Source organism: Chelmon rostratus, chromosome 23 (genome assembly GCF_017976325.1).
Source record: "Chelmon rostratus isolate fCheRos1 chromosome 23, fCheRos1.pri, whole genome shotgun sequence".
Classification (NCBI taxonomy): Eukaryota; Metazoa; Chordata; class Actinopteri; order Chaetodontiformes; family Chaetodontidae; genus Chelmon; species Chelmon rostratus.
The window spans coordinates 13,335,775-13,620,416 of record NC_055680.1 but is presented as its reverse complement, the minus strand read 5'-3'; the positions used below and the strand labels follow the sequence as shown (position 1 = coordinate 13,620,416).

The 284,642-nt window shown below is 42.4% G+C and overlaps 17 protein-coding genes and 6 non-coding genes across 36 annotated transcripts; 10 read left to right on the top strand and 13 right to left on the bottom strand.

Annotated features, from left to right (window-relative positions):
* The first annotated feature begins 30,990 nt into the window (after nt 1-30,990).
* gal3st3 (galactose-3-O-sulfotransferase 3) lies at nt 30,991-33,091 on the top strand. Its single transcript, XM_041965720.1, has 2 exons — nt 30,991-31,079; nt 31,780-33,091. The coding sequence occupies exons 1-2, from the start codon at nt 30,997-30,999 to the stop codon at nt 33,089-33,091; spliced, it is 1,395 nt and encodes a 464-aa protein (XP_041821654.1). The 5' UTR covers nt 30,991-30,996.
* Nucleotides 33,092-63,883: 30,792 nt separating this feature from the next.
* si:ch211-168d1.3 (ras and Rab interactor 2) lies at nt 63,884-94,604 on the top strand. The gene is made up of 12 exons (XM_041965507.1): nt 63,884-63,971; nt 79,576-79,713; nt 80,600-80,714; nt 80,957-81,029; nt 81,561-81,652; nt 82,442-82,608; nt 82,903-83,187; nt 83,954-84,506; nt 88,942-89,250; nt 89,879-90,010; nt 91,175-91,344; nt 94,281-94,604. Exons 2-12 carry the CDS (start codon nt 79,576-79,578, stop codon nt 94,602-94,604), a joined length of 2,358 nt encoding a protein of 785 aa, XP_041821441.1. The 5' UTR covers nt 63,884-63,971.
* Nucleotides 94,605-96,609: 2,005 nt separating this feature from the next.
* zgc:101810 (uncharacterized protein LOC493612 homolog) lies at nt 96,610-102,354 on the bottom strand. The gene is made up of 9 exons (XM_041964713.1): nt 102,183-102,354; nt 101,085-101,195; nt 99,944-100,102; nt 99,430-99,559; nt 99,156-99,292; nt 98,920-99,069; nt 98,531-98,676; nt 98,282-98,414; nt 96,610-97,098 (listed from the first exon to the last, which is right to left on the bottom strand). The coding sequence occupies exons 1-9, from the start codon at nt 102,228-102,230 to the stop codon at nt 96,928-96,930; spliced, it is 1,185 nt and encodes a 394-aa protein (XP_041820647.1). The 5' UTR covers nt 102,231-102,354; the 3' UTR covers nt 96,610-96,927.
* Nucleotides 102,355-105,140: 2,786 nt separating this feature from the next.
* On the bottom strand, nt 105,141-108,071 carry six7 (SIX homeobox 7). Its single transcript, XM_041965304.1, has 3 exons — nt 107,548-108,071; nt 105,968-106,131; nt 105,141-105,648 (listed from the first exon to the last, which is right to left on the bottom strand). Exons 1-3 carry the CDS (start codon nt 107,953-107,955, stop codon nt 105,438-105,440), a joined length of 783 nt encoding a protein of 260 aa, XP_041821238.1. The 5' UTR covers nt 107,956-108,071; the 3' UTR covers nt 105,141-105,437.
* A 14,619-nt stretch (nt 108,072-122,690) lies between these two features.
* Nucleotides 122,691-128,027, bottom strand: b4gat1 (beta-1,4-glucuronyltransferase 1). Its single transcript, XM_041965287.1, has 2 exons — nt 126,635-128,027; nt 122,691-125,282 (listed from the first exon to the last, which is right to left on the bottom strand). The coding sequence occupies exons 1-2, from the start codon at nt 127,736-127,738 to the stop codon at nt 125,091-125,093; spliced, it is 1,296 nt and encodes a 431-aa protein (XP_041821221.1). The 5' UTR covers nt 127,739-128,027; the 3' UTR covers nt 122,691-125,090.
* Nucleotides 128,028-128,759: 732 nt separating this feature from the next.
* On the bottom strand, nt 128,760-132,504 carry pfdn2 (prefoldin subunit 2). 2 transcript variants are annotated; one of them, XM_041965395.1, is made up of 4 exons: nt 132,392-132,504; nt 130,738-130,826; nt 130,337-130,460; nt 128,760-130,011 (listed from the first exon to the last, which is right to left on the bottom strand). In XM_041965395.1, the coding sequence occupies exons 1-4, from the start codon at nt 132,470-132,472 to the stop codon at nt 129,820-129,822; spliced, it is 486 nt and encodes a 161-aa protein (XP_041821329.1). In that variant the 5' UTR covers nt 132,473-132,504; the 3' UTR covers nt 128,760-129,819. The 2 variants fall into 2 exon arrangements, with proteins under 2 accessions (XP_041821329.1, XP_041821328.1); XM_041965394.1 differs by having other exon boundaries at nt 128,760-129,978; nt 132,392-132,484.
* A 452-nt stretch (nt 132,505-132,956) lies between these two features.
* Nucleotides 132,957-136,593, top strand: nit1 (nitrilase 1). The gene is made up of 6 exons (XM_041965381.1): nt 132,957-133,132; nt 133,527-133,760; nt 134,282-134,385; nt 135,111-135,247; nt 135,431-135,556; nt 135,670-136,593. The coding sequence occupies exons 1-6, from the start codon at nt 133,044-133,046 to the stop codon at nt 135,934-135,936; spliced, it is 957 nt and encodes a 318-aa protein (XP_041821315.1). The 5' UTR covers nt 132,957-133,043; the 3' UTR covers nt 135,937-136,593.
* Nucleotides 136,594-138,001: 1,408 nt separating this feature from the next.
* clcn3 (chloride channel 3) lies at nt 138,002-176,954 on the top strand. Of its 7 annotated transcripts, none has more exons than XM_041964557.1 (15): nt 138,008-138,134; nt 145,280-145,461; nt 159,260-159,420; nt 160,572-160,671; nt 161,557-161,744; nt 163,098-163,220; nt 164,411-164,617; nt 164,740-164,820; nt 164,919-165,171; nt 166,275-166,567; nt 166,663-166,849; nt 167,567-167,965; nt 168,442-168,658; nt 169,931-170,006; nt 174,080-176,954. In XM_041964557.1, the coding sequence occupies exons 2-15, from the start codon at nt 145,299-145,301 to the stop codon at nt 174,260-174,262; spliced, it is 2,631 nt and encodes an 876-aa protein (XP_041820491.1). In that variant the 5' UTR covers nt 138,008-138,134; nt 145,280-145,298; the 3' UTR covers nt 174,263-176,954. The 7 variants fall into 7 exon arrangements, with proteins under 7 accessions (XP_041820497.1, XP_041820491.1, XP_041820494.1 ...); XM_041964560.1 differs by having other exon boundaries at nt 171,649-174,217; XM_041964563.1 differs by lacking the exon at nt 145,280-145,461 and having other exon boundaries at nt 138,002-138,134.
* A 392-nt stretch (nt 176,955-177,346) lies between these two features.
* On the bottom strand, nt 177,347-186,841 carry mfap3l (microfibril associated protein 3 like). The gene is made up of 3 exons (XM_041965704.1): nt 186,699-186,841; nt 184,801-185,210; nt 177,347-180,673 (listed from the first exon to the last, which is right to left on the bottom strand). Exons 2-3 carry the CDS (start codon nt 185,072-185,074, stop codon nt 179,739-179,741), a joined length of 1,209 nt encoding a protein of 402 aa, XP_041821638.1. The 5' UTR covers nt 185,075-185,210; nt 186,699-186,841; the 3' UTR covers nt 177,347-179,738.
* Nucleotides 186,842-189,328: 2,487 nt separating this feature from the next.
* On the bottom strand, nt 189,329-197,098 carry aadat (aminoadipate aminotransferase). 2 transcript variants are annotated; one of them, XM_041965289.1, is made up of 14 exons: nt 197,059-197,098; nt 196,275-196,346; nt 195,360-195,528; nt 194,196-194,328; nt 193,992-194,066; nt 193,699-193,908; nt 193,465-193,530; nt 193,243-193,325; nt 192,626-192,722; nt 191,791-191,852; nt 191,625-191,689; nt 190,723-190,829; nt 189,699-189,800; nt 189,329-189,622 (listed from the first exon to the last, which is right to left on the bottom strand). In XM_041965289.1, the coding sequence occupies exons 2-14, from the start codon at nt 196,339-196,341 to the stop codon at nt 189,581-189,583; spliced, it is 1,278 nt and encodes a 425-aa protein (XP_041821223.1). In that variant the 5' UTR covers nt 196,342-196,346; nt 197,059-197,098; the 3' UTR covers nt 189,329-189,580. The 2 variants fall into 2 exon arrangements, with proteins under 2 accessions (XP_041821223.1, XP_041821224.1); XM_041965290.1 differs by lacking the exon at nt 197,059-197,098 and adding an exon at nt 196,800-196,819.
* Nucleotides 197,099-197,176: 78 nt separating this feature from the next.
* Nucleotides 197,177-200,134, top strand: ino80b (INO80 complex subunit B). Of its 2 annotated transcripts, XM_041965518.1 has the most exons (6): nt 197,177-197,355; nt 197,604-197,747; nt 198,148-198,328; nt 198,452-198,618; nt 198,785-198,957; nt 199,055-200,134. In XM_041965518.1, the coding sequence occupies exons 2-6, from the start codon at nt 197,708-197,710 to the stop codon at nt 199,514-199,516; spliced, it is 1,023 nt and encodes a 340-aa protein (XP_041821452.1). In that variant the 5' UTR covers nt 197,177-197,355; nt 197,604-197,707; the 3' UTR covers nt 199,517-200,134. The 2 variants fall into 2 exon arrangements, with proteins under 2 accessions (XP_041821452.1, XP_041821451.1); XM_041965517.1 differs by having other exon boundaries at nt 197,177-197,747.
* Nucleotides 200,035-224,798, bottom strand: intu (inturned planar cell polarity protein). 2 transcript variants are annotated; one of them, XM_041965515.1, is made up of 17 exons: nt 224,636-224,798; nt 223,046-223,647; nt 220,821-220,906; nt 217,444-217,659; nt 208,742-208,860; nt 207,644-207,733; nt 206,986-207,063; nt 206,554-206,737; nt 205,917-205,970; nt 205,086-205,148; nt 204,316-204,531; nt 203,809-203,901; nt 203,205-203,636; nt 203,009-203,106; nt 202,705-202,894; nt 202,436-202,578; nt 200,035-200,778 (listed from the first exon to the last, which is right to left on the bottom strand). In XM_041965515.1, the coding sequence occupies exons 1-17, from the start codon at nt 224,749-224,751 to the stop codon at nt 200,667-200,669; spliced, it is 2,892 nt and encodes a 963-aa protein (XP_041821449.1). In that variant the 5' UTR covers nt 224,752-224,798; the 3' UTR covers nt 200,035-200,666. The 2 variants fall into 2 exon arrangements, with proteins under 2 accessions (XP_041821449.1, XP_041821450.1); XM_041965516.1 differs by having other exon boundaries at nt 203,009-203,103.
* trnad-guc lies at nt 201,212-201,283 on the top strand. The gene has a single exon. It is a non-coding gene; the product is annotated as a tRNA-Asp (tRNA).
* On the top strand, nt 201,504-201,575 carry trnad-guc. Its single transcript has one exon. It is a non-coding gene; the product is annotated as a tRNA-Asp (tRNA).
* On the bottom strand, nt 210,982-211,055 carry trnan-guu. The gene has a single exon. It is a non-coding gene; the product is annotated as a tRNA-Asn (tRNA).
* On the bottom strand, nt 211,650-211,720 carry trnan-guu. Its single transcript has one exon. It is a non-coding gene; the product is annotated as a tRNA-Asn (tRNA).
* On the bottom strand, nt 217,258-217,331 carry trnan-guu. Its single transcript has one exon. It is a non-coding gene; the product is annotated as a tRNA-Asn (tRNA).
* Nucleotides 224,799-226,844: 2,046 nt separating the features above from the next.
* Nucleotides 226,845-227,061, bottom strand: LOC121627036. Its single transcript, XR_006007996.1, has one exon. It is a non-coding gene; the product is annotated as a small nucleolar RNA U3 (small nucleolar RNA).
* Nucleotides 227,062-229,955: 2,894 nt separating this feature from the next.
* Nucleotides 229,956-236,370, top strand: trmt10b (tRNA methyltransferase 10B). Of its 3 annotated transcripts, none has more exons than XM_041965164.1 (8): nt 229,956-230,410; nt 231,074-231,182; nt 231,295-231,428; nt 231,647-231,799; nt 232,171-232,273; nt 232,514-232,581; nt 232,786-232,909; nt 233,505-236,370. In XM_041965164.1, exons 1-8 carry the CDS (start codon nt 230,279-230,281, stop codon nt 233,591-233,593), a joined length of 912 nt encoding a protein of 303 aa, XP_041821098.1. In that variant the 5' UTR covers nt 229,956-230,278; the 3' UTR covers nt 233,594-236,370. The 3 variants fall into 3 exon arrangements, with proteins under 3 accessions (XP_041821098.1, XP_041821096.1, XP_041821097.1); XM_041965162.1 differs by having other exon boundaries at nt 233,472-236,370; XM_041965163.1 differs by having other exon boundaries at nt 232,195-232,273; nt 233,472-236,369.
* Nucleotides 236,371-236,569: 199 nt separating this feature from the next.
* On the bottom strand, nt 236,570-240,039 carry cxcl19 (chemokine (C-X-C motif) ligand 19). Its single transcript, XM_041965571.1, has 3 exons — nt 239,594-240,039; nt 237,671-237,806; nt 236,570-237,258 (listed from the first exon to the last, which is right to left on the bottom strand). Exons 1-3 carry the CDS (start codon nt 239,643-239,645, stop codon nt 237,129-237,131), a joined length of 318 nt encoding a protein of 105 aa, XP_041821505.1. The 5' UTR covers nt 239,646-240,039; the 3' UTR covers nt 236,570-237,128.
* Nucleotides 240,040-249,390: 9,351 nt separating this feature from the next.
* On the top strand, nt 249,391-256,126 carry LOC121626520. The gene is made up of 12 exons (XM_041965086.1): nt 249,391-249,635; nt 249,720-249,844; nt 250,047-251,567; nt 251,649-251,703; nt 251,879-252,025; nt 252,814-252,876; nt 252,964-253,140; nt 253,237-253,419; nt 253,543-254,163; nt 254,326-254,462; nt 254,692-254,872; nt 255,132-256,126. Exons 1-12 carry the CDS (start codon nt 249,464-249,466, stop codon nt 255,416-255,418), a joined length of 3,669 nt encoding a protein of 1,222 aa, XP_041821020.1. The 5' UTR covers nt 249,391-249,463; the 3' UTR covers nt 255,419-256,126.
* Nucleotides 256,127-256,435: 309 nt separating this feature from the next.
* On the bottom strand, nt 256,436-268,612 carry f13a1b (coagulation factor XIII, A1 polypeptide b). The gene is made up of 15 exons (XM_041964947.1): nt 268,495-268,612; nt 265,170-265,393; nt 263,547-263,735; nt 263,093-263,341; nt 262,871-262,989; nt 262,689-262,796; nt 262,285-262,459; nt 261,786-261,924; nt 261,071-261,174; nt 260,720-260,808; nt 260,376-260,529; nt 259,466-259,741; nt 258,992-259,152; nt 258,033-258,169; nt 256,436-257,717 (listed from the first exon to the last, which is right to left on the bottom strand). The coding sequence occupies exons 2-15, from the start codon at nt 265,354-265,356 to the stop codon at nt 257,576-257,578; spliced, it is 2,229 nt and encodes a 742-aa protein (XP_041820881.1). The 5' UTR covers nt 265,357-265,393; nt 268,495-268,612; the 3' UTR covers nt 256,436-257,575.
* Nucleotides 268,613-272,502: 3,890 nt separating this feature from the next.
* si:dkey-185m8.2 (trichohyalin) lies at nt 272,503-281,648 on the top strand. Of its 2 annotated transcripts, XM_041965265.1 has the most exons (4): nt 272,503-272,543; nt 272,929-273,033; nt 273,354-274,130; nt 275,233-281,648. In XM_041965265.1, the coding sequence occupies exons 2-4, from the start codon at nt 272,982-272,984 to the stop codon at nt 280,779-280,781; spliced, it is 6,378 nt and encodes a 2,125-aa protein (XP_041821199.1). In that variant the 5' UTR covers nt 272,503-272,543; nt 272,929-272,981; the 3' UTR covers nt 280,782-281,648. The 2 variants fall into 2 exon arrangements, with proteins under 2 accessions (XP_041821199.1, XP_041821198.1); XM_041965264.1 differs by lacking the exon at nt 272,503-272,543 and having other exon boundaries at nt 272,915-273,033; nt 273,306-274,130.
* The last annotated feature ends 2,994 nt before the right edge of the window (nt 281,649-284,642 follow it).

Below are 284,642 nucleotides of genomic sequence, written 5' to 3'. Positions count from 1 at the left end.
CTTTGCAGCTGCGGGTGATGTGGTGTTTGTAACCGAGGCCAGGATCAGCAGGTCTTCTTGATGTGTGTTAGTGGAGGTCATGACTGGTGTTTAAGATGGCCTGAGTGATTAGAGTGCTTGTGATTAAAAATTTACTTGCGGGCGTCTCAGCTTGCCGCAGAGAACTGAGGGAATGTGTGTGTGTGTGTGTGTGTGTGAGCATTTTATATTGCAACATGTGGATGGGAGCCCAAACGAGATTAACGCTCCATGTTAACAAACCTTGTGGTCTGAGCCCGGCTAGCCCGGAGAAACACACGCAAATACGTTCACAAATACATTCACACACAGGCAAATGCACGCATCTCCTGCTTGGTTCAGGCTGCCCGTGAGTGGCCCTCCCCGCCGAGGCACGTAAGCGCACAGGAAAACACACAATTAAACACTGAACACCGGCCAGCGTTCAACCACTTTGATGCACGAGCACAAAGGTGCACTTTGGCTTCATTGTGTCCCGGGACCAAACTGATTTTGATGTGCGGGCGTGTTTGTGCATGCACATGCAAAAATGAGACAGTGCCTGATTTCAGACTAGAGGTGACATCAGAGATGGCACATGCAGTACACAGAGGGTGTGTGTGTGTGTGTGTGTAGAGCTGAAGCTGTCCTCCCTTTTGCTGTCGCTTATTACTGAGTCAATTCCCCAGAGAGCCCCTCCAGCTTAAATTAGAGACATCTGTACATCAGCAGGACTTGTTTGTTACCAAATGTCAACAAAGGCTTCAAAAAAATGTGTTCATGTTTATTCTAAAGCGCTCGTGTCAAAAATTGGAAATGCTTTTACTGCAGTTGTGCGTTAGCCGTGGTTCTGGCGGCGGCCACCGGTGCCAGATGAGGACAGATGGACGAGGGTTTTGTCAGGGTCTGGGCCCGGCTCCAGGGGAGCTGCCCTTGGTGCGAACGTTTTCATCTACTTGTAGATGTCCGACAGACAGATTCCAGCAGACCCTGGATTAAAACGGTCTGGGCCGGAAGATTATGGGAGCAAAGTCCTGTATCTGGATGGCCCCGCTGTTCCGCATAACACGAAATGCATTATTTATTATTAATACCGAGAGCATCTCCGGTTGGTTGTTGTTGTTGTGGTCGGACAAACTCCTCTGTGACAGGGTTCTCCCTGGTTCACCAGCCAGACAAGATTCAAAGCCGGACCCTGATTTTTTTCATTAAGATGTGATTATCTGTTCTGCAGTGTTTTAGTGAACCAAAGCCCTGAGGTATACTGAGATACATGCTGAACTCAGTACAGTAACAGGCCTTTTTTTTAGGTTACCCAGAAAAGATATGATGCTGGAAGAGGCGGTTTCACAAGTGAAATACAATGTGGATCTGTGTGGCATTTATCAAATAACACACTATGATGCTATGGTGATTTTCATAATAATGGCATCAGAAAATAAAAATGTAAATCTCTGAATTGATAACTGTATTTGAAATTCTGATTAGTTTCTTTGAAAAAGACCTGATATTTTGTAATAGGTCAAGTTGCATCTTTAATAAAAGGAAATCAATCAACTAATAAATTCTGCCAAAACTGGTTCAGATTAGTTCATTATGTTTTCCACAATAAAGCAACATCAAACTAGAAATGTTGTGTAAACCTTCCTCTACGGACGCCTGATACACTCTGATAGATTATTGTTGTATTTGCATCTTTTTACCACAAAGAGAACTGAACTTTATTGACTTGTTTTTGACTGAGGTTCAGTTCACATGTTCCTTTTTAGGACAATATTCACTTCAATAGAATTCTAAACATGGAAAGAATAGTTACTAGATCCTTTTCATGCCCTCAGATGTGTCTTCAGGTATTCCTTTAAGGTTTCCTACTACCCTAACAACCTTTAGCAATAAGAGGGTAGCCTGAGAGTACTCAGGCAGTACTTGCTGCTGCTTGTTAAGCTTATTGCTTTCAGTGCATGGTAGTAACTGAAGGCAACTTAGATAACTATGAACATTTTCATCAGCTCGGCTCTTCGTTCACGTGGATTAGAGTGGCTGCACAGTCAGAGAACAATGTTCAGAGAGAATTGAGCAGGAAAACCTGAAACGTCCCCGTCCTGCAATATTATATAAAACAATCTGACCCCCTCATGTGTATTATTTTGTGACATGCATGCTGGTCGACAAGACACAAGCGCATCTAAAAATGAAAGGAAAAATGGTTTAGATCTTATGTAACTGAGGATTTAAATTTCTTTCTTGATGAGAAAACAACCTCCGGACGAGGTCCGTTCAGTATCTGCAGAGGAGGATCGAAGCCTCTGGAAGAGCTACCAAATTTACCTTGTAAGAACATTGTATTCCCAACAAATCACAATATTGCACATGAAAGTTACCATTTGTGCCACGCAATTTCTGATTATACCTCTGATCCTGATTAAGATAACGAGATCAGAGTTTTATATAACTGTTCCCGTAATCAGATTATCGCTTCAAATGGGATTAGAGACATGACATACCCGATGTCATGTTTACTGTTTTGAAATTGGTTCCTAATCTTTCGCTGATTGGGATTTTTCCTCAGCTCTCCTGTGTCCCCGCCTGAAACCTGAGCTGAAATAAGGGCAGGTACAGTTGGCGTGCTGGCGTATTCTGGTGTTGATAACAGTTCTGATTGAAAAAGTTGGGGTGTTGGCATTTACTCGCCGCCGTTGCTCTCTTTGTGGTGCTGTTCCCATGAACCCAGAGGAAACACAAACCCCTCTGAGGAGGGAAAGTCAAGATTTATACCCCACAGAAACCCACATCAGACAAAGCATAACCGTCAGGAGAACAAATGAGACTGTTCAGTATGGACACACTGTGTTGGCTATCGACTCCAAGGTCTGTAACAATGACTGAGCCATTCGATACGTTACCTATAGAACCTGTAGCACAAGACGCTCCAGAAACCAGATACCCCAAACTGAAGATCACGTTTCAGTGCCTGCTTCTATGAGGGGCTTTGGTTAGTTCGTGGTTTGACAAATGCATGACACTGACTCCTAAAAACAAGTACAGTGTTCGTTTTTTTTCGTGTTGGCTGGTTTTAATGGTTCTTTTTATTACTCTTCTCCACCCCGTCCGAGTCACGCTCGTAAAATTGTCAATGACCTCACATGAAAGTCTTCAAACTGAGCTTCTTCTTATTGCTGTGCATCGGATTACCTCTTATTCAATAGCCCGCAAGGTGGAAACTGAAACACTTGGACGTGGATTAATGCAGGACACCTCCAAGGACTGAACAGTGCTGACAAATGCGTTGTTCTTATTTGCTCTTCACTCCAATCTTTAGATGAATTTGGCATTAATACAGACATATGCATTTTTACACATCCTTTCTCAGGATCTCTGAATAATGAGTGAACAGATTTGTTCATACATATTTTACCTCGAATCTGTTGCGTTTCACCTAAAGGCAAGATTTTCTCATGCGTCCTGGATCCAGTGGAGTAGCTTGTTTCGAGATACCTGCATTGTTTTTTCTCGCTTTGTTTTCGAGATCTGACTGATTAAGGGCTGCGCAAACACAATTGATTCATGCCTTTGAATTAGACTGTTTGATTTCATCCAGAGAGGAAATGTTTGACCTAATAAGCAGGAGGAATTTAATTAGGGCTGAGCTGCCCAGACAAGTGAGTAATCATCTGCACGGTGCTAAAGGTGTTTCTACCGGAGCCGTACACACCCTGCCAGTGTTGGTTAGTGGAGGATGTTAAACAGGATGTTATACAGGCAGGAATGTTTTGAACCTGCAGTTTGTGCGTGCCTCTCCAGCCCCATGTCATTCCCAGGGTGTCAGATACTGGCGTTGTACCACGCCCCTCTGTGTCTCATACAGATGCAAAAGGTGCCCTTGAGCTTCTTGAGCTATGGAATAGCACCAGGCTTTCTGCCAACTCTAATGTAAACCCATCCGCGGCAATATTATATGCTCATAACAACTGCTCCACCCAACGCTGTAAAAAAGAGACAAAGTCCTCAAAGGGGTGGAGGTTGGGACGGACTGGCTTTCACCCTGGAGACAGGAGTTTATGTTTGGTGAAACCGGTCAACAATGTTTTCCTTAACAAGGTAGTTTAGTAGTTTAAAACGAACCCGGCTGAGCATCCGTGCATCATCTTGGCAGCTTCGATATTCGACGGCCCGGATGTGAACGTGCTGGCCAGCCTGCGGGTGTTCCTGCGGCACGCTTACCCGCGCGTCTGCGTGAACGTTAGAGCCTTAGAGTTCATGACGTCCGCTTGCTATGCATGCGCATGTAAGCTTTATTCACACAAGTGTCCGTGTGTATATGTGTGTGCTGGATGGATGGAGGCGGGAGGGGTTGCCGAGGGCGCCCTTCCCCCGGGGGCTCTAGTCTGGCCCTTAATTAATCCGTTTTCTGGCCGGAGGGTCCCTGTTATCAGGCCATTACAGAGCAGCCGGCTGCATCCAAACAGCAGGAACCCAAAAAGCACAACACAGGTAGGCACACAGAGACAAGCACACACATTTGGACTTTTACGCTCATTGATACTGATGCATTCGCAAAACCAGTCCTTACAGAATAATTCCAGCTTCACACAACTTTGGGTTTTGTCATTTTCGAGTTATGAGAACATCTTACCCAATTTAATGAATGTCGGAGAACGTTGTTAAAAAAAAAGGATGTCATACAGGGGAAGCAACAGCGGCTCAAACTGGTTTAAACAAGTAGGAAATTACTTCTGGCTAACTATTTACCTTACTTGCGACCTGGTTGACTTCCTGACTGCTCATGGTTTTTGCTCCATTGGACTTTGTTGGTGTGATGTTGTACTAAAGGACACGTCTAACCCTAACTTTAACTTTAAACTTAACCTAAATTCAGATAGCCCCATTAGTAATCCGTACAGTACTCCATGATTCGGTTACATGTGTTTCCTATACAAAGAGATGTTTCTGGCCAGTGATTAAATCCAGCATTTCCACAGACTGTAGCAGTGCTCTTCCTCTCTGCTGGGATCTGTGTTAAGTCTGGCAGGTGCAAACAGGTCACAAATGGTCCTAAAACCAGGTTTTAACCCTGACACTGGCCTTTTAAAGAGGAGCAGCCAAAATATCCTCATTCTCAAGCTCTACACACCTCCCACAAAGATAGAAGACACACACAGAAATGCACAAATACATGCCAATTAAAACAAGCTTGGCACAGAAACACAGTAAATACAGGTGTGTAAGCAGTTGGATATAGACACAGACTGCACAAACACAGAACATGCACGCACACACAAAACGTACACACAAAAGCCGCTTCCAGCAAGCTCAATGACACCAATCCGCACAACACGCTCTTTTCACTTTTCCTGCGACACACGTCAGTATCAGTTCAGCCGGCTGACTGCAAAGGAGTGCGCGTGTTTGGTGGAGATGCTCGAGCGGCGTGTGAAATCTGATTACAGTCTTACACAGCTTCCCTCGGCGGCGGGAGGGCGAGCACTGTTACTGCCGCCTCACTTGCCCAGCCTGGCTGCCCTCTTTCCCTCTGTGGGTCTCGCAAAGCCGGACCAGGGGTTGGACAGACCTCTGTAGCTTAAAGGTCGCGTGTTTGCTCCCCTGAAACAGCCGACATGTGTGCTCTGCTGAGGTGGTCTTCAGCAAGATTTAAGATTTTAAAGGAGAAGTGCACTCGGGGCATATTCCTGTTGATAATGTTTTTCTACCACAGCAACGGTTTCAGGAGGGAAACACCACGTTTTGGTCTCAGAGCTTCTGAACTATGCACTGAGAGAAATCTAAAAGACAAACATATCAGGATGCAGCTATTTGAAATGTTTTGAGCTACATGTGAGATTTTTGCCCTTTTCTTATTGTTTTCCTCTTCAAAATATTGGATCCTTGATGTCAGGCCAGGGCTGCTAGCTTGCACATTAACACAGATCTCACGCTCTGCTTTTCTCAAGCCGACTTTCCCCGCCTCGCGCCCCGACGTAGCTTTGTCAAGGGTCAGACGGGACGGGGCGCAGAGCGTGTCAAGGTTAGGGCGGCACTTTTTTGGATTGTCTTTGTATGCACCGTCAATTACCGCAATTTAGCTGTCATCAGTCAGTGACGGTTGAACATGCAGCTGGTGAGGACCTTCATCCTGGAACAACTTATTATCTCTTTGTGAGGAGAAACGCTGCACAAATATAACAATGCGGTTGCACGTGATTTCAGTCATGTCAGCTTGACAGGCGTGCAATCGTAATTTGTTTTGTTTCATGAGTTTGGCAGGGTGTTGCTGCTCGCTCCTCGCTGAAATCGAGATGCGGCAGCGCTGCTCTGAAAGCGTGGTTTCCCCCTGAGGGACACTTGATTGAAGATGCTGTCTGCAGAACACGCCGAGGGAAAATAGCTGCAAGAGGAGACAACACGTCAAATCTTATGAGTCGTCTTCATGACCACCACCCGCTACTTTATGGTGAATGAGCACTAAAAGTTAACTTTTAAAAGTTATGATGTGGAGGCTTTGGAATGGGGGAAACATCATGGTTTGTCTATTTACCTGTGACAAAAGGTAGTGTAGTTTACTGTGTTAGAAATATGATTTTAAGTACACTTTTACTTTTTGTGCTTAATTTAAAGTATGTTTATCTTCTAAATGGATGTCCTTAAGTTTTACTTAAATGAATCAACATGAACATACTAATGCTGCAACACTACCAACATATTTTGCTATTGAAGTTCTGGCTGTCGTCAAACCGGTTCTAAAAATGTTCCCACGGGGGTAACCCTATAGGCTCCTATGGAAGACTTAAAGGAATCCAAAGCAAACCACGTAGGCTGCCGTGTTTGTATGACATGGATCTCTTGCCCTTTTATTCTCTGTGTCTCTGTGTTTTTTTACAACTCCATTGTTTCTAAGACCTTGTGTCATCATCTGCCGCCTGAAAATCAGGTTTTCCACCTTCTCTGTTCCTGCCAGCAGCGTCTGCACCTCATCCCCTGCTTTCAGTGATGCAGCGGTACGTTAAAATATAGGCCACGCGCCAGCGTAACTGCAACTGTAAATACAAGCAAAGACAGCTCCATCTTCATTGCAGTGATATATTTGTTTTACCTCATTTGCCTCAATGCATGTAGAGACGTTTTTCAAGATTCAAGAGTCTTTATCGTCATTGCACATGTCAATGAAATTTTCATTGCAACCCCCATGTTAGATGGTAAGAAAGATAAGACTAGAAAGAGTGAATAAAATTAAGATAACTACAATAAAATAAAATAAACCAACATGCAATAAAAAAAAAATATTCGTGAAGCAATTAAAAATATAACAGAATGAAAATATACTTAGGCAATAAAATATACTAAACAATAAACAATAAAATATGGAAGTGAAATGTGCAAACAGAATAAAATATACAAGCAGAATAAAATATAAAATATACACAGTGAAATGTACCGACAGAATAAAATATGCCAATGAAACTGAAATGTGCTGATATACTAAAATGTATATAATTATAGGATATGTGTGTACATAAAAGTCAAGTACACAGAAGGTGCAGGTGGAGGTAGAGGTGTAGGTGTAGGTGTAAAGTGCGGTGTGCAGTGTTCACAGTTAACACAGTCTCTCACTGCAGTGAGGGGCTGCTGGGGGTGATAGCTCTAACAGCTCTGGGGAAGAAGCTGTCCCTCAGTCTGTTAGTGGTGGTGCGGATGTTCCTGTACCGCTTTCCTGATGGAAGCGGTACAAACAGTCTGTGGCCCGGGTGGCTGGGGTCCGTGGCGATGGATCTCGCCCTCTTTCTGACCCGACCTTCATATATAGAGTCTAGGTCAGGGAGGGGGCAGCCCACGATGCCCTGTGCAGTTTTAACCACCCGTGCCAGTTGTTTCCTCTCCTGTGCCGTGCAGCTGCCATACCACACTGTCACACTGAGGCAGAGGATGCTTTCAATTGTGGCCCTGTAGAAGTTAACGAGCAACCGAGAGGAGAGTCCAGCCCGTTTCAGCTTCCTGAAAGCTTGAGTACATTTAAAGGATTCACAGGTAAAACGTGGGTCATCCACTCACCCAGCTTCCCGCTCTTGCCAGAAAAAACCCTCCTTGACTCATTGTCATTTCTCCTCCCGTATTTTTTCCTTCCTTTCATTCTCGCCTCCCTATTCGCTCCACACCGAAGCTTCGCCGGAGGCAGCGTGCCATCTGCTTTGGACATTTTTAGAATGAGGAAGTCGTGAGAACAGTGTGTTTATTGTTTCATCGCGGTTAATCATTCGGACTCTGCGGCGGCATCGTCCGACACAAAAGCAGCGCTGACCCTCTGTGAAGAATCTGGAATTTTGGAATCCGTCGGGCCGACTCCGTTCTGAGTGACAGAGCTGAGCTTTAAAGCCATCACAGCCACACGGGTGTGAGTGGCACATCCACGATGAGCCCTTTTCCCTGTCGTTTGCTGGCCAATAGAGGGCCCACGCGTGATCCCCCGCTGACCACAAAGCTTAACCCAGAGTCAACAAGCTTAATTAACAATTAAAAAAAATCAAATTAGCAAATAAAGTAGTGTTTAATTTTACTTAAAGTGAAGTTATACAGCATGTAATTAATGGGCGGCATCACAGCAGCTACACCTCCATCTAATAAATAAAACAGTGCCTTAAAAACCAATTATACACTGGGATTTATGAGTGATTAGCCGAGTAGCCAATCAACACCTCACACAAAGGAGGCTGCCCCGTTTGTATTTCCCACACCATCATCAACAACAACAACTGTAGCATGTCGCTGGAGAAGCAGACTTTCAGCCTCTTTCTTAAATTAACTTTGAGCTCCAACTTCATTCAATTTCTTCCTGTTTGCATCCATAATTTGGTAGCCCCCATGGGACACACCGTGACATAGCCATTGACACAGTATTAGCCACTACCAGCTCCTCTGGCGCAGTCCGACAGATGGTGGCAATGTGACGATCAAAGTAAAATGAGACTGCAGGCTAAACTGTAGGCTGCTGCCACATCTTACATGCAAAAACCCATATTTGCATGTACCTATAACAGAGGCAGCAGCCCTTTTGATCTTGATTAACAGACGTTTATGTGCAACTAATCAAAGTCTTTTTAGTATCTTTTGGCTTGCTGAGAGAATACATATTAAATAGCCAGGCTGTTGTGTTTTAATGTAATGTGAGTAAATGCCACAGTCTTGGTTGGAGATGAAGCTTGGTGCACCAGCGCCAACGCTAGCGTTCGGGCAGAAGCCTCCGGCGCTTGGTGCCCCACCCTGGGAAACAGCCACCAGCTGCCACTGATTTTCACACTGTTTTCACATCTGTAGACACCAGGGAAGACGGCAGTTGTGTTTCCATCAAAATGCTGCACTAGCCTTTTTTCAGCGGTTTTCAGCTGCATTTATGTGAAGTTATCACATATTTAATCAGGCAACTCTGAAGCATTATGGTGTATCATGCTACTTTCTACCAAAGATGGAATATGTGTTTCATAATTTTAGTGGCGATAAAAAAATCTGACTTTTCCGTTAGTGCCACCATGGGGTTCATCTCAACAAGCGTGGGAAGGATTGCCACGAGATTTGGTGCACACCCTGATGTTTGCTGACGGGATAAATTGCAATAACATTTCATCTCGTGCCATCATTGTGTCCAATACAAACCTCAATACAAGCCCCACCTGTACTGTGCTAATTTGCAGATGTCAAGATAAACCAAAATGGTGATCATGGCTAACATGAACATCTGTATAGCCTCAAGCTCAAGTCTTGTTCGTGTGCAAAATGCAAATATGTGTGACACAGGTGCACGGATGAGGGTTTGACAGACGCGAGCACTCGACGTCGCAGCCATGGATACTTTTACCAGACATGTTGTTACCAGAATCAGCTCAAGATAGCATGCTTAATATTTGATAGCAGGCTTAATATTTGTGTTATAATTGTAAAAATGCGAAAGTTTCACCGGTAAGGATTAAAATTCAATTAAACTCAAATGGCCTTAAAAACTCTCTCTTTGTCTTTGCTAAATATTGACTTTCAGTCCTGAGTGAAACGCCTCTATTTGCCAGATCCAATCAGAAGTGGAGATCCCCTCTGCCTCCTCCTCTCACTAATTACTCCGCAAGGCATCCTGAAACTCTGACCACAATATTATGGATTATTTGCTTTTTAATTTCCTAATTATCACCGCAGGCGCAACCCAGAATTAACCGGGGACCTCACTTCTATCAGTATGATAAACGGTGTGATTTGCTTCTTCCAGCGATAATCAACAAACTAGAGACCCAATTAAGCCCGTTTGACCCAATCATAATTGGGTAACAACGAGGACGCCGCCTTCTCAAGCGGCATCTAATTGCTTGCAGGGATTTCCACTATCAGAGCGATGTTACATTGATCCAGTATGTATTGATCTTGCTTATTGCTGCGTGCACGGGGGCTTATCGGCTCATTAGCCTATGTTGTGTTTGTAAATGCAGCATTGTGGGCATAAAGCCTGCAGGGGTTCAGATTCGGCATCAGGGTTAATGACATCTGTTTCCAAGATCAGATCTATTGAATGCTGTTTCCGTGCCATTGCACAATACTTTATAACAGCTTTGCATTATGGTCAGTATTGTTTTCCACACGAAGCAGTCACAAAGTCCCCTCAGGCCAGTAATAAAGTCTTAATGAACATGAAAGATTACTGGTTTCAGCCCCTGCGGTGGTTAGAAGAGTCTGGGCAGGTTAAAACCATGTGAAATTCTCTGTATCCTCAGCAAACACTGGCAAGGTGCCCATGAACATGAACCAGTCAAGCTGCTCAGTCAGCAGCAGCAGATGTTGATAGCTGTACCCGACAGGTACAGTATCAGGTGTGAATGTCTGGGCTTTATCACCTCAAGCATTGTCTTAATCCTCACAGCTGCTTGTTTACAGTGTCATGAGATCTGTGTGGTCAGTCAGTACTCAGAGAGGGTGATGCCTACTAAAAAAAGCCACTGACTAAATATGTTTATGTACATTTTGTAATCTAGATGCAGCAGGGTGTGCTGCTTTCTGGCTCAACCCACTTTTCCAAATATAATATTTACGCTGCTAAATTAAACAGTAACAGCTCTTTTGTAGCGCCTCAACGCTGACTTTATGATGTTTTTCTCATATGTTATCAGTGTTTCGTACTACAGAGTCCGTTTTGTCCGCCCTGTCCAGAGTTTCCACAGCTCACAGGCAATTGTCTGCCAGTCTCTTCAAAGCAGGACAGAATCAGCAGAATACTCATAAAACAGGGTCACCAAACCCCACCTGTTGCTATCGGTCTGCCCCCGCGACAATAAGACACAAAGCAATCTGCTTATCAGATTATCATAAATGATTTCAGCTGTAAAACCAGGAACAAAAGCAAACCATCTTCACTTTCATGCATTTGACCACAGTATAAACAGCAATTCTGGAGTTTAAAATCCCCCCCCCACCCCCCCACCCCTTTGTTGCCAGACAAAGGCCGAACATTCACAGGACACAACGAGGGAAACAAAACATTGAACGCAGGACAATTAACCAAACTGCCGTCAGAGAATGTGCACTGAGAACAGGGCGGAACGATAGCGAGCTCCCACCAGCATCAAATCAACAAAACATTGTGTCAGACTGGGAAGGAGTCCATGAGGTGGAGTAGAGGAAGAGAAAGGGTGGGTCCGAGCCAAGGGATAGCATGGATGGTGGTGGTGGGGGGGGGGGGGGGGGGTACACCAATGCTAATGCTATGTTTTTCGAGTGCAAAAAAAGTGCAAATAGCAATAAAATGTGACCAGTGCCAAAATGTAAACATGCACAAATGCAGTTACATTTGTCTAGACTTCCCGTTCCTGCAGAGTTCAGCAAATACCTGCTTGATTACATCTTGCTTTCCAACATTTTAAACACACAGCGCCCACAATTATTTGAATCCGCTCTGGAGGCTGACACGGCAGTTTATCTCTCACAACGCGAGGCAGATTTACAGCAGAGATCAAAATATGCACCAAACCCTTTTTAGCTGATTCCATTCGTCCGCTGTTGCAAATGCATTTTTTCGGTTTTACGCAATGACTGCAAGACACAGCAGCTCTAACGTGACGTCTTCCCTCAGATACTGAATGTTATCTGAGAGAGTCTTATTGTTTAGCAGATGTTATTCTAATCCAACCGCTCAAAATAACTAAGAAAAACAATAACATGCCTATCGCCTTTGCAATGCAAGGCTTGGTTACTGCTTTAGGCTGTAAACTAGTTAGCCAGACATGCTAACATTTATTTAACACAAGAATTTAAACCGAAATGAGTTAATATAAATTCGTCAGATGTTTTAAACCACAAGCGTTCGTTAAAAAAGAGCGCCTCATGCAGCCACTCCCAGACCGTCATAGTACATGGATAGAGATTAGGTTTATGATTGTCAGCATATAACTGATAGAACTCTTAATAGCCTGTATTCATCCTGTCTTATATCACCAATGAGTGATAAGAGTCGTTGGGCTGTGTGAAGGGATAGTCATCAAAATAATGTTGCGGTGGCATTTTCTATTTTCTTGTGTGCGTGAAAAGAAATTTGTCTTGTTTTCACAGAAAAAAACCTCACCATCTTTGTTTTTTATTAGTTTAATCAGCTTTTTGTGCAGAGTCAATACCACGAACATAATATTTTGCATTTTTTAAGTTCATTTAATTCTTTACATTCAAATTTAAAGAATCTTTTATTCTACATTTTAGTATCTCCCAAACTTTAATGTCAGATTTTCAGATTAATTGAATCACTTTATGTATTTCCTGTTATCAAATCTTTCTGTGTATCAAGTTTCCAGAAGCCTTTTAGCTGAGGATCCACATGACAAAGAAGCTTCAACCAAAAGATGGTCCGAGAAGGTGTTCCAGGACACATAAAATCCAGTCAGCGTCAGTTTTAGCCGCTGAATAAAACCACACACACGCACACACACCTGTCTCTTGGAAGCTCAGGCAGGTAAAAACATAAGTCTGTTTGCATCTGTAGTTACACGTCTGCAACCGGCACAAATTCTCCTACGTTTTGATGCATCAATCACGCCTTTGGATTGAACATTAAATGGGTTACGTTCCTCCTCTTGACAGCGTAGTTTGCAGTCTGCTCGCCCAAACTGTCAGCATTGCTCCTCTTCTCAAAGGGGTACTGCTGTGTTATTGCAGCATTTATGCACACAATTTCGGACCAGATACCTGATGCTGGCATCAGTATTGGGGCATCCCTGCCTAATTATGTTCACAGCTTAATATTTTAGGAATAAACCAACACCATCGGCCTTATTTTCACCTGTTGATATGTCCCTTTTTGCCAAAGTGTAGTTCCATCGCCATATTTTTTCTTTCTTTTCTTTAAGCGCCCAGCTGAATACCATGTGCATATCAGGTGGCAAACTTAAGGAGCTTAAGTTTCTTATTTCTGTGAGGGGTAAACTGAGCTTGTCTATGTCTTTTAACTTTCACTGTCTTTTGTGCGGGGCAAAGCTGTGATGGGGCAGACATCAGCAGCCCTTGTCAAACGTGAGGCGAACAGGAGCGCTTGTCCAGCAGAGTCCAGGCGCACCCAAAACTGCCTGAATCTGCAGGCATGGGGCGGCACGCTGCTGGGGGGGAGCCGCGGACGTGAAAACGGGGAAAGAAAAGTAGCGCGCGCTTCCTTCTGCTGGCAGAACTCAAACACATTTCTACTACTTTGCTTCTGTGCCTCTTCCACTCTTCTTCACAGATTAGAAGTTTGACAGCAATAATACAGCTGCTAACGTCAGGCAGGGCGTTGGTCTGGCAAAGGCACCAACAAAGAGCAGTAGAACAAGTCGGTGAATTCAAGCTCACTGAGTCGACAATAATGTTATTGCTGACTAATCCTTAAAAAACTGAGATTGCAGTTATTAATTAAGTGCTTTTGAATGCAGAAACAACACAATGCCACCAGAATAAAGGCCAAAAGAACACACAGGCCCCAAATCTGTATGTCTATATTTACACATGGGCAGTAGTGGAGTATGTTTGCGTCATTACATGATGCATCCTTCATAATAGACATTCAGGGTAAAATGCATATTGATGAGATTAGTGTTGATTATGATTGTGCTTCCTTAACTCCCCTGTGTCCTCCGCAGCTTTATATGTCTCTGTATCCATTCCGTAGGATTTGTTCGGTTTATACTAATCGCCACAGACCACCCTGTCTGTCTGTCCACCTCAGTAGCATTTGCAACTGGCTGATGAAAGCCGACAAGCTTTTTATACAAGCGTGTACGTACTCCGCTGTGATGCTTAGGAGCCTTTAATGTTCCTGCTGTCTCCAATTGTGACAGCGTCTTTGCTTAATTGCAGCGTGCAGGCAGCTCTTTTGGTTTTCTGCTCTGGTGCTGGCAGAATCAAAGCTCTCTCCGGGTTAAGATACTCCCGGCGGGGGCAGGGGAAGGGGGGTTTGGTACGGGGTAAGTGCTGAAAACGTACAGTAACTCTGAGAGAAGCTGGCGTGTTTAGATTCATAAATCTTCCTCATTTGTCATGCCGATGAAGGGGGGACTTCTCTTTTATCTTTAGGAGAAGTGGAAAAAAAAAAACCTGCTGCAGAATAAACCATCCAATAAAAGCAGGAACACAAAATAGGCTGCGGTCCAAATGAACCTGCCGGGTGGCTCAGCTCCCTCAGTTCTGTGCTGGTAATTGGCGCCAAGCTTAAGTACAGAACAGCGGCACGGGAAGAGTGGGGAGGGCTTTGTGCACACTTCTAAAAGAGGAGCAACAAATGCAAAGAATGCTTGACATGCCAGGTAGATCAGTTGATGTGAACCCGGTAGGTCGGACCAGTCGTGCTGGCAAGAAGCTGCGTGTTCATCTGGCGGGTCAGGTCTTCAGGGCTTTCCTGGGAGCATCAAATTAATTAATTTGGCAAGGAGGAACTGTGCGTCTTATGTAAATGAACAGCTGAGTTGCAGAAGCGCATTGAGGTGCCTGAGCAGAATATGAATGCAGATAAATAAAGAAGAGGGAGTGATATTTTGAAGGAGTGCTTCCCCCCTGAATGTACACGCTCACCCCCCGCTGGATTGAACTGCACACATAAACACACACTCACCGCCTGCCCAGACCAAAGAAGCGGATCTGAGGCCTTTTCAGTGTTACTGATTGCTTATGATCCAAATTGCTTTTTTTATTTGTCAGAGGCGATTGAGGCGCTCTGTCGATGCTCGCGTGAGCGACAAAGAGTAGAGGAATAATTAGAAACCTCTTGATTGTTCATTTCAAGCCAAGGCCTGGAGAAAATTAACCCTCGTATTGTCTTCCCATCTACTATGCACCTTTTGACTTCCCGGGTCAAAATTGACCCGGTCTGGTTTGAATGCTTGTAAAGCTTGAAGTATAAATAATCATCAAATTCTGTGTTGAACCTTTTTAGTCAACTTGTTTCCAACACATCAACATATATTTTACACTTATTTTTGTAATGTATGATATAATAGATGCAATTTTTAAAACATTACACTTCATTTTTTATTTAAAAAAACAGAAATTCTGATTATTTTGACTATGGTTATGATCTGAGGCACATAAATTGATGTATTTTCACAGACTGGCATATGTCAAAGTTTAGTCAGGACACTGTTTTGAAATAATGTAAAATTTTTTAATGGCAGCAAATACTCACACCTGTTGTCCTCCCGGGTCAAAATTGACCCGGTGTGGTTTGACTGTTTATAAAGCACGAAGTATAAATGTGTGTGTGTGCGTGTGTGTGTGTGTGTGTGCGTGTGTGTGTGTTTATTGTACTGGAAAGCAAAATAGTATGATCCATTATACCACTTATTGTGGCCGGGCCAAATTTGACTGGGAAGACCACAGATGCTATAAATTTTAATAAAACACACATAATTCAAAGAATATAGTCATAATTAATTTTACTTGCAAAGAGCATAGTATGGAACCATCCATGTCATTTTCAAGCAATTATATGAGAGCAAACACTTGAAAACGGGTCAAAATTGACCCGAAGACAACAGGAGGGTTCAAGTGGTTGCCTCTGTTGTTTAGACATTATGCGCCTGTGTTTCTGAGGTGACTCTCCAAAGAATGGGTCCTCTCTTGGGAAAAATGAAGTCTTCACCCTTCCCATACCTGAGCAGCAAGTTCAGATCACGTAAAGGGACCGCAAAGGCACGGCTGCCACATTTTTGCAGAGTGACACCTGTTCCTGGCGAGGGCTGCTCAGCAACACCTGACAAATTACACACCTGTCACGTTAACATGACTGACATCCATCAGCCACCGCCCACACACACACACACACACATGCCCCATATATAATAAGTTGATCAGTGATGAATGTGCTTCTTGACTGACACTAGTATTTGCAATGCAGACGTACTGAGCTGCGCAGTGTGAACAGTGCTCACTCTCTCTACTCGCACCCAGTGGGTTAGCTTCACATCACTGTGAGTGCTCGTGCTAGAAGCTAGTGGCTTATCGACAACCTGTGAATGGATTTCTATGTAATTTTGCACGGCTATTCAGTGATGATCCTCGCTGGCTTGGTGCGACATGCTTAAGTTTTCCTCCTGCGTCGCCATGAGGTTGGTATTTTTGTTTTTAAATGAAATATCTCAACAGCTAATGGAAGGATTGCCTTGAAATTTGTCGCTTTGATCACCTGACCTCTCATCAGCGTCCTCATCAGGTCAAAATTTGAATGTGTTCGGTGATTTGACGAATGTCTAAAAACTTGCAAAACGTTACATTCATCAGCCTCTGCGGTACCTTCTGTTTAGTGCTAATTAGCAAATGTTAGCACGCTAAGAGAAGGAACTAAGATAGCTTAAGCGACAGAGCTGATATTTAGTCAACATCAGGATGCAAGCATTATCATTGCGAGCATGTTAGCATCGCTGATGTCTGGTTCTGCCTTACAGACCCGCTAGCTTGGTTGTAACTTCTCAGCGCTGGTTCACGCTTGAAGAAAGCTAGTTTGTGCAACATGTCGTTCGATTTTGTCGCAAAGCAAAGTTGTAGTTGCTCCGGACGACCATTGCAGAGAGCTGGGAGACATGATATTAATGACAATGAGGATAACGCTGCACATTGCCAGGCAGTCTCTCCTGGAGAGCGTTCATAGGGTTGCACTCTGTGGTTCGTGTAAAACATTGTAAATAGTGTAAATAATGGAAAAACCCTGGTTCATTTCTCACCTCTGCACAGCTGACCAGTCACAATGCAAGGTGGGCGTGACTGTCCCATTCAGTTTCAGAAAGTTGCAGTAATGGTGGGACGCCGCGCCTCTCGAATGTGCTGTAGGAAAAGTGCCAGGTAAGGGCTCCATCCAACAAGCGCTTCTGATAGCGCGTACTGACACTGTTATTGTTCGGAGATTATCATAAAAATGGTGTCAAGGCAAAGCACAGCACATCCCAGCGTGGGTATTAAGCTGCAGACAGTGTGGAGTGTGCTCACACGCAAAGAGAAAGAACAGAAGATGTGCTTGTCGTTTGGGGAAGGGAACATTGTCTCACTGATGTTTTCTGTCTCCCCCCTCGTTCCCTCCTTGGATTTGACTTAAGGCGATTGCCGGTAAGAAATGATCTGAAAGGCTTCCATCAATAAGCACCCAAGTACAAGGCCTGGTGTTGATTCAGCCCGCTCAATCAGTCAGCCTCCCTCATTTTCTCCGTCTGCGCTCTCTGTTTGTCTTCCGTCAAATCTTCCCCGTTCTCACCCTGTCCCTCGCTCCCCCTGTTCTCCAGCGCTCTCTCAGCGCTCTCTCCGGGGGGTCATTTAGGGCAAGATAAAGCCTGTATCTGTGGGTCCGCGGGGAGTCTACCCTGCAGACAAGTAACGATCCAGACACACTCTCAGGCGCACTTTTGCACAAACACACACACACACACGTGCGAGCAAAAACGCAGCTGGGTACACATACATTAACATACGTTCGAGTACAGACACGCACTCAGTTTGATTCGGTCTTTCTACGCGTCTCTAACAGGTCCAGGAACAGGGTGGGGCAGATGCTTAAAAAGTACCATAGGGACACTGGCCAGAGAGCGCTGGCTGCCTTTACTGCTAAGATAAAGAGTTAGAGGGTGGAGTGATGAAGAGAGGAAAACCCCAGCGGAGAGGAGGAGGAGGAGGAGGAGGAGGGGAAGGCAGCGAGGTGCAGTTCAGATTAAAGTAATGAGGATTGGATGGAAACTGTGGGGAGAGAGCGATAAAACAGAGTCTTTGCACGGGTACGGACAGAAACTGTGATATTCTTCGGCTGCAGAATAAGGAGCGCTTGATTCACGCAGATGCCGCGCCGAGCCTGCAACCTCCGAGTCGTAAACTGTGCTTATCACGCACCCGGTTGCTTCTGGTCTCAAATGACAACAAATTAGATGGCAGGTGGAAATAATTTCACAGAGCATTGAAATGCGTGGAGTATGACGAATAAATTAAAAAAAAAAGGTTGGTGAGTTCATCAAGCTCTGAAGAATTTAACAACAAACTCTATTGGCCAAGTGTCTCTGCGTCATGCCAAATATGTGATTGTGTGAGGAAAATAGGTTAGAATGAGTAAGAGTTAAATGTTGATCATAATTAAGTGACAGAAGAGGGTTTCAAAAGAAGTGTCGCACTCTCTTTCTTCTATTCAAGCGTCGTTTCGGCCCTCAGGCCTTCTTCACGATGCGCAGCCATAATGAGGCACTGGTATGTTAAATATGCCTCACCCTAACAGCACATCTGATGCTGACTAGACCGTCTTGTCTCCACCATTAGGCTGAGGGACGTCATCAAAGGGCCTTCAGTTAGACAACATTTCTCACACGGTGACAGGAGCTGCAGCTCACATAACTTCAAGCAAAGTGACATAAACACGTACCTCATGTGGAGGTTCAAACATTACAGGCAGTTTTAATACGTACAGATTTATAGCAGATACAGAGAAAATGTCAACATAAGCTCTGCATGCACATCATAAACACTTTTATATAAATGTCCAATAAATGGAGGCGCATTACAGAAAGCACTGAGAGTCATTATCTATATTCAGTCCATGAGGCGACGTCGTTCTCAGACGGCAAATCCAATAGCGTTTCCTTCTGGACGGTAACACATTTAAATTACCACCTCTCGGGGGAAGTGATACCTTTTCAATTCTGTATCTTCGAGAGGAAACGGGGTGATGAAATTCAGCGGTATGTGCTGCTACCGGATGATTCATGTTTTTGCATCTGATAGCTCGCCTGCGCTCAGCAGTGTGAGTTTCCAGCGCTCTGCTCGTCGTTCCAACATGCGACTTAGCACAGGGGCGGGGGGGGTAAGATAAATGGCTTAGAGTGACATGGAACGAGTCCTTTCACAGGGATTTCTTTACCTGTGTGAAGATGTTTAAAACTGACTGCAACCACCACAGCAGCGAGTGTCCTCAGGAACAGCTGCTGAAGTAGCCTGAAGCGCTGCTAATTGGTTAATATGAACTAACCAGGTGATCACTCTGGTTTTTACCTCTTTTATATAACACAAGTGGTTGTTCTTTGAATACACCATTGATTTAGAAGTCAGATTCAAGTGCATGCCAGTATTTTATACCGCCCTCAATAAAGAATGTCTCGCAGCAGGTTTTCTGAACACATCTGTGTGCATGATGACACTGGTATGGGTGTGGTCTATTGAATGCACCAGTGTCTGGGTATCACTGTGCCTGTGGATCCAGAAGAAGGCCTGGGGGCCAAAACGTCATCTGAATGAAAGAAAAGCATTTTGAGCCAGGGTGTGACGCTTTCCTATTCTCAAGTTTACTGCCGGTGATCAGCACCTCACCACAACCCGTGGTGTGCATGACTTCTCTATTATAGTAAAGCCTCTCCTGCAGCATGGAAAAATAACTTATAGCATAAGATTTGAATGCACATTCAGAACGAGGCAATCGTCACCCACATCTCCGATTTCTCCAGTGATTCAAACAGTTTGCCGTCTTGTTTGGCTGTGGATGGCATCACTTCCCAATATTGCCTTGAGGCACCCATCTGACCCTGGTTTGAAATAGGTTTTAAGAAATTCCTCATCTCTTGAGGATGTTTGGCTTCACCGGCATGACGTGGAAGGGCGCAGCGCTGGAGGGGGTCGGCGAGGAGGCACGACTGTGGAAAATGATTTCAAGCCTCATATCTCAGATTGATTTTGAGGATTTCAGAGATAAAGCCTCAGACGTAAGCAAACAGCCTCCCTGGAAAATGAACGGATTTCTTAGATTGCCAAGAACAGCCTTTGAGGATTTCTTAGAACTTAACCAACCCTCCCCCCGACGTGATTCATACAGTTGCTCTCTGCAGTGTGGTCAACAGTTTAGGTCTTAGCATTTCGCTGTCCCACCCATGAGTAAATCCTCAAATCATTAAGAAAATAAAGTCTTTGTCCTTGAGCTGTAAGTCACTGGCAGCTGCAGATGTTAATGGCAAGACAAATTTCTGCACCGGGCTGCAGCTGTTGCCAACACAGGCACCACATGTCCACCCATCCAGTTGTTCCTTCTTGTTTTCTCCAACAAGGTCACCTCGTGAAATTCCACATCTTTAACACAAAGTCACGCCAGAGTCAGTGCACCTCGTAAACAGTAATAATCACATGTGTTTGATCCCCGCCGGGCGGCGCTGGGAGGTCAGATCTCGGGGTCGGCAGCCCTCGAGCTGGGAGGAGAATCAGCGTCTCCCTCAAGGACTTTTCAGGATGGATGCTGGATCGCTACCACGGGGGCTTTAAAACTTATCTCTAGTTTTACTCTATCCAGCCAATGCAGACAGTCTTTTTGTGTGTCCAGGTTTGGAGATATCCGAGTTGTGGCGCTCAGAGTATTAAAAAACTCCATATGTCCTCACAGAAGCAGCGCACCCACTGCTTTGAATAATGTTGGGGTTATTTCGTAGGGAAAAATAGTTTCTTTTCTGTGGATTATCCAATGCTTTCTTATCTATATGGTGACAAAGGACTTAAACAGAGTGCAGGTGTCATATGAGGCGATGAACAAACAGCAGCAGGTTGTGAAGATACATATACTCTGCTGAAAACCTTAAACTTCAGTAGCACTCAGTAGCAGTAGACAACTGAGTCTGCCTTTCTGTTTTTTTCCTCCTGGCGTGTCACGTTCAATGTCACAAACGCGTCGATAGAGTGTTGTATCTTGTACAATACAAAGAACAAAACTGCACGTTTTTCCGCTCAGACCAGTTCACCCGGGTGTCGTGTTTCCATTTCTGCCGATCGGAGCTGGAGCAGATAATACCCGTGACTACCGCAGAGTCCTCTGACCCAAAAATGCTGCCGATTGTACCCTTTCCCACTGAGGACAAAAGCCACATGTTAGTGGGTGATAGTGTTTTTTTTTTTCCAGAATGAAAGGGGTATTCCTGAAGCTGTCTGGCCATATATACTGTATGCCAGCCTTGTTCGACAGGTGGAGGTGTTTAAAGTGTTGGCAGAGACAGTATAGTATTGTATATTGTAATTTGGAGTCATCCACCTTGTGAAATACCGTGGCGTAGGTGTAGTTGCTGACTTGGGTTTTGAGGTCTGGAATTTGCTGTTTTAGGTCAGAAACTGATAATTATGGTAGCTCTGATATGACATGAAGAATTATGCTGTAAAGTCAGGGTCCCATGGCTACGACGCTGCTGACTAACAATGCTGATGCTTAAAGAAGTGAGAGGGCACCTCCACCTCCATCTACGCACTGTAGATGGATTTTCTGAAGCAGACAATACTGTTGAGTTACAGCGACAGCGTTATAGCACCTCATTCAACTGAGTGATTTGTATAAGAATACTGATTGCAATAACTCAGTGTTATTTCATTTGAGGTGTACCAAGCTAACAAGCTGGCTGAGGACAAAGCAAGCGGTTTGGACCTTATTACAGTTCAACATGTCAGTCATAGTTTTATGTTTTCATGCCGTGGTTTAATTATTAAAGGCTTCTTGCCAGATTTTCTCTGCTTCTGTTCTGTGTCAGTCACTGAGGACAGAACCGGTTCTGTATGTAGCCAAGAACACTACAGGCCCACGGCTTTAATAGTCTTATAAGATACAATAAGATAAGATAAAACTTTATTAATCCCTCGCCGGGGAAATGAAGGTGTTACAGTAATAGTAGTAGGAATATAAAAGGATAAGAAGAAGAAAAATAAAACACAAGATAAAAAAGTCATCTGTATATATGTACATTCTTTACAAAAAAATGTATTTCTAATGAAAAAAATTGCACATGGTAAGGTAAGATCATGATGTAATCCTTAACACAGCAGAAAAAAATAAATATGTGTCTAGGTTTGGAATGAAAAGAAAATTCTGTAATATTGAAGAAAAAATATGTAATATTGCACAAGATTTTGTGTGGATGGAATAGCAAGACACGGAAACATAAATCACGCAGTAGTGCAAACAGTATGTGTGCTGCCTTAAGCAATGCTGGCATTCATCCAGTCTGACGGCTGCTGGAATGAAGGACCTGTGGCAGCGTTCCTTCTCGCAGAGTGGGTGCAGCAGTCTGTCGCTGAAGGAGCTGCTGAGGGCCCCCGCAGTGTCATGCAGGGGTGAGAGGGGTTGTCGATGATAGATGTCGGCTTGGCTGACATCCTCCTCTCACCAGTCCTGGGCAGTCCAGGACAGATCCAGCTCTCCTGATCGGTTCGTTTAGTCCCTTTCTGTCCCTCTCAGAGCTCCCACAGCCCCAGCAGACCACTGCAGAGACTGCAGATGCCACCACAGAGTCATCAAGTGTTTTTAACAGTGTCCTACATACTTCAAAGGACCTCAGTCTTCTCAGCAGATGGAGACGGCTTTGGCCTCCATAAGGACAAGAAAGCCAATTTGGTTTTACAACTACGCATGGCACAACAGATATTGTGGTCGAAGCTTGTCAGTTATGAAGTGTTTTATTGATCATGCTAATAATAAAAAGGCTGTCAGACTGAGTCAGAGAGGGTTGCCCAGATACATTGTGCAAAAATCTGGCTTACCAGTTTTCCTAACAGACCATGCAAGTAAAGTTGGGCAACAGGGCTGGGGGAATATTGTCCCCAGTTCTTTTTAATCCACATGCTGATGATCTGTCCGAGCCTTTAAAAGCCTGCAACACTGACGCCAGTGAGTCATACTAAATATGCAGGTAATCTTGTGGTACTTGTAGCCAGCAAGAGCGGCGTCTGAAACATCCAGTATTTCACAGGCATCTAGTATTTCCTGATTTCAGCTTGTCTGATAATAACCTTGGTGTCTGTGACAAGGTCAAATATCTCGGGTTGTTTTGCACTTGTCATTTGAACAAATGACAGTTGCTGCGGATGTTTCTCTGCAGATCCACGGGGGGTGTGCACAAGCAAACATTCTCTCACGCCGGTTCAGTGTGTGTGCAGATGCAGTGGAGATGTGTCCTGTTCAGAGCTCACTGTTCACCACTCTATGCTGCACACTTGTGGTCAAAGCACAAAAAAGCAAGCCGACTTCAGGTGGTGTATGATGATGCATGAGGTCATTACTTAGGAGACCCCGATGGTGAAGTGAAAGTGAAATGTTTGCGGCTCAGTGACTCTGAAAAGGAAATCTTGGCGTTAAGGTTTAGTACTACATGCGACCTGGAATTATCATCAGTAAGACTTTAATTTCCTTGTCTCTTTTAACCTTGATCTTTTATTTTGCTTTTGTGTGACTTAATTCTACGTAATGTGCTGTCTGTTACCTGGGCCTTGAGCCTGAAATACAATTTCGAACGAACGAGTTGCTTGTTGGGAAGTGCAGGATCCAAGGAGACTAAATGCACTAGTGGAAAAGTACAAAACATAGAGAATTGCATATCATTTTATTGGATTATAACCATTGATTCATTGATGTACATGGCACTTTAATGTTGCAGCAGGTAAAGGCGGAGCTAATTTATCATCCTGCGGGGTGTATATTCAGTCTTATTATTTCAACCTATAATAAAAAATCCTATTGTATCTGTTCAATTATTATATAATATTATTATACTTAATTAATGTACATTTGCTTCTGAAAATGTAGTGAAATCAAGTATAAGTACCTAAGAACTGTAGAAAATGCAGTACTCTATGAAAATGTAATACTAAATTTCAGTGGTGTCAAGGCTGTTATAGCTAAACCAAAATAAAACCATCTGCATGGTTGTGTCAGTTACCCCAGGACCACTTGCTTGCTATACATGAACTAGCATTTTCCACATTGCTGTTGAAGGGCAGTGCTAATGCTAATGTACCCCTCGGGTTTGAGAGCTGACTGTGTGTGTGTGTGTGTGTGTTAGATGGTACGTCGGGCTTTGCCCTTGGTCTCCCGCAGCAACAGTCATCCTGTTACTGATGGCCGGACTATGGGTCATCTCCCTGGTGGCTGGGCCCTGAACAGCTGTGTGTATGTGTGTGTGTGTGTGTGTGTGTGTGTGTGTGTGTGTTTAAGAGGGAAAACGGGGCAAACATGCTGACATATGTGCATGAGATACCATTTGCCATGGCTTGGTAAGTCGGCTGGTGCGGGCGCAAAATGTGCACATCAAACGACAAAAAAAGTTTAATTTATGGATCAATGTTCGCAGTTTGATCAAACATGGAGGCTCAAATTTTTGTGAAACCGTACAGATCATTTGAGGTATAAAAGTCCCTCAGGAGAGGTCAAAGGTCGCCATCAGAGATCAGAACAGATGACAAGATCAAAGAGCAAAGCAGCTGCTGTTGCCCTGGAGGACTGAGCATGAAGCTGCCTTCATACGCTCATTAGGTTGTAGTCAGCTGTGTGTGTGTGCGTGCGTGTGTGTGTGTCTGGGGGAAAAGTGTGTGTGGTGAACATCTGTGTGTGGCAGTGTAGGTGTGTATGCTGCGACTATAGTTGTTATATTTCATGTATCATAGAGCATGTTTAGTATGTCTCCAGTCTGTGTGTTATGTATGTTATATGTGTTTTACATAATCATTGAGTTGTAATTCTCTATTTGTTTGGCTCACGGCCACATTTCAGCACGGGCAGTGACCATCACACTCATCCAAACTTATCAGGAGACAAAAACTTCTTCCATTCTTTTTCATTGATTCATAACAGCAGACATTTTGGAGATACGACATTTTCGCTGCAGCAGCAGTGATGTAAAAATAATAATAATAATAATAAAAAAAGACCTCTGGGAGGCAAACTGACAAAAAGACAAGAATTGGAAGGGAGAAAGTGCAGGAGAAAGGAGAAGAAATAACATCTGAATCACCTGCGGGGAGAAATTCAGGGAGATGTGAGAATAATTCCTTCACACATCTCCGTCTGAAGGCACATCGTGTTTTTAAAGCAGGGGCGACTGCACACAGACCAGCACCAAAAAAAACCAAAAGCCACACGAAAAACAGATCCAGGGCTCAAATCCGTCATGTACAGGACTGCAAACTGAGACTGAAATGCACTTATGTGATGTTAACAACAGCCTGCGCATAAATATTGTATTTCATTTAACATTTATTTGATAGGGACAGATTTAGTATACACAGAGAATAACACGACAAATTAACCAGTGAAGTGTATCACAGCCTTTATAGCTTCTGCTAATTTCCAATGCTGTACCTAGAAGGGCCTTTAAAATATTTATGAAATATTTATTGTACCTTGGCGAAAATTGATTTCTAATTAGCTCAGAGTGTATCTTAAACAGAGCACGACTGAGGCCAGTATCAGCAGCTGACACCGGCTTATCACGCAGACAACAGTATCGTTTTAAGACAAGCTGGTGTGCATAAATGTTGCACAGGAGACGAATATGCATAAAAATGTATATGCATGAAATGCATGCAACCCAGTTGCATGCAGGTTTAGGCAGCAGCAGCACTTAAGTTAAGGTTAGAGGTTTCGGTTAAATGTTTATAAAGCGGATAGTGCAGGAAAACAGGAACATTGTGTGAACATTTTATTGATTCGTGCATGATGATTTTGATTCTGAAAAATGTTAGATTAGCAGTAGATTAGCAGTTTAGCAGTATGTAAACATCATTTCAAGTAGACATGGTTAGGTATTTTACATATTAATGCAATAAAATGATTTCCAGTGAAGTTTTCCATTCAAACCTTCATACCTTCTGTTTAAAGGTGTCAAACTGCAAAATTTCCTCCCTCAATAAATCTTCATCACAGCTCTTCAATTTGATTGGCCCTTTAATTATTCATGATAATATGATCTATAACTTTATGTTAGTGTCCTAAAATATCAGTGTCAGACTCACAAATCCTGTATTGCTTGGGCTCCAGTCTTAAAATGCTGATATGCACTGGTGCTCTGGCTCATGTTTAATCACCATTCTACACTATGCTGCAAACCATATGGGAGCAACTACCTTTTGCCCTCTAACCTTTTCCCTCTGAGTCCAAAACATCCTATTTAAAAACTTTGGTGAGTGACCACGATGTAAAATGGATAATCCACTCTGAGGTCTGCATTAAAGGATTAGTTGAAATCCTCCACTTAGGACGCTTCACATCAGGTGGTTCTTTACCTTCATGCCATGTGTTGAAATCCTTTAAAACACACACCTCCGTGTGGATTAACAGCCATTTAATCATTAAATCAATACACAAATAAGATAAGCTATCTTCCTGTCTGTCTCCTTCTTCTAATTCATTGTCAGCGAGCCGAGCTTTTATATCTGCAGCGACCGTAAGAGAAACCCAATCAGACCGTTATAATTAAAGAGGCCAGAGTGTCGGCGCAGAAGGAGGAGAGAGGAGGAGGAGGTGAAGGGAGAGGAAGACGGCAGCAGACGAGGGTGGATGAAGGGGAGAGGTCGGGTCTGTCTGCTGAAAGCCACTTAAATCCCTTTCTTATTAACTCTCTGACACATGATCTACCCCCATCCTCTGCACACACACACGCACACGCACACACACACACACACACACTCATTGCTATGAACCACCTCCTCTTACCACAACAAACTGTCTGCTGCTTCATTGTGCTAATGGTCACTGCTCAGCATCAGCCAACACAGTCCCCACAGTGAATGTTGGCGTTCTACGTTTCTGCATACCACAGATGCATCGAAACATTTCCTTCAGGTCTTCACGGTCAAACTTTCTGTTTCTTTACGATTCAGTTTTTGTTGCGACAAAGCTTTGGGGATGTAGGTTTGGAAAAAGATCATGCTTTGGGGTAAAATACCCGGTTTTCTTGCCACAAACACACTCGTCTCGCCACCGTCCCCTCCCTCTCCTGATGAGAATTCAGATCATGTACACATACCTGTAATCTGAACTACGTCTCTTTGATGCACATTGCAGAAACGGCGATATAAAACGTACAAATTTAATGTATCAGCTAAACGTCAACATCAACACGTTAGCGTGACGACTGCAGCGCCACATTTTACTGCATCCCACTACTCTCTGAATTCGGCTGAATTAGTCCTTCCTTTCATCAATGCACGATTCAAAACATGCACTACTGTGACATTTTCCGATGCAAATGGGCCCTAACCTTGAGCCGAAGAGGCCAGTCTAGCTAAATGTAATTGACCAACCCTGAAAAGGCGGCATTTCACAGGATAGTAATGAAAAGTTCATCCTGTTCCACTTCACGCAAATGTTTGAGGAGTACAAGGATGTTGGAGCTGTGATAGTGAGAAAAAACTTTTCATACTTTGGTCATCATATCTGTGGGTTCATTGTACGCAACAAAATAATTAGTGGAGACTGACCTTTCAAGGATAATGACAGCATCAGTCGATTTAACAAGCGCTCCGCAACAATGCCTGCTTACATTCAAAGTCCGCCGGAGGCTGTAGTAGTTATGACGAAAGCCAAGCAGGAAGTGAGGTGACATAATTAAAGTGTCTGCAGGAGGTCGGCGTGGACGGATGTGTCAACAAAGCGCTGGACTTTAATCATGACCACGATCGTCCTTGAAACTTACCTGATGGTTGAATATTGTAACCATGACGTCCACCCCACCTTCCTCCATATGTGGACTTTCTTGCTCTTTATCCTGCGTCACCTGACTTCCTACAATAAACGTGAATATGGGTCGCTATAACCTGCTCACTCAGACGAGCTATGAGGCTGTTTTTCGGGTGAGGACGGGCTGCAAACACGGCTCTACACCATAGCCTTGTTTTCACCTTGCTTTGTTTGTGAGAACCTGTCTGACTCTGTTTTTGTGGGCTGTGTTTATTTCCTACAAACCTCGATTATACAGTGAAGTCCTCTCTTATATTGGTATCTCTGTACATTCTTGAATGAGAGCCCTACAGCTTCTTTAGTGCAATTTTCACCCAAATTTAATCCACCTAGAGTGAGTTTCCCCTTTGTTTGTACACAATCATGCCAGCTCTAATATTCTCTTCAGTCTGAACACACCTTTAGGGGCTTCTTTGCTGTTTATAAAATCCAAACTGCTGCCCCATTGCTCGCTAAATACAAAAAGGCCTGACAGTAAAGAGGCTGAGGTGAAACGTTTCTCAATGAGCACATCCAGGAAGAGACTTCACTCTCCTCCTGTCTGCGTCGGGCGATTAACAGTAACGAGGGGACGATGTGACGAGGGCACGGATATGAAAACACTCGACTCGGGCACGGCGAGAAAGAAATAAACCAGAAACTGTGGCAGAACCACATTAAGGCGTCACGTTTAATGCGATGGATTATCCAGCTCAGGCAATTTTCAAGTCACTGGAGGTTGTTTTTCACGCTGTGCAAGATATAATAGCAGCGACTTCTTCTTCAGGGGGGAGAACGTGCACGCGAATATCTCCGACTACTCAGAGCTTGTTCAGACAAAACAGGAACAATGTAGAAGAGAGGAAACATGTTTTAAAGAACAACATTTTATTTATTAAAGAGCACGGAGGAACCTTTTCCCAGCTTTAAAAGTGCTGTTAGTAGTGCTGAATCTTGCCAGAGCCTCCTCTAAAAGCCGACGTGTGCCGTAAGCTTTTCACTTAGTGCTTTTTCAGAGGCTTGCTGGGTGAGCTGCATCACACGCTGAAAGTAGTTAGAAGTATAATGGACCATCGGTTGCCTTCTGGAGCCAATCAGGGTTGTTATAGACTAACATCTAAAAACCAAATAGGTGTGAAAAAACATTTTCGATTTTAGAATAAGCTTAAAGTAACTGAAATGATGATGTGCACTTACAAAACTAACTCAAAGTAAATGATGTACATGAAAATGATCATTATCAATAATCATTGAAATTTAGATAAAAATAAAAACACACAATAAAACTTATACTACTCACATAAAGACTGCTAAATAAAAAATACAAAAGCTAAAATAACTCTAATAATACTGGTGTTTACAGTACCTCTGGTGACAGTTCTCATGCTAATTAATAAATTAAGAGCGCTTAAACCGTCAGATAAACATCAGGAAAAGATTAATTTATTAATCCTCTAAGTGATTTAGCAAGCAAAAGCACTTAGAAGGTCTCTGGTTTCAGCTTCCCGAACGTGAAGACTGGCTGTTGTCCTGTCTCTCCATCCATCAGCGAAAAAAAAAAAAAAGTTACCAAAATGAAACATATGAGATTATGAGGCCGTCAGCCGGGCACGGGACACGCTGTGTTGACATCAACAAAAGCTTAACGAGCCAAAACCAACCGAACTGTCTACAACAATCTGTGCATCAATTACGTGAGAGCATTAGTGCCTGTTCAGTGTCAGAGCAGGCTTAGCATTTTTGTGTGTTTCCTCCTGAGCCCGAGAGCTGAAGCTGCACAATCCCAGCTGTCCGAGTGTTTAGGAATTAAAAAAAATATTAATCTGAGTGTTCACGTTTCTCTGTTAATCTTCGACAAAGAGGTCGGCCGTCAGTTCCTCACTGAATGCCTCATTACTACACTTGATTTTACTCAGAACCTGCAGCTGATTTTTTTCTCCACCACAGTTGTTTGACCTGCACCTGAAATGATCTCCCATCTCATGCATATTTATGAGCTTTGTGTCTTGCGCTGAGGTTTGATGACTCTAAACATAAACGTCAGATTAATTGATAATGAAAATGCTTAATTGCCGCCCTAAACAAAAGTCAATGATACAGTTCCTTTTGATTTGAGAGCAGATTACATGAATCTAAATCAAAATACCAGCATGTTTGGACATATTTCACGCTTATTTTTCTCTCATGCCAAAATCCCTGTGTGTGCAGCAAACCCTTAATAATCCCATTTATCTGAGTGGGTGGCAGTAACACCGCCATGGGGCCAGCCATGCTCAAAACTGATGCACTCATGCTCCTCCACCATGATTCAGCTAAAAGCATCCGCCCAGTGGCGTTCGCAGTGTAAAATACGGCCGCTTTGAGTAACGTGAGCTGGCTTTCGTTGGCGCGCGCGTGGACACTAACAGGACGGAGTAATCAAGGAGAGAGACGTCGGCCATTGTTATGCAAGTGAGATGCCGTCAAGAGAGGCTTGGACTCCTTCCCAGGTTCCGTTGCCGTCGTAGCGTTTTGGCAGCGCGGGTCAAGTGACACGGGGAGTTTCTGCCACTCTGAACTGAGCGCCGTGAAGTGCTGTTGGTTTTTCACATATGCGTGCATCTCGTTACTGACAGCAGCTAATGTGCAGGGCCATCTGTCCAGGGTTTGAGCCAAAGAATATAGAAGGGTGTAACTCTGAATGTGACTATTGCAGCTGTGGAAGGTAATGAAAGTATCATTCACTGTATTATTACAGAGTGACAAAAGCCAGGCCTCGCTGCCCTCTCCCGCTAATGGATCCCGGCCATTATTTCCTGAATAAATCCTCTTCACCATGTCCGTCTCTTCCTCTTGGTCGCTTTCTCTCTTCTCTTGTCCTCCTGTCCTTCCACTCCTCATTTCTGCTTCCTTTCATCTCTTCCCCCTCTGAACCTCCCCCTTGTTTTCCCCCTCATCCACATTTTCGCTCGCTTGTTACACCTCCACCTGCCCTGTTCTCCCGCTCTACCTTTGCTTACGTTCCCCATTCACCTCGCTCTTCTTCTCTGCCTCCCAGGGTCCCACTGATACAAAGAAGGATGTCGCAAAAGAAGATATTCCTGTTCGTGATTGCCATCAGCACTGTCAGTCTTCTGCTGCACCAGGGGGGCCACTGGAACTGGTGAGTGGTTGAAACACACCCACACGAATGTAAACTTTCTTACATTATGTACCGTCTATATCTCCAGAAGTCCATATGGTGTGAATAACTATGAAAAATCTGACAAAGGCAGCTCCTGTCTTTCCCTTTTTAAGACAAATTAATAGAGGGCTGGCTCATTATAATACTCTTACATGGAGACTTGGTGTGCCAAGTTGGTCAAGGGACCAATTATAAAAGTATAGGGATCGTAGATCTTTGACAGCCCTGCATTCTGTTATCGTACTCTTTTCAACTCAACGTTTGGCTCATAAAACCTTTGCCCCGTTCCGGTCGATTCCCACCTGCAGGGAATACAGCATGCTATAATACTGCACAGTATTCAGTATGTACACACCCAGTATGCGTATGATAAGACTTTTCTGTGATTTTGTCTTAATTTATTAAAATTCTATCATGAATATTCATCTTAATTAGAATTTGGCACACCATTAAGTCTTATGTCATGTCCTAAAGTGACTGTCATCAACATAATCTGCTTAATATGTTTGATTATGTTGTATGCATAGTTTTACTCATTATACTATTTCAAGATCACATTGCGCATGCAGATATTCGCAGGGCCAGATCATATGCATGAAATCATTATCATGATAATAAGATGCGGCTCTTTTTTCTGGAGCTGCAAATACATTACTTCACCTTCTTTCTCTTTCTCCAGGACCATGGAGGCCTTCCACCTTGGTTGTCCTGTCCTTCGTTCCCACCCTTCCCCGGGTCTGAAACCTAAGCACACCAACGTGGCCTTCCTCAAGACCCACAAAACAGCCAGCAGCACCATGCAGAACCTGCTTTTCCGCTTCGCAGAGAGCAATAACCTCACAGTGGCGTTGCCCATACAGAGCTGTGGCCACCAGTTCTGCTACCCACGCCTGTTCACCTCTCATTTTGTCCACCCGCACACGCAAACGCCAAATATCATCACCAACCACATGCGCTTCAACAAGACGGAGGTGCAGCGCCTGATGCCCAATGACACAATATATATCACAATCCTGAGAGACCCGGTCTCCATGTTCGAATCCTTGTTCAGTTACTACAACCAGTACTGTCAGAGCTTCAAGAGGGTCGCCAATGGCTCCCTGGAGGCTTTCTTACAGAATCCCAGGCGCTACTACCGTCCAGATGAGAAGGACTCCATGTATGCACGCAACACCTTGACCTTCGACTTGGGAGGAGACAAAGATCGAACAAAAGATGTGGCGTACGCACGGGCCTTCGTGGAGGAAGTGGAGCAAGTTTTCTCTCTGGTGATGATTGCTGAGTACTTTGATGAGTCCCTGGTTCTCCTTCGCCATCTCCTCTCCTGGGATCTGGACGACATCCTGTACGTTAAGCTCAACATGCGGACGGAAAGCTCAAAGCGGAGCCTGACACCGGGCCTTCCTGCAAAGATCCGTGCCTGGAACTCCCTAGATGCACTTCTCTACGACCACTTCAACGCCTCATTGTGGCGCCAGCTGTCAGCTCTGGGTCTAGCCTGTGTGGCAAGGGAGGTGCGACTCCTTCAGCAAGCTCAGGAGAGGCTAATGAGAAGCTGCTTCGGTGGGAGTACGCCACTTGTCAAAACAGCTACGCAGATCAAGAACAAAGAGCTCCGTCCCTGGCAGCCTAGTGGAAAAGTCTCCATCGTGGGTTACGACCTCCCAGTGAATGTCAGCCGTGGGTTCTCGAAACAGGCCCAGGAGCTCTGCCTCAAGCTCATCATGCCAGAGATCCCGTACACACAGACAGTCTTACGTTCCCAATCACTGCGCTACCGTCGAAGCTACCAGCAGGCACACGCCTTCCAACGGTCCATACGCACAGTCCTGACTCGCCGTCCTCAAGTGCCACGCGACCAGTCTCCCCCTGCAGCCTCTGGTCCTGTATCAGAAACAGGATCCACCACCCCCTCAAAGCCTGCTGCAGGAAGTCAGGATCAGCCCTCAAAGTTAGGGCCTGATTCCTCACAGACCCAGGCTTTAAAATGATCTGAGTGCCCAACAAACTGCACAGCATTGGTTTTGGGTGTTGGAAACAAGCGAGTCCCTGGGAAAACGTCTGGGTTGTTCTTGAATCTATGTCTCTCCTGTCCCTTCCAGACAGAATTTGTGATAAAGTTAGATGTGGGGAAACGGGGTTCGGCATATCTGGACATGAAGTTGAATCTCTCTCCTCTCCCGTCTGTGAAGCAGCATCAGGGTTGCAGACACAAGGAGGGAGAAATGTACACTAGGACTTTGCTAAATTGCACACCTCTGCACGCCCGACCACAGGTTGGAGAGGGTTTTAGGTGAAAGTGGTTCTTTGAAGCAAATCTGTTATGTGCAACCAGGGCTCAATGGGGAAGTGGGGATATCGGGCCTATTGTGAGGCACAGTGTGGGCTTTGTGAGCACCACACTGGTAGAGTATCATATTACTTGCTTTCATTCTCTGTTTCTCGAGCTCTCTTTTGCTCTCTCTCTCCTTAACATATGCCATTTAAGGTCCTTGAGAGAGACGTAATGACATAAAGGGATCAGCTGTCAGGCTTCCAAAGAGCCTCCTAAGAGGCCAGACAGACACTCAGATAACCTCCAACCATTAATACAACAGCACAATCATCAACTCTTCTTCTGTTGCAAACTCTAGAGCCTGGAGTGACTCCCCTTTCTCCTGGAGGAAAGGGGGTTAAAAAGCCAGATAGACAGAGAGGGATAGAGACCTTATCCAGAGGGTAAGCCTAAAGACTGCTGGGTACTCAATTTGGCCACCCATTATCGCTATGACTCACACAGAGACTGAACAAACACATAAAGCCTGTGTGTCCCTTCAGCCTTCGACCTCTCTGGCTTCCCCCCTGCATCCTTCTCCCCATCCTCCACCCTCTCATCCCTGCTGCTGCCCTCTGGTCCGGCTCTCAATCCAGACAGCAGCGCTGACGTCTTGCCCTCTTCATCCCGCTTCACCGCTGATTGCAGTCTCCCTCGGACCGCCGGCTGAGCTCAGATCTTACAGGGACTTTACGATGAAGGCAAGGCTTCTGGATGTGGGGTTTTATCTTAATCTTTGAGGGTTATTGCAATAAGATCACCAGGCCTATGTTCTATAAAAAAGGCCTGGATTTAATACCCTACCAGCAACCCCACACTGCACACTTCGGCACAAGCAAAAATGTAAAACAATTTGACGGGACAAAGACTTGAAGCCTGTGGGTTGCAGTGTTTGAATATTTAATCGTCCCCTCTCATGGCCCTCCTATGGCTCGTGTTCTTGGGTTACACGGCTGTACATTTTCATCAGGAAGACCAGGCGAACGCTGCTGATTCTGAGCCCGGAACCGCAGGACGGCAAAGCGAGAGCGTCGACGTATGATTGCTTAAAGCCTCGCAGGGCTGGTGTGGGCCGGCTGCGTTGGCTGGGATCTTAAAATGCCATCACTTAATCTCAGTTGTGATCCATTTTTAATGCATTCTGCTCATATTTTATGTGTCATTTATGTTCTTTTATTCCTCCAGTGATCAGCAGGGTACTGCTAAGTAACTGAGAGGCGGATGAAGGATTTCTGTGTGTTTTCGTGTGTGTGTGTGACCCAGGAAGTGGCGCTCTCTGCTTCATGTTGTATTTCTTTTTCCCATGGCCAACCAAGTTGGCATGGTAACAAAAGGAAGAAAAAAAATAATTATATACTTGTTTTGCATAATGCAAAAGTACAAAGACCACTTCTGAAAAACGCACACTGGAACAAGTGTAGTCACTTTGAAATTAATCTTTCATTCAGCTGTGCTTAAGTACTTGACCGCGGAGTGCGTTTGTGGTTGGCATGTGTCACACTGTAGGTAACAATAATGAAAAACACCCAAACCGCTGCTGCACTGACAAGAAGAACAAGTGGAGCGGGTGGAAAACAGACCGGAGCAGAAGATAAGCAGTTTTATGAAGTGGCTGTGAATATCTGTATTCAAGGTGTGCTTATCTGAACTTACCGGGGAACCTCAGCTTTGAAAGCGTGAGATGCACAGCAGTTTTTATTTATTTACAGGTATATGAAATGTGTTCAGATATGTGTAATATTTATTCATGGTACATACACTGTAGAACAGTCTTTGGCTCGACTCACTTTAAAGGAAAAGGCTGTTTCTGTGTTTTTCTTACTGTCAACAAATGTCGCGGAAAGGCTAAAACCGGCAGCGCGTGCGTCCGACTGCCAGCTTCTCCACCCTGCCTGTGGCGTCGCGACTCGCACATAGGGTTTTTGTCAAATGTGCACTTGCTGGGCACTATTTTCAGCCGTGGATGAATACACATTCAGTGCACTAGTAACCATTTCTGCCATTTTTTTTGACTCAAACTACAGTGCCTGTGTTCATCATAATAATGGAACATGTGACCTCAGTGCACCACTCTGCCAATAAATACTTTTTCATAACAGTGGTGGCCAGTGGCTCAGAGGTATAAGATACTACACATGCAATATTTGTTAGTGGGGATCAATTTATTGTAGGTTTTGGTTGTTTCATGGGATTTGTGGACAATAGTGCAAATACAGAATATAACTTATCCTTTAATATGTTTGGTGATTATGCTGATCCTCAACTATATTTTTAATTAGTTTGAATTCAGCGGCTGATTAGCTAGCAGCTGCAGTAGCTGACAGAAAAGGAGGAGCTTCATTCTTGGCCAAAATGCTGAAACGCTTCAACCTGCTGCAAATTATGAAGAAGACACTGAATTTATGTGTTTGTCGCTCATTAAGCATTAAGGCGTTCAATATTAATACGAGATAGCATATACAGTCACGTGATTATACTCCAAACTATCTGATCATAGAATTTGACCCAATAAAACTCACTTTTATTTCATTCCAACTTTTTTTAAAATATCAAAATGTCCTTTTTCAAAGGCTGCTTTTATTTCACACCATTTTTCGCCATTGATCACAGTTATTTATTGCTAGCCAAGACGAACAGGACAAAGGCAGCTTTGTGATTGGCCGTCACTTGGGTCTGAAGGATCAGACAGAAACACTTTGGGAAAGAAACATTTTGGAATGAAGTAAAAATGAAGAAACATGATCAACCCTGTTCCTGTGAGAAGAAGCAGGGTGAAATAACATTTTGTAAGAACTGAGTCTTAACTTTTTGTTGATTATTTCACAATTTCATGGTTGTGTTACTGATTTTCTCAATGTCTTGTAATTCAATTTTGTTTACTTTGAGTCTCCATAAGCTTTGGCACAAAACTTTTCTTTTTTTTTAAGTGTAATGTGGCGTTCAGGTACTGTCACCACTCTCATAAAGGGTACAAAACGCTTATATTCATGAATCAAACTGCTATAAATCAAACTCCCTGCCATACATTTGCAAACTGAAGGCAAATAAACAAAAAATCAAAGGTACAATCAAAATAGGCATTTGGAAATATTTCTCCTCCCATGTCTGTGTCAGCCAGATGAAGAACATGCTTTTATTTCCCCCTCAGCTGTTCACTTATGATCCATTTCTCGCTGGCTGTGAGTCTCTAAGTGCTCTTTTGATTGTAGGAGTCGCCCGACTGTTCTACTCCTCGTGAGAGAGTTTCGGTAATGGTCATGCTGTCGTGTCTAAAGTGTTGACGAAAATGCCAGGGGGGCTGTAAAAGCAGGATGCTAGAGCCTCATCATCTTCACATTAGCTGCCCTGTCGTCTTTTTTAAAGAGTGACATGCAAATCTGTTTTTATTTTCGTTATACTGGAAAATGGCTTATTTTTTTGTACATTTTTTGTTTTGACTTAAGGAGAATAAAATAGGAACAGTTCATTGATATCGGATGAAAGCGGCACACTTGATGAATCTATTCTCCTCCATTGCCTCTTTGATCTGCTCATCGTTTCTTTCCACCCTCTGTTTATGGACTCCTGTGTGAACCGAGAAGACTTTTCTTTCATTTAGGTGATTGAGTTGAAGAGTTTAGGTGGGTGACGGGGCTCTGAGCAAATGGCTAATGACAATCAGAGCTAGGGGGTCCAAAGCTTTGTAATGGTGGGCCGCGAATGTGACCAATAAAGTTTGAATGATTTCAATTCATCTGCGAGTGAACGTGTTTTTGTCTCTCCCATTTCCCTTTTCAATGCAGATTTATTCACGCTCTGACTTGAATTATTCTCAATATTAGAGCAATGCACACACACACACACACACACCTTTCATCAGCGGTGATACATAACACACAGTGACAGCTGCTCAATTAACATTCTGATTCTAAATGGTTTCTATTTCCCCAAAGACCCAAACCAGACATTTCAGCCTGCAATCAGTTGTTTGAAATTACCTCCATCCAGCACGCCTGCCTAAATGAATGAACAAATTGCTTCTCACAGAGACAAAAACAAAATGCAAAGCAGTGTGTTTGATATGACTGTGATTAAAGCAATCACGCTGCTGCGTCCCCCTCCGCCCGTCTGTCATTATGACCTGCTGCTGCCACGGCGGCGCCCGCTGTGAGGCGGCCCTCCGGACCGGCTGCTTCGGCACCGCCGCTCTTTTTCCTCCGTGCGTCCTCTCTTGTTCTTATCTTTCATATAATCAAGGTTCAGAGCATCAGTAGAATAATCACAGTAACCAACAACAACATAGTGACCACAGAATGAAATAGCACTTGAGGTTTAATTAAGTCTCCTTTTCACGTTCTCCTGAAACAGACTTAATGTATGCATCTGCGGGTCAGACACTGTGTGGAGACAGTCTTAACAGCACTACATGGCAAATACCAAACAACCATGTAGAGACATTTTTAAATAAAAGAAACCATCTGTGAGATTTCAATGTTAGCTCTTCTCTCCACGCTGTGATCTTTATGCACCAGAGCGACTCTCTGCTGCCTGAAATTCACTTAAGAAGCTACACTTGCAGACAATTTACATTAATATTTAGCGAATAAATCAATTATTTATTGATGTCTTAGCCATGCTAGTCCTGTGGCTCTAGGGTTGGCAGTGCATGGCCTGTAAGTCTGTCCACCACAGATATTTAAATCCATATTTAAATATTGGATGTACTGATGTGAAGTTTTGTATAGATATTCATGGTCACCAGAGGATGAATCCCACTGACTTATGTGAGCAGGTGTGATTTTTACATAAAATGAAACATGAAACTTGTTACGCACTTTCATGTCCCCTTCAGAATGAATTCTAAACACATTTAGGATGCCCTGATGGTAGCTCTAGCGCCACCATCAGGTCAATATGCGTCGAAATGACATCCTTATCAGTCTTAGCTGTACTTTGTGTTTTGTGCTAGTCAGCCAATGTTAGCATGCTAACAAGCTGTATACATGGTATTCATGGTAAAGATTATACCTGCTTAGCATCCGCACATTAGCATTGTCATTTTGAGCTTGTTAGCATTTAGCTCAAAGCGCTGTTGTGTTGTTTGTTATTTTGGCTATAAAGTCATTACAACAAGCACAGCAACATTGATCATGAATATGCTGCACAGAGGTACTCAATATGGCATAAAACACCAAACTGTCAGCAATCTCTAAAAGATAGTATCTCTAAAAGATATGAAAATTACATTATTGCAAGTTGCCGACTTTCAGTTAGCGTTTGTGTCAACATAGCAGCAGTAATTACAACACACGAAAAAAAGGCTCTTGTTTTTGGCTGTTCTGATATAACTAATTAGGTACATGCGCTTTTTTTTTTACACATGACATGACTGTTGCTTGCCTTGAATGTAAGACTGTGTTGAAGGTAAACCCTCCCTGCACAGAAAACAACAAGAATGTCAGAGAGGATGATGAGGCTGGGTCACGAAATGGGCACTCATTCTGGATATCAGGCTACATGCTTTCACGAGACCGTATTTAACTCCCTAGTAACACACAAACAAACACACAGCTGTGTATTGCGGAACATGCACTCAAATGCACTAAGTCGCTTGTTAATGTATAAACAGGCTTTTAGACGTGCACAGAAGGGCCCTCAGACACAAACAAACAAATTCCCTTCCAACACAAAACCAAAACGAGGCCTCAAACACCAAGACAGCCCACCAGAATAGATTGCATCACTTCCACAACCATCAATTTATGTGTGGTGCACATGCTGTTCTGTGCAGCAATTTATAGGATTATTCATTTGAAAGTGCATAAGGAAGTCTGGCTGAATGGAAGACGGTGTGTTGTTAAGGCTCAGCCCCAGTGCTTTGCCTTGATTGCACAATGAGTGGGCCTAAAATGTCAGCCACCAATTTATCATGGTGGAGAAAGTGCATTTCCAGCCTTTATGTATTCCAGCTCTGTAACTCGCACTGCTGTAATCACAGAAAAAAATCATGGCGCAAGGTTAAATATGTTTACACTTGAAGACGATTCTAATAATAGCCACAGGGCGAATGTGGCCACTGTATGAAAAAGCAAATTCCTCTTTTTTGAGCCAACAGACAGAATTTAAACAAGGTTCAAAACATTTTCACAACAAAATGACTTGTTGATGTTGCGTTGCCTCTTTACGTTAGAAGACTGTTTGTCAAAGACGTCGCCCACCACCTGACCGGCTTTCCGTCTTGACGTCCCCAGAGTGGATTGTTCACCTGCTCTCCGGTTACGATCAATACATTAAACAAGCAGAGCTGCGAACTCGAGTCTCGGACTTGGGTCTGATTTAAATCACAGAAATGAGGACATGAGACGTGAAATATGCACATCTCATGACAGACTTGCATCTTGACTTTGACTTTAGCCCCAATGACTTGATGCTGTGATGAATCTGAGACTTGATATGAACTTGTCTTGCAGGACTCGAAGAACAGAATCCATATCAAGCAAGCTGTAGACTTGAGAATTGGATTTGAGTCTGATTGAATCTCATAAAGGAGGACAGGGAGAATTCTGAAGTTTTGAGACTTGAGAGCATTGAAGTCTCCTTCTGAAACCGGAACAACTTGAATCTTGACCTCACTAATGAGGACTTGATGTTTAACTTGGACCTGTCCATAACGACTTTCTCTGATCAACTTCAGGTGGACGCATCAACAACTTTTGAGACTTGATCTCAAGAACATTCATCCTCAGACAGCTTAAAAACTTCAACCATGACTTTGCTGATGAAGACTTGCAACTGCAGCTTAATGGAACAGATACAGGCTGGTGTTCTGTAGATAAAAGTGCTGCATAAATACAGACCATTAACCATTCACAGGCACTGGACTTAACACTGGAGATGCAAAATTGTGGACTTGAGACTGATTAAATTACAAAAATGGGAGTCATTAGACAAGATAGCAACAAACCTGAAACAGACCTGCACCAAACTACTGAAAAGTTTTGTAACTCGGGTGATGTAGTGATGACCATTCTTTCAGGTATCATGTTGGACAGTTTTACAGAAATTACTGTTGCAATTTCAGGAAATATGAAACCAAAAAAAGCATCATAAGATCATCATAAGAAATAATAAGATAAAATTCCTACGGTGTTTCTTCACAAAGTCCTGTCTGTTCATAATATCTGGTTAGCGATCCCTCTTTAACACCAGCAGGAAGATGCATGCGGCTCTCCAGCTCTTTTGTCAGGCTGTGTTGGCGACGGATGTTGCAGGCTAAATGTAGTCCAGCTTTGTGAGTCACAGAGAGCAAGGAGGCACCACAGCACCGAGGTTTCAATGTATTTTTGCCTTTTGTGAGTCAGAGTGTGTTGGAACAATGTAGGAGCGCAGGAGGCTGGCTGGGTGGGCTGCTAGAGCAGCTTATCCCTGATAATGTGTGCTCATCCCCTCTCTGAATAAGCGCTCCGCTGGGCTCAGAGGTGCCACTGACACCGAATCTACCTTTTGTTCTTGCTTTCGCTCCTCTCCTCTACAGAGAAGGAATTTATAGGTTTACATGTGTTCCTCTTGGGCAGAAATTATATAATTGGTAGCTGAACTTTTCATTGGCTAGTAAATGCTAATTATGGAGGCTAGCTGATTGTCCAAGTCCAGCCCACCCACACAGGTCTGTAGTGGTCTGGGTAAGATGAATGCTAGGCACGAAAGAACTTTCCTGTTCAGGTGCCAGTTAGCTAACCAAAACCTTTCCACAGGTTTGATTATTGCACCTGTTCCCTGGAAACTTTAAAAAAAAGACCATTTCTGGAATGCAAACACATGCTCCTGACATTACCATGTAGGATAAACGTGTTTCTGAACCGCTTGGAGGTGAATTGATGAATATTTTCTAGCCTGCAGAAATCAAACTTTACCGTTTTCTAAATAAAACATAAAATCCATATCCTAAACATAACAAATTGCCTTGACAATTGAACTGAACCGCAGTTTAACTGACTAACTTTGTCAATAATACAGTGTGTGGACTCACTCTAAGGCAGAACAGGTGAGACGAAAGCAATTTGTTAAAAAAAAACTCGTAAAACACGGTGATGACCAGCAGTCAGATCAAGACACCATGTCGTCTAAGGCAGGATACCAGGAGAAGAAAGTTAAAGTTGGACAAGTTGGACAAGTTGGATATTACTACAAACAATCTGGCAAGAAACAACGGCTCCAGGACTTGAATATGCACTGGGGAGCTGATTGATGAGGGAATTGGGAGCAGGTGTGCAGGCGGGTGTGAAGCTCAGGTGATGGTGAAAGGCAGGAACGCACTGAGGACTGCCACAGGACAGGAAGGGAAGTAGATTAGTGGAAAAAAAAGCAAAAAAAAAAAATTATAATAATAATGCCACGGATCAGATTTTGGCACGACAGCCTTACCTTGAGACCAAACGTGTGTTGCTTCTTCACCTAAATACAATCAGCCATATTCTATCCATATTAGACTTGTGATTTACGTCCGGTGCCAAAGCAGGTCATGCAGCATTTCAGACTGTCATGCAGGAGAACAGAGTTTGTGTCCCACCATGACCTGCAACCAACAATTTCCTTTTTATTGACCGTAATCAAACTCCTTACCCTTAACCAGGTATTTGTTTGCACAACCTTAAGTACACCTTTGACCATAGTTTGCTTTTTCCAATGCAAGTTCATATCATTGCAGATAGATAGACAGATAACAGAGCTAATTCATCTAGTTCTCTAAACTATACTACCATACCAAGTGACAGCTGTCAAGGCCAATTGCGACAGATTAAAGCCCATGTTTATGACTATAGTCATGGGACGATACAGCTTTGGCAACTGCTGTGATTGTAACTATGTTGGTTGCTATGATTATGGCTGTGACATATTACTTTATAATGGGTGTAAAATAAATACATTGTGCTGCAAACTGATAGCGATACCACAGGTTCAAATCCTGTGTTGCTGAGCTCTAATGTTTCCAGTGTTAACTGTAGAGAGTAGCCATGGTGCCATGAAGGCAGGTGTTTTCCAAGCAATAACCGTAGCCATGCCTGCAACCAGCTCAGCCAGTAGCTCGGCCTTTTGAAAGAAACAATGAATGCATCTTATTGATGGCCTTCCTCTAATATCTGAAGAGCGTTTCCCTTCGCTGGCAGTGTGTTACAAGTGAACTGGACCAACACACAAACTTTCCCTGTGGTTCCTGTGGAATGCAAAACTTCCCACTAACCATTTAGGTGCTTTGTAGATATTAGAAACAAGACGTTTGTTAGTGTTAATGTTGGACGGTAAAAACATTGGATTGATTCATTTTATTTGATTAATGAATCGTCCAATAGGTTGCTTGCAGTCATCAAATTCAGATGGAGGGCAGGAAGTAAGAACTATAATGGACGAGATGGAACAAAGTTCTTACTGTGCTAGCTCAGATGAAATTAGTGAAAGGTCAGAAAATCAAAACATATGTCGGATATGATCATTATGTTATGAACTGAACTGGAAGATTTGCCTAACCAACTACCTGGTCCTGGTATCACCATAGATTTAAAACAATAGCTAATGTTTTTCCCCCATTATCAGCCCGACTTGAACAATTTTTCCGACGTTTTTTCGTCAATTTCTTGCATTTTTCACCCTCATGAACAACAAGTGCTGCTCGATAAAAGCTCCTTGTGGTTTCTCTTCTTAATCAATCTGGGCAACCGTAAACGACGCACAACGTGGCCGTTGTGAGTGTGCGTTGTAGTACAAATCCCTTCCTGCCCTCCACCTGCAGTTCACGCCACAACAAAAGGGTCACGCGACGTCATATGCAGACAACCTATATTGATGTTTTTATCCGACGATCACAGTTGGCTTTCTTTTCACACAACAATGCTTTCAAACGTCCAAGTCGATCTTTGTTGTCCAGATGCTGAGCCCAAAAATCATGACGATTGGTGCTTGCTGCCTTTAAATTCTTAAAAAAGTTTACCATAAAAGGTTTGGAGGTTTTAATAACGGCCTGATTTTGGCTCAAAAGGCAAAATTTCATGACACCAAGATGGATTATTTCTGTCTCCAGAGCTGCCCCTCAGAGAAAAGCTTTTCCAAAACCTCAACCTACCTAAGTAATTTTTCACATTTCTAGATGATACTTTCACCATCACACTCTCATATTCCTCGTCTCTCTCTGGACATAGTGCAGCCTTTCACACAGAGACGTTCAGAGAGGGGGTGGACAGATGAAGGAGGGAAGTGATGGAGTGATGAGAGGGTCTGGGATGAGAGGAGAGCCCGGCTCTGTGTGTTGTTCTGTCAGCTCTGATCGCCCGCAGCAGACGGCCGGGACTCTGATCAAGTATCAGCCAGAGGGACAGACGGGTGGACGGCCATCGGCCATTTTTGTTGTTGTTTCCGTTCACGCGAGCCAGTGAGGGGATGGAGGTTAGGTCTCATTGCTGTGACTGACTTAATTAGTCCCCATCTCCTCCACTCTAGCGTGTGTGTGTGTGTGTGTGTTTGGGACGTGGAGGCAGGCCTGAGGGAGGAAGAGAGGGGATAAATCAGCTTTGCATAAACATGAAATGAGCAAATACTTCAGCACAAGCACACACTCATAAAGGCGTCACAGGAAAGCATAGCTTCTCGTATGCGCGTGCCTCGACTCACAACGAGACACGCACACAGACGTGGAGATTCACAAACGCCTTAATTAAACAATATCACAGGGGGGTCCACGGGGGATGGCTACCTTCAAAGCTGTCTGTGTTTGCGAACGGAAAGGCCAGCAGTGAGAACAAGCTGGAAACAACACAGAGAATGCCTGAAGAGAGGCAGTGGGAGGACAGGCCGGGGGTAGAGTGGGCTTCGCTTCCACCGCAGGAGCACAACATGGCTGCTGTCATGGTTTGGGGTTTTATTTCAATTGGTCTCCACAAGCTTTGCGAAGTAGTTGCTAGAACGAAACTTTGCATCCGCAGTAACATCCATCCTGCCCCTTGGGTCTAGGCCGTGGTGGTAGAAGGTTCGCCTTCGACCCAGCTCTAGGTGTTTCCAGGACACGTTCTGGGCCCGTTCCAGAGTCTATGTCCAGTTGGAGGCGTTTCAAAAATCTGCACATGGAAGCATCCGCCACACCACCTGCTCAGTACCAAATGGTGAACAGAGACGACTCACAATGTTTATTTGTCAGATGTGTCGGGGACAGGAACAAGGAAGTAATTGCAAGAAGAAGCTCCTGTGTTCTGGACTAGTGCATATTTCTGTAAGAGGAACATTAAACATGGATCAACGGCACAGTTGCTATTTGCTTGCAACCGTGGTAATTATTTGGGCAACATACCATGTAAAACCTTTACCTGCAGAATGCCCAATGTACATCGAGGAGACATGTTGAAAATGCCATACTGCATTCAGACGAGTGAGCAGAACAAGGTCAGGTGCTGCTACAGTCTACATATTCTGCCACATCCCAGAATGCAAAGCACACCTGCTTACAGGAGCAGTTTAACCCAAACTTGCAGAGTGGGCCTGGTAGTTGTGTTGGATCGAGGTCGGATCACATTCCCACCACAAACCAACAGCTCCAGAGTTTGTTTGGGACCGGACCAAGTCCTCCTCCTCTCAGGATCTTGGTGTGGTCGACTTGGTCCACATTCAAGTGTGATTACTGTGATCAACCAGCCCAAAGAATTGCACCAAGGAGTAAAATGAACCATTTAACTGCTTAAAAAGCTCAGGTGTGAAAACACCCTTGCTAGTGAACACAGTGGAACATTTAGCAGCTAAAGAACCAGATATTGCCCTCAGGAGTTGGTAGAGACTCAAAACAGAGCTAAAAGGAGTACTGGACTTAACTTCACCGGGTGACCAGAAACATGGCAGCCTTCAGACATGCTAGTTGCCAAAGCACGGCTTCAAAGTGCTAAATGCTAACGTTAATACAACATGCTCAAAATGCTAACATGCTGATGTTAAGCAGGGATAATGTTTAGGCTACCCTGCTGACCATCTTAGTTTAGTGTGTCAGCAATTAGGGCTAAACATTATTTTTTGTCATTAGTTTTGCAGGTATTTGGTCGTACACCAAAGTAGTGGACTGATGAAGACAGGACAACACCACATCCATAACTGCTGGATGTGGTAGCAAACACGTTTTCCATTGCGACTTAAAAGATGGTAATATGTTAATATTGTGTTCACAAGTTGTATTCGCTGCCCCCAAGTGGCCAAAAAATATATTATTGCAATTTTAACAAGAACTGAAATGATTTGCGGCTTTGCAAGGAGTTAAATGACAGACCTGTTTCTCTGGGGGCTCAGTAACTTTCTGGAGTCTACTCTGGTTGTCCTGCAATGCCACAGTGTGACAACAAGACTGAGTTTTCCACTATAATTCCCAAAATGTCAATATTCCTCTGTAAAGATCAAGAGGCATAACACAACAACGCAAAGCGAACAGCAAACCAACAGCAGTTTGGCGCATTGGAGGATTCCTGATGGAAATATAGAGAGCAACCATGCACCAAGGTTGAAAATGAACCAAAGGATGAAATGAAGGAGATAGAGGAATATATCAGAAATGAGAGGACTATCGAGTCAGATGTGTGTTGTGTGCTGCATGCCTGTGATGGTTGCCCTACTGCGAACACACAATCACATCCTCTCCTATTTTGCTTGTACGGCCCATTTTTCAAACCAAATCAAGTTTTTAAAACCGCATAGATAGAGCTACAGACGCACACTTCACACATTCACACAGCCATATGCAAGAAAATACATGTATAAACAGGCGAAAATGTACATAAAAACACACACGCACACCCCCCCGCCTTTGTCAGCCTGCAGTGGCTCCAGCAGCCGGATCGACTGACGACCTAAAGCCTCCCCGTTGTTTACCGAGACCGCCATGACCACAGCTCAAAGCGCTCCTCATGCTTCCCTCTGCAGTGCACCACTCTGTGACCCCCGTGCCCACACAGGAGCTGTGATCTAAAATAAAACAAACACTTTGTTCTCTGCAGAGTGGAGCCCGCTCGATACCGAAGAGAGTGAAAGGAAACCTCCCGGAGAAATGTGGCAAGGTGGACAAGCTTGTGGGGGTGTGCGTGAATGGGAGCGTGTGTTGACTTGAAGCAGCGTGCGTGGCGCATATGTGTTTGCAAGCTGATGAGGTCTATGTACGGTAGTTTGAAAGCAGCAAGCAGAGCACTTTGAATCTATTCTGTTTATATGAGAAGACATACTATACATTCCTATATGTTCCTCTGTGCATTTCAGGTGAATTTTCTGTCCTTATGGATGCATGCGTGTGTGTGTGTGTGTGTGTACATGTGTGTCTGGATTTGTCTGGCGAACTGCCAGGTTTGCGCCGTTATTATTGCCTGGTTGCAGAATCTCCTCCTTAAACATTCATTAGCCCCAAACATCAAGCAAGAAAGCAAGACGTGAGTAGGTGTGCAGAGCTACAAAGAGCATAAGGAATGCCACAGGCTGAAGTTGGGAAGAGAACTTTTCTTTTCATTCATCTGAAGCACGAGCAGAAAGATGCAGTAATTCTACGGTGTTGGCTGTGTGGAAATTCCAATACTGCTGGTAAACCATGTTAGGTATAATTTAATGTCAAGTTCAAGCATTTGTGTCTAATTAAGTAGCTGCTGTCTCCTCTGTGGATTGCAAAATTCACTATTGGTGTTAAAAAAAAATCTCAGATCAAATACATTTAAATCAGAAATGCTGAAAATGTTTCTGTTTGATGTGGAGCTTGTAGTTGGAGATGCATGTTTTGCACCTCACAAAAATACAGTCGGGTTGATCTGAGAAAGATGAACTTTAATTTGGCTTAGATCTCAGAAGCAAACTTTGATTTCTAAGTTTGTCTGTTACACAAAGCTGGCAAGTTTCTCATTAAAATAGGATCTATTTTGCATGTATTCTTCGTTAATTAAGGGTCTTTTTAAAGCACTGCATGGCTGAATGAGATTCAGGCCGCTCGGTTCTTTGCTTTTTAGCTGTGAAATTTAGTAATGAGTCAAGCAGCATCAGCAAAAAAAAAAAAAAAAAAAAAATCATGTTTCCAAGGGAATCCTGCTGTGTCTAAAAACCCTTCCCCTTCTCAGCATCTTACCTAAACAACATTATCAGCACACAACAAACCAGGTTGTGTGTTTTTCCAATTATGTCAGTTGTTTATCAGGTGGCATTGATGTTAAACATGTCAGCTTTAAAGTGCCTACAAACCCACCGGCCACCCACACAGGTGTGTTCACTTCTCTTGCTTGATCAGACCTCTCCTGTGGGAGGTAGACTTTGCCCTCCTGTTACATTTGTTTCATCTCATAGATGTGAGGCAAATTATGTACAGATGCTCAAGATCCCCAGACGATAAATCTGACTGACTTTGGTGATCCCTTGACTTTTCATCTAGCGCCACCATCAGGTCAAAAGTTCTCAATTATCCTGTAAAACATGTCGACATTTACTCACAGGATTGATGTAGAATTTGTGATCCCCTGAGCTTTCACGCAGCACCTCCACCAGGTCAAAAATGTAAATTAGTTTAATAATTTGGTCTATAACCTGTAAAACTAGTGTAAAAATGTATTTTTAGTGCTTATTAGCAAATGTTAGCATGCTAATACACTTAGCTACGATTGGGAACATGGTAAACATTATACCTGCTTTACTTCAGCATGTTAGAATCGTCATTGTGAGCATGTTAGCTGACGTTAGCACTTAGCTGTGTCGGGCTGTTGCTAGCTAGCATGGTTGTAGACTGTTAGACTTGTTCAATAGAGGATACAACTTTTTTTGAGAGGTTTCTTGAGTGATAACTGAGAGGCGACAATGCTGGGAATCGCTGGGTTAGCTTCCGTGACGCGCCGCTGACAGGGGAATGCTGTTAGCTATCAAGCAGTAGCGATCTAAGCTATAGCAACCCCTTTGCAACATTCAACATTTGGGCAACTGAAACCTAATGTATAGAATAGAGGCAGTCTAGTCAGTCTTTCTTTTATGTTTGCAGATGATGTGATGACAAATTATATCATTTGTATACCAAAATTAGCATGTTTATGCATGTTTTTAAACACCTGTAAAACAGATAAAATAGCCGATTGACTCCTTTCCCATTGCTTGTTGCTGAGTCTTTTTTACTGGTGCGTCACATTCAGGGAACGGTAGAAAGCAGCACATAAAATATAATGGTTATATCTTTCAAGAGATGATGATGAATATTTCCGCTCCAGCGTCCGGAACTTTAATGTGCGTAATCGTTGGATGCACAAGGGGCAAAAATTAACCTGTTCACCAGCAAAAGCCAGATGTTAGTGGGTGTTAGTGGGTTTTTAGTCCGGTGTAAAAAAGGCTTCAGACCACTCACAGCAACACTCACAGGAACAAGTCCTGTGATCTGCATGACTTCCAGCAACAACAGGTAGGAGTCATCAGTATCAGATCCAAAGGAAAACACTGATATAAGGGGCGCTATCATTGCAGAAATGTTTATTCTTCTTTGGAAATTCCAATTTTGGACAAGACACAATGTCAAAATAAAAACACCAAGGAGATTTATTCCTACCTGTGCAGGGTATGCAGGGCCTGTAAAATGAGTAGGTCTGTAGAAGAATTAGATATATTTTGTGAAACCTGCCAATTTTCATCAAATATATTTCTTGCATCTCACAAAAATTCAGTCCACATTACCTTCCTTTACCACGAATTGAATGTGACGTTTTCACCTGCTTACGCAGAGCGCACGATTGCATCACGCTCATTTCACCAAATTTCTCCACATCTTCTTGATGACTAAGCGTATCATATTTATTCGTTATGTGCAGAGTATGTCTGCATTGTACTTGGAATCCAAACACTACGCCTACTGCCTCACACAAGTCTTTGTTTTTTTTTTTTGTTATAATAGCGTAATGAGAGAGAGTCAGCAGGCAGTGTCAGAGGGATGACAGAGCCTGTCTCACTTTCATTAAACCTCACACAGACCTGTCTTCACCCGCAGATAAAAGAGCAGAAGAGGAAGACAGGAGGATAATTGGAACAGCAGCATATGCAAATATTTGGCCATTTAGAGGATTCATGGATGTCTGTGTGCGTGGAAGCGGTGGGTGGTGAGGCTTGTGTGTGTGTTGATGCGTGTGTGTGTGTGTGTGCGCGCATCTTCTCCCCAAGCGGCTGATGTCACTCAGTAGCCGAGCGGAGGAGCATCTCCGGTTTCCTGAGCTCACAAAGAAATAACGGCGGCTCTGTTGCAGCGCTCCATTCTTCCAGCAGTCTGTGGAGATCTGGTGGGCCTTACAGGGGATCCCTCGCCCCGCTCATCAACAACCCCTCACACACACACACACACACACACACACACATCATTCAATTTAGCCATATCTCCATCTCCTTCTTCTTCTACATCCTACTTGTTTTCTCACACCCACACTCGCTGTATTCCCAGTTTCTCTCGAATACTCTGGCAGAATTTCACTCCTGTTGCCAAAGAGGCTTTAAAACTTTTTAAAAAACATGATGCTGGCAAAAGAAAATCATCAAAAGGCATCACCAGTAAAGATCAAAGTGTAAATACATCACCTTTCCCCTCACACCGACTCCGTCTTCTTCCCAGGATTTCTCCGACACCTTCTACTTTGACGAAACACAGGTGAATTATACACCTCACCTCCGCGTTTCAGCATTTTCTTTTGAAATTATGATTCATGTTGTGTTTCAAAACAGGAGGATGTGTTGCCAACTGAATGCGAGAGGGGCTGCGCCTTGTTTCAATAATGCAGCAGCCTAAAGCATCCATCCATACATCATTCAGAGGGCCAAACACCACTTTACTCTCACCCTCTTCCCTGCAAAACTACACAACAAACTTTTACTGATTTTCACTGAGAAATTTTTAAAAACAGCAGTTCATTTTGATGGATTTTAAGTTTGATTTTATGTCTCCAAGCATCTAAAAGTTGATCCGTTTCTGGTTGCAAGAGGATGCTCATCACTGTGGTTCACAGATACGGAAAAAGTTTCGGAAACCCCAAAGAAAGACTGTCTGGGTGGCTGTATCAAAAGAAAAATGGGGGGCAGAATTGCAAATGAGCTGCTCATTATGAGTAAGTAAGATGAAAGGGATATTTGGTATTCGTCACACTTTGTAAATGGTTCATGAGACGTGACTGATTAAGATTTATTAATGAATCATTTGATGTTGCACAGATCAGGTACGAGCTGGCACACAGAACAGCTTTTGGGTTGGCTGGTGTTTATCTTTGTCAATTCTGGTCTTTACTTCGTTTGACCTCTGACCTTCCAGGAAAGAACTGCAGGACATCATAGAAGCATCTCCATCAATGACTTATTAACATTTATAACTGCACACAGATGACTCACTGGTGGCTTATTAGAAAGTGAGAAGTTCCTGACCCTTCATTAACATGTGAAACTGCAAGGTTACTGGTTAATCAGCCTTCTTTGATGACGTCTGAAAGGTGCAATGTGTTAAATATGGCCCGAATTTTAGTTTAAAATGTTGGAAAAATGAACACAGTCACCATAATGTGAAATTCTGACGTTATGTCAAAGACGTCTGTGTGTTGTGTTGCGGAGATAGCCTATCTACTGAAGTTAGCATGCTAACCAGCTAGCCTGGGCCAGTCCAACACTTCAAGAGTTCTAATAAATAAAGAAAATAAAGGAAGAAAACATTCTTACACTTACAGTCCTGATTATTGAATTCAAGTTTCTCTCTTTAACCAAACTGAGATGAGCTTAATTGCCAGGTATACTCATATCTGACGCAACATCTATACCTGCAGACTTTAGGGTTTAGTCCAAAGTGAGAAACTTGACTATTAATGACTCCTCAGCAAGAGATTTTCACAACCTGGCAACCTAGAAACTGTTCTCATTAATATTAGAGCTTATAACCGATCCATAAATCATTAATATGGGATTTATTTACCATTAATACATTCACAACAGCCACATAATGTTTGATGTTGGATTTTTTTTAGCTGTTTTAGTAATTTTTCAAATATAATGATTATATTATGATATATTATTATAGTGCAATGATTGAATAAATAAATAACAGATTGGTATTATCACTAAAATTCACTTAAAGTATCAAAAGATGGCCGCTGTTAGTGTCTCTGCATTGTATTGCAGTAATGTAATTTGAATGTAATGTAGTGGAGGAAAAGTATAAATTTGCGTAAAATTTTGATTCTGAAAAAAGTACAAAAAAAACTCCAAAAAATAATGTAAAAATAAAGAATGAAAAGTATATTAGTTGAGTTAATGTACTTTTTTCTCTCCAGCGGTGTACATTATAGTATTAGCAGTTTAGCATCTTCAACAAGCCTTTATTTGGTGAGAATTGCTATATAAAATGGATACTGAAAATAAAAAATTCAACAGTATAAAGTATGGTAACAAAGCATGAGACACCAGTGTTTGAAAAGTTTAGTTTAAGAAAGTTCAGCTTGACCCTTGAACTCTCCGACTGAAGACACATTTTCAGCAGACAGCGTTCCTCTTTTGAGTCTTTTTCTCTGTCATGTTCAGGATCCCACTACGAAAGCTTGAAACTCGAGCCTCGGATAAAAGCGCTCGTTATTGGGTTATCGAACCGAAGGACAGAGAGCTGCTGGTGGTGGTGGGGGAGGTCTGGGGGAGGTGGGGTGGAGGCGGTGGTCTTAACTGTCCACTGTGGTCCCCGGGAGAGCGCGAGTCATGGATTTAAAAAACAAATGAACGGTTACAAGAGGAGCAAGTAGGGGAGTAATCTGACCCCTCCCCTGCTTTGCATTCACATTAAAGAACTACTCTCTGCTACTTCTACAGCCCCCGCCTCGACCCCACCCACCCAGGTCTGAACACGCACACACACACACACACACACACACACACACGCACACACACACAAACACACACACACACCTCCTCCTCCTCCTCCTCTGAAAGACAGCTTTCAGAATTGGATTACCAGCTCTGAATGGGGTCGGTTCCCCTCCGCTGGGCTTCGTCTCCATCCCCTGCCGGGACTAGTGGTCCACACACACACACACACACACACACACACCAGTCCTCCTTAATTGGTGGGCTGTGCCCTCATTACATGTCCAAATATATGCATGTGCTGATATTGTCTCTCCCAAAAGACTCCCTCTGTGAATGCGGATTGAAAGTGCATGACATGCTGAGTGTGTGTGTGTGTGAGCGTGCGTGTGTGTGTGTGTGTGTGTAGTGATCACAGCTGCAGATGTATCCTTGGTGGCGGTGAACTTGAATCTCAATCTGACCCTATTCTCCTCTGGGGCGGGGGTTCGGAGACAAAGCTTCGTACTGTCTATGGGGACCCCGTGAGCGCTCTTTCACACACACACACCCACACGCACGCACACACATACACACACACACAGGTGAGCTCGGTGGGAGCTCGGAGGAAGAGATCTGGTGTCTTGTTATCTGCTGCAGGCTGTTGCTCTCTCTCTCTGCTTCTCACTGATGAATACCTCGGAGTAATTACCATAAAATATTCAAGCAGAAGTGAGGAAAATGGAACCTCTTCAACAAAAACCACAATTATCTCCTATCCAGACCCCACATTGTGGCAGTAAGGGACCCAGAACACTACCTGAGCTTATCTTTTGTCATCTAAAATCCAGACCAGCTGCTTGCTGCTGAAAATACACCTCCGAACATGAATCCATATACAGTAGTTATCTAAGCAGCTTTTATGTGTCTGGCTTTCTCTTCTTTGGTGGGCATTCAGTTTGTAATGCTACTAAGCTTAAAGTCAACAACCACCGTGCAGCTGCCAGTGGACGTCAAAGTACAGTGCGCGTGTTTTAAAAATGTTAACATCATGCAGTACATAAAGACAGTATTTGTAAATGTTTACTTTCTTTCTTGCTTTGTCGGCCTCAATGCATCTCTCAGAATGCTGCTTTTGTTCCCTTATTATCAAGCCGTGGTGTTCAAATGGTGTTATGTGCATCATCTCCAGCTTCTGTTTGGCTGCGTGAACTATGGGAAAAGACTCAGAGCACGGAATTAAATCCACAGTTTGCTTGGTTATTTCTGATATATTGATGCTGCTAGATGCTATATTTTGAATCGATATTGATCATTTTCATTTGACCATTACTCTAATGTTCTCTCGCCTCTCTTATTAGCTTGATTTCCAGCAAAAAAACTCCAGATGAACTCCCTTTACGCTGATGCTTGGCGTCAATCGACACAGTTAGCGACTAGCTGATAAACATAGTGGAGCATTTAGCCACTGAAAGGACACATATTTGCCTTATGAGTAAGTGGAGACCAAAACAGAGCTAAAATGATAGTGAATATTGGACCGTTTGACTCCAAATCAATGATAATGTTAGTATGTGCTCTCTAGATGTATAAAAAAGAAAAAAAAACAAGAAAAGGTTTCACCATCTCAACTTTAAATGGTAGTAATATGTCAATGTTGTATTTATAGCTTGTTGTGCTGCCCCCAGGTGGCCAAAAAATGAATGTAGGTTTAAGACGAAAAGGGATGCTCACTTGTAATTTTTTGTGCAGTTCAGTGTCCTCTGAAGAAATCGGAAATCACAGTGACAAATACTGTACAAAACTGATTTTGATCTTTTTAAACCACTGCAGATAAAATCACCATCATTCTTATCCACTGCCAGTTGCCGTGAAGAAACCGGAGATGACTAATTATAGTTTAGAAAATGTATTGATTGCACCTAAACTGTCTCCAGACACTCTCGGTTTCTATCCTTCTATCTTGTCAGATGTCTTTTTGAGCGTAGGCACACAATCCAGTATAAAGGAATTAATTAATCACATTTTTATCCTGCTTTTTATTTTCATTTCTCTGTTCCTGAATGCACCCATTCACCTGTCAATCATCTTCCACCATTAATCTGCCACTGTTTAACAGACTAATTTGCGGACGGTGGAGGCGGGATTAGTCAGCCACAGGTGTGATCGTCACGCCTATCATTCCTCACTTTACACGTCCCTCGCTTCACCCCGCCAACCCCCCCCCCCCCCCCCCCACCCACACACACACACACACACTCAATAAGGAAGATACTTAACCATATTCTCCCTCACATTATCACCTCCACACACACACATCCCCATCACTCCCTCCTCGCTTTCACACCCTCGCTCATTTCCTCCGTCTTTCTGTGTCTCAGTCTAGAAGGTTTTTCGGAAAGAAGGCCTGACGGTGCTGGCAGTGACATGCTTATGCAACGCACATTGGAACTTCTGCAGAGGCGAGGACCGGAGGTGGTGTTTATGAGCATGTATGTACAGAGGAAAGGGAGACACAGGGCTTTTTTCACTGTGTGTGGGGGTGTTAGCATGAGAGAACAGCTGTAGATTATTCTCATATCAGCCACTGTTTCTCCCGTCTGTGCCCAGGCTTGAAATGCGATCTACCGACTACACGAGTCTGGAAAAACCTGAACATTCAGTATTTAGTAGTGATCTTAGATGTCAGTCAGGATTACAAAGGCGAAGTGTCACCGCACCTGCTCAATGATTATTTCATCAGGTGCAGAGTTTTCTGACTTTGTAACATCACTTCACCCTCCTAGAAACTTCCAAACCAAAACAGCAGAGCAGGTTTTTTACCAGTGCTTTCCAAATTGCCCAATATGACTGTTAAATTCCTTAAAACTACTTAAAGCTGCACTAAACAAAGGACTGTATAATGTGCCGCTTGTGGTGATAAACCCGCGGAGAACCATTGCAGACTCTGCAGTTCCTCACAACTCTTCAACCATCTTCTAGCTCATTGTTTTCGGTTTTATGGCAACTTCACATCAGCACTTTCCAGAAGCAGCAAGCAGCTGTTTTAAGCGTGTGTGTTACCTGTCCACCGCCAGACAGAAAAAGCTAACAACTAGCTGCTGATCACAGTGGAGCATCAAGCAGCTACAGAGAAAGGAATTTCCCTCAGGACTCCAAATAAAAGCTAATTTTGCTGCTTCACTGCTGCTGCAAGTTCACCACAACAACTCTATGAGGGGAGAATGTGTGAATGTTGCATTTACAGCTTACAGCAGACCCACAAAGATCATTTAACGCAGGGTTAATGTAAAAAATTAAGCAAAAGTGAGTGGTGAATAGAAACCAGGTTGGTGTTAATGTCCTGTCAACTCTGCCTTTGTTGCTGAGAGAGGAGAGTCATTATTTGCACCACATGTGGCCATTTTTGAGCAAATGACAGAGACAGTTTCCGCTTTTCTCATTAAAATGAGCACATTACTCACATTTTCAAAGTGAGTCAGAAGTGGCACTACTGATAGAAGAGCTTACAAGCAAATTAAAGTGTGAAGTGAAGTCCAAACTCAAGTCTTAGATCAAGTAAAGAAAGAAACTTAAAGGACCAGTGTGCAGGATTTAGTGGCATCTAGTGGTGAGGCTGCAGATTGCAACCAACTGAATACCCCTCGCCCCACCACTCCTGTACAGTGGCCATGACAAACACGGAAGGCACTCTCTAGAGTCAGTTTCTGGTTTGTCCATTCTGGGCTACTGTAGAAACATGGTGGTGCAATATGGCTGACCCCAAGGAAGAGGACCCTCTCCTTTCATATCAACAGCTCATTCTAAGGTAACAAAAACTTCTTACTCCAGGTGATTATACACTAATGAAAACACAGCTATAAATATTATATTCCATTTCTACCATTCTGCCAATAGATCCCCTAAATCTTACACACTGCTCCTATAAGCATACAACTAAAACCTTGAAGCTATTCTCCAATTTAGCCATAAAATAAGACGTTCCTAGTTAAGACATATGCAACATAACTTCTGCTTTAATATACTTTTTAATGCATTTTTTGAAATTAAAGGTATACTTCTGCAGCTTTGCTTTATGTCCTGTAGTTTATTTTCAGGTAAGTTAAGAAAAGATAATACAGGAGAAAATAGGTATTACAGCAGGAGAAGAGACAGAGCAGATATAGATGCAAAAAGGATGAAAACAGAGCAAAGGAATTTCACAAAAGCTAGTTGAACTACACCGTAAATAGAAAAGGAATTAAAGCTAAAAACAGATACAAGATAAGTACAAATAAGAAAGCACAATACTAGGCCAGTGTGCATAAATGTGCCTTGAATAAATATGTTTCCATTTCACCCAGAGCCTGTTTCTTCCTTCATACCTTCACACCATCCAACACGTCATTCAGTAAACTCATTTGTGGTGGAATTAAATACACATACTTTCATACAAAGGGTCTCTTATGGGTTGCAAAGATAAATAATTTGCCCTTACATTCTTACGTGTGTGTGAACATAACACACAAATGAACAGTGTAATGCTGCGAGACCGCAGGGTGAGAGACAGCAGTTCTGACATCTGAACAGATTTTCAGGTACAGGGAGTTTGGATCGCGTGATTTCACCTCAGTCTCAGCGTTTTCGGGCTCAGTGAAACGACGTGACGACGGTGCAGCGAACGGGACGACAGCTGCAGGAGATCAGGAGACGTCAGCTGACGTGCGGCGAACAGATGTTGGTGTCAAAACATTTTCATGTAGTGTCTGTTCCAGCTGATGGGCTCTGATCTGGGAGCTGTCTCTGTCTTTTTCTACTCATGTTTTTGTTTAACACACACACACACGCACACACACACACACACACACACACACATCTCTCCACTGTATGTTAAAGTACAAAATTCTGGCTCTTATTTGCAATGATGGGATGTAACAAATTACATTTACTTTATTGCACTTAAGTAAAATTTTGAGGTACTCACACATTATATTACTTTATACTTTATACATTTTGGAGGCAAATATTGTACTTTTTACTCCAATGGATTCATTTTGACAGCTTCAATACAAAATATAATCAACTAATGAATTATGATCACGATATACATAATTCATTAGTAGTAGAGTGCAGGGGGTGGAGGAGTTTGGTTGAATACGTTAGTGTTGCAGCAGTGTGTCTCTATGATCCCTTATCTGACGGAGGTTTGTGCAAGTTGTGTGGTGCGTGTTGATAAATCCATGCAAATAACAGACAGATTTGTAATTGCGCCTTTTTCTCTCATTAGTGCCCTTCTGTTGGTTTTGTTTTGGATCTAGAGACTCTTTAAACCATACTACATTGTAGCCTATACACTCTATAGAGTAGCGTCACCGTCATGATAAAAGCGGCAAGCAGCAACATTTAGTCATAGAAGAAAGAGAGGATCATAGAGGCACACTGCTGCCTGTAGTATTCCTATAATATTCCTTTGATCATTCGATAGCATCTGTGCTGCTGAAAATACAGCCCCAGACCACCTCTATAACCTAATATCACAGGGGAGACCTGACTGCTGATATAGTTTTTACTATTAGCCTTGGTCTGATTGGATCAGGGTACAACTTCTTTTGGGCATCAGAAGGTGTCAGTTGCTCTATATGAGCTATAAGGGATGTCATTGTGTTAATATGGTTATCGACTGATCCTTGCAATTTGCTTTTAAAAAGAAGGAGGCTTGTCAAACTGCCAATTTCTAAGTTTGAATCTGCAAACCAGTAAACTTCTGCAACAGATTTGAGAGCCAGATGCTTTGATGTCCAATTAAAACTAATCATTAACTAAGAAGGGACTGGACCAAAAGCATATGAGCATGTCTTTATCAGCTGAAGACAATTTTCTACCCTGATGAACAATAAATTCTTTTGTAGTCTCTCACAGTTTGACAATTAACCAGGTCAAATTCCTCATGTATCCTCACCCCTTGCTTCTCACTCTGCATAACAGCTGCATGCTGCTCGCGGACCAGACTGAGGATTAACCGACTGGAGGGTCGTCAAGCTGAGGCTGGTGTGACTCTCTCGGCCCATTCTAGTCCAGCCCAAACTACTGTAGTCCTGCGTCTGCATGGTTTCTGGCTCCCGAGTCCTGACTCTGTGACTCAGCTGTCGGTTTCTGAGCCCAGGAGATGCGAACAAGGTGTCAGCTCGACTGTCTCGCTGCAGCAGAGGAGTGATGGGTGATGAAGGGAGGCAAACAGACAGACAGACAGAGGGAGAGGGCGCAGGGACACGGACAGCCAAGTCAGCTCTTCTGCCCGTTGTCTTATGCTGCTCGGCCCTCGGGCATCATGGGAAATGTGCATGTTTGCGTGCAGAAACAGTTTCATTTTCGTGAGGATTCTTCAAAATGTTCAGAGAAATGAAGGATGTCAAAAGATGGTTCGGTGTCAAATGTACTTTCTTTTTTCCTCTTGGTTTAAACAACAACTTAACACGCAGGTTCTTCCCTTTATTGGGGCACTTTAGGTTTCGGAATATTTTGGGATATTCAAGCCTAAAACTCCCTGTTTTATGGCTGCACTATTTTCTCAAATTGAAATACCCTAAATGTCTTGAGCATAATTCTTTCACATATTTCTCCAAAATTCAGCCTGGCATATTTGGTGTCCTTGGAAACTTCGGCATCTCCGCTAGAATTTCAAATAAAGGTGTGAGGGTTTGAACAATGTTTGGCTGAACAGCTTCAGCTTGTATTGACTGACTCATCAGTGGGTCTGCAGGGTTTAAGAGCTTAAAAGTACAATCCTGCAGCAAACACACTGCAGCAGAATAAATTGTGATCATACATATACTATTTGCATAGAAATGATCATGAAACACATTCTGTGTGTCCCCTGTGGTGCAAATGTGAATTCGCTTGCACAGAAGCATTTTAATTGAGATTAATTTGTGGCATTGGAAACAGTTGTTGATCCATTTAGTAGCTTTTCTGGAGCTTTTGATGCAGTCTTCCTCGCCAGGTGGAGCTTGCATTATTAGTCCTGGAATTGTCTTTGTTCTATTGTCCTGTCTCCAAGGTCATGAATGAACTTTCAGCCTCAACTTTTAAGACGACATCGGCGAACAGGTCCATAAAGTGCTCAGTGTTTCTGTTATTATTTTGTCCAGCCAACGCCTCTCTAAAGCAGTTTGAAGAAAAACTGAATATAAAAGCCTTCATGAAGGTAGGATTTATGCAGGACTGTTGTATAAGAGCCTTTTCACACCGGAAAGGCTGAATCAAGGTTCATGTTTTTGTTTTATTGTATTCAATTCATCCAATTAGTTTTGTTGTGTTGTTTTTTTATTTTTCAGCTTCTAACAATAGCCTGGTCCAAACCAGCCAAAAAATGTTTTCACACTAGGAATGAACCTAGACACAGTTCAATTCAGGCTGCTTGGTCCAAACCGTGTTCCTGTAATTTTTCGTCGCATCACACTGAAAAGTCCAAAACCAGGCAGATGTGAAAGGGCCCATGAGCCATGTTCGCAAGGTACAGCTATCACCAGGGGACCTCGTGTGTTTTAGAGGATCACATCTGTGTTTCGTGCCGTGCATTTGCTCGGGATAAGCGTAGTCTGTATTTTCCTTGAACTGACTGACATTATCCCCCCGGATATGATGTCAAGGCTCTGCATAACATCTGCTTCCTGGACGACAAGAGCAATGAGCCTCATGAATGTGCCCGCAAAGTGCTGTCAGAACTTCCACCATTGCCAACGCAGCCTCCATTTTTCTCGCTCGGGAGAGAAAAAGGCGCAAAGCAAATCACCCCGAATCACTGAGATGCCAATTCACACAGACCGAATACTTTTACACAACCTCTGTGTCTGCTGACAAGGCAGATTGGATTCACAGACAACATCCGCAATTACTACAAATAACATAAGAGGTCTCCAGGTAATACTAGTCCAGTGCGAATTAGGCTTTAGAATGAATGGTTTCCGCCAGGTGTACCTAATAAACTGACAACTGAGTGTAGTAAGTCAAACATTAAATTGAAGTTATAAGACACAAAACACATTTTTTGAGTGGCGCTGGACTTTAACTTCTACTGCAATGAAGGTGGGAGTTAAACAACTTTTCTCAGGTGTACACGCTGCCACTACCTGTCTTCCATCCATCATCTTTCCTTCCCTGAAGAGTTCTCGAATTGATACGGCGAAGACTGAAGCGCGCCCGTCTCTCTGACCTCCACACAACATATCATATGAGCCTACACACAGTATCTGACACGAGTGTAACGCGATGATGCACACTCAGACACACACGCTGACAGTATCTTACATGAGCAGTGTCTCTGCTCATTTCTCTCTCTGTGAGTCAGGGATGCTGTGCACAGCGTTCAGACCACAATACATCACTTCCATTTTAGTTCACACTCTGAAGGGCTGTGGGCAGCATGAGTGTGTGTGTGTGTGTGTGTGTGTGTGTGTGTGTGTGTGTGTGCAGAGAGAGCGCAGGAGGGCAAAAAGGAAAGCTATAACTCGTGTGCATGCGTGTGCCTTCCAATTAATTAGCATTAGCTCTGCGCTGTTAGTTTCCGAGTGGCTGCAGATTGCCACACTAGTGGTTTTTCCTCTCAGTGGACAGAGGAACTGGCCCACAGTGATCTGGCATGTGAAAGATGCTGGAGAGAGGGAGCTGTCCTAACGTGGCAAACACCCAGCAATGAAACACAGACAGCCACACAACATCTGAAGCAGAGTTTCCCCCCTGAGGGCATTCAGCAGACTGCAGCTTGAGAAAATGGGACGTTAAAAAAAAAACACATCACACATCCCGACCTTGGAATGATACGGTTTCTTCTGCCAGTTTGCTCTGAAATAAGATATTCACATTAGACAGGCACACCAAATGCAGCTATCTATATTCGTTTTTTGAGATTAGTTTGTGCACAATGCATAATGGAAAAGGTGACAGTATATTGGTTTTGCTATTTGAAATATCAAAACGTCTATCATTGCAGACAGGGCTGCACACTGTGAGTTTGAGCTTGCAATTGTGTAATTTAGCCCTAAAATGCAGACAGAGTCAATAATAGCACTGCTGTAGCTACCACCGGGGACTCCGGGGTCTGTATTTTGATGTCTGTATTTTTAGGCAGGCTAACTGCATGGCTCTAGGGATGACAATGTCTGTCTATCTGTCGTTCGTTCTACCACTTTGGTCCAGGTTGAAATATCTCAAAAGCTATTCAATGGATTGTCAAGAAGTCTTGTACAGACATTCATGGTCCCCAGAGGATGAATCCTGATCCCCCAACAACTTTTCTTCTTGCACTAACATTGAGTCAAAACTAATGCAGAGCCAATTCTTTTCCTGAGTAATAAACCTGCCTTGACATAATAGAGCCCCCTAGCAATACTGGAGTATTTCAAGCAAAATAGCCATCAGCTTCATTGCAACTGGCTGCTGTCATTGCTAACGGCTAGCTAATTGGAATCAGGCTATTTCCAGGAACGAAAGCATTCATTCTAAAAGTTACATTGCTGATGCTTGAAAAGTTTGAGTTTAGCAAAACAAAATGCATGTTAAAATACTGATGTTAGCATTTAGCTCGATTTTTTTGTCTTAAACGATGGTCACTGCGACAAGAAGTTGTGAATTACCAGAGGAATCATCCTGAAAGGACTGATCTGTTTAAGCAAAACTTGTAGAAAATATAATTCACTAGTTAAGTGAATAATAAAATGTGAAAAATCCAACTTTCTCTGGGGAGGTTCGGGGGATTTTGACTCATTATATCATCATTTCTAAAATTCTGGCTGCAGTCCTGAATGATTTGTGCATCTTTTTTAGCATGGTGCATTAAAAAAAATCTTAATTTTAGGGTCTGTGACCAAAACAAGAGCAAAACCAGTGCTACAAAAATTATGGGTTAAAAGAAGAAAACTGTAGACTCATTCAGTCACTCATGCCAATAATTTTCAAAATGGCAGGATTTCACAGCCACACTCATCATCTGCAAGGATGAGTCCAGAGAGCCATGAAAATGACAAGAAAACAAGTCTTACTGTGAACAAGAAAACAAACCTGATTAGATTAGAGTGTGTAAGGGAATGATTGTGGTCATAAGATGCATGGCAGAGGCCCAGAGAATAATGATCCACTGCCAGACACCAAACAACATCTGGAGCTGGCACAGCACCAGCAAACACAGCAATTAGAAAAATGAGGAATGTGCATAAACAGGGACGTTTCAGACTTAATCTGATCAGAAATTAGATTATGTGGCATGAGATTATAGGATAAAAACATAAAGGACGGATCAAGCTTAAGTCTACAAAACTACACGGCCAAAAGTATGCGGACACCAAAACATTACATCCACCCACGGCCACTAAGATGCTTGTTTAACATCCGTCACTCTTCTGGGGAGGGTTGCTCCAATTCAGCCACAAGATGCAAAACAAGAACCACAGCTACAGAAAAATGAAATATGGCTACAGCTGACACAGTCACACTTTTTCTGATACATTCAGTTTGACCATTTTGTGACCCAGCAGGTCCGAAAATGTGATTCAGGAGGTCGAATTAGTAGTAGCACATACAAACATGAATTATTGGAGGAGTTTTGTATATTAAAGTGTTGCACCTGTTTTCTAGTGTTCAGTTTTGTGTAATTTCTTTGAATGAAATGAGACATTATGGGTAAAGTTTATTCAAAATCACTGATCGGTTCATACACACAATGAAACAGAACAGGACCTTCCCTTATTGAACTTTAATTGAATCATAATATTTCACTCATAGGAGATCCTGATGCTTTTTTTGCCTGTGGTTGAATCTAAAGGCGGCCTGTGGCGCCCTCCAGCGGGAAGCAGCGGAACTGCACATCCTCACCTGTTAAAAGAAGAAAAAAATAAAATGATGGATGCAGCAGTCCAGATATAGCTCACACACAAAAAACGCACCGTACGTCAAAGTCCAGTTCCTGTTATATGACGCGTCTCACAGCTTTCCCGCCGTCACAGTTACATTATTGTGACATTTCTCTTCCAGGAGCCTCAGTTTGCATTTTAGGACCTTTAGCTATTTTCTCCCACCTGAACAGAGCGGTGTGTACAAGCATTTTATGTAATGGAGGACATATGGACAAAAAGGATGATGATTAGTTGCTTTTTAGTGTCTTTAAATACTTTGTGGAGTTCTTATATGCAATCTTCATAATATTTATATCATAATTTCTGCATTAAACTCTTAATACTGGAGTTTGTAGTTTATTGTGGCTTTAAATTTGTGTCTTCAAGGGATGTTTTTATGTAAATAATCTTTCATTATCGTCATTTTGTTCCTTAAGGGGTGTTTATACTTCATGGCATCACTGTAATAACCCTTAAGAGGCTGCATGGTCGCAGGATTATTCTACCGGAAACGCCCTCCTTTTATAATTTTCCTAATAAACACAAAAAGTGCTGTGCCTGACAAAAATATCATCTTTCAGTGGCATGATATGATTTGGTGTGTGAGTGAGTGTGTGTCAGAGTCAGGGAGGCGGGAGGGGGCACGCACGCACGCACACACACACACACAGTCTCTGCTGTGACTGTGTATCACTTCAGATGCTCAGACAGAATTAAAAATGCGCTCCTCCGCCTTGTCACCAGTGTTGTGCGCATTTTCTTGACGAGCCCGTGTTCCCACAGCATGGTGCTCGGACTCAGACGCTCAGCACTGTCTTCATATATGACCATTAAACTCTCTCGGACGCCTAATTAGACAGCAGACTACGCACAGCACCTGTTCCCACCTTCAGAGAAAAGGTAAGTCTTTTTTTTTTTTTGGTAGCGCAAAAAAAAAGAAAGAAAGAAAATAGAGAGGTTGCCTTGCTTAAAAAATCGATTCCATGAAGTAAGACTGCCGCGGGAGTTCCCGGAGAGTTGGCACATGCATGCTGACCGCAGGCTCCAGTATCTGTATTAATATGTTCTCCTCCCTTTGAAGGTTTCTTTCTGTTCTCAAGTTCAAAGCGCGTTGGCGTTTGTTGTTTAACGTAGTTTCCGGTCAGCAGGGGACGTCTTGGTAAACAATGCTGCACAGTGATTCATGCATATGTGACATCCGTGCTCTGCCAATTAATCAATTAGCAATCGGGCACAATCATGATGTGATTGGGAAGCCAGTGCTGTCGCCCAGGCTGCTGTCCCGCCGCGCACCCCGACCAAAGCCAAAACAGCGACTTCATTTCATTATGAGAGAAGTTTTCAGCCTTCAGAAAGTCAAAATGACGAGTTCTTGTATTGTCTCAGTCTGGCATTGAAGACGCAAAGTGTAGGTGTTCCAAAAATCTAATTAGTGGCAGCCACAGGTTTGTGCTCAGGTTGTCAGAGGAGCTGTTGTTCTCATTGTGTGGACTGACAGCTGGCTTTCTTCTCAGTCTAAGGGATGACTTGGATGCCTGGAAACGTCGCTGTGTTTTGTCCAGAAGCCTTAAAAGTTGGACTCTTTGCATACACAAGCAGCATTTTAGTTGCAGCTGATGTTTCGACCTGAACCCAGCACCCACGAGTAATACCTAAAACTAAAATCAGCCTTTTCACAGCCTTAGATGTGATCTGAGGTAATTTATGCACCGTTACCTGACAGAGCAGTGCTCAATTAGCCACTCAGACTTTTTATTTTTGAGTATCTTGATCTCCTGTCTCCCCTCTGAGGGCAAAGTGAATGTAATCTCACACCATTGGACTGTTACATAACTTTAAAACTGAAGTGCCATCCTGCCTGCGTGGGAGTAGATGTGATGTTCCCACTTCCTTGCTGTTGTTTTGCTTGTTAATGCTGAGAAGCACATTACTGTAAGTGGCGTTTTGTGACTTTTATGACTGCTGATTTTGTTTTTGTTTTTGTATTTTTTTTTTTTAATGCAGATGAGGCCGACGAGCAGGACTGATTACTTGAAGTCCTTTCCTGTGATTATGTAGCCATGCCTACATGAAGTCTGTGATTGTTGAATGCGGAATGACATGTTAATTTTGAAGGTGGCATGACCAAATGTGTGTATATATTTATGTGTGTGTGTGTAGGGGGGCTGCATTCTGCCCTGTGTTGTGTAGGAGGAGTGTGATCGCAGTGTGCCCGAGCATGACGCTCAGAGCTGTTGGACAGAGTTCAGTCCTTTGCTGAGCAGTCTGTCCTCGGTGCTGGAAGTGGTGCGCAGACAGACACGTTACAGTAACCTGACTCATGTATATGGCAGGCTTCCCCCATCAGGAATTGTGTCATCGTCATGCAACACAACACACAGGCCCGCATTGAAAATGAGCTTTGTTCCCGAAGCAAATGTCCACCATTTTGACAAATCTGGCAGCTGCTCGTATTAAATGATGGCTGGCGTGCAAGAAAAACTCAGCGCTGTCAAGAGTTTCAGTTCTTTTTTTAGCTGAAGGCTGTTTCTTACTAAGTCAAACACTCTAGATGAGAACTGCACTTTATGCATACTGACCAGTTTCTGTAAGTAATGTTACATAATCAGATGTTACTGAGCTCATGTTCCCATGGTGTGACACTTTTTTTGATGCATATGTTGCTTTCCTCCTAATCTCCAGCACATTTTCTCAGTAACATCTTTCTAAGACCAAGTATTTAACTGTCAACTCTTAGGAAATTTGCTGGAAGAGGGTTACGTAACCTGGTGAGTAAATGGGAATTGTTCAGGTGGTGCAGTTGGTAGATAGAAGGAACTTTTACGCAACTAGGAGGCATAAACTTAAGTCCAGATGAATATTTACTTGCATAAAGAAGTCAGATAAGGAAGTGTTAAGAACCTCAGTTATTAAATGTGATCATGTCTGGGCACTTGCATACTGTATAAACTACACACTTTGTCCATATTCCTCACTATTAGTACCAAATTACATTGAACTTTCTGGGAAATTTAAGGGTAACTTGGCTTTTATTCCACGTTGTTGCGTTCAGGTTTTATTTAAAGTTGTTTTTGGTGTCTTACTATTCACCCTCTCTCTGTTTCATCCTTCATTCACAGCCGTGTATGTTTTATGTTGTCTAGCTGTTGCACCTTTGCTTTTATTGTCATGACAATGCAAAAGAGAGTGAACTGCACTCAATGGACCACACTCTTTAAATAGAGGTTGAACAAAAAAAAAATCTCATTACAATTTAAAGTTACATACTAGAGAAGAAAATGTCCAGGAAGTTAGTATGAAATTACTGGACCTGCAAAGTAAAGCATGACTGACTTTTGATTTTTGTACCTCCTTCACATTCAGCACACCTCCACCCACCATCCATCTATGCTACCACCTCACAGGGAGTAAACATCAACAACATTAGGTAAATAGATGTACTTGCTCCCAGTGTCAGACTGTCAACATATCCATAGTGTCAATGCACCACACCATGATGAAGTGACACAATGTGGAGGTTACCATCTCGTTGACAGCGTCACCTTCACTGCTGATGTTTTGTAGCTTTACATAACTTTGTAGTTTCCATAGTACCGCTCATGGATACTGTGACTAAACCATGAAGTGAGTCTTTATAGTCAGAATTCACTAAAAACACTTCTGATTTAAGTGAATTCTGATATAAAGACTCACTTATAAAGGCTTATTTTCATACTTTTCTTAAGCAGGTCTGGTGGATAAATGCTCCAGTTTAGACAATGTGACGTCAAGCTGAGATGTTTCGAGTGTAGCTACATTTATTCAACGACACAATATAAAATGTTCCGGTTTGCTGTCAGTTGCTTTTAGAATTACATAATAAAGGCTCCCTCCTTGACAGAATGACTCCTTAAATGTGTGAAAAAAAAACACTGACTGTGATTGGAGGCAGATATCGCTTTCTGAAGAGCTTTGAGAAAAGTTCACGTTCACGAGGGCTGATACTGCAGGAGAACTTGAGAGAAGCTGGACATCCTCCCTCCTCGGCCGCTTCAGAGAGTGCAGTATTAATGCAGGCTTTTGTCCTCTTGTGGTCACTCTAACACAATCTGAAAATGGAGGATGAAAGTGATCCCTCATTGTCATTGTCAAGGCTATGCTCGGAAGATTCATACGAGGGTGGAGAGAGCCCCGAGAGGGCTGGAAAATGAAATATTGTCGGAATGTTAAATGTTCAGAACGTTCAAAAGCCCAATGGACAAAATAAGAGTTTTTACACTCCAAACTGCTTCATATTTTGTCTTTTATCCCACCATCCTCTCAGGTGTTCTGTTTTGTTATTAGTTTTTCTTTGGGAAAAAAAAAACATCTTTATTCTTAAGGTGATCTTATCTGATTTAGAGAAAATGAAGAGACATAAAAGATATAAAACTAGGTCTCAAAAGGCAGCTGAACTGGAAATTAACGCAGTCTTCGTCACCTGTGCTGCCCCTGATTTTGCGAAATATATCTACTCCAAACATCCCCAGCAAAACTTTAAAAAGCATTTCGTTTTTTAAGAGGTATTATTCACACTCACTGATGGCAAACCTCTGACATTATCTAACAGTCCTTTACAAAAATAACATTTTGTATGAAGTGCTCCTCATGCCGATCCGTCATTAGTCACACTGTGAATCACACAGTCATCCAGAGGTCAAAACAGATCAGGAAAGAAAGATACATGAAGTGCATGAATCCTGTCATTCCCCCCACAAATATTGTTAAAAAATTACGCTTTAGCTCAAGTCTGAAGAAATCTTTAAATTTCTCTGTCACTTTTGTAATTTTTTTTCAGAGAAATGTGAATGTTTCCGAGCCACTGAAACCGGTATTCAGCATCCAATCTTGTTTTTATTAAAACAAGTGTGAAAGCTCTGACAGCACGGTGAGATTGTTCTGGGTGTTTTGTGTTTTGAGAAGTGACAGTAACAAGTGACAGCATCTTGGAAAAAGTTGGTTTTTAGTTTTCAAGTGGATAGATTGCAACTAGACTGTTATTCTGGCAAGATTTCACAGCTTATCATGAGAAAAATAGGATTTAAATACTCAATGAGTGACCTGTTCAGATGGATGAATTTGGCGCCGCGAGCCAAGTGCAGCCTTCACAAAAAAGCTCAAAAACATGGTGAGAAAAACAAGACTCTGTGATAAATATTCATAAGCCATTGCTTAATTAAAATAATCAACAATTGAAACTTTAGTCAATCACCAATCAAAATATGGCCGTTACGCACTCCAACATCACCTTGCCAGGTGTTTTTGCTTACGGAGGCTGATTAGACCTCTTCTGAAGACCTTGACAACACACATATGCTGATATTTTTAGAACATATATTTTCCCCCTCCACTCAAAATAATAATGATTAAAAGAAAAAAAAAATATTCCAAACGCTCAAACAAGCATGCGATACAGCCAACATCAACAATACATCAAATACCAGACAAGAACATTATGAGCATCTGTAGTGAGCTTACTTTCCTTTGGCTCTAGTAACTTAAAAAGACAAACAATGGTTTGTGGTTCTTTAACTTCTTCCTGGCAGATGGCCCAGCAGTGCTAACCACATGTAAACAAACCAGTAGTCCGCCATTGTTTCAAACGCATGATCGCTACACAAAGAAACAATGGGCATGTGCAAGATGAGGTGATGCCGTTTGTGTTTCCCAAGCTCTACACGCGGAAACACATAAACCAGAGTTTTTAAAAATCTCTGAAAAAAATATGCTGAGCAACAGTCCAATAAAAAGCCTGTAAGGAATTGATTAAATGAACTGCATGAAACTAAATATTTATTAAATAGTTTCCCGCATATGGAAACATTGATCATCCTTTGAAGGTTACATGGCCAATGTGTTAGCTCACAGTTGGCTATTTACACATCCAGCAGTTACAAAGTAACATTATCATTATCATGGCCACCTGACAAATGTAAGTCCAATATTCACCCTCTTTTAGCTCTGTTTTTGGTCACTACTCCTTTCCTGGCAGAAACAATCCCAGTGATTAGTAAGAATTGCACTTTCTGTTTTTTTGGCGTAATCCCATTACTGCTTGCTTGGTAGATTTTTGAGACTACCACAAGGTGGCGCCAAAATAATAAATCTTTAAATTCTACACATCAAATATCTGTAAAATCTTGTCATGATGTCATGTGGTTTTAATGTTTGCTTGTATGTTGCTTAAAAATACTGTAATGTTGCCATCTTGGCCAGTTCTCTTGAAAAACAAATTCTGTGACCTCATTGAATTTACCTGCTTATGTAAAGGTTTAATAATAATGTTTCCACAAATTCCTGTCGCCGAATGGATTATTTCGTCAAATTAGTTCTCAATTTTTTTGCTTTACACACAACAATTTGATTATCTTCAGGTGATTTTGCATACACTTGCTCTATTGCGGTAAAATATGCATCAAAATCAGAAAACAGAAAACATCCAGAGTAATATTATGATAATGATTTCCACCATATCACCCAGCACAAACTGAACACCTCAAACACCCCAAGCAGCCCCTTGTTTGCTTCAGAGCATCTCTAATTAAAACATTCACACGTCAAGATCATCAGAGTGTGACAGAGTCAAAGCGAAGTGTCAGTTCAGGCAGAGTTTAGCTCAGTGTCACACTGCAGGGAAAAATCAAGGAAAGACCTTTCATGGAGAAATACGAGTTCAAGGATTTCATGACGTCATGATGGCTACTCTATAGCTTTTATTTCGTTCTCACACACACACACACGCCCCTCTGGTCTGGTCACATTTGTGACAATGCTCCTTCTGAATCACTGCAACAATTAACCGATATGCTTCTAAAATTATGAATATTCACAGTTATGCTAACAGTCCTTCTCCTCTCCTACAGCCCCAGTGTTAATTCTGACTCATACTAATGCCTTTGTACAACTTCGTCACACCAAACACACACTCAGTCGCACGCAGCTCTCACTTCCTTGTCACAAGCCCTGAGCGCCATCGCTACGGCGCTTTGCAGCAGGCATCAAAACGGACACCTGTCATCAGTCAGCAGGCCCCTGTGCCCACTGTTGCCCCCTGCGGATACTTATAGCCCACTGCAATTATGTTGTCCATTAGTCATCCTACGCATGCAGCGATGGGCTGCTGGCTATACTTAGCCACCGTCATGGTCACTCTTGTGCAAATGAGAGATTTCACAGACTGATGCTGGCAGTTGGCGTCAAACGCTATGAATAGAGATGAATAATATGTACACATTTGTTGTTTTGACAAAGTTGGCAGGCTGTTTGCGAAGAAAGAACTACTGCTCATTAATATGTAGTCAACTATTTGTTATTTGAGAGAAAGTGCTGCATAAGTATCGCCCCCTCTCATGTAGCTGCATTGAGAAGTGCACTTAAGCTGATGTTAGCTGTTAGCTGTAGCTATTCCTTGATGAGCAATAGTTTGTCCCAGTTGAATCACAAATTGTCATTTTTACGTGTCTAACAAGGCAGCGTATATACAATGTGTTAATAAGTGAGCTTTAGAGGTGTTTTTAGGCATATTTTTTAACTTCAGAGTAAGTGGAGTGGAGTGAGCCAGGCTAGCTGTTTTCCTCTGCTTCAACTCTTTATGCTAAAATAAGTTAAGCTAACAACCTCCTGGTTCTAGCTCTAAACTCGACGCACATACAAATAATGTGGTATCAATATTGTCATGTAACTCTCTGAAAATAAGCAAATGAGTATTTCTGAAATTTTCCCAAAACTATCCTTGTGGATGAAACAATAGACTTAATATTTTGCTAGCATTCAACATCTAAATATGCAGTGAGTATATTCATATGCAAAACCTCATTTGAGCTTGTTAATTCATGCTAACACAATGCTAAAAAAGAGTCTGTTTTATCTTCGTTAAACTTAACATTTATTTTGGAATATGGACAAAACATTTCATCTTTTCTGAAATACCTGTAGGCTAAATGTGATAGCAATTTACAAAACAGCCAAGTTGCTTGTCCACAAAAGCCAAAGCAGAAAATATGTAAAGAAGCTAGTTGAGGCTAGCCAGGAGAGCAGGCAGGACTTCTGCATCTCTCTATGGTGGATAACTGTAAGTACACAAAAACTGACTCTCCATACCCACGTCTGAGAAATGTTACTTATGCTTGTTTAGGTGCACCTGTTATGGCTGACAGTGCATAAGCATTACGTTTTTCAATTGTTAATTTGAACACCAAGTTGCCTGTTGCCTCTGCGGAGTGACAGTTTACACAATCTACAAACTCCAGCATTGACAGTGGGTATGGACACTTTATTCTATGACTGGACTATAAGAGTTTGGAGATGTCTGATGTCGGATGAAAAGTTTTTGTGTGTGTGTGTTTTAGATTTCAAATGTTCTGTGTTTTGTCAATTTGAATATGAGCTTTGTAGTCATTTCCTTCAGTGTATTTGAATCAGTAGGTTACAGTTAAATCTGCAGCCTCCTGAATTTGAGAAAGAAAACACTGACGGTTAAGTAAAAACTGTTAAAATTAGGGCGATTGCTGATTTGTTTGAGGTATTTTGCATGTAGACATTTATACACTATATAATAGCTGGATGAAAAGTATGACAAAGTGTGGATGCTACATCATGTGGGCGTGCAAGAGCTGTGAAAAAGACAAAAAATGAACATTGCAACATATTAAAAAATCTTAAATCTATAAGCGAGCCAAAGCATGGAAGAATATCAACATGTATAACAAATGAGATGATTAAAAAACCAAATGTGTGTGAGTTTACAGTGGCTGGATATGTGCTTTGCTAGCTGCCTGCTTGCAAAATCTCCAGATGGAAATACCTTATGGAGGATGTGACAGCGAGCAAAGTGCACGACACCGCTGTCTGTTTTCAGTATCACTATCATTACATCCTTGTTGGCTCGAGGTTACATTTGTGGAGAAAGATGTTGTGAAGACTCTGTGTCGCACCTTGGATGATGAAGCAGAGGCCAGAGATGGGCTGTAGCTGCACCAGCTCAGTCTCAAAGCAGTGGAGGATTCAGCTTCCTCCTCATCCTCCCTCTGCTGCTGTCTCAGGAGTCTCTGTAACCATCTCTGGATATATTTTGTCAAACAATTTTCCTGTGGATAACAGGAAAAAATGTAACATACAGTACAGATGATTTGTTACTGGGATGTTTCTTGCAGCTAAAACTGAGCTAATGATAAAGCATCAATGAGAAGCATCAGCAGGATTTTTAGTGTCAATATTTTTGGACTAATGATCAGAAATAATCTTACAATAAATCATCTTAGGACACTAAGACACTAACTCCTACCTTGGCTGTATCCCTAAGAGACCAGAATCTCTCTCAGAGAACTACAATATGTGTTGTGTTCAGTGTAAAGGGCAGTTCTTCTTCACTGTAATCCTGCTCTGCTCTCCTGCTCTTACTATCTCTTTCATTATGGCTGTATCCACCTACACAAAATACTTAACTGTATACAAGTTCATGTGCATGTGGAGGCTGCTGAAAGTAATTCTGGGAAATGTAGGAAATCACTAACTGGGCTAGAAGCAGGAGGAGGCAGGATGAGGCAAAGTGAAAATATTAGAGAAGCAAAACCACTGCACCAAACTCCAATAACTCATTTTCAACACTTTACAGATTGAGTGATCCGGGGGTGAATTCTCCTACTTAACTTCAAATCATGCATATTTTTATGAATATATATTTTTTTACCTTTCAGGCAACCATTGGTTTCAGTTCAGTTAAATATCATATGAAAATCAATTGAAAAGACTTGAAACTTCAATTAAGTGACGTTGTCTACTGTTGATTTAGGTGCAGTTGTATTCATTTATTTTTGTCAAAATGAGATTACACTGTATGCATTGTGCTATTTTATATGTGCATTGCATTGCAGCACAGATAGAACAAGGAGCTAAAAAATGCTTTCTTGACTGGAGCCAGCTGCCTAAAACTGCTGCATAGAATATGATTGCGAGAAATCGAACCTCCAAAAAATAAGCAAACATAGACGGATGATTGTGTAAGTTTGCTTGTTTCTTGCGTTAAAAACAGTTGGATGATGGAGTTCTGCAGAATGCTTTAAAAATGCAGAACATCACTGCACCGCAACTGATGTACAATAAGTGAAAAAAAAGCAGGTTAAATGTTTTCTTTGGGTATCTATCTCAGGTTGCACATTTCTACAAGCTAGTCTTTACCCTCTTAAATGAATGGAAACCAACCTTAAGACTTACAGTGTGCTTTGAAAATTGGATGTTTGTCCTGCCTCTAAAATGGTCGAAATTATGGGAAATCTTTTGGTGCTGGGGCACACCAGAGCAAAAACATCTGGTGGTGCATTCACTACCCAGCCCAGTCTCATGGCAAATCGTGTAATAGACCTGTGGGTAACCACCAGCTGGAACATTTAATCCGGTCCACTTGGCAACTCACGAATACAAAAAAAAAGCAGTTAACTTTTTCAGTGATAATTTTAAAAAATCTTTCCCTGAACATAACAATGCGTCGCAGTTAATATCACGTCAATACATCATGGCGCATGTCATCTAACCGTAAGTAGATCGTTTCCAAGAGAAACTGACAAACAAGTTTTTTGTTGTTGAAGTAAAAGGAAGCCAGTGTGTTTAAGCTAGTTTGTGGGGACAAGTTCGTGGTAAAAAAGGCGAATCTCAAGAATCATATGAGCTACAAACATGCCAAACCGGACGAGTTGAAAGTATTACTGATTATTGAGCGAGCTAATAGCTAAGCAGCTGAAACCTCATTCAGAAGGAGGACGATATGTTAGAGTGCCTTGTTGCTGCTCTGAAGCTGCTTGCACCAGACAAAGTTAAATTGTTCCAAAGTGTCAGTTTAATAATTCGTAGAGTTGAAGGAAAACCTGACATGGAAACTTACTGATAGCAAATGTCTGTGTGCTTTGGCTTTCATGGTGGACATGAAGTTGCTCTCAGAGCTGAACCTCAAGCTCCAGCCAGCTTCTTAGCTCTCTGCTTTCAAATATGAAATCATGTGCATGTTTCTACTCTGCTAGAACAAAAACTTGCTGTGACATCTGAATATGCTGCTGAGTGTGAAACCCCTTCAGGCATTTGGTGAGAGGTTTCATGACATGAAAAAGTAAACAAAAGGAACTTAACATATTTGCTGTTTACTGTGGAACCAGCATGAAGTCACTGAGCTGCAAAGCAACAACCTGCTACTGTGAGCAGCTCTTTTCAAAACGGACTCTTCCAAAGATTCAGTTCTGCTCAAGAGTGACTGACCCAAACCTGGAAAACCAGCTGTGAGTATCATCATCATCATCTCACCATCTGACATCAAACGCCTTGCCACAGCGAGGCAGTTCCAGCGCCTACACCTAACCAGGTTGTAACCGTCGCTTAAAATGTTTCTCCACAAGCTTTATCTTGAAAGAGTAACTCGACTTTGCATATTTATTATTGCTACCTTGTAACACGTAATCACAAGGTGATGTTTTCGCACCTAGGTGGACCTACAGGTGTATTAATACATGTAGTATTAATGTAAGATAAAATATGGACTGCTTTATTTTGTGGTCTGTATGAGTACCTTTCAAAGAACATTTATACAAAATTCGTATGACAAAAAGTTAAAAGATTAAACACAACCAGTCATAAACTTTAAGACCATTTAAGACTGTTTTTGCTTCACCTGGAAATATACCGGAAGCTCCTTCACCTTGCACGAACTCGACGAAATCATAGATGATTCTCCTCACAGCACCTGACAGAACTCCTCACTCCTCTCTTTCTCTGCTTCACCGATGCATAACATGACAAAGCTGCCATCAGGGAACAGCTGACTGAAGGCATTTATCCCTTGGGGGCGCCACTGGGCTTCTCTGTAACCTCTGCAGCCGGTGCCTGGGGAACTGGTTTGGAGGTGGAAAAATCTGGACACCATGATGTTGTCCATCTGCACCAGGCTGAGCTTCTCGCTGAGCAGCTGCTCACTGTCAGTGATCCCTCTCGTCCTACACTGTTCTCCTGAAAGCCTTCTTTCTTCTCTTGAATCCCTTGTAATCAAGGATTTGTCACATGGAAAAATGTGTGTATATCTGATTATCAGATGCATGACACTGTGGTCTGATGAGTGACGGCTCTACTTATTCTTAGGCGGAACAACGCAACACCTTGAAAAACTACAGGAAAATGTAGTTCAACACTGATACCTATAGCACCTGTTGTTTTCTCAGATCTGCTAAAAATTTGTCCTCTGCAAATGTTTGAGTCACTCCATCACTCTGTCATCACTCGCTCAGCCAGCAAGTCGGTCAGTCCTTCTGCCCAGTTAATGCATCAGATTTCTGTCCAGATTTCTCATATCTTCTGCAAAAGGGTGTAAACTAGTCAGGTTTGCTCTAGCAATTAGTCAACATTTACACAATAAAATCTAATGTCCCCTTTCCAGAAGACCCATTAGCAGCTGATTTTTGGTGCTTTAAATGCCCGTTCCCCTTCATCTGAGCCTGCCTCCCAGAGGAGGGAACGTAATTTAGGGTTTTCCGACACCCCACTTTCCTCGCCAGCTCCCCACAGACTACCACTACTAGGCTCAGCACTCCTTTTCCTCGCTCTACTCTCTCCGTCCCCCTTCAGACATGTCTTGCCCTAACTCCCCCTTCATCTACTTCCTAACTTCAGCAGCATCAGACTCAGGTCTGTCCCGCTGGGTCGCCGACTGCTGCTGCCCCCAGGCCTAAAAACACCTTGTTAGATATACAGGGTACATCTCCTTCTGCTTCTTACATTTCCAGTCTGTCAGCTTGAACTGCAGCGCTGCAGGGGCCACTGAAGTTGTGATTTCCCTACCCAGCTTTAATTTTCAGCCTGGGCTTTTCTCTTTTCATCGTTTCATCTTTTATCTTTCTCTTCTGTTTCTCCCTCTCCGTGTGTCTCTGTTTCTCTGAGGGAATTACATAAGTCTTTCTCTGTGTGTGTGGGCAGCGTTGCATTTTATGTAAGGCGGACCTGGAAATGGCTAGTGAAACACTGGGGTCCTGCTCTCTGTTTTTTTCTTTCTCTCTCTTTACTTGTCTTATAGCCTTGTGTGGTTGGGTCGTCGGACCGCGGATCTGCGTGGTGTTTGGCTCCAGATACGCAAAGGGGTGACTCGGCAGACCCACGCAGAGTCACATTTGCAGCTTTTTTTTAAAGCACACCTTGAGATAACATACATTTGACTACTAATTTGACGATGCTTGTTGATTTGTAGTGCTCATGTGAAGTCTGCTTTGAAGTGAGGAATGTCGCCCTTAGCTTCTGCTGCTACGCCTGTTTCTAATCTAGCGCAACACATTTGCAAAAATAAAGAAAATTTGCTGAAACAATTACTGAAACAATGAGCTTTTGATTTCACAAAGAAGTAAACAAAGGAAGACTTGTTCCTAGTCAACCATTGTTGATTTTGTTGGCTGAAATGACTGTGGTCACTGGCATATTTGATCAACTGAGCAAAGGCTAATGCAAAAGCTCCACAACTCGGTTAAAAACTCCAGCTGACTTATTCAATGTTTCTAGCGGTCACATTTTTAAACAAAACCTACAAAGAAATATGCACTTGCATTACCATGATAATGGTAAAGCTAAAGTGACAGCAAAAAGTTAGCATCCTCGCCGATTCATGTACTGTAGAAGACATTGAAATAGCATTGTTTGTGTATTTCAGGGGAGACCTAGCTAGCCCTAATATTATAGTACTATTTTATAAAACAAAATGTCATTAAAATTAATTTGTTCTAACATAACTCTTGAATTGTTGCTTATTACAGAAATATACTTCACTCGTACAAGACAAAAGGATTTTAGAATGAATAATCAACAAGTTTGGCTAATGCTAGCGCTCACAACTTTGACTGGAGAGTTAAAACTTCCGCCAACCAAATGAAGAACAGCGCAACTCTTCCCCTAAAATGATTTAGTAGCATCACTGGTTCAAACACAGTGGATGTGTTAAATCTGAACCTAGCTGAACCCTACAAAGTCATGTAGATAGCTAACACGCACCTTGTCTTTGGAAGAGATGCTAGGTTAGGCTGCAAGCAAGTTTGCTACAGTAACGGTAGGTAGTAAGCTAGTTAGCCGGACATGCTAACGTTAGCAGCTTGTGTTAGAGCAGACTAACTCATTGCTTAATCCATTCCTTACATGCATATTTGCTCTTGTATTATTGTTTTTGAACTCTTTGTTGACTGAGCATCTCTCTTACAAGAGTTTCGCTGGTCATAAATAAAGTCATGTCTGCCCTGCATGGTAGCTAAACTATGATTGGACTATTGCTGTTTTTGGGTTCAGCAAACTGTCAGTTCCTCTCATTTCTCATAAACCGAATCAACTAGGTCTGCAGGAGTTTCTTCTAGCGTCGTACAACTGTCAGAACAAACCTGTGATTATTATATAACACCGACCCCCTCCTTTGATTGATATCTGCTGTACTTGATCCTGACCCCTCACTATTTACCATTAACTGTTAATGGTCCTACACGCACACGCACGGATAACTGGTTTCCCTGAGAGGTGGTGGGGGGGAGTTATGTAATAAGTGGCAGGAGGTGATGAAAAATGTGAAGAATTCAAATGTGTTACTGAATGAAAACAATATCATAATGCTTCCTGTAATACCACTGAAACAGGTTGCTGCATCTGATGTTGCAGCAGCACAGTCATTGCACAGAAATGAACTTTGGTGCTCTGATGTGAGGGAGGAACCAACAATTTTTTTTTCTTTTCCCAAAAAAATAGAAAAGCTTCCTAGAAATAAAACACCTCTGCACCCCGGAAAACCTTTAAGATAGTGTGTGTGTGTGTGTGTGTGTGTGTGTGTGTTCAGGTTTGTGTGTGGATACTGTGTAAATATGCATGTGTGTGTATGTGTGTGCTTGCATGCATGCGCATCTCCAACTTGTCAGAGAAAGGGTGTTTCACTGAGTGGGAATGCCTGGTAGGATGTGTAGGCCCAGGTTGCTATGGCAACCATCTGCTGCTACGCTCACAAGCATTCGCCAGCAGCCCACACAGTGTGACATCCAACTGCAAGCCAATCTGAGAGAGAGAGAGAGAGAGAGAGAGGTAGAGAGAGAGAGAGAGAGAGAGAGAGAGAGAGAGAGTGAAAGGTAAATCGGTGATTGGATGTTGACATTAAAGTGCCATAAATAAGGAAAGCGTAGAGTTCAAACTGAACTGAGAGCTGTTTTAAAGTTATGTTAAAGTGCGTTTCTCGGAAAATATACATTGAGTTTTCTGTTGTTATAGTGACGGCAGAAGGAGCAGAGGTGTACAGCACTGAGAGCAACGCACACACTGCAGCACACAGCACCACTTTGACAGATTGTAGAACGAACAGAAGGATGTAAAGCTGCTTTAAAAATAAAAACTTTGAACTGAGTTTGGTGGAGGGTAAATGCAAGTTGGAGTTTAGATATCGGCCATGATCCACAGTCCTCAGCTTGTTGTGCCCCCGTGTCCTGTCATGCCTTCACTTTAAGTGTCTAATAAAGGCATGGAATATATTTTTAAAAAATACAATAAAAAAGTTGCCGGAAAAATCTGCATGTAGATGTTATATAAAGCAAAACATCTGCTTTTTTTAAACTGAAAATACATTTAATTGTATTTTTTTTTACTTGTGCACTCTTTAAGCTAGGCTACGCTAATCGTGCTCCATATTTCATGCACAGCCACAAGAGAGATATTGATCTTTTTTTCTGCTAATTCAAGGATAGAAATCGAATTTAAATCATAATCTATTTGACCACCCAAGCAACTTCTACACACTTAAACCCATAAAAGTTTGCTTGAAAATCATGCATATATACATTAAACACAAATTAACAACAAAACTTTTTTACTTGGCAACCCAAATTTGGCACATATCTCACTTGCATGGTCACAATCTGATTGCATTTCATGAACGTTTACATCACTGCAGCATGATGTTCACGGGGATGTCATGCTGACGGTCAAGGGTGAATGAGACCAGTGCTGCAAATGCGATGGAGGAAAACTGAGATGAAGAGGTAAAATGAAAAGGCAGCAAGGTGTTCGGTATGCTTTTGACTTTTTGCTTTTATTTGACACTAAGTGTAGAAAAAAAAACAATGGTGCCCCCTTTGCCTCCTCTTCTCAGTAAAGCAAAAAAAACAACAACTCTGTAAGTGCACTTGTGTGTTGTGTGTAGGTTTCACTTCAACATTAGGGGTCACAGTCTGGGCACAACTTAAGGAGAATCAAGGCAAACTAAATATATCCTCAGATATATTTTGTAGCTTAAAAACAATTCATTGACAAAAACATGGAAAAATAAAATCTGCGCGCGTGACAAAGACCCCGTGGATGACTATTTAGTCACTGTGACACAGACATTGCAACAACACTCAATAAAATGTGAATTATTTTGTGGAAGCCAATCTCAGAGTAGCTCGTGATGTAGTAGATGTGGCAGCTCGTGTGATTATTGTCGTATAACAACCTTGGTCTTGTGTTTCAGATGCAGGAGGCTACCCAGCAAGGCTCTCAGCGGGCCTTTAGCATCCTGGATCGTCTGCTGCTCACACATCCTGTGTGGCTGCAGCTGTCACTCAACCAAGACTCTGCCCTCTACATCCTGCTCAGAGAGCCTGTTGGGGTACGAACAAAGCCAATCATTTCAATCACATGACCTTATCGGGTAAAATAATACAGGAATACACTGATAAACTCAGGATACACAAAGAAAACATGTTTTTTTTTAAATCATATCTACATTTAACCAGTTCACATAACTCTGTGGGACTTAGCTGACTTATCATTTAATTTTAATTGTGCAACTTAACTAATTAAGCCTTATTATCCCAAAAGAAGAGAATTAACAGTATTTTTACATTCACATTTACATTTGCTTTCAAACCCCTCAGCACCATGTAATTTTAACAAAGATAAGGGGGATTGATGACTCTCTCATGTCTGGGTGGTAATTATAGAGCTTGACCCAGGAAGTGACTAGCCTAGCTTAGCTGAAACACTGACAGCTAACTTGGCTCTATAAGGTTTAAAAAATACCTTCCTCCTTGAGGAGCTTCCAAACATATTGTATCTTGTTTGTTAACTAATACACAAACAGAAATGTTACGACAATTTGTGGTTTTATGGAGAGAGTGACAGGCTAGCTGCGTGCACTCTTTAAGCTAGGCTACGCTAATCGTGCTCCATATTTCATGCACAGCCACAAGAGAGATACTGATCTTTTTTTCTGCTAATTCAAGGATAGAAATCGAATTTAAATCATAATCTATTTGACCACCCAAGCAACTTCTACACACCCATAAAAGTTTTCTTGAAAATCATGCATATATACATTAAACACAAATTAACAACAAAACTGTTACCTATTTTTTTTGTACTTTACTGCTGTTTGCACCATCTGTGCCTTCTCCTGAAATAAAACGTGTGAAAAAAAAAATATATTTAAAAAATGGGAATTAACACCTCTGTGCTTTATTCTTGTTGTCTGTGGTGGTTGCTGGTGCCTGCAGACCTTTCTGGTGCGTAAATGCAGCTCCAGCCAGAGGAAGGTGCTGTGTTTGAGAGTGACAGCGGACAAAAGTGCCTCCTCTGTTAAGGAGTGCTTCATCTGTGAGGAGGACTCCAGTGAGTATAAAACAAGCTAGATTGGCGCGTGTTATCCGCCTGCCACTACGGCAACACACTCCACATTCCTGTGCTCGCCGTTTTTTGTTGTGCGGCGCAGTTCACGCACTTGCTGGTTGAAGTAGTGTGGGACAGAGAGGATGGGTCCTCCAGAGGATTTGCAGCTGCCATACTTCCTGCTAAATTTGAGTGTCCCACTGCCTCCACAGCTGTCAATCAAACTCTGTCTGTTCTGTAACCAGCATTCGCCTTGGAGAACTCAGCACTCAGCTTCCCTGACCTGTGTCGTCTGGTGGCCTTCTACTGCATCAGCAGGTGATGTATTAATTTAACTGTATGGCCAAAAGTATGTGGACATCCACGTCCCTGACAATTTGATCAAGGCTGCTTTTCATGGTGTCCCCTTTAGCTCCAGTAAAGGGAAATCTTAATGCAAAAGTGCATGCAATGATAATTTAGACGATTGTGTGCTTAAGAGGAGGCGCTTTACTGTTATCATGCCCCCATGCACAAAGTGAGATACATGAAGAAATGGTTCCCCCAGAAGGTTGGAAGAGCTTCACTGGCCTGCACAGATTGTGGATGAATGGGATCAGATTTCCTCAGCCAGCTTCCAAAATCATTTAGAAAGCCTTCCCAGACGAGTGGATGCTTGTATAGTAGGAGACTAATACCCACAGTTTTTGAATGAAATGCAACAATCACATGTGGGTGTCCACATACTTTTGGCCAAGCAGTGTGCCTGATTTCATTCATTCGTGCCTCTGGAAATCTGACAGCCACACACATGCTCAGGCTTTATTTTAATTTTTTTTTGTGTGACCTTTTTTTTTTTCTTGTCTGCAGAGATGTGCTGCCCTTCCCGCTGCAGCTGCCAGAGGCCATCGTTAAAGCCACAACACACAGGCAGCTGGAGGCCATCTCGCACATGGGACAAGGTGCAGTGATTGAAAACCTCTCACCCTTTTCAAACTGAACGTGCTCAGCGCTTCACTTTGTCGCTTTCCCTAAATAATAGCAGATTTAAATGTGTACAGTTATGACCAAATACCTGCAAAACTAACAACACTCCCATCAACCTCAACTGGTATACCTGGTAAACATCAGCATACATGCATATGCTGCATACATACATGGTGGGGCATGCAGCATGTTAACATTAGCAATCACCTGCTAGCCTCACAATGCTGCAAGCATGTCTGTAGTCCCTGAAGTCTCTCTTTATGCTACAGCTATTTTCACATAGGACACTCACTAACCAACAGCGAATATTACTATGTTTATGACTTCATTGTGTAGATAACTATCAAATTACCACCTTGTAGCTTGTATTCTCTTCAGGGACGTATTGCAAATGAAAAACTAAATAACCGACTACAGTAAGTGAGTGCCAGCTTGCATCTATTTTATCATGGTAACGTGTACTGATGCAGCGCCGCAGCGGAGAGCGAGGTGCGACTTCGAGATGGATAAAAATGACACCAGCAATGTGTCACTGACTGCAGCTCAAATATAAAAGGCTCTTTCGCACCATCCGCTCTAGTCAGCTTGCAGTGGATAAACTTACATAACACAGTCCATTTTTATTGTTTGTGTTTGGTTTGATTACTGTTTTTTTTTTTTTTTTTGTCCAATTAAAATATGCTGTTTCCTCTAGTCTTTAAATAAGTGGCCTGAAAGAGAAAAAGAAACCTTCTATGTGTGACTTTTCAACACATATCTTCTAGACTTCTGGAGCGCTCCGAGTGCTTCAGATATCCAAAACGGACCTGTCGACCTGGCCGCGTCAACCAGCGCGTCAGTGACCCAGGACCGATGCCCCCTGTTGACCCGGGGTAGACAAGGCAAACTCTGTTTCATTAACCCACTCTTCCTACAGCTGGAGGTTAGCAAGGTTAGTAGTGAAGGTCGTGTGCTTATGTGAGATTTCATTGAAGGAGTGATTGTGTAGCATTTCACCTCAATTCAAACTTCACATGGTCTTTTAAGGGATGTCAGAGGATTATTGTGCAAAATCAATGAAAACAGTTCAAAATATGTTAGAAAATGTTGTGGAAAGTTTTGTTAAGTTGCTGGAAACTTAACATCCATCCTCCTTTATGGTTGCTAATTTACTTCCTGTTGACCTTGCACCTTAAAAAAAACACTGTTATTGTTAGAAGAAGGACAAAAATTTTTTTTTCTGCAGCAGCCACAACTCATAAACCACAGTGCCTCCAATAAGCGGCACCGCTTCAAGCGCAGCATGCGGCTCCGGCTCTCCGAGTCCTCCATGAATCTGTCCCTGGAGGGCGTTGGCTCATACTCACCTTCCTCCTCAGAGGAGCACCCCGGCGGGTCAGAGAGGCTGCAGAAGGCCAGCACCAACCCACAGAGAAGGGTTCACCCCGGGGCAGGGGTCCTGAGGAGAACCCCCGCGGTTTCACCGGGTTCTGCAGAGGAAGAGGACATGATGTCGGTCTATGTGCCACAAGTAATGCGTGTTGGCATCTTTATTTGTCAGATCATGTCTCCACTGATGTGGGTACAGTTGCTGTTTTCTGAGACAGTGGTTCTAATGTTTCAAGTCTCAGGCTATCCTCTGATCTTTGCAGTTTTGCAATTTCCTGGATCTTTTCGCTTCTTTAGGCCCCTAAAATGTATTCAAATCAAAGAGTAACCCAGTTGTAACCCATGATCATATGCATTGCTTTGTTTTCAGAGGTCACAAGCCAAAACGATTAGAAACTGCTGTTCTAAAAGATCACTTCTTAGTCATTTAGTGTGGATGGGAGGCCAAAACGGTGATGAAACAGATAAAAAACTGACATTTTCATTTGATCTGCATTAGTGTGGACAAAGTCTCATTGTCTTGGTCCAACTTGTGTTTGGTAAGAATTCTTAGTGCTTATTTTAATCTGTAGTTTTCAGTTCTTTATGGGAAACAGTCACATTAAATTTTATGAATCATATATAGCATCCATAAGTGTCTCAAACTGTGTATTCTTTCTTAGTGTGCAAACCCAGCTCATCTGGTAAAAAAATTTGTTAACTCAGTTACTAGCTGATAGATTCATGTCTCTCATTGTCTATTCATTCATTCCCTCTGTATTATTGACCAGAAACCAATGCCATCATGATTACGTTTTTAGGTAACCCCTTTCTGTTTTGTATGTGTGAGTAATTCACTAATATCCGTTGTGCACCCAACAAAATCTCATCTATCGTGCTGTAAATATGTTGCTTTTTTCCTGGTAAAGGCATCTGCAAAGGTGGAGGAGGCTCCACAGCCCCAGCAGCCCGCCCGGGCAGCGGCGACAGGCGTCGAGGTGGCAGCTCTGGCCCTGGAGCGCCGCCCGGCTCCGTCCCTGGCCGAGCTCGACAGCAGCAGCTCCTTCAGCAGCATGGACGAGGACAATGACTCGGATTCTGATGCAGAAAGCGCGGCCCGAGCCCAAACCCACATCTACCCGCGCCCGCCGCTCATGCGCTCTCGAGGCCGCGGCGGGCTGCACCGCATGAGCGAGGCGTTCGTGTGCTTCTTCGCTCCGGACAAGAGGCTGACACGGCTGGTGGAGGAGCTGTCCAGAGACAGGCGCTCCACGTTCGGGGGCATGGTTCAGGACTTCCTCCTGGAACAGAGGGAGGTGCTCAAATCCCTGGCTTCCTCATCATCCTCTTCCTCGTCACGTGTGACCTCTGTGCAGCTCCTGCAGGGTCTGCGCATCTTTCTGTCCCAGGCAAAGTGCTGCCTGCTGGACAGCGGAGAGCTGGAGCCTCCCATTGAAACTCTGGTGCCAGAGAACGAGAAAGGTAACCAAACCTGGCAGATGTGTCAATTCACAATATTGCTCACATCAAAAAGACACACATTACATTTGATCCAAGTCTGTCAAAGACCGACTGATTATATATATAGATTCAGTTGATCCAAATGTTCTTCAGCTGTTCTGCAGAAAAAAGCTTGAATTGGAATTGGAACAACTCATAAAGCCCTGGTAAAGCACGTCCTGTTCGAAAGAGCCTTTTTCCAAGCAGATTAATACAACTCATTTATGTGAAATTGAGTGAGTCAGTTTTGTTTCAGCAATATTCACACCTGGGAGCTGCCAAGTGCTACTAGTCTTTCACTGTTAACCACCGAGCGCCTTCACTGGAAGATAGCATAAGTCAAGTTTTTACTTTTTCATTTAGCAGCAAAAGTAAAATAACGTGTTTTCAGGTCTGTTAACTGGGACTTTACTGGCTGCCACAGAGGTTTAACCAAGCAATTTGCATAACTTGCTTTGTATTTTTCTATATTTTTCACAATTGACCAGGACGCACAGTGTCAGTGGACAAGCTGTGGAACAGCTGCAGAACATCTGGCCCAGCTGAGCTGAATTGGAATGAAAATCCGCCACTTTAACTGAAGAGCTAGATGAAGACAATATGCGACACCTGGTATTTTTAGCCTTATCGGTGGTTTATTAAGGGTGTCTAAATAATTAATAAATGATGCATGTAGGAATTATGCTTAAAAATTTACATAAACATCTCTGCAGAACAATGCACAGAAGGGAGCGATGACTAACTATCACCTACCATCCAGCCTTGTGCCTCAAACAATCTGATTGGTTGATCGGACTTCCTGTTAGGCAGCAGACACAGTACTTTGCCTAAAATCTGGTCACTTATAAAAGAAAACGTCTCTGAATAACACACTCATGTAGAATGCGAAGCTTTAAACATGATTGCAGCCGTTAGCAGCGACTTCTTAATTTAGGTAATAAGTTTCCAATAAAAGTTAAAAAAAACCTGCTTCTGTTGCGGAACCAAAGACATAAAAGTCACCAGCAATCAGCAAAAAATCAGCAAAGAACGTATAGTATTTAACCGAATTTAGCTGACTGTGCTGGATTACAGTGCAAGCTCCTCAACCTTGTGGATTTCGTGTGTGGCTGCTTGATTAGTTTATCACATCACAACGAGGAGACGGCGAGTGTGGCAGGGGACCGGAGGAGAGGGAGAGAGATATGGGAGAAGGGAAAAAAAAATGGTAGTATTAGAAAACACTGATTCAATAGAGCACAGTGCCAGAGGATGCAGGTCTATGGAAACAGACAGCCTTTTCTCATAAATGGTGGGCTGCCCAGGCTCCAGTGAAAGGCACTGTCAACACAAAGTAGTGTGCGTGGGGGGGTAGAGCCTCATTCACCAGAGCTCATATTGTCTCTTGTATTTAGAAAACAGCATTAGGAAAGCCCTGCCCGGCGCGCCTGCACTCGCATCCATCGCATTCAGCGTGATTCGTCTCATTATTGTAAAGACATTGCAGGGTGTTACTTTGGAAGGATTCGAGTCAGATCTTTTGACACAGTCCTGTGCGTAGGTTTTTCTTTTTTGGACTCCTTTGTGTGTGCGGCCGAGTGTGTGTTTTGCAGGTGTGTTTGTGCGTAAATGCGCGATGATGGATGGTTGCCTTGGCAGTGCAGAGGCTTCAGGGGAGAGCGCTCGGCCGCTGCCTTCCTTCCTCCCGTCCTTCCTTCCTGGGCTCTGATTCTGATTTATCTCGCATTGCGTCGGTGGGAGGCATTTGCATTTTTTTTTTTCTCCCCCTCGTTTATCATAAAAAGATATCACAGTCCCACGCTCACTTGAAGAGCAGCACGATTCAGGGGAGGGTGGGAGGGAGGGATAGAAATAGGCAGGATACTTGGAGAATGTAATCAGTTACAGATCTGTGAGTAATAGCAAAAGAAAAATCAAGCTTTTTACAGATTGAGCCAGTAAATGACAAGGCTGTAATCACATTCTATGTAATCTGTAACTCTGCAGAGCTGGTAAGAGAGTGAGGGATGCTGGGAGCAGAGAGGGGGAGAGGGAGGTAGAGTAAGAGAGGATGGAGGGCGTGAATGATTGATCACAAGGAGGGATGATATAGTAAGATATATGGGTGAGATGTACAGGGATTACAGGACAGGAGGGACACATGAAGGAGGGAGAGGAGGTTATTGATGATGAGTGGAAAACAGTGTGCACAGGAGAATTTTTACCCACTTAGTCAGGACTGCCCACTGACTGCAGGAGAAACACTGAGTGTGTGTGTGTGTGTGTGTGTGTGTGTGTGTGTGTGTGTGTGTGTGTGTGTGTGTGTGTTTCCACGTTTGAGAGCATGCATGCGTGTGTCACATCATACAGATCGCTGGCCAAAAATAAAAACCTGTATGGCCTTAACGTTAGCTTTAAGGCGCTAAGAAAAGTAGCCTTGATACGGTGCATTCTGACAGCATGCAAAGAGGTTTTAGAGGAGTAGTTTAACATTTTGGGACTTACACTACGTTAACTAGCTTTCTTTCCGTGAGTGAGATGATTGATGCTCATATATGTGTGTTAAGTCTTCTGCAAGAGAAAAGAGGTGGTTAGCCTTGCTTAGGATATGCATAAAGACTGCGAACAAGAGGGAACGGTAGCTCCTTGGTTTATTGTGTTCACAAACACTGCTGAGAGTTACATACAAACTTTGACATTCAAATAGTGAACCATCTGTGCTGATCTTTGAAAGAACAGAGAGTCCGAAACAGAGGTAGTTAATGACCTATTAGCTAACGTAGCTGTGCTACACTTTTATTTGCAAAAAAAGCTCCACATAACAGGCATGGTTCACAGTTCTCAAAGTCTGCGATACAAATATACAAATATGTCTCTTGAATAAACTTATTAAGCTAGTTAGCTTGCACTCTGACTGTTTGCTGACACGTTTAACTTAGCTGGCTAACTTTTTTCTACGATGACACTAGCTAAAGTTTAATTGACATTCAGCTGATAGCTAGCTGGTTTTTAACTTAGCTAACACTAGCTAACACTAGCCAACTTTCAGGTGACAGCTAGCTCAGCTAATTTTTAACATATCTTACCACTAGCTAACTTTTAAATTATGTTTAGCTTAGCTGACCGACTTTTAATTTACTGCGAGCTGACACTAGATAACTTTTACCTGACAACCAGCCGACACTGTCTAGGTTTTAAATGACAGTCAGCTGACAGCTAGCTAATTTAACCGACAGACTGGCAGATACAAAGCTGTTAGCGCTCAGTTTGCCAACAGGTTCTGTGAGTAGTCACTACATATATCACACAGCTTCTACTACAACCTATTTTGTAATGAGCCACGCATGGATTAATTTTATTATTCCATTTTTTGGTGTGAGCAGGACTTTACTGTGTGTCAACTGGTTTGTGCTAATTTAATAGGAAACCTGCACTACCAGCTAAACCACAATATCAGTCAGAGCCTAAAGGTGCTTCCTACTTTATTACCTTATCTGTCTTGATGAAGGTCCCTGTGTCAAAATGTGGCTTTAAGACTTGTATTATTTCTGATAATAGTGTGCTTACATGCAGCTTATTCCTAAATTAACATGTTAAATCAAACTGTCACAGAGTAAACCTGGGGTATGGAGTAAACCAGGTTGTATGCCAGCATGGAGAAAAGCTGTAAATGCAACACAGGTAGGAGGTGAAACAGGAGATGAAGGTTTAGAAACCATTTTTGGCCTTGCAGGTTAATCAGGAAATGCATGTAGGTAAATGTGTGACCTTGTGGGCTCCTTTAGGATTTTCATAGTTGGTGATATTCTCAGATTTTAAAACACATTTCCGTGACTTTCCATGAAGTGGACAAAAATCATGAACGTCTGTGCAATCTGATGCAATCCCATACAGCAGCCGTGCAATAAATTCTACCTGTTGGGAGTTAGTCAGAAAAGTGTTGATTGAGTGACACTTGCAGACTGTTTAGGTGATTTGACAAATGTTGATGTCTTCCAGAAATAAAGGTCCTAATGAAAAAAAAAGAAGTATAGGGCATGATCATACACAATATAAATAGGTTTTATTAGCTGGGATTTTTATGGACGTACACTGACATTCAGTCAGTTTTCCGTGGAGTAAAAGCAACAGGATTTTCATTTTAAGTAATTCCTTAAATTGCGTCCTTCCTGTGTGGATAATGGAACTGGGGTTTGGAGTGATAGCAGTTTAGTATTTATTTCAACATTTCTCACTAATTCCACTTTCAATTTTGATGCTTTATTCACCCTAATGATTCCATTGCAATGTTCAGCATACCTTCCTGGGCCTCTTGCCAGTCCATCTAGATATGTAGACACAGTTCTGTACTTGCAAAAAATAAACAAAACACAGCAATTCTGTCTGTAAAAAAAAGTTTCAGTCTTCCTAAACAATAAACTCCCCCCTCTGTCCTCAGACTTGGCGCTGGAGAGGGCCATGTTCTCCTGTGTGCTCAGGCCTCTGAGGTCCCACCTTGCAAAGGCTCTGGTTGAGCTGCACAACCAGGACGGCTCCAGCCAGCGCCTCACCCAAAACCTGCTCCAACTGAAGGGGGATGCCGCCATGGAGCGTCTCGGCGTGCGGACGGGCGTCCCTGACAGCCGCGAGGTGGAGAGGGTGAAGCAGAAGCTGGTCATGATGCAGAGGACGCACTCGCCCATCGACAAGGTGCTGCTGCTGCTGCAGGTGTGCAAGTGCGTCCACAAGGCCATGGGGTCCTTACATGGTGAGAGCAAACACATCACAGAACAAAACAACTTTATTAGAAGCCGTCCTTATGTGAAACATACACAGATTTCAAGTTTCTGCTTTCACAGAGATGGATTGTCAGCTTAAATACAGAAATCTGGAAGTATTTGCTGTAACATTTTTAAACACACTGCATTTGCTGCTTGAAAGCTTTCCTGTAAAAGGATTGAAGGTCAACAATCTTTGTAAAGGCAAGTGTCTTGTCACTTTCAAAAGCTCTACACTTCAGACATTCAGCATCTGCATGAGCTGTAGCACGACCTGTCTGCTTTTCATCACGACCTGCTGCTGATGCTGCTGGTAGGAAATTAGTGCAATCTCACGTCGGTACAGTTGAATATTGGGTATAATTTTGGAATTCATATTTTCACTGAGCTGACATTTGCAAAGTCTAAGGTAACACAGTTGGTGTTGGGATTGTTTCACAGCTTTTCTTTCAGTTTGAACTAAGAGTGAAACACAGATTTGTGTCGAAAAAGACAACTGTTTTTCTCATTTCTTCTCCATATATTGCTACGATTTCTTAATAATTCAATTCAAATCATCAGCGACCTGCGTCAAACATTTTTATTTCATTTAAATTAAAATTTTTGCTTTCTTTCCAGGGCAGGAAGTGAGCTGGGATGACTTCCTGCCGTCGTTGTCTTACGTGATTGTGGAGTGTAACAGGCCTCACATCCTGATAGAGGTGGAGTACATGATGGAGCTGCTGGAGCCGTCCTGGCTCGGAGGAGAGGGTACGGCCAAAAACTCCAAAATGCTACCTGTAGCTCCAAAAAGTTGCCTGTTCAGGAGATGTGCTGTGCTTTTACTTTGACCAAACATCCCAAATGTGTTTTAATTTGTTAAACCAATAACAGATCATATTGTCTGTCTATGGAAAAGAAGAGTTACCATATCAGCACAGCAATGAACGGGTTTACCGCAGCTTAACTCCCAACCCTGAGCCTCCAACCAGAGGACCAGGGGGCGTCATGAAACATGAGCTTAAAAAATGTTTAAATATATATATTAAAAATTATAAATTGTCAAATAACAAATTGGCTTGCCGTAGCATTGTGCATGGGTTTTCAGCATTGTTGGCTAGCCTTTCAGTTTAGCTGTAGCTGAGTGCTGAAGAGTTTCAGGGGAGTGAATAGAGGTGGAGCAGGCAGCCCCCTTCTCCTGCTGTAGCCTCCAAAACACCCACAGCCCCTGGGCCTAAAGTAATGTCAAGACACCTCTGCTTGTATGGCAGGCTGTTTGGTCACAATGCATCATAATTAAAGCATTATAATAAGTTAAACTACCAGTTACTTGTCAGTGACGCAATTAGGGCTGCAACTGATGCTTATTCTCATCATCCCCCAATTGTTTTCTTTACATTAATTAATCATTTGATATAAGTGTTAGAAAATAGACAAATACCCAATTGTGTAAAACCAAACGTGACATCTATTTAAATAGCTTGTTTGTCAACAGCCAGAAAACTTAACATATTCGAATTAGACTTTTTTTCATAGAATGCAACAAAAACCAGCAAATACTCACCATTATTATAGAAATAGTTAATATGATAATTAATTGTCTCTACATCGACAAAATAATATATATAAAAATATTTCAGCTCTAGCTATGAATTACTTTTGTCCACTGGACTCAAGGATGAACTGATTAGAATTTGGTGGTCAAAGGTCAAAGGTCAAGGTCACTGTGACCTCACAAAACACATCTGAATAACTCAAGACTCAATATGCTAATTATGGCAAAATTTCACACGCACGTCTCGTAGGATAAAATGATGAAGTGATGACATCATATATCCAAAGGTCAAAGGTCGATGTAAACTCTAACTTGACTGGTTGGCAGTGGCATTCAACCGCGAGGTGGTAATTCTAGTTGGTTTGGTTTTTTGGCTCCAGGTGGGTACTACCTGACCAGTGTGTATGCCAGCCTGTGTCTGATCCAGAGCATGGACAGGGAGCAGCCGTTCTCAGGCTGCCTGACACCCGAGGCCCAAGAGGCGCTGAAGGAGTGGAGCTGCAGACGGAGCCGGGAGGCCCAGAGACAAAAGGAGAACCAGCAGAACCAGGTGGGAACCAGATGTTTTGATAGTAGTTGTACAACACAGAAGCGCCGATAGTGTTACAGTATGTGTGGGTTTGTACACTGATCTACTTTATAGCTGTCACACATTGCTGCCCTGTGTGAAATACTGATTGATGCGCAGACAATAGGAACTCCTACTTATTATGCAGTGAAACAAATCAACAAAAACAAATCTAATCTGTACCCTGTGAGTGACAAAATGGCAAAATTGAATTTAAGAAACTGACCCTTTTTATGTTAGGACTGCTCAGTGAAAATACAATATGTATTTTTTTAATTTGTGTGAAGACATGAAATTTACTGAATATTTTGGACAACTCGATGCTTATGAGAGCATTTGCAGAGGAGAAAGTGACACGCGAAGTGAAGCTGGAAGCCACAGATCAGAGGCTGAAAAATACAACAACCGGTAATGTAGTGTGTTTGACAGCAGGGGTCCTTACTCTTTTCTTTCCAGATGTTGCACGTGTCGTGAAATGTGTCAGAGTATGTGCTCTAAGTTGTCGCTTATTGGGATCCTCATTAATTGTTACCCTAGCAACAGCTATTGGGGTCCTGGGGTCGTCGTTTCCCACTTTGGGTGGAGTTTGACGGAGGGCAATGACAAAATACCATAAAGTTCAGCTCCACTACAGCTTTAAGTACCAGTTACTTTTCAAAGTACAATTTTCCATGCCCTTCTTGTCCAGTGAAAACCATGTATCTCCAAATTCAGTGATTTCGATTTTTTCTGATAAACCACTACTCCCTCGGCTAAATAAACTCTATGAAAAGCCTCTTGGATGAGCTGGAAAAAGCATCGTCACAAAGCTGATAAAGGGCTGTTTTTCTAAGCTCAGGAAAGGTTGACTTTTTGGAGATATGTGGTTCTCACAGGACAGCGACACCACAAACATATGAAGATCTTATAGAATATGATGCATCGCTGTGGATTAAACCAGCCAACAGTGTATAAAGTAGTTCAAATGAGACCTTAAACATCTGCAGCAGTAAAATACAGCATACACATTAATGCAGCAGGAATATTAATCCTCAAACACTGATAGGGAACATTGGTGATAATACTTACATAATACTGCAGTGAGGTTTTGAATGCAGGACGTTTACTTTCTAGTATTTCGCAGTTCACAATTCAGTGTAATCTGTGAAATGTGGTCCATGAATGTGTGAAAAAGTGTGCTTACCACTGACGACCTGCCTGAAATGATGAGTCCTGATCACCGAACTGTTTCCACATTTCAACCAATCAATCTCGAACCCGTTTTTGTGTTTTTCAAATGCAACAAAAGGCAAATGACAACAAAACAATGCGATAATCCATCCAAAGAGCTCAGACTTTACATTAATTACACTGATGGCGAGTGGCTGAGCAACATCAGATTATCCTACATCTGTGACTGGCAGGTGGGGTAGAGCGGGCGACAGCAATCCATATTTGATTCATCTCAGGTATTGCTGCTGCATGCAGCTGTTTGGCAAGTTGAAGACAGTACTCAAATTTTCTACAGGTCGCGCAAAAGGTGATGATTTTCAGTGGAACAGTAGGTCATCAGGCAAAAGTCGGACGACACACCTGGATTTCCCTCCTTTGCGTGCAAACACGTTTCAAATTCATTTGAGGGGATTAGTTTTTAGGCATTTTTAGAAGTAATCCTCTGATCTGGGGCCGCCGGCTTACGACGGGGGCATGCACTAACGGCACACACACACACACTGACTTTTACCTACACTCTCCTGTTAGCACTCTGCCGGCCTCAGATTGGCGTAACGGTCCACCAGATGCCATGGAAAAAAGGCATTGTCATCCACAACGTTTCTGTCTCGTCACGTGGTGCCTCTCCTGGCTTCAAATAGCCGATCTAACTCACCCGGCAGCCAGATTTTCCACTGACACAGGCGGGGATCAGTGAGCCAAGTGCTATGAAGAAGTGGGCGGTCAGATAACATGAAATTTATTGAGCTGCATCTACCCATCGAAGCAGGCAAACACAATATGCACACGGACAGCGAGGAGCTCAGTGACTCTGTAAGTTTTGATGATGGCTGACCTGTTGATTGGAATTGCTGGGGTGTGTTTTTTTTTTCTTGGTTTAGAGCATATTTGGCCACTTCTGCATCTGTGTGTGTTGGGGGGGTAGCTGTGTGTACAGGTAGGATGTGTTGTGTGTGTGTTTGTGTGTGTGTGTGTGTGTGTGTGTGTGTGTGTGCGTGTGGCAGAGACGGGGATTCTCACTGGTTTCTCGAGATTGGATGTTTGGTAAAAGGATTATGTTCAGTATGTTTTCACTGTGTGTGTGTTTTAAAGGGAGTTGTGAGGGCGTCTGGAGGTGGTTGAATCTGACATTATATAATAGCTCAGGTACAGCACAATTGATGGTAAGTGTTTGAAGAGTGGCAATTGTTGAGACAGACTCGTTAGTTGTGTGTTTGATCGCTCTTTGTTCTTTTGAAAATGTCAGAAAGTTTCTGTTTGGATTAAAGTGCAGAGGGGAAACTTCAGCAGAGCACCGAGGTAGAGCGAGCTTAATGGATTATATTTGATCAGTTTGGACGCCGACGGTCTCTGGTGGATTCACGCTGGGAGTTTGTCAACGAGGCTGAAACAGAAGCAGGAAAAAAAAGAGCAGTTTTACGAAGATGATTTTGGTGTAAAGCTCTTGGACCTGCTGGTTGTGTGTGTGGGAAGCACAAGCTTTGTTTCAGAGAGAATCTCTTTTATAAACATCATTTTGGCTCATTTGTTGTAGTGGATTATCAGCCAGTGTGTTTGCACAGCTCTCACTCCTCCTCTGGCTCCATCTCTCTCCTCCCCCTCTTCTGCCCTCACTCCATAAGCCTCTTGACCTCTGTTTTGCATGAATACAGTATATATTCACTCTTTTTTTTTTTCCTCTCTATCTCTCCTCCTCCCCCCTCCAGAGGTGCGTTCGGATACTGTTCCAGGACGGGGAGCGGAGCGCCGTGCGGACGTTGCAGTGGAGAGCCGGGGAGACCAGCCAGGCCCTGGCGCAGCTGTGCGCCGCCACCTTCGGAGTGTCCGACCCACAGCAATACACCCTGTACTGGCGCAGCGGCGGCGAGATGAGGGCCCTGCCGCCTCAGGCCCAGCCCCAGGACCTGGCCAGCCACAGCGAGGGAGGCCCCTCGCTCTCCTACCTGAGGACCGACCACGACTTCAGCAAGATGCGGCGGCTCACCAGAGGTGGCGCCGTGGACCTGAGCGAGTCGGTGTGTGAGGAGTGAGTGGGAGGAATGGAGGAAGGAGGAAGGAGGGAGGAGGAGGAGATGGATGGTTGCTCTCGCTTTCTCTCTCTTTCTCTCTCTTGTTCTGTCTCTTTCTCTCCGGCGGTGTGTTGTGTCTCGTCGTGGGTCAGGACTTGTTGTCAAAAACTACAGCCCTTCTCCAGACTAGGAGCAGACCTTAAACGGTAAACTCTTCCCTAAATGGACCAGCATGCAGAGAGCAGGACCAACATAGGGACTGTTGCCAAAAGTTGTACTATGTACCACTCAGTGTGGCTGCTGGTGTAAAGGAGTGTGCTATTTGTGACATGGAAAATGTGTAATTAATGGATTTGGTTGTTATTTGAAACATGAGCCCAGACTTATACCATGAAGGGATTACATCATTAACACGTGAGGAGGCTCAAATCCAAAGACAAATTCTGTGAGACTACTGTTGCCTGGAAACAAACATCACTTCCTGTACACACACGAGAAGGCAAATTGTCCACCGTGGTGATGTAACCCTTTCAGTATAGTTCTGGGCAAAATCTAAAAGACACTTGGATGTTTTATTACTTCACTTTTATGTGTAAAAGTCTGCAGATCTTTGGATGGAGCCGTGTTGTTAAAGGGTGTGGGGAAGCAAAGCCTGTCTGTTCCCTCTGGAATACAGTGTGACAAAAAGGTGAGATGTGTTATAGCCAAGACCAAACCTCAATACCAAAGTGACAAAACAGATAAAGAGAGGCCATTATGTTACACAACAGGTGTTTGCTTTGAAAGAAATCAGGTGTACAAGCTCGAGAGAAGCTTTAAAATCAGCTGTTTATTTTTAGAGTCACCCACAGAGACGGTTTTATTTTTGCTTTTTTGAGAAAAAGCAGACTCTGCTCCTTGCTCGCGTATTCTATTAAGTGTTTTTGGCAGGTGGAGTAATGAGCGAGTAGGAGGGAAGTGATAGAAAAGCATCAGCTCTCTCGCGTCGACACACCGAGGCAACCTGCAACAGATTTACTGAATGACTTGCGAATGTATTAAAATCTTTGTGCGTGTCAGACTTTAATCCCTTCACAACTGCATTCATTTCACGTTTCAGCTCGCCGCTTTTCAGTTCTACTGTTTCTCTTGGCCGTACTGTAAAATAACTCTGCGTCACAACCTGGACTGAGAGGACAGTCTGACCAATAAACCAGGACCTCCCGGTGACTGGTAGAATGTAAATGTAAAAGCCACCAGCTTCTGGTGGCGCCTGCTGCAAGTCATCACGATCAACGGACTGTTCGACTCAGTGTCATTATCAGTTATCATGTTGTGTATTTAAAAACTAACTTTTAATTGTTCAATTTGTTGGGTAGATATCAAACCTAAGTATGGATTTTCAACATATCTGGAGTTTCTAATCAGCTGAGGAGGTTCGTTTTGAGAACTATGATGTGCTTTGAACATTATTGCATGCTTTTTCATTTAACGTGAAGGTTCTGCGGATGTGGTGTGCGTGTGCGTGCGTGTGTGTGCGTGAAGCATGTGTTCATTGTGAGCGCTCACTATTTCTTTTCAGTGTAAAAACACATGACTGTATTTTGTCAGGTAACTCAGTATCGCAATAAAGAAATTGCAATATCTGGTCACACTGTTGTTACATCTGGATTTGTGCTGTGGTGGGATTGTGGATGTTGTCATGTGATGTCTTAAGCAAACTCAACCACTAGGGGGCAGCAAATACCTGCACCATTTTACTCCTGCCTTGAGAATAGTTGTTGTTTATTCAAGGTTTGTGGTTTCTAATGTCTGAATAACACTGTTATCATCCTCATGCATTTGAATAATAAATTTCACTTATGAGCCTTGCATGGGGCTGGATGGAGACCCAATTTAAATGACAGAAATACAACAACGTAAAATTACTGATTTAGTGGCCACAGTGTGTCTACAAAAGTTTCAGGTATCCATATACTGTATCTGTTCAGTGCGTCCCAAATATATTTATTTTTTATGGTAAAATAATGCAAAATAAACCCGGATGGATACCTGAGACTCTTTAATCTTTAAAATGTCAGAAAGTTTCAAAGTTTCACAGTTTCAAACTGCTTGTTTTGTCCAAAACCCAAACATAATGTTCACTTTGCAATGATATAAACAGAGAAAAGCAGCATATCTTCACATCTGAGAAGCAGAAACAAGAGAATGTTGATGAAAGACAATGAATCGACTATCAAAACTGTTTTTTTCGCAACTGTTCCAGCACTAGTGGGAATGAAGGAGCACGATTTTCCAACCTTTCAAGCCTATGAGAGGCGAGAAGTTGATATAAAAATTGAAATATTTGGGTGATGTTTCATTTTTATCTGACTCCACCCCCCAGTTTTTGCAGCACTCCCAGGCCTTTTTCCTCGTACTCTGCCCGGCTCAGCCAGAAGGAATCCTTGTCTTTCATGATGTTGGCCAGCACCGCGCCGCCCAGGAACACCATGTGTTTACGCCTGGGAGGGTCCTCAATGCGGATCTTAAACTTCTACACAGGTGAAGACAGAAGACCGGAGAGGTTGTTAAAACACAGGGCGCCACATGTACGCACATACTGCACATTACCTCTTTAATGCCTTTGTGCTCTGTCTCTGTCTGCTGCTCTTCAAATAACCATCTCAATAATCATATTAACAAAATATGTTCTCATTACTGTAAAAAAATGCTACCCACTGAAACTTTTTGCAAGAAATATGACAGCATCATGTTAGGTTTGGATTTTCAATAATGAAAACGTAGAAATTGTAATAATTCACTATATTATAGTGCACATGTAGTCTTTTCTGGTTATTACAAAAAAGAACTAACATTTATGGAGAAATGGCTCCTTGGTGATTGTTATCAACATTTCCTTAATTTCAACAGTTTCGTTTTTGATATAATGAAACCAAACAGTGCGACAACAGACCTTACTGCCAGTTTGTTTTTGCCAAAAGAAGATCTTAGTGACTGTGTTATATGATCGAAAGCTCCAGAATGCAGGAGTAAGTGCACCTTGAGCTGAGAACGTCTGATCAGCTCCTGCTTCCAAGGTCAAGAATTAACTCTCAAGATTAACTTTTAAGGCAGCATGAAAGTAAAATCCTAAAAGTGCTCAGAATGAACATCAACACATCTAAGAGAACTGAGCGAACTCCATCAACTGATGAAGCCTGTGTGATATGGTTGAAAGCTCTGGATTGAATAGTGAATGTCGATACAGTATGCTATGTAACATTTATCTAATAAAAAATGCAGGTTGCATGTTAACATTGAGGCTTGTATTCACTATGATATACACTATAAATACTCAAGTGTATACTATATTGTAGCCTATATACTTTATAGAGTAAAGTCACCTTCATGATCAAAGTGACAAGTAGAGTGCAGTTGTGGAAGAGGATCATAGAGACATACTGCTGCCTGCACTATTCCCATAATATTCCTATAATATTCCTATGAGGGTGAGGGTAAGGATTAGGATTAGGATGTTAACAAATCACCTCCAGATTATGCTATAGATTATGTTGCTGTTACCTTAATGAATCATGGCTTTGGTGCAAAGGTGTTATAGAGTATCAGAGGTTGTATAACACCATATCTAACATCCTGTGTTTTAAAATGCAGATTATCAACGATTTAAACCCCACTGCTTCTCTCTCCAGTAAAGCAGAAGCATTGCGAATTCTTACTGATAGTTTCTCAGTGTCCCCGTCCAGCACCCTCTCCAGGTAGAGCTGCTTGATCTCTCTTTCCAGTCTGGATGGAAGGCCGGGGTACATAGTGCTCCCTCCTGACAGGACAATGTGCTTATAGAAGTCTGCCCTGCACAGAACAACAGATGGTAGAGGGGACATTTACATGCTTTGTTTGTCTCCCATTGTGACTTTAACGTTAATACACTAGCCGTAGCACATCAGTAAAGACAGCAGCGAGGAGACCTGAGGTCAATGTCTGCAGCCTGGATGGTGTTAAACAGCAGCTCAGCCACTCCTGCTCCCTCAACGTTGATGAGATGAGGCTGGAAGAGAGCTTCAGGAGCCCCGAACCTCTCTCCACCCACCTTCACCTGCCGGCCATCAGGGAGCTGCACCAGAGAGGGGAAACAGTTGAGAAAAATCGGAACATAATTAATTTTAGAGCCATATTTGGTGCAAAATAGTCTGTTATTTCATCCAGATGCTATTTAATTAAACTGTGTGGCCTGTGCATCCACGCAGTGTCAGCAGAATGAGGTATTATGTAATGCATTTATATATGAATTACATAACCAATTTGCATTTTTTTTTAAATGTGATTGTTGCATCTTTGGAATCATTCTTCAGCGTACCACGAACGACTCCACCAGGTATGTGGTCTCTGTGGCGAGGCGCTGCTCCTGCTCGATGTTGTATCCCACATAGCAGAGCTTCTCCTTCAACATGCGCACCGTCTCAAAGTCGGCCGTGTGGTTGAAGGCGTAGCCGCGGAGAAGCAGGAGCTGGTGGTGGGAAGGTACTTGTTTATAGATGTAGGGTTCATTTTTTTGTCAAATTCTACTCTGACCAGTTGCATCTCCCTGCTCACCTTAATGAGGTAGCGAGTGATGTCACGTCCTGCGATGTCCAGCCTGCGTGTGAGGTGGGGTAAAGAAAAGCCCTCATACACCGGACAGATGTGGGTGACGCCATCCCCAGAGTCGACGACCACACCGGTCAGCAAACCTGCAGACAGGGTCGATTCCCAAAACTGTTTCATGAAACATTTCCAGTAATCAGCTAATCCATCATCAGGCTGAAAAGAGAAGTTGGAGGATTTAATCCACTACATGTTAATCCACCTCAGGCTTCTGATGTCTTACCTTGAGCATAGAGAGTGAGCACAGCCTGGATTGCCACGTAAATGCCGTGGAACTGGTACTTCTCAAACATGACCTCTGCGATCTTCTCCCGGTTCTTGGTGGGGTTCATGGGCGGCTCAGTCAGCAGGATCTTGAAGAAGTAAAAATTTAATACAAACTGAGCAAATGCTTTAAAAGCTTACAATGTTCAGTGTTTTTTGCAATGCCTGGTGTGGTATGGAAAGTCTTTTAATTCTTGTAGATTACAAGAAGAAAGGACAAAGCTATGCAACTGCAAATAGGACCCTTTTTGCCTTTTATAATAATAGCAATAAACTTTATTTGTATTGCGCCTTTCATACATGAGTTTTTATGAATTTTTTTTACTTCATGTAATGTTACAGTAGTTGTTACTGAGCTCTAAGTTTAAAGGTTGTCTTGTCTTGTCTCACTTGAACTCAACAAATTACAAAAACAACATCTGGTAAAAAGGTATAAAAGCATGCAGTCCAACATCTACCCAGCTGCGTTCTACCTTGCATTCTGACGGGTTGATGTCCAGGCGCTCGGGACTAAAGGTGTAGTCCCACAGGTGGAGCATGTCCTCCCAGCAGCGCACCATACCGTTCTCCATGGGGTAGGACACCTCCAGCATGGAGCGACACTCGCTGGCCTCATCGCCCACCATCAGGTCCTGGTGGAGGAGAGCAGGAGTTCAGCCCCGGCAGAGGCAGACTTTACAGTGATAAGAGCTGATCTGTCTGTCAGGTCGTCTTTGTGTGATACAGGATCAGGACTGGAAATGTTTTCAAGCATTACCTTTCTCTAGTTTGTCTCTTTTATTGATTTTATTGATTTGCTTTGTTCAGTTACTAATAGATACAATAAAGAAAGAATTATAATGAAGAAATGAAGACAAAACAATGAGGATGTGTCATTTAAGTGCAGTTACCAATATGTTACCTTACTTTTGACAGAAACAACAGCACTTTTTACAAGACCATAGCTTGAGGAATGTATACTTCAATGTTACCGTATGAGCAATCTCGTTGCCCTCAAAGGCCAAATCATCTGATGACGATTTGACCTCTGAAGGCAACGACCAATTCAGGCTTCCAGCGTAGCCAGCAGATATCAGAGCCAAGACTTCCTTTTTCATTGTTTGCGGTCTGATTAGCAACTTGTTTTTGATCCAGACTAATCTCTAGAAACAGATATCTGCAGATGGATGCAGATCAGTTTTAAAAAAGCTAATAAAAAGCTAAATTGTCATCAGAAGATATAGCCAATGGGTTTGCATTTCGGCCAGTGAGTTCCACCTCTTTTGCTCTCCGCATGGACTGTTTACCTGCATGCAACCAAAGTCTGCTCAAATGTGATTGGTCAATAAAACTACAAATTGAAACCAGACACCAATCTGACATCAGAATATTGATGGAGATTATCTTACTTTACAAGGACTTTGTCAAAGTACATGGAGACAGTGGTGTAGGAAGTAACAGTAAGTGGTGACAAACATTATTCTCAAAATAAGACCAAACCACATCAGATCGCGTGGGAAAATATGCAAAACAAGGCATGAGAATTGAAATGTTTAATTCTGCTGAAGTGTCAGCTGCTACATTCAGCAAAAGAGCAACGAGAATGGCTGCCTTTTCATTTTAAAGTAACCTCACCTTTATCTCGATGTTGCCCACTTTGGTGGTAGATCGTATGATTGGTCGACCCACCATGGCGGGGAAGATGTGCTCAGGGAAGTTGGATCCGGCAAAGCCACACTTGACAAACTGTGGACAGATGTGAGGATAAAACATGATCTTCGTGTGTGTGTGTGTGTGTGTGTGAATTAAGTTGTCATTATTCGTGTGTTCAGTGAAACCCAAAACTTGTTTGTAAATCCTTGAATCGACGCTGCACATTTAATTGTACACCCATGCTAAGCCTTTTGTATGGATAATTTCCATCAGTTCCACTGAGTTTAATCTGGCACTAATCCAGGAAAATGTCCCAGAATGTATTATCATGATGCATTTACCAGATTATTTATCAGCGACTGCAATTTCATCACATTTTTAAAAGTGTGTGGAATAATTCATTTGGCAGCCATTTGGGAAATTAAACACAAGCTATTGTTTCATTGCTTTTGGCCTACAATTCACTACAGACTATCTGCCTCCCTGCCTGTCATGACTACGCCTCATACTGTAGTGTCTCAACATGCCTTTGTGACCATAGACACATTCCTTAGCCTGCAGCGATGCAATGCATTCCAAGCAGGAGCAAAAATAAGATGCAGCTGGCATCTGACTGCAGGTACGGTTCACAACTCATCATTTGTCCTAAATGCAATGCCTGGATGTCAACATTTGCAACACACGACACAGAAATGCTTCAGTTCCTCAAATCTGCCTTCCTGCTTTTCATCCAATTGTCGCTCAGTTCAATGCGCCACAGCCATTTATGGCTGTGTGTGCACGCTAGAGGCAGGGTGACAAGTCCGGACAGATGTGGAATCAGGCTGCAGTATGCACACAGATTCACTCCCTTCAGATGTTATCCACTACATGATCCAGAAGCAAACTTTAGCATCTTAGAAAAGCCGCTTCAGAATACAACACAGCACACCTGGTTTGCATTCAAAACTGAAGATATCACTTTGACTACAAGCTAATATCTACTGGTAAAGAATAAAGGCAGTAGTGCTGCCAGTGCTGCTAACAGGCTCTCAAGCAACTGTATGGTACAATATAGACATTTTGGACCATTTGACTTACCCCTGTCCCATTGTCACAGACCACCACTTTTCTCCCCTCACTGTCCATGCTTAAAAAACACTACAAACAGCTCAAGATACTCCCTCCTGTCAGGACAGGGGTCTGCCTCACAAGTAGCCAAATTACATGAATTTAGCAATGACTACAACTGACAGGTAAGCAGAAGTCTCCTTCTTCCTCCTTCAGGCGTGGGCGGGATTACTGAATGTGAGGACGCCCATTTTCTGTGGCCAGGGAGGAGGGAGACCTACACTTTTTTATAAGGGAAACAGGTAGTGTTCTTTTTAATGAGGCATCTGTAAGTACTTTCTAACGCTGACATTTTCCCAGACTGCTCATTTTGCAGTAAACAAACAACACTTGCTCCACTTATTGTTTAAATGTCCATATGTTCACTGCTTTCTCGAGCCAGATAAAACTGAAGCAACTGTGATCTTGCTTTTGAATTTAATACACAAAATGACACTATTCTTATAATCTTGTAAATAATGTTCATACATATGGTTGATTTATTTTTTTTTATTCTGTATCCTTTGATCTTCCTCTCTTTTTATACTTGCTTGCTATAAAATTTTAATTTCCCCAGTGTGGGATTAATAAAGTTTTATTTTATTTTATTTTAGATTATAGATTATAGCATCAAGCTTTTGTGCATTAAAAAAAATAAATCCCAAGCAATACATCTGAAAGTTTTTTTTATTATTTACATAATCCAAACTGTTTTGATGTTATGCTATTATAAAACTAATTCAAATCTTTCATCTTGTTTATTGATTTACTTATTTCTCTGTATAATCTATGATGTAAGTATTCTTATTTATATAAAATCCTTCAGTTGTTCATACAGTTTTTGTTATTGTACTTTTTTAATAGCATTTTAAATCGCTTCAATAAAAATAGCAGCACAACATATTAACTCAGTAGAACAAATAACAGCTCAAAAGAGACCCTGGATGGCGTCGTTTTCTGCCCCCTTATCTTCGACCGTTGGGCTACAAAAGGAGCAAAAAGACGTCGCGTCCGGCCGCCATCTTTGTTTTGTTAAGGAAACAGTAGCAGCTCCTGAAAGCTGTTAAAAGACAATATTGGTCGTTCAAGCTGGGCAAAAGAACATTTTGTGAACCCAGAAATGTCCTCAAAACATTGGTAAGTGTCATTACATTGGTAAAGTTTGTCTTCATCTTCAGAAAAGCATGCTAGAGACTAGAATGTTATGCTATCATCAGCGCTAAAGTCTTAGCTAGCCACATGTAAAAAGTATGATTTCTACTAGCAGAGTTAGCTAGCTTGGCAACATAGTGGAGCATTTGGCTGCTAAGGAGACCTTTTTCCTCAGGAGACTATAACAGAGATCGAAATAACATCCATGTGATGTTGTTCTGCGTCTGCTGGATGTGTAAAAAGTTTGCTAACATGTCAACTGTGAGAAATGTGGAGTGAAACTTTCCACTGGTGTAACCAGTAATATAATTAATTGCTGCATAAACTGAGAAATTCTCAAATGTTATTAGCAACACCTGTGCTTTTGCTGCTGGGACAAAATGTGATACAGTTCACACTGCAGGGGGACATCCCACTGACTGTCAGACCACAGCAAACCACCATATCCGTCTCTGTTTTCACCCACAAGGTAAATAAACCCCGTCACCAAATGCTCAGTTTGCAGAAATAGGAGGCACTGTCTGTAATAAGAATATATTGCAGCTCTCCTTTTGTTTCTGGGTCATTCAGTGGAGCAAAACATGGTGGCAGTCAGTGCTTATTACTTGATTTTGAGGCACTCTTCTGTGGTTATGTTGTAAAAGAATTATTCATAGCCTTATGGAGGCTGTTGTTACTAATCAAAGAGATAATTAGATAAAATAGAATTAAATGAAGGCAGAAATGTTGAAATCTCTTCAACTTTATGTGAAACCAAGATTAAAAATAACTTAACCGGTCACATGTAAAGCAATTCAAGGATTGGTTCAATGGTAATGAGCTACAGAAATACTTAAAATGTTGTTTGTCAGTTGGTGCACCCAGATTAAGACTCAAGTCCTTTCACACAGCATTAACACCGTTTTGAACTTATGAATACACTGAGTCAGTTTAACTTTGGATAAAAATAGTTTCATTTATTCACATAAAACATTTACAAAATACATATTTTCGTTGAAATGCAGTAATGTGTTGTGAGAAGTGATGCTTGTAAGAAAGACAGCAAACAGTAGGCCTTTGAGTGTGTCGTTCTGACACGAGGACACAACCATACCTGACTTGGTCTCACTGTTCTCAAATGTAATAGGCACACTGAGTTAAGACCGATTCGCGCTTTCACATTCTCGCTGTTTCATCTTTTCTGTTTCAGCTCCTGCAGGATTACCAGAGCAGCTCAGGAGCGTTCACAAAAAGCCCGACATAATTCAAGCAGTCAGCAAAAGAGAAGTGAACAGGTAAAAACGCAGCTGGTAACAAAATGCTTTGTATTTTAGCAGCACATGTGCATCATTAGTTACACAAAGTCTCTCTAAGCGTTTGTCATTGTTTGTGTTGCATTGTAAAAGAGTGATGCCCTTAGTTCCTTTTTAAGGCAGTGAAATGTGTTTAATTGGTCAGTCTCCGTGTTTACATGCACATTATAACCTTAAAAAATGTAGGCTGATGATTGATTAAACTTATAGGAGTTATGTGTTTGCAATAAGCAAATTTAAATGCTTGCATGACACTTTCCACAGTTGGCATATTGCCATAATCTGAAGATAATAATGTGCATATAAATGTAGTAACATTTAGTAGCCTACTCAAGGCATTGTTCATTGTGTCCTCACAATTTCCATACAAATGAATTGTGTAGCTTAGATAATAACTATTAGAAAATCATCTATCCAAAAATATTGACTGAAACCAGTATCAAAACTTAAAATATTAATATTCACATTACCTAAAGACCATTGGCATTATTTCTATAAATACTTTGAGTGTTGAGAAACACTGTTGATCATGTAGAAGCACCTGTACTATGTCTATCAACACTGCTGAGTCATGGTCAGCAGTAAACTAATTAATATAACAGTCGAGGTCATGTGCCATGGTGCTTTTTTAAGTGCATGTTGTTTTTGCATATCATTTGCTTTCAATGTCCACTCAACATCCACATCAAGTGGCCTCGTCGTCACCTTCCTCCCACTGAGAACGCCTCCGGTCCAGACAGTTCAAGTGTCTTTAGCATATGTAAGTCTGACGAGAGTCCGTCCGTGAAAAGTTTCTGTCCTTTCAAGACTCGAACTCGCTGTCGCTGCTGACAGAGATGTCCGGGGTGGAGGCTCCTGTTCCTCTGCGTTCGTTCTCTGTGCTACAGTCGCTGGCCTCCGGGCTGCCCGGGTGGCGAGGGGAGGTAGGCAACAAGTGGGGGTGATGGCGGCGCTCCTGATGGGAGCCGTCAGGTGAGCTCTCGGAGGGCAGGAGGGATGGATCCTGCTGCAGTCTGGGTGGAGGGAGAGAGGAGAGAGACGAGAGTGAGCTTTTTGAACAGGACAGTCGACAGAGCTGCTCTTGAGGCAGAGATGTTAGCATTTTTCCTCTTTAATTGGCCTCATAATATCATTTATTTGCTTTTTAACAAACCCACTGAAGGCCAACAGAGTTTTTCACATTATTTTTGGAGAAGTTCAGTTTTTGTACAACACAAACTGAGTCTATAACTCGCATAAACAACTGAATTCCAGTCACCACTAGCCAGATTCTCATCCTCTTTTCTCATTTGTAGTCATAATCAGCGTGATCATGTGTCATTTTTGAGATACCTGTTCTTTGCGGATGCAGCGCGGTCTCTTTGACGGCGGTTCTTGAACCAGTTGCCGACCTGTGTGGGCGTGAGTCCCGTGGCCTGGGCCAGGTGGCGTTTCCTGGACGGGTTGGGGTAGGGGTCTTGGAGGTACCACTCTCTCAACAAACTGCGAGTTCTTTCCTGGAGAACACATAGAAAAATATATGTAATATTTAGGCTGGTGCTCCGTTGCATAATTTCCTATTAACAAGACAATACAAAGCAGACTTTTATCAGCATGGAATTGCAAGTTGTGAGCAATAAAACTTAATGTTTTCTGAAAATTGCAGCATAGCTCTTTTTAAGGACACCATATGGTGTTTTGATATCATCCTATTAAACCACAATCATCTTATCACTCTCATATGATGCTGAGTATAATCGTATTAGACTGGATTTATAAATAGATGATTACAATCTACATTAGAAGTATACATGATGATGTATATCCACTAAATGGGATCATGTTAAGGGGCTTAATAGGCTGATGGAGAGACGATCCCTCATGTGGTTTGGAATTAAAGATTAACCACACTTATGAACAATACTTGACCCTGCCACATGAGGGAGATCACACACATAAACAAACACCCAAGAGTGCACGCTTCCTCGCTTTCCAGAATAGACTATTGTACTAACTTAACCTTTAAATCCTGAATCTTTTTTTCTTCTGGGTTTGCAGCTCACTCCTCTCTCGTGAAATTGAACAAGCAAGTGTTGTTATCTTAACTTTTGAATGAAATAATACAACCATTCTGCTTCCACTAGTGAGCTCATGACACTAAAAAGGAAAATGTTGAGCAATTTTATATATATATACGTCTGTATGACTGCAGACTGATTCCGCGGAGTACTAAACACGGAATACTGTTTGGAAATGTTACGGCAAAGAAAATGAAATAAAGAAAAAGCAATGCTGAAGTGACAGGAGAACATATTAGACATATAGATAAATAAAAAGAAAGTGACATAGGCTGACTTATGTATTAAGTCATTAAAGAACAACAAATGTGAGCTACAGTGTATACAGTTTCTGAGATAAATATGTGAATGATGAAAGCAATCCTGAATATCAGCATGGAGTATTTATATGTATGGACACGTCCCACAAGAATCATTTATAAAATCCACTACTTTTGGCCACTTTAGGAGCCATAATCAGTGTTTCTCACTGTTTAAAAGTGTGTCCTGGTTAACAAGAACTTGTATGAGATCTCTGATCTTGCAGCAGGGCATCCTGCTAAAGTAGTTTAGTAGATTTCACGTCAGAAGGCAGAAGGATAACCAAGGCTCTGACTATTATCATCTTAAGAGCTCAAAGACCAGGCTGCTTGATGCCGCAGCGTCAGGTTAAAAAGCACAGGAGAGCAACTGATGGTCAGGTTTCAATGTCGATGTGCTGTTTGTCATATGTTATAATTTAATGCAAATACAATATGATCAATTAAAATTTCCCCAAACACGTGGGTTGTACCGGGGTCCCACTGCATCATCGTGTCACCAGCAGCCATGTGGTTAAATTGTAGCACTCAACATCTATCGCTACGTGGTGGTTACCTTAAAGCAGTGCGTTTTCTGCTCGCCGTCCCAGATGGTGCGGGGCAGGGGAAACTTCTTGCGGATCCGGTACTTCTCCACCGGGCCCAGCGGCCGCCCTCTGAGCCTCTCCGCCTCTCGGTAGTGCGCGTCCAGCCACAGGTCTTGAAGCTTGGCGTGCGACTCGCGTGTAAACCGGTGGCTCTGGAGGATCTGGTAAAGAGCGTCAAAGTTTCCGCCGTGGAAGGCGACCAGCGCTCTCGCTCGCATCACGGACTCGTGTCGGTTTAGCGCCTCCCCGGCGGAGCCCGGGACGGCAGCGGGCAGGGACCAGAGGAACCTGCCGAGGCGTTCGATGTCCCCGGTCTCTTCCAAGTTTTCGCACACCCGAGCGACCTGGTCCGGGGTGAACATGGGCAGCGGGAACATCTCGACTTGTTTCTTCTCAGTCGCTCGCCGAAAAAGTTTGCAAATGTTCGCAAGACTGCATGAACTGGTGTATCCGACCGTGCGTAAAGCTCCGTGCGCTCGCTGCTTGCACCTTTTCAGGGTTTGACAAGTTTATTGACACTTGCAGCATCTATCTGCTGCCTCTCTGACGCAACGGAGTCTTTCCTGGTATTTGGGCAAATGCTTCAGAGGAGCCGGTGCGCGGCGGCTCCGAGTTTCCAGTGTAGAGCCGAATAAAGAAAGAGGACAAGGAGTCAAACTGTATTTATAGCTAGATACAATTAGCATCTCTGTAGTTGTTTTGAGAAGGATTATAGGTCCCGGCCATTAGCCTCTTAGTGGGGGGTAGTGTGTACAGAGGTGACTGGCTGATCAGCTTGTTTGGCTTAGCCTGAGGATACATTGACTGCCAGGATGACTGCAGTGAGCAAACAAGCGAGGATAGGTTATTTAATAGGTCGGAGGTGTAGATGGAACCCTGCCCCATGAGGGGAGGACGAGGCGAGGACATGTGGAGTGAGCGGTGGTGCGCCACACAAAACAGAAGGCGAACCCCGGGAACATGCGCGCAAAATGCCGAGAAACCGAGTCCTTTAAAAATGGATGAAAACTTTGAAAGTACTACAAGGGAGGTTTACACAAATAAATGGCGGCATGCTTATGAAAATTGGCATCACATGTGCCTCGACATTTGGCCGAGTGGACACGTCGGGACACAAAGCTGGTCCCCGACCAGCTAATACCCATGTAATTAAAATAGACACGGTGGCACTCATAGGCTATCCTCCGCGACCTCTTGCCAGGCCAAGACATAATGAAAACGCCTCTAGACATCGATGTACGGCGGAGCAACTCCAGGACAAGGAATTAATGATCTGCTGCTTGGCTCAATCCTTCTGATCTCAGTGGCTCATTAATCAGTCTTAGGATAATTTCCTTATTAATCAGGTTAAGGATCCTGTAAGCATCTGTCAACTATAATGCAAACATGTTACACTTCTTTTGCACATCATAGCCTAAAGGAAAAAAATATTTGTCACTTCTACCAATGCATCAGTGGACCAAAGCCTGGATAAAGAATGCTGAGTTATAGTTAAATATTAAATGCGCCATGTCATTAAAGGCCTACAATAAATGCATCTGATGGCAGACACAGATTACTCTGTATTGAATATGAGGCTTTGCATAAAGGTTGCAGTCAGGTGAAGGATCATCTGGTTTAAAAAGGTGACGGCGCTTAAAATCCGTCTACAAATCTGTCTAGAATACAGATATGAGCCTGCCAGACACTGAGCATTGATATATGAACACCAGGAGTCCCAGATTGTGGATATGAATAATCACGATATCCTGTATTTGATAAATTGATTGAGACTGTCAGATAGTTTGTTATCATTATGCCCCAACAAAAGCAGCAATAAACATAAAATAAAGTGCTGTAACAAGTTTGTCATCTTAATTAACATACTTTTCAGTGCATGATGTGCATTTAAGTTTTACTAGTCTGTTAAAGATGCAAGTTATTATCTATTAATGCACAAATAAAATTACAGAAAAATCAGATGAAATGTAAATGAACTGTGGGTTCTGTGAATTTGATAAATCTCGTTCCATAATTTGGAAAAATTGCATTCAAATGATTAATGGATGAAGTTAGGAATCATCTGAATACCTTTACTCACGCATTAGTTGTGTTTGTAAGGATAAAATGTTTTCTTAAATATTTACTGACCAAACATAAGAAGATGTTGCATATCACATTTTTTTCTGAACAGATTACAAGTGCGTTAGAATCTTTAAAATCGTTTTCTCTAAGTATTGAAAATGTTTATTTGGCTTCATAAAGCAAGTTTTATTTTTTCTCAACATCTCAACAATTTTTCCTAGTCATTAATTATGAAATTATGTCAATGCTACAGTTTTAGAAAGGATCCACAACAGCTGAAATAATACGATTTACATAACAGTTGGTTGAACATTTGCATTCTTAGCCTCAGTTTTACATAAAAATGTTTTGTCAGGTACATAACTAATAATTATATTTTAGTCAAATATTATACTATACAAATACTGTATATAGTATCACTTTTTAAATTATTTTACACATCATTTTCTATAATATACTGTTGTACTTTTCTTTCTGACAAACAGCAAAACTATCACAAATTGCAACAATATAAAATAGAAACACCTGTCCATCCGGCAGCCCCAAACCCAAAGATATTCAATTCACTGAAAAAAGTTACAGAGAAAAGCACAAAATTCTCATTTTCTATGCATCTAAAGTGAGCAAAAATACTTCCACGATAAATTACTTCAAGCAATTGATCAGTTATCAGAATTGTTACGATTCTTTCAGTCATAGTCGACTAATCCCTTCAGCACCAGTCATGGAGGAGGCTTTCCAAATCTGCTGCTGAGATGCTGTTCAGTAGAGTTCAGGGTATAGAAAGCGTATAGAATTACTTTATAAGCAGTAGGCAACCATTTGATACGTGTTAGATCCTAAATCTAGATTAAAATACCAGGTGGGATCGGTGGGCTAATGGAAAGGGGGGTAGGTGTAAGTGTGTGTGTGTGTGTGTTTGTGCACAGAAGGGGAGAAATGAGCTCAGTGAAGATCATGCTCACAGCTAATCTAACCCTTCCAAGTTTCAGACACTTCCCGCCACTGACCAGAACCACCACAGACACACACACACACACACACACACGCACGCACACACACACACGTACACACACTCACCTTCATTACAAGAAATCCCCTGACTCAATCTGTTTAACACTTCGAGAGCAGACTGAACCAAAATCTGCTTAAGCGCTCCCAAGCCGTTGGAACAGAATGAATGATAAGATGGTGGTGGGATGAACAGATGATGTATGTGTTTGTAGAAGGGTGGGGGTTCTGGGGAGGGGGGTTAATTATATCTATGTAAAAAAGAAAATCTTGACATCACTGATATATTAACAAACTACTACCCTTGAGGCAGTTATTATTGATAATTTACCTCCTTCTTCAGTGATTAAACATGTAATCTCAAGGCCATGTTTTTTTTCAGCATGGCACCACGTTCCACTGCTACTGAATGATTCTCAGCAGCATCTGCATTGATCTCAGGAAAACTGATCTGTTGTGAGGTGTCTCAGATGTGCCAACAGTTGTCGTGCACTATGATACACAATCCATTGTTGTGCCCAATGGCAATTTTCATTCAGCGTGTCCAGTGAGGCTATTGTTGGGCTGATGTTGTGTAGTTTGAACCCCACATTATAGGGAAACAATCACCATTTTCAACTTCATCTCTACACATAATAGTTGCTTTAATTTTCCTTGGGGAAGATGTTGAACCCCACCTTGCGTGGTGGCCTCTGCCACCAGTGTTTGAATGTGTGTGTGAATGAGTGAATGTGCTGTAAAATACTTTGAGTGGCCGGTAAGATGGGAAAAGTGCTATATAAATATAGTCTTTCTTCCATTTACCGCACAGTAGGTTTGACCCCGACCTGAAGGCCAGAGCATTTCTGTGTGGAGTTTACATGTTCTCTGAGGTTGCCTTGAAGTTCCCTCCCTCAAACAGTGCAAACATGTGCAGGGTAGTTTGACTGTAAAAATAGAATAGATTTTAGTTTCTCTGTTGCTGTGCCCTAATTCACGTGGTGACTTTTGAAGGACATTCTAATTTCTGTAATATTGCCAGTAGGGGGAAATCCAACACAGAGACTGTGTACAAGAAGGGGCTGAGCAGACTCTACTTCCTGAGGAAACTGAGATCTTTCAACGTGAGCAGCAAAATGTTGGAGATCTTCTACCAGTCTGTGGTTGCCGGCACCAGCTTCTTTGCTGTTGTATGTTGGGGCAGCAGCATCAGAGCCAGCGACACCAACAGACTTGATAAGATCATCAAGAAGGCTGGCTCTGTACTTGGACTCAGACTTGAGTCTTTTGAGACTGTGGTGGATAGGAGGACGCTGAATAAACTGCTATCCATCATGGACAATGATCAGCACCCTCTCCATCACACAGTGGACAGACAGCGGAGCACCTTCTCCCACAGGCTGCTACAGCTCCGCTGTCGAAGGGACAGATACAGGAAATCTTTCCTGCCACATGCCATCGCACTGTACAATAACAGCTAAAAAAAAAAAAAAAAAATCTCTTTTGGACAATACTTCTTATCACTACTGTTTGCTACTTTTGATATTTTATTATTATGTATAGAATTTTTTGCTGCTTGCTATTTTGATATTTTATTATATATAGTTCGTTCTTTATAGTCCTATTTCACAAATTTTCACTTTTTTCACTCTGTGTGTGCTTACAGTCACGGTACACTTTATTTTCTACACACTGCCATTTGCTGTAGATATTCTTTTTTGCGCAATACTTTTTCATTACTACTGTTTGCTATTTTATTATTATGGATATGATCTTTTTACTGCTTGTTATTTTGATATTTTATTATGTATAGTTTGTTCTTTATAGTCTTATTTCACTTATTTCAACGTGTGTAATGCTGCTGCTGCACTGCAATTTCCCAGCTTGGGATAAATATCTGTCTGTCTGTCTGTCTGTCTGTCTGTCTGTCTATCTATCTATGAATGATACCTTTCATGTCTGTATGAGATGCTGAGGGGTGTGACAAAACGGCGGTATCTGAAACCAGCCTGGTTGTTCTGCAGCTCATGCGGTGTCATTTTTATAGAATCAAACTTCTAGTTTCTGTCAGAAAGACATTATGGCTTCAGCAAGCTTAAACCTGTAATTCCACGGTCACTATATTGTGTTTTATTTGACAACAGACTGCAGAATGTTAGATTTACCAACGACAAATGCACACACACACACACACACACACACACACACACTCACACTCAGACACTCACACACTGCCTCGTTGGCTGAACCCATAGATAGTGGAACCCCACTTGGCATAATTAATTGGTGGCTTAAACAGAAGCCTCCTGCTTAAAAAATGACCTGTTGATTATGCCAACAGGCAATGCGGGGGGCATGCATCTGTGTTTGTGTGTGTGTGTGAGTGTGGGAGAGGAATGGGGGGTGTTACCATGCTGTATAAATCCACACCAAGCACAATTAACAAGCAATTGGGAGGAGAAGTAATTAGTATTATCTGCTTATCACCATCAACCCCTATTCTAAGGAAAATGGGCTAAAAAACACACAATCTCACACACACACAAACACACACACACACACACACACACACACACACGCACGCACACACACACCCACGCACGCACTAATTCCCTTCAGGCAAATGTGTAAGGGCTAATTACAAGCTCATTTGCAACTCAATAGCAGTATCCTCTCAGACAGGTCTATCCCCCTGCGTCCTCCCCTCCCCTCGTCTCCACACTGCGAGTTAGCTTTACCTCTCAGCCCACGCCGGGGGCATTCACCAAACAAACGACAAAAACTACTTCCCCGTCCGCTGCTGTGGAGAGGGAGAGAGAGAGAGACCTAGATTTCTTGATTCAATGGATACAGGTGGTATAAAGCACTGCATTTTCAGCCAACACTGATGGGGGATTTTTGTTAAAACTTTATAACCAAATAGAGGTTTATATTAGATATCCAGCTAAATTTAATGGATATATTTAAATATATACAGTATGTATTAAGTTTGAAAATCTGCTGTGGGATATTCAAAGCTTCCACCCAAAAAACTCTTGTAGAGACTTTGTGATCTTATGGGAGAAAGGCAATACAAAGCTTGTTAGTATGCAACATCTCTATTTATCAGTTTTGGATAATTAAGTAAATTAAGTAAATTAGTAATTATCTGCTTTGTCCAAGGGCAGTTCTCAGGGTTGTTGCTGCTGCTTGCTGTATTATTTAACTGATAGCTTCCTGTTTCTCTGCATTGCCTGTGTTCTGTCCTGAGAATTCTTGTTTTGTTGCTGTTGCTGTCTTTGTTGCATTTTATGATTTTTTTGTGAAGTTTTTGTCAATCAACTAATTGATGGATGTAGCATTTACTAGCTATATATAAAGTATGAATTGTAATCCCTGATGAGTGTCATCACTGGGATAACAAGTGGTGAGATGTATCTCTGATAAGTACCTTTACTTACTTAGCACTTTACTTAAGTAAAGGGTACTTGTACTTGAGGGAATGGTCCTGGTTCTGCAATTGTTGGCCTCATCACAGTTGGGGACAACAGGGAGTGCTGAGAACTGATGCAGGGTGCTTGCAGGAACCACCTCCAGATCAATGCAGGGAAAACCAAAGAGCTGGTGGTAGATGTCTGCAGGTGCAAACACTCTCCTACACCAGTGACCACCCAGAGAGCACATTAAGATGGTGGACAGGTACCTGTGTTCACCTGAATGATACCCTGGACTGACAATACAAATGCATTATGTAAGAAAGGCCAGAACAGACTGTATCTGCTGAGGAGACTCAGGTGTTATGTTGTGCAGGTGCCGCTCCAGCCATCTCCCATGGAGTGGTCTGCTGGGTCAGTGCACCACAACTGCTGACCGTAAGAGCCTTAACAGGCTGGTTTAGAAGGTCAGCTCTGTCCTGAGATGCTCCCTCGACCCAGTGGAAGTCAGAGAAAAGAGGGTGATGGAGAACATGTCCCACCCTATAGGCTGTTTTTAATGTCAAGCAGAGATGTGCTTTTGTTACCTAAACCAACCACAATCTGGACGCGAGCCCTGGATTCTGGTGTCAGAGTCCCGTGCTTTGTACGCCCACCGTCCCCCCCAGACCACTTCCCTTCGACTCCAACGTGGTACATAAAATGAAGTGTTTCTTCACTCAAATCTTGTCTTTAAACATAACCCAGGCAGCGGCTGTGTTTGTCACCACAGCATAATTATAAATGCAAATTAGTTGTACACAAATGCAGTTTCTAGGAGACTAATCGATTCATTTATTTCTTATCTCGACTGGTGTTTCCATTTTATGCAGCTTTATACTTCTGCTTCACTGCATTTGCCTGACGTCTTTTCAGATTAAAATGTTTCACACACTTCCTGTCCAATGAAAACCAATGATCATATCAGTAATATTAAACTAAAGACATGATAATAGCAAAATACTGAACATGGACCATTTTACTGCACGATGAGCACTTTTACTTTTGATACTTCAAGTACATTTTTTTCTTACATATGTTTAGGTATGTAGGAAAGAAGCTTTTTGGATGCCTTTAAAAAAAAAAAAAAGAAAGAAAGAAAGTCGCTTGAAGGCCATTCACCTGAAATGAGCCAAGTTTCTAAAAAATTCAAGACTACCATAAGAAGATAGCAAACTTCCCCTCATGACCCTTTTTCATACATCATCTCACCCAAAGAGCTTTCCAGCAAGGGTTTCTTTAAAAAGTCATGTAGATTCAAAGAGAAGAAGAGTCACAGATCTTGTGGATTTATTCTCTAATGAAGTGTCCCTGTGACATTCTCACATTTCCATCTGAAATCCCCTCTGCGCGAATTAATGAGTGAGTCAGAGCAACAAGCTCCTTTGCACTTCCGGGTGTGAAGTTAAAAGCTATCCGCAGATTATTTGTGTGTAATGAGATATTCTTTCCAGGGATCGTTCACCGGTGGATTGTTGTTCCCTCCAGTACAACGAACCACCCCAAGACAGTATCATGTTCTCTGTTTGAGGGATCAGCTTACCGCGAGCTCACGGTTAGCTGGCAAAGTCTATTTTAAGCCTTTAAAAAAATAGCCTGGCAAATCACTGCTCGCATTGGATTATTTGTTTTCTTGTCCGCTGATGGTGGTCATAGTGCTTTTAATAGTGAGAGCTGACTGTCAGGGTGACAGAGTGGGTGATGTAACGGCCTGAGGACCGTTTTGAGACTTGGTGTTCGACGCCAAAAAAGCCTGGAAACCCTTTGGCTGTTGTTCTTTAAAAGAATCAGATGAGGGGAATTATGTGTTGTTTTGTTGTGATTTTTTAAATAGTTGGCAGTTTTTACGATGTTTGTCAATTCTGAAATAATTTAAAGTCAAGCTGAGTAACGGCTGCACATTATACTGGATGAAAACTAAATAAAAATTGATTTAAACTAAATAAAAAATGATTTAAATCAATTTTAGTAGTTCAAAAACACCATCTTACCGTATGTATAATCTGTTTTGATTGACGGCCGTGTATATTTTGTTAAAGCACTGCCAGGAGTGTGAAAATTCGTTTCACAAACCCTCTTTTATATCCGATGTTTTATTCATTATCTGAACTTTTATTGGTTTCAGCTGCTCTTATGGGTACATTTATTTATTAGTTAAAACCTTGATCTCATTTTTGTCTTAATCTGTAATTTCATGTAAGACAAATTTACATCAATATTAGTATCAAACCCTCTGTCTTGCTTCATCATTGAACCCTCCCTCTTCCTCTGCTTCCCTCCATCATCATATGTAACAGGTGTTACTGGTGTTGTTTAGGAATCTTGAGGGATTTAAGGTGGGACTTATTCTTACCTAATACTATAATGCTCATTAATTCCTGCTTTGGTGACTTACGTCCCCCTGATCCTCTCTGGTTTGCCCGGCCCAGCCCAGCCCATATTCGCCCTGCTGACGCTGCCAGGGCCTCCACAGAAAGACCGCTCATCTGTCAGGTGGAGGAGCTTATTTGTCTTTTAAAGGCAAATTGACGCAGAAGGCGGGAACATGAGATTGTAAGATAGGCATACATGTCTGCATGGGCATGCCACTAATATGGACGAGTGGCGTGTGTCTTATGTAACAATTGTGTGCAGGGATTTGGGACATACTGTGTCCAAAACTATAGTCTCTTTAATTAAGATGGTAAAGAAGAGGTCCAGTTACTACTAGCTGCAAATCCTGCGTTCAAACTGCATGAGCATTCACCCTGTTGAATAATGACACATTGTTCTGGTTTTGTGTCTGAACTTGATTCTGATCTTTATTCAGACTGAGTCAATGTTGTAAATTTGGGCCATGCTTAATTGAATGTCTTTTGTACATTTCTAAATAGTACGGGCTTTCCTCAGTCGAAGTGAAATGGCACACAAAATTCATGGCTGAACACACGCTGCGTTTTTGGGGTCACGACTCAGACTATGTTTTCAGAACAGCCGGGAAACAAAAGATTCATTTTCTTCTTTGTTAAAAAAAATATAAACAGCACTTCCTGTTTCGTGTGTCTTGCTGTAAAAAAAATAAGGGACTCAGTGGTTTGCATATTATACTGTACATACTGTCAGTGAGCAAAAGTGAACAGAAGTAAAGATGTCAGTATTGGTCTAAATTAGTTATAAAATGTGCACACATGAGGGGATATGATGGGGCGATCGAAGCCAGTTGGTGACCTTTCTGCCAGGGGGCTGGGCTAAGGGAGAGACCCAAAACGCTCTTAAGGTTGTCTCTTAGTATAATGTGTTTTAGAGGCTCTTGTCTGACAACATGGGGGTTGGAGACCCTTGTTTATAGTGACATCTGTCAACATGTGTCATCCCTAAGATGCTCTAACTAATGAGAGGATCATCTTTCAGATGGACTGAAATATGACCACTTTGTGCTCGGGCAGTCGCACATGAGATACTTAACATCACATACTTGGTAGAATAATAATAACGACTTTTTTCCCAGTTATGTGAAACATTGAATGCAGCCTTAATTGAACTTCTTCTGCAACACAAAAATCATTTGACCTGCATTTAATGAGTTATAGTTTGTACTTTATATTGATCAGTGCCTGACAGTTGCTGAGACTTTGACTAATTATCGTGCATTTAATATTAAAGTTTGAGGCTGACCAATAAACCGATTTGGCTGATCAAACAGTGCCGATAGGATGTTTTACAAATAATCAGTATTGGTGGAGCTTTGCTCTGATAGTGGCTGATGGCAGTGCAGCATCCACTAGTTATGCAGGGATGTACATCAGTGGTTTGTAGAGCGGTCATCCACTAATCAGGAGGAGGGCGGTTTAATCCCTGGCTCCAGCACTCTACATGTCCAAGTGTCCCTATAGTCAAGATACTGAACCCCAAATCGTTTCTGATAGCTGTGCCATCAGTGTGTGTGAGTGTGCATGAATGGTTATTGCTCCTGATGAGCAGGTGGCACCCTGCAGAGTGGCCTCTGCCACCAATGCATGAATGTGTGCATGAATGGCTGAATGCTGGCTTGCATTGTAAAGCGCTCTGGGCGGTCGATAAGGCTGGAAAAGTGCCAAATAAATACAATCTGTTTACCATTTACTTCGATGGTCACTCAGACACTAGGTCACTTAAAAAGTTGTTTTTATTTATTTATTTTTGTGAGCAGGGGGGTTGATATTGGTGTGTTTTGTTTTTTTTTTTTGCTCCAAACTATCATTTTTATACTAGCCTTTAAAATTCCATTACCGGTCAACCTCTGCTTTGTAGTCCCGATGACCTGAGTATGCTGGTAAATATTTTAGTCAAAGCTAGACTGAGCAAGCAAAGCAGTTTTATGTAGAATTTAGGGAGTGTGATGTTAATGAAGCATTTTTGCATAATTTTCATAGTTTGCTGTTACAGATAATACAGAAGGTTTCACTAAACGTCTTTTTTAGAACATGATTCAAGACTCAAACAAACTCCTCCATTTTCTTTTTGCCTTACGTTGTGGGATAATAGTGACAACAACACACTCAAAAATCAAGTAGTTAGTTAATTAGCGTGCATACTGACATAATGTTGCACACACACTCACAACCTACGGAGAATTAGTCTGTTGTATAGAACTAGGACACAAGCTTAGTGTTGTTATTTGCAAATAGTTAAATTAGTCTGCTGGTTAGGTCAGCTCCCATGCTGTTGTTATTAATATTTAGCTATTAGTCACTAATTCTCAGACTGACTTTGGTAGAACCAACCGTGGTTCAGACAGCGTTTTATCTGCACCTGCAAAGATGTTGTACAAACCTAATGTCATGACAGCAAGATTCGAAAAAAAAAAGCAGTGAAAACACGTACAGTCACCCTCACTACTATTGATTTTGTCGTTGTGTTGTCAAGTCAAGATCAACTAAAATTTAATCTGTGATATAAATCCCACTTAATCTCCTGTTTTACCGCTGCTGTATTAAGTATATTAACTCCAGTTGGTGGCCGGCCAGTTTTGTTGATATCAAATGAGATGCTTCATGATATCACTAAGGTAATCTTTACACATTGTTGGCATACAGTCAGTTTGTGTTGTGCAAACACTGGAGTAATTGTATCATAGCTTCCATCATCTGCTACTGAACGACCATGATAAATGAGCCTTGTATTAGTGCATCGATCGAAGCAGAATTAACCAGCTCTGGCCACAGCAGCACAGTAAGCGTGTGTATGTGTGTGTGTGTGTGTGTGTGTGTGTCATCGAGAACATATGTTTTGGTTCTTGTGCGGTGTGTGAATGTCTTGCAGCACAGCATGGTATAGTTTAAATGTTTAAGCATGATGACTTTTGACGATTACTCACCTGTGTGCGTATTTTTGCGTCTCTATGTCTAGTGTGTATTTTCCCGCTGGGTTCATGTGAGGGGTGGGAGGCTAAGAGGCGCTGGCTTGGTGAGAAGGATTACCTATATCTGTTAGGCCTCCTTTTCATTCCCCGGGGCCGTGTCACGTCTCATTACTTCTGTCCTCCAGCCCGGATAGTCTGGCTTTAGCGGGATACATTTAAAATGCGGGCAGCCTGGGCGTCCAAGAACACCAGGTTTAGAGCCAGAGTGATATGCGTGCCCTTTGCTTGAGAGGCTTTTTTCAGTAAGCAGACAGGTAAACTTCTTCCAAAGCTGGCATTGATGGCAGTTAAGCCCTCACTTGTTTAAGTGAAACGGATGGCTGCACCTCAGAGAGAGACGTGCTCAGCGTGTGCTTACAATCTGTTGTTGTGGTTGTCTCATCGAGAAAGACCCCAACTGACAGGCCTGCATGTAATTAACGTGTAACATCACACACATCACATGCATGAGGAAGAGAAGGGTGGTTTTAAGGGAAAAAAAAACAAGGTGGAATTACTAGAAACGGGCGTTGCAGATTGCTGCAGATGAGCTGTTGACAGTCATTCCTTTTGTGGTTTCAGCTTCTCAAAATGTGAGGATTTTCTACTTCTTTCTGTTTTATATCATTATGAATTGAACATCTTTGGCTTTTGTCACTATTGGTTGGACAAAACAAGATATTTGAGGCTGTCAAACCAGACATTTTTTTACTGCTTTGTAGACAGAGCAAACAATTGATCAATCCAAAAAAAATAAGATTTGATCTTAATAAGATAATAAGATTAATGAAAATAATCATTACTTGTAGCTCTTAAGGGGGACTTCACCCATGCAGTGTCAGTAAAATCAGGAAGCCAGTCTGCACTGAAGCCTTTACTTGCAATTTTGTTTTGGTTGATGACAGAAAAGTAACTTACAACAATTTAATCAATCATTCATCAAGCAAACATTCAATTTTATTCTTCTCAAATGTGACAATTTGCATGATAAAGTGGAATAATGTTACATGTTTGAGTTGTGGTTGAACAAAATGAGCAATAGTGAATTTCTCCATTGTGAGATCAGTAAGGTCTAATCTAATCTAATAACACTTTGGAATCTCCTTAAAGAGAAATGTAGTGAGAAGCAGTAACATGTTGATTTTAATCTGTGTATTAATGTCTAAACTCTGACATAGAGGTCTAGTGTGGCAAACACACCATTATGTAATTGTAGTGTATTTCTAAGTCATTATATTCTAAATCCCCTTTGAGACTCTTCAGCTAACAAAGCATTTATTTAATAATAGTAAAGAGCTCTTCAACCATTTCTCCAAAGCCTAATCACTTCCAGATCCTTCCAGTCAAGTGGCTGATTAGAAGACATCACTGATGGTAAGCCAAGTGGCATAAATATCCTCTGTAGGCCTTTTCTCTTCAAACTGTTGTCAAACATACTATAGTGGACAAACAACCAATTCATTTGTACCCACTTTTCAGTTTGCAAATTCCTGTCATCATTATGGGTCACTGACTCCTTCATTTCTCACCCATTCAGTGACCCAGAAGGGGCTGTTTGCCTGTATTTTGACCCCTTGCTCTCGTTGCCCTCGCCCTTTCCTCCCCCTTCTCTCCAGGAACCCCCCCGCCGCTTGCTCATCTCGCCCTCCAGCTGGTTCCCTCCACCGTCCAGAAGCCTCGGAGCTCTCCTGGCCTTAGCAGGGTGGCTAATCTAGATGGCGGGAGGCCTCCCTCCCGCTAGCGTACACAAGAGAGCGCAGCCCTAATTGCTTATGTCGTAAAGCTCTCTGACCCAGATAAGCCTCCACTCCCCAAAGCTGTCGATATAAACCCCACTTTACCTCACCAAACCTGCCTCTCCTGATCCATACAAGCCACCCCCCCTGCTAACATTTCTGCACCTTCTGCCACATTATTAACACCCAGGTCAGGGGGAGAAGGAAATGAAGCCCGTGGGTAGGCGAAACATGTCTTTGCAGCGCAGTCATTTTCTTGTCATCTGTGTGCTTATCTAAGGGGCTGTGTGTTGCATGAAAATTTTTAACTAACTAGCTAAAAGTGGTATTTTTAGTTTATGCATTTTTACATAAATCTTGTAATAACACGTCTCCATGTAGCTCAAAAGAGAGAGGAAAAAAAAAAGTTCATAACAATACAGGACAAAGCTTTTTTTATATCCGGTAACAATCAATAAGACAAAAAAATACAGAGAATATTGTTCAACACTTGCTTATAACTAAGACTAAGAGCACATCTTTGAAGAGCAAGACTTGATAAAACGGAGCAGAAAGCAAAAGTGAGCGCCAGATATTTGATTAGGTGGATGATGATTCGTTTTTGCCCAACGAAAGCTGCTCTAAAAGCATAAGCATGGAGTTGCGTGCTACTAGCTCTCGCGTGCCTGGCTCGTTATTGAGCCCGGTAATGAAGGCTTAGCCACAAAATGCCACAGTACCTCTGACAGTCAAGCGCCGAATGTCACACGTGCTCTACTTTACAGACAGATGGTCAACCCACCGATCAACAGTTGCGCAACTTTAAAGCTACTCAAACAGATATTAAAGTTATTCATTTTCAACTTTCTAAGACCGGGTTTGGTCATACAGAGACATCTAGTAGGACATAATGACAAACTTCAGGAACATTAGTTGTTTACTCGGGTGGTGTAGCTATTTGGTTGCCATTGCAGAAGTAATTCAGTCCATATTAAATAGGAGCCTTACTGAGAGCTCCTTAAAGTCCGCTTTAATACAGATCTTAATTACTAAATAGGAGCTTTTAATTGGATGCTGGCCTGACTCACCCTGTGATCACCCATCACATGCTGTTGGTGCAGGGATTCCTTTAAACCCCCATTTTAAGCCATGTTATACCACAGGTTAATGTCAACTGTGTCAAGTGCTCAGTGAGCGATACTGCGGCCGATATCTTGCAGTCTTCATCTTTCAGCACAATCTAAGACCAAATGAGTAAAATCTGCTGTATTCTGTTTAATCAGAAGACGTTTCTTAGTGCTGTACTGTAGTTCTTTGCTTGTCCTGCCCTCGGCTTCTTCACTTCCTGTTTAGGTGATACTTGGACACTGTTGAGATTACTTGTCATTCGAGATTCCTCTGGTGAAGTTAATTGATTGGATTTGTGCATTTCAAAGTGCTCAAAGAGCTTTCTGATCACTGAGGATTTTGTTTGGTCGTAACAACTGACGCGAGTCTTGTAGAAATTCAATGAGTGACAGTCATCAGTCAAATAAAAGTCATTCAGTAGGTTTAATAGAAATTCCAACAATACAAATCAGGCATTATGTTATGAACACAAAGGAAAAAATAAATACAAAAAAAAGTGTCAAATAAGGAAAAGACACATGAGAAAAACAAAACAACACCACGTCATGACACAAGGTAATCTGTTGAACTTGATCTCACTCCTTAAACCACAGAAAAGTGATTTTATAGTGGTCCAAAAACAAAAAAGTATCATACAAAACATAATTTTTTGCACCAAACACAATTTCGTGCTACAGTTTACCTGCTTGGGGTCATAAAAAAAAATAATTCCAGTTAACAGAAAACATTTTCACAATAAATATAATTATAAGCACTACAAGTGAGGAAGGAAAAAATATTTAAATCTCTCCAACAGTTACATAACTTAACACTTAAAATATATTTTGTACATGTATACTTTGCAGTTTCGCTAAACAGACATGAGAAGAGTGGTAGTCGAGGTTTAATACTGTATGTCGTGTACGCACCAGTAAGTTACAGAATAATGTGTGCAACCCGATTCCAAAAAAGTTGAGACACTGTGGAGAATTGAAAGAAAAGCAGAACGCAACCATGTGCAAACAAGTTCTGTTTTCCAACAACGGTTTTATGAGTGTTCCTGAGCTCATGTAGTAACATCCTTCATACAACCATGTGTTCACAAAGTGGTGAACCTCGCTCCATCCTTGCTTGTGAACGACTGAGCCTTTCCAGGATGCAGCTTGTGATGTAAAACATTAAATATATTGTCTTTGTACTGTTTTCAGTTGAGTACTAGTCAAAAAGCATGATCAAAGGAAAACATTCTGTTTTTTTTTTTTACACACAGCATCCCAACTTTTTTGGAATCTGGGTTTTAAGATCTATAATTTGCTATTTTCTAGTGGTGTGCAGATAAACGTTTCCACAGCAATCCTTTAGACAACACAGGCTACTTTTGTTTGTGGTTTACATTTTTGATTGTGCAGTATTTTTATCACTACCCAGTAATCATGCTACATTTCTACCTGCAGTCCACTGCCCCCATCATGGAGTCTACTTCAGAGGGTAGAAACCCGCCCCCCACAACTCCAGATAATCTAACCGTCTACCACTGACTATCAGACCCTCAGTGTTATGATACAGTAGTTTTCCATAGTCTTGATGAAATTATAGTGATGTGTAATGATCGATGTAAGGTTCTGTGTAGTGAGTAATCTCTTCAGTTTGTGGTATGAACAAGCACTCCCAAGGGTATGAAAATTTCTGAAATGTGCTGACAGTTGTGGCGCAGAGTAAATTCACATCCCCTTGAGTGCCACACACCGGCGTTGTGTAATGCCTGTGTTCTGCTGTAGCACCTCTAGCACTCCCATCAGGCAAATATACTCAAACACAGCAGTGCCTGTTGCCATCTGGTGGTCAGAGTATGTCATTGATTGGCACAGAGGTTGAAAGGACTTCAGAGTCAGGGTTGATATCCCACTGTACTGATAGATAGGATTTCCAATGATAGTCACACTGAATTGCCATTGTGTTACACTTGAACTGAACTGAAATTGAATTGCACGTTTTTTGTTTTTTTGTCCTGCTACAGCATGATGATTGTGCCTCCTGTCTTTGCAAGAGCCAGTCAGAAGGCTGTTCGTTCTCCATCTACTTATTCAAACAGCCAGGCATATTGATTCATTTTAAACGATTTTTGCATAAAGCTGTAAAATCACGGTTCTATATTTTGGGTAGAAAGACCCTTTTTTCTTCCCTTTATTTTGGCATTACATTTCACTGCACATGATTTCAGTTGGACTTTGAGGTACAAAGCAGTCTTTGATCAGCTGTCAGGAAATATAGAACCTTCAACTTAATGTTAACATACGGTGAAATTAGGACTTTTGTCTCTTAGTGATCATGTAGAGACTTGGTGTCTTACAGTCACATTGTTGTGTCTATTTTTGAATCTGGACAAGCTCAAAAATGTTTTAAAATAGAAAACGTGCCCCACATGCTTTTAGCATTCACGTCAATCAAATGCCAGCTAGGTTTTAGATTTGCATTTGACTGAAAAAACAAAACCGTAATCTCATGAGTCGCCAGCCAGTTTTCCAATCTTGAATAATAATTTCTTCCTTTCAGTCCCGAGTAGCAGGACGCTTTCAGAAATCCCCAGAGAACATTTCCTTGCTGCTCATTTTCAGACAGACTTGAAATAAACCCAAGAGTTGGATTAAACTCCAACTGTGCCATTATCGCAAGAAATCATAGAAAAACTAGGACGTTTTGTGCAGGGGGAGTCTGACTGGAAGCTGAATCTAGCTAAAATAAGAAAAATGTACGTCCGTAACTTGAGCAGAAGACTGATTTCATTAGGGACTGATAGAGGCAGGATATATAGTCCCCATCTTGTCTCAGCATCGTCGGTTGGAGGATGGGTATTTGGTTTTGAGGCCCTCTTTGAAGGTGCGAAACAGAACCCGGTTGCGTTTATTCTCCTCGTCCTTCCTGGCGTGGAACTCCCCCTGGATCTTGAAGCCCCGGTGCACCACGAAGGCTGAGCTCAGCACAGAGAACCTGTATCCGGCCACATGGAGCTCGCAGGTCTGCGGGGACAGAGAACAGGATTTGAAGGCAGACGTGGAAGTGGGAAGCGATGAGGGGGAAAGGTGAGACGGAAGACGAGAATGACAGACAAGACAGATTGTGCAGAGGTGAGAGGAAAGGTGACAGCAAGAAGGACAGAACAGATGGGAAAAGAGGAGGAAGAGATGAAACGTGTGGAAGAAAGAAGACATGAGGAAGATGGGTAGAAACAAGTGCAAGGAGATTTGATAAAAAAAGGTATAATATGGACAGCATCATCATGGGACTAGGAGAGATGTATCAGAAAGAGGTAAAGAGGGGAGAGGACATGGACCAGGGTGTAGCGATGCTGCCAAAGGATGGAGAGAAGAAGGAGCAAGTGGATTCAAAGAAGGCTACGAAGCAGCAGAGGCCGTGATATCCTGACTTTTAGTCTTTAGTGTGGGTCAAACTCCATAAAAGCACTGGATCTCATGCCACTGATGCAACTCAATAGCAGCTTTTATTAGACCTGCTTGACAAATGCCCATCTCTTTCAAACAGCCCCATTTTTAAATGCAAAATGTGAAGTTTCAAGCCCAATATGAGAGAACCCTGATGGGTTTTATCTCAGACTACCCCCTCAGAGCCACAGAAGACACGATAAAATGGCTTTTACAGGTCGAGTGGTGCTCCTTGTTAACTGACCTTCATGTGTAAAATGAGTGTAGCGCCTACTTAATCGAAGAGAAAATACCAAGAATTCAATGGCTGTAGCTTCTCAAGTGTCAATATGTGTCAATATATTTGTGTGTGATGCTTGGAAACTGAAAATCTTTGGTTTCGGAAAAAACAGGGAATTTAAATGATTTAACTTTGGCAAAGGGAAAATTATGATGTGCATTTTAAACATTCCTTTATTATTATTAATCATCAGTTTCCTTTGACTTGAAGGACCCAAAGATGAATTGAAAAATCTAGAATATAACCAGCAGATTCATCAATATTAGAAATAAATGTTAGTTGCTGGTCTTTTTGTGGGATTTGATGACCGTAACACAAATAGAGAATTTCACCAGCGATCAAAGACACTACTGATCTCAACCTTATTGCAAACTACTGTTAACAATGGCACAATTACTATAATTTTATGTGAAAAGCTGAAGAGTTGTTCATGACAATATCTGTAAAATATCCTCTCATACCTGCAGAAGACAGTAGATGTGACCAAAATGTTGCCTTTTCAATAGACTTAGTGTTGACAGTGCACAAGCCTTTTGAATGTCCTCATGCTCCAATGCACCTGCCAGCCTGCTGTGCATTAGACTACATTCAATCTAGACCAAAACAATCTTAATTCATGGTCACACATAAATGTTCAAATTGTACAAACCTGGCTGATACGATTGAAGCCATATTGCTTGAAGTTCTCGTCGTAAAGGGGCACAGTGTGGGGCCCAATGTAGAAAGGCTCCCAGGGGTCCACCCAGGTGAGTGTGTAGGCAACTTCCAGGGTGCCCGTCTCCCTGACGTGGCTGTTAACCCACTGTGAGTAGTTGGTGGGGGCTTGACAGCGAGGACACAGCTCTTCATAGAACGGCCGGACCTCACCTACCTGGTAGAGCTGAACCAGCTCCGCCTTGGTGGCAGGCATCTTCCTGGCGTGGCGGATCTCGAAGGCGGGCAAGACAAATACCTCATCACTGGCTGGCTCACGCCTCATGATCATGGCCAGGAACTGCTGGTGTAGGTCGGCGCTTGGCATCATGTCGATGTCAATGACCAGGATGTAGGAGGACTCCGTGCCACCTCGGGCAACATTTCGAAGAAGGTTGTTGGGGTAGGAGATGTTTCCACTGATGGCATAGTTCTTGTATTTATCCCTGTGGGTCTCCAGTCTGGAGAACACAGAGGCACAGTCCTCAAGCCCCACAAAATGCTCACGGTCCTGCTCAGGGAAACTGGCCATCTCTCCTGAGAGGCAGACCAAGTGGAAGTCCACCAGGGCTTGAATCTGAGGGCAGAAGAAGCTGAGTGCATAGACCAGAGCTGTGGCAAACTTGACATCTTGCCCATGTGCGAATATGGCCACAGAGAGAGGGTTTTGCCACCTTTCCAGAAGAGATTCCAGGTGATGCAGGTTGTTGATGGTTGTGTGTGTGGCTAAAGCCAGGACGTTAGAGCTCGGGTCGGATCCTGGCTTCTGATTTGTGGTGAAGTCACTTTTGATCAAGTTCTTGTACACCCGGTACTGACCACTATTGTCAAAGATGCCGCCGGTAGACAGCGAGTACCTCAGGCGCTCCTTCCGCGAGTTTTTTTCGTGGTGCCCATTTTTCTTGCCCCCGGATCCTCCAAAGAGCTCAGAGTACCGGTACCGCTGCTGCTTGCCGTGAAACTTGGATAAGAAGGACAGGTATATGAGCTGCAGGAGCGCCACTATCAGCAGAGCACTCAGCACCACTTTGAAGGCGGAACATTTCTTGGAGAGATGCATTCCAGAGCAGCTACAAACTGGCCAATTTCTGCACACAAAGCGGGTCCAAACACCGGAGCAGGCTGCCGTTTCTATGAGGGATGGCTATTTCTGTCCAAGCGTCCCAGCTAATGTTACCTACATTGCTATCGCGATGCTAACACGCCAGCCCGTTCGGCTGGAAATGCAACGAATACTTGACTGCATATCCAGCTGGCTCGTGGCAGCGCTGCGCCAGATTTTCATAAGGCCATCGACAGAATGAATAAAACGACGAAACTGATCCAGATTCCGTGTTGTCCATCAAAACACTACAGTTATTACCCTCCTGCGCTGCTGCTGCTGAGACGGCGGCGCATGTGCGTACGTAATAAACGTAATGTCTGGAGTAAAGGCGCCACCGGATTAGACCCTGAAGCTCTGCTACCTGGCTAGCGGTCAGGTGAACTGATGCCAACGGTCACGGGTCAGAATAAAGGTCCATTGTCACCACTTCTTTGTTTTACATGGAAACGGGGTGTAGAAAATAAACAAATCATCATCATTAACGTTAGTATGATGCATGTGTTCTGTAACCTCCAGAAACAGAAATAATCTGAGAAGCATTTTTCTCTTATTCTGTTATTTCCGTGTGAAGAAAAAATTAAAAGTGAATGACAACTGTATTGTATTGAAATATGACAATTTTATAGGTCCCCCCACCCTAGCAGTTAAGGCAATGGACTGCAGTTTTTATCTTAAATTTGAATAAAACTATCCAAAACAAAGACAAAAAATAGAGGCAACACTTTTCTAAAAATCTAATAAATTCCCTTAATAACCCATAAAGCCATGAATGTGAATTATTCCAGATGTAAGCAACGTAAAGTGAGGTCGTTTGTAGACAGAAATCTGTCAACCTCAATTTGATTTGACTGCATTATTTTGGGATCTAAATATGAAATCTACCACACATGCATGGACTACTGCTCGAATGGGTTCAACTTTCTGAAAAAGCTTTGTGCCACACAGTAATAAGGATGTAAGAGACCAGACACAATTGTAACATTCTTTAATTCATAACCATCATCAGCAAAAACATTTTTTGTCCTTACAACTAAACAGTCTGGACAGCACACATCAGGTCGTAGGTGGCATTTCTTCTATTTAGACTGTGCTAGAAAATGAATTTAACCACTCCAAGCTCAAGCATGTGCCACAGATCAGAAAGAACATGACTAGTTTGTGTTTTCAATGATAGGGCTTTATTATCAAGCTGTGGTGGTAGCGCTGACTTCTTGTCTCTCACCGGTCACATCACAGCATGCGCTTTAGTCACCACTGAACACAATCTGACCTCACATCAGCATTGTGAATACAAACCAGTGGATGTTCTGTCCATGGCATACGCATGAAGACAGTTGTGAATTAAATGCTTCACAGAGGGAGGCCGAACAAAGCCGACAGACTCATTCTGATCAGTGGTGACATGTTTACAGTATAATTTCTCGCTCTTGCTTGTAACACATGTTGTCAAAATGCCCCCCAGGACCTGTGCTGCCTTGGCAAGGGTGACTCTTAGCGATGCTCAACCTACTCTAGGGCTTTATGAAATCAGCTTTTATTTTTCCTCATTTCTAAATTGTTAGTCCAAAATCTTAAGTTTACAAAATGCAAAAGCGTGTTTACTTAAAAATGCGCTGTGAACTAATATGCCTTGTATGTTCGAGGCATTTGAACATCTTAAACTTTGAAATAACCCAGCACCTTGGCAATGTGTAAATGAGAGTATGGCTAAAACAAGTAGTTGAGTTTGTTTAATTTATGCCAAAGTATTTCAGAAATAAAAAAAAGTCAGCTTCACTGACAAGGCAATTGCAAGACAAACACCCTTATTTTTTTTTTTTTTACACACATTAGCATTCACTTGCGTAAGCGGAGAACTGTGTGTACTGTTACTGATATACCAAGTGCATTGTGTTTAGCAGAATTTTCACCAATCTTGAAAAACCAAAGTTATCCTGTGAAATGTTCAATCACTGAACCGAGATTTTGTGACTCCAGTTGTGTTATCAGTGCTGCAGAAATCATAAGGCCCTACTGTTGCGCTCTATCATGACAAACTACGACACTAAAACACCAGCTCCGCTTTTAGACCCGCCTCCTTCGCTGTCCGTGGAAGATGCTGCTGACTGCCCTTGTGCCTCTCCTTCACCTTCTCCCACCAACCGGATGTTGTAGCGTTCCCTGTACTCTGTGAGCTCTCGTCCTTTCGACTGCATCTGCGTGTTGATGGACTCGATTATTTTGGAGATCTGCGGGGGGGGGGAGTCAATTTTAGATTGGTGCCTGAAGTTGTCTTTTGACTTAAATTATGTTTAATTTGTACATTAACGGAAGACAACTGTTATTAGTATATCAAATGGCTACATGTATGCAGCTGTGAACGGAAAGTAGTCACCTTGCAAGTATCTACTTTAAATAAAAATAGATATTTAATAGCCTCAATTACTTTTCCAAAACAACTTTAACAATTAAACACCTTTGCACTTCATATTTGTTGTTCCGTTCCCAGCTAATACATTACACTAGTGACATTTAAAGCTTATGCACATTTGTTTTACTTTTCTCAACCATCACCTGTTCTTTGTTGGTTTCCAAGGCTGGCAGAACTTCTTTTACTGTCCTCTCCACCAACACTCCTCCTACTAGACGGAAGCATTTCCTCGAAGGGTCCACATTCTTCAGGGTGTCAATTACTAAGCTGGATGGGGGAAAAAAAAATTTTTTAAAACTCAAAATAAATCCATTAAGACACCTAAGAGATGCACTCAGCGGGTCTGGTCTGGTAACTGTAACTGAAACATTTTGCATTTGCGACCAAGGACAAATACAAAATAAAGCTTATCTATAAAGCTAATACAGACTGCTGTGGTGGCTAGGTCAGCAGGAGATTGTTATAGATAATGTCTGTCTTGATCTGATATGAAATGAGTAGACAGTGATTCAGAGGCTGCAGAGGTGCAACATCTGCTGCCAACCTGTGCTCATTGATATCCATCTCCAAATCTGCAGCTTTCGAAGCCATACTGCGCTGTTCCTGACGCATCCTCTGAAATGTTGCCACCACCTGTCACACAAAAATACACCATCAGCAACAATTCAGACATACAGACTTGTGTCATACATGGCAGTCTAAGTTTTAAATCAGTGATGTAGTGCTGAAACTATTATGTATAATAGATGATAACTACTATCATCTATTAAACAAGTGCTTATTTATGGAGTTAAATACATGTGATTGTTACAAGCAGAGGTGCTTGCAACTCTTCATTGTGCATCTTTATAAATGAAATACTTTGATTTATGGCTGTTGATTTGTCAAATTAATCAGCTGTGTCATAATTTAACACACTGTAGAAACTAACTGATCAGTAAAACTGCAAATTGATTTCTGAAAATGTATGGGCTAAATGATGGGTAAGGAGGGACGATGAACGTTTTGGGACTGTAGTTGAAAGTAACTGAGTACATTTACACAAAGTACTACTTTGAGGTACTTTCCATTTTATGCTTCTTTGTATTTCTAAACCACTACATTTTAGGGGCAGTTATTATACGTGTAACTCCATGACGAATGACAGCTGTACTTACCATTTACTCTGCAGATTAAGGTTGTACACATAAAATACATGATCATAATACAAACATGATGCATTGTTTTAGATAAGTTAGTTAATGCATCAGTACTTATGATTCAGCAGTATAATATAAGACAGTGAAAGCTCTAATTCTGCATGAATTTTATATTTAAATACTTCTAATTAGAGCTGAAATGAAAACTTAATAAAATGATTTGTTGGTTGACAGGAGATTGATCAGAAACAGCTTTGATAATTGATTAGTGTTTGAAGTTATTATTATATAATTATTGTTAATTTACAGCAAAAATACTAAATATTAACCAGTTTCAGTCTTTAATATGTCAGGATTTACTATTTTCTCTACTTTATGTCACTGTAAATGTAATATGTTTGGATTACTAAGTGTTGCTCAGTCAGACCAAGCTATCTGAGCCTGAATGTGCCACTGTAGACTGTAGGAAATTGTGATGGGTGTTTTTTCAGTACCGCCACACATTTTAGAAACTTCAAATTAACAATTTAATTGATGAAATAATCAGCTAATTAAAATGTATAATCATGGCTGGTTTAAACATACTTTCAGTATGTGTTGCTGTTAATAGTTCTGCACTTTTAGAACATCACAGAGTGGCATTATTATTTTTTACTTAAAAGGATCTGAATACTCGGTGTACCTTGACGTTAGTATAGTAGGATTGGGTGGTCTTCAGGTATAAAAATAGCTTCTCCCACTGTCTTTAACTGGACAAGACCTATTCACTGAAGCACACCATCCTATTACAGGCGTATCCTAATTTAAATGGAACTACGCCCTGTTAAACTGCTCATTAGGAGCACAGACCAGTGGCAAATTCTTTATGAACGCAAATCATTTGCTGTCACGCTTTGTGGTGAGAAAGCAGAATGATAGGCGGATGATGGCGATGGGAAGCTAACGTTAGCCACGGCTAGCTGGGTGTCCGATTAGCGGCTTTAGCTTCACCTGACACGACTGAGCAACAACGACAGCGAGTGTACCGACTAAAGCAGCCCGAGGTGGACGTGAGGGTACCTGTTCTGCCGACGGGCCGGACTGTTTTCCACCGGCGCTGTTGCTGGATTTGCTGCCCGTGCTGCTACTGTTGGCTGCCATCTTGGAAGGGTGTTGCTGAGAAGGACCCCAGGCAGGAGGCGGAGAGCTGGTTCAGGAGAGTGCCTGTGTGGAAATGCAGTGCAGTTTGGAGGGACCTTTTATTTCCCTTCAAATTATGAAGGATTATCGTACCTTTTATATTTCAGGTTCATTGTGTGTGAAAAGTGTGGTTTTTGGAACGTACGTTTACGTGTTTATGCTTCAGCAAAACCAAACCTTTAATGAGACTCTTAACATAAATTGTTGAAGATAATTATCTGAACTGCTGAAGCTTTTGCTCTATTTTGTGTATGAATGTTATTATTTTATAGGAACCCCTAATGTTCATTTTCTTCTTTGCTACTATAATATATTTGCTGAATAACAAAAGCAGATCGCTCTCAGCACACTACACCAAGGAGAATAGTCTCCAGCAGGTGGAGCTGGTTTCAACACTCTGATGAAGAACAGAGAAGAAGAAAGAAGCTCGACTGGTCCTTCCTGCTTTACCTCTAACACTGAAGCAAACTTAATTTGCTGTTAACATGGACTAAACACGGCTTATGACACACTGCATAGGCCGCTTGGACCAATGCTTACAGTCAGGTGCACTTTGGGAACGTCTGTAAGGTATTTGGCCTCTCTGTCAGCCTGGAGACAGCAGATCAAACTACATAACAGGTATGTTGTTTATTCTTCATACATCACGGATTATATTGCTTTATATCTAACAGCTCTCTAAACAAGAAGCGTATAAAAAGACTGCATTTGTATTGTGTTATTTGAATGATTTTGGACAGTAAAGTTGGTGTCTGCAAACATGCACGACTAAGATGCAAATAAGAGCATGAGTGAAGTGCCTTTTATTTCAGATATTATTGCATTTGAATTAGATTTATTCATATATCTATGTATCCTACTAAGATCACCATGGGTACAAAGCTGTACAATATTATACCAAAAATGCCTAACAGAAAACTAGTGCAGTTAATGATCAACCATGATCGACCTGACATTGTTGCATGGCACACTGCGTCTGTCCAATGGACATAACAACAACCTCTTGTCCATGCAGGATGTTGACTTCACGTCGCCCAGTGGCTGCTGTGTGTCAGGTGACAGCCACCCCAGACAAAGAGGCCAACTTGTCTGCTTGTAAGCAGCTAGTGGAGGAGGCCAAGGAGCGAGGGGCCAGTATGGTCTTCCTGCCTGAGGGCTTTGACTACATTGGATCCAGTCGAGAGGAGACGCTGTCGCTGTCTGAGAGCCTGACAGGACACACAATCTCACAGTATACTGACCTGGCAAGGTAGAAAAGGTGTTGTTTTTTGTTCTTAGGACACACATAGTACTTTTTTGGCTTTGTTTTGCTTCCCACATTGGCAGGAAAGTGTGTATTCTGCTGCTGGCAGAGAACAAGGTAAACTACTCTTAGAAAGTTCTAAACTCTTGCACAGATCTTGGCTCTGTTCAAACCAAACAATTACATGAGATTAAATAAGATACAGAGCTAACAGTGTTTTGCTTCCTGCTTCTTCAGCTTTTCTTGAGCCAAAATGTACTGTTGGCTGAATGATTGAAAGAAACAGACATGTAGTAGTTGGAGCTAGAAATCAGCCTTGGTTCAGTAAGTTTTTTGTAACATTGTGTACTTGGTATGTATTTGGTAGCCAAGCCATCAGCAGGCAGCTACCATTACAGGATGACTCTCCCTACTTTTCTAGTCAGGCTTTTAGAATTAGGTCTCTATTGTGTTATGTGTCATGTGAAGAAGTTGTGAATCGATTGGCACCTGTTTAGGTTAGGCATCTTAACCTCTCCTTCTTCCAGGAAGTTGAAAGTGTGGCTGTCTCTTGGGGGATTTCATGAACGAGGCCACGACTGGGAGACTGACAGACGAATCTACAACAGTCACATCATAATTAATGATAAAGGTGGCGTCCAACGATCCCTCTTTACATTCTTTCACACACACAGAAACTCACTCGTATTAAAATGCTTTTTTAAGTCCCACAGTCCACATTTTGTTTGATGACTCCTTTTAGATCACTGACTGTATATAAAAGTGCATGACAAGACAGCTCCTCAAAAGTGGGGCCAAAACATCTTGATCGCCCCCTGGTGGCTTTAATTGTAATTTTAATTGTTCATTTCATAATATAAAAATTGGGTGTGAGATCATGATTGACAGCAGAGCCCTGCTCGTAGTTGAGTCGGGTGTGTGCGTGAGCGGGACCAACCTCACACACACACACTGTACACACTCTGGCTTTAAGATGGCAACGGCTGTTACCGGAATGCAAATTTACAAATCTTACCATGGGGAAGGGATAACCTACCATACTCTGCTTCTGATTGGCTTACCCTGTCATTGTCACCCTAACCCTAACTAATCATCACTCCTCATGCCTAAACCTAACCAGTCCAACCAACGAAGGTAATGAATACTAGCCAATTAGAGGCAGAGCAAGGCGGGTTATCTTTTCACCACAGTAGGAGTCGTAATTTAGCATCTGGGATATTTTGGCTTCACTTTTGCACAGTGGAAGAAGTGACGATATATTGTCCATCTTTTTATACTCTTTATATACATCTTTATATATGTCTATGATGCACGCAAAGGCACACTTACACTGACACACTGTCATTACACCCACAGGTGACATCACATCAGTCTACAGGAAGTGCCATTTGTTTGACGTGGAATTGCCAGAAAAAGGCGTTTCCCTGAAAGAAACTGCCTTCACCATCCCTGGACCCTCCCTCGTGTCTCCGGTCCAAACTCCCATCGGCAAGGTGTCATTTTATGAGATAAGAATCATCATCAAGTAGACCTATAAATGTAAAAATATTTTCCAGCTTGGAAATTTTAATGCAAAATGCTAAATATCTCCAAAACACACCAACAAACAGTTTTCCCAAATAGTCCATATAAATGCAGAAAAATAGTTTTTGACCATTCTTGTATTGTTGCCACAGGTCGGTTTGGGCATCTGCTACGATCTGCGATTCCCTGAGCTGTCGCTGGCTCTGCAAAGGAACGAGGCCGAGATTCTGACATACCCGTCAGCCTTCACTGTACCAACAGGGGCTGCTCATTGGGAGGTGGGATGAGTCATGATAAGAAAGGCTGTTTGTTTGATTTCAAAGCTTGGAATGAAAGCATAATTATAAGATATAAACTCAAGCAAACACAAACTTCATGTATTTGTTCACAGGTGTTACTCCGCGCACGGGCAATCGAGACCCAGTGTTTCGTCCTGGCGGCGGCGCAGGTTGGCCGTCACCACGAGAAGCGCTCGTCGTATGGCCACGCTCTGGTGGTGGATCCCTGGGGTGAGGTGCTGGGCGACTGCGGAGGGGAGGAGCCAGGCATGGTGCTGGTGGAGATCAACCTGGAGAAGGTCCGCAGCACCAGGAGGAACATGCCAGTCCAACAGCACCGCAGAGACACTGGTTTCTATAACAGTCTGGAGAAGACTTGACTACAAGAGAAGTTCAAAGTCTGTCTCAATGAAAGGACAGTCTGAGTACTGGCAACAAACTGAACAGGATGTATCTGACAGGAGACAAGCTGGTGAGGTGTTGCATTTATGAAGGTGGATTTAGGGCAAGTTCATACTTCAAGAACTTAATTTTTGTTTCAGGTTGTTTAGATTTCTGTCATGCTGCATAATGAGCACTTCAAGTGATTTGGTTAATGAGAGCTCAAAAGAGAAATTTCAGCTTGTTTAATGATAAACAGCCGGCTGACATTACAATCCAGATTCAAAAAGAAAAATGGTTACACTGCGTAATGTTTTACACAGCATCACAACGTTTTTGGAATCAGGGTTGTAGTTTACTGTGTCACGAAAGAGGTGCACTTTCTTGTCAAGTGAAATGTTTCATGAATAAGTATCAGGGAAGTGTGAACATGGAGTAGTTCTGTTGTCTATTCTGATTAAGAATATCAGAACCAATGAATCTTAGAATGATTTTACTTGTGCTGGTCAACAGGTGGTACTGTTGGTTAGCAAGAATGCAAGAAACTCACACTAAAACTCTACTTAAATTATTGATCTTACTGGATAAAAAATGAATCTGTATTTTTTTCTGTGCTCAGACACTGTTGTGGTGTAAGATCATAAACTAAATCATCTCTTTCACTTGGTTTGTTTGTCTTCTTCTTCCAATGCAGTTTCTTCCTTTTGCTTGATGGTAACACATGTTACTGTGACTGTTTCTGATGATGATGATATCAGATAATGAATGAATGGGGAAATGTTTACTCTCTTTATTGGGGCCTAGACATGATTCATTTCTCTACACAGCCGGCAATCACAAATTTTGACTTGGTATCTTGGTACATAACAATAAACATAGAAAATAAGAAAAAAAAAACCAAGTAAGTTCAAACTCTTACTTAAATAAAAGTACCACAGTAATAGAATCAAAGTATACTTAAAGTACCAGAGGAACTTATTATACAGAATGGCATATTTCAGGATAATATTTGTTATATTACTATTATAATTATTCATGTATTAATGGGTGCATCACTTTAATATTGCAGCTGGTAAATGTAGAGTTCATTTTAATTACTGCTGGGTGACTTGTGAATTTCAGACCTTGTTGAAGGCAGTTTGATGTAGGAGCTATTTTCTTTCTACCAAACTACTCCAGCCAACCATATCATCGTGCAGTAAATAAGCATGCATTATCATGGATTATCTTAGTAAGTAAGTGGGTCATGGTCTCTGGAAAGTGACATTGCTGTTAAATTGTACAAATGAACTTTTTTTGGTGGTTTTAGCAGCACAAGCCGAGTGTCATCTAGGAGCAGGCAGACAACCCAAAACAATCTAGATGATGTAAATAATCTATTTTATTTTTAAGGAAAGTACTTGAGTAAAGGTACTTTCCACTACTAACACTGATGCCCTGTACAGGAAGGGCCAAAGTCGTCTCCATTTGCTGAGAAGACTGAGGTCCTTTGCAGTGTAGGACATTACTAAAAACCTTTTATGACTCTGTGGTTGCATCTGCAGTATTTTACGCAGTGGTCTGCTGGGGCTGTGGAAGCTCTGAGAGGGACAGAAGAGACTTAACAAACTGGTCAGGCAGTCTTATCTTACTGGCAACCAACAGTCCAAGACCCAAAATATTCAGATGACAATGGTGTTACAAAGTGTGAATTCTTGCATTTTTTGGTTAATAAACGACCTTCACGATTATTCAGTTATCAATATTTTGTGTCCATCAATTAAACTCCATGAATCAACTAATTCTTCTCCAGCTTGTCATTCCTAGTTCGTGACTCGAGACATTATGTTTCAACCCAGCCTTTTGATTGCAGTGACTGGATGAATAATTGATCAGATTTTCTCCTTCCTGCCTCTTCTACTATAACGCAGACTGTGGGCGGTGGGAGCCGCCGCAGCTGTTGCCGCTGAAGCCGCCGCTGTTACCGCTGCCGCTGTTGCCGCTGCCGCTGCTGCCGCTGCTGCTGCTGCTGCTGCTGCTGCTGCTGGGATGGGAAACAGGAAGTGAACGTCACTGACACAGGAATGGGACTGAAAAAAGAAAACACCATCATGATGAGGAGAATGGCAAATCCACTCGCGTAAGAAACTAATTCCTCGTTTCAACTCGGGAAGAGGATGAATCGTTGTGTCCGAGCTGGATTTGAGGCATCAGGAAGGTACGTTGCTGCTTTTCCCCCCCTCTTTTAAATTAGCGACTAATGACGGTTAGCATGCTGTGTGCTAGAGAACAGAGATGAGCGTGTGTTTCACTAGCCGAGGCCATCCATCCATCCATCCGGCCACCTCTCGCTGTCACATTTTCAGAGCTCACAGGGTGATTTTACTGTCGAACAGGTGCTAGCCAGCATCCGCGCTAACGTTAGCTTGGAGGCTAAGTTAGCTTGGACTGTGTCGCTCGTGCAGTTTGAGTGACATAAACGGGAAACCCACCGTTAGCTTGTGTGCATCTCTGAGTGTATTTTGTGGTTTATTTGACGCTTTGTGGGACTTAGGCCCTCGGATACTGCCAAGGGAAACTGAAGCTGCACGGTCCAGCGGCAGCATGCAACCCCCCCCCGCTCACTTGTGCTTTTTTCTGGGCATTTTCGCCGTGTAATGCAGATGTAACGGTAATGCGTGCACGGCTAACTGCTCTAAAGGTCTGTCTGTGAGACTTTATTGGCATGCTGGCTGTGTGTCACGGTTGTTTTCCATCATTTGCACTGAAAATCAAATCAGTCTTGTGCTTGTACACTCTTCCCTCCTGCCGACAAAAGTCAGTCATGTGAGGCTATCCTCATTAAACAAGCTTTCTCCTCATGTCCTCAGCACACCCTGGGACTGAACATATGACCTGTAACTTACTGTCAAAAGCAAATATAGAGTGTAAAAAGTGTGGCAGGATCATGCATTTGTATTGACCAATAGTATTGAGGTTTTCTAAAGTTACCAAGTTTTCCCAAGGCTGGTTTTTAAGTAACATCCATCATCATGCAATCCTGCAGATCAAAAATACAGGTAAAAATACCCAGAAAAGTCACTGGTTTCAGCTTCTTCAATATGAATATTTGATGATTTTCATCGTTTTCTATAATAATTATACACTAAATATCTTTGGGTTTTTGGACCTTTTCTTGATTTAATTAAGCAGTTTAAATATGTCAACTTGGGATAGCATAAATATAGGAATTACAAGATTTATTGGATGTTTATGACCATTTTCCAGCATCTTACAGAGCAAATGATAAATTGAGTTAATTCAGGAAATGTATTTATTTATTTGTTAAATGTTTATTTGTATAGGGGCCAGTACATCGCATGAACCACTGCCAGGTTCTACAGCATTTATAGCCTCGGCCTGTCCCAAGACTCTGCAAAATACCTGGCAGATTAGTTAATAATGAAAACATGTGTGGAAGTCCTAATATCTTTCTGATTTAAAATTTTTCTTATGTTAAAAAAAAATAACATACTGTTAATAAGGCTTAATTAAGGGCTGAGATCTGATAATAAATAAATAAATAATTTATCATGTGATTTTTTTTTCAGCTCTAAACATACATGATGATTGATGTAAACAGAAGTGTTGCAGCTAGTTACATTTTGAATAACGGATTAGTTGTTTGGCCAATGAGATGTGTGTGAAATGTCGCTTGTTCCCAGTGCTGATGTGAAGTCCAGTTCAAAAGCCGGAACCGGCAAATGTTTGTCATGTTTGATTGTTGAATGATTTTAATGATGAGTCATTTATCAAAGCTGAAGTGAATATTTTGGCTAATCATTCCAGCACTAGTAGACAGCATGTCATTCATATGGACTTTAAGGGGCCCTGTGCGTGTGCTGAAGTACACTCAAGTTAATGTTTCCCTGCTGGTACCTCCTCGCTCCATCAGGTGTTCGCTTGTGTATGTGTGATGTGTGATTAGCCGGCTTTCCTCTCACAGCACAATCACAAGTCTGTGGCAGTTTTTACTCTTTCCACCAGGCGGTAACAGACAGGTCAGTCCACAGGCGCTGAACGCTCCTGATTTGATTTGCTGGTTTATTCAGCGCTCCTTATTGCGTTATGTCTGTCTGGAGTGTTTGTCTCCATTCTGTTAAGCATGACCTTAGAGTTTCATTCACAGCCAGACAGTCGAGTCACGTTAACGTGTTTATCTGACCCAGTATGTAAAATCACCCATGGGTTTCCTGCTTTATTGATCATCTGTATTCTTCTTCTGGAAGTAGAGGGTCGGATTACACAGGACAGGAAAAATTGTTTTGTTTTTTGTTTCTCTAAATCACTACCTTGACTTTCACTTCCTTTAAGACCCGCCCCAATGAAAATATATTTTTTAAAGGTGTTAACATGCCACGGGATGTTTTTATATGCTATCAGAAGTATTAGGAGCAAAATAAGCATGGCTGAGCATTTCCACCTCGGAACTGTAGTGGACCAATGATGGCGTCCCAAGCATGGATTCAGACATATCACATATTTCATGAGTCACCCGGCTAGTCGACAGGGACTTGCCGGGTGGGGCTTTCAGGATTATGATATCGTAATCAAACTGACGGCTCTATGTTATCCATTACCGATACGTTTCTCATGCAGAGAGTGATACATAAAGTACATCTGATACATCAACTTGTATCAACTGTACAACTCGCTCTTCTTCTTCGGTTGGTTCTTCCTTAGTTTCCAGTTCTAGTTTGACTGCATGGCTGAATTACTCCTCTATTACGTACAGTAGCTAGAAAAGCAGAAAGCAAGCAGAGGTTTCCGTGTTTGATGGGCATAGTGGAAGGCGAGCGATGAGGGGTGGGTGGAGATTGCATATGTATTGATTCACACACCCACATAGTTGTAGAGTCACATCTAAATAATTTTTCATGGAAGAAACTTGTGAATATGTAATTTTGATGAACAGAGATCAGTTTTTAGGGCTTTAATCAGTATCAGGCATTTTAAATGTCTTAGATGGAAACATCAACCTGGATTTTACATCTCTGGAATGATATTTCTGCTCTTACTTAATGATTAGCAGCACATTAAGATACCTTAAGGAACTTGAATCCAAAGTTGACATTTCCACTCGTCTGGTAGATTTGAATTAGACTCCTTTTTTTATTCTGGGATGTATCAGCTGCTGTCAGCTGCTAGCAGGTATAGGCCGGATGAAACTGATCTCTGACAAATTGAAAGTGATAATTGCAATAGTCCAACTTGTTGACATAATGATGTTATCCGTTATGCACAGTAAGAACAAGCATGGCTGCAAGCCAAACTAACGTTGCTACCGGCTCCACAGTGGAGGAGTTAGTTCCAGAAAGGGGAGCGGCTTCAGTAGAGGTGTACAACAAACCACAATAATACCTAAGAGATGGCAACGCAACAAACTTATTTCACCACCTCAAGCAGAAGCATGTGGCTGAGTACGACGAGAGCCAGGAGAGCTCAACAGCTAGTGAGAGTTTTCAACCAAACAGACAAACTGCATTGGCTCAGCTCAGCATCACCGAATCTGTGGCCTGTACTGCACATTTTGTCTTATCGTCAAGGATATCATTATCACGGAGACTGACCAACCCTCGTGTGCTTTATTTACTCTGACTGACATCACTACAAGTCAGTGCAGTTGTCTTCTGATTGGCTGTGTTGTAGAGGTATTGTTAATTGTGAGGAGTGAAAGCTTCCTTTTGTGTTGGAGCCGCTCTACGGTGGATGTTTTGCTACAAAGCGATCCATATATCGACCGCTCGCTGCCTTTTTTTTTTTTTTTTTTTTTTTTCTGAAGGATGTGTGTCAACTTATTGGCCCTGTCTATGGAGGAGGTGTGAGCCTGTCGGTTAGAGGGAGGGCAAAATGCTGAGTCACATCCCAGCAACAGTCGCCTGGGCAACACCTCCATAGTGACCAGGCGGAGGAAGATAAGGCCCCTCGCTGCTCAACTAGTTGTGTAACATCAGCAGACCCTGCAACGTTTTGTTCCCTTGCTGCTGATTATGCTGTTATCGACCATCTAACACACACACACACACACACACACCTCCCTCTCCTTAGCTTACCCACGTCCTCAAACAGCGAAATGAAATCTGACTCGTAGCGTAGTAGCTCCTCAATAATCAACACACTCCAGCCTCCCAGGCATAATTACTGTTTTGATTACTGTTGCACAGAATGACAGGAAACATGAACAGGCATACTGCAGACTGTCATAATTACAGCTATCAAATGTCACCAGCAGAGAGAAATAGGAGGAAAGATGACAAGTGTTATTAAAGCAGACCAGCATTAAGAGGCTTAGCAGCACAGTTCATTTCATATTGGAACTGTCTGTCTGAAAAGATAATTGCCCACCTTTAAAATGCATTTTCTACTCTCGCTCTAATTTGCTGCATGAATCAGCAGCACCCCCGCCGAGCTAAAGTGTGTGTTTTCTTGAAAAAGAGAACGGCCACGAAAAGCTTAATTCGAGTCGAAATAAAGCATTTGGAGAAGGTAAAGAAAGTTCGATGTGATTAAGCAGGATGGCTTGAATTCCAGTCCGGCGCTCAGGGCCGAACCGAGACGATTCTGCAGTGCAACTGGAGGTCAAAGAGAGCTCACCTAGAAGACCTGTGCCTCGACACTGACTCTGCAAACAAGCTGAATTGAATTTCCTGGTCACGCTGATTTGATATAGCTCAAAGGGAAGTCTTGTCTCACGGCGAATCAGTGTGGTTATTGGCAAAGGGAAAGTTTCTCTTTCCTCTTAACCTCGCATTATAGGTTGTACCAGAGAGGATTAGTGTTCTTCAGTTTCACTGTTGGCGTTTGCATAAGGCTTTTGCTCATGATTGGTTGTGCCGCGATGTGGTATTAATATCATACCAAAGTGTCCAGATTTATTTGTTAGAGGTGAGTGACTTTCACTGCAACACCCCACGTCTAAAGGGAAAGGGTCGGCGCTGTTGCCTGACCAAAAGCTCTGGCCGTGCTGCTGATATATGGGCTAATATTAGCTTTCCGGGAACATGTTGGTCAGTCAGCTGCAGCACAGAACTGTTTGTTTGTGGTAGTTCAGAAACATGGTGTCTGTTGTCGACCAGAACAACACCAGTTTTTATTTCAACTAAAGCATCCCACTTAGTGCACATCCTGGTCACAATGCTTAAAAAATATTTAAAAGGATACTGTTCATGGTGTGTGTTTATGTACACACGTTTGGGGAAGTGCAGCAGCAGTTTTCTGCTTGATTCACTCCTCAAAACAAAAATTTGACAGAAAGCGCATGGTAGTTTTCTTAGCTGCTGAGTCAAATGTTTGGAGCTTTTGATGATTCCTTTCAGCACTGCACTCAATCCACAAAGCTCAGCTACCAAAACCTTCCAGACTTTTCAATCCTCAACAGGTAGAAATATATCTGCTTCACCCTGAAACTCATTTTCTTTTTTTAAACGTACTTCTCCCCTTGTCAAAATCCTTGAATACCGCAAATTGAAAATACTGTTTACCTTCTCTTACCTGGCATTCACCTATTATAAACTGTCTGTATAGACTGGATAAAAGGATCATTTTGTTTTAAAAGCACTCACATTTTTAGAGATATCCACTTCCTAAATTGATTGTGAGGACTCCGGCTTTTCTTTTTCTTCACTTCCTTTTTATTGTGGCCTTTTTTGAAAGTAATTTTTCAAAGTCCCCAGCACAAAAAACAAAACACAAAGAATCAGGATTAAGTAGGAAATCGGATCCATTCACGGTGATATGGAGCAAACTTAGAAATCATTTAGCACGGGTCTTTTTTCCACAGAGATATGAGATATGAGAGAATATGGAGTTGCCTGTCAGTCCGTTAAGGATTAGTGAAGATCAGTCAGGCTACAGCAACACGGCACATTAACTGTCTGTCTTCTGAACTGTCTTCATGTCTTTTTCTTTATTACTTTGTGACCCATCACGCCTCGAGGCCCACATTCATATAAATACCACGGGGATATCTGTAATTTCCAGGAGTCATTGGTCTGTCATCGTGTTCGGCCTGGTGGGGATCATTTCGGTCACGTTTGCCATGACCAGAGTCACGTTTGTGGTTAAAGATTGTGGCGTAGTTTCCACCTTCTCCACAGGGGGGCGAGGTTTGAGCAAAGGTGAAGTGCCGTGTGTTGACGCAGCTCTGCTCTCCTTGTTCCATCAGAATTATTGTTTTTATAATCTTCCTCTCATTGTAGGGAGGGTCTGCATGTCATTTTAATCCCTCAGCCTGCAAATATACCCCTTGATTTCGCAGCGAACAGAATTTTATAGCATCGCTGCCAAATACCTTGACATTTTATGTATTGTGTGAAGGAAACAAAAGTCTCCTTAAGGCAATGATAATAATCCCTGAATTATATAAATGCATGATCAGAGATATTTCATTAAGACATTCTATCAGATTTTATTCTGTTTTAATGATTTCCACTGAACAGCAACTTCTCCACCCAGTGCGTTTACATTATTTGGAGGAAAATGATCTGGTGTCAACAGTGAGAATTCTCTACTTTCACTGCTCTGCTTTCAGAACATCGTTAATTTGACGAATATCGCAAAGAAAATGACTCTTATTCACAGCTATTTTACATTAAATTGCTGGTTTTTCCAGTAGAGTCATGTGTTTTGCAAGTGCGAAAAACTCAGTTTTATAACTCTGCTCTCCATACGTTGAATTATGTGCTCGCTTGTGGACATATCAATCATTCCACCTCATCGCTGGCATGGAGGAGGCTCGCGAGTTCACTTTATCTCATCATGATGATCATCAAACATCTCTCTCTCTTGATGTCAGCCTCCGTGACAGCCCACTCTAATGGATCACCTGGATCCCATCTCTCTCATTCCTCCCACTCCTCATTCCCTCTTTGTTTTACTTTATCTTCTCTCGCCCGGACTGTCTCTCGAACCTCTTCAGGTTATCTGCACCATGGAAATGTAGTTGATACTTTTGCACACGTTTGGCAAAGGCACCAGTTGTCTCATTCTTCAGATTTAATGGGAGAGAAATGTCATGAGTGGATAAAATGCCGAGTTTGTGCTGATCTGTAAGCTGCTCTGGTGACTGGTTGACTGGTTGTGTTTCTTGTGGTGTTCAAATGATAAAGCAGATTAATGCCGGACTATAAATGTGTGTATATGTGTCCGTCTGCCTTTGCCGTTCACCTGTGAGTCAGTATGCGCATTAACAACCCACCCGACTCATCCGTGCACCTGACAGCCTCACTTCACCTTGTAGACTCTGTAATCTAGCATCCTCACAAACACGGTGTGTATATCTCCACCACTCCCCCTCCCTCCCTTCCCTCCCCCCTTATCATCCAGGGCACCGGCGCATTGCTAAATGGAGTCGGAGCAGCTGTACCACAGAGGCTACTGCAGGAACAGCTACAACAGCATCGCCAGCGCCAGCAGTGACGAGGAGCTGCTGGATGGAGCCGGCGTCATCATGGACTTCCACACCACCGAGGACGACAACCTGCTGGATGGGGACGCTGCCTCCCCAGGTAGGGAGTACGGGATACCTCCCCCAGCTGTTTGATTGGTCCTTTTGAGCTCCCCCTCCATGACCCGGGCTTTGACGAACCCCGAGCCTCACTCTCCAATCAGATTCCTTGAATTCTCTGTGAGCCTCCCACCGCGCCGCGTCTCCCGAGTCCAAAAATCGAGTTTATCCTCCGGCTCACAGTTTGCCAGACATCGCAGATACGTTGCTGCTTTGGTTATGAGTCACCCCACTGCTGATGTCAAGACGCATCAAGTGTGTGTCCGCTCGTGTGTGTTGCTGTCCTGTGACGCAGTCCCTCCGCCGTCTGCCCCCTCCTCATCTCCATCCACGCCCGTCTGCTGCTCCACGTGCCGTCTTGTGGCACCCTGCAGACCCCTGCTCCCGTTTTGACTGAAGCAGCCTCGCAAATGGTTATAAATATTGAATGGAAACATGAATATAAAACACTTTGTAACCTGCTGATAACAAAATTATCCAAACTCCGAAGTGGACTTATTAGCTTTCAGAGGTTTTTCATGGTCTTTATTCAGCAAATGGAGCTAAATGCGACCTTTAACTTGCGTGATAATAAGCTGAGGTGATAGCCACTTAGGGTCAAGATCACATACTAGCTTTTTCCAGACCTTTCAACCTAATCTCACAGAATTCATCAGCAAATGGAACTGGTTCAGGGACTCAGTAGTCAATAAAAGTATTCTTACTATCAAAATAAACTGAGAAGCAGCAAAGTAAAAGCACAGGTAGCCTTTTATTTTCCCATTTAAATGTTCATTAGCCTGTTTTGTTGTTGTTTTTTTTAAGGTGTTCACAAATCCATTTGCACTTCTGCACATTTCCACAGCTATTTCTTTAATTTGTGAGGTAATTTTAAGCCATTTGCATTGTGTTAAATGGAAATTAATGAACTGCTTTATAACCATTTGTGAGACTCTCTGGGGATTCCAGCTTGTTTTTCATTATTATTAAGTTCTTTTTTTCACCTACCTAACAGTTGTGTGGTTGTTGTGCCCATCTTACCTGTAATTGTTCCATCCATAGCTATCACTGTTCTTCTACCAGACTTTTTGTCTGCTCCTGCTTCCTGTTTGTGTTTCTGCAGTTTCCATACACCATCTTGACCTGGCCACCTTTTAATTATCCTTGCTTCCTTTTTCCTGTGGTTGGTTTTGGGGTCTCACTGCCACTTTTGTGCGTGTGTTTTGACCTTGCTCGGTGTTCCTCCTCAGTCTTTGTCTCTTGGCTTACGTGGATCAGTCTTTCCTGTCAGGTAGCAATGAAAGATAGGCGGTCGTAGTAATCCAGACACGTGGAAGAGCCTCTGTTGTTTCTGGATTCATAAATGCATCATCACCCGGCTAAATATAGAAGGTGGAGCGTGGTGTACGAGTGAGACTCCGTGACTTTTGTTCTGGGTTACATGATGAATACAGATCATTACCTCATTCATAGTTAGACTGATCTCTGCCATGCTTCTGCGTATCTGGCTGCCAAGCTACGGTTATAGTCATACCTGTCATTCCAGTGCAGTCACCTGTATACCAGGCAGGGTGTCAGCTCGTTGGCACACTGCCTGGTATATCTGGTGGCCCATCGCATCCGATCTGCTGCATCCGGTTTGTTCTGCTTTGTCTGAGTAAACATGCTGATTCCTCTCTTTCTTCAGTCTTGACTTGCAGCTAAACAAACAGAAAACGCACACGCTGAGGGGTTGTGTCAGAGGCGTCGGTTGAGCTTGGCTCTCCAAATATCGACGGCTTGTATTTATTCAGAAAGTTTGATTTTGTGCAACATGCTGAGAGAACACATGCAAGAAGAGCAAACTATGTGTTTATGCATGGGCTAAAGAAACTATGTTCTGTTTAAAGTCGCTGAATTTGGATAATCAGGATTAATTGCCTTTATGTCAGTCAACTGGGTTGAAAGTAATTTGGATAGTTCCTTGCAGAGAACACAGACCTTTTTCGCTGACACGTATTATACTATTATCTGCCATCTTCCTTTTCTGTAGTGCTACTTTTATCAGCGAAAGTCTGATCATGGTTCCTGTTTTGCATCAAAGAGGATGCAGCAAGACTTGCTCTGTTGCAGCTTTCTGAATCAACTGTCATGTGGTGCTGCTCGTTAGTCATGTGGTACCTGTTTGGTTGGCACAAATGCTGTAATGTTTCTGCTACACTTCAATCTATTGCTCAGGAGCTTAAAACCTGTCCAGTGTTGCCTTTTTCACACATAAAAGCTCGCAAGCCTGTGGAAATGTTGTTACGGTACAAAGACAGGCACACAAACCAATCTAAATTGAGACTGTTTCTAAGGTTACAGCGTGCAAGTCTAATGGAGAAAGCTGTGATTCTTATAACATACTGAGTGGCAGTGCCTGGCACCTTCAGTACGTTACCTTCTCTGCAGCACTTTTATTGTAATGATAAGTTGTCTGCTCATGTGAATATGTTTTTTTACCACCATGAGCTTGTATTTTCTGTGGGAATGTGCTGTCGTGAAACTTGAAATTAATTGAATTAGTAGCATTCACGCCTGCTTTGTAGAAACACTTACAGCAGCAGTGATACATTGAGAGTACACATTTACATCTGTAGATGTCTCATAGTGAATTTCCTGCTGACTTATATGATTATATGAAGTGTAGTAAGCGTAGCAGTGACATAATGACTCTGCAGTCTAGACTCAGCCTATTCATTATTGAAAAGGAGGCCGTGGGTGACCAGCGTATTCACTGTGACTTGCCTGCATGGGAGGCCATGTTCAGTGCAGCATTGAGATCGTATAGAACGTGATCAAAGTCTAGCTAGCCAGCTTTAATGCACGTTTGGCCAGGAGGGCAGTGTCAGCCATCAGTCCAACTATTAGATGCTAGGTTTAGCATTCTGTTTAGCATTTTAACATGTGACACGATGCTAGTGCTAGCGTGAACATGTTTAGTACATTGTGTAGTACTGAGCATGTAATCTTATTTGATACTGGATTGAACTAATACTGGATTTTTGAGGTCTATACTGATATTGATATTTGGGGATCGATATATCAGCTGATAGTTGTTGTTCTCGGTACTCTCTGGTGGGCAGTGTTCATAAATGACCTCAAACCTATTTTTGGCATTTCTGTCCCGCAATTTCTTCGCATTTATCATTTGATATAAACATGGTGCTAGATGGAAAGTTAATCAAAGTGATTAGGATTTTTCCTGCTTTTCATTGGGAATTTGATAATTACAAGTTTTGTATTTTACTAATAGAGGTAGTAGAGGTTGTGTTAATGTGCTGTGTGTGTGTTCATGTAAGGACTGGCTTATTTTTCAGTGTCTTCGGTCTCTGCCTGGTGATTAGCCTCCTATTCTCTGACTCTGAAACTGGACCTCTGGGCAGTTAAGTACTAAAGGTGAAAGCATAGAGTAACCCTAACCCGCCACCACGTCTACTGTCACTGCTTCAGTGAAATGTTGAAGCAATCGCACACACAGCCCATAACTGACTCTGTCATACAGCTTGTGTTTGTTTTGGTGTTTTCGATGTTGAGGAACTCTGATGACCAGTATTGTATTAACAAGGTTGTAACAACAGTGTTTACAACCCCGATTACGAAAAGAAGTTGAGATGCTGTGTACAATGTAAGTAAAACAGAATTTGCTAATGCCTTTTGTGTACTGAATTGAACAGTACAAAGACAATATATTTAATGTTTGACCTCATCAGCTTCATTGAATTTTGTAAATATCTGCTTATTCTGAGTTTGATGCAGCAACACGTTTCAAACTAGTTGGGACAGGAGCAACAACAGACTGGGAAAGTTGTGGAACGCTCCAAAAACACCTGTTTGGATCATTCCACAGGTAAACAGGTTGATTGGTAACAGGTGATAGGGTCATGATTGGGTATGAAAGGAGCATCCTTGAAGGCTCAGTCATTCTCAAGCAAGGATGAAATGATTGCATTCTGTTTTTATTGATGTTTTACACGCAGTCCCAACATCTTAGGAGTCAGGGTTGTATAACTACTACCTGGCCTGTTTTGGGTCATACTGTCATGTACCATTCAGTAGTTCAGTGTAGCAGAACAATACAGTCATAACTACTGCATGTGCCTTAGCTCCACCTCCCAGTCCCTTCAGTCTTGATTTGTGTGTGACACCCCCACGTGCACCGACATAAACCAGTTTGACTGCCAGCCAGCGTGAGCTAGCATTTCAGGAAATCTCTGGATGAATGCTCTTCCTTGAAGTTGGTGCGGTGTCCCTCTCACTGCCTGCCTGTGCTATTTTTACGTAGTTATGAGTGGGTGGGTTCATAGGAACGCTTGTAAAGCCCTCCTCTGGGCTGCGACTGCAGTGTGAGCGAGGGGCTGGCTCACTCTGGAGATTTTTTTGCGGAAACTTTTTTTGTTTGCTCAGCAGGAGACGTAAAGACGATAAATGGAGCGTTGCTTTCGTAAATGTGGGTCCTTGAACTGAAAAGGATTTATTCTTTTTTCTCTTAACTCACTGGATTGCAGAGACTGGAGAGATTTTTCAAACTTGATGTTGGTTTGCTGCTTTGATGTCCAGAGCAGGACTTGTTGAGCGGGGTGGGAACAAACTATGGCTGACATCACCTGTGCCATTGCCTAGCAACAGGAGCCCTGCTGAAAGGTAAGGGGTCTAAGGTGACAGGCTGTTTTTATATTTTTGTGATTACACAATTACAGCGTGTGAAATGTCAGGGTCCCATTGTTTGGGCTGGAAGGACCTGACTTTGGTTGCATTGTTTCATATAATAACACGTGATTACGGCAAGTTTACGAAACACTGTCCGCCTTGAAATAGTGACTGTGAGGTCCCGTTTAGATTGCACCCATGAAATCCACTTCAGCTCAGAATGGTGTTAAGGGTGGAAAGCAGTGGGACGTTCCTCTACATGAAAGTCAGTAAAATATGTCTTACATTGTGGCACAGATGCTATGAAACGTCCAGATGTTATCTCGCGTTTCATATCCTCTCTGTAGGCGAGAGATTGAGCAATGCTGTGTGTCTGATGCCCACTTTTTGCTCGTCCTGTCTTTGAAGCCCCCAAACAGTGTTTCATTTTGTCTTTGCATACTGAGGGCAAGGCAGCAGTTGCCCGGTTCACTGGCAGTACTGAGAAATAACCAAAATAACAAGGCAAATTGGCAAATAACTCCCACGGGAACATCGTTATTTCTTGTTTGTGCAGTCACAAAGCTTCCTTTCATTTCATTTATGAATAGGCTAAGTGACTTTGAATTGACAAAATACTGCTGTGGAACGTTTTCTCCTTTATCATTTTAAACAGACGGGGACAAATTGACTATATCTCTGCCGGCACCAGTTCCTAGGGGTCGACGCGTCCCCACCTGCAGCTTAAAATAGCTTTCGATACACATTTAAAATGAAGATGTTTTCAATCAATCCGTTCCTCTACAAGATGTCAACAATTGCTAATTGGCAAATATTTTGATGATTTGTTAAATAATTTTTCTTGTAAAAACGTATTACTTATTACTTATAACTTATTACTTATACAAGCATTGTCATAATTTTAACAAACCAAACAATCAATACATTGATGGAGGAAATAATCAGCAGATGAATCCATAATGAAAATAATCATTAGCTGCAGTTTCGTACAAAATAGTTTAAAAAAATGCTCCAGTTCAGCCAACCAACAGTAAAAACCTGCTTTTGCACTGATGCATGAGTAATAATAATCTAATGACATAACATACTTTGAATACTTTAATGCATTTTCCTGATTATACTTACATACTTTTACTTGGGTAACATTTTCAATGCAGGGATTTTACTTGCAACAGAGTATTTTTACATTGTAGTATTAGTACTTTTGCTTTAAGTAAAGGATCTGAATACTTCCTTCACCAATGCTAAGCTATTAAAACTTCCATTTACCTTTACTTTAACCCCCCTGCACTTGCTCAGAATGGAATATTCCTTTTCAGAGCTCACCCTTTCAAACACACACACACACACGCACACACACACCCCTGTGACCCGGCGCCATGGTCTCTCCCATGCAGGCAGGGCTCACTGATCTCCCCTAGCAACCAAGCAGGCAAGGCTGACCGGCTCGGTGTGATCGTCTTTCCCTTTGAGTGTGTGTGTGTGTGTGTGTGTGTGTGTGATGACATCATCAGCTCTAACAGTCAGCTGCTGCAGTGGAGAGAGAAAGAAAAGGGAAGGGGGAGGGAGAGAGAGAGGACTGTGCACTCAAACACACACTCGCACACGCACACACGAAGCCCCGCTTGCCTTCCTCTGGTAAACATGGCAGCGACCGACACACACGCAGAGAGCAGTGCGCACTGAAGCCTAGCTTAGCTTTAGCCTAGCCTCGTCTCAACTGTCAACATGGAGGAGGAAGACGCGGCAGCCGACCCCTATTTGCCCTACGACGGGGGAGGGGACACCATCCCCTTGCAGGAGATCCCTAAAAGAGGTACGCCACGTCCCCTCTTCTTTATTTTTTCCTCCCCCTTCCCTCCAAATCTCTCCTTTCCTCACACTGCTGTGATGACAGAGGCCTTCCTCCCTCTTCTTCTCATACAGTGAGGGAATGTAGCCATACGGTAGGATGTCACAGGTTAAACAAACGCTGCCTCATCTGCCGCTGGTGAAGTATGGAAATCAGAGGCTGCCATTGCTCTGCAACGCTGCATGTTCTGTGGGGGCAAGACAGCTATCTGGCCGGCTTATTTCACCATCCGCCTCTCACCTGTGTTGATAATTAACCATCGGTGTTTGTGCACGTCAGCCAAAGATAATGAGATAAAGAGAGGGTTGATTTAGTGTGAAGGCTTGTGCTTGGGCCTGTAAGCAGCGGCGACTAAAGGCAGCATCATGGGCATCCATTTTAATTTCTCCACACAGAGGCACAGTCAGGCTTTGACACAATTATGTGGACTGGATGTTCATAGATCTAGGCTGTGTGTTGCTGAAGCGTGAGGACACCTGTTGGCCACATTCTGGATGTTGCATCACATCACTCATAGCGGCCTCCTCAGGGTGAAGGCTTGCAGGCAAATTGAGCCAAATTATCGCATGTTTTTCGACAACAAATTTCAATTTCTTGTGCTGGTTCCTCGTCTTTCCAGTGCGGCCTTTAGGGTGTTTAACTTGAGTTGTGTGTGTGTCTGCTGTTTCCTCCAGGCCTTGTTAGATTTTTACGGTGAGCGAGCAGAGACAAAAGGCCCCTGAAGAGTTTAGGACAGATCCGCTGCTGCCTGCATCCACTTTGTGGAAAAGGACGTCCCTACATCCGAGCTTTTATTTCCTTCCTCCGTGCCGGCGCGCAGTTTTATAGTTTTCAGTCCAGTTTGTGATCCGCTCCTTTCTTGACTTTGACCACATGTAACCCTCTCCTTCTACTTTGGCAGTTTTTCACACAGAGGCAGCTTTATCCTTTAGTAAAGGTCCTGCATTCAGAACCTCTCATAAGTAAAAGTATCTAAATATTCCCAGTATGAACAAGATGTGATGATGATTTTAAGTTCATTTATCTTAAGAAGGAGGAGAATTTTCTCAGCCCATAAAGGAAAACGTCATCCTTCAGTTTATCCTTTATTTTATCAGATTTAGATTTACATGGTTTTCACTGGACAGGAGGGATATGGAAAAGTGTAATCTGAAAAGTAATTAGTAACTAAAGCTGTTGTACAAATGTAGTGGAGTTAAAAAAAAGCAATATTTGCCTCTGGAATGTAGTGGAGTAGGAGTTTAAGGTTGCATTGAATGGAAATCCTCAAACTACAGGTACATCAACTGTGTACTTGAGTAAATGGACCGAGTTACGTTCCACCACTGGCTGTACCCATGTGACTTCTGGCAGTTTTTAATGTCATGGCTGTATGAATTGTTATTCAGATGCGTTTGCTTGCCAACTTCCTGCATCAGTAACCTGTGAAACTGGACATACAGTGTGCGTAGTAATGTTTTTACACGACAAAATCAAATAAATAGGTCGCTTTAAGGACATTTACCTTAAACCCTGTGGCCTTGTCTCAACAACCAGTAAGCACGTTTGTCATATGTAAACACACAAAGGAAAGTTGTGCAAACGGGGCATTTGAGTCCTCAAGCTTTGTCGGACTTTGGTCCTTTTATTTGTCTTTTCATCCGGGGATTCTGCCAGTCTGGTCATCAATCTTTAGGCCATAAGGAGGTAGAGGGCCAGTTTACGATGCTGATCACATGACGGCTGAGCAGACAAACCCTAGTCCAGCCCAGCTGACGTAGCCAGCTGCCTCTAAACCTCTCTGTGTAGTAGTAGACACAGAAACCTCTGAACAAGTAGTGTCTGATGGTCGTTTCCCACCTCATTGATCATAGTAACGCAGAAAGGCCGAGTCAAACTGTGTTCGTTTAGAGAAGTGGTGTTATTGACCGACGGTAAGCTTGTCTGTGCACCGACGTGGCTTCTCGCCCTGATGCAGGCGGAACAGAATCGCTGTGTCACTGTACTTATGCACAGGGGAGAGAAACCGAAGCCTTATTTTTCTGTGTGCGAGTGTGTCTCTTTGTGTAATGCTGGCGACGCGCACGTGTGCGGTCCCCGCCGGGCTCCGCTTTCCGTGACGTCACCCTCGCTTGGCTCCACGCTCCTGATTGGACTGACGGGTGCCAGTTGTGCAGCAGCATCAGGAGGGGCTCGTCTCATCAGTCAGATCCCATGTTTCTCACTGGAGGCTGCAGATGTTCCCCTTTAATTCAGCCACAACCATCCTGTTCCTGCGTGTAGATACTGCGAAGCGGCAGTCTTATCTGTCGTCAGAGACTGATACTGCCGGGCAGAATTCATTTCGGCTCTTTGTCTTGACTAAAACTCTAGAAACAGTGAGTGGAACAGGTTGTCCTGAAGTGACCCTCCCGACATCCAGCTGTTGTCAAAGGCTCTGTCAAGCTAGGTAAAGGATAACTTTCGTTTTTTTACAACCTGGACCTTATTTGTAGCATTAAATACACCCATTTACTCACCCAGACAACTTTGGTGGCATTTGGAGTGGTTTTGAAGAAATTAGCCCCAGAGGAGCGGCGCGTATATCCGTATAATGCGAGTACTCGGGGCATCCATGCGCAGCCTCTATATAACGCATAATCTGCGGCGAAACTCGTTCATATTCCAATATTTTGTTAATATATGCTGGTGCTATTCCCCCCTGAGCCCGTGGTGGCATGTTATCAACATCCGGCGTCTCTAGACAACTACTTCTGACATGGATGATGTCATTACCGAATGCCGGGCACTGCGAGCAGCCGGCCACAACACGGCTAACTCTGCGGCGGTCGGCTACGAATACGCAATAACGAACCATAGCTGTGCCAAACTACAGCTAAACTAGCCGACCGCCAGAGGGGAATAGCACCAGCATAACAATATTGGAATATGAACGAGTTTCGCCGCAGATTGTGCGTTTATAGAGGCTGCGCATGGATGCCCCGAGTACTCGCATTATCCGGATAAAGTTGTCTGGGTGAGTAAATGGTCGTATTTATTGCTAGAAATAAGGTACAGGTTGTAAAAAACGAAAGTTATCCTTTAAGTAGACCTTTGAGTTGACATTATTTTGTCACATGGAACAGGTGCATAGTTGTGTTAAAGTGTAAAAACGGGGCCTGATCGAGCCGACGATGCCAGCAAGAAGGTTGTTGTCCAAATTGCAATATGACCCACTGCGTCCTCTCGTTCTTGGGAGATTGGACTCTTGAGTTGGTGCCATGTTGGATCTCCCAAGGATATGAGTTCAAATATTGCATGCTCTGTATTTAGAAAGGCCTGATGTTAGTTAAACTCTAACTGCTATTGAACTGTTCCAGTAGTTTAGTAGTAGTGCTACTAGCAACAGAAACACCATCAAAAAATATAGTTTTTCCACAGTTGACCAGAATTCAAAGCGAGACTTGTTGCACTTTTCTTAAAGGGATAGTCCGTATTTTTTTGTGTGTTATCATGACTTCGGCCTTTTAAAGGGTTAGTTCAGATTCACTGAAGTCACACCATAACACAAACTAAGGCAGGCGATTAAGGGTGGTAGGTTCGAGTGAAACAGCTCATTCTTTTCTGCTTACTATGCAGATTTACACATTTATGACTGAAAGGAAAATTGATTGTATAACCATGTAGAAATGATCTGTGGATTGGAAAGTTACACCACCCACAGCTCATAGCTCCACTGTTATTTTTTTCTTCTTGCTCAGGTGTCCACTCTGACTACAGATTCAGAAAGGTTATATCTCAGACCTCCGTATAAAACTGCTTTTGTTGAGTCAACAACTGAGTCATCGCCATTGCACCTCCCCTTCACTTTGCGCACACACTCACACACACACACACACACACAATCAATCCCTGGACAGTCCAGACTGTAGCTGTCACTGTAAAATCAAAATGGAGAATGATAGTATCAGTCTCCCTGCCAAGCCTGAAGCTCTTTCTGCTGCTGACTCCACAACAGCTCACACACTCACTTCCCTTTTCTCCTCTCTGGACACGATGCATATCGGCCGGTCAGATGAAAGCTACACCATCTTTTCCCTGCTTCTTACAGAAATTCACACCGATGGGGGTTTTTCCACTCCCGCATCCCATCAAACATCAAAGGCAGTGAGGCAATGAACTAATAAGCTGCTCTTTCAAAGGCTCCGTCATGGCCCACGTTGGTGATGTGGGAAATCTTTGCGAGGCAGGCTTCATCAGCAGGCTGCTCTGGTTAAAAATATCGCTAGTGTGCAAGAGCTTTATTCCAAATTGAGATGTATGTAATTTGATGGAAAGCATCATCTGATTTTAATTGCTTATAATCTTTCTCGCCTGTTGTGGATTAATGTTTTTGGTGCATTGAAGTTGTGTAGCTCATTTATTTTATGCTAATAGCAGTTGCAGTGTAGTAGTGCTTGGAAAGGATGCATATGCACTGATGATCCGTTTTATAGCCCAGGTTAAAGCCATCCAAGGGATTTTTTTTTAATGTTTAATGTTGAGCAGAGAGAGCTAACAGCTATGAATGAGGCCTTGTTTGACAGTGATAACCCTGCCCCAGTGGTAGTTAGGCTCAGAAGATTAAAAATGCTGGGGGAAATGTGTATTGTGGACTGGAATGTGTATGCTTGCTGTTCAAATGGTCACAGGATTTTCCACCTCAGTGTTAACTGTGGTATGTCAGTAGATTGGCATTATTCCCGCCCACATTTCTGCATTCACACCTTTATCTTTAGCAGTGTGAGAGCAACAGAATGATAGCACGTCGAGCTACTTTTGTTTGAATTCATCTGGCGAGGCGGTTGAATTTGTACTTGACGTTTTGGATCTGTCGAGCTCTGACTGAAGGGGCTTTCTACCCTCAGTAACATCATCTGCTTTCACAGCTGCATCACAGGATGCTGGAAAATTCATCGGCAGCGTGCCTGACTGATGTGTGACTGACCGCGTGGCACTGAATGAATGAATGAATGATTCGGTAAGCATGGCAGGGGACTTGGAGATGGACTGTTAACTGTATAAGAACATTTGTGCAGCTTTGGCTCGATGCTACATGCGTAAGAATACAGGAAGTGCTTTTAGTGTTTATCTTCTAAGTTGTTTTCAAAGGGCAAATCAATGTCTGACTGAAGAAACGTTTATTTAGGGAAAAAAAACTTGCATTGTGTCCAATTTGTCTCTTAAGAATCTCAATAACAGATGATTTAAAAGTAGTTAAACAGCACTTTGGTGTTGAATTGCTTTTTAAGATGAAGTGAAATGCAAAATTTCACTTTTGCCCCTTTTTTCTGTTGCATCCCTCATAATTTCGCCTTGTGAGCTCTCAAAATGATAACGCTGAATTTCTGTTTTTAGGTTTAAATGTATTCAGCCCACACACAAAGTAATTGCACCGACTTAATCTGATATTGCTGAATGTACGCAGACAGGAGAACCAAATTCTACGTGTTCATGTCACAGAATTTTGTTTTAATAGCACATATTTTACTTTGTTCCTCTGGCCACTAAAACACAATCTTTAGCTGTTGCTCTGCGTCTGCCTTTTGTCCTCGTCGCACACTGTAGTGCCTTTGTGTTGAAGATGAAGAAGTCGCCGCCTCACATATTTGTGTCATCACAAGTAGGAGGATTAGCCTCAGTTTTTCTGACAATCTCAGAAAACGTGGGAGGCCGGGTTCTCTCTAATTTCTCGAACACACTCTGCGCCGGATTAAACATGAGGCAGTGCACGTTAAAGTTAATGTGATGGCTCTCTTGTACTTGAATGCTGAATGGAGTCACTGAATTGTTTGGATGATAACTAAGAAGATGAAGATTTTTTGATTATTCCATTGTTGTCTCAGAACTATGTCATGAAATATTACAGCGTTGGCTTTCTTTTACCGAAGAGATGTCGCATCATGCAGCCGCCTCAGCCAGGGAAGCCGAATGGCAGCCATGCAAAGATGAGAGGCAGAGAGAATCTGCCCCTCAGCTGCTTCTCCTCGCGCTGTTATACCGTGTTTGTGCGTGTGTGCGTGCGCTGATGTGACTCAATATGTCTTGCTGTCCCTGCTTTGTATTGAACGTGTGCATCCAGGCCGAACAGATCGGACCTAACCAGCAGCATCATTCAGTGTCTCAAACTCGATGTAATTATCTTTGTATAGTATCAGCACAATTTTCCAAAAGGCAGTGCACAACGTTGTTTGTTGTTAAGTCATTAATGCGTGCTGTGACTAATCATAGTCATGGTGAAGTCATGACGAAATCTACTATGCATGGTTATTGGGCCCATAGGCAATCCCATTGTCCTGCAGGCCGTAGGCCAATACAATCAGACCAGTGCTAATGAAACTGCCAGACATCCAAGTTTTTTACGCATCAAAGGACACAGGACTTTATGGCTCCAAGAAAAAGCCAACAAGGCATCTGTGAAAGGTTTTAGATATAATTAAAATGTCATTTACTTAGTGAAGTGCAGAAAGAGCTTTCAGTAAAACTTGCTGATTCACTTTTTGAAATAAAGTTCAAAATGTAAAAGACCATCTGCAGACACACCCACCCCCGCCCCCCCGACACACAGTGATCTGCATCTCACAGCAGCAGGAGGATCCGAGAGGAGAAAGAGACATTTCTTCCAGGTATTTCATCAAAAGTTTACTCGTCCGAGCGGTGCAGATAAACCTCCACTCCGTCACTGTTTCCGGTCCAGATGAGGGGATGGACTGCAGGCTGCGAGGGGTTTTCTCGGTGCTGCTATGCTTCCGACTGTGTCGTTACATCTCAGTGGTGACTGTGTGTTTTAGCGCTGCAGTGTTTCTGATGAGCCGGATAATCGAGGAGCTGGAGCTCTAACGTGCAGCAGGCAGCAGCGTGATGGATCTCTTTTCTTTCCGGGAGCATTTATAATATGCTCAGATGTACGGCGGAGCAGCAAAAATATCACATCACAAGCTTTTTTGTTTTAATGTTGCTGTTGCTCGTTTCCGATCCATGCTGCAGAGACTGAAATGACTTTTGTTGAAATTGGTATCTGGAAAATGGCTCTGAGGGAAAATAAGTGCTTTTCTGTGTGTGTACAGAGTTTTAACACTGTGGTTTCTAATGTTTTTTTATATCCTGCGTGCTCCATCATATTATATCATTTGATATACTGTAAGGTTTTTCCTCTTCTAGAATCAAGCAGTTAAAGATATTGTTCTGAACATTACATATACTTAAATGTTGAATAAAGAGTAAGTAAAAAATGAATCATAGGGAATTTCCCATGCAATTACTTACACTCATCACGCTCTTTCTGTCTGTCTTTCCTCCTCAGGGTCTAACTACGCCATGTCAAACGGGGGCGGGGCACCCAGCAGCAGCACCCACCTGTTGGACTTCCTAGAGGAGCCCATCCCTGGTGTGGGGACCTACGACGACTTCCACACTATCGACTGGGTCCGCGAGAAGTGCAAGGACCGCGAGAGGCACCGGAAGGTGAGCAGACGGAGGCTGGCCAACAGTGAAACCTTTAAACCATAAGAGGTGTCGCTATGCTTCAAACAAGCTATCCCTCATAATTCTTAGGTTAGGGAGGCATATGAATAACATTTAGCTGCTAGTTTGCTTCATCAGAACTTGTCCGATGGTCAGTTTTGATTTCCATTAAGGTTGGACAACACGTCGAACTACTTCTTTGTCGTATAACCCACCCTTAGACAGTCTGTCTAAAGCATACTGAAGCCTTTAGCCTTAAAACACTTTCAGGGGTTTTTGACGCTCAGATATGGTTTGCAATACAAGCTTTAAAGTGATACTCAGCTCTCAGTAGTATCTCAGTCCTAGCTCAGCCTGTTCCCAGCTCAGCTTTTGCACATTAGCTGGTGTCAGCGAAAAAATTCTCTGCTGCACGGGAAGCGTTGTGCCACACTTCCTGTGGATCACATGATAGAAGAACTGGGCCGTAAGATCAGCAGTTGTAGGGAGAAAGAGAACGGTGCAACCTATCAGCAGAAACTTCATCAACAATAAACACAAGGAAAAAGAATCTGATAACAAATGCGATTGGCAATTTTTTTTTAATGGAATTTTTCTGCCTCAAAATTATCATTATTTTAGCCAGCAGCTACCTTTTTCACAAGGTCCGCTGACTACTAAGACCTAGATCAAAAATAAACGCTCATGCTCAGTATAGAAATTCACATTGTGCAGAGCTCATGTAAGAACCAGCATCCTATCCTTCATCTCCCCGTCACTGACACAACCTCACTCTGTCAACACTTTTATCCAAATATTGACTTTACAGCCTTCTTTCTAGAAGTGGTTCTGTGCAGGGATACACGAAATGATGACTGATAATTTGTTCATTTATTTGATTTTGCGTGTTACTTAAATACTCTGTCAAACATTGGTTTTATAAACTGGTCTTAAAGTCAACCTTTTTATTGAAGCAGCAGCAGAAATCCTGCCACTAAAGTAAACTCCTCATTAGCTTATCATCAGTAGTGATCAGCCTTTGACCTACTTGCATCACTGCCAGTATAAGTCGTTTAATACCTGTTTATTTGATGACATTTTCTCGAAAGCTCATTCGTTTTATTTATGCATTTAATTGAGCTTTTGCTCACTAACTGTCGTGTGTTTTTTAGATTAACAGTAAGAAAAAGGAGTCAGCATGGGAGTTCACAAAGAGCCTGTACGACGCTTGGTCTGGGTGGCTGGTGGTGACGCTCACTGGCTTGGCCTCAGGTAACGCACACACGCACACAGTGCAAACACAGAGCCGTTATCTCTCCTGCTGGTGACTCTCACATGCTTCGCCTCAGGCAGCTCACGCTCAGTCTTTCTCTTGGTCTCGTTCCGTCTTCTGCTCACACTTAACCACTCGCTCACAAACACAAACAGAAGCATTTTCTTCCTCCTGCAGGAGCCTCGCGAGGCAGAGTTCTGTCCTCAAAGCACAAAATCTACATAAATTATTTATGTTCGTTTTGACCAACAAAAGAGAAAACCTGCAGGCCTTTTTACCAACCTGTGAGGACCAGCTAGTCAAAGTGGGACTTTTTTTTATAGTCACAGATCCAGGTTACAAAGGGACCTCTTGGTATCCAAATCATGGATTTTAATTAAAAACTGTAAAAGGTCAAGTTCACTGATTGACATTTTTCTGCTTAATGATCCTGTGACACAGCTAATAAAGGCTCATTTGATTTGCTGATTATTAGCACTGAAGGCGAAAATTAAGGATTTCAGTTGTTCCAGACCGTCTTTGATTTTTAATACAGTTATTTATTCAGACTGTCTGCCTTCTGATGTGGTTATTTTTTATATAAAGTAAAGTGTGGGTGTAAAACCTACCATGTTGTTTAGGATGCAGATGAAATTTATGTCAAACAAAGCCTCTACATGCAGGCCTGACACAAGTTGTATTTATTTATTTATTTATTTTGATGTGGAGATTTTATAGACTTGGGTCTACCTCGCTGTTCTAACTTGATAAGATAAAAGCCTCATGTAAAAACTGGTAGCACAACTAGCAAGCTAACCGCCACTGCCTCTTTCTCTTTTTCTACTTCCTGTCCTGCCTTCACCTCTCGGCCCCTCGTTTCCTTCCTGGTTCCCCCCTCCTGCCAGGTGCTTTGGCTGGCCTGATTGACATTGCTGCTGATTGGATGAACGACCTGAAGGAGGGCGTGTGCCTGAGCGCAATGTGGTTCAACCACGAGCAGTGCTGCTGGACGTCCAATGAGACCACCTTCGCTGAGCGGGACAAGTGTCCTCAGTGGAAGAGCTGGGCTGAGCTAATACTGGGGCAGGCTGAGGTAGACTAACACAGGCACATGCTTGAGACCTCAGCCACTGCAGCCTTTTTCTGTTGCTTGATAGCATATATGACTGTAAATTCTCAAATGGACTGCAGAGACAACCGTGCCTTTAGTTGAATTTATTTAATTTATATATATGTATATTTAATTAGATTTTAGCCTCCATATTTTCTGATTTTGTCCTCTTTGCTGCTAATGCAACCTGCAACCTTCAATCTCCTCAGGCTAGAATACTTGATGTCTTCAGAGTTTTTAATATTTTGTAACCCACTGTTTAGCCTATGGGACGCTAGCAGAGTCTAGGACTTTATCAGACTGCTAATGAAATGGAAGGTTACTCTTATATGAACACGTACAGTGTTTCCCCGAGGTTGACTGCTTCACATTCTACCACCACACCAAATCCTGTTCTCAATTTTACCACTTTAAGGTTTCTTTTCCAAATATTTGCCAGTTACCTTTTGAAAAACACATGAACCACTCCTCACATTGGAATATATTAGATCCACCGCAGGCCACTTATTTAAAAAGAAAATATATGTCACTTTTTAAGCTGGTTTGTCTGTTACTCCTGTTATTTCCTTCATCTCAAACTTTGGCGAAGAACACTAAATGCCAGGAGTTGAGCTTTCATTAAAACAAAATTATGACAGGTGTTATAACAGGTGTGTTAACTGCAAACCAAACTAATCAGAGCACACAAGGCCAAAATGTATCCTGAGTTACCACGTGATCGGCCTTTAAAAAGTCTACTTTTCAAATGGAGTCTGGCGCAGACTACACAAGACACCAGGGCAACAGTACTCTTCCAACAAGTTTCACAGAAAACTTTAAGAGCAAAACAGCATTATCATTCTGCTTTAACTGAATGTTCTCTGATCTAGCTCTGTCTCTCCTCTGCTGTGTGTGCGTGCGCGCGTGCGTGGCCGTCCCTCAGTGAAACACGAGAGCAGAGCATATTAATGATGGTGTTTTTTTATCGCTGGTGCTCGTGCAGCAGCAGAATGAATACAGTAAAGGTGGGAGGTTACTGTTCCCCCCGGGCCTGTAAAATTACAGAGGAAACCCTGGTGTTATTTGTGCATCAGCAATAACAACAGTATTTTTGTTTTAACTTATGCAGACCACTTGCAAAGCGAGGAGGGTGTTAAAGGTTTAAATGAGTTATTGGCACTTCACAGTCATAGCTTTGGACACAGTGATGTTTCTCATCACCTGAACGCAGTGATGAAAGAAAAGAAAGTGTATACAGCGACCATTTACATCCATCCATTACTTTATATGTATGATTTTTGGTACCGGTGAGTTTCAAGCTGTTCTGCTGCGATCCTCTTCCTCACCTCTCTGCAGGGCCCCGGCTCGTACATCATGAACTACTTCATGTACATCTACTGGGCTCTTTCCTTCGCCTTCCTGGCCGTCTGTCTGGTCAAGGTGTTTGCTCCGTACGCCTGCGGCTCGGGGATCCCTGAGGTGAGGAAGATTACGCTTTTACAAAACCCTTTCAGGTACGATGCACGCTGGGACCGTTTCGAAACCTCCCCTTCGTTGGTGCATTGAATTTCTTGTGGAAAACTCCCAACATCCAAGAGTAAAGAGTTGGCTTTCATGCAACATTTCAAGCAGTTTCATCCAACTAATGAGGTTATCAGGTTATCTCTTTCTGTGCCGAGTGTCTTTTCTGTCTCTACACAAGCTCCTTCACTCTGAAGCTGATTATTGATGTTCTGTTTTATCTCTTGGTTCTCTCATTTTCTCACGTCTGATCAATTTGCTCTGGGTGTCAGAAGCTCGAAGTAGCTCATGAAACAGATATAAATCACTGCAGCTGCCTCTCACTCTCCATGAAAGGGGTCTAATGCGTTTTGTTCACTCTCTGGGATCCACAGTGTGTCATCACGCTTGTGGGATTCCCTTTAATGTCTTGAAGTGGGTTAAAATTGTAAATTCAGTGGGCAGCAGCGAGGTGCGACAGGTTTGTCCGTGCTGCGAAAAAAGCCATTTTTTTTAGGTGAGCGCTCTGAGCTTTTGTTGCCATGGGAACAAGAGAGGTGGAACTGCATTGCCAAGTGAAGTGTGTGGTAGACGGTGACTTTGATCAGGAGGTAGAGATGCAACTAAAGCAAAGCCTGAGTACATTTGCATAACGAAATCAAGAAGACAACTTAAAAGTATTTTAGTTGACGTGTAGGTTGAGCAGGATGTGTGACATCATCTGTCTGCTGATTTTGATTGGTCAGAAATGGCCGACTTTTTTTTTTTGTTTTTTTTTGGCCGTTATTTTCTGTCAGATCTCTGCTATCCACCGTCTAATAAAGGCATAAAATGGCCCAAAAATACTAAAACAAAGGGAAAGAAAAAAGTTTGATTGAATAGTATAATTTTATATATTTGCATCCTTAAAAGAACACAATTACTTGCAAAGATTTGGTTCCAGAGGCTTTAAACTTCTTTCTCATTTGCAAAATAAATAAAAAATGCTTATTAGCATGCATATTAGTAGCATATTGGCTCTTTGTTAGTCATTATAAAGCACTTATTGATGCCTGCAATTTCAGACTAACTGTAACACTGCACCAGGACTACAGAGACCTTGTAGATATTTCCTGCCTTGTTGTCCACAGTGGGAATCAAATCTACCCTTGTGCCCCCTCTCTCCGCAGATCAAGACCATCCTGAGTGGGTTCATCATCCGGGGCTACCTGGGCAAGTGGACCCTGATGATCAAGACCATCACTCTGGTGCTGGCCGTGGCGTCTGGCCTCAGCCTCGGGAAGGAGGGCCCCCTGGTCCACGTGGCCTGCTGCTGTGGGAACATCTTCTCCTACCTCTTCCCCAAGTACAGCAAGAACGAAGCCAAGAAACGAGAGGTGTGAGAGAAGAAATACAAGTCAATGTTTTATCCCCCTGGTATTCCAACTGGGTTGTAGAGTCAGTTTGGCTGTTCGTCACCCCATCACATCAGCTGAGGTGCGTTTGTTTTGTCTCTCAGGTCCTCTCAGCTGCGTCGGCGGCCGGAGTGTCCGTTGCTTTTGGAGCACCGATTGGAGGAGTGCTCTTCAGCTTGGAGGAGGTGCGGCACACGTCGTTATAGACTCATGAAGTGACATAAATGACATGAAAACTCGTCAACTACACCTAATCATGCAAACTCTCCTCCATCTCTCTCAGGTGAGCTACTACTTCCCTCTCAAGACGCTGTGGCGCTCCTTCTTCGCTGCCCTGGTGGCGGCCTTCGTCCTGCGCTCCATCAACCCGTTCGGTAACAGCCGCCTGGTGCTGTTCTACGTCGAGTACCACACGCCGTGGTACCTGTTTGAGCTCATCCCCTTCATCCTTCTGGGAGTTTTCGGAGGCCTCTGGGGAGCCTTCTTCATCCGAGCCAACATCGCGTGGTGCCGGCGGCGCAAGCTGACACGCTTCGGCAAGTACTTTGACTTGATTCATGATTTGGGATTGGGATATGTCAGCCAGCCTGGGCGTTTGAAGGTGATGGTAGCTGTTACAAATGATGTGGCTGTCTGGAAGATCACAGTCAGCAGTTTGTACTAACAGAAAGAGGTCAAATGCCAGCAGACATTTTAACAAAAGGCTCAGGTATGCAGCTTGGTTGTTGAATCATCTTAAATGTTCTGAGCATTATGGAGCAAACATGAACGACCCAGAGCCATTAGAGAAACTTGAAGTGTGAAGAAGTCAGAAGTTTATTTGAAGCTAGTATGAAGCTTCAGCAGTATGAGTTTGTCAAATCGAGTAAAGCTCCCTTTTTTTGTTTCCCCATTGAGTGGCAGTTAAGATATAGTTATAGAAGAGGGAAATTATTATCAAATTCATTTGTGAGAACTGAGACTGCTGAAGTTTCATATTAGCTTCAGTTTGTGGTGGGGGGGGGGGTTATTACTTAGCCATTAGGAGCTATTTCCTTTTCTACAATGTCTGCATTTACATGCTCAAAATATTCTGGTTTTTGTCCTTTGTCTGAAAAAGACAATATTCCTACTAAGCTGTTTTGAATATTCCTCTATTGCTTCAGTTTACATGTAGCCAGTGCACACTGTGATTAATGTAAAGACACATTTAAAAAGGTCGGCATTGCAATAGTGTATGCACATATCTATACCTGTTGATATCCAAGTCTCCCATAATGTTAAAAGTAGGTGTGTTTCTCCTTCCTACCAGAAGTGTGGGCTTCTTTTTTGTGCATGCATCTCTACTCCAACCTTGCAAACTGTCGGCTGGTTGAGACACATGTTGTGTTTGTGCTACATGTAAAGAGAAGCCTCCTAAAACCAGAACAATATCAACATATCCTGCATGTGTTAATCGGACTAAAGCCTAGTTAGGAATATCCAAGTGGAATGTGCTGTTAACATGACCCGGATCAAATTTGGAATATTATTGTGTTCGGTATAATGGTGGAATATTAGTCTAGAATATTAGTGCGTTCAGATGCGTCCTCGCCAGATTTGGTGCGTCTCGCCATCAGGCCTCCCACAGTCTGACATGTTGCATTGTCCCTCTCTTCAGGCAAGTACCCCGTGTTGGAGGTGATCTTGGTGGCGGCCATCACCGCTGTGGTTGCTTTCCCGAACCCGTACACGCGTCAGAACACCAGTGAGCTGATAAAGGAGCTGTTCACCGACTGCGGCCCGCTGGAGTCCTCACAGCTCTGCCAGTACCGCAGCCAGATGAACGGCAGCAAGGCTTTCACCGACAACCCCAACCGGCCGGCGGGGCCGGGCGTCTACGCCGCCATGTGGCAGCTCTGCCTGGCGCTCATCTTCAAAATCATCATGACCATATTCACCTTTGGGCTTAAGGTGTGATCCCTGGATGATTTTTTTTTCCTAACGCACATGTTTCCCCCTGCATGACGTTATCAGAACTAAAACCAGCTCTTGCTTCTCATCCTCAGGTCCCGTCGGGTTTGTTCATCCCCAGCATGGCCATCGGGGCGATCGCGGGGCGAATCGTCGGCATCGCCATGGAGCAGCTCGCCTATTATCACCACGACTGGTTCTTGTTCAAAGAGTGGTGCGAGGTGGGAGCCGACTGCATCACTCCAGGGCTCTACGCCATGGTGGGGGCCGCAGCATGTCTGGGTGAGTCGGCGTGACCAATTTGTTTCGATACTTGCTCCTTTTTCAGTTATCAGCTGAAAATGATGATATTTACTATGAGACAACAGCGCTGTGCTAACCCTCACATATTTTGCGAAATGGTTATACTGCTGTCCTTTTGATATCTGGTTGCATTAGAACATTTCGGGCAGTTCTGCTACTCTGCAAATATTGGATTTACAGGAAGATGAATTTCCTTGTTTTGCTGGTATTTAGTTCAGGAGCCTAGACAGGAAGCATTCCCGTCAGGATATTTTATCAATAAGATTACTCTCAGTTGACTTTCTTTTCCTAAACCATTATACATTTAACCACTGAGATATAAAATTACATTCTCTGTGATCAAAGAGCCAATGTTTTTTTCTATCTGCAGACATTAAATTATCGTTTCTTTAATTGTTCATTGAAATACAGATGTTTGTCTGGATATACATCTACACAACACGATTGAGTACAATCATTCACTTGGTTTCCGATGCACATTTTAGAAAGTAAAAGAAACTATTTATAGACCTAATGCCTCACTCAGATAGATGATTTTGCACTATGACACAAGGAGGTTTTTCATACAGCAGCCACTGAAGCAACTGTACCTCTGGTGTTTAACTTTTGCCTCCACTCTCGCGGTATTTAACATGTTGATGTTCATCCCGGTGAATATTAAAGTCATGTTATTTTCAAACTCTCCTGTCTCCTCAGGTGGCGTGACCCGTATGACCGTCTCCCTCGTCGTCATCGTCTTCGAGCTCACCGGTGGGTTGGAGTACATCGTCCCCCTCATGGCCGCCGTCATGACCAGCAAATGGGTGGGCGACGCGTTTGGCCGCGAGGGAATCTACGAGGCCCACATCCGTCTGAACGGGTACCCCTTCCTGGACGCCAAGGAGGAATTCACGCACACCACGCTGGCCAGGGAGGTGATGAGGCCTCGACGCAGCGACCCGCCGTTAGCGGTGCTGACGCAGGACGACCTGACGGTGGAGGAGCTGCAGGCCACCATCAATGAAACCAGTTATAATGGTTTCCCTGTGATAGTGTCCAAGGAGTCCCAGAGGCTGGTGGGCTTTGCTCTGCGGAGGGACATCACTATCGCCATAGGTAACTCGACAGAGCAGAACAGTTTCCACAAAATTGATTCTTATAGTAAGTTTACATGCTTCTAGACCTGATTTTCCACTGGCCAACAGTTTTTGGTGCCCATACCAGAGGCAAGTCGGCGCTCGCTTCTACAGCGGAGAGATCTGAATCTGATGACTCTGAAAGTTTAGTGTGTAGACATTACATTACACATTTAAGCACAAAATGGGAGCACAAGAATGGTACTTGGCCTGGAGTCATTTAAGGTTTCTACTAAGAAAAACTGCACACTGAATCACCAAAATGACCAAATTCGGATATGTTTAAGAGTCCTTAAGCTGTACACTGAGCCCCAGTTTGCACTCGCTGCGTATACATGAGAGAAAGTGAAGTCAGTTTAGACAAAAGCATCCACCAAATAATTATAAAGTACTGAAATATGTCTCTCTTTTCCATATCTCTCAAACCCCTGTATTTCCTTCTTCCTTTCTCAACAGAAAACGCTCGCCGCAAGCAGGAGGGCATCATGTTGAACTCCAGGGTGTACTTCACCCAGCACGCACCCACCCTGCCGGCCGACAGCCCCCGGCCCCTCAAACTGCGCTCCATCCTGGACATGAGCCCCTTCACCGTCACTGACCACACCCCCATGGAGATCGTGGTGGACATCTTCAGAAAGCTCGGGCTGCGCCAGTGCCTGGTCACTCACAACGGGTAAGTAGGAAGCGAAACTGTCTAAAGAGGAAGGATGTGCTTTAAGGAACGGAAGGCGAATCCTTCTCGCATCCTTCTCTCTGGCGGTGTTATGATCGACTAACCCGTCTGAGGTTGACATGCACACACTACCTGGTGTTGCATGGACTCTGAGATCCCTGGGTTTACCCTGTTATCTGCATGGCCTGGCCTAACCGCTGTGCTGCACCCCCTTCACCCCCCTACTGAACGATAACAGACGGTCTCCACAGAAGAGACTGAGCTCCTGAAACTAACCGCAACTACATAACAGGTATCATGTTGGGAAATGTCGTCAGTCAGTAGAATCAGTTGATGTGTGCTCTGGAACTGTATAGCTAGTGAAAATAAATGTCTTATGATTGGACTCAGGAGGTCTAGTTGAGGTTTTACAGACTTGGGTTTTGCAGAGAGCCACCTGCTGGTGTGATCCAGGCATTACAAGACGGTTTGAGCTGAGTAGCTGTTAACGCGGTTTACAGATCACTTCTCTCACCAGAGAGGAGCTGTGTAGCTCTGTTTGTTTTTATATACACCTTTGTTTAACTTTTTTTAATTTACATTTTAAAGAATAAAGCTAGTTATATGTGGTTATCTTTAAAAACAGGTCACAGATACATCTTCCATATCTTTATTAAGTAATTTCCTAAAACAGCTGGGCATTATGGGAAGTATTTCCTCATGGAGCAATACACATATTGTGTTCTGGTATTTTCAGCAGGCAAACAGTGTCTGAGAGGTCGACTTAAAAGAAACCACAGTGCCCATGTTTAGTGTGATGATCTTACTTGTTGCCCAGTACAGCTCTGTGCAAGAAAAATGTAGAATGTCACTTATTTTATGAAATAAAATGCTAGCTCTCCAGTCAGGAGCCATTAAACCAATCGCAGAAGAAGAAGGCGCAACAAGATGACATAATCAAAAGAGCAGCAGTCAAACCTGAAGCTTTAAACCTCAGGATTAAAGACGTAGTAGTTTATTAGATGACTTGCATACCGTCCATCATAACACATGAAATCAGTTTATAACATTATAAAGTTTTGTTGCTTTTGTGTTAATTGAGTTGTGTAATTTTGAGTTGTATTTTGTGTTAACGTTGAGTTTCATATTTTGAGTTGCACCTGTTATGTATGTTTTGTGCTGCTGCTGTCTGTTCTCTCTCTGTCTCTCCTCTGTTTGTCGTTTTTGTTCATTTGTTTGTTCGTTTGTTTGTTGTTTTCGGGCGGTTTGCTGAGTAACAGGTGTGTGTTTCAGGATTGTGTTGGGCATCATCACAAAGAAGAATATATTAGAGCATCTGGAGGAGCTCAAGCAGCACACGGAGCCCCTGGTGACTAGCCCCGCCCCCTTTACCATGTGACCCCCCCCCTGCACCTGTCTCTTAGGCTCCGCCTCTTAAGAGGGATGCATGAAAGTTGGTGTGAAAAGCTGTTGACAGTTCCCAGCTAAACATGAAGCCTTCTTTTTCTTCTTCCTCTGTCACTTACTGTTCGCACTCTGTGGTTCGTGGGTTGGTTTGGTGTGGATTCACCTCTAATGAAGTCGTTCATCTTAGAGCAACATCCGTAGATAGACGTCCTCTGACCTCATCTTCATCGCTGGTAGCAGTTGCAGATTTTATGAGTCATTGTATAGAAAAGCCTAGTTTGTGTCTTGTGGGTCCTGTAATGTTGGACCTGTATGGGAACTGTCACCCACATCAGTCTAGAGCCCCTTTCAGACATGTGCTTCATGACTTAAACATGCTGGCATTAACATTAGCCAAGAAGCATAAATATATAGAAAATTGACAATAAAATATGCAACTATAAATATAATAAATGTTCATTATGGAATTTTTCCATAAAGGAGGTCAATTTTGAGCTGAAATAAGGTCAAATAAGAAATTTCTCTTTAAGTGTCACAAAAAAACAGCATTTTTGGCTGCTTTTGGTCATAAAAGCGGGGCAAAAAATGCAGGTTTTGTCAACCTTGTTAAGTACAAAGTTGGTCCTTAAAATATCTGTGGTTGTGTCTTTAAAGATCCCACCCAGACAGGCTATAAAACGCATACAAATCCTCTGTTTCGAATAATAATATGCGTGAAAAAGTCCAGTTAAAACATCTTAAAGTGACGTCTACTCTTCCTCTTACTGTTCCATAAAGTCCTCAGTTCTTGTCGTATGTTCGCTGCTTTTTCTTGTTTCCGCATCGCACTTGTTTACGTCTCACACGGGAATGTGATGTCGCGAATCCTGCTCGCGCTTAAAGGCATTAAACTCAGATTTAAGACGAGCACAGAGGAACTCTGCACAAACATCTCCCTGAAGTAGCAATAAGCCAAACACACCGTGGAGTTAGCTTTCAGTCTGTGCTCGGCGTCCAGCTCTCAGAGCCGTAATGTAGTTTGTCCAACATTCGACCACAGACTTTCACAGAATCCTCTTGACCCTGATTTGATCCCACACTCTTTGTCAAAAAGCATTAATTTAACAGAGGGATGAAGCCGGCGAGGTCCCAGCTTTGCATGTCTGAAAAGGGCTCGGTAGATTCACAGAGTGCAGCTTTGCAACTCATTCCCATTAAAGTGCATCTGTAGCTGCTGTAGCTCTGCTCAGTGTTGTGTCAGCTGCATCATGCTAGCACCTTAATAAGATGTTATTGAGCCGTATCTTGTTTTCTGATTTCTAGAAGCTTCGTAGCGCAGATGTGTTTTGGTATACTTCAGATTATTATTATTATTATTATTATCTGTACGATCACAGATTTTAACAGTAGGTAGAATTTGTCAGCATGTCTGCAGTCATGTAGCCATGATGCCTGCTGTGTGTTCCCCATCCTCCTCCTCCTCCTCCTCCTCACAACAATAGTGGCTCATTTCATTTTGAGTAGTCACCCGCCCTCAGTTTTCTACCGTCATTAACAACTGTTTTTCCCTCTTTTTGTTTTTTGTTTTTTTTTAAACCCCACCGTTTCGCCCTGGGTCTCCACAGATTGACGACATCTGACCCGCCGCCTTAACAACCACTCGGCGAGTAGCTAGCCGCCTTGGGAAAGCGGACTACCGTTGTTTTGATATATGTTAGAGGGTGGTCTCTGCTAGTCAAAGGGAGGGAGAGGATCTCTAATGATAACGATCCATTGCCACACGTCCCTCATTCTGTAGTGGTAGCGAATGCTGTGGTGCAGTGACCTTGTTGTGTTGATTGGTGCTAGAAGTGCTGTAGTGGCCCTCCGCTAGTTAGCGTGTGGTGATAAAATGACCTTGATGAAGTAATTACTAATCCCACGCTTTAACCTTCCAATGTTTCCTCTTAGCCAGCTGTGTCCTGTCCTTTGCACAGCAGAGTAAACGTGTTCCTTTAAAGACAAAGGGAAATACTGAGGTGTCAAAGATGCTCTTTGGAGTCGATCTGCACAGATTCATGTTCCACAGGAGACCTCGTTTGTGTTAGTGTGATATATTTTTTCAATTATTAACCACTGATTTAAGCCATTCATAACTAGTGGACTGCAGCTGGACTGGTGGGCGTCAGAGCGCCACCTAGTGGGCCAGATATTTAGATAATTTCTTTTTTTTTTTGGTAGTTTGCAAAGCTGGTTGTTTTTGTATTTAAATGTGCTCAAGAATTCACAGAAATTAAACAACAAACGTCAGATTAATATACATCACTCTGTCGACGTTTCCATATGAATATCAGAAGAGACAGATGTGTTTTGCCACTGTGAGCCAGCGTTCACTGTGTGGGAGACGACCCTGTGCGCTGAGGAAGTATGACCCTGAATACTTTAAATGTGGACTCATAATAGCGGGCAGTTATGATGAGCTTCTGCTTTTTCGTCACGGTTCAAGTCCTCACCTGGATTAAAAAAACTGGAAACAGCACTGGACACCGCTGGCTTACAGGGAACATTGCCTTCACCTGTTGACCCTTCAGACACACTCTGATCTGTTCCCGGTATCCCAAACCTCTGCGGCTGCTGGGACCCGGGTCTGATCACCGGTGTTTCATCCCTCCTGCTGCTCAGTAGCTGTAGCTCAACCCCTCTCACTCAGACCTGAGTCCACATGTATGTTTTACACTCGTTTTGGTTGCACTTTATCTGCCTTTCCAGGGTTCAAATGAAGCCACATCCACGGCTGGATTCAAGAGCACAAGAGTTTGTGGTTATTTCTAATGTTTCAACAGCAGGCAAATCAAAGCCATTCGTACAACGACCTCAGCCTGCGACGTGCTCTTGAATCAGCAGGAAAAATCTTCACTAACTGAATATTTAGAGACGTGACGCAAAGTCAGACCCAGTCTTGTTGTGCGGGTTCATCAGGTAAATGTACGTAATAGTTAAGGGAGAAGAGGAGGGGGAGGCAGCTCTGTCACATGGGTCAGAAATTGCTCCCATCACTATGGAAATGTTGATTGTCCCATCACAGCAGCCTCTGCTGGTAAAAACAGAGGCTACGTTCCAATATACATACCACCACACTCTGTAGCCTGTCAGGAAAGATTCAGCATGTCCAAACTCATAGTGTGTCAAAAGCAGTTTGCAAAAGATACCGGCTGCGTTTTGCAGTTTGCAAGCCGGCGTTCTTTTCTGGCCGCCCTGACCCACAATCCTCTGCTCAGCGGAAGATGCGTCACCTCGACTGAGCCTCCGAGAGAGCGCGGACTGTTTGCTTCGAAAAGGCTGCGACTGATGAGAGGAGGGTCAAAATGTTATGATGAAGTAGTTTGCATCAGCTGTGTGCACACTGCATGCAACAGCACACGCTTTGTTAGAGCAGCTGCAGTTCGTACCAAAGGTCAAAGAACAAGACAAAACCAGATGAGAGGCCTTGTTAACTCAAAAAAAATTTGAAATATTTATGGGACATCCTTGAAATAAAAACACTCCATCTTAAATGATTTCAGGCTGCTGTGACGAGCGTCCTCTCTTCTCCTTCTCAGAGGCTCTAACGTTCCTCCACGTCCTGTTCACTCCTTCCTGTCTCCTTGTAGGATCGTTTTTCCTTCTCACCAGCTTCTCGGACTGTCGCCGTAAAACGGCTGAGGCGGCGCCTGAAACGGCACCCCGCTCTCCGGGAGCGGAGGTGCCGTTTCAGACCTGCTTTCATCCCTTTTTTTTTTTCCTCTGGTCACTCACCTCCTTCCTCTCCTCCTGCTGACTTTTGCTTCCTCAGGGACTCGTGTTCTTGTTGGCTGGTCCATCAGTGTTCTCAAATTGGTTTTATGATCCGCGTGAGAGAAACTTTAATCTGATCTTAAATCACACGCTTCTTCTCAAACAACTGTCAACAAAACGTGCCAACAACAACATGACGATGTTTTCTCTGCTTCGCTCCGGCTGCGAACCAGCAGCACCTCCTCGCTTTTCTAAACCTCCTCTTCTTTCCCCCTCCTCCCCCTCCTTTGTCTCCCCCTGCAGGCGGCTTCTTGGTATTATCACAAAAAAAGATATCCTTCGTCACATGGCGCAAATGGCAAACCAAGATCCCGACACCATCATGTTCAACTGATCCGCTCCTTCCAGGACGGCTGGGGGGGAGGGGGAGACGACTGCGAGGAGGACGAGGAGGAGGTGCGCCTCCTGGACGGCTCCAACCTCTGACATTCGGACCTTTTTTTTTTTTCTCTGTTTAGTTTTGAGCTTTGTAGACCCTGAACCTCGCCGACTGACTGTGGCCCCCACAGACTTTTACCAGCCATGAGAAGGAAAAGACGTGATTAAAAAAAGACTTTATTATCATTCTGGCTGCTGAGGACACGAGGAGGTCACAGGGCTCGAAGGCGCACACATGAGGAATGCACTTTTTACACACACACACACACACACAAAATGACAAAAACACACACTTTTGCACTTGCAGACACCTCATACATGCATGCTCTCTCTCCCTTCACACACACACACACACACAAGACTCCCTAACCTGTAAAGATACACCCGTTTGCACACTTCATGTGCCTCACCTTTGTCCTGTCGCCGCTGAGATCGTGGTCGCCTGGCTGGGGTCAAAGGTCGGAATGAACCGCCGATGAGGGACGCGATGAGGGACCTTGAGACCTCCAGGCTTCTGTGGAAATAAACTCACTTTCCTCTACCCACCCCCCCCAACCCTGCGCACACACACACACACACACACACACACACCAGACCTGTCCGTCCTCCAGAGAAATACATTGTTTACCTGTGATTTAAGTGTGTGTATGTGGTTGAGAGAATGTGTGTGTGTGTGTGCGTGTGTGTGTCCCTTGCGTCACTACATTCCAGCCAGGATGCACCTGCTCCTCACCCAGAAAACAGCAGCAGCTCATGATCGCATGGCACGCAGCTGCTCACCTGGGTACACCTTGGTCTAAAAGAGATGGCTATGGCATGCGTGTGTGTGTGTGTGAGAGAGAGAGAGGGTGGTAGAGAGACATAGATGGGTACTGTATTTCAAGAACAAAAAATGTTCCCTTTCAGAAGGAAAAAAGTGAAAAAGTAGGACCTTCAGTGAGTGTGTGTTTTCTTTTCTGAGCCAGCTTGAGCTTTGTGTGTGTGCAGGTGTGTGTGTGTGTGTCCTGTCGTCTCATTCAGTGTGAAGGCAGGTCAAGTGTGCGAGTAAAGAAAAAAGTCCAGGTCGGGTTCTTCTCTGTTACTGGAAAACAAATAAATCAAATTTCGTTTTTCTTCTCAAGCAATTATTACTTTTAGTTTATTGATCTTCCTGTAATCAATGAACTCTGCATCTCGAGGCAGAACAGAACTGGAAATCTGCACTGTTTAAAGCGGTCGGTTAAAGTTGGAGGCGGGTGGCGTTGATGCTACGCGGTGACTTCTATTCTTTTTCTGTAATCTGAGCGCGTCTCTGGGACGTAACGATTTATATTTCCAGATTAAACTCCTGTTTGTTTCTCAGACCAGTCGTCACCTCTCGAGGCCCCGACACACACTGTTTAACACTCCATCCATCTTTGGAAACCTGAGCCCAATTCACACAACAGAAACCTAATTTTCCTCCGAGAATCCCACAATGTAAAGACATATTTTATGTGTCTGGCACCTGGGCCACATCACACTTTGATCAAACAGTATTTCCTGACACTGCAGATGTGTGTCTGTGCCAGATGGGTGGAAGTTGAGGCATCAAAAACCAACAAAAACACCCAGAGATTTAAAAACTTTAAAAACTAGCAATTATTTTTAAGCTAACTTTTTTTATTTTCAATTATTGGAGTTAAAATTTGGCAAACTAGCCAAAGTTAATGTCTCTGAGTTGCACGTTTTTGTGGTCCAATAAAAACATTTGAATCATAATGAGAGGAAAGCCGAACTGAACCAGAGTGCAGCTATAAATCCTCACGTTTTAGAAGCTGGAACCAGCGAATGCAGCGTGTACTCTCAGCTCCTCATCAGAGGTTTCAAACTGGCTGTGAACAGTTAAAACGAAGAGTGATGTTGTGCACGTTCCTAATAAAGCTATCCGACACTTCAAAGATAAAAGCTTGCGTTAAATTGGGAGGAAAACAAATATATGTGATAAAATAATCTCTATGTATTTACAAGTTTAAGCATCTGCGGTTTCTTGATTATTGCACAAATGGTCAAAACCCCTGGAACTGACGAGTCATCGGACCCTAAATTTGCAGAACTGCTGTTTCTAAGGTCAAGAATAAGCTGTCTGACCCCAAAATAGTGAATTTTGTGTAAAGGAAAGTTTTATTTTCCTTTTTAAGTCTTCTCTCATATCCTGTCAATCATCTCAGGACCTTCAGAACAGCTGAGGTCAAGTCTCGCTACATCTGCCAAGTGCCTGGCAAAGGTTTTTAGGCTTTTCAAAACCCTGGAAAAGAAACACCTGCTTCTCCGACTAACCGCTCTTTGTGCTCGGAACACGAGGCGATCCTTAAAGCGTGAACGATGAAGGGAAACGTGGCGGCGAAGCGGGGACGAACAGTAGCACCTTACCTGTTGAGTGGCAGCAGTTAGTCTGAGTGTGTGTGTGCGCGTGTGAGAGAGTGTGAGGAAGGTCGGGTTCATCCTGTGTGCTCGTTTCTGTTGCAGTGGCTGTCCTGCTGGAGGTCGACAGGCTGCAGGGCATCGTCTTTGTTAACCAGTGGTGTTGCCTAACATTGTATTTCATACTGATCTCAATGGTTTCTCCCTTATTTTTTTTTTAATTTATGGATAGTGTCGATAGAGTTGTGCATTATTATGAAGAATTTTATGTATGATTACATTGTTTGATTGTACATTTAAAACAAAATATTGAAGATTAAATTTTGTTTTAAATTAAAAGGAAAAAGAGATTCAAGTTGCACAGGGTGGGTCTCTTGGTGTTTAATTGGGGTTTTTCCTAAATGTTTCTCCACAGATCTCTGGATTCACTCTGGATTTTACTAATTAGAATTCATTGGTGGGTTTTGGGGGGTTTATTATTTTTCAAGAACAAAATTATACTTACTGACGCTATGGAATATTTTTTCTTTCGTCACAGTAATTCCTACTCAAGGTTCGCTTGCTCGCTCTGGAGCTTCTGACCGAATCTTCTTCAGCAGATAACCAGCGCTTTGTTTCTAAGGTACCGAGAGTACAGAAGCCAAGAACGGCCATGCTTGCAATTATTCTAATATCTCAAGATCACGAGTTAATTAATTATCTCGACAAAACAATTAAGAGATTATCAACCCGCTAAGATGTGAAAACAAAAGACTGTTTCCTCTTATTGCTGAAAATATTTATCAGAGATCAGGAGTGCCAAGGAAGACTAACAAATGATGAGCTGAAAATGTGAGATCAAGGTGAACCCATTATTGATCAACACATCAGACTTAACTTATTGATACACATACTTTAACAGGGGTGTCATACAGGGCACAATTCAGGGGCAGGACGCAATTCGAGCAGGGCGGGCATGAGAAGCTGCAGGTAAAGGATCTGAATACTTCTTGTTGTGATTTTACCTGCGTGTCCACAGTAAGAGTCTTTTCTCCTTCTGACCCTGAAGGCTGAACGTCTTCCAGCTCAGTCTGCAGACTCATTTCCTCCCTAACCTTTGTGTCACATCAGAGACGACGAGCTTGTAACCATGGCTACCGCTGCCATGACAAAAGAGAGCCTATCTTACATTACAGCACTCTTCTTTTAAGGATGTTTTCCTTCAGTGTGCTTGACTTTACTATGGAAAATTAACTATTCTATAGTAAATCTTTTCTTTTTCTAGCTAAATACAGGCAGGAAGTATAATAGAGCCAATTCGTGTGAGCTAACAATTTTTTGCATTGTTTAGATTTTGAAAAATTGGCACCATGAAAAGTATGCTGAATTAGCTATAAGCATTTCCTGTTTACAATATACTCAAGGATAAACAGGCAACTATCACTGGATTGCATTGATTGCATTGCATCGATGAAAACTTTAAAATGCAATGATTCTCAGGCAAGTCTGGGGTTGTAAGCATCGTCTTTTTTACGTGATTTTTTGGCAGTCTTGTGGATATTTATTCACGATGGACATTGGGGATAATAATATTCTCAAAAAGTGTAAATTACATCTAATCCAAAAGTATGTTCATGACTACGAGATGGAGTTGGAAAAGGATTTTTAAGTACCTTGTCACACAGTATCTTTGCCTCACATCTCTCCCTCCAAGCCCCACTTTGAAAACCTCAGATTTAATCTCTCAGATACAAATGTAGTTCAGCTGTTTAAACTCACTCCATCTCATCAGTTTAAATGTTGTTTAGCTCCTGTCATAGTACAATCTTTGCTGCGACAAAACTCTGACTGTGTACCAGTTGCGGCCTTGTAGTGTCTTAAGACTCAACACATACCATAAATGTACTATTTTTCATTAGACATTAACAGGGATGACTGTAGGAAAAAGTAGATAAATTCCCCTCAAAATGAACTCACAAAGAAGGAAGACACATGAAGTAATAGATGCACCAGTGAGGGGAAAAAAAACCATGACCAAACTTTTTTTTTTTTTTTTTTTTTTTAAACACAGCACTTCCATTCACTACAAAAAAAGAGGCATCTCAAGAGCACCGGTAAAAGCAGAACTGCATCCAGTTCAGTTCATCTCCGCCACAGACTGAACCATTAGCCAAGCAAGAGGAAGAAAGAAAGGAGTCCTTTTAGGCCCAGAGAAAGATGTCAAACATCCCCACTGTCCACTTTCACATGCAGCAGAAATGCAACTGTACTGTAAAGCCTCTGCAGAAGCAAGACGATGCTGAGATGAGATCAATTAAATAATAATTTTTAAAAAAGAAAAGGAAAAGCACATGGCAGAGGAAAGGACGCTACTTCTCTCTACTGAGGAGGAAGAAAACAAAGAAAACAGCTTAAACTAGCTGCGAAACAAAATCACACCACAATGGGTAATAATACTTAATATTTTAAAAGAAACGGACAAGAACTCTACCCAGAGGTGTGTATGACCCAATCAGGAAATATACTGTACACAGAATCACCCGGCTTACTTCTTGTTTTGTAGAAATACAGTAGGCCATACAATCATGAAATGATGACCAAACTCTCGAATCTTTTTTCAGTCCAGCATGCATCTCTAGGTGAGCAGAACATTGTACAATAACAGCGGATCAGCTGTAACAGTAGCTGGATGTGAATTCTTGAGCGGATGAAGGAAGCTGAGCTTTCATGGCTTGAAAAACAGCATGAAGAGCAGCTTGAGGCAGATTTCTGGAGTTAGTCATAAAAACCCTAGCACTGTAAGAAACTAAAAACCGAAAAAACCTTTCTCCCCCGAGAGTGAAGTACCCTAATTCTTTAAATAATAGTCTGAGCTATGAAAATCTCAACACAGGAAATGTCCCAGTACAATTCGCTGCCTATTACATTAACGATAATATCGATTACCCCTCCCGTGTACATTCAAGCATGAAAGTCCAGAGTGTCTAAAAACCTCATGATGGATTCTCAGAACAGCCTAGAAAGGTTTCAAGAGATCCATTCAGAAAAGATAAAAAAAAGTGATTTTTCTCAAAAATGTGAAATTAAAAATGTTTTGTTGACCTTTTGTCTTCAAGTGGAAATGCATAGCAGATAACTCGTCCTCCAGGGTCCGTTCCTTTCGTCACACGTGGCTCTCGTAGAACACCTGGCAGGACGGGGTCTTACTTGCGTCTGTCGGTTCGGGCGCAGCCTGCTGGCTGTCTTGTCCCTCCGCCTCGGGCTGCGCCTCCTGGTGAAGAGGAGTCAGCGGTGGAGGGGAGGAGGGGGGAGGGGAGGAGGGTGCAGCCTCTGGCTGAGGTGGGGCCTCGATGCTGCAGTAACCGCTGATGGCGAGCTGCGGGTGGACCGACACCTGGATGGCGATGTGCTGCGGCTGCTCGTGGACTGAAGAGTTGTCTGAGTCGGCAGCGGGCGATTCGCTGCGCTCCCTCTCTCGCCCCCGCTCTCTCTCCCTCTCCCTCTCCTGCAGGATGGTGAAGACGTCTCTCGCCCCGATGGCCCTGCTCGGTCCCTCGCGGCATCCCTCGGGCGCCTGTCTGACAAAGGTGTGCCTCATCTCCTCCACCCCCACCACCTCCAGGATCTCCTCCATGAAGGTGCGGCAGTTCATGATGAGCGGCGGCAGCGGGATGCTGCGAGCCAGCTCCTCGATGTACCGCGCAAACTCCATGGTCTTGAACTGCGTCACCTTGGCCAGCTCCAGCGTCTTAGCCGAGGTGATGATGGGGATTCGCTTGGCGATCTCGAAGGCCTTCTGCAGCTTCTCGGCACCCTCTGTGCGGAAGAACTCGTTGATGGCTTTCTCCGTCTTCTTCAGGTGGCTGCTCATCATGCAGAGGCGTGTGACGTTCAGGGCCATGATGATGGTGAAGGTAACCAGACATACCACCATGTAATACACGCCCATGTCCCCGTTAGTGAAGACCACACGCAGCGTCACTGTGCAGTTGGAGCTGCCGTGAACGTTGGATGCCATGCAGGTGTACTTTCCACGGTCTGCAAACTCGATGCTGGTGATGTTGAGGACACCACCGTCCAACAGCCACCACTTCCCACCTACAGAGACACAGAGAGGTCATGAATATGCTGAGCGAGAAACACAGGCCAACTCAGTAAAGGATAACTACGGTTAATTACAGCCTGGGTTTGATGGGTGTGATGGTTTTTCCTCCTGACGGAACATTTTTTTTGCAATTGTTCCACATCCTGAGATCTTAACAATTACTTAGGTGACTAAAATATTGTCCTAACTGATATGGAGTGCTATGAAAATGAAATCCTTACTGTAATGAACCACAGTTTTATTTAAGTACACGTCATAACCAGCTAGTTTGACAAATTGTCAAAATGTGTGTGATGAAGCAGCACAAATACAAATTTGAATCTATTACTTGTGGTTCACAAAGCGTTAACAATATGCAGAGAAAAAAAGGGACTTTACTGACCCGCTTTTAAAAACATGATTCGCTGACACTAGATAACCCAGTAAAATGCAATCTGCCTATTAACTCAGTCTGAGGTCAGAGTTTAAACCCTGAAATGTTTGTCTGCTGCGTGAATCCACAGTAAACTTTCCTCTGCAGCTCCTGCAGCAGCTGACGTTTGCTGCTTTCTGAGAGGAACTTGCTTACTCAGATTTGCTTACGTTGTACTTCCATGCTGTTCTCTTTTTATGCAGTGTAACAACTCAAAAGAACGCACTGTTTTGGCAAACATATTTATAATGCAATAAAAAAAACAAGTGACTTTAAGCCTTGCAGCAATTTTTTTAATGCAAGTCCTTAAAGCAGCAGCATACACGGTGAGCCTCAATCTGTGTGCCATGTTAGTGTACGATGTACGTTTGATAGCAGATAAACCAGTTCATGGGTTTTAACATGGTTTTCATCTGGTTGTGAGTCCAGACAGGAGAGCAGCTGCGATCCCTTTACTCCTGCCAAGCCTTCAATATTTAAATAGGTGGCGTGGCTGCTCTGGGTGCTGAGGTTTGAATAATCAAAACAAGGACTATCTATTTACATGTTGGACTAGGTAATTTAGGTAAGCCTTAAAACATGATTAAAAGGTCAGCCTACCTCAATTACAAACATTAAAGTCGTTTTCCAGTGTTATGATTTAATCAAACTCCATTTTTTTTAAAATCTCCATCCACCCACGAGGCCATAAAGCCATAAAGATCATTTTAGTCGCTGATTACATGGGTGCTCAGGAGGAATTTAAATGACACTTTCTTGGAGTCTTTTTCCAGTCCACCTGAGTTTTGACCACAAAGTCAAATTACCATTTTTGCATCACCATGTGAACCAGGTGTGTGACCTAATTGGCTTAAAAAAGTGCACAATAACTTTTCAAGCTAAAGTTGTTGCTAACCGGTAACAGATCTGGCCATTAACAACCAGACTTTTGGAAAAGTTTTAAATAAAATGTAAAATGGACACAGGTAGAAGCTGGAATAACTTCGGGCGACTCGACACCAGCAAGAGTCTAATGCACAGATTGACAGTTCAAATAGCTTCACGTGCTAATTGGAGCATGAGTGCAGGTGATATGGGAGTGTGTGCAGCAGCAGGTTAGGTTAACTTAGCACAAAGACTGGAAAATGGGGATACAGCTAGCCTGGCTCTCCCCAGTGGAAACAAAATCTTCCTCACCAAGCTCACCAACTATAGATAGCTGTCACTTTTCAGTATTTAAGCTAAGCTAACGGCCTGCTGGGTGTGGATTCATATTTAACAGACAGACATGAGAGTGGTATCAATCTTCTCCTCTCGCTCTCAGCAAGGAAGCAAATAAGTCTAATTCCCTGAATGTCAAACTACTCCCTTAAATAAATTCAGCGCCTGAGGTCTCTGTTCTATCTGTCAAGGTTTTGCACCCCATCACAGTGTAGGTGGATAGAATTTAATTTTTTTGCGTTCAAAGCAATGAAAAACTACCTTTTAAAACCACAACAGATATATGTCTTTCCACGGTGTCAAAGTCGTTCAGGTTAATCGATGTTCCTCACTGTTGACAGTTATTCATATTTTCTACCTTTGGTTGTAAACAGCTCCTGATAAAAACTACATACTGTATGGTTTGTGCTTTGTTCTGAACTGGCCTTTCAAGGGCGACTCATCCACAAGCAGCAACCTTTTAGCGAATTCATCTGCAACTCCTCCTCAACTACTCGCCGCCTGCACTGAGTGGGCGTGAAGATGGACAGATATCACAGAGGGCGTCTCTAAATCTGCCGTCTGAAGGCTCGAAGAGGCCATAAAAACTGTTTCTGCCGTCTTTTATACTGCGAGCGCGATCAATTTCCCACTTTGGTATCCTCTGGAGGAGATGGATGTTTGGTCAGGAAATGTAGCCGGGCCAACAACGGCGTCCCGCCCATCCGCCTTTTCATGTGAGAGCAAGATTTCTAATTTTACCTCCAAAGCCGGATCATGTGATGTGATTGATGTGCTGCCCAACAGTACGAGCGAGTTCAAAGCAGCCTGAGTAAAAGTCTGCCATTGCCTAATTATATCTGTGTTTTTATACTCTCCTAATTACAGAGCGCTGATAGTTCAGGGGTTAAGGTGCTGACTGTGAAGCACACTCTGCTGTACTATGCTCCTGTGATGGTACAGACCCTGCTCTGGGTTTGTCAGTCATAATAACAGCGCTGCCTCTGCTCTTGATGGCAGGTTTCAACAAGTCGGCTGAGGAGAAGCATCGAAACAGCTCTTCACTGTGCATTTCTTCTCAGCTGAATCACAACATTCGAACACAGACGGCCTGAATGAAAATCATTACTAAGAACGACTGTCTAAGTGATTTCCTGAATTTAATTTGCCTGCCATCACACAAGAAAATAAAAACTGCTGCTAGACAAAATGTGCAATAATTGAGCCAAATTCCCCTCAGGAAGGTCGTCTACTCCGCCTTTTCAGAGGTCAGGTTTCACTCTGATTAAAGATTCAAAAGAGAGACGTCTGCAGCATATCACACTGGAACCAGGACTAAAATCAACACCGTCCACAAGGTCAGTTCCTGTTTCTCTTCACTCCACTGCTGCTGCAATGATTAATCGATTCATCAAGTAGTTGACAACTATTTAATCAACCAACTTCTTCGCCAACTTCTTAAATGTGAATATTTTCTAGTTCCTTCACTATGACAGTAAACTGAATCTGGACTGTGGACAAAACAAGATATTAGACGCTTTGAGAAACACAGACTGACATTTTTCAGGATTTTCTGACAAACAAGTAATCGATTAATCAAGAAAATAAATGATCAATAGACATTGAAGATAATCTTTTGTTGCAGCCCTACATGCTACCCTTTCTTTCTTGTTAACTGTGTTAGCTGCCATTATCATCCAACAACTGAATGTTCTTAATTACAAGCTTCCTTGTTTTCATGTGACAAAAAATTAATTTCGTGCCCCTCAAAAAAAAACTGCATAAAGGTTTTATCTGAAAGGTACTAAATATTCAGTAGTGTGCACATTGTTCAAGCCGTCCCCCAAACCCAAGGCATTCTATGTTCTGCAACAGAAACTCCTGGTCCATCGATGACACCTGGATACGTCACTGAGCAAGGCACCGAGCCACCCTGATTAAGATGGATGTGTGGCTATTTTTTTTTTAAACTGTGTACTCATATTTTAAAATTGCATCCAGCTAATTCTTAAAGTAAGAAATGCAGTGAGTGAACCTTGTTGATCCACTTTGAGCTGGCTGAGGGGAACTTTTGGACTTTGGCTTGAGACTCAGCCTGCCATGCTGGTGCTCCTGCATTGCTTTGTGTGCATTGACACAGCTAAAAAACAAAAGTGCATTCACCTGACTGATAAAACACGAGTCGACTCTGGATGTTGTGAACTGATGACTCAAATCATTGACTTTTAGGGGGCAGCTCTTAGATTTAATACATCATTTACTAAATAAAGGATCTGATCATAACATCTGCTCCCCCATTTCCTGGAGAAAACCCTGCAATGTGCATGTTAATGTCTAAATACTGATTAATTTGCTCAAATTGAAAAATTCACATGAATGTCTAATTGTTAACTCTCAAAAGCCTTAGTAAATAACAAACCTGACACCCTCCTGCTTTTGCTGCTAATTAAATTATAATCAACTGACGTCAGTGCTGGTGACAAAGAGAACAGGAAACCAGGTTTAAAGTAACAGTACAATCCATCTCACCATTTGTCTCTGTATCCAAGCGGTCTCCATGGGAGTTGAACCACTGAACACTGGGGAACGGGTCTCCGGTAACATTGCAGTCAATCAGCACGCAGCTACCCTCCCGAGCAATTATCTGGTTCACTTTTGTGAACACAACTGGGACAAATCCGCCGTCTGTCACAGTGCCATTTTCTGTACGGTTTCCGTCCATGTCCACTGATAAGGCCCCGGTGGTGCGAGAGGCGATAAGGGTCGCCAGTACCAGAAAAACAGATCTGCCGGCCCAGTGCATTTTCTCAGACTGTTGGTGCGTCACCCATGGGGGAAAGAGACTCTGTCAGTCCTCCTGGGTCTCCATCCAGCAGACTGGCTATCTCTTGATTGTCGAAGGCAATTTGGTATTCAGGTCTGTGGCGTAAAACATCTCACTGGAAAAGAAGAAAGTGATTGGTGTGTATTAATCAGAGACGGCGCAGGACACTCTTCAGGACTTGATGCTCAGCAGCTGGAACAAACTGATAAGAAGGCTGTTTTAATAACCAGGCCTAAAACGTATACCAGAGTGCAACTAATACTTTTTTGCATTATTAATTAATCATTTGGCCTCTAAGACATCAGAAAGTAGTGAAAAGCCTCTCACAGTTTCCCAGAGCCTGAGGTGGAGTCTTCAAATTGTGTCAAACAGCTTGAAAAATGACTTAAACACTTGATGGGTTGTCAAAACAGCTGCAGATTTACAACTAATCATTTCTACTCTAAATTAATATTCTGCTGTCATAGTAAGCCTTTTAAATTATGACACTATTGTTTACTAATTTAGTTGATTATCAAGCAAAAATACCAAATATCTGATGACTTCAACTTTACATATAAATAAAGTTCCTTTCATTTCTCAGTTTATATTATTACAAAGGGAAATCACTTTTGGACACTTCTTAAGCACATATGACTGCAATCATTGTTGCCCATTTCCTTGAAGTCTTGCATGGTTGTATCAGAGGACGATTCATGAAAAACAGCTTTCATTTAAAGTAAAATCAGCTAAAAAAAAAACAATCGCTGTCAATGGCTATTTCCTGAACAAACCGATCATATTCATGCATAGTTATATAACATTATAGAACACAGGCATTTAGTCATGGGCTTATTTAAGTCGGATGTAGCTAATAACAGTGTTCACAGCTAAAAGCGGTTACATCATATGAACATCATAGAAAATATTCGAGTCTACAACTTGCAAAAACGTTGAAACGGATCATCTGCAACGTTTCCCGGACACAAGCAGCTTTCTCCTCTGTTGTGACAGCACCTACCGACTTGATTAATATGAAAACAAAGCCACACTACAACATAACGGAGCCCGGTGTGGGCTCCGTCTATGTCCTAACCCGTTTCTTTTCCAAACATAAAGCTACCAAATGTGACTCACATAAGAACTCGTAACGACGCAGATAGTTGAGTGTATATGTTGGCGATGTGTATAGAGTGTTTTTAAGGTTTCGTCGCGTCAAACTGTGCTGTTAAACCGCTGGACATCAGAAGACACGGGCGAGGGACCCGGCTATGTGCTGGACGGTGGTTTTAACATCACGGGACCCTTACAAAATTGTGCCACTGCAAACTGTTTACAAACGGTCGTAAGGTAGCTCCTTCACATTCATGTATTCTCACAAACAAAAGCTCGTTTAGCTAAAGGTAACAATAAATGTTACGGCAGATAGTAGTCAAAATCCTGGGTAGAGAGCGTAGAAATCACCGACTTTATGCCGAGATATGCGGCATAACGTCGCCTCGTCAGCGCGAGCCCAACGGTCCAGCAAACAGCCAACGCGGCGTCGACGTTAGCGGCTAAATTTTGACAAAACGCGAGCAAATTTCACATTCTCCGGTTGATAAATCACACCTTTCATACTCACATCATGGTCTGTCGCTGTTAATGTTTGGTGGGGAAGCACCAGAGTCGACGTTCCGTCGTCTGCTATTTCTCCGGCATCTCCATCCTCCTCCCACCGCTGGAACCAACAGCTAGCGTTAGTTTCCCCGCACGTCAGGGTGGAGGAGCGGCAGCGTCGCCTGGGTGGTATGGACCGAACAGGTGGGCCAGTAAAGTGAATAAATGGCAATTAAAAAATGTTTTTACAGTATTAAAACTATTATAAAACACTTATCACTATACCAGAGTTCATGTTAATTCTCCATGGGGACTCTCTGGGCATTGGAGCTAGCCACACTTCTAGAAGAAATGAATATAATTTCTCTCGTGAGCAGTCAGCTAGCTTGCTAGCTAGCATAAAATAAGTAAAAGATAATGACTGTTGTTGTTGTTGTTGTAGGGTTTCCTGTCACTGTTATTCCCTGACCCAGGTTTAAAGCTGCATTAACTGACCTTTTCACCACTTGGGGGCAGCAAAGCAAGCAGTAAACTACACAGAGACATTATGTATATTTTGAAGAAGCTAGCAAACAGTCGCTTGTTCACACACCCAGCATATACTGAGTGATTCATCCGGAGTCATGTTTGTGGCCACCTGACAGCTGTTAAGTCAATATTCAATTCAAGTTTTAGTTATGTCTTCATTTTGGCAATATCTGGCTCTTTACCTGCTATAAACGCTCTGCTGTGTTCACCCGCTTGTTGCTAATGTTGTCTATCTGTCATTTGGTGCTGGATGGTTACAGTACAGTGTGTTTACTGGGCTGTTTTCTCCAAAAACTGCCTGCTGAAAGTGAGAAGAAGAAAGCCAGAAAAGCAAAAAAATGTTGAGTGAAAAGTTGCTAGGAAGCTCCACAAAACTGAGGAGAATTGCAGAGTCGTTGGGTGAAAACCTTCCTCATATAAAGGTAAATTGTACATGCATTTCATTTTGTGGTGCAGTGCAGCTTTAAGACATGGCATACAGTGGCAGGTAAATGCACTGATGAGAGCACATTGCCATCTGCATTTATTGCCAATTAAAGAGATTTGACAATAAAAAGACATTTGAAGCAGATTGCAGTGCTGCAGATAGCGTACAAAACAAAAAATGATCCGGCGAGAGGAAACAGCAAACTTCCCTCTGAATCAAAAACATTCCTGGAAGAAAGAGGCAGAGGAAAAGCACCTAATAAAAACCAAATCAGGGTTATCGGACTGTACATGCTCTTCATTTGTGTGCTAGTGTTGATAACTGACTGACCTTGAACCTCTGAAATCGACAACTGTCTGTACCAAGGCTTCAGCAAACACTCAATAACTAAGTCAATAGTGCTCCATCTATGTATAGAAACTGTGGGTATAAGGTTGTGTGTGTGTGGATATGTGTTAAAAGTCATTACTTTTCATCTTTGGCTCAAAATGAAACATCAGGTAATTTGTCTCCCCAAAGATTCTGCATTAAATTTGATGAAATTTAGAGGAGGTTTGGTACTTTTACTCCAGTGTCTAACTGCTGTTGTACATATTTTTTCCATTAAAGCTCATTGCTTTACTTTTTAACTGCCCAAGTAGTTACTGTAGACCTGTTTAATACTGCTTACACATTAACGGCTGCATAGTTTAGACAGGGCTCACTCTTGCAGTCTTTGCGAGAGGATTATAATACCTTTCTTCACAGTAAATAAGTGTTGCAAAAGCCTGATTTTTAAGCCGCCCCCTGACCCTGTTATCCGTCACGGATGAATGTTTGAGCTTTACACAAACACCTCTGAGAGCTGTCGCACTCATAAAGTGCTACATATTAACGCTGCAGGGAGAAAGTCTGTACAAAGGAAAAGAAAACAGTTTCCACCAACAGACAGACCCTGTTGCTGTCAGCAGGTACTGTTCGGTGAAAAACTTGTTTTTTACACGACTAACAGTACCCTTTGCTTGAACTTGTGATTTTTCACAAGGTCACCAGGAAACAAAGAGAGAAGCACCTGTTGCACCAGCTTAATGTTTGCTTCAATCATAAGTCAGGCTGTAAAGTATAAAGTGTGCTGAAATGTTGTGATTTTTAACTTGTAGGCTGCAAAAAAAAAAACCCAAAAACAACTGGTGTGATCAATAAGAGCAGCCAAACCGTATCCTAAACCCTAAAATAATACAGCAAAAACAGAAGTTGAGTCTGTTTCTGGCATAATTGCACCTACTTCAAAGGTGCACAGAGAAAGGGAAATAGTGCTAATTTGCTTGCCACAATTGTAGTTTTAAGAACTGTGAAACTGATGTGTTTCACAGTAAATCCCTCAGAAAAATGTTGCTCCAGTTTTGCCCCTCAGAGGACAAAAACACCCTAGCTGAACATTTAATTTGTTCAGTCAAGCGCAGGCACGGTTTATGTTGATTAAGAGGCCTCGCAATCATCTTCTGTACCACCTGTTTGAAATGACACATTTCCAGAAACATGCATATGAATCTATGCCACACTGCGATAAAGAAAAAGCTAAATTTGATGGGTGAAATCGATGCACCAGGCAAACTAAAAGTGTTTGATCAGGCGTAACCGAAGGTCTGAGGTTTTAGTGGAGCAGCAGTGAAAACTGTGAATTCTGTAAAAACATGCAGACACAAAAGACAAAATTCAGAGTGATAAAAAAGTTTATTTTTGTATGTTTTTTTTCTTTCTAAAACTGAGGATCAGCAATAACTTATGTTGAGCACACATGCAGCCGAATCAACATTAAAAAATAAATATATATATATTCTGAATGTCCCCTCTTGACTATATTCTAGATATAATCAGATATTACACAATTTTAAAACATATTCTAACTTGGGGGCGCCTCAGTAGCTCATGTACCACGTATCAAGGTGAATTCTTACAGAGAGAAAAATAAATCATAAAGCATCTTTGATGAGCGAAGAGAGTCTTCTGAAAGCCTGTTGAAAGATTTGTTGAGATTAGAGTCAGTGAAGGAGTGTGTGTGTGTGTGTGTGTGTGTGTGTGTGTACCTACCTCATCAATCTGCTCTGGCATGGAGAGAGAAAAGGCCGCTCTGACGTAGGGACAGGGCTCGCTACTGTTGATCATGAAGACGCCTCCGGGAACCAGCAGCACCTTCAGCGCAAAATAAAAACAACATGAGTAAGTGGATAAAAAAAAGGTTTGGTTCTGTACAGATTAGACAAATGAGATGTTAGTTAGTGAATTTTAGAGGTGCTGGTAGTTGTATTTTTTTTAACCTTTTTTTTTTTTTTTTTTTTTACCTGAGCCTGGCTAGCGGTTTCCTCCTGTTTCCAGTGTTTGTGCTAAGCTAAGCTAACTAGCTTCAAGAAAGTGAATTTGAGTATTTTCCGAAATGTTAACGTCTTTCAGAAATATTGTTACTTAAAAATGTCAGACTGGCTGAGAGAGGCTGGAATGTGATTATCCCAGCTTTGAATCATGGGAAAGATAAAGTACAGTCAGGGATTCTCTGCTCAATTCTTTTCAACTCTGGAGCGTTGTTTTTTCTGCTCTGATAGCACAGAAGACAGGGACTCTTTACTATCGGCTGTGTGGGAGTTTTAAATATCCTGGACTCAGAGGAGAGGCGCCCACTGTGCAGACCTTGGAAAAGCCTGATTGTACCCACTCCTGTTTATTCACAGCCAATAAGCTGCTCGCCAGCAGGGATTTACTAACGCTGTGTGTGTGTGTGTGTGTGTGTGTGTGTGTGTGTGTGTGTGTGTGTGTGTGTGTGGGGGAGGGAAAACACTCAGTGGCTGAACCCACTCACAGTGCACACAATGGCTGCTTCACATGCACCATCCTACACTCTATTCAGACACAATACCTGCCTCCCCCCCGGTGCAAAACATCTGCTCACAACCAGTGCAACAGAGAGGAAAAAGCACCCAAATGCATTGTGGGTACCTGCTGTTAGCATACTGGAGTGCAGTCCGTATGTGTTAACCTTCAGTGGACAGAGTTAATTGGAGTTTTGTTGCATAAAACATCACAAAAACAGATTCATATGTGAGCGTTTGAACTGAAATACCTCTTTCTCCAAGGCTTTCTTCATAATCAGCTGCTGGGTATCGGCTATGCCCTTCAGTCTGATCCACAGGAACATGCCTGCCGACGGGGTGTGCCACTCAGCTACATCTACACACACACACACGACTTCTCTTAGTACTTTAACTGCACTGTATTGTACATGTTTTTCACATATCGTCTCAATGGCACTGCTTCTCTTTTTCTCAAATATGACAACACACACAAACAGAAAAAGTGACGACTGTGACCCAAATAAATACAAACTAAACAGACTAAATAATACTAAATCAACTGAATAACAAGTTTTAAGTTTTAACAGCAGATTTGACCAATCACAAGTTTATATTACATTGAATTTACAGAAAACCACATTTTTTAGCCAGCCAGTCGCTTTTTATATTGCTGACTGGACAGTCTATAGAAGTGTCAAATTCAATTTAATTCAGTTTTATTTATATAGCGCCAAATCACAACCAAAGTTGTCTCAGGACACTTAACTTATAGAGCAGGTACAGACCAAACTCTTTATCAACAGAAACCCAACAATTCCCTCATGAGCAAGCACTTGGCGACGGTGGCGAGGAAAAACTTCCTTTTAGGAGGCAGAAACCTCGAGCAGAACCAGGCTCTGGGTGGGCGGCCATCTGCTTCGATGTCAGATCTGGTTTTATTTATTTATTTATTTCGGTAAAAGAATATTAAAGGGCACCCTGTGGAGTTTTCTTGTAAACAAACAAAAGTAATGTTTAAATTCAGTATTGATGCAGTGTAAATGTAATAATTAACAAATATGTTCAGTGCATTTTCTTCCTCTTCAACATTTCAAAGCTGCTTTTTATTTATTTTTTTTCTATTATATTTTAAGTCTCAGTATTGAAGCTTCCAGAATACTTCACTACAAACCTTTGAGCCACTTGTCTGCAGAGCTGATCATGGCATCGCGTTGTTTCCTGTAAAATTCAATCACCCTGCGAGAGGAAAAGAGACCTGTTTCAGAGTGTCGCTCTTATTTAACTCGCACTGTTTTCTGAACCAGTCAGACCAGTCAGCATTGTGGGAAGTGGCGTACCCGTCTATGTGCTGGAGGAAACCCTCTTGGCCCCAGCTGTGCAGCAACTCAGACACCATGAGCTGAAAGGGAGCAGGATGCAGGTTATATAATGTAATGACGGGCAAACATTCAAAGACTGTGGAGCCAAATAATTTGACTGTACAACGAGCCTGCAGCATGACGCTTCCTTTCTTTCACCGCTGAGCCTTTAAATGTTTGTTGCGGCTGGCTCATGTTTCCAATTTGCCCGCACGTGAAAGAAAGTGAACATTTTGTAATCGCGTGCATGCACTTTAAATCTTTGCCAACACATTAGTCCAGATTAGAATAGAAGCGAGGACAGGATCAGAGGATGGCAGCAGATCCTAATTAATCTTCTTCCTTATTAAAACCTCCTCTGCAGCTGCTGCTGAGCCAGACACGCCACGTCTTGTATGGTTTCACAAACCCCACACCCCGTCTCGCTGCGAGGTCGATGACGCCGCTCGAAAGCATGCTTCATCGTTGCCACTCAGCCAACCAATGCTGAGTATTTAGAAAGGCAGTTTCTCTGATAGACAGTAGACAAAGCTCAGAGAGTTTCAGAGAGTAAAATTGAAGCCAGCACCGAATCGCTAGAAGCTTAATTCATAACGCTGACATTAGAATTCTAAATCAAAATGCTGCAAAGCTTTTTTTGCATGTCTACTAATTCTGTTTAAATCAGGTATTTCTGCACAGCTGCAGTTAAGAGTAGGCTACAGTAATAGTATTAGTATAACAGTATTTGTAGAAATAGACTCCAATGGTGGCTGCATAGGATTGTTTCCAACTCGTGATACAATATAACAAAAAAACAACAGGTTTTAATCACCTGTGTGAAGGTACTAGTGTGCATTGTCGAGGCCTGGATGTGCAGCACCACCCGGTCTACCAGCGGTTTGGGACCGGTCACAAAACCGATCCTCAGCCTGAAACAAAACACACACACATAGATGAGTAGCCAAAGACAAAAACACACGCTGGGGCAGTTATGCATAAAACATCTCCTACACAGAGTCAGCTGTGTAATATTTAACCTGATAATATATAACAGAAATATTCATCCCTTAACCTAAAACATAGTCCCTGTACACATAAACAAATAAAATTCACTTTATTGGATGTGGCTCTGAATATGTGGTGACTTTAAACACAGCTGCTTGTTCCTGGTCTGCAGCCTCTGTGTTTGTGTTGCCCTGTTCTGCATTGAAAATCGTTCTTCATCTTAAGTTAACAAAGTAAAGATTAAATGTATAAATGCCTAGTCTAATTTGCTCAATACAAACAAAAGAAAACAACATGGACAACATCCTTCCGCTCAGTGTCTTTGTCCTACAGATGCGCACAGATGATTGAATTATTACGGAAGGGTTAAACGAAGCTACCAGCCTCTCCTCAACGCAGCATCGTTCATTTTAATCATTTCACAGGCTGCTGACACACACTCACCCTGAAGACAGGATCTTAGAGAAGGAGTCTGTCCTGATGATCCTCCCGTCAACGTCCATGGAGAGAAACGTGGGAGCCCACGGCTGCCAAATACATGACGACGTAACAAGAATCAGCCAAGTCAAATGCTGAACTAAGACCATAAAGTCACAACCATGGAGGCAACTGAACTGCTTGACCTTAAGTGGCAGAAAAGAGGAGGTGAGCGAACTCTCTTTGTACCTTGTCAAACTGCAGGAAGTAGTACGGGTCGTCCTCGATGATGAGCATGTCGTACTGCCTGGCCAGCTATTAAGAAGATGTGAATGTAAATTGACAGTGAACCTGCAGGGAAATCAGCTTCACAACGAGCTCTAATTAGAAGAGCGAGCGCTCCACTGATTGCTTTGCATTAATCAGACGGACCAGGTTCATAAAATACAGCTTCAGCTGCAGCACTCCGCAGGGGAGACAAACCTCATACACTTCCTGCTTCCTCTGAGTCGTCATGGAGGCGCCGGTGGGGTTTCCTCCGTTGGGGATGGTGTAGAGGATCTTGGGGGCGGTGCTGTTGGGCTTGTGGATCTCTGAGGGGTCCCATTGAGACAAAACCTCCTTCAGGGCTGCAGGTATCATGCCGTGCTGATCGCTGGGAACGTTGATCAAGTTGCAACCGAGCGGCTGGAGCTACAGACGACAAAAGAAAGAGGGTTATAGAAGACTCAGTAAACAAGTGAACGTGCATGTTGTTATAGAGGAAGTGCTCTCACCGCCGCCAGTGTGCCTGAATACGTGGGTGCATCCACCAGAACGTTGTCTCCAGGGTTGACGAGCATCTCAAACACCTAAGGTGAACAAACACGACAAGAAACACGTCCAAAATCAACCTTATGCAAGAACTAGTCGCACGAACAGATTTGGTCTTAAACAGCACGGATGAGTGATTTAAGAAAGTTTGTGGGGTATAATTGTACCTTACAGAGCCCCTCCTGGCTGCCTGTAGTAACACACATGTCCATCTGGCCGTTCTCTGGGGTGTAGCTGGCGGTTGGTGGGTTGTGGAGGTTCTTCTGCAGGTTCTTCATCCACGTCAGCAGCTCAGGTATTCTACACAGGAATTTATGTAAGACTTCGTACACAGATGATTTCACACTAATAATGTGCAACATTTTTTATTAATACAGTGCATTTCGGGTTTGCTCCTTTCTGCCATTACCACTCTACAATTTACTTTATGAAAGCATCTATCCGTGCTGTTGCCGGGCAAGTTTTCTGAGAAAAATATCTTTAGTGTAATTTAGTGTCAGCTGCCAGACAAAGGAATCACTTTCACATACAAGAACATGTGCTACATCAACATAAAGCTCCAGAAAGAAGATATCACTGCCCACAACACTTGACTGATGTGTTGGAAGCACCATTTAAAAACAGCACAGCAGAGGGCTCGGAGCTTTAACCACCACAGCGCGATAAACACGAACGTGTAGGTGTGTGATAATCTGTTTGAAGTCCAGATTTGGTGTTTAAACTTTATGGGCATTTTATGCTTTTATTAGAGACCACCAGCAGAGAGAGATGACAGGAAATGAGGGCCAGGTTCGATTCAATCCTGAGACGTTACGGTTCATGGTCGTCGCCTTAGTTTAGAGGCGCCCAATATAAACTATGATCACTGATAACTACTGAAACCATTGGAATCTGCAGGCGGGTCACCTGAGGGCTTGTTTACAGGGGGTCATAAAAAGATAAAGGTTGCAGAAGATTGATAACCTCCACGCTCTGCTGCACACTTTTGTGACGTCATTTAAAGTCAAGTTGAGATATAAATTCAGAAAAAGAAGGAAAAGGTCTTTAATGTCCAGACTTACCAACTATTAATCAACTACTTTAATCACCACTGAAGAGCGACACATGCATAAAAACATGGATTTTGCTCAGGATACGAATTTACCAGCTTTTCCTGTCCAGGCACTCGCTCTCTGCTGCTGTATTTGATTTTTAATTTCCCACAGTGCAGCCACACTGAAGCTGATAGGATGTATTTTCATTAATAACCCCTCCTGCTGTATCGTGGACTGATCACATTTTAATCTCATTAAGAAGCGACTGCTTTCAGGATCCCTGTCTGGGTCTCTCACCCATTAGAGGCAGAGTACTGCAGAGCCCTCTTCATCGCCGTCTCGTCGAAGGTGACCGTCTGTCCGCTCTTCACCTTAATGCTCGCCGACTGGAAGGGGAAGGTGTTGGGGTTGGGCGCTCCTCCAGCCAAAGAGATCAGTGATGGAGGTGACCGCTGCTGCAGCTCGGCTTCACACAGGTGGAGACAGACAAGATGAAGGTCTCATACTGAGGTTGCAATACAAGTTATAAGATACTGATGTCGTACTACAACCTGCAGCATAATCAGCATTATGTAAACCAGTTGAACTACTTAATATCTTGGTCTCAAGTAACCAGTGAACATATCTGGAGGGTTCAAAGCTGTAATCACTGATAATACTGGGATAGGATAGATGGATAAATCTACCAGACATTTAGGTTAAAACAAGGCAGCATTTGGCTGTTTATGGCATTTATTCACATACATATTAATTGTGTTTTAGCAGGATTTTAATGACTATCACTGTGTATGGTCAGGTTAAGCACATGGAAAAATGCAGGGCAAACAGTGATTAAATGTACCAAGCTGTCTACATGTAAATAAAAAAAAAAAGTACTTCTAAATCCAATTAGTCAAGTTCTAGCTTCTGCATCTTTAAGACTGGATTATCAGAAGGGGGTAATTTAACTGAAATATATTAGACGACATGCACCATTAAAGCCTGGTATCAAAGGCCTGCTTTATCATCTGATCTCTAGATCCTGTCTGGAGGAGGGTCCCTGTGTCCACAACCCAAAGAGCTTCAGGTTGCTGTCACATGAGACAAACGCAACAAATAGCCTAGAGGGTAAATCTGTTTTCACTACAAACCACAACTTTGCCACCTGTGAAATCTGTGACCTGGATCTGTTTATAAAAGCACGTGTGAGAATATTCAGGTGAAAATACTCACTCAGCATCCGGATGGGGGAGGGCTTCCTGGCTGCACTGACAGCTGTCAGAAACCGAGCGTAATTCATGATTCCTGCGAAATGATTCAATCAGAAAGTATTAGCTTCCTCCCACCCAAAGATGAACACATTGGTTTTATTTATCTAAACAGCTTCCACCTGTTGTGAAATGTGTGAAAACTGGGCCATTCATAACAGAGACACTGACAACAATGACGCTGTAACTTTAAATGAATCCTGTGGAAATGACAAAAATGAAACTCCAGGTTTCGACATGTAAACAGGCAGTTTGACGTGGCAGTCTGACTTATTGCAGTACATCGTTAGTCTAAATTACTCAGACCAGCATTGCTGCAACGTTAAAACAACAATGAGCTGTGTTAAAGTGAGCTAACCGAGACACAACCAGGGACACACGCTCGTTGGGATACTACATCCAACAGATGATCGTAAATTATACTGTATAATCGTAAAACGTTTAACGATTTTTCACAGTTAACTCGGGCACGTTCAGCTGCGTAACTGACCTTGCGTATCTCGGCTTGACTGCCCCGGGGGCTTCTGGTTAATGTATTTCTTGATACCCCGAACTCTGCGGGGGTCAAGTGCCATGTTCCTAACGTGAACTACACTACCCAAGCTGTAAATCAAAAGCACACGTATAGCTAACGACTATACTTCACGAAATGACTTCGCTAAAGTTTTCGCAGTTTTCTTGTATGAGTCGGTGTAAAATAACTGGTTATATATATATTCAAAATAAAGAAAATGGCAGTAAGTCCTTACCAACGTGAAGTCTTGAGCGCCGGTCGCCGGTTTAATTCTAGTGTCTCTCCACTAGATGGCAGTCAATGGTATTCAAAAGGTCGAAGTTACAGGAAATGACGACATAATTGAGCTTCCGTGTTATTAGCTTAGCTTCGTCGTGCTCACTACGAATAACAAACTGTGTAACTTTACCTTAATTTTATGTCTGTTACTGTCAGAGTTGTGTGAAGTTTGCAGGCTGTGCCACGTCTTTTTATTTTTAAACTAAATACTGAAGTGTGTTTTGCAATGAGATTTCAGTGCGTACTAGCAAATGTGAGTCATCTCCCCGCTAAATAAGGCACAGTTTAAGTTAAAGCTAACGACCTCGTTCAAATTAACCTAAGATAATTTACCCTTAATATATATAGAAAACAAATAGGAACATAGTCTCACTCGGTTTAGCTAAATATTTAAAAGAGAAACTTAAATAACACTTCAATTAACGTAACTGCTGCCTTCGTCAGTAATGGTGCCTTACATTCAGGTTTAAGGTAACGCTAACAGGTGGGTCCTCTCTTCAGCAGAGACAGCTCTGCTTTCAAGAAGACATTGAGATTTTTGCTCTGATGTAGAGCTGCAGACTGGCTGTCCTGTCCTTGGTGTTTACATCCCTGTCACCGTTTCAATGGGGAAAAGGAAAGACATGATTCACCCCAGGTTTCTCGGTGAGTATGTAAGATTATTGGCATTCAATCAATCCTCTTGATCGGCAGAGTTACGCTTCCCTTGTGTTGTAATGTACACTTAACAACATTGAACAAACACTTTTTGTTGAACCTATTTTACATGTGCCAATTCAGCTTTAATGCAATGTTGAAGGCTGTAGTTTGTGTTGCTGTTGAATTGCATTCAAATGCATTTTTTGAATTTGTTAAGAGGTGTCCATAAGCTGCTCAAAACATGTACATTTTGTTGAAAGCATCACACTTCTGAGAAACTAAACAAAATAATACAAGATCACAAAAGTGGCATATCAGTAGTATACCTAATATCAGCAGTAAAAATGTAAATCATAGTGAAAATGTTTGATTGTATTTATTTGCGTTCTCCTTTCGTCCTCTGCAGGTGAAGGAAGCTCTAGCCTGCACAGCGTCCACAAGCGAAAGCACAAAAAACACAAGAAGCACAAGAGGAAGCACCATAGTTTCCCAGAGGCCCCGGAGCCCGAGCCCATCATGGTTCCTCGGCCCCCTCCACAGCTCCGACTCAAGATCAAACTGGGAGGACAGACGCTGGGGACCAAGAGGTGAGACGGGAGGTCAAAGTTGGTAGTGAGCCGTGTTACGTGTCTGTGCTCAGTGGTCAGTTTCATCACAACTGGATCACTCATTGAGATTTTTCCGTTTCTGTTTTCCTGTTGTCTGTACAGCGTTCCCACCTTCACCGTGCATCCTGGTGTGGCTCGTCCTCCCTCTCCGCTGATGATTATTCATAACACTGTTGATGATGATGACGACAACGATGAAGATGAAGATGATGACGATGACGATGACGACGAGCCCTCTGTGCCCCTGGAGCAGTACCGGGCCTGGCTGGGCAAGTTAAAAATAGAACCTGTAGATACTGTATAACATACTGCATCTTGATGAAAAATCATATCCTGTTATTAGAGTAGTTATCATCTGAGGTTTATATAAATAATAAATAATGTTTATTTTTATGTTTATCATAAATAATGTTTATCTTCTTTGTTCTGTATCAGATGAAGACAGCAACCTGGCCACATCCCCCCTGCCAGACATGGACTCAGACTCCATGCTGGGCGGGCCTGTGGATGAGGAGGAGAGGTGGCTGGACGCTCTGGAGAAAGGAGAGCTTGACGACAACGGAGAGCTGAAGAAGGAGATTGACGAGTCTCTGCTCACAGCCAGACAGGTGAGGAAGAGAGACAGAAGCAAAAAACACACGTATTTCAGTTCCCTTTTGATAAAATAAAGCTTATCCTTGAGTGTTTTGTGTTGTTTGTGTTCAGAAAGCCCTGCTACACAAGCAGCAGAGCCAGCCTCTCCTGGAGCTCCCCATGGGTTACAAGGAGAAAGAGATGACCGCGGAGATGATGCAGAAGCGGGAGGAGCGAGCCCGAAAGAGACGCCTGCAGGCCGCCAAGAAGGCAGAAGAGAACAAGAACCAGACGATAGAGAGACTAACAAAAACCAGCAAGGCCAAGAACAAAAGCATGAAAGAGAGGAAGTCCAAGCAGAGTCAGTGTCCCATGATCCGGTACAGTGACTCCGCCCAGGGCATGGCCATCTCCTTCCCCGCAGGTGTCACCGCTCCATCTCCGGCACCTTCCCGCCCTCCACCTGCAGCCCTGGTGAACTGCGGGGTCAGCGGCTGCACCAACTCCAAGAAGTACTCCTGCTCAAAGACCGGGGTTCCTCTCTGCAGCCTCGAGTGTTACAAGAGGAACCTGCTTGTTCAGGGCGTAGCATGAACTTCAAAGGGCAGAATATATTCCAAATGGACGCAGGTGTAGTTGTGTTTACGTGAGGGTGTGATGACGGAGTGTACAGTCCATGTGGTCATCGCGATTTATGTTACATGGACCCTCGTGACTTCACAGGTGTAGAACAAAAAATCTTTTCAGGACTCAGAATTCAAATACAGTGTGGATTTACTTTTTATCTACTGTTGCTAGCGATGCTAGTTATGCAGTTCAATTATGTATATTGTAAAATATGAAGACAAAAACCTGTATAGCAGTCAATCAAACATTATACATTTATGATTTGCATCGGTGGAGTTAAAATACTCAAAAACAAATATTTTTTAAGTTTGGAGACAGAGTAGCATTATTTCTACTAGCTTGAACTATTTTTTATTTTGTTAGCAATGTGAATTATACTAAAAGACTAACAGATGTCAACACCAAGCAATTTGTTTGGAAAGAATAAGAGAGACTGTTTTTGCTTCTTTAATCTCAATGTTCATTTTAGTAACAAATGACTCAATTTCCATACAAAACTGTACATCTTAAATTAAGTAACAAATGAAATGCCTTTCCAACACTGCATACAACTTGTGAAAATATCAATACAACCTTATTTGCTTAATCTGTCGAACTGGAGATGTGTGTAGCAGCAGCATGATTTTTATTGGTCCAGCTTAGTAAAGTTTACGGCAGGAAACTGTCAGGGCGACTGCTCTCACTGGAAGGTTTTTGTCTGCTCTTATCAGACGTTTACACTAAGGTGTCTGAGGTATTCACTGCTTGAGTAGCTTTCTATCTACACAAACACACACTTACAGGAAATTACACACATTTCTGGTGAGCAACAAGGCACAAAAACGACCTGGTTTGAACTCCACATCCAGCAGTCAGCCTGCTATTTGCTTATCACTGCTGTAAGGCCACGGTCTGCTGTTATCTGCGGAAAAATGGAGGCACACTGTAAGATTCAGACTGTGTAGTTGCTCTTACGTTATCCCAGGGAACAAATGGTATAAAATCCACACATTTGCTCTCAGGTGGTTTTCAGTTTGAACTGGTTTCCTGAGAAATCAACTGATGCTTCAACGGTTGAAGAGATGTTGTGGTTTGTGTGTCGGTCATTTACGCTGATCTAATAGGAGACAGCGACTCATCACAAGGCCAGGCCAAAGGAGAGTCTGAAGGCCATCTCTACAGGAACCTCTGCCACCGAGTCATGGAAACACACATAGAATTCCTGAGGGACGGGCTCGAGCAACATCCGTCTGAAAGACACCAAAAAAAAAAGACAAGACTGGGACATGAGGTAAGGTCTGGACTGCAGAGAGGATGGTGCATTTCTGTCAGTCCTGCCAAATACTTTAATTAGAGGTAAATATCAGAATAGCTACTTCCAGCTTGTCTTGTGTGAGTTAATATCTTTGGTTAGACAAAACAAGACATTTGAAAACATCACTGTTTTTGTAAATTGTGATTTTTCCTTTTTTTTTTTTTTACACTCAAAAACGGTTACAAAGCACAATAAGAACATGAAGGCTCTGCTTGTCACCCTTGTATTTGGGTCTAGGTCTTGGAGCAATGACAAGGTGAATAGTTGAAACGTCGTCTAGCATCTTAAGCCGGTCCAGTTAGCTTTCTGAAAACACTTAAACTCTGTGTGGACTATGTAAGCGGTTTTTGTCAAACTATTTGTGCCTTTCCTCGTTAGTATAGTGGACAGTATCTCCGCCTGTCACGCGGAAGACCGGGGTTCGATTCCCCGACGGGGAGAATTTATTGCACCAGGAAGCAACTTTTACTATTCGTAAAATATCGGTATTCGGCGCGGTAGAACGACTTCGGTTTAATCAGATTTCAAACGCATACTTTATGCGATACTCCGGACGAAAGCAACGGTAACACACAGGTAAAAAATAACGCAACAGTATCAACTTGAACATTTCGTGTTCAACAAACTATGTTATACTTACGATTTTACCTACTAGCATCTTCCTCGTTAGTATAGTGGACAGTATCTCCGCCTGTCACGCGGAAGACCGGGGTTCGATTCCCCGACGGGGAGAATTTATTGCACCAGGTACCTTTACGTGATCAGGCAGGTTGTGGTTCCTTTTCGTTACAATGTGTCTGCCTCTGGCATGGAACGCTGTTCTTGTTACCTGGCAAATAGTGTCTATTGCACATCTAATGTCTACTGATATTTTCATATTTGTACCTTTATTGACACTTATTCTTTAGTATTTGCACTCTTCCACTTTGCTGATAAGATAAGACAAACTTTATTAATACCCAGCCGGGGAAATTTGGGCATTACGGCAGCATATAGTAGCAGTTGGAATAAAAATAGCAACAGAGATAGAAAAATTTCAAAAAACGAAATACAACATAAAAAGTAGACTATATATATGTACATATTATACCACAAAATGTGTTTTTTTTTGACAATATAAAAGAAAAAAATATATATATAAAAAATTATATATATTTTTTAAATATGTAGCATTTGCTGTATACTTTCCCACAGGACAAATACATTTCTATCTTATCTTGAAGCCATTGCTGTGACGGCAAACACACCATTTTGGCTTGATTGATGTGATTTCATACACATTCGGCTGTTTAGGAGGCTGATAATTTGATAGACCAAAACACACAGGATGCTCATATATAAGAAACAACAGCAAACAAAGCAAAACTAATGCTAATAAAAGTGAAAACATCTGAAAGAAATGTTGAAAAATGTGCTTTTTTCCACTGGTGGCCCTCTAGTTTATTCATAAGTAAATCTTCCTCAGGTGACCAGCTACAGACAAGTTGACCCTCATGCCCCCATGATGCTTTCTTTCCTTCAAATTCCTTTTCAAACCTCACCTCTGTCTCTCTTCCCTTTGAACTGAAGAAAAAAACGGGGAGCTGACTTACCCTATAACCCAGTATGTCATGGTTGGAGCAGGTTTCCTCTGGTCAGTCCAGTTCTCTGGTTTACACTGGAACAGAACCCCGTGTTCCTTCACTGGACCCAGACCCCAACCACCGCCCTGAGGTCGGTCTGCAGCCCGACGACCCTGCAGGAGAGAAAACCACACCAACATCACCGTGCTTTAGTAAATTATGATTTTTAATTGTTTTCTGATTTTTGACATTCTATATTGCAAATGATTAGTTGATCTTCTTCTATAACTGCTACTCACCCTGGCCGGCAGGCTCTGCTGAAACGCGGCCCGTATGGAGAGGCAGCAGTGGTGGAAGTTGCGGATGAGCTGCGGGTGAATGGAGCCGCTGAGCTGAGCCACCTCTCTGTGAGTAGGAGCGATGAAGATCCCCTGAACCCTCTCCATCAGGACATAGTGAAACAAAGTGTTCTCTGCTCCCGAGGTCAGTCTGTCACAAACACAGGATGAGGAGAGTAAATTCACCTTTTTTATTCGGGGTTTTAACTGCATAGTGTATATATGCAACTGGACTGAAAGAAAAGGATTATTTCCCATCACCCACTTCATGGTGTTATACATGTCCTCTGTCTCCCTTTCAGTCAGGGTCTTCTTCAGGGTGCCCAGGTAGAATGGGTTTGGGTGCTTCATCCTGGGAATCTGCTGTCAAAGCAGCGATCAGAACATTACAATTAGAGATTAGGGTTAGAAAACATTAAATCTGATTATTATCCAAACTTTACAAAAGACTGCAACTGTACCTTGAAGAGGCCTCCGCTGCCTCCACTCCCATCAGACCCTCCGGACCCCAGCGAGTCCCGTCGTCCCCCCAGCTTCCTTGCCGAGTCCGGCGTGGAATGTGGACTGAGGCCTGGCGCCATTGACGAACCAGACCCTGACCCTGCATCCATCTGTCCCTCGCTCCCGCTGTCCGACAGGCTCCTCTGTGGGCTGGACCTCCGGGCTTTCTCCCCAAACAGGCTGCGGCCTCTGGAGCCTGTGGAGGAGCCCTTTACTGCCCCGGCTAGCTTGCTGAAGATGGGGGAGGAAGAGGCCAGGCTGTCCAGGCGGTCGCGGGCCGTGGCCGCAGGGAGGAACCAGTCAGCACAGGACAGGCATGGGGCAGGTGGAGCATTCAGACGCTCCTCAATGCCCGCCTCCAGCACCTCCAGCTGCAGCAAGGTGGCCTTCACCTGAGGGTGAGAGACTTTCAGTTTATATTGCAGCCATCAACAGATTTGTGGTTCTTTTGGCTGCAAAAGACAAAGACAAATGAAGGAGGAAGTAGCAGTTTTTGTTCATGTAGGCGAGTAAAAACTGTGTAGAATATATTAGGAATTCAGATTAAAGTTCAACAAGGTTCACCTGATCTACGTAAACACAATCAGGTCCTGGAGAACCCAAAGCTGGTGAAGCACAGCCCCCTGCCTCCAACAGCACACACTGCATGAAGTGCCTCTGGGGTGGAGAGATGAAGAAATACAAACAGAGAAAATATAATTTGTACAATAGAGTGGAAAAACACTCAGAAATCTGAAGGTAACAAAACTGTGAATTAAGTAAAGACTCTGGACGACTAATTTCTGAAGCATGTTGAAATTGTGCGCCTGTGCCTCCTTGTTTTCCCAGCATTCCCTGGGTTTTCCATTAATATCACACAAAGAACACAAAAACACTCCTATTGATTAAATCAAGAAGTCTTTTCCATTAAGTGGTCAAAACTGTTTTGACTTGTCTTATTTGTAAAAAAAAAACTCACTTGCAGTTTGTTAAAAAACGGTTTCAAGTAGAACTTTTGTGAACATATTTCTGTATCTAAAGGAACTAAAGTCTCACAAAGACAAAAAAAACACCAGTGACTCGCCTCCTTACCAGCCCCACTATGAGGAGGAAGTGTCGTCCCTCCGGCTGGCCGTAGCCTGGCGCTGCGCTGCTGCCGCTGGCTCTCTGCTGGGGGAACACCTCCCTCCAGATGACCAGCTGACCCACCCGCTGCTCGGACGCCAGCGGCAGCAGGCAGTAGTGCTGGCAGTACAGGCACACATCCAGCAGGTCCTCTTTAGGCAGATGGTTGGCGATCAGGTAGGACTGCAGAAGAGCGTGTGGATGATTTAGTAAAATCTTTAGTAGACAACATGAATTTTTAAATAAACTCTCTAAAATGTTTAAATTTTATTAGCATTAACTAAATTTTGGCTTTTTTTGAGCGAAGGATAGCGCATCTATTTTGACTAAATCTATATAAAACAAATCTTTCACTGACTTCTCATGCACTTGGGGCCATATATAAAAAATACATCCCATAAAATGTGATAACAGATTTTGGACCAGGTGATTCTCACACCTCCAGTGTAACAAAAGTGATAACACAGCCTACTGCTCACTGTCCTCCTCCTATCTTTTCCCCTTTGTAAATATTTAAACAGAGTAATTAGGTTGAAGATCTGTCGCTGAGCCACAGAACAGGCTCATCATGTTATCTCGTGTGAAAGGTCATCGTCTGTACACAGCGGCTGTTAGCTGGGGCTTTCGTGGTTGCCATTTAAGGATAGCTGTCTAGACTGTGGGGGCGGATATAAATACGACGAGGCCGCTGGCACAGGAGCGTGTGTGTGTGTGTTTGTTTGGACGAGGACACCTACCTTGTAGAACAAACAGGAGCCAAGAATTACATACAGACGCCTCAGGCCAAAAAAGTCCTCAGACTGTGCGAAAAATAAAGAGAAAGATTACAATAATACGAGAAAAGTGAAAAAAGACACAGCTATTGGAGGAGGCTGATAGTGGCACCAGGTGAAACAGGAGGCTTTGTTTAAACTCTGACCAATAATTTGTGAGTGAATGTAAAAAAAAGTGAATTCAGGTTCAAAGAGCAAGTAAGCCACGATTCAAACGGAGGCCATCTGTCTTATTTTAGGAGTAAAACAATGAACAGAAGAAAGCTTGGTGTGATGAGAATTTGTAAATTTAAGGACCATCAGTGTCACTTAGCTACTTCCTGCACTGACAATCCCTCTATCTCAGTTTGTCTCAGCTGTGCCTCATGTAATCACTTAAAGCTGCACGTACAAATGACAAAGCAGGCCCCATTAGCTTCTCATTAAAAATACAGACAGTGAGCGCACAACCATGCATTTAAAAATAGCCTAACCTTCTTAGACAGATGGCATCTCAGCTAGCGTAACAACGTTTGTTCATCCGGCTAAGGAGCAGCAGGACAAGGGATCGTAACACCACATGAAGCACTGCTGCATCTCAAACACCACTTGTTTTGTAATTGGCCGTTTTGTTGAGACATTTCAGGGCTGCGAGAAGACGTTTCAGAAGCGAGATCTGTGAATACAACTTTAGGTCCCATCGATTCAGAAGTGCTTTTTGTTTGTAAGGCAGCAGAACTGGAAACATCCAGTGTTTTAGGTTATTTCTCTGATGCAAAATTGTGTAAGTGATTATAAGTTTTCACCATTTCTCACCATTTCTCCAAAATCAGAAGACTCGAAATCAGAGAGAACAGTGTCCACCTCCACCTGTGGGCCGAGAAAATCAAATATAAGCTTGGCAACATTTCATTATTAGCATAAGAATCAAAATCTGAATCTGATTTACGGCTAAGTAGGTTTTTAAAAACAAGTGAATCTGCCTCGATACCTTGGTGCACAACTATAGTAAGAGAAAATAAAAATAAAGTACGATAAGCAAAATCAGAATTTTGAATAAAAATTCTGAAGAATCATTTTACACATGTCAAATTTCTTGCAAGGATATCTACAGTGTTTGCTTCTGCATTGATCTAATAAATTCATGGATGCTGTTAAAATTTGGTGACATTGGAGTCATTTTTAACAGTGGGCACTAGAGGGCACCATAGACTTACATTCATTTCCTGGAGAGTTGTCCTAACCATAACCATAACCACTACTTGCCTAAACTCTACCTTACCCTAACTTTAACCAAAGTCTTCACCCTTTAAATGATTAACATTATGAGGAGTGGGTATCTTCCTCGAGATGAAGGTGAGTTCCCACAGAGTGACTGTGCAAACAGATTTATGTCCCCACAGCTTGCATAATACATGTCAACAAACACACGCACACACACATACAAATGCACCTTGATTTCTGGAGGCAGCGTGAGCCAACGGACCGCCGGCAGTCCGTCGAGGAAGAGGGTCCCTGAGACGTCGGGAGGGGGAGCTGAGGAGCCGTCCCTCAAGCGAGACGGCTGGATGAGCTGCTGGAAGAACAGGCAGAAGAAATGGTCCAGCCTGGGAGCGTTTTCTGCCTTACAGAAGGCCCTGCGGAGGACACAATGAGGAAATGAGTGCCATGATAAAACATAGAAGTAATTAACAGGACGACGAATAGGGAGGGAACGATGTTTGAGGACATAAAAAGGGTTAAGAGCATGAGACAATGAAGACTTTGTGGAAAATCTAGCTGATGAAACACACTGCTTTTATTTTGCATAAAAAAAGACAGCCAGAGAGGGGAAGTTTCAACCAGCTCTCTCAGCAGGACCACAGGAAAGCTAAGACCGACCAACCTGTCTAAGGAGCCGTACATCACTTTTAATGTCCGGACCACGTCTCCCACGACCGTCTGCAGGTACAGCAGTGGAACCCTGGAGGGAAACGGAAAAATGTCAAACGCAGACCTGGATAAGCTTCAGCTTCAGCTCCTCATCAAATATTTGGAGTAACAGCAGGGAGCCATGAAGGAAAAACATTTTATACGTTTCTGTTTTGTCTACGCGTGGGTGTTCCTCAACGATTAAACTTTTAAGCATGAATGTGATTATTTCTCGACACGATGATTAATCGGGTTGACATGGCTGCTAAAAATGAGACGGTGGCTAAAGTGACTCATATCTCGAACCATTTTACAACCACGTGCTCCTGAAAGAGGTATTCATTCTGCCAGCATCGGACAAAAAGAAGCACATGTGCACACTCTTAAATGTTTCCTCTTCTCCATAAACAGTTAATTTATCAAGTACAGGTCATGCTCTGAAAATGTATTAGCACACACCAGTAACAGTATTTAAAAATGCCTTTTACTCCTGCCATATGGAATTGACTCTTGCGTGTAATATCTATCAATTTCTCTGCTGGCAAAGGCTGCAGTTCAAAAGAAATGTGGTGGAGTTATCTCAGTGTAATAATCTGTGACTGTGTGTTTGATACTGCCTCCCTCTAGAGTACCTCTCAGCAGGAAGACCAATGACCAACAGGTTGCTGCTATCCTTCCAGTAGCCCACATGTACCAGATGTTTCCCGAGCAGGAGAGATGAACTAAGGGGGAGAAGACAGGAATCGGATGACAAGTGACAGATAGAACAGAAACAGAGGAGGGTGGGGTTAACATCAATACAGCATGAGTGTTGAATTCTTAGCATCCGATAGCTCCTTCAATTGCCAGAATTTTCTCCGAGCTCACTGTTGTTTTAAACTCAACTGTGAACTGTGCGGATACTCAAAACATCCAGCAGCGAACTGGCAGAAAAGTTAGGAATTTGGGGGAGTTACAACAAAAATAGTTCTTGGGACCTATTAAAACTGGTTTCATCATCACCACATTAATGTTGTTATAATTTATACATAGATGGAAATCTTTTTGTGTGTCACAGGGTTTGATTGGAAAGAAACGTTTTAAATAGCGGAGGATGGAAAGATTTCTCCACAATCTGCACATAACGTGCCAACATCCTCTTCATGAAACAACCAGCATGTCTGACAAAGTTAAAGGCTTTAGAGAAAATGTGGTCTTGATGTTGAGAAATGTTAACACTTTACAGCATCACTGGTACAGTATACATCTAATACTGTTTATTAGAGCAATTACACTAAAGCATTGGAGCATCATCATCAGTGCAAAGCTGTTGGAAATCATTAAATGATACGAATTAAACCACCGGAAACTAAATCAATTAGTCGAGTCATCGTTTAGTCAGTAAGACATGAAATTAATCGCAAACCATATATAAATCACTTGATTACATGCTTAAACCATTTTGCAGGCAAACACTCCTCTTTAGTGCTTTTCTTAGCCTTATACCAAATTAATTTATTTTTCTAGAAAATAATTAGCAGATTAATTAATGATGAAATAATTACTAGTCGTCTCCAATGAACAATTTCTGTTAGATATTTAGGGAGAAGAAAGTGTGATCTGATATGGAGCCAGTTGATGTGGATTTAAATGTATTTGACAGTCTGGTGATTAAAACCTCCACTTCATTACAGCAGGTGTAGAAAAAATATATATATTGCATTACTATTTGTTCACGCTGCTACGCCCACCTGATGATCCGGCCTCCTGTGACATTCTCCAGCATGTCACACAGCGTGAGGAAGATGCCCCTCACTCCTTTCAGCTGGCTGGATGCTTCAGACACCGGGTACTGGTACAAGATCTCCTCCTGCACGCAAACACACACACACATACACACACAGTGTAATTTAGAATATGTGTCATGAAAATTATACATGCAGCAGAAAGAAAAATCTCTGGTTAGCCAATCATCAGAAAAATGTCATATAAAAATGTGTCGCCTGAATTATGGACAGCGAAGGAGAATGAGCATGAGCTGCTGGATGCTTATTCTGTCACCTCAACAATGTTAGTTTGGTTTGAGTTTTACTGTTCAACCCTTTCTCACTTTGGGACAAACAAAGAAATGTCATTTAAAGGTGAGTGCTAAAACTTTTTACGTGCTTGACTTTCCAGAAAGAAAAGCAGATTCAGGAAATACAGGAATTCCACTAAAGCTCAAAGAAACCCTTAAATAGTTCACAGGACCAAATGTCACTCAATAAAACCCTTCATTCAAACTACAAAGCAGAGACTGGAGTGCTTTGGGCAGATTCAGTGTATTGTTTGTGATATTAGTATTCCTCCCAGCATGCTGGCTGCTTTGAAGGATACAGGGCGGATAAGAGCTGAGCTGCTGAGAGGATCAGAGCGCGGAGTGGTGGGTGAGGGGATAAAAAACCTTGAATGAACCAGCCCGTATAGCCTTGGCAACCAGAACAAAGAAACAAAAAGACCCAACACAGTAAAACACGTCAGTTACATCTTGTTTATACATAAAGGCGAAAAAAAAAAAAAGCTCAGATCACAAAAACATCACACAGCTTAAAACTCAAAAATACTACCGCTGAACCGCTCCAATTCCCGCTACCCTGCAATCAAAGGACTAAAAAATCAAAGTCAGAGTTTGGCGGGTTCTTGCACGGCACTGTCATTTAGAGAGGCAACTGCTTGGCTGATGTGGCTCCAGACAACCCATGCTCTCCATCTCCGCTGTCGTTCAGGTCAAGAAAAAAAATCTAAAAGTCTGGCTCGCAGATACACGGAGAGGAACTGCGGAACCATGAAGTACAACCATTTAAGGAAAACATCAACCTGCCAATAGTCGTCCGCAGGGAAAATGTGATTATAGTGTAGGAGATGACAGTCAGCAAATGAGTAGTTTGCTTCTTGGAGTAAAAAAACACACACTTCGGGATTAACACTTCGCTACAAGCTGATTGTTTGCCACCTTATGGGGAACAAAACAGTGTCCTTTGCATGGATGCAATTAAAAAATGATATATATATTTATATATATGTATGTATATATATATATTTATATATATATGTATGTGTATATATATATATATATATATATATATATATATATATATATATATATATATATATATATATGCCAAAAAGGGCATGTGTGGATTCACCCTAGAGAGAATAAAGTTCACAGCATTTAAATGACAGATCATTTATCGACAGGAGTCGTGCTCGGGGCAGAATTCCTGAACTTCTCCCCTTTCTTTCTGTTTTCTGTTAGCAGCACCCGCAGACGTTGGAAGCCGTCCAAGGCAGTAGTTTTCTAGAAGAGTCTGACTCGCATCAGAGAAATTCAGCAAAAGCTTTACACTTCTGGACTTGGGATCTCCTACACAACTCATGTCATTCTTGACACTGAGTTATCAGGACACACCTGCACGTTGCAGCTTTAAGCTTGTTGTGTGGAGAGTCTGAGTGGTCTAAGTGACAATATGTATGCTGGACAGAAGTGGAAGCCATGAATTGGTTGTTAAAAAGTAGATGATTAAATGTGCCTGGTCACTATATTTCAATGCTTTGAATCCAGTTTTGTTGCGCTGCTCAGAGTCAGTCTGCCTTTGACCACAAAGTCGTGATCAGGTTTCCCAAAGACCCTAAGAGATGGAAAAAATATGTGATCAAGCAGGGTTTGGATATCAAAAACAGTCTTTATGTCCTGCTTCTTCTGGCAGTTTAATTTTTGGCAATACTTTGTTTATGCACTGTCAGCACACAGTGCACATCTGACTGCTACAGGAGGGGGCCTGCTCTTTTTAGTGCTTCCTCCTTTTTAGATTCAGGGACACTGCTACTGACGCTGTGTCCTGTAATTTCTGCAACACCGTTGTAAAAGGCACACTTTTACTGTTTGTTTCACTAACGATCAACCTTTCTTATGGATACCAGGTAAGTGATGTTACTTAAACACAAAAGTCTACGTCCCTGGGTGGGCTCGAACCACCAACCTTTCGGTTAACAGCCGAACGCGCTAACCGATTGCGCCACAGAGACTGTGCTGCCGTATGCTGAGGGATGTGGTGTCGAGCTACAAGCCCCGACGGCATGCATGATGGTGACAATTTTAATGCTGGAAAGACCCCCCATCATATGTTCTATACAAACTGACCTCCTCCTGCCGAACGCGCTAACTGATTGTGCCAAAGAGACTGCTCTGGTGAGGTAATGAGGGGGGTGTGGCCTGGATCTCCTGTGTACAAATAAGCACTTTAAATGTTTCTTAATATAATCCTTTTCAAATATAAAGGGGTGGGGTTTCCAGCACTGAATGTCGCTGACTGGTCAAATACACTTGATTTTTCTGCGGTAAACACTGTGTTTTGTTTTGCAGCCCAAATCGACCTTGTGCTGATGAAGTTCAGGCTTGGTTCAGCATTTTTGTGGAGGGCGACATCCAGAAGGAAATTCAAGATAGCAACCCGTATTGAAATGATGCACAAGAAGATTTAATCTAAGATCTCCAGTCACAGAAGGGGCTCTGTCTCTCTAATGCTCCCTCTGTTTTGGACGCAAGGACATACCACTACTAATGATTTGTCCTGTAACTTCAGCAACAATTAAACCAGGTTATTCATTTGCAAAACCCCTCGTCCCTGGGTGGGCTCGAACCACCAACCTTTCGGTTAACAGCCGAACGCGCTAACCGATTGCGCCAAAGCTGGGGAACAATAGTCTGTATGGCCGGGGGAAGAAGCGGAAAGAAGGGGAAGAAGGGGGAAGGAGGGGGGAAGAAGGGGGAAGGAGGAAAAGGAAGAAAAAGAGAGAAAAAAGGAGGAAATGAAGTGAAATGACAGTGATTATCGACTCTGTTGCCCGCCGGAAGTTATAGGAGTGAGTTTTTATGGTGATAGTTTGAGAAATACGTCCAAACGTGAATTTTTGCTGGCGTACAGTAGGGGGACTCTGGTTCCAAAGGTCGCCGGTTCAATCCCAACATGGACCATATCTCCACAAACCCAAACTCTTACAAAGTGTTATGAATCGTTCAAAAATCACTTAAAAATGAAACGCAAATAGGAACATGGGTTATTTTGAATAGCAACATTTGAGAACCACACATACACACATGTAACTTTGTGCGTTTTCTTTAGAAATAGATGCAATTTAAGGATACAATCTAATTAACAACTAATGGAATAAAGCACTGCAACAATGCAGCTGCCTTGTCTAGCTGACTGTACAATGTGGAACTACTTTTTGGTTCCTTTCTTGTTATTTCATTGTCTGCTTGAGTTTGCAAAAAGCTAAACTTTACCTGACTCCTGTTTTTACAGATATGTTTAGTAGAAATGATTTATTAGTCCTGCTGTAGAAATATACATTTTATTAGAAAATATACACCTTAATTCTCTCTCATGCACACAATTGTAACCATAACACACACACACACACAAAGAAATTAATGAAAGAAAATGTATAAATAAACTGAATACAAAGTATAATAATTAAAGCTAGAAAACACTGCTCTACAATATATATACTGCATATACTAAAACACAATATCGACAGACTTTGCCAGGAACACACAATATTTGTCAGTATATACAGTATGTTATTTCTGTAATGCTGACTTTCCTGAAATACCAGACCTGTTACATGGGATGATAATTAAATTATTACAGCAATGGGCTGATAGAAGAAGCAGGCTATGGGGCATGGCTGTACAGGTGGGAGAGGGACAGGAGCAGCAGGAATAGAGGCAGCAGGCAGGTTGACTCCTCAGTCGCTTGTTGTGCCACCGTCTGATTCACATCAAACAACTGCAGAGTAGTGTTGTGCATGACCGTACCATTACCCAGGACCAGCTGCCTGATCTTGCTGTAGTCTCTGAGAATCTGAGTCCATCTTGTCAGAGGTTAACTGCCTGTTTTCTAGGGCTCTTAATGTTACAGAGTCTGACAAAGTTGGACTCTACGAGACGACAACAGTCTGGCCACTTGGCAGGGGATCCTGTTGATGCTCAGACACAACATGTCATGCTCTCCACACCTGGTTTAAATTCAGGTTTCTTTTTTACAACACCTGAAGTGTCCTGTTGTCAGACACACGCAGTGCCATGCAGTGTATGCCACTCGCTGCTGGTGGCATACGCAGAAGGTTCTGCCACAGGGCTTTGATGGTGGTGGCCTGCTGGTTGCTCAGTGTTTGTCCAGTTTGAGTCCTCAGCCCCAGCAAATACTCTGCCAGGCTGTCCACTCGGTCCATCCCTGGGACACTGCGCTCATCTACACCCTGATAAATATAAGAGTACAGCAAAATCAAAAACACACAATATCACAGACAGACAAATAACACATCTGTCAGAGTGTAACTTCTCACAGCATCAGATTATTGTATTTCTGGATAAGAAAAATAACCTCATCATGATAACTGACCAGAGTAAACAGCAGGCGGCTGAAAAGAGGCCCCGCTTCCTCCCGAGCACCCTGACGCTGTAGATGTTGACACAGTGAAAAGGGTCCCCTGAGTGGCTGAAAGCAGTGAGGGGGGCTTCACTACCAGGGATGCAGCCTAACAGTCCTGGTTCATCTATGGAGGCCCTCCGGAGCCACAGCTGGAGATTCAGGCTGTTGCCTTCAGATGGTAACCATGTGATCAATAACTGTAGGTTAATTTGTTGTGTTTGGTCATTTAAAAGACATTCATTGTGTCACTATTTCCAGGATGATAATAATAATCATCATCATCATCATAAGCACAATAATGATATTAAGAAGAACTGCAAGAGAACATGCTCTGACATTATAACGTTACTGTAAGAACATTGAGGCTAATAAAACGTTAAGTTTATGTATTGTTCTTTGAGGAAAACCAGCATAAAGTCTAAATTTAACTTGACTGAAATCGCATATATATATCATTATAATTATGCGTCGCTCTATGTGATTTTATCTGAATCTACACAGACAGGGACAGTAATTAACAGCGACTCTCTCTGCACCGACGTGCACCAAGACAGTAACGTTATGCAACGGCATTAATGCCGATATAGCGCTCGTCATATAGCGTAACAGCGTAAAGAAGCTAGCTAGCTCGTCGTCAAAACCAAATAAGCGTAAAATAAGTTCGCCAGCAGCAGCAGCTCACCTCATTATGTCGGCGGATGAAACCTGAGAGCGGCAGAAGCGGACCGGGACACTTGAAGCGGCTTCAGCCGTAAACACCGCGGCCGGCTCCCGTTCCCGGGTTTATTTTCGTACTGGCCGGAAGCCGGCAGGGATTGGCCTCGGGGAAAGATGGAAATGGCGAGCCGCGATTGGCCGGGGGAAAAGATGGAAATGAGGCGCCGCGATTGGCCGTCGGCCGAAAGATGGAAATGGCGAGCCGCGATTGGCCGGGGGAAAAGATGGAAATGAGGCGCCGCGATTGGCCGCCGGCCGAAAGATGGAAATGAGGGCCCGCGATTGGCCGGGGGAAAAGATGGAAATGGCGAGCCGCGATTGGCCGTCCGGCGAAAGATGGAAATGGCGAGGCGCGATTGGCCCGCGAAAGATGGAAACGGGGAGAGGCGATTGGAGGAGGGGAGCCAGTCTGTCGGTCCCCGGGTAGCGCCACAGAGACTAATCTGACAGAGGAATGTGGGGGTGTGGCCTCGATCTTTAAGCCACGCCCACTGCGAGTCACACTGGGCAACATGGCAGAAACTTTAATCTTGGAATTTTAATCTGAGCATTCATTCTGCAGAAAACAATTAACTGATTATTAGACATCACAGTGTGGCTGTTAGCAAACACAAGTTTTTATTAATGTGTTTGTCTACAATTATAACTCCCTGCAGACTAGGGATGTGGAGATTCACTGATTCGTATCGGTGGTCCGATATAAACGTTTGCGATGCGACTGCACCGGTAGAATGAACGTGCATCGGATATAATTTACGGGTGAATTCGCGGTGCATCTCTTCTAGCCTGTCTACACCGGCAAATCCCATTGTTAAATCGACTATTTCTATCTATGTTCTAGTATTTTCAAGGCAACCTGAATGCACCATCGCGTCCCCAGGCAGTGACGCAAGCAGGTGTTGTACACAACAGACAAACGAGGCAAACGAGAAAGACGATAGCTGCGACGAGATATTTAATGCACCAAAAAAGACACATTAATCAAACGTGTGGCAATATTTTGGGTTTTTTTTAAGCGAGGGGGTCAGCGAGACAAGACGCACGCAATTTGCAAACAATGCCGTGCGGCTATCAAGTACGTTGGCAGCACGACGCAACAAGCGTTCCCTCTGAACGAGTGTTCAGTACCGCTGGTGACATAGTAATAATAATAATAATAATAATACATTTTATTTGGAAGCGCCTTTCAGAACACTCAAGGACACTTTACAGAGTGGGTAAAACACAAATAACACAAGATAAATACAAGCAGAATAAAAAAAAAAAAATAGTGACTGCTCAGAGCAGTTTGCTATTCCCAGAACATGTAGACCTGTTAATATTTCTAAAGAAAAACCTGAAACTAAGCCATATGAGGTAAATCAGTGAGGTGTTTGCAGTAAATGACATTGTTTGATTGCCAGTAGTTGATGTTTTTTGCTTACATTGTGAGCAGTTAAGAAAGACTTGTTAGGAAATGTTATTTATTTACATGTTCAATTTCTTATAGAAATTACACCAATACGTTTTCCTCCTAATACACAGGAGCACTATGGACAAGAAATACCTCTATTTGAGCCCCTTGGTGAGAGTATTTTTTTACAGCAGCTGTTACTGGCTGCCAGTTATAGTTTTATTTTTTTTACACTTGATTCTGTAAAACATTGTTATTTGATTTTCATTCTTTGTAAGAAATCAGTCAACTTACTGAAACAATCATTCTGGCAGACAGTATGTGTTGCTGGTCATGTTATTTGCACTATGCACATTGTTAATACTGTGCTTTCTGAAACAGTTTAACTGTGAAGTTTTATACATTTTGTATAATTATAGAGACAGAGAACATAATTGGGAGTTAGGAGTGCTAATTATAAATACAAATGAATGCTCTGTCTACTGAAATATGTCTTTTTTAAAATATGATTTATTGGTTACTCCATAAAAAAACAAATATTAAATACATCCCTCAAATCGATACAGAGATAAAGCAGAATTGTGCTATTGAGGTAAAAAACCTGATGTTACTATTACTCTCTCATACTGCAACTAACTGTATTGAATGATCACATCATATCAAAACATCCTTTTATAGTTAAGTCATATCGTTATCAAATCATTTTTGAATCGCATCGTATCGTGAGCAGGAGTGAATCGTATCGCATTGTATCGACGGGAGCTTCAGTGTATCGTAACTGTATCGTATCGGTGTCAGCACATCGAGATGCATATCGAATCGGCCTCAGTGGTGGAGATATACAACCCTACTGCAGACAGATAATGACTGCTTGACAAAAAAGCCTATTTTTTGTAGGCTATATTGGCTATATTGATTTTGTATTGTGGGCTAATTTGCAGCTCAATGAATTTGTCAGTTTATCTTCTTCCTCCTTTTGCAGCTCATGTTGTATGTTGCTTTTAAAGGTTTAGTTATAATCAATAATAATATAATAATCAGTAATCAAATTTACTCATTCTGCATACAAGAAGAGCCATTGATGATGTTTCATGTTCACCCAGCAACACGGCTATCACGGTGATACATTTGCTCTTACCTTCTCTAACCCCTTTCTTCAATATGGATGCCAGCTGTAATTTACATTCAGTTACCTGGATAGATAAGATGAAAATTGTGCCTGGGTGGGCTCCATCCACCAACCTTTCGCTTATCAGCCAAACATACAAACCGACTGCACCACAGAGACTGCTAATTAATGAAATCACATTCCAGATTCCTCTTTGGAAACATCAATGATGTATGGTTTTCTCTTCTGAAATGTTTTACATTTTTGGTCTGTTTCCTGTCCTGAATTGAGAGCTATAAAACTGCTAATGTGGCTCCTTACATTTATGCGTTTATCAGTTTATTTTCCTGGTATCTGGGAAAAAGCAGAAGCTGACTCGTGCAGACTTCTTGAAGTTCACAGTGTGCATTCTTTTAGCTTCAAAGCTCCTCTGACTGTTTTCAGTTTCATCTGTCCTGTTCACATTGCACCAGTGCTGTCACAGTCATTTTTGTTCCTGGTTTCTCCGACCCTTATGGAAACCAGGTTACTCATTTACCTGACATTATGCGGTTACTTAAGCACAAAAGTCAACGTCCCTGGGTGGGCTCGAACCACCAACCTTTCGGTTAACAGCCGAACGCGCTAACCGATTGCGCCACAGAGACTGCGGCACCCCACTATGAGGGATGTGTTTTCGACCTTCAGCCCCAACAAAGGGTCATTATTTTATATGGAGAGACCTACACATGTCCCATCATACGTTCTATTCAAACTGACCTCCTCCTGTGGCGATGCTGAGTCCAGTTTAAGTGAGAGGTACATCACAATGTGCGGGATGTGTCCTATGGACATCTGAAGTTCGGCTGTGTCTTCCCCCCACAGCAAACGCACCAGCTGGCTGACTGGTGGAGAGGCCTTCGTCTTACGCACTGATGAAGTGTCGCTCACGCTGCCGCCATCCACCAGAGCCACTGTCTCCATGGTCAGCCTCACCTGGAGATGGCAGGAAGAGAGACGAAAAATAAAAAATCATAAGAAATGAAGAATGGGACATACTGTGGGAAGGAGACTGATTTACAAAAGAAAAACTTGATTTGACAATTCTAATTCTGTCTACCAGTCCCATTCAGAGTTTTCATTCATATCTAAAAATAAGCCACTATGGCTCCACATGATTAGACTTGGCAAGAAATTTTAACAGTGCCCATGTGTCTGCTTTAGGAAAATAGAGGTGTGTGCATGTGCAGGGCTTCCAAAGGGGAGAAAAACTTCCATCATTACACATTCATTCAGGAAAAGGCTGAAAAGTGAATAGATTGTCAGAGAGAAAGTGACACCAACATCCAGACCCAACCGCAGCCTAACAAATAGCAGGGATCTGTAGTGTGTGTGTCTCGGTGTGTATATCGTGTGTGCTTTTGTCTGAGTGTGTTTGACTAAATCAAAACCAGACCTCTGCAACCCGAAGAAACAGTGGCAAGACAACAGACAGTCTATCTTCTCTCGTTCAGGCAGTATTTTGTGACTTTCCATACCCTAGTACTGTATTTTACACTGCCATTCATAGAAAGTCGCAGTGGAAAGAGAAACAGAGCTGCATGGAAACTCAACAAGCACACATATGGAAACACATGCAGTCAAGATACACAGACGGATGAGGAACTGCAACTCCTTGTGTCCTTTAAACAGTCTATCACAGCTACATTTAGGTCTTATACACCACATCCGATTATATCTAGTAGAGGCTGTGTGTAGACCTCACATATCTAGATACTACCCTTCACATACCCCAAAATGTCATGTCGATATATACTGGTATTCTTTGCACATATCCATACTGTATATACAAAATACATTCCACTCATTGTATAGTTTAAATTTGCACATCATCAATGGAAACACAAGCCAATTAGGAAAATCCTCTACCGCCGAAAGACAGGCTCTCAACATACAGAAGGTGCACATTATAGACACACTATGGTGTCATGCCTGTTGGCACATTGTGTTGACTCCGGGCAGAAACCTGTCAGCGCAAGAGAGGCCGTCCATGGAGCTAAACTGATGTTGATTCAAGAAAATCAGAACCAGAGTCCAGATGTGAGAAAGAACAGCAGGATCCCACCAGGTTAACAGAAAGTGCTTAAGATCTCTGGTTGAAATCGTTGGTGAGGAAGAATTGATTAAGAATGAGTAAGGCTCTACCTTCCTTTGCCCTTTAGCAAATCAGGTATTTCTAAGCGGATGAATAATGTTGTGCAACCCTGACGCAAGGGGAATATTATATAAAGACAACACAGTAGGTCTGAGAAGTTTTCCCTTCCTGCGACATTTAGCAAAAAAGCAGGAAGGCAGGCAGAACAGTGGAGGTTCTGCTGGGATTTGACCTCAAACCACCATGGACCTTGCAGATCCAGTTATAAGTTTCAACCACTACATCTTAACTGGACACACCCCAACTACATTTTGGTGTTTGACTGTAACAGAATGTGAAATATGCCATTTATTGAACACTGCATGGCCGCTGACATTGTTTTCCATACACAGGGGAGTCCAGTCAGTCTGCAACTAACTAGGGAAAACCATTTAGCAGTATTAGTATGTAGTATTAGTAGTAGTATGCTCAAAGAAATACATGAGGTATTGTGGTCATTACTGTGCAAAATAAAAAAAGGTAGGAAGTCTGTATTTTCTTAAGATCCTAGATCATATGGTGCCTACCAAATATTTTTAAGGAAAAAAAAGACATTATATTGACGGGTCAAAAATGTCGAAACTGTATTTTTCTAGTCCAACGATCACTCCCAGAACTCTCCAAGGGCTGTCAGCGCTAACCACAGGCCACCCGCCTCTCCAGCAGGCGCCTGCATCTGGGCTGCCAGCCATTTTAGCCAATTTTAGGGGTATTATTAAAGAAGAGCAGGGTAGTGGTGGAACGCCATGTGATGTACCTTTCAACTGGTGACTCTAAGTCCTGGAAGTGAGGGGTAAAAATTGATTTAAAGCGGCTCAGCTCTTAGGATTCATGAATGATGCAAGAAATAGCTTTGATTAGATAGAGCTGAGGGCTTTGGATTCAGGCATGAAAAATGAAAGAAGAGAAGAAAACCTTGAAATAGGCAAACCCTGAATTTAGGAAATCACTGGGTAAAGAGGCTGAGTGGGCTAACTGCAGCACTTTCGCTCATCATAAATAATAAGGATGTGGTTAGACTGGAGTGTGCTCTCACTGGAATTCCAGTCTGTTGATGTCAGTCATTTAGCACACGCTCATAGATGGACGCGTACACACACACACACACACACACACACACACACACACACACACACACACACACACACACACAAAAGACTAACCGAAGGGTTAGCAGAGGGCATGGCGGACTGACTTTAATACTAATATTTGTCCATCCAAACATAATAAGTACCGACTACGTTCCATCTGGGAGGGCTGGCACACAGAAAAACCATCCTCCAACACACACTCACACAAAACAATCATTCTGTCAGCAATACAACTCTATTTCAAGTTTTTTGAGAGTCATCGTGGTGCCTGGGGAACCTTGTATTTTTCCAAAAAATCTCTCTCGCTCTTTCCCTACGATGTAATTTAGTTTCCGACTACATCTTCTAATCAGCTGAGTTTTCAATCCCACAACAGCTTCCTGTGGCACCGAAAAAGGGTCACACCACAGTCCCGTCTATCCGTCGTGTTCGCCATCAATCCATACACACTCTGTCATTTGCAAATTCCTACTTTTTGATGGTCTGTTTTTTGGTGAAAATGCACGACTGAGGCACAGACGTCGGATTTTTTAGCTACCGATCAAAGGATAATTTCTCAGTAATTGAGGGCTTTCTAATGTTAAATGCCGCTGACTTCTGCTTTCTATTCACATTTTAGCAGCTTAGAAGAACCGATACATTTCAAAGTAATTTAATGCCTACATTTACTGTCCAAGTTTGCTGTTGGTGACAAGACCAAAATGCTACCATACAGATTTGGAAGGCTAATCCAACATGGAAAAGGTTGCTTTAATGGATGACAGCAGAGATCATGACTGCTAGTGGCTTCTGATACTAAACTACAAAACTGTGCACACAGAAGTTGATGCTGAGCATTTATTTGGTGTTTTGGTCGATTTACACATACTGACCTGTGTTGGTCCCGGGATGCAGGACAGAACCCTCTCAATGTTCTCCGAGGTCACGTCCACATCGTCCACTGCTACGAGCACATCACCTGAAGATAGCATGCAGAAATGGAACATTTACAAGATCGCCGCAATGCTAATAAATAATACTAATAGTGTATGTTAACCAGCTTACAGTCACTCATAAAAACAGGTTTGCCACACACCTTGGGACTAAGTGATATATTAGACTTAAAAAACAAGAGAGGAAGCACTGCGTGAATCTGACAGAAATGAAACACAACGCAGATTCTCTTGATGCACAGTTAACCATAATGTTGTCCACAAGAATGGGAATGAATTCCACCAAAAACGCTGACACACTTGCAACAAAGCAGTGTGCGTTCATTTTTCGGTGCTCTCCAGTCTCCTTCCCTTGCAAAATTACAGGGAGCATCTCAAACCTTGCCTGCATATCATTTAGAGAGGCAACGTGCTCATTTGATACTGATAGATCCACCACCAAGCAGCCTTTGTTCTAAATATTTGACCCATGTTTGGTCAGTAATAAAATATTAACTTGGCTCATATGGTCAGTAAGAACCCAATCTGGAATAATATGATTGACTATCAATTGCGATGTGTTTCTGACCTATGCACTACACCCAGTAAAGGGCAAATAAAGAGCCTCACCTGCTTGTGTACAGGGAGGCTCTCCACAATCTCAGTAACGGAGCTATTCCAGGTATTTAACCACTCTAATTGTTTAAGCATGTAGCTGCGCTGCATTAAAGCTTCTCTAAACAGTAACTCATGTGGATAGTCATTTGTGGTGAAGCACAACTGGCATTCCTATGTCTGCTAGTAAAAACTGCCTGATCATTAGCCCAGATAGAAGAAAATCACTTCAGAGAGGCCGAGCTTTCAAACAGACAGATTTCTACAGGACCAGACCAGCATTTGGAGTTTCATTCACTCTGCGAAACTGTGCTGAAACTTTCACTAGGACTGAATATAGCTGCACCTCAGAGTTGGCCATGAGAGGTAGCTATTAAATGTACTCCACACATCTTTAACAAGAACTTTTTACAACACAGAGCTAAAAACTATCATAATGATTTGTATTACTTTGTAGTTGTTACTATGGATTCAGCAAACTGAAAGAGTCTGGCTATATCTAGCAATGTGATAGAGAAGAAAACAATAAAACAGTCTCATTCCAGAAATAGGCTAGTATTCCTTCAGAACAAAAGCAAACCTATTCAATTACTTTTAAAACTCACAGTTCATGTACTTGATTTACATGGCTACCATTTTCTGACACAACTAAGTGTTGTACATGATGCTCATTATTTAGGCTTTGGATTCTTTTTCTAAACAAATCTGTGTGTGACCCACATGCCCATGCCCAGCGCATGCTTTGGCAGTACATTTCTGTGGTGTCAGTGCTGGTTCACGACACTACTGATGGCTGTTAATCATAACTGCTGCATAGCTGCAATTTCCCTGTCTTTTCGAGGATGGAGAGGGCACCTTCTGTAAATTCAGTAATACGACCCCTGACTCCAAAAAAGTTGCAATGCTGATACAACATAAACAAAACATGTGATAATTTGCTCATCCTTTTTGACACATACTGAATTGAAAACAATACAAAGACAATATATTTGATGTTTGACCTCATCAGCTTCATTGATTTTTGTAAATACCTGCTTATTCTGAATTTGATGCAGCAACACGTTTCAAACAAGTTGCATTCTGTTTTTATGTACGGTTTATGCAGCATCACAACATTTTTGGAATCGGGATTGTACAAACTACTTTATTTGTATTCGAATAAAATATTCCTCTAGAGCTCAGGCTTCTCAGATACATCCCTCATCCTCGTGAGGTGTGTATACATGTAATTGCCCACCTAGGAATATAACAACATGCTAGGATAGCTCTTGACCTCTCCTGAACACTAGAGGGGATTAGATCATATCTTGTTAAGAGGGCATACATCATGCTTTTGCTCCTATCCCTCAATGAGGGACCATGCTTATACAGAAACTTACTTAGGAATAGTCATGAATTTTAGGTTTAGCTGATGTAGTATTAGTGGGATATCTTCATATGCCTTTTCAGATCTGTTTAGAAGATACTGAAAATGTATTTAAGATGACCACTGGCATGAAAAATAAAATGATGTTGGTTATTGTGATAATAATAATAATAATGCTGATATCCTGTTGGAACTATGGTCTTACCTATTAGGATTTGGCCACATTTGATGGCCGGGCTGTTGGGTATCAATCCATGAACAGTCAGTCTTTCCTCCTTTCTGACCAGTGCAGGGTCTCCATGTCCTCTGCTCCAGGAGGGGCGATGCACCACCCCCAGCAGAGCTTCCAGCAGGCCTCCACTGTCAGAGAGAGGTGTTGATGAACCTCCAAGACGTTTAGGGTTGAGGTAGACACACACTTCTTTCAGCTGCTGCTGCTGAACCGTTACGCCCTGCCTTTGACCCGGCTGGTTCTTCAGGATGGATGCTGGAGGTGGTGATGAGGTTGAGTTGTCTTTACCCCCATCTTTCCCTCCTCCTCTTCGCTGAGATGGCCGGCGTTTTCTCCTCAGGATCCTGGCTAACCTTTTTAGCGCGGGCTCATCTTTGCCCCTTGAACCGCATCGCTGCTTCTTTTTCTGCTCTGTGATGATCTCAGCCTCCTTTTCACTAAAGCGAACGTGATTAGTGGACACTCCTTGATTGGTTGCTTGGGCCAATGCAGCCTCTTCCTCGCCCTCACTCAGCTCCAAGTAGAAAAGCTCGCCATTCTTCTGGATGTCATCCAGCCATTCTGGTTCCAAGTCACTGAGGGAAAACAGAGCATTGAGGTATCAAAAGATACGTAGTATCAAAGGCAGAGCGATATTAAAAACAGGGTACAGTAGTAGAGATGAGAGATCTACTGATATGAATCAACATAACGATAATAATTTGAGATTTTGGTTACTATATAATGATCTGCTCTAAAAAGCTGTACAGAAGTTAAGCAACACATTTCTTTTTATTTATTTGGCTGTTACTTGTTGCCTATACTAGCTTGCCACCATATCCACATTACTAATTATTTCTGTTGTGAAGGAATGAACTACTATCCATACACTGTCTCAATACTTGGGCAATTGTTGCGTCCAACTTGTTTTTAGATTATTCATTCAAAAATACCGTTTTTTTTTTATTTACTACTATCAGTTTTTGCCCATGTGTATATTGTAATGAACAAACAAAAAAGCTAAACTAAAAACCACTATATGAACAAAGTGTAATCATGTGCTGAACCAAAGGGTGGGAGGAGATATTTTTTCTTTTGGTTGCTCTCCTTTTAAACCTACTTTGAAGAAAACCTGTGGTAGGCAGCTTTGACATGATATCCATAAATTTACTGAGGATGGCAAGAAGCATGCAATTATTTATGAAGGTTTACCTCCCAAATTGAAAACACTCCCCAAAGCTATGAAAAGCACAAGGGAGGAGAGATCAAACCGTGTGGATGGGGAGACACTCCCTCTTTGGCAAAGCTGGCCACCGCCTGACAAAACTTGTATTCACAAAACAACTAATTTTAGATCATATGTGTAGATAAATTATCGAGAACAGCCACACACCACAGCCTCCGTTTAACATCTGCAACGTAAGCCATTAAAATGACTGTTTATGTATCTCCTCCTCACAGGGTGGTAACTTTTCTGTGGACTAGCTTGTTCAACCAGACTCACTACAGAAGGTCCCGTGTTATCATCTGCCACTGTAAACGGTTTGTTTCTAGTCTCGGAGTGAAATTAGCTTGTCTTCTTACTTGGAGTCGTCGGAGCTGTTGAAACTCGATGCAGACTCACAGTCACTGCCGCCTCCTTCCGTTTGACGGCTAAAAAGAGTTTGTCCGGTAAACTGGCGGGCACTCGCGAAGGCCATTTTGTTAAACGACGTTTTAATTCCAAACGCAATCACGAAATGCGCCTTTAAAGCTCAACTTCTAGTGAAACAAACGGTGATACTCTATCGCCATGTTGTTAGCGTTGAGCAGCGCGCTGGTGTTGTCACGTGACGCGAATGCGCTCAATCCGATTGGTAGACGGTGAAGTTGCCCCTGACAACAGAGAAACTTACTGAGCAGAGGGTTCTTTGCTTTGTGGCATGGCCCAGGTAGGAATGCGCGACAGTGCCAGTTTACCTGGCAGCAAGGAGGCTCTCGTCCCATTAAATAATGCAGTGACGGCACAGAAAACACCACAGAGCAGCTCATGTTATACTTATAGGGAGTTTTCATTCAGTTTAACCCAATACAAATAAACATGGGAGTGAGTTTATTAAAACAACGCTGTTAATTATTATAAAACAATCATCACATCAAAATATAAATATCATGAGGGGTAAAATGACGAGAACCACGCTAATATCGCTTTAACTGCTGCTACCATTAAATGACCCCAGATGGATGTTGGAATTAGGGACGCAATGACAAACAATTGTCTGTGTTTGCAGCATTTTAACTTCACACATGCACATTTGCGCTTTCATTTTGTTGCCCCCCTATGTCCAGCCCCCTGCAGACCTGCACGAGGTTTTTAAATCCCCTCCGGTATTCAGACAACTTCTGACAAAGTGCCTCTGACCAAACAAAAGCACACAACTTTAGGTTTAACAGAAATTGAAATAGAAAAACACAAGCTCCAATCAGAAAATCGTGCAATCCGCGGCTTGTGCAAAGGCTTTACTGACCTGTAGAGGAGAACACTGCGAACAGAGTCGAAGTCCTCCAAATTTTTAGAGAATGAGGCTCCATCTATAGAAATGTTAAACATCATTTGTATGGCATGTTTTCGCCGGGAGTGCGGCCACCAACGCTGCGTTCACTTAAACTGCCCAGTTCATGAAGATGCAATTTAAAAACTCTTAAAATCTCCAAGGTCCGAAAGAAACGCTTCAAAAAATCGGTTTCATCTCAGCATGCGCCGATAAAATCAAAATTAATCCCTTTCGCTGGTCCCGTATGCAGCTTCTGACCGCATGAACACCTCCATGCAGGCTGAGCTGCGTCTCCGAGACCAGAACGAACCCTCCTCCAGTTTCTCACGTCAATCACTGACACGGAGCAGTGAACGGTTCAACACCAGCGCCTGCTATTCAACAGGAGAAGAAACCCATCGGAGCTTTTTTTAAGTTTTGAGTGTTTCTCCAGGCCAGCAGAGCGGAATTTGTCCCAGCGGTCTTCTTGGCAGGTGGAGTAAAAACCCGCCTACTCAAGGCTACCAACAAAAAGCCCAGCAGACAAGCCCACATTTGTACTTTCATAAAAAGAGCGTACAATTCAAGCCTGGGGAAATAATGCTACTTGACCACGCACAATCTCGGCAATAATCCCAGCAACAAATCACGCACTTGCATTGCCCGTGATGGAAGAAACACTCCAGTCATTTAGTTTAGTAAACGCAGCAATAAACTTTGATTTATATTGCGGGTTGTTTTCGTGCCAGGCCGCTCTAACAATGTCATTTCCATCCAATAACACAGCATCTAAAACCTTATTATGTAAGATAAAAAGTTACTCCAGTTTTACATGTTATGGGGAGATATATTTGAATTGTGGTTTTGTTAAAGTATTATATCACCAAAAGAAAACAATAAATAAATAAACACAAATTCATATATAAATATATATATAAATGAATACACACACACACACACACAAGTAAATCGAGTGGAACACACCTAAAATGCGATACACCATAATTTTTGATATTCATATTTTTTGTTCTGTATTCCTTTTCATTGTCTTTTTGATCTTTCTACGACAGTCTTATTTTACAACTGCACCAGCACATCGAATGTGTGCAATACTACACACTCCAATATAATATAGCTTCCTATTATTGATATAAACTCTAAGTAAGATGAACCACATGTTAGACTGAGAGGTACACATTTGATGACACCTTAACTTAGATAAAAACTACAGCACGTGAATCTTTCCATCTAGGAAATCTTTACTTTGACACTCTTTCACTACCACTCTGATCATACTCCTTCCCTCATTGTTCCCAAAGGAAACAGTGAACGGTCATCAAAAGTGAGGAGCATGTGAACTGAATCACTTCTCAACACCCGCTTCGCGCTCAGAAAGGAGTATCACCAACTCTTCATCGTGGTTAGCGAGACCATACAGTTTAGAAACACATTTCTCAAGTCAGAAACTATAGAAATGATCCCTGAAAGTATAGTCTTAACCCACAGCTGCTCTCGCCCAGCTACTAGTATGACGATCCTGAGCTCCTCTGTCACGGTGCTGACATCCAACCGCTGTATAGCAGATGTTTTTGTTAAGAACATGATTACAAAGAACATTTAAACTATAAACAAGTGGACTACAACGAATAAGAGCCATAATTTGTACATATACCTGTATTTGTTAGCAACATATAACAATATTTAAAACGCACTACAATGACAATATTTTCTTCCGGAAATACATTTTAACATCGTTCTGCTGATAATATAAACACAGTCTAAACATGTCACTTGTTCCCACGACCAAAGCCTATATCAACTGTTCAATGGTTTATAATTTAACTTTATTTACAATACCCACAATGCTGTCTGGTAAAATAGCCCAACTCCGAGTCTGTCATTGGTCGCCGTGATACTGCATGGCCACATGTTAGCTTCAAATGCTAACAACAACTGGGGTATAACTAAGGTTTTTAGAACCGATATTTTAATCAGTACAGAAGACATGTACATTGACTGGATTCTTGTGTCACACAGTGTAAAACAACTTAAAATATAAATAATATAACTGACGACAGGACTGGAAATTGCACTTTAACGTTTAGAATAGCTAGATGGTAAGAGTCCGAGTGTGCACCAACTTTTGGCGTCCGACTACAAACGTGATGATACGACAGTTCCTGTGCATCACCAAATATCGCGGCAAGACAGCTAACTTCGCCATGAAGGAACACGCACACAAATGACTACGCTTGTTAAAAACTACAAGAACATACAGAACATTTTACAACTTTGTCTCATAAGAACTAAACATGTGAAGCTATGGAAATTTGCTGTTGTAACAATTAAGGAAAATATTTTGTAGCTGCAGTTCTACTGTAATAAAACAAGTAGGAGACGAAAAACATGATTATTCTAAGAAATGCCCTTCACACATGGTAAAATCATTATCTATGCAGCAGTTGGAGAAGAGAAACAGAACAATTTGAATCAAAATTCGTTTAGAAACTTACAGCATAACGGTGTTACTGTTTATTACACTATCAATTAATGTCATTTTGAAATAGTGATTGAATAGTGCCTTTGTAGTTAATAACTGCAGAAAGCAGCGTTTTGAAACGATTTAGCCTGACAACGTCATGCCTAATTTAAGGCAGGAAACCTACTTTTTAATTCAGTTGTTGGCTGGAATACAGGGTGGATCCAAGAAGTTGGTAGCAAATCATAATGACGGTTATTGGACAAGGCATTGAAGGTTATTAGAGTAGATTCGACAGCTATCTTAGTCTTTACCAGCACAAGCTGGACTCTCACACCTTAACGTTAGTTAAGACAGTTGCGTTGAAAGACGGCCTATGATTGATTTTCAGCATTTTACTCGCATTTCCTTCTAAGTTGACTATGTTCGTCATTTGTTGCGTTTACAAATAACACATACAATTTACTGTTTGTTTGGATGTAGCTAACGTTAATTTATTGTTCACGGTCATGTAATTAGCGCATGTTTTAGCGCTAGCTATCTTTGACAGTCCACTCAACCTCAACAATTAAGGAGCTAAATTGAATATTAAGGTTTATAATTGTACCCATATTACAACGTAAGTTTAAACCACCAAACGTTTAGATTGGTTGTAAAGATAAAATGTCTCGGCAAGACAGGCTATGGGCTAAGTAACGGGATATCTTTAAGATAGCTAGCTAACGCCGTGCTAAAATGTTTAACGTTATTTAGCTAACTCAATAACGTCTGAACTTTCAGCCAGTATGTTGATGTCTTAACTACACAACAGCTTCAGAGAAAACCCCAAACGCTTAAGACCTTGCATACGCTCTTTATCTAGATTTACGCATGTAAAATAATAAAGGAGAGGATTAACTCACCACCAGTGGGGTAACTATGGTAAAAACTCCTTTACATAAATGGCGCCCCTTTGCGCATGCTTAATTAAAACAGGAAGAGAAAGTTCAATGTGATTCTTAAATATACCGATTTTAAAACTACTGTTGAAAATTTGATGCTAAAACATTGTAAATTGGTACAGTACTTTTATCCTGATTGACAAGCAACGATTTTTTTTCTCAATAAAGTTATAAACAAAAACAGCCTCAAATATTTCATCCATTTTTCAAAAAATGGAAGAGTTGAAGATGCATCAAGTTGAATAAATCAGACTTAGAAAGTGTACCAATTCAAGTATACTTAATGGTGAAAAATTATAAAAGCTTTTTCTATTTCTAATATTTAATGTAATGACTTGGAAATATGCACAAAGGCTGCTATGTGCATATTAGCATATACAGTTTAACTTTCCAAAGGCGATGAATTACGACATTACAAAGTCATGATGTTACAAATGTACAGACATCTGTACATTAACGTTGTGAGGACGAGACGAGAATAAATTAGGATACACATTGCTAATATACAAAATATGCTTGACAAGCAGCATCTTATAGTACTGCATGTAGCCCTTGAATGTGTTTTTGATAAAAATTGATACACAAAAAGTTGTGTATTTCATAAAATCCATCAAACCTCCTTCGCGTATTAAAACATGAAGAGTAATGAAACCTCTGGGATTAAATATTTGATTGATTTAATTATATAATACGCTTTAAACAACTAGTTATTTGGAGTTATAGCGTTATAACGGTTTTACACTGCCCTCTTCTGGTATGTTAGCAGAAATGTAACCTCTCTTCCTGACCCGAGTGTGTTTTTTGCTTTTATTAAACATCACACAAACAACAAAGCATGCGATCTGTGCCTGGCTGAGGGGATCTGGGTGTGCTCATGAACACATTTTATTTATCTTTTTGTCCCCACCCCCCTCCACTTTGTTTACTCTGACGTCATTCACATGCGCCGCTCACATGGTCCCAACCAGGAAGCGACACCTTTCTTTATCAAAGGCACGTTTTCACTATTTCTGCCTTTACGTCTCTCATATGTTGCATTTAATGTGATATTTGGTAAAACTGAGACAAACGTTGTGATTTTGAAAACAGTTCATGTTACGCTGACAACAGAAACATGACTTTTTGGCTATGAAATGCCTCCACACACGAGCTTTTGATAGAGTCGCAACTGGTATTCGTTGTTGAGCTCTGTTACAAAAAAAGAGAAATGTCTGGACTTTTACGGAAGAAAATAATGTTTTCTTAAGGACGTGCATGTGAAGTCAATAGCTACTGAAGAGAGCAGCTGACTGAAATGGCACATGTTCGCGCAGATGCGTCTGAAATGCAGCTGAATGGAGTTTCAGAGGTGATGGATCTGCTTCAGATAGACGTGGAGACTGATGAGGTGGAGAACAGGCCAGGGAGAGAACATGCAGCATACTCGGTAAGTTTGTTTACCTCGGCTTCTGTAGAGATAAGGACAGCTTTAAAGCCTCTTTAAGATGGGTTTCCAGGGTAGCAGCTTCACTTTAAATTATTTTCTCTATCCATATCTTTATTTACCATTTCACTAAGTGAGTAATAACTCTATAAAATGTAGAAAAATGTTGGCCAAAGTTTGTTATTTTAACCCGAAAAATAAAGCTAAAATCAAAACTCAAAAACAGCAAGACAAAATACACCATATAAGTACACCAGATGTGCATCAATAAGTGTTCTAATTTGATTTCTGAAGTGGTGTGATGTACAGTCAAAAACATCCAGATTCTTCACATCAAGGCAGGTTAATCTTAGTATGTACTGATCTGTTTTACATCATATACAAGATTCCCAATGATTTCAGAAACCCACTGGGCTTATAAGGTATTTCCAAAGCACTTCAAACAAGATCAAGATCTATTGTCAACAAGATAAAGGCCAACCTGTTTTCCTAAGGGTTACACAGATGCTAGTTTTTTTTGTTGTTGTTGTTGTTGTTGTTTTTAACCTAAAACTTATGGTCTTTTACCTGCTGAGTGAACAAAACCATCTGTTAAGGCAGCATCCCCTAAAAATCTGTGGAGTTATTCTGCACTGTTAATGGTGTTTTTTTCTGTTTAATAAACAGAGGAATGTGTTAAGGAAGCAGCGCAACTGGGAGAGGCAGCTGGCAGCGAAGAAAAGCAGGAGGAAAGAGGAGAAGCAGAGGAGGAAGCTCAACCGTGAGCAGGAGTCAGGTGAGTATCACGTGAAGAGATTCAAACAGTACGGAAGTTTTGTGAGGAGATTGAAGGTGAAAGTCACATTTCAGTCGATATATACGTCTTTCCTGTGTTTTTTGTCTTACAGGTGCCAGCACAGGTAATCCTCAGTTTACCAAACGGGTCATGAAGGCGATCACCAAAGAGCGTTTAGCTGAGGCTCAGTCCACCGGGCTCAAACTCTGCGTTGACCTGAGCATGACAGACAGCATGTCTGACAAGGTAGGTGCCTGATGAGCAAGCCTCAAAACAGCATTAACTCCCAAACAACTGTTTTCCAGATTCTGAGCAAACAACACAGCTGGTGATGGTTCAGACAATGAGTTTCAAGTCTGACTGTCGTCTGCAGAGCATTTCAGAATTAAGAGAAAAGATAACACAGTTTATTTTTAGCCGGGTCGCCTGCTCCTGCTTCAGCTGTGTCTGTTTGTCTGGTTCAGGAGATAAGTCGACTGGCGGGCCAGTTAAGAAGGCTGTACGGGTCGAACAAGAAGGCGTCCCAACCGTTTCACCTCTTCCTGACGGACCTGAGAGAGGACAGCCGTCTCTACAGGGAGTGCATACGAATGAACGAAGGTTTCCTCAACTACATGGTGAATATTGTTGTTCACACCCTGAAATCACTGGTGAACATTTCTAAAGTGAAGCAGGAAATCTCTTCAGCAGTGTTGTTTTTCCCAGTTAAAAGCTTTGAAGTTAACCTGCAGACAATAAGTGTTATTCATTGTTATCATGAATGCATGAGATTTGGCATAACCTCCATCTGGAACTACTGAATCTGATAACAAGCCCTCAGCGCTGGTTAATTATATCACGAACAAGGCAAAATGCATAGATTATACTTGAAGGCTATTTCTTGGACATTTTATGAACTTTCAAGAGCATTTGTACCACAAAGATCCACCAAATACACAACACTCACAAGTCTATAGTTTTTTCAGTAGTTTGACTTATTCAGCAACAGACTTGGGTTATTTTCATTTTTCAGATGGACATTACAGAAGAAAGCTGTCTGGACCTTTTTCCTCCAGAAACTGTCGTCTACCTCACGCCAGACGCTGACGAAGGTTTGTATCAACTGCATTTATGAGTAAAATATCTCCCGAATGGCTGATTTTCATATGTGCGGCATGAATAAAAAGCTTTCAGTTGAATGAAATGTATGTTTTGGCCAGCAGAGGGCGCAGTCTGACCATCTGATCGCAATAATGTTTTAAATGCTATTCATACATTCATATGATAACATTCAGTGTCTTTGCCTGCTTGTTATCCTTTGATGCTACTTTTAAGCTTTTTCTTTTTTTCAGCTTTAGAAACAGTGGATGCCGACAAGGTGTACGTCCTTGGCGGCCTTGTGGACGAAAGCATCCAGAAGGTATTTCATTACAGCTGCACGCCACAGGCGTCACATGGCAGCAACTCCGTCAGCTAATTCAATACGACGGATTAGATGTTAGTTTTGTTTGTTTTTTTCATCAGTATTCTGTTCAGATCAAATAAAATCCAGTAGCTCTCTTTATTGACATCACTGCAGTAAACTGAGGTTATATCAGTGCACTTCTCGCCTTCTCCCCTGCAGAAGTTGAGCTTCTCGAGGGCCAGAGAACTGAGCGTTCACACGGCGAGGCTGCCTATAGACGAGTACATGGTGAAGAGGAACAACGCCAAGAACTTCCACTCAAAGATCCTGGCTGTTAATCAAGGTGCGGAGTCATTTTCTGGTCATACTTCACAGCATGAAGCATACAACTTTTTGCAAGCTCAGGCAGAAATGTTTGTTTCATATTGTATTATCTAATTTCAATCTAATTTAATTATTATTGCTATTATTTTCCACGTTTTGTCACATTCCACCCCTCCATGAGGTGGAAATATTCAAAGTAACATTGCCAAAATGAAAAAATCATGTTTTATACAAATACATTGTTAGATAAGGTTTTGGAAGGAAAATCAAAACTTGGCAGTATTTCAATTTCTTCAGACTCTGAAATGACGTCATTTCCTCTTAGTAATACCACTTAAATAAACACTACAGTATTTTGGTGCACAAGCACATCGGCGTGACAAGTTGCAACATGGAACACATTTTCAGGGAAGCATTAATGCTCCTTAAAACAAAAAAAGTCTGAGATTTATGCAGCATTTGTTGTTAACAGATTGAACTTTATTTTACTTCACACAGATAAGTACTTCTATTACTACTATTTTTCATTTAACTGAAGCTGTTTTCTATTTCTTATTAACAAAGTCTCTCTCCGTCCACAGTGTTTGACATCTTGTCTGCATTCTGTAACACAGGCAGCTGGACCGAAGCGCTGCAGGCATGGTTCCCCCAGGGGAAGGGTTATGTTGTTGCACCGCTCCCTGTCTCTCCAACGCAGCCTTAGCACGTGTGTTCTCATGGGTTCCTTCTTTTTGGATCATCACTCTCCTGAGTAATTACCCCAGAGGAGTTGACACAGTGTGATAAGTGCCTGCTTGAGGAGAGCAAACTGCTGTTTAGCATTTCTCCATGTTGTTTATATTGGAACTGAATCATATCATATTTTGATGCTTGAGATGTCTATTTTTGGCATTTCCACAGCCACACTGATTTATTATTGAACAAAAACTTCTGCCTGATAGCCACATATTTTTTAAAGGATTTTGGGTAATCAAACTGTCCAGGCCTGGAAGGAGGGAGGCAGCCATGTCTTCATAATTGAATTTATCTCTACATGGCACAAATTTCTCTGGAAAATATTTCTGTGTCTAGTTCACTCATGATTGAATAACCGAACCTCCAGTTAAATAAAGGGGACATTTCAGTAGGACTGGATTGATGAGGCTGATGATCAGAGGGCTTACTCGTTGATGAGGTTGATGGTTGGAACTTATTGGACTTTTTGTGTAAGGTTGAACACTTCATGGCATCTTGTGATCTTCGCACAGCGTCACGGAATAGAAACCATCTTGAATGTTCAACATGGAATTGCTTGTTGTGTTCAGACTCAGTTATTAGACTTGATCAAAACCAATAAAAATGGTCATTCCAACATGCATGTTATTGAGAAATATTTAATTGATCTGTCTTAAGCACAACTGGGGCTCTTCAAGACGCAGCCATCTTTTGGTTTTGGCCCTAAAACCAGAGACTTCTATCATAATTTATCTAATCTGATGTGGCTTTTACTGTTTCCTCTGATCTAACCAGCCTGATCGAGTCTTTCTGTCTTTTTATGCACATTTGTGTAATTCAAAAGTCTCTTGAAAATGTGGGCTCGTCCTCCAGAGATTTGGGTGTGTTTGCACTATTGAGAGTCCTGTTACTGCAAGGGCATCTTATCTTTCATATCGCCAGAACACTTGAATGAGCAGTGCATGTTGCATGAACAAATTCTACCACAAAACATACGTAGCCCCTGATAACACTCGTATCTTCCACTGGTTAATCGGTTTATGGTTTATCGGGTGCATCCCAATGGCGACAGGCAACACTGAGCAGCAAAATATTTGCATGCCAAGGATGCTTTGGTTTGCTGGAACAGATGTTAAAGCTCTTCCTGTTGTGCTGAGCATTGACACTGGAGTTAACTTTGCCTCCACTTAATGGCTCTACTTGTCTCCCAGCTGGAAGTCAACCTCTCGCATCAAGTGCAAGTTAAATTTGCCGCATTTCCACACAACCTCTCTCTGGAATTGAGCCCCTTGGCGTCCCTGGTCTTCCAGTTTCCTGTTGTGAATCTAGCCGTGTGAACAAACCTCCATGGATGCATCAAGGATTTAAAAAAAAAGTGAAACTGGTCTCGGCTACTGTGCTCCCAGCCCCAACCCCCCTTAATCTTTCTGACACAGAAACATTCAGAAGCTGATTAGACTTGTAGGTGGTGAACGCTCTAGAATTAACCGTTAAAATAAGGCACCACAAGATAATTTGAAGTAAAATATATCCAGAAAAGATTTGCTTTATTTGAACTTTTTACCTGCGCTTTTGTTAGCCCACTCTGGAAGTTTTAAGATGCTAATCTTCCGACCTATTAGTCACAAACACACAGGATTTGCTGCGTGCATTCAGGCTTCACACGGATCAGACCTCCTGATTTTGTTGATTTTGACTTTCACTCCGCTCTTCCTGCAGATTTTTATGTCTCGGCAGATGTCGGGGCTTGTTTTCTTTGGAACAGCGTCACTGCTCTGCTGCACTGAGCTGAAGGAAACAACAATGGTTTTTTATAGATATCTAGAAATCTCCCAGTAGGTAGATTATCCATGACCAAGCTCTGGGGTTAGAAAAACAGGACATTACAGGAAACACACAAATATTTGGTGAACTGATGGTGGCTGAAAGTGCTCCAAATTTAAGTCTCATGTGATGTACGTTGTTTTAAGAGAGTATGTGTGATATGTTTAAGCATTTTATTAGCCATGCTGGTAGTGTGGCTCCAGGGACTGAAATGGGACTGCAATGCATAGAATTGGATGGATTACTATGAAATGTTGTGCTGACATTCATTGCTCCCTGAGGATGAATCCTGATTTTCTGATCCCCTGGCTCTTCCTCTAGCGCCACCATGAGGTTGACATTTGCGGTTTTGAGTGTAATGACTTTCCCATCACTGATCTCAATGCAGGCACGATCGAGATAAGACCACATGTTAATCACATCATTATCTGCAGATAACAAGGCTCGTTTTCTCATGACAACGTGTTAATTTATCTTTATCTTGAGAAATCAAAAGGCAGATTTCTCAAAAGATCATTTTTATGAGACTTTGCCATTTGTTGTAAGAATGTTTTCCCTGCTGATTTGATGTGAGAGCATTTACAAAATGACTTCTTATTATAAGGGGCTGGCTTACATACAGCTGCCTACTTAAAGCAAATGTGTTACTGTGCAGTGAGTGAGAGGAACCGGAAAAGAAACAACCCACGCTGGTGGCTGTTTTAATTGTGTAATAAAGTGTGTGCATGCATGAGTAAGATTAAAGTACAGTCTAATGTGTTAATCAATGATGAATATTCCTTAATCTGACGTTTTAATCTTAAATCAGGTGTTGCTGTTGTCGAGACGCCATCATGCCATCATGGCACACGGGACCATGCGCCGGCCATCCAAAGCTGTGCTCGACAACAAGATGCATCACAAGTAATAAGAGGAAACAAACTTTTTGTTTCTCACGTTAACAAGATTAACGAACTGCACGAGAAAACAAGCACTGATATCTTGAGATAACAAAACAATTAACTTGTGATCATGGCATTAAAAGGCTAACTGCAAGCACGGTTGATCTCGGTGTGTCCTCTGTGCTGCATTGGGGACAATACACTGATGAGCTGCTGGCTGCTCATCAGTGTATTCTTGCAAGAATGCAAGAAACGACACATTTTACCTTTTAAACACATTTTTATTTTTCGCTAAAGCCTCACATAAGATTTTTCCTTCATTAAGGGTTTAATAATACAATCAGTCGTTTCTTGCTATTGTTGGAGAAGCTTCACCAAAAGGAGGATTACATAGAGATTATATGTTAAATATTATGACATAATAAGAAATATTTCATGCTTTCAGAAGCCCAAACAACCAAACTATAGAAATCAGAATTATTTACATTTCAAGGCTCGCTTGACTCTTTTAGCACAGTTCAATACCTCATGCACTTTCGGTCTTCATTTACAGTACAGCTGATTGCTAACTTTCCATTCGCTTTCTTACATAATCACACACAAATATAATTTTTTCTAACACAAAATCAATGTTATTTCTAAAAAAAAATGTATAAAATGTTTCATTAAAAAAACAGCAAGTAGAAATACCATTTAAGATACACAAACTAGGTTAAATATGTCATCTGTTAAAGTAAAACAGCATGGCTCATGGTTGCAGAAAGGAAATGCTTCCAGCAGCTTTTTCATTGCTACATGTTTTTAATACACGTCATGATATCAAGCTCGTTTCTTGGGAAGTGCTCCTCCCTGCTGAGGTAACTGTTTCTCAAGAACAAAGTGGATCAGCTTCTTCACCCAGGCGGAGTTTGGGTTCAGGCAAACCTTCTCCCCGTTCGCCAGTCCAGCTCTGCTCAAAGAGAATGAACGCGGTCAGAGCCAGAGCCACACTCTCCTCCACACATTTTTGGATGAGCAACCAAACTCAGTTTATCTGTTCTGTTTGTTGAATTCCTGTGACCAGGCCAAGGCAGTTCCTTGGAAATTGAAAATACTCCAAGATTTCCCAGCAACAGTACCGAGGACGTAGTCCAACAATGGTTTAATGTCAGTTTAATGAACCAAATCTCTTGAAGATTGGGGCAAAATAAGCAATTTAAAGAGCTCTGGGTAAATGATTGTAAACCAAACGATTACATGATTAATGAAAGAAGCCCTCAGCAGATTAATTGGCAATGAAACTAATCACTCCCTGCAGCCCTCCTTATAAACTTAAAATGTGATGATGTGGTAGTTTGCCTTCATGAGATGATTAAACTTACATGACTTCTGTGTCCGGGCAGTGGGGCCCTTCAGGGATGAGCTTGATGCTCCTCAGATTGTCTGGAGGGATTATCCTCGACTCCACCTGCAGGCAGCGGCAGTGTGTGTTGTAGTCCCTGCTGATCGGCGGCATACCTGTTGGCAGTCAGAATGTGCATTTGACCAAATGAAAATAAAATGTGCCTCCAGAGTGTTTTGGCTGATGTTTACAGGTTAGAACATGCAGATGTTTTCAGTTTGGTCTTTATTTTGCAATGCAAGAAGAAGTCTGCGCTCAGAAATGCTTCAGGATGTTGCTGACACAAGTAGTTGGAAATACTGTCTGTGAGAACAGTGCGTTTGTGCAACCTTGTCAGTCCAAACACCAACACTGCACTGTATACAAAGCGAACACACAGCATCAGTAACACGACAGTCGAAGAAGAAACTCTGATGCCTCAAATCTCATTCTGCTTTGCCTTGAAAAGGTTCGTCGATATTCTGTGAAATCAACCAATTGCAATGCCACTGCAACCTCCAATCCACTTCCTTATTTCATTTCATTTTACTGGGAACTTGGCATTGCTTGGGTAACCCAGTTGGTTTGCGCGGCTTTTAATCCATGCTGACGAGACCACTTTCTAGCTTTCATCACAACCGTGGTGTTGCGACATTCTCACAATGAGCACGCTTCCCTCTTTTCTCCTCCTGTCATCTTCCTGTTCACTACTACTTCAAGTTAAAGTCACGGTGCGCTACAAGTCAAGTGATTGCAACTCCAAGGAAATCATGACACAACTGCACCACTTGAATATATATTAGATGAATGAGCGCATGACATAAACATGATGTATTACTCATCAGATAATAGCCAGCCATGCCGTATGATGGAGAGTTTTCTCTGATGACAACTCCATGAAGATGCTATTTCATTTAACCATTAACCACCATTCAAATTCACATTAAATTAATTCGGGGAAATCATATACAATCATATCATCATATCAAATTTGCCCTGGGTCAAACCACATCAGACTATGCAAGTGGTATTTTATGCTTTTGCTCATTTACTTGAAGGACATTGTAGCTGCCAGGACGAAAACTATGCCAGGCTACTGGTTTTGCCTGCTTAGCAGAGGTCACATCTGTGTTTCCCCACCTTCTGAACAGCCTTCTCATTTATACCACAGTGCGAAATTCCCTTTGCTGACTTGAAACATTCATTCATTCACAGGTAATAAATTAGTGACTATCATACCTGCAAGTTACTGCATTTACTGCACTGCTTGAGTGAAGGATTTCCATTTTATGGCTACAATTCAAATGGGAATATTGTAGTTTTTGCTCCAACTACAATGTTTAAACCATTCTCACAGATTAAGGCATCAGTATTGTAGTATATAAACACTGAACAAGGTTAATAGAGTACTTTTAATTTAATACTTTAAGTACATTTTTACTCGTCGTGGGGCAGTTTTACACTGTGGAATTGCTAAGGATGGATGGATGTGATGGAAAAGGAGCAAGTTTCAACTCTTTTTTGAGGTAAATTGGCAACAACCTGCAAAAAGACAAGTATAATCATTTAATATTCACAACTCATATTTCACACAATGTTGCAAACTGGTGTGGAATTTTTTAGATGCTTAGAACTAGATTTAGTTAAAAGGAAAAACAGCAGTGGATCACCCACTAGTTTACTCACGAGAATTTCCTTCTCCAGCTTTTAACAGCATGTGTCATGTACTATTAAAGCAAAACACTGTTTCCAGATCAGTGATTTCCTATTCAGTTTCCACATAAATGTCTCAGTGAGCAGTTGACCAGAATCCACCTTCAACACCGTCATCAAACCGTGACTGTAAACACCTGAGGCATCGCACTTGGACAGAGCGTCCAAGACCCCTCACAGAAATGTTGAGCTGGTGTAGCTGTGCTCTTACCGTTAATGAGGACGAGGAGGGTCCCAAACATGAGCAGGATGCAGAGCTTCATCGTGTTTACGCAGATGCTTGCTAAGTTCTTTAGCTTGGACAGATGTAGCACAGCGGCTGTGACTGTTTACACGTTCTGCAGTCCTGTATTTATACTGTACATATCCCGATCATGTGCTCTGCATGACATTTGAGAAAAAAAACCCTTTGTGTTAAGTGTGTGTGTATGTTGGTTTCACTTTGGTGCGTTCACATGTGCAGCAGAAGGTAGTCATGGGACGGTGGGTTCAGGGACAGACCAGAGGCCCGCTGAGGTTCAGACACGGCGTGCTCGCGGTCAGCGGCCAGAGAACTGAGTCATACAGACGGAGCGCATCTGTCTGGACGGTCTGCCAACAGCTTCATATCTCTTCTGCTTGCCATAGTTCTGCAGCTCTGTTTTCCCCTCTGACTTCAAAAGAGAGAAATGATAACATGATCATCAGCTCATAAACAGACACAGTTTTAACCTGTGGCTACTGTGCATATGATACTGTGAGAGTAGTGTTGTTCTTTTTCTGGGGGCTTGTTCTGACCCTGTATATACTGTACAATAACCCTACTATGTGATATCGTTCACTAGTGCTTTATCTTACACAGTTTCATATTTTTTTTTCTCATTTCCATTGGGTGTTAGTTTGTGGTGTGGAAGTATTTTAGCTTGGCTGGGCTACTATTTATTGATTTGGGACGAAGGACGGTATTAAAGCAGCATTATGGTTATAGGTTTTATGTAAGCAATAGCTCAGATGTGTTATTTTTCAGACTGTCCTCTCCCCAGAAAACACTGTATAGGTCGTCTGTGCAAGTACGTAGGCCACCACTATATAAGATAAATATTTGTACACAAGTCTCTAACACTAACATGGTACCTCCATCTGTTCACCACGTATCATTACTGACATATAACATAATTAGATAACAGCTGAAATCATCTTTTTGATGACAAAGCACCTTCAGACTTGACTTGAGAAATATTACTCCCTTATGATTTTAGGCATGTGTCTGTCTCAGTCTCAGGTCATAAATGTGGGATAGTAGCGGGTCATCATGTAAAGCCTCAAGGCCACATGACTCATGACTGTAAGAAATGAAATCGTGTACTACAGTATGACTTAGCAAAATTGAACATTTTGAAAAAACAACTTTGAGGGGACTTTTAATGGGATTTTTATAACCAAAAGCACAGAATGATCATCATATTGTACATCCTTTATATGAATTACAAATGTAGGTATACTTGCCTAATTTGTCCCAATATTTTTGCTAACGAACAAATGCCAAACTGATGACATGGCATGAGATAACATGTCAAACATTATAACTGTTTAACATCAGCATGTTAGCATCGTCTCTGTGAGCATGTTAGTGGTGCATTAGCATTAAGCTCTGCGCAGCCTCACAGAGCGGCTAGCATGGCTGTAGCCTCTTATTATTGAAAATGTTATTAGTCGTAATCAAATGTCAAGATGTCAAGTTTTCACATTCCTCAGATTTATTTCAGCTTTGCTTCATCTTCATCAGCATCTCATGGCAAGAGTCTATATTGTACTTAATGATTTCTGCCTTACAAAAACAAGCATGGTACATGTACAGTCTGATATATACTCACAAAAATACAGATTGTTTTGCAATACAAAAAAAAAACATGCTGCTACACAAAAAAAAATCCACAATTACTATCATCTCTAAACAACTAAAATGTTAGATATGATTGATTTTCACATTATTACCTGCCAGCTTGCTATTTTAGACTGAAAATACTCCAGTGTCATCAGCATATGTTCGTAAATCATGAGAGCTTCGAATCCCACCGAGCTGGAAAGTCTTCAAGGCACCATGTTAACCCAGACGGGTATTCAGGATAAAGCATACTTCGCAAACTGTCTCCTAAATGTGCCAACACTCAGTTCTGACACCTTTACATCTCGCTGTCATTCTTATCTTAAAACAAGTAAAGTGAAACAATTTCACCTGTTTTTTACTTTGATGAAAAAGGTGGCAACTACATCAACCATGCTCTTACTTTGGGACGGTGCGCTCATCTTTCTTCCGACAAACTGATATAGCATTTTAAACACAGGAAATTTGCACTATGGTGATGTTGGCACCACTGTGGCTGATACTGTGACCGACGCTGGGACCGCTGCCGTGACCGACCCTGTGGCTGACACTGGCCTCGTGGTAGTGTTCATCTTAGCAGCATGTCCCGCCTTCTGCCTGTGAAGAAAACATATCATGCTCAACCTTTCATTTGAAATTTCATTCCTCTAAATCAGTGGTTATCAAATTTGTTTAGCTTGGGACCCCTTAAAATGAAGCAAACGTCGCTGGCTGTTGGCCAGTTCTACCAGAAAGAGTTTTCCTTTCAAATTGTTTTATTTGACAATGACTAGAGTCTTAACATGTAAACTTATTCGATAACTGTCAAGCTAAAAAGAATGGACTGGAAGAAAAGTCTGAAAAATGAACTTTTTGTATTGTTTTGTATATTCATAACGCACTTAAGGCAGGCATGTCCAAACCATTCCATAAAGGGCTGTGTGGCTGCAGGTTTTCATTCCAACCGAGGAGGAGCACACCAGCCTGGATTCATTTAATCAGATGATCTCAGTCTTCAGCTGATTATTAGGTGACCTCTTGACTGGTTGCAACAAAAAACCTGCAGCCACACGGCCCTTTATGGAATAGTTTGGACATGCCTGACTTAAGAAGTGAATCCCAACATTTTTGGCCTGTCATCCCTTAAACTTGTGACCTTTCATCATCAAATATGACCGGGTCAAACACATTTTTCTTTGTTATATTTCCTCAAGCAGTAATATTATCTTATAGTACACTAGGGAATATAAAACCTGCTGTTTTCCTTTTGTATCAGCTGCTTCTACTCAAATAGCTGCAGGACTACATTAATTACAGAAATACAGCTGCTCTTTATTTAGCAAGCTTTCTCTCATCCACTTACATAAATATTAGTCCATGCTGTGTTGAACAAGAGCAAAGGAAAGTGCGCCATGTAGAAAACCTTGTCTTTGGACTCACATTTGTACTGTTCGCAGGACAGCCTGGGTGAATCTTTGGTTGGGGTCAAGACACCGTGAGGTCTTATCTTTCAGTATGACACTGTGGGAGAAAGAGAAAGCTGTAAAATCACACTTAAAAATAATTTCTGTCATTGCAAAATCTATGTTAACCAACACTGAAAAAAGAAAAACATTCTATGTAGTCTGTTTATCTCTTTGTTTTTCATACAATTGCAGACACTTACATGACTTCCTGCCTGTTGCAGTAAGGACGAGGTCCATATTCTTTGACATTAGCGATGAGAGAGGGCTTTACAGCCTTGACAGTATTCCAACACGTGCAGGTTTTCATCACTGGAGGAAATAAGAAAACTGTAAATAATCTCTGGATTGGCTAGTTTCACCCCTCATTGTTCCCTGATATGTTAGACTCAACTAATTAAACGAGGTAAAAAACTTTTTTCAATTTTGGCTCATTTAAAACCACATGAATGCAGAAATACAGCGAAAATTCCATGCACAATCCAGCACATTAGCACGCTTACCTGCTGTGCAGATGGCAATGCAGGCCAGAAGAATGACGCACTGGATTGCAGTTTTCATCCTCGTCTTAAATGGTAGAAATTAGTGAGTAATCTACAAAGGGGATCTGCTGAATCTCTGTATCTTTATCTCTCAACTGAGGCAAAGCCTGGTCTTTTCGCACTGATTTCCTCTACGCAGATGTGAAGAATCCCCCCTGCTGTGTAAAGTGTGCAAGACTGTGAGAACCCATCTTCACTGCTCCTCGTTTTTATACACTCAAGGCAAGCTGGACACGCTTTCCTGAGAAGTGGCTAAAAAAACAGAAAGCCCTGTTTCCTCACATTGGTCCTCCAGCTCTTGTAACCCATCCATCTTTTTTTTTTCTCAGAATGCACTTGAGCTGACATATTTCATTTCCTTCTAGGGACTTCCTCATGTTGAGACGAGGTTGCATTCAGGGGTTGTCAGTTGTTTCTTAATTGTGCAGATTTGCTTTGAACTCACTACTGAAGAGGTGTTTTAAGACTTCTAGATCTGTGACATCATCCTCCGAGTCTCTTGTGTAATGAATTTCTCTGTTAAACACAGTCATTCTAATAACACATTTGCTTATCTACTTTCACTTGTTTCACTGACAACCCAACTGATGGTCTGAAATATCTGTATTAGCATCCAGCCACTCAGCTGGATCATAATGACATGCATGGTCATTCATATCTGCATTAGATCTTCAGAGGCAGTCCTCTTCCATGCGGTCCGCCACGTTGCACTGCCATGTTTCTGCAATAGCCCAGAATGGACAAACCAAACATTGACCCTAGAGAGCGCTATCTACATTTTTAGTTGCTACCGTAGGGGAGGGTGAAGCTAGGGGTGGTCGCCAAATGCCACTAAATCCTGCACACTGGGCCTTTAAAAGCATCTAGGGACAAGAATTACAAACTATCAAACCATAATTTGGAATGAATCTTCTCTGTGCTTATGTAGCTGAACATTAACAACTATTTCTAATAAGAAATGTATAAAATATGCTTTTTTCTGATTGTTAGAGTGTCACATTGTCTTGACCTTCCTGGTAGAGGTAATAAGCCTTGTGGGTTACATGTATATGTAGCAGTAGTTTAGAATGAATGCCAGTTACCCTCAAGGCCCACAATCTTTTTCTGCAGCTTTTAACCACAGTTCAGTTGATGGAGCTTGCAGTTGTCATGGAAATACCTCAGTTGTCATCACATGATCTAATAATGGGACTTTGGTCACGTGATAACAGGTAGTTGTCCATAATGATATCATCCCAACAGTACTTTGGACTTTAACTGGCTTTTGTTCAATGTGAATCTCAGAAATGAATCAAATTTCTAGTCAAATCTCAATCAAATTCACGAGCACTACCTAAAGAATAACACAGACCAAGTCTTGTTTTTGAGTACTGATGGTAGTATCAGTGGTATCCATACGTCATCTCATTGGATGCTCTTTGTGCTGTTGTGTGTACACATGCAGGAATCTTCCCAGTTCTCAGTTGTTAGAATTCATACAACCAACAAGTTATTTAATTTTATTTAATAAAATTATGTTTTATTTTGTGCCTCAAGGGTGTTACAACACTCAACCGCAATCAGAGTATATTTTGAAGTTAACATTAATGCATTCGCCTCAGCACTGGACCAAAAACAAATAATCACCCTCCCCTGCAAGTGCTTCCCTCCTCACCTCACAGCTCAACCGTGAACTTACACCCACCACACAATCCTTCTGCAGTTCAGAACATGCCAGTTTATAGTCATATCAGTTGCTTCACCTCTGTTTAAGGTGGGAACTTCCATTTGTCTTATAAAGCAAACACAGCATGAATGATTATGACATGCAGGTATTTTGTTCACACCTTGATCTTGAGCATGATTGTGGGAAAAGAGTAGAACAGGCAGCAGCAACAACCCCAACGACCTGCATACTAACAACTGAACATCTGACATGTTTTAATCAGGATTTTTAAAACAGCAGCAGCCTCATAACAAATGCATGTGACTTTCCCAGAGACGATCCTAGCAGTTAGCTACAATAGCTAATCCAGGTGGCTAATTGTTGTAGTTGATTTGGTAAGGTTGAGAGACATTGAAATTTTCCTTTAAAGAGCCAGATACCACTATCATGTCTGTCACCTCACTGTAAAATATGAGGCTACAGAGAGCAACTGGTTGGCTTATCTTAGCATAAAGACTGAAAACAGGTAGAAACAATTAGCCGGTTTCCTGGTTGCCTGGCAATTGGTACCAGCCAAGGAATAGTCTGGCAAAACCCCTCTGGTAAAAAGGCAATTGTTATTTTTACTCCTTGGGCAAATTTTGTTACCTTCTTACAGAGCCAGTTTAGGTGTGTTGTCCTGTTGCTAAGCTAAGGTTTTGTCTACATGTACACGCGTAGTTGAAAACAACCACTTTTCTCTCTGTTTTGGCCTCTTGTTCACACACAAACGGAGCTTTAGGTCATTAAAACAGAGACTTAAGGTGCAGATTTTTCATAATTCTGGTTTCTGTGTATCCGTGTGTAAATGTACAACAGAGGGTTTGGGATACGATGTTGTCGTCACCTCATTGCACATTGTTGCTATGTGTAATGAGCATGCATTTGAAACAACAACAATGGTGGACAACTGGTTTGGTTACACTTGGTTAGCACCACTAGGCCAGAAAGGTGTAAAATGATTAAAGGTGAACAGACAGGTGTCAAATAATAAATAAATAAATCAGTCACAGTTGTTTGTGTTTTTTAATTACTACCACCAAAGCTCACTACACATGCTCAGGATGTTTATCGCCCCCTACTGGCCTGGCATACTTTCTTTTTTTTTTTTTGCATTCTTGTGTGTATGAAGATATTTTATAAAAAAAAAAAGTAAAAATAACGCCACTAGTGGCAATACTGATTAAGAACAAGCATTTCCCAAATGCAGACACAAGGAACAGTGTGAAGAAAATGAGCATGAGAACACTTAATGAACTCTATTTTTTGTTTAACACAGTTAAAGTTAGAGAAATTAACTTGCATCAACACCCATCAGACAGTCTGGAACATAATTACGTCAATATTTTAATTTTCTTAAACTGGTTAAACATTGCTACTGCACCTAAAGTTTTGAATTGCAATAAATATTTTCATGCATACGGTATATTAAAGGCTCTGTTCACCGCTTGTAGAGATAGTTTTAGTTTGTTTCGACCTGTTTGTGATGCTCAGAGCAGAAAAAGTCACCTTCTCTGTGAGTTTGGTGCTTTATTGGAGCGGCAAAGCACCAAGCTCACGGTCCTTATTATCCACACTGTGAACAGATTTATTTTAATCAATGCCTCAGTGGTCTCTAAACCACATGAAACCCTCAGAAAGGAAACTTACTCAGATCACTTGTTATATATGTACTGGCTGCTTGCTTGGTGTCAGTTCTTCTTTCAGCACAGTTTACATTCTCAGAAACGGAGCTACAAGTACATTGCATGAGTCAGAAAGAAAGGGAAATATTAAGGCACAAAACTGAAAGAACCGATGAGCCATCCCGTGACTGAGATGTTTCCCAACTTCTCTGCTTAATGGTTCCAGATTATTCTCAATTTATTGTCCCAACTGGTCAGCTCTAGTAATTACCAGTGTTCGTCTGATCAACCAAATGATCCCTTTGCACGGTCAGGTTCCCTCTACTCAGCCTGAGTGTCCCTTAAATGTAACTGGTTAGGTCAGTGCCCCCAAAACTGCCTCCAAGCGCACCTCTGATCAGTCCAGGTGCCCCTGTGGTCAGCCCTAAAAGTTCCCCTTTGGATAGCCCTGAGCGCCCCTCAAATGCAACGTCATTCTCTCTCTTGAGCTTTAACTCAGCTCAGTTTCAATCTGGCCCATCTAGAGGTCAACAAGGCCATCGTCAGCAACGTGGGGAAAAGGGTATCCTGCCAGCCGCAGCCCATTTGATGTTGGAACTATCCTGTCCTAAAATTGTCAAAATGCTACCAATACTGTGGCACCCCTTCAAATGGTCGGCGTACAAGTGGGAAATAATCACATGATATCAAGACAGAAAGCGCAGAGTTGGAATACAAATAAAATGGCTAAAGAACTGACAAAGCAAAAAGGTGGAGTGGAAAAGGCCAGAGAGAAAAAGAACAAATCTCAAGGCTGATGCTGTGCAAGTATAAACACTTGTTAAGTTCATCCTCTTGTTATTGTTTGTCTGAGTCTGACTGCTGTCTTGTGCCTCTCGTTGTAAACACTGTCTGTCCTTCAGATGACAACACAGGGTGATATTTGTTTTTTGGTTTGATGGTGTTTAACAGCTGTAAATATGACCTTTCTAATCACACACTGCTTGGAAAGTGTCACGTGACAATCTCTGACGAGGACTACATTTCCTGTGACGCACAGGATTGGACGAAGAAAGACAGCTGCAAAATACATCACAGAACTCCTCTGAGCCAAAGGAGGGAGTCCATTTGATGGAAAACTTCCAAAACACGCAGCGATATGTGTTGAGCTAACACATTAAGTATTCAAATTATTCAAATGCTGCTAGTGCTTGCAGTGACAGTGTCAATGGAGCTAGCTGATGCTTAGCCTATATGTTCTAAATAGCCTGGCAATGCTTCATGCAACTCATAGGTGTGTATGTTAAGGAAAAATGGGGGATTTCAACCACATCTCATGGTCTTCATCAGCAAATGGAGCTGGCTCAGATTTCACCCCTTGAATTAAATATGGCCGTATGTTCGGTTCAGTGACGGTCTTTGGTGTTGCATGTGAATGACTTCCTTTGCATCAGCTCCACTTGCTGATGAAGATCGAGACATCCAGTTGGAAGCTCTTACTAAAGCTCATGAGTGGACCTTTGAGTTGAGATTTTTTTGGGTCACACATGTTGTAAGTAGCTTGTTTGAAAAGAGACACATTAACAAATGTATGACTGTACTTGTTCATATGGAGGCTGAATGCTACTAAGGAGTCTTCACCAACAAATGCTCTGATTACTTGAAGACCAAAACATGCAAAAAGAAACATAAGAAATACTTATGTAGGTAAAAAGAATCCTGCAAGGTGTAGAAAACATAATTTCCTGTGACTAATGCAAATATCTAGCTATAATCTTTAATTTGACTGGGCTATTAAGGTCACTATATGAGTTTGTAAAGGTTCAGTGCATCAGTTTCTAGTCTGAGTAGGACATCTAGTGGTTTAAAGTTGTAATGCAGCAGGATGTCAGACATAACATGTCAAAAATAAACAAAAATCAAATTATTTGGTGTCATCCTTAATGTTGGTGGTTGGAATAATTATCCTTAAATTACCATTGTATATAGAGACACCATCATTAGTTTTATCACCATAATTACACCATGCTGAGATTACTACCTCATAATATTAAATAAACACTCTGAGAGGAATAGCTGACATAAATACAAATAATTTGATAAAATAGTAAGTAACAAAAAGACGGAATAATCAAAGTTAGCCGCCATGACTGCCCACACTCCAGTAAAGATGTAAAAACAGCCAAAACACACGAGTACTTCATACTAAACTCATGCCGAACTGTTGCATGTAGCCGCCGTTATTAGAGCTTACCTTACAGGGCATTCTGTCTTGTGTCTTATTGTAATTATGTTGAATAAATAAAATTTCGTTAAAAAAAGAAAAGTAAACTTTAAACATGGCGCCCCGCAGAGCAAATTCCACCGCTACGGTGTCCTGCAAGTATCAAAACGCACGAATTGCTAAATGCGCTGTGGGTTAACAACAGCGACAGCGACGCCTAGCGACACATTTAAGCTACCGCTCAACGCGCTCATACATCCTATTTTCAGCGGGCAGCTGGTTTCTTGAAGCAAACTCTGGTAAACATACTGCCAAATGCTAGCGTTCCATTATTAAGCCCCTTATGATACTGTTGTCTTTCCCCCAGTCAATTCATTTTTATTTCTACCATTTGCAACTAAAATGGGTGAAATGGTGTCATCATCACGACTGCTGGAATATGCTGTATAAACACATCATCAGTGTTACAGTAACACAACAAGACTGATGAGGGAAATGCCACAGTTAAAACTAGACTAACTAACTATTTGTGTTCTTAGGTGTGTTCATTTGTAAATTACGTAATCATGTGGAGATGAACAGACACCACTGCACTGGAAGTGAAAGTGAAACTTAATTCAAATGAAAGCACTGCAGAGCACACCCGTCATCAAAGAGGCACAAACGAATACTGAGAAATGCCATAAGTTTTTTTTTAGGTAAATTCAGAATAGCAGGTAAAATGGATGAATACCAACATTCGTTGTTCTTTGAAGCAAAAGATCTGACAGAGAGAGAGGTGGAGAAGATCAGGAGACACTTTCAGAAAAGACGAGACTCTGGGGGAGGCGATTGTGGGATCATTGAAAAGGCTGGTGGCAACATCTATAAAATCAGTTTCAAGGAGAAGGAAGGTAAGGAATCCCACCAGGTTAAAATGACTGTGTGATGCTGTGGTGTGATTTTGTCGAGAAATTGGACTTTGTTGTTTTTCTCAGACCAGGAAAGGGTTTTGCAGAGGAAGTTTCACACCATCTCGCTTCCTTCTGGACAACTACGTGTGACTGTGAGACGGACCAGTTCAGCCCAGAAACCTGATCAGCCCTCCGGTATTCAGTCACAGGTGAGGAAAAAATATCCACCTATAGGGTCCTTAGCTGACGTTTTCATGATTATGGTAAACACAAATGCCAGAGCCAAATGATCTGGCCTGACCAGTTTGAGGTAATGTATCTCCTCTGTATGTTGTCACTGCTGGCTGTTGTTTAATAGACTTAATTTACTTTATATTAATTAATTTGTTTGATATTGCTTTTCTTCTTTAGACATTGACAAAAGCAAACACAAAGGGCATTGAGAAGATTTTCAAGCTTGATATTTTCCTCCTGTTGTACCTGAGAAACAACCCTAAAGCAAATAAAGTATTAGAGAATCAACTCTCCTCTATCGGCTGCACAGTGGAGTTCAATCTAGTGGAGGAGAAAATAATAGTTAGGGGGGATGCTGATAAGGGGACTAGAGGAGCCTTTGCCAGTGCTGCAGAGCATTGGGAGATACAAGTGGATCGAGTCTTCATCAGAGTCACTGAGAGCTACCTCTGCCACCATGTTGTGGAGCCAAAACAAGTAGAAATCCTGCTGCAGGACCTCTCCTTTGTGAATGATGGCATCAATGTGTACACAGAGGGCAGTTATGCTGTGCTTGTGGGAGAGAATGAGGCTGTAAAGGAGAGGATTGCAATCCTAGAAAAGAGCCTGCCAACCCAGAGAGAATTACCAGTTGTGGAGAAGCAGTTGAAACTGGTAGAAGAGGAGTTTAGTCGAGAAATGCTTAACAGCTTCCCAGAGGTTAAAATCCACAGAAGTAACGCCAGGATCATCTTGGAGGGCCCTGGCAGGGAGGTGCAGTCAGGAGCTGCAAAACTTGATGAACTGCTCAAAAAGGTAAAGGAAAAGAGAGTCACGCTCTGCGCAGCTTTACTTACCTTCATAACATCCAGTGGCGCCATCTCCATGTACGAGGCTCACTTCCAGCGAAACCTCAGAAATCCTGTTCTTCTAGAGGTGGAGTCAGACCTGGTTTTGTCCAGTTTGTCCCCTGGAGCCCTGGATAAGGCTGAGGCAGCGCTGCAGAGAGACCTGAGTCTGGCTGATGTGCCGCTACAGGGAGCTGCAGCTCTACCTGCAGACCTCGACAGAGTGAAAAAAGTCATGATCCAAGCCAAGAACGAGGCAAACTCTCAAGAGCTCAGGGTGGATGTCAGCTTCATCCCAGGACCTGGTGGAGCAGTCACCAAGGTACGACTGGTGGGCTTCAGTGAACATGTGAACAAGCTCAGAGAAGTTCTGCATGACTACCAGATGAACCAAGTCGGGACACAGGAAGTGCTGAGCCTACCTCATCCCGAACTGGTTGACTGTTTCGATAAACTCTTGAACATAATTGGAGTGAAGCAAACCAATGTGACCTTTAAACCCTCACATTTCCCATACCCTTGTGTGAGTGTATCCGGCCCCCGCTGTCTGGTGCAGGAGGCTTATGCAAACCTAAACGCAACCCTAGGCAACCTGACGTCAGACACTTTGACTCTAGATGGATCAGGGGCACAGCGGTACTTCCAAGCAGAGGGTAAAGTGAGCAAGGAACTTATAGAGACCTCCTTTCAGGTCCTTATCAGGGAACAGCAAGGTGCATACTCTGTGACTAGTTTGTTAAGCATCAGCAGCCCCAACACCAGTGGCACACCCAGGCCATCCATCACCAGAGGGCACTGCAGCGCTGGTGGGAGCAATGCAGCCAGCAAGACAAGCCTGAATCTCAAGCTCGGAAGTTTGGGAGATGAGCAGGTTTGATCATTTCTCTTGTACGATGCATGCATGCAGGATTTAGTGATAGAAAGTGTTTAATGCCAGTCTTTTTATTTACAGTACTACCACGATGTCTGCAGACCCCTCAGCTTAAATATGGACCAGGAAGGCCAAGGTAAGAACTAGACACATGCTTAGAGTACTTTGAATAACTGTTGATCACAAATACGAGGGATTTGCACCCTTTGAAACATTTTTTTCCGGTATTGTCGATTTCTATCGGCATTCTGAATTATCAGATTAAATATCAGACAATTATGTAAGATGTTGTGGTGTTCCTCCTCTCACAGCAATCTTCAGGTCCCTCCCTACTGACCTCGATGAAATCACAATGACAGTGGGAGGCGGAGTTAAACTACAGCTGGTGTATGGTGACATCACTCATGAGACTACAGATGCTGTGGTGAACACAACCGACTTTGTGAATTTTCAGATTGGTGGGTGAGAGCTGCTGTAACTGAGGATGTCCTACTGAGCAGATCGTGTTGTAACTCTTTAAGATATTTTTAGCCACTTGCCATGAAGTTAGGTCCAAACATTCATGGTGCCCAGAGGATGAATCCTAATCACTTTGGTCAAATTTTAATTTTTCCAGTACTGCTGTTTTTGATTAAATACTTGCGAAACTCATGACAGGCCCATCAGCCTCAGCTGTATTTTGCATTTGTGGTGCTAATTAGAAGAGGTCAGCAGGCTAATGGTAAACTAAGAACACCGTAATGAAAGTAAACATTACCTGCGCCACACCACCCTGTTAGCATAGTCAGTATGAGCATGTTAGCATGCTGATGTTAGCAGTTAGCTCAAAGCACCACTGTGCCCAAACATCACAGACCTGCAAGCAGACCCTGAGCAGAGCTGATATTTAAGACAAGATAAAAACTTAATTCATCCCCCGCCAAGGAAATAAGTTGTTTAGGTTGAAATTTTAATTTGCTGAATACTGATGGCTGAATACTTGCAAACCTAACATTTCATCAGGCTTAGCTTTTGTTTGGTGTGGTGCTAATTAGTGAATGTTAGCATGGTGCCATGCTAAACTAAGATGGTGAAATTGGCAAAGATCAGCTTAACAACACATTTGTATTGGCATTGGGATCATTTTGCATGCCTACATTTAGCTCAAACCCCTGCTGTGGGCTACCGTACAGGCTCTCAGAGCAGCTAGCATGGCTGTCCGCTCCTGTAGTCTTCTTCTATTATCAATATGATCTCTATTCTGCAGATGGTGTGTGCAAAGATATCTTAGCCATTGCTGGACCAGGGGTGGAGGCTGAACTTAAAGCAGGTGAGGAGAGAGGACACGGCAGGCATTTTCAAACAACGCACGCTGAACAGCTTTTTACTTTTGTTGTCTCTGCTGTGTTGTGTGTAGTGAAAGTGAACCGAGGAGGTGTTTTTGTATCCCGACCTGGACTGTTTCCTTGCAAAGCCATTTTACATGTGCATGGAGAAAAGGATGCAAGCATCATTGAACGACTGGTGTGTAGCATTGTTGAACGTTGTGAAACACTTGGATTCAAGTCTGTGGCCATCCCTGCTATCTCTACTGGTAAGTATTTTGTAGGCTTTTTACACACTCACCATATGCCAGTCTTGCTGTTCAAGTCAGTGTCAGGTTTAATTCTGCCAAATTCGTTTTTTGGAGGCACTGGCGGGATGGACCCCGGTGTCGTGGCAGGTGCCATCCTCCGAGGGGTCAAGGCTGCCACGTCATCCACTCCTCTTTACTCTCTCACTGACATCCACCTCGTCCTGAATAGGATCAGCATCTTCTTGCTGTTTAAAGAGAAAGCAATGCGGATGTTTTCCACCGCTGTAATCGAAAGAGGTGATGGCAATTTTCATAACCCTTTCACAGCCTTCTTCTTTTGTGGTTGCTTAGGAGTCAACCAGAATTCTGCAATTTCATCAGGAATATTAATTGATTGTTATCTTGTCCCCCACCTTGCAGTGTCAGCACCTCAGTTGCCTCATGTACATCAGCCCCCTTCATCTGTGAGCGCAGACCTAAGCATCCTCCGTACCACTTCCACAAGCCAGCAGTCTGTCTTCCTGTTCCTGGGTATCTCCAGACAGGACATTGAGGATGCCATGAAAAAGCTGGAGGATCTGTATCAGGCCCAGTGCTCCACTTACACCTTCAAAAAGGAGGAGCTGGCAGGCCTCACCGCGGCCGACATGGAGGATCTGAAGCAGCTGGTGGAGACCGAGGGTCTGTACATGCAGTGCAACCAGTCCGGCCAGGGCAGGTTAACGGTGAGGGGCTTAAAAGATGGGGTCAACCAGGTGATGAAGATGATTAATGCCTCTCTGCACAACAGCCTCAGAAGAGAGGTGAGAGTCAGGAAGGAGGAGGATTTGTACGCCCGTGTGGCTTGGTGCATCCAGGGCCATAATGGCAAATGGGAGAGACTCCCCAAAACAGCAAATCACAAACTGGAAAATAAGGATATAGCAGGAGGGATAGTGGATGCACAAGGCATCTCGTGGATTGTGGATCTACACAGGTTGGAGGCCAAAAGACCAGACGCTGCACAGACGGTGAAGCTGAAACGACTTGTGAATCTACCGGGTGAGAAGACGGATCTTATTAAAAATTTTTGTCAGCATGCACCTTTGCAGTTTATTTTTGCACATCTGCCAACATAAAAGTTAGTAGTAGTATTATACATTTGCTTTTGGAAACCACACACATTTACCCTGAATATCTGACATTTTTCTGTTTAATTTTCAGACTTCACTCTCCCTCTGTACTGGGACAACATGGCTGCCGGTGAAAATTTGAAGGCGTTTGTGCTGCAGCCTTCCTCTGCAGAGTACCAGACGGTGAAGGAGGCATTCAAACAAACTGTCTCCAAGACTGTAGTGAAGGTGGGTGGCTATAACTGGAGAAAACCTTTCATTGCCTGTAAACACAGTACACAGACTTTTCCTTTGGCACCTTTCAGTTTAGATCTATGTTCATGTAGATGAATAATGCTTTTGTATGATTTTATATCTCTCTATAGGCTCACTACGTAATGTGTTCTTGATGTGAAAAGAGTCAAAATATTTCCATCCTTCCAAAAGCAAATTATTTGTTTTTGTTTTTTCCCGGCAGATCGAGCGCTTGCAGAATGTTCACCTGCGACGCGCCTATGAGGTGCAGAAGAGGCACATTTCTGAAAAGAACAGACAGGAGGGTGGAGCAGTGGAAAAGCTCCTGTACCATGGGACCACCCAGGACAACTGCGACTCCATCATGAAAACTGGGTTCAACAGGAGCTTTGCAGGGCAAAATGGTGAAGACCTTCTGCTCCCATTCACAGTTGTACGTAGTTAGTGCGGAGGGTCTGGTCCACAGCGACATCTGCAGACTGGGGCTGCATGTTTCCTCCACATGTCCTTTATTTTTTCCTCCCTCCTCTTTACCTTTCCATTTAAATCTTTGAACTATATAAAGATGATAAAGCACTCATTAATAGCTTTGTAGCAATCACATGGATCATTTTGGAAGGTGCTATTGTTTAGATATAACTCCCTGTTTCCTCTTATTTTCAGCAACTGCATATGGTCACGGGACCTACTTTGCTGTGGACGCCTGTTACTCAGCCCAACCCACTTTCTCAAAGCGAGCTGCTGATGGTTCTCAGTTAATGTTTGTGGCCCGAGTCCTGACTGGCTACTACACTCTGGGTCAATGCGACATGAGGGTTCCTCCGCCTCGCAGGGGCCTGCAGCCCCACGACCGCTTCGACAGCGTAGTGGATAATATACACAACCCCAACATGTATGTTGTGTTCCACGATAGCCAAGCCTACCCAGACTACCTCATCACCTTCAAGTGACTGTGAATAGGGTGGAGGGATGGAATGGGAAAAATAGTGGATGATGATGATGCACATGCTACATTAAAGAGCACATTTAGACTGCAAAATAAACTGCACATATGTCCAAACCAACAATAATGCCAGTGAACAGGGAGGTGCACAGTTTTTACACAGTGTGTTGCACACGCACACAGACACACATGCATTATATTTATTACAGTTTGAGGATCTGTTATGTGCATTTTAGCATTTGGCAGATTCAACCTTCCCTTTACCTGTGCTGAGGTACGATAATGCTAACCTTAAAGGGACAGTTCACCCCAAAATCACTAATGTTTTTTTTTCCTCTTACCTGTAGTGCTTTTTATGTCACCCATCATGTTATCCATCATCGTTGTACTGTTCACAAACTGCCAGCCCCGGCCCAGCTGACGCTCGGCCTGTGAACGCACACATGTAGAACACGTATGTTCGCATCAGCTGTGATCTCTCAGGAGCTCCTGCAGACTCACCAGCAGCTTCGTCTCTGCTGCAGCTGCTGATTTGGCTGCTTTGGTTTTGCTCCTCTCTCACATGGTTTATCATGAGTTTTTCATGTAGCTTTTGTCTTGACTGGCTTGACTTGAAATGTAGTGAATTACATCAGTTGATAATAAAAATGCTGATGAAAAATGTAGAGTACTGTTAAGGGTAATGACACTACATGTAATTTGTTACTTCCATCGCTGTTCTTAACAATAAAGTAAAAGGTAAGCTTTTAATTTTTACATATTTATGTTTTTACTCAAGTCGCACTTTAACATAAAGATACGTTAATATATGACATGAATCTTCAGCATTTAAAGTTTAAGTGAAAGCAGACAGCTGAGCTGCCCGGGTACCTGCAAGGTAATTCCTCAAGGAACGAGGATGGTTCAGTGATGAATTATGTGTGATATTGTGTTTGTTTTGGAAATCTGAGCATTAACAAAATTGGTCAAATCACTGATGGTGTTTTAGACGTTCACCACTGACTCACATAAACACACGTTCACAGTATAGGGAATATTTTATTTGGTTGATATTTGTGTTGGCTGTTGTACAAAGAAAAATGTGAAGAAACATTATTATGATAAGTTGACGTAAAAAGGCAGAAAGAGCTCTTTACAGTTCTCGAGCAGAAACACTGATACTTTGGTTTAATGGCTGTAGCTGCATAGTGGGAGTATGTTTCAAAAATTAAGATGAAGCTGCATTAATCAGTATTTTGAATCAAAAATCAAATGGATTGCTCCAATCTCACATCCACTGAGAATTATCACCCAGCGCTGTAGTTCTACTGAGCTGTTTAACTCGGTTTAGCTTATTGTTTGTGGTTGTTTGTTTTGATCAGCCTCCCCGTCCTCACCAGCCGTGTTTCCAGCAGCTGCAGGAAGCCATTTTCAGAAAATACAGCTCTAATAAATCCAGTAAACTAGTGGTGAATACAGTTAAGAACACTTAACAGATAGTGACCCAGATATATTCCTCAGGAGTTAGTGAATAATGGAGGTAAATATGTCAGATAAGCAGAAAACAACATTTTACTAGCATTATAGCTCTTATTGATAATATATCAGGAATATGTGTCTGCCAGCTTGTTTTGGAAGTAATTCTGCCCCCTGGTGGTCAAAATTGATTAAGGCAGCTTTAAAATAACCACAGGCTGTGTCAGAGAACCCTCCATATTGAGCCTAAAGAGCCCTGCATATACTCTCTGCTATTTTATTTTCTTTGAATTCATAGACCCTCAAAAATTCCACAAAACAGTGTTGTCTGTCTGGCATGTTCACTACTTTCTGCTAACAGTCTCAGAATGCAGTGCATTGCATTTTATAGATGTGAAGGTTAAGCAAAGCAAAATGACGCTGATTAATTCAAGTCCAAAATCATGGTTTACTTCTCAGTATAGAGTAAAATATTGAGGGTCTTATGATAAAGGAAGTAATGAATGAGTGACAAATTGCTGTCAAAATGTTTGATATGGTGCAAAAATTTGTTGATTAGCCTCTTTTTAAACCTTCACTTTTAGAAATTAGAGCATTTTTTTATAGATCTAACTAAACCTACAGATACGTAACTATGTTATAGGCCTATATTTGGGCTGAAGTGTAAGTGAGCCGCATGACGTTGCTGTCCGTGATCCTGCATAGATGCTCAGGGCTCGATGGTGACAGACGCTTGGCCGTGGACCTGCCTGAGAGCAGGACAGTCCAGAGTGACGATCACCCTGGTGTTGCCAGCCCTCTGCGGGGTGAAAAACTCGGTCCAGGTCAGGGAGGAGCCGCCTGGGATCAGACTGCAACCAGCAGGGTGAGAGTTAGATGCCAGAATTTAAAGAAGTGTCAAAACCATCAAAATATTGAATCAAGTATCAGTGACGACACATGCTTGAACCTGAAATAACTGATTTTTTTCTCATTGTTTTCACATGATATGTAAAAATGTGGATTATGGCTGCTGTAAGTTATGATAGACTGGTTTTTAATCTATCTGCTTTTTCATGCTTTGTATGAGAACATATAGAGAGCAGACAGATTTTACAAACATCTGACTAAAACACAAAGGTTACACCCCCACACAGACACACCTGTTTCTTCTGTGCTGAGCTCACCTGTAATACTTGAACTTGGGCAGCATGATCCCGGGTCCTTCCATGCGAATGTAGACGTCCTCCAGGCCGAAGCTGAAGGGGTTTGTGAACTCCACAGTCGTCATCATCTCTTCACTCACTCTGGCCCCCTCGGACACCTGAAGTGCATCAGGGCAAAGGATGTCATCAACAAAAAGATGACAAATCCAGTCACAGTTTAATTTAAGGTAGTGGCTCCCAACAATTTTCCTTACCTGACGACCCCTAAAGTGACATATTTCATGGATATTTTATCTTATATTCAATAACAGCACAGTATCACTGAACCCAAATGGTGAACATAACAACTGCAGGAAGTCTGTGTAAAATGGCTAATTTTGGATTAACTGTATACTTTTCTAATGCAGGACGAGGCTGATCAGCAGAGAATGGAGGCTGTCCTTTAAAAATAACAAAAATAAATGAAATAGTGAAATATAGGCCTACTGTATATTATTATTTTTTGGAATTCTTACACCCCTTAAAATCAAGAAGGCCTTGTGACCCCTCTGTGAAGCTTTGGCGACCCCTAGTGGGAATCAGGACAGCCTGGTTGGGAACCATTGTGTAACTGCCTCACATCTGCAGTTAAATTTTTAGTTCAGCACATTTATAATTTTTTTGATTCCTACTACAACTAATGTCTGTCGTGCTATTGTTTCTCACGTGATTATTAAAACAAACACCTCATTAAGATAGCACTAAAAAGGCGGCAAAGAGACAAGAAGAAAAAGAGCTGAAGCATTTAAGTTAACATGTTATCAAGTTTCTTAAGTTATATAATTAACCAGGAGAAGACGAAGAAAAGGACAGAGAAGCAAGAAGAAAAGTAACTCTGAACGAAGAAATTAGCAGGAGCAAGTTTTTGTGTGTACCCAACACACTGACGCCAACAAACCAGAAGTTCTACGTATAACCTGAAAAAAAGCATAATGTCAGACCGTGACGGTGATTTTGGGATTGCGCAGGGTGACGACTTTCATGGTGGTGACGATCTGGCCGGTCTCCTTGACCTTCCCAGTGGCAATGAAGTGGAGGTTGGCCTGCTCCACCAGATGCTTCATGTAGCTCTTTGCCTCAACCAGCACCAACTCCTTCACACCTGGACAACACAAAAAGACAACGCTGCTCTCTCTGCACTGACATTTTTCAAACATTTCTTTCTTTCTTTTTTAATCCAAATCGCATTGCAAGATTACTAAAGAGGGCTGAACCTTACTGAGGGCTGTCTTGTGTTAAATTATAGCTGTTTAACTGTGATAAATACTCTTTATGATGGAGCCGATGTTGTCTGTGGTTGCTGAATGAATACAGTGAAAAAGTCTATAGAAATATGTGAGTGTTGGTGTATTTTTGTTGGTCATTGGGGTTGTATTTGATATTGATAAAAAGAAATGAACAAACACCTCACTCACTTTTTTTGGGGCCAACCGTCACTGTGGGGTCCCTGAACAGGAACTCGGAGCTGGTGACTCCAGTGTAATACACCACACTCCCACTGATGTAGGCGTCCACGACACGGCGCTGGTCACTCTTGTTTATGAACTCCAGGTTCAGCTCGAAGTCGTCGCCCACGTTGACCTCCAGGGTGGGCAGGACCAGGTCCACGTCAGCTTCAGCAGGGCTGGACTTCTCTCGTTCGCAGCCGTACTCCTCCGCCTTTTCCAGAACGGTCCGCTCCTCGTTACTACCTAGATTGGGTGATTGAAATATACCCCATTAGTGTGTTTGCCGATTTCATTCAATTAAGACAAGACCAGGTTTTTGCCATCCTGGTCTGTATATTTGGAAACAGCAGGACTTATTCTTTGCTTGAGATGAAATCATTCCCAGTCCCCCAGTAACAACTATGCCCGGGCTTAAAGAAGTTTAAGTCCTTGCTGCCAAATTCATGCCAAAACTGTGGTAAACGAAGCACCACAAAAAGTATTCTGGTCCTTTTCCGTGACCCAAACCAAGCCAGAGCGATGCCAACCAAAGCTGACTTCCAGACCAAAAGGGCCCAAGTCCACACCCCAAAAATGTTGCCAAATCTGGCAGCCACACGTGGTTTATGTTTGGTCCTCTGCTGCCAGAACACTGTCATACCTAGCATAACTTGGTACCTGACATTGTTTCACAGAACTGGAGACTGCTTACATTTTGTCCAGGATTATTCTATTTATAAAGTGATTTTTTAGCATTTTTGTGGTGATTAATTTGAAACTACTCTTGAAAAAACACACCACTCAGTTTAAAACATCCATAGCTGAGGCTGCACCAGAGAAAACTGTTCTGCCCACTTTTAAAACAGTGTGATTTGTGTTGGATATAGTAGTCACTGACCCTCAGGAAACTTGTATTGATCGGTGATGTCGCGGCGGGTCATGTCTCCTGAAGCTTTGGTCAAAACCATGCGACCTACGTGGGTCTGGTTGACTTTGACAGGCACCATGGTTCCATCTTTACTCCGGGAATAAAACACCACATCGCTGTTGACCTGAAGCGGCAAAGACAGAATTAATCCCAACACCACCTGAACTGATCTGGAGAGGAGGCCCAACATTGAAAATTAAATACAACAAGTGAGTGACACAAGACCGTGAAATGCAACCTGTTTCTCAGCAATTACAGGCAAAATGAGAAACTTTTTACAAAACTTTACACTGAAATAATATTTGAAGACTCACCTCAGCAAACACAAAGGCAGCATCGAATGGGTAGCATATCTGTCCATGTTTGATGGCTCGGACTGATGCAGGGCCACATCTGTACATGCCTTTATGGATAAAGGAGGAAGAGATTAAACCCAGATGTGCACTCCAGTGTATTTACTTTTGTCCTGGCTGAAAACACATTAATTGCATTGCATTTATTTGATGAATATACACTATAACCTAATGAAAACATTTTATTGGTATTTGTTTCTTTTCTTTCCAGGACTTCTCGGTAAATAATCAGATGAGAAATTAATAGCACTCTTAAGAGCGCACAACCTGTTATTACAAAGCCAACATTTATTTCATAATACTGTTATTTACCGTCACTGGTCTCCTGGGGCGTTGCATCCACAACCTGCCAGCCTCCAAAGCCGATTGGGAGGTCTGGTCTGGCCATGTAGCACTCATTCCAGCAGTGATAGTTCCTGAAAATGACAAACATTATTTTAATTAAAGTTCAGTTTGAACTTTTTTAAACTTGCCCGATACTCATAGAGACCTTAAAATTGTCTTTCCTCCACACTGGTGATCACCTGCTAAAGCCTGCACAGTGGATCTGAACCTGATAATTTAGCTTCATTAGTATTTGAGGTTAAAGGTTTGTCCTTACGCCGGTGCCATGGGATCTTTAAAATTGAGAAGGTTCTTGAATGTGTCCAGCAAATTTGACTTATTACGAGATATCTTGAGGTTTTGGTCTGAAGATGACACTAGATGAAGGTTCCAGAGTGGTAAAAAGTTAAAGGGTTCATCCTCTGAGGAGCATCAAAGAGCTCCATGAATTTCATGCTAAACTGCAAGTTAGATTTTTGATATTCCCTGTAAACTGGTTAAAGAGGTCGAGGCAGCTTTAAAATAACCACAGGCTGTGTCAGAAACGCTCCATATTTAGCCTATAGAGCTATATTAGGATTCATCCTCTGGACACCAGGAATATTCATACCAAATTTCATGTCAATCCCAAGCAGGTCAAAAACAAACCAAGCATTAGAAAGTCAAGATCTCTGCATGATTAGCTCCATGAATGATGTGTCACCAGATGGAGTCTTTGGTGCGACTGCGGTCGATCCTGCCGTTGTCATCCAGGATGATGTCAGTTTTCAGGTTTCCATCGTTGTCATGAGCGGAGTAGTAGTTGGTGACGACCCTCGATGGGATGCCCAGACAACGCAGGACTACGCAGACAAGCAAAGACAGAAATCAAGGATGGTTCTAAGGTTCTCTACTGAATGAACTGACCCAAAGTATCTACGTATCATCCATGATAAGAGTTGAAAGCTGAGAAAAGGTGCCTCTGTGCTTCCTTTCCTATCTCCTTCAGCCTAGGCATGAAAGGAATTTGGGTAATTAAGGTCCTCCCGCAGTTCCTTTATTGTGTGACGGATACTTTAGGCACGTTGCATACATTGCTGAGGGTTTGCAAGTCTAGTTTCGTCTAGTCTAGTCCTTACAACTCTCGGAATTTACCCCACTAAGGTCAGGGAAACATTTACAAGGGGTTAGAAAGTGCTACTGGGATTCAGTCAGAATCTCACAGGTGTTGAAGACAGCGGCGAAGACCCAGCACTGGGCATAGCAGACGGGCATCTTGCCGGTGGCGTAGCTGAGCAGGATTTCTGTGCTGCCAGTCCAGGAAGTGGGTGCCACTCCGTAGGTGTAGTCGCCGCTCCAGTTCCCCACCAGCACGCCTTCATCATCACGAGAGTTCAGCTGGGCACAACAAAGAGCAAGTTTTAGAGAAATAATAATCATACCAGTAAAACCCTAAAACGGTCACTTGACAACCATCAGATTTCAAGTCTCATGAAAGGAAAACATCGAGTCAACAGCCCAATTTTAATCTATCAGCAGTAACAATAATGTGCTTTATGCATTGGTTCAGCATATTGTGAGTATCGGATTCATGTCTTTTAGAGGATGTCCAAAAATATTTTCTCACCATAGCAGAGGCCTTTCTGGTCACCTTGATGGGGTCTCCTCTGTTGGTGATGGGCATTTCAGACCTGTCCATGATGTACAGACAGGCATCCAGGACTCCATAGTTAAACTAGAAAAAAAAACACAAGTCAAAAAATACATGTATTTTGAAAATCAGTGTTGAAGTCCTCGATCGGTCTTTACCTGTCCATAGTTCCAGTTTCTCTCAGCGATGTCGTCATATGCACCGTGGTAGATGATCCCCATCTCAGTCATCACACACTCCTGCCTCTCTTTCTCATCATCCAGAAACACAGCATCAGCTGAGGAAGGACAGCAGGTCACATGGATGTTTACGGGCATGAAAGTGAGACAAAACCCAATAAAATGTTCAATAAATGTTGTAATCAAGAAGCCTAAACCGACCCGCCACCCAGGGATTGAAGAGGATATAGAGGTTTCGGCTTTCGTCCCGTCTGGTCCTACGGATGCCGAAGGGGGTCATCACAGCGATGTACAAGTGGTACTTCCCCACAATGCAGTTTGCCGCAGGAGTGATGCCCATGGTGACCGTGTTGTCGGAGGTGTTTGTGATGCGGCCTTCCCAGGAGCTCTGGCGCTCTTTGGTGGGGAAGACAGGAATGTAGGTGCCCTTGCTGTACTGAGGGCTGGAGCCTGGATAAATAGAGAGTATTGGCAGATTTAATGCTCAGCTGTTGTATGCTTAAGGTACATTAGCTTTTGATGCCTCTATAAGCAAAAAAAGTGTAAACTGGACGAGCCACATGATCCAGAATTAAGAGATTTAGCAACTGCAGGATGGAGACTTTTAAGACCACAAAGACTACAGTGCACGACTAGTGAAGTACGCTCGGCTCACCGATGGTAAACTCCACAGCGAACTTGTCTTCAGCAGGTTTGTAGGGACGATTGAAGACGATCTTGATCTGGAACTCTTGCCCTCGACGGATGACGAGATAGTCCGAGTTGTACAACATGGTGTGGTGCTGCTTCTTGTTGATCTCATCAGGCCTCCTCATCATGTCCACGTTCCAGATGTCAAGAAACTCTGAGAGGACGGAGAAAAAACGGACAGAGACAGCGAGAGAGAAAACAAAGGGTTGTAAAAAAGGGTTTACAGGAAATGTTGACAGCGCAGAAGATGCTTCAGAAAATAAGCCGTGTAATTACAAATTGATTAGCGATTATGCAAAAAAGTAAAAACAAAAACAACTAATGATTTCAACCAAAGAGCTACAAACTGAAATTTTAAATGTATTTTTGTAATGAAGGTTTTATTAAATTTTCATGCAGTCAAAAAAAGTGCTACACCTACACATAACCCACTACAGGTGTGCTTAAGGTGTGACGACAGCACAAAATGACAATGGTGGTAAGCGTAGATGCTGCTACCGCATCAGTTATATCACAACTGAAGCGTATATGCTGAAAGAGGAGCAAAAAACGGCACTGAAGGTTTTTCTCCACGGAAAAAGATGTTTCCACTCTTCTAACAACTGGCCTAGGCAAGAGTTTCACTGTCCTACAATGTCATATGGTTCATGGATCTGATTGGCTGAAGTTAGCCCGTGACAGACGGTGATAAACAGATGGTTCATCCAACCACCTGCAAAGTATCTTTTGAAAGCGCCAGCCTTTTTCCAAACAGTTCAGATGGATGACTTCCCAGATGGTTCAGTGTAACAAACCATCTGGTACGTGAGGTTAACTGCAACTGCTATTAAACACTCATTCACATTTATACAGTATCCCAAAGCCACACCAGAGGGGCATATCAGAGACTGAAATACCCCTTTGGTTAGTCCAGACGCTCATGTGCTTAGTTTAAGTGCCACTTTTGTTGGGATTTAGGGCAAAAACAAAACCTAAGCCTGTGCACATTTGGCCCTCTGCCTGCAGAGAGTCTGCTCACACCACTGCCTCATTAATAATCATTGTTTTCTAGCCAAGCAGGAGATTGAGACTCGATATTAAGTTCATCAAAGTGGCAAAACCAGATGAAATGTATTTATAATTCCTCTTAAACTTCCTCAGTGATGTGTATGTACAGATATGTGGCTGTTTGCTGTCATCTTGATGTTCTACTCCAATGTACCGCACACCAAATTCCAGTCACTGCATTCATAAGTTCCTGTCACATCTGGATATCTCTCACTGTGCAGCCCTGCATTGCATTGCAGTGTGGAGGGTAGCGACAGGCTGCAGGAAGTGAGCAGAATTTATCCTGTTTGGACGTCATTCATGTGTCAGTCATGTGCAAAACCCGCTGGATAAAGGCTGTATCTTCTCTGGTAAAGACACTCTGTGAGGCCCTTCATTTCTGTTTTTTGATGATGTGTCTTCTTCAAACTACAAAAAACAATGCATGATGGGAAGTCATGCTTCTTTAAACCCTAATTTAGTGAGTTGAGTGAACTTTCAGCAGGTCAGAAGTTCTGAAATGGTCTGAAATATTAAGTCGAATTAGCCAGTCAGCTCTCACCAGTCAGAGGTGGAAACCCTCTCGGGCCCGGTAAGCCAAAGTACTCCACCTCAGGTACGTCCATTGTGTCAGAGTTGGAGCTGGCGATGGGAGTTGAGGTGCGACCGCGGTTCGTCACCTTGGGACGGGGTCCAGTGGGAGGAGGGGGTGCAGGAGAGGGAGTCGGGGCGACGCCTTTATCAGACATGGTGGCGATAGTTCAGGCTGGATGATCTGTGGCAGGACTGGAAGAGGAGAGCGATCGGAAAGCATTAATACATTACAATAACTCTGTTCAGTAAACTGGTGCATTATTAGCAGAGGTGGCAGCAACCTTCAGGACTGAAACGTCATATTGAAAATTTAAGTTGTTCATCTGTGCAGATTCTAAAGGTTGAATTCCCATCGCGCTCTGTGCATTCCTGCACGGTGGGCAAGCAGTTTTCAAACCCATCTGCTTTACATGTGTGGAAAAACTAGAAACATGCCTGAGTTTGTGTGTGTGTGAGAGAGAGAGAGAGAGCGTGTGTCCGTTTATTATAGAGGGAAAGATTTTCAAACCGGAATATCTGTTAAAACAGAGTGCCTGAAAATATTAAAGCTTGTGAGTGATCAAACACACTCAGAGGGGGTTTCCATGAGTGTTTGCATGCTGGCTGGAGGGGCGTTCACAGTCACTCCCCTTCCTGTAAGATGCTGGTAAAGAAAGACACTTTTACTGTTTGCTCATTTATTTTCACTCCACAAACATTGCACGTTTTTGTGGTCACAGACACAGAAACAGTTTTACTCACGAGCATTAATCGTGTTTATTAAGAGGCTAATGTACCGTATGTAGAACTGGCAAATAATTTAGTCATTCCTGGTCATGAAGGGACACCAGTGGTCTCACCATGGTCTTCTATTGTGTGAAATCATGTTGTTATGAAGAAATAAAAGCCAGACTACACATTAAAGCATGCACTCAAATTAGGACCAACCCATTGAGGAATCAATATACATATTAACTATTTTCTGACATTTTATAGCCCAAATGATTAGTATTTAGCAATTAGAATGAAAATTGTTGTTAGGTGCAGCCCAAGAAGTGATCTGCAATAATGATTACAAATAACAGTGGCATGGTAGCATGCTACTAGCACTTCTACAGTACAAGCAGTAGTACTAGTTGTGATAATTCCAGATGGAAAATAAGTCTCCCAAACAAGTTATTTCCACTCACGGTTAACCAAAGTAATTAAAAATACTCCTAAATAATCTACAAAGGTGAAACAATAAACCAAAAAAAGCGAATTACAAGTGACCGGCAGCAGGTTTAAACTTAGGGTGTGAACGCATTAAACTGATGTAAATAAAAACACTCAGTGTTTTCTGAATGACTCATTAAATCCACAAAACATGAAACATTACTGACATTACATCAACCCTTCAGCCCTCATGGGGTCTGCCTAAAACCTGCCTCCAGACCCCTCAGCAGGTTTGCAGGCCGCCACCACAGGTCAGCTGCCGCCATGACGATTATGTAAGCATGTGGTCAGGTTGATTTAACCATTAAATACACTGCAGCTGTTTTCAGGGTGCACGGCGCTGCAAACACCTGCCTGAGAACGAGGCTCGGTGTTGCATAACCCGGGTGTGCGCGCTGGGCGAGGTGAGGAGGTTTGGGACGGTTTGTGGCTGCGTGAGTCATCGCTTAACACAGTGGAAGCTCTGTTTTCACCAGAGCCAGCAGAGGCACAGATAGACAGGCTTACCTTCTGCAGACAGACAGAGCGACAGATGGGCAGACAGACCCACAGATGGCAGCACAGTCGTGGAAAGTAATGAATAAGAATTTACTCAAGCACTGTACTTACACGGATATTTCTATTTTAATCCACTTTATATGTCAACTCTACTGCATTTCAGAGGGAAATAATTTTGGTTTTACTCCCCTACATTTATTGACAGCTACTTTTCAGATTAATATTTATACATTAAACATATGATAACCTTATACTAAAATGTCATGCACTGCTAAAGATTAATCCAGTTTGGTTTTTTTTTTTTACTCGAGACACGTTAAAAACAAGCAGTGTGTGTCTTTGGGGTGTACTGTCACGTTTCAGGTGTCTATGAGTTCTAGCTCCACCAAAAGGTGATTTTCACTCTCAACTTAAATGGCATTTTGAGTCCCAAAGAGGCAAAACTCTTGAATGTTCACAAAAATGAAGCAAGCACACGTACTTATTCTTAATTCTTTATGCACATTTTGATCTGAATACTTCTGTAATTTGGTCACATTGCTACTTTTACTTAAGTAAAGGATCTAAGTAAGTTGAATAATACTGACATTGCTGCTTTCAGACTTGCAAGTCTTAGAAAGCCTTCAAGACTCATGTTAAATTAAGTCATACTTACTGTAAATGTGCTGCGGTGGAAGAAGTATTCCGACAATTTACCTAAGTAACAGTTCTGCATAAAAACAAAAGTTCAAGAACTCATTCTGCACAATGGCCACTTGCAGTTGCACCATACCATTGGGTTATTGTTACTGATGCATTAGCATGGAAGCAGTATTTTTGGTTGTGGAGGAGAAGCACAATACACAGTGCAATACATCCCTTTGAAATCTTGAGTAGTACAAGTATGGAGCAGCATAAAGTGGAATTACTCAAGTAAAGTATATCAAAACTGTACTTAAGTCGATGCTTTGAGTAAATGTGTTTAGTAAGTTAACACCAAAGTAATGCAGCGGCAACTTTTCCAAGTCTGAGACTCTTGTTACACACACACACACGTGTTTAACACAGCTTTGGCAAATGCTGACACAGGAGAAAAACCTCCCTGCAGGTTTACCAGCAGAACTGAACCTGAGCTTGTGCTAGGGGAGCATTTGTGCTCACCATAAAACTATCTGCCGAGACCATAATTTTTCAAATAAAAACTCCAGTTTTGCATGATTAATAAACTTTTTAGAATTAAAAAAAAATGTAGCATTAGTACTGGTAACTATAATATTCAGGAAATAAGATCTGGATTTTTAAGTCCACTGTTGCTGGTACTAGTACTAATAGTCAAGTAGTGGCACCTGGATGAGACTGTGAATTTAACGCAGCCATTCCAATAAATTTTAGTCGAGAGAAAAGTGCACAATAATTGTTTGACTTACTAGGAGCAAGTTTGTTTCACCAAAAGATCTTAAAATATTACATAACAGCTGCAGAATGTTTAAAATGACTCTCAGATGTAACATCAAATGCGTTCTTCACATCTGGAAGGCATAAACAGAACAAAGTTACCAACCGCTGAGGAATTTAGGTGCGATAAATCTGTCACACCGGAGCAGAGCTGTGAACCTTCATACCTGTGAAGTGTGAATGCAGAGTGGACACCCCTCAGATGAAGCTGGAGAGAGAAGCTGCTGCTGGTCGGAGTCGCTCTGCTGCTGCTGCTGCTGCTGCTGCTGCTCCGTCTTGGGAGACTTCTGTTCCTGCTTATATACCCTACAGGGGATAGGAAGAGCTATCCGTGTGTGTGTGTGTGTGTGTGTGTAAGACCTTTGCAGGGAAATAGTGTTGTGTAACTGGTCAGTCCAACTAGGAGCAGGATGTGGAATCTACCGTCTCTGTACAACCCACAGCTGGATGGAGCTCAGAGAGATAAAGTCACTGACAGATGTTTGACCTCTCAGGTGTGACACAGTTTGATGTACAGTACATGCAGGTTTGACGATGAGGAGGATGATCTTCATCTCATTAGTGGTGATAAAGAGGAGACACGTCTTTGCTTAGTTTTTCTTTATCATTTAATGTCTTTGTATTAGCCACGCTAACCATCCACCGCTTTGATCTGGACTGAAGTATCTCAACAGGCATTGGACCAATCGCATTTCATCTTTCGACAGACATTCATGGTCCCCAGAGGACGATTTGCACTTCTATGACCCCTTGAGTTTTACTCCAGCACCATAAATGATCATAGCAAAAGTTTATGAAAAGCTAACAATATTCCCATCAACCTCAGCCCTGTTGCTAATTTGCAATTTTTTTGCATGCTAACATGCTAAACACTACACCTGCTGAACATCAACACATTAAAACAGCTGTGCTCACAGCACATTAAGCCATCATTATTAGTGTAAGTGTGTTTGCCATGACTTATTGAGGTTTAAGAAGCTGAAGAAAGGTAATTGTCTGTCACCTGCTACTAATTTAGTGTTGCAAATAATTCAGATTTATCTTGTACCCAAGTTGTAGCAGCGCGTTGTTTGTTGACGGGAAAAGCTCTGACTGTCTATTTTAATATTGCTTGTTTTAGCTCATTTCAGGGTTTATAAGAACGTGATTTAATTCTGTCTGTGCAGTCGCAGTGGCCTCCAGTCACAGGTGTGGTCGGTGTGGGTCGGTGTGCCGGGAGTCCACTCAGTCTTGATGGTTTGTGGTGGCATGTTTACCAGCTTTTATTTGAGGTGTTGCTTTTGGTTATCTTTACACAGGTCGGATACACCCATGGTGTGCCTTCCAGCTGTGGTATATCTAAATAGTCCAGATAAAGAGCCAGTTATGGAAGTTAAGCCACACCGACTGTTGCGGCCTCTTTATTGGGGCCCCTGTGTCTCAGTGCAGTTGTTAATTCCTGGAAGGCTATTTACAGCTGGAGTTTCACTAATAAACACCTGTTTGCTGGATTCATGAATGAATGACTGGAATAGACCAGAATAGAGTCCTGGTCTGATTCACGATGCCGACACTGGCCTAAAGCTGGCCTGCGGCGAACTGGAGCAGATTCTCAAGCTAAACTGGCTTGAAGTGCAAAGTCATGCTTACATTTCACTTGTGTGCATCCTTAACAAATTTTTCATCCAAATTTAGTGAATATTTAAGTGTTTTTTAGAGGAACTGCAAACCATTCTGTTTACTGCATGTTTCTAACAGTCCTTTTCTGCATGTTGCTATTGCCATCATTGAGCTGCAATGGGCTCAAATCTGGCTGTCGGTGTTCTAACACAACAACTACTGCTTCCTGTTGCTGCTATTGTTGCTTTTTGTTAATACTTAAAGCATTTTCTACTGTTACGACTTCTATACTACGTATATTGCTGCTGTTACACTACTAAAAACATTACTCTATAATATTACCACCCTTCTTCCTCTCACTGTTGCTGTTATTGCTATTTACTCTGATGCTGCTTTAACTAGTAAGACCAATTTCTGCATGCACACAGTCTTATTTTCCACACTGGCACTGATACTGCGCTGGAAGGTAATAAAGAGCAAGAAATGGCTCCAAACACAATGAAAGACACAACTGTTGAAGATCGAGTGGAGTCACCACATCGCTTATTTCATTTCAGTCGTTTAATCATCTGTCGCTACCATGAGGGAGAATTTCCACCAGCACAACCCAAAACACGGACATTAAAAAACAGCTTAATTTCCAGCGAAAGAAGACAGATGCAAGTTTCTAATGTTTTGAAATGATTGGAAAAAAAAGAAACTTTATTGGTTGTGCGACCTTTACTTTGATTCCAAGTTAGCAACAGATGTGAAAGCAAAGCTAAAAATACCCCCGAGCGCCACGGCAGAATAAAATTACAGAGGAAACACTGTACTGTATGTTTCTGGGTTTCCCATTTCCACCACCAGCACTTATCTTCTTGATTGACCAGTTAATTTCAGGGGCAAGCTAATCAGCAAATGCCAATGCAAATTTCTGTGCTACATTAAAAAAAAACAACAACTGCGAGCTTCAGCTTTGATGGTAGCATTTTCTGGCCTGTTTTTTATTCATGATATGGAGTCTTTTAGATGCCAGGCAGCATCAAATTTGGAGGGAAGTGCTGCCGCGGCTGCTGCTGCAGGGAGTCCAATAAAAAGTAATTCATTTGACATTTACAAAAAGCAGCACACATGTGAAAAGGCATCCATCATGGTAATATTCACCGAACACTTAACAGACCTCAAAACAACTCTGCTCGGGTTAATGGCGCCAAATCAATGTGGCTGATTCAGTCCTTTCCATAAACAGGGTTTGTTTTTATTAACCCTGACTGGTGCTGAAGGAAAGGGTGAATCATAGAGGACATGATCTAATGTGTGTGTGTGTGTGTGTGTGCGTCTGTCTGTGCGTGTTTTCATGTAACTGGACTGGACATGAGAACATGTTGTACCATGTAATCAGCCAGGGACGCCACACAGCCACCGGCAGGCAGGCACGGTGAAAGGATACTGGCTCTTCACACAATACAACCACTGTTATAAGGGAATAAAAATATCTAATGGTTGCGTAGAAACACAAACTCTGAGGGAGATGCGCAGTGGAAAGCCACAAGTGATGGGTGGCACTTTAATTTAACCCCCTATTTGGCATTTATAAGAATTTGCTGTAAGGACATTTAAAGTGTTTGTTGTCAACAGTTGTAACTTCTCCTATGAAGATATGGATTTTTTTACAATAGTCCCACAGGAAGAGCTCTATATATTGACAAACCGTGTACTCATAACTGCTACTTTACAGTGTGTTATAAAGCATTTATCGAATTATTTTTATACTGCCTCTAAATGCCTAAAAGGGGAGGGTTAAAGTGTTACCGGATACATAAAAAGCTGAATATTACAGCGAATGCTTGCGCTAAATCCTTTCAGTTTGCCTGTTATGGCATCAGACGGCTCTTACCTCACATTCTCTTCCCGCGTGCCCAGTCACCAGCCCACCTGTCATCCCAGATGCGGAGGCATTTCAAGCCTCACCTGCAGCCACCCTCGGCGTGCTGCTGCCAATCCCCGTCACCTGCTCCTGTATCCCCAATTATCCCCTCAGAGTGGAAAAACAGCCCATTTCCACCCAACTCCGTGCCAGATCGTCTATTGTGCCATCCCAGTTGTAGCTCCAGGGCCTTTTCTCTGGAGCTCTGCCTGCCTTTTGGATTTCTGCCCTGCTGCTTATGACCCTTTGGACTGCTATCTGACTGCTTCCCTGTTCGGTCCCTCTCTGTTTTTACCTTCCCTTCTGTGTCTTGGACATGCTCATGGGTCTAAGAACAAACTTTTAAACCAAATATTTGTGTAATTTGTGATGTGATCATTGGAGGAGAATTATTAAAGGTTGCTGGCTATATTATAAAATAAAGCAGTGGTTGAATTGAGGAACAGTTTATTCTGAAGCTCTGATAAACTTTATAAAAGATGCTCTTCCTCACTTGTTGCTGTGAGCAAACTTTGTTAATTTATGCTATATTTCACAATGTGCACTTCTGTTTGCTGTTTGCTCACTGCAGTCATGCTGTCCCTTGACGTACTTTGACGACATGATTCGAGGCAGGAACTCGTTACCACAAGGCCAACTTAGCTCCCTTTTGCTTGCGAGTAAAGGAAACAGAAGTGCCACACATTCACCACAGGACAGCATCTGACGGTAAGCTGCAGCTCTCACCAAGAAGCCTGCATGTGTGTCTCTGCACATACGTGTTCTGTATGTACACACAAGTCTCGCAAGTGTGTGCGGCGTGCATGTGTGCAGCGGCGTCTGTTCTGCATGGGTGTTTTGCAAGCATGTGCGTGTGCATTGGTGTGTCGCTAAAGCTCACCGTGCCACCTCTTAACTTCCTGTCGTCTTGAATGAGAACACATTTGAAAACCACAGGGCGGTCATGTGACGCGGCGTGTCTTCCATCATCTGCGCTCAGTTTGTGCAGCACAAAGCTTCATTTTGGATCAATTAACGACCAGGGTGTTTCTGGGCTTTTTTTTTTTTTTCACAATGACGCTGAAGAAGTACTTCCTGTAAAATATACACACAGGAACCAAAAAGAGGAAGAGGAAGGACAAGGGGAAGACAGTGGACAGAGAGGTGATGGACACGACAGATAAGACCTGTAGTCCAGCAGGCATCGTTGCGAATGGTGGTGAGTTTGTTCCCGAGCTCTTACATTCTTTGTCTATTCAAGTATTACAAAACTGAAATAAGCTTTTATAGAGGTGCATTAGTTTGAGGGAAGAGTGAGGTGACCAGTACAAGTATGTACTTTCTGATAGCAAATGCAGCTTAATGTTAAGGTATTTCATGATAATTAGATTCTTGAGGTGAAACAATGATAAAGAAAGTTTTGAGTGCAGGTTTCTCTCTAAAGCTATGACTTGCCGACTGATTGCTGTCACACTGTTTTGTGTTATTCAGATTATCCGGTACGGTGCACTGAGGAAGTACTTCTCCCTTTCTTCACAGATGAGAGTCTGCAGGTCACCATGGATGCACAACGCCCTCCTGCCTCCCACAGCCTCCCTCCCGCTCTCCCAGAACTTAGACTGGTCCTCCTGGGCAAGAAAGGAGCAGGGAAGAGCGCGGCAGGAAACACCATCCTGGGAGGAGCAGGAGGGTTCGAGAGCGGGAAGCCCACGGAGGAGTGTGTGAAAAGGCGAGCCGATGTGGCGGGGAGAAAAGTCACGGTGGTGGATACTCCAGGGTGGGAGTGGTACTACCCCCTCAACAGCACCCCCAACTGGGTGAGGAGAGAAACTTTGCGGAGCGTGTCGCTTTGTCCCTCTGGACCTCATGCTGTGCTCCTGGTGGTGCGATCCTGTGCCTCGGTAACAGAGAACTACATCAGTGAGATAGAGGAGCACCTGGAGCCGCTGGGAAAAGCAGTTTGGGAGCATACCATGCTGCTGTTTACCAGGGGAGATGAACTAGGACTGGTCTCCATGGAGCAACGCATCCTGACGAGCGGCCCGGCACTTCAGAGACTCCTCCAGAAGTGCGGGAACAGATACCACGTGGTGGACAACCGCAGCAAGGGAGATGGGACGCAGGTTAAAGAGCTGATAAGGAAGCTGGAGGAGATGGTGGAGGGGAAGAAGGATGGAAGCAGCTACTTAGAGATGAACAATACGGTTCTGTTGGGTCTGGAAGCAGACGGGAAGAGGAGAGCGAGGGAGAGGAGGAAGAAACAGAGGCAGATGGAGGAGCAGATGCAGAGAGGGACCATTAAAGCTGCTCTAATCAGTGAGTTCTTCAGTCATTTTGTATAACTTCTCAAATCCTCTCAGATATAGAAAATTATATCACAATGAGACACAGAAAACCTGGAGCTAGTCTTACTGAAAAGTATGAGTGAATGTTAACAGTGGATAATGTGACTGGGTGTGATGTGAAAGGTGCCGCCCATCGTGTTAAACCCACAAAGAATTATTGTCTGACTCTGCAGCTCCCTCAGCTCTACAGTCTTTTAGGGTAGTTTAACTTCATGTATTGATTTTCTGGCCAGAAAGTTCACAGTTTTGCTTCTCTTTCTCTCTGTCAGTGGCATCAGCCAGTCAGAAAAAACTCATCTTTGCACTACCTGTGCACCACCAAACAACAGACAGGCAAAGTTAGCATCTAGCTGGTGATCACAGAGGAGCATTTAGCAGCTAAAGACCTCGATATTTACTGCAGGAGTCGGTAGAGATGAAAAGAAAGCTAAAAGGAGAGTGTATTGTTTGTGAACAGGAAGTTGTGCGTGCGTGTGGGTTTGCATGTATGTGTAAGTAAATATTTTTGACATTTTACACTAAATCAGGTGACTATGTAATGTGAAAGGGTTGCTGATGGTGCTGAAATCCTTATCAGTAATTACCTACCAGCACACCTGATAGAGCTTCAGACCACTGAATGCTACCTGCAAACCAGGTAAAACAAGCAGCTAAGTGGTGAAGAAAGTCAGACATTTATCAACTTGAAGAGCGAGATATTTTCAAAGGAGCTGGTGGAGACCAAAGCAGAGCTTAAAGGAAGGTGCATATTGGACTTGCATTCATTGGCCACAAGTATAACTTCAACTCCAAGTGAATGCTAATGTTATCCTGTGTCTGCTGAATCTGTAGGTAGTGGCTTTCTATATGTCAGCTTGTTTGGATTTTTACTTTTGAAATCTTTTAGAGCTACAAAAGTGCAGAGCTTTTTAAGTCCCATTTTAGTGCAATGTTTTGGCTCAAAGCAGTAGTGGCTACATGACTGTCGGTTTGTTTTGATGGTTTTCTGGTCCCTTGTAGCCGACTGCTGTTGAAGCTGAAGTTGGTATTAGCACACACTGATTATAAAATATGTTTACCTCTCTGCCTTACAGGCGATGGTCTTCAAGGTTCAGAGCTAGATGCCCACCAGTCGTTCTCCAAGGCTCCCCGACGTTTACCTGAGGTCAGACTGGTTCTTCTGGGTGAGCGTGAAACAGGAAAGAGTTCTGCCGGGAACACCATCCTGGGCAAAAAGTGCTTCTTCCAGGACGGGGTGGCAACAGAGGAGTGCATGCGTCAGCAAGCAGAGGTGGCCATGCGGGTGGTGACGGTGGTGGACAGTCCGGGCTGGGAGGGAGGCATAGCGGGTGTGACACCTGAGAGGGTGAAGAGGGAGATTGTCAATAGCGTGGCTTTGTGTCCTCCAGGCCCCCACGCGCTCCTGCTGACTCTGAGGGTGGACACACTTGTGATGGCGGGACATGTGAGGGAGCATCTGGAGCTTCTCGGCGAGGGTGTATGGAGACACACAATCTTGCTGTTTACGCATGCAGATCAACTTCGAGAGGGGGTGGATATTGAGCAGCACATCCAGGGCGGGGGAAGGGACCTCCAGTGGCTGCTGGAGAAGTGCAGGGGCAGGTACCATATCATCAGCAGCATAGATGGAGGAGGAAGAGGAGATGGAGGATCCAGTGTGGTGACAGACCTCCTGCTGAAGGTGGAAAAGATGGCCGCCATGAACAGGTGTGAGGCTTTCTCCGGCCTGGTTCAAGAGGTCAGGGATCTGAGCCGACAAAGGAATGAGAAGTTCAACCAGCGCCTAAAGGAAATGGGAGATAAAATGCTTCGTCAGGAGGTGGAGTTGAAAAATATGAGAGAGAGGGAGATGAAAAGCATCAGGTGGTTTTTTGACAGGAAAAAAAAGGTCAAATCCCCCGGAAAGGCCGACATTCAGAAGGAAGAAGAGGAGGATGAGGACAGGAGGAGTGAGGAAAGGAAGAATGATATTGGGGAGCTAGAGGAGAGGATGCAATGGCTGACAGAGGATAAAGAGAGAGAAATTCAGGATCTGAATGTGGAAAAACAGAGAATCTGTGTTGCACTAAACCAGAGTAGAAGAGAAAGAGACGAGGCGATGCTCAGCCTGGAACTCAAAGAGAGAGAGATCGAGGAGCTGAAAGAGAGGATTGACGAGCAGCAAGTGAAGCTGCTCGACCTTGAATGTGCCAGCGTAGAAAATGAACACGAGAGAAAACAGAGGGAGGATGCCATTAAAGTGGAGAAACAGAAGTGGATGAGCGAGGTAAAGAAATTGGAAGATAATATAGAGCTGCAACAGAAAGAGAAAGCAGAGTGGATGGAAAAAGTTGATTCTCTGAAAACAGAAATGGACGAGATGAAAAGACACTATGACAACATTCTCGACAGAAAAGCACAAGAGATGGCAGAGATGGAAGAAAAACTAAAAGCAGAGATGGAAATAAAACTGCTGGAAAAAGACAAAGAGCAGGAGGAAGTGAAAAAGAAAGCAGCAGAGGAAAAGCAGATAGCCCTCGATAGCTTAAAACAGTATGAAGAACAAATGGAGTGGAAAGTTAAAGAAATTAAGTCAGAGCATAAGACAGAGAAAGAGACAGAGATACAGGGCTTAAAACTGCAGCACCAGGAAGAGATGGCAGAAAAAATCAGTGAGATAGAAAAAATGATAGAGACGATGAAAGTTCAGCACCAAGAAGAAATGGAAAAGAAGATGAGAGACAACGCAGAAGATAAAGAAAGGGTCAAACAACAGCATGACTGTGAAACAAGGCGTATGCAGCAAGAAAAACAAAGCGAGATCGCAGAGCTGAAAAGGCAGTTTGCAAAAGAAACAGAGGAGCAGATGCAAGCCAAAAAGAGAGAGATAGCAGATTTAGAACAAAGTTATCTCGTCCAAATAGAAGGGAAGATGCTAGAAAATAAAGAAGAGACAGAAAAGATTTGTCTAAGTCTCAAAAAAGACATGAAAGAAAAGATGCAAGAGAAAGAAAAAGAGGTAGAAGAGTTAAAACTGCAGCATCAGGAAGAAATGGCAAGAAAGACGGAAGAAATGCAAAAAGTAATGGAGGCGAGGAGAGCTGAACACCTGGAGGAAATGGATAGAAAAGTGAAAGAAAAGGAGGAAGATGTGGAAAGGGTGCAACAAGAGTACAGTGATAAAATAAGGGACATAGAAGAGGAAAGACAAAGAGAGATCAAAGAGCTGAAACAGCAGTTTGCAGAAGAAACCGAGAAACGACTGCAGGACAGACAAAGGGAGATAAAAGACTTAGAGCAAAAGTATGTCACCCAAATAAAAGAAAAGATGCTGGAAAGTGAAAAAGAGAAGGAACTGATGAATGAGAATCATGAAACATATGTCTTACAAAAAATGCAAGAGAAAGAGAGACAAATAGAGGAGTTAAAACATCAGCACATCAGTGAAATCAAAGAAAAACTGCAAGAAAAGGACAAGGAAACAGAAAAGACTGTTATGAATCTGAACAAAGAGACGGAGCAAAGACTGCAGGAAAGGGAAAAAGAGATAGAGGAGATAAAACTGACTGTCGAAGAAATGAAAGAAAAGCTGCAACAGAAGGAAGAGAAAGAAACGGACCATTTAAAGAACAGGAAAGAAATGGAGCAACAATTGGAAGAAAAAGAAAAAGATATTGAGGAGATGAAATTAAGTGTCAAAGAAGTGAAGGAAAAGCTGCGACAAAAGGAAGAGAAAGAAACTGATCACTTAAATTATAAGACAGAACTGGAGCGAAGACTGGAGGAAAGAGAAAAAGAGATAAATGTGATGAAAGAACATTTAACAGAAGTTGAGCAACGACTGCGGAAGACAGAGGAGGACCGAGAAAGAGATCATTTATGTCACAAGACAAAGATGGAGCAAAAACTAGAAGAAAAAGCGAGACTGATAGAGAAACTGAATCAGTGCATAAAGGACGCTGACGAAATCCTGCAAAGAAAAGAAGAAGAGAGCGGAGAAATTATTCTGAAACAAAAGAAGGAAGCAGAGCAACGGTTGCGAGACAGAGAACGAGAGACGGAGGAGATGAAAGTACAGCTTTTAAACGACATGGAGAGAAAACTGCGAGAAAAGGAGGCTGAGATCGGAAGTCTCAAGCAACAGGCTGACTCCAGGGAGACGAGATGGAGGGAGGAGCAGAGGAAGAGGGACGAGAGAGGAGGAAACGAAATGAACAGACTGATAGAAATAATCGACGAGAAGACAAAAGAAATCACACAAGCACAACGTCTTTTTGCAGAAAGAGACGGTGAGATGGATGAGGCGAAGAAGACGTGTGCAAACTACTTAAAAGAGATCGAAGAGCTGAAAGAAAGCAACAAAAACCAAAGTTCCAGCATCACAGAGATGCAGCAGCGTCACGCCGAGCAGGAAAGGAAGAAAGATGCCGAAACGATGGAAAAACTTCAGGAGAGGGACGAGGAGCTCCACCGGCTGAGGGAAAGAGACGCCGAAAATGAGAAAGAGCTCGTCCAGCTGAGGCTGACAATCGAGCAGACGAAGCGCGAGCTGAAGGAGCTCGCCGCTAAGATGGAGAAGGAGATGACGAGCATGATTCAGGCGTATGAAAAGGACATCGCGAGAAAGAACGAGGACATAGAATCCATCGAAAAGGAGAAGGACTGCGCAATGAGCCGCCTGGAGGAGGAGAGTCGCAGAAGCATCTCGGATGCCGCAGAGAAATATGAGGCGAGTCAGAGGAGAGTCGAGGAGCTGCAGGAGCAAAATGAGAAGATGAGAAAGAAGGCAAACAATCTCAAATTAAAGTGCGAGGAGCTGAGGAAGGAGAGCGAAGAAGAAGTTAGAAAGCACCTCAAGGGATATGAAGAGCAGGTGAAGAGCATAGAAGCAGAAATCCAAAGTATTCTTAAAGAGAGAGATGTGGAGGTCAGGGTATTAAAGGAGGCAAATAACAAACTGCAAGTAGAGATGGAGAGGCTGAAAGAGAGAGGAGGCGAGGCAGAGAGGCAGATGAATGAAATGAACCAGCTGAAGGAGAAACAAAGCCAGATCAGTAGACAGAAGGAGGAGATTGAAGAGGAGCTCTCAAAAAAGGAAGAAGAAGCGAGGGAAAGGGAGCAGGTTCTGAGCAGAAACAAAGAGGAGTTGAGCAAAAGAGGACGGGAACTTGATGCAAAGGAGGAAGAGCTTGTTGAGAAAGAGGTGAAGCTAGAAAGCAGGGAGCAAGAGCTCAGCGAGTGGCAGGCAAGTCTGGAAAAACAGCAAAAAGAGCACGAAGAAAGAGCTAAATACGAGCAAGACGCGAGCACGAGTGCGCAAAACATCAAGAAAACGGAGAGGGAGCTAGAAAGCTTGCTTAGGGCTCTGGAGGGCAAACAAAAAGAGCTAAACTGTCACGGCCAAGACCTTCAGAAGAAGGTGAAAGGCCTGAAGGATCAAGGCAGAGAGCTGAAAGACAGGGAGCACTACTTGAGAAACGAAGAGCAGGAGCTGCTCAACTGGAAGTCAGAGCTGCAGATGCGCAATGAGCACGTAAACTCTACGACGCAGCAGTTAGATGAGATGGGGAGAGACTTGGCTTTGCTGAAGGAGGAACTTCACAACAAGGAGAAAAAATTAAAGTTATCATTTAACAAGCTGAGCAAATGGGAACAGAGTCTTAAAGAACGGGAGGAAGGGTTGCTCAGACGAGACAAAGGAGTTCTAGAGAGTCAAAAACAGGAGGTTGATGACAATGGGAGAATCCGTGAGACGGACTCTTTTGATCTGACAGCTGCCATTGAGAGCTCAGAAGACGAACTGCTTTTAATCTACCGAGAGGTCAGTGAGGGAAGGGAAGAAGGAAGAGGAAGAGGAGAAAATGCAAAGGATAGGGAGGATCAGATAATGAAAACAGCATCGTCAGCTGCAGAGAGCAATAACTGTCACCCTGAAACATTCAGAGAGATAGAGGTGGCTGAGGGAAAGGGAGGGATGAGAGGAGCAGGAGCAAAGACGAGGAAGAAAAAAGCCAGAGAGGACCTAGAGGTCATTCGCAATTTCCAGCTTTTATCTGCAAGTCACGTAAGCTCAAACAACAAAGAGTGTCCTGGGACGGATCTGAGGGTGGTGGTGTTAGGGGAGTCCTGGTCGTCTCGCTCAACAGCCGGAGTCACCATCCTGAGTGGAGAGGCACCCGAACATGACAGGTCCAACTTCAGGCCTTGGAGAGGTCAGATAGCTGGACGACGCCTTGCCATCGCAGAGCCGCTAGGTCTGAGGTGGCGAGACGGACCCGACCCGACCGACGCGATGCAAAGGGAAAGCATTCTGGACAGCACCTCCTGGTGTCACCCCGGACCCCACGCTGTCCTCCTGCTCATGCCGGCCTTCCTGACCTGCACACCGAAGTACAGGAGAGCAGTAGAGGGGCACATGAGTCTGCTCGGGGACGAAATGTGGCAACGCGCGCTGGTGCTGTTCACCTGGGAGGAGGTTTTAGGGGAGAGCGCAGAGCAGCACATCCTGAGGAACGGGGAGCTCACGGCGCTCGTACAGAGATGCGGGGGCAGGTATCATGTAGTGAGCAGCAAGAGACGCAACTCTGTGATCGAGAGATTATTTGAGAAGATGGAGGATATGATAGCTGCGAACAGCGTGTAGAACTGTCATGTAAAAATGTGTTTTTCGTCTTGTGAATATTTTTAAATAAATTTAACCAGTGGTGGAATAAGTACTGGAATTCTTTATTTACTGCAGGGCAAAGTACCAGTATCACAAAGAATTTTAGTCCCAGAGGATTGCAAGATAAATCTGAGGGGTGGTGAGATGATAAACGCTGCAGGAAACAAGAAAAAACTAACTTCTACAACACAAATGTGCATTCTCTTTTAAAATTTTCTCAAATTTTTGCTTTTTATGGTGAAATGTTTGATCATTTAGGCTTAAGTGGAACTGCTAAATGTGACAAAAGGCCCCAAATACTGCTTTTATTCAAGAGACTACAGGCCAAAACAATTGAGAAACACTGCTTTCTGCTTGAACAATACATTGAATTTATAAGCGTATCATATGTTTTTGTTTCTGTGAAATCTTAATCTGAAAAGAAACCAGTTACAACTGTCAAATAAATATAGTGAAGTGAAAGTGCAATATTTCCCTCTGAAATGTGGTGGGGTTGAAGTATAAAGCAGCAGCAAAAGAACAAAATTGCACTTGTTTCTTTCCACCACAGAATTTAACATCCTGCTTATTCAACTATTCATGTAAATATTCAGAATGTCCTGCAAATCTGAGATGATTTTTCAGATGAACCTTTGCTGACCTGCACTGACACCAGCCGCGAGAGAGAGACATTCACACTCTCGCCACAAGATGGGGACGTTGTGTCAGTGTAGCGCTCCCTCCCTGAGCACCAAAGTAATCAGTGTTGAAAGTCCCTGATGACAAGGAGTTGATGGTGAAAGTATAGTGAAGCTAGTCAAATATATATATTTTTTAACCATGTTTTACAATTTTCTGTGTAAATGGCTACTTCTAAAAGGAAGAGTACACAAAGGCTGACTAGCAGGCCTGTGCTCCATCTTGACTGGAGGCATTTCAGGAGAACCAAACCGTCTCGCAATTATAACCCCAGGAGGCCTCCCGCACGCTGAGAGGACTCCTGCTTTGACAAGTAAATTATGACTCTTGATGAGAGGAGTACGGCTTTCTCAGAATGCAATTTTTGACAGCCAGGAAAATGCGGGTGGATACATACAACAACTTCCATCATCCGCAGAGCCAGATGCAACAGCCAAAAACACTCGTGTGCAATCATCAGGCTAAAAATTATGGAGTGTGAGTGCTGGTCTGTGTCTGACATGGCAGCAATGTTTTTTAATCTGTCCATTCAGTGTGAGCTGCCTTCACAGGCGAGATAAGAGGGTGTTAAGATGGATCCCAGCTTCTTTGATCATCTCTGCAGGGTGTGACTGTTTTCAAAGCGTCTGGGGAGAAATTAAGAGGAGAGAGGAAAAAAAAGTTGCCAAATTGCAGTTGATGCAGACATAATTTTCATACATTTCGGGGTAATGTTTTAAAGATATCAGGTATCCAGCACAAACTCGGCCATGATGTGTAATAAGCATCGCCCTTTTTCATTTTTAAATCCTTGGATTTATCATCACATATCTCATTTATAGTATCACAACACTTGATTTATTGATTATAAGCTTGGATTGATTACAGAGTGCATGATGGTTTCAGCAAAATTCTGAGACATGCTTATTAGTGGCTTGGTTTAAATGGTTTTAGGCTGTTTTAAGTTTAACCTCGCCAGCCCTGGAAGACAAAAACTTTTGAGTACATCATTTAAAATGCATGTTGACAGCAAAACAATAGAAGCAGGTTAGCGTAGCTTAGTTTAGCAAAGTGACCGCAGCACAAAAACCTCTGTAAAACAACAAATTGTTGTTTTTACACTTCCATTTTTTGAACAACCATGATATAAATGTGAATTAATGCGCTTTAGAGATGCTAGTATTGGCAGATTTTGTTACTTTTGGTCAGGTTAGCTGCTACTCCCTGATAAGAATCTTTTCGCTAAGATAACCTTAGCTAACCATCTGTTGGCTGTAGCTTGATAGGCCTATGTAACAAACGCACAGACATGAGAGGGGCTGTTAATAGGTATAGTTTAACATTTTGGGATACATTTATTAGCTTTTTTTTTTATACATGTGAGAAGATATATGAAGCTATGCAGCTGTTTAGCTTAGCCTAGCATAAACACTGGGCAATGGGGAAAAAGCCTGCCTTTGTAAAGCAACATAATCCACCTTCAGCTCTAAAGTATGGCAACATGTTAAACTATATCTGTATTTTCTGTGCAAAAACTAAATGGATTGCTAAGCTAAGCTAACTGGCTGCAGTAGTTTCATATTTAGCCAATGCACAGACAAGAGTGGTTGCAATGTTCTTATCTAACTCTCAACAAAAATGAGAACATGCATATCTCTCAGAATATCTAACTATTGCTTCAAATAGATGTATATGTCATTCATAATATTTGATATAAGCAGCCTGAAAGTACAAGGTGTCTTAATGTCTGAATAGTTTCCTCAGTGTGGGCATTTTCTAGCTGGTGCAGGATGACTTTTTTCCGTGTCTTTTTCATAAAAACAAATAAAACACATTCCTAACCTTGACGAAATGAACTGATGAGCTAAAAGTGTATTAACACCAAGGTCAGAGAGGCGTCGGTATGAGGACGTAAAACGTACAAAGCATGCAAAATGTATTTTTTAGGTGACCTTTGATCCCAACAGCCATCACGCTCTTTCTTCTTTCCATTCAAGGCCATTCAGGAAAACACTACACGTGTGAGTTCAAAGGTGAGTCCTTGCTCCATATCGGCATTGTCACGCTGAACGGTGCAAACAGTGAACGATGAAACCACTCTTGGCCACTCATTTCTGTTTTAGCTGGCATTAGTTCAGATTAAGGTAACATGGTAACCCTAATTTATCTTTATTTGGAGCCTTTTAAGGTCCTGAATGAGGCTTTTTGGGAAATATGGATGAGGCCACATTTACATGCTCTACAATAGACAGGAACGGCACCGTCAATCATGTCTACAAATGTTGGAAACAAAATTACTGGGCTGTGTTAAAACAGAAGTTAATGGTTGGGCTGATTTCTATTAAGGTCTGTGCACTCTCATTTGAATAATGGTCTTTCAAACAATGTATTTTCTTTTCAGTACTTGACCCGAGAGGGAAATAAATGCGATTCCGCTTTAACACCTCCATTAATATTCAAGTGGCTTTAATACTCCAGGTTTATTTCTGACTCCCCGTAATTAGCACGGCAGTCTGCTGCTAGTTCATGATAAATCATGTTCTGATTGTGTGTTTGGGTGGTGGTGGAAAAAACTATGGGTTTCATCATCAAAAAAACAACAACACACAGCTATTGTGAGGAAAGACTACCTAGAAGTCAGTATTTTGAACAAAAATTGATTCGGTCATCAAATGCATAATTATTTTGTTCACTGCCTTTAAGAATGACTCACTGCAACAGAAAATCAGACTTTGTTGCACGTGAGTTGTGATTTTGAGTCCCAATCAAAGCTTGGAATCAAACTTTTCGTTTTTGTCACTAAGGTGGTTTAATTTGGAATCATTTTTGTCATTCTTTCATGGCTATCGACACAAGACAACCGTCTCTGTCGATTTTGCCTTGAGCTATTTATGCGCCTTTATCCACTTTCTAATACAGCAGCATTTGTAAGGGGTTTATAAGACATCATAAAAAAAAAACAAAAACAAAAACAAAAACTTCTGGGCTGCCAGGTTGTGGAAAATCCTTCACATTTTGTCTTTTTAGCTATCTCTTTTATTCATCGTTGACTAATCTGACCACTTTATAGGTTAATTTTAGGATGTTAATAAGTGGATTTGATGAGTTAAAGTGCTACCTGGAGGAGGATTTTCCACAACATGTCAACCACCCAAATTTGTTCTTATTAATAGCTTATAACTG

Coding starts and splice junctions, on each gene's coding strand:
- clcn3 (XM_041964557.1), top strand. CDS start 145,299: ATGGAGTCGGAGCAGCTGTACCACAGAGGCTACTGCAGGAACAGCTAC. Junction 161,745..163,097: donor TAATACTGGGGCAGGCTGAG/GTAGACTAACAC, acceptor ACCTCTCTGCAG/GGCCCCGGCTCGTACATCAT. Junction 164,618..164,739: donor ACGAAGCCAAGAAACGAGAG/GTGTGAGAGAAG, acceptor TTTGTCTCTCAG/GTCCTCTCAGCTGCGTCGGC.
- intu (XM_041965515.1), bottom strand. CDS start 224,751: ATGGCCTTCGCGAGTGCCCGCCAGTTTACCGGACAAACTCTTTTTAGC. Junction 223,648..224,635: donor AACAGCTCCGACGACTCCAA/GTAAGAAGACAA, acceptor GTTTTCCCTCAG/TGACTTGGAACCAGAATGGC. Junction 202,895..203,008: donor GACATGTATAACACCATGAA/GTGGGTGATGGG, acceptor TGTTTGTGACAG/ACTGACCTCGGGAGCAGAGA.
- si:ch211-168d1.3 (XM_041965507.1), top strand. CDS start 79,576: ATGCAGGAGGCTACCCAGCAAGGCTCTCAGCGGGCCTTTAGCATCCTG. Junction 81,653..82,441: donor CATCTCGCACATGGGACAAG/GTGCAGTGATTG, acceptor CATATCTTCTAG/ACTTCTGGAGCGCTCCGAGT. Junction 84,507..88,941: donor GGTGCCAGAGAACGAGAAAG/GTAACCAAACCT, acceptor CTCTGTCCTCAG/ACTTGGCGCTGGAGAGGGCC.
- nit1 (XM_041965381.1), top strand. CDS start 133,044: ATGCTTACAGTCAGGTGCACTTTGGGAACGTCTGTAAGGTATTTGGCC. Junction 133,133..133,526: donor CAGATCAAACTACATAACAG/GTATGTTGTTTA, acceptor TTGTCCATGCAG/GATGTTGACTTCACGTCGCC. Junction 134,386..135,110: donor CATCATAATTAATGATAAAG/GTGGCGTCCAAC, acceptor TTACACCCACAG/GTGACATCACATCAGTCTAC.
- pfdn2 (XM_041965395.1), bottom strand. CDS start 132,472: ATGGCAGCCAACAGTAGCAGCACGGGCAGCAAATCCAGCAACAGCGCC. Junction 130,827..132,391: donor CCGGCCCGTCGGCAGAACAG/GTACCCTCACGT, acceptor TTTGTGTGACAG/GTGGTGGCAACATTTCAGAG. Junction 130,012..130,336: donor TGGAAACCAACAAAGAACAG/GTGATGGTTGAG, acceptor CCCCCCCCGCAG/ATCTCCAAAATAATCGAGTC.
- zgc:101810 (XM_041964713.1), bottom strand. CDS start 102,230: ATGGACAGTGAGGGGAGAAAAGTGGTGGTCTGTGACAATGGGACAGGG. Junction 99,293..99,429: donor GCTCACTCTCTATGCTCAAG/GTAAGACATCAG, acceptor CCCTGTCTGCAG/GTTTGCTGACCGGTGTGGTC. Junction 98,677..98,919: donor ACCTGGTGGAGTCGTTCGTG/GTACGCTGAAGA, acceptor TCTCTGGTGCAG/CTCCCTGATGGCCGGCAGGT.
- aadat (XM_041965289.1), bottom strand. CDS start 196,341: ATGAATTACGCTCGGTTTCTGACAGCTGTCAGTGCAGCCAGGAAGCCC. Junction 191,690..191,790: donor TTCCTCCAGCACATAGACGG/GTACGCCACTTC, acceptor TTCCTCTCGCAG/GGTGATTGAATTTTACAGGA. Junction 189,801..190,722: donor AGAAAGCCTTGGAGAAAGAG/GTATTTCAGTTC, acceptor TTTGCGCTGAAG/GTGCTGCTGGTTCCCGGAGG.
- f13a1b (XM_041964947.1), bottom strand. CDS start 265,356: ATGTCTGATAAAGGCGTCGCCCCGACTCCCTCTCCTGCACCCCCTCCT. Junction 259,742..260,375: donor TCAATACAAGTTTCCTGAGG/GTCAGTGACTAC, acceptor CACCCAATCTAG/GTAGTAACGAGGAGCGGACC. Junction 259,153..259,465: donor GACGGTTGGCCCCAAAAAAA/GTGAGTGAGGTG, acceptor TGTGTTGTCCAG/GTGTGAAGGAGTTGGTGCTG.
- b4gat1 (XM_041965287.1), bottom strand. CDS start 127,738: ATGCATCTCTCCAAGAAATGTTCCGCCTTCAAAGTGGTGCTGAGTGCT. Junction 125,283..126,634: donor GCTTCAATCGTATCAGCCAG/GTTTGTACAATT, acceptor CTGTCCCCGCAG/ACCTGCGAGCTCCATGTGGC.
- mfap3l (XM_041965704.1), bottom strand. CDS start 185,074: ATGCACTGGGCCGGCAGATCTGTTTTTCTGGTACTGGCGACCCTTATC. Junction 180,674..184,800: donor CTTGGATACAGAGACAAATG/GTGAGATGGATT, acceptor GTGTCTCTGTAG/GTGGGAAGTGGTGGCTGTTG.
- gal3st3 (XM_041965720.1), top strand. CDS start 30,997: ATGTCGCAAAAGAAGATATTCCTGTTCGTGATTGCCATCAGCACTGTC. Junction 31,080..31,779: donor CAGGGGGGCCACTGGAACTG/GTGAGTGGTTGA, acceptor CTCTTTCTCCAG/GACCATGGAGGCCTTCCACC.
- cxcl19 (XM_041965571.1), bottom strand. CDS start 239,645: ATGAAGCTCTGCATCCTGCTCATGTTTGGGACCCTCCTCGTCCTCATT. Junction 237,807..239,593: donor CCTCCTCGTCCTCATTAACG/GTAAGAGCACAG, acceptor GACTGCCAACAG/GTATGCCGCCGATCAGCAGG. Junction 237,259..237,670: donor TGCCCGGACACAGAAGTCAT/GTAAGTTTAATC, acceptor CTCTTTGAGCAG/AGCTGGACTGGCGAACGGGG.
- si:dkey-185m8.2 (XM_041965264.1), top strand. CDS start 272,982: ATGGACACGACAGATAAGACCTGTAGTCCAGCAGGCATCGTTGCGAAT. Junction 273,034..273,305: donor AGGCATCGTTGCGAATGGTG/GTGAGTTTGTTC, acceptor TGTGTTATTCAG/ATTATCCGGTACGGTGCACT. Junction 274,131..275,232: donor CATTAAAGCTGCTCTAATCA/GTGAGTTCTTCA, acceptor TCTGCCTTACAG/GCGATGGTCTTCAAGGTTCA.
- six7 (XM_041965304.1), bottom strand. CDS start 107,955: ATGTTCCCGCTGCCCATGTTCACCCCGGACCAGGTCGCTCGGGTGTGC. Junction 106,132..107,547: donor AGAAAACGCACTGCTTTAAG/GTAACCACCACG, acceptor TGTGTTCTCCAG/GAAAGAACTCGCAGTTTGTT. Junction 105,649..105,967: donor GCTGCATCCGCAAAGAACAG/GTATCTCAAAAA, acceptor CCCTCCACCCAG/ACTGCAGCAGGATCCATCCC.
- trmt10b (XM_041965162.1), top strand. CDS start 230,279: ATGGCACATGTTCGCGCAGATGCGTCTGAAATGCAGCTGAATGGAGTT. Junction 231,183..231,294: donor CAACCGTGAGCAGGAGTCAG/GTGAGTATCACG, acceptor TTTGTCTTACAG/GTGCCAGCACAGGTAATCCT. Junction 231,429..231,646: donor CAGACAGCATGTCTGACAAG/GTAGGTGCCTGA, acceptor TGTCTGGTTCAG/GAGATAAGTCGACTGGCGGG.
- ino80b (XM_041965518.1), top strand. CDS start 197,708: ATGGGGAAAAGGAAAGACATGATTCACCCCAGGTTTCTCG. Junction 198,619..198,784: donor GCAGTACCGGGCCTGGCTGG/GCAAGTTAAAAA, acceptor GTTCTGTATCAG/ATGAAGACAGCAACCTGGCC. Junction 198,958..199,054: donor CTCTGCTCACAGCCAGACAG/GTGAGGAAGAGA, acceptor GTTTGTGTTCAG/AAAGCCCTGCTACACAAGCA.
- LOC121626520 (XM_041965086.1), top strand. CDS start 249,464: ATGGATGAATACCAACATTCGTTGTTCTTTGAAGCAAAAGATCTGACA. Junction 253,420..253,542: donor CACCGCTGTAATCGAAAGAG/GTGATGGCAATT, acceptor CCCACCTTGCAG/TGTCAGCACCTCAGTTGCCT. Junction 254,873..255,131: donor GAGCTTTGCAGGGCAAAATG/GTGAAGACCTTC, acceptor TCTTATTTTCAG/CAACTGCATATGGTCACGGG.